The sequence below is a fragment of the Electrona antarctica genome (assembly GCF_951216825.1).
Source record: "Electrona antarctica genome assembly, chromosome: 4".
NCBI classification, from domain to species: Eukaryota; Metazoa; Chordata; class Actinopteri; order Myctophiformes; family Myctophidae; genus Electrona; species Electrona antarctica.
This window is the reverse complement of record NC_136809.1, coordinates 8,805,465-9,093,822: the sequence shown is the minus strand read 5'-3', so window position 1 is coordinate 9,093,822 and position 288,358 is coordinate 8,805,465. Positions and strand designations below refer to the sequence as shown.

Here is a 288,358-nt window from a genome sequence, read left to right as displayed (position 1 = left end):
TTTTATATTATATGAATTTATGGGTTGATTTATGTCTCTATTCTTTATGTCAAAGGATCCATTGACATATATTTAGAAATGAGAATATATGATGAGGTAACTTGGAGTCGCAGTACAAGGACAATGTGTTTAATGCATAGACATGGGAAATGGCTGCTTTTAAAAATTATAACCTATAGAGGTGTGAGGAATTGTGGACTTTTGCAGCCTGGCTTGGTTAAATTATTAGACATCTAATAGAGGTGTATGGAATTGTGGACTTTCAAGCCATTTAAGATTTGGAATCAGTGTCTGTTATTTTTGTGATTAGTTATATTATATATGGGATATTCCAATACAAAAATAAACCTGCGGGGATGCCATCATATATGTTACATGTTCTACTTGGTCAGACGCTAATGTTGTATGTATTCACATGGGTGATAAAATGTAAGGGTACATTTAATAGAGTAATTATGTTTTTCCATAACTGTATTGTGAGATTAAGAATGAATGAATTAATGTTGCATTTATTTGTGCTTCTTATCGCAAATTGTTGGACTGTTGTATTATTATTATGACATGCATTGATTTCAGGGTTTTTGACAGTCAAATATGTGGCCAGTATTTGATATTTTCCCTTTAGAAAATGAATGTTAATTTATTTTTTATTTTGTCCATATTCAATTATGTATTCTCGTGAACTCTGTATCATATTTTCATACTGTGGAAAGACACTGTATATGTTTAAATTTAGATTTTAGGCATGCATTTGTTTGTATGTAATCTTAATGCCTGTATATGTCACTTGTTTTATTTCATATTTCTGTAATGTCGACAAATTGTCAAAATATATTTCTATATCGACAAGATTGTCGAAATGGGGGAATGTTGTGGGAAATATGAACTCAAATCTATATAGTATATTGTTCCATGCTTGTCTGTCTGGTCGTGTCTGTGAGCAACGACACCTTGGCCTGAAAGCCTGTCTTAATCCAATCAACCTTTTGATCAAGCTGTATGTAAAAGAACATGTCACACCTATTGTTTGTTATGAGACCCTGCTGGGCCTGAATAGGTATCACTAGGTAGTTCCTGTCTCAAAAGGGGGGCGACAGCAGAGACAGTGAGGGCGTCTGTATTGTATTGTACCTTTGTGAACGTCATGTTTATCTGTGGACCTGCTTCTGGGGTATAAGAGACGACCTACGGAGAAGCTAAGAAAAGGGAAGTGGGATGGAGACGACGAGAGGGAGATGGACTGAGAGAGAAAGTTTGAGTTATACAGGCTAAGCCTGCTAGACTGAATAGATGTTGTTTGCTTGTTGCTGTTCTTCTGATTAAACTTCTAAGATATACATTCACCCGGATGGACATATATTATTTCCATAACAGTGTGGCTTCAGTTCAGGTGGATCAGGCGTGTCCACATAAAAACAACATTTTAACAAATACACTTTTTTGTATAATAACTGATGATCATGTTTTAGGGTGGAAAAAATCACGAAACTCCATCTTTAAATAGATCATGTAGATTGAATAATTAGGATCGTTCGTGGCCATATGTGATTGGAGGGTGTATGAGCGTGGGGCCGGTTGACTTCCATGCCTGCCTGAACTACCGTACCGTGATACTCCTTTTGTACTTCCTAACTTTACACCCTCAGGAGTGCCTGGTCTGGGATTGTTTTATGTTTTTTGTAGGGCTAATGGGTGATTATTAAAGGGAAATATTAATAATGTATAAAAAACATGAAAATCTATAATTCGTATGAATTACGCCATTATTCCTACATATAAAGTATGAATCTGGCATCACTCTCTGCCTCCTCCCTCTGTCCTCATGCAGATACATGTACACATGTAGACAGACAGACAGACAGACAGACAGACAGACAGACAGACAGACAGACAGGCAGGCAGGCAGGCAGACAGACAGGCAGGCAGGCAGGCAGGCAGGCAGGCAGGCAGACAGACAGACAGACAGACAGACAGACAGACAGACAGACAGACAGACAGACAGACAGACAGACAGACAGACAGACAGACAGACAGACAGACAGACAGACAGACAGACAGACAGACAGACAGACAGACCACTGCAGATAAAGACAGTAGAAAGCTAATCACACCGACCATTGAAACAAATCTGCTGAAGACACACTATGGATCCTATGGAAGAGATCTATGCCAACGTGGAGGAGCTGGTCGAGACAGACAGGCCCACATCCTCCATCTACCATACGCTACACAGACGACCCCAGGACACTACTGGTATGTCTAGATTGTTTTGATTGAATTCTTTATTAACAGTTTGCAAAAGGTGCTAAAAGGATAACACAAAATGCCCTAAGGGCTTATTTCCATTGTGGTCCTGTGTATTCAATTCCTCAAGACATTTAAACAAACTATAATATACAATAATAAGCAAAACGTCATCTATATCTATACTAGTAATAAAAATGAAAAATGTGAACAGTAAACATTTGGGGGGTGGGGGGGAGGTCATTTCTTGTGATAAGCTTATACTTTTTACAGGGACCAGTTTCAAATTTCAGATACCTGTAGGAGGGTAAGGAGTCACACTTTTTATGACTGTTGGTAGGGCATTCCACATTTTGGTGGCATAGCAGGAGAAAGAATGTAACCCCTTGTAGAGCCGATCTACAGCAGTATGAGCTCTGTCTGAGCGGGACAGACTTAATATAATAAAGTCGATTGTCATCTTTTAAATCACTTATGGAAATGTACTTTATGTCGAGGCCTTTTCATAATGTTTATTTATTTTACATTTTTATCCCACGATTTTTGTAACCCATTTCTTTCATCCAGTGTCAATTGTCTAATGTAATCCTAGGCGCTATAAACTCTGCCATGGACTAACCTCATGCTTCCTTCAATGCATGAGGAGTCCAAGCAGCTTCTTTATTTTGTCTTCTCATTGCCATTTTATACCCTTTCGTCATGCTTCTATTTGTTGTTAATTGATTACTTTATTTATTATTTGTCTTTCATGTTATGTTGCTGTAATTTTGTGTTATTTCAGTGAAGCACTTTTCAAATTATCATATTGTTTTCAAAAGCGCCATATACAAATAAAGTGTATAATATAATTATTATATGCAAAGTGACAGTAGAGTGACAGAAAGATTTCAAAACACAATTCCAAAATTATTTATTTTTAGTGAGTGGGCTGCCATTCTGGACCAGTTGCATCTCTAAGGCCCAGTGCCATTGCTCAATAATTATATAATTATGCCAATAATACTGGCATATTTAGTTTGCGGCCCTTGGACTTTTGGAATTTTGCTGAGTGACCCCTGAGCCATCTGAAGTTGAGTACTGTAGCCCTGATCTACGGCGTCAGTTCGCCGTCGGAACCAAAAAGATACGATGAAGTTGAAACAGGATGTGAGCTAAAATAACCACTGTGCACGTGTACAGCTGCAGAAACCAAGGCTGACCAGAGCCAGACAGACAGTCCACATTTAATGACAGAGGTTACCTATGTATCCACACCTGCAGAGATAGAGAGTGGTCATTTTAGTGCTTGGAGAGTTTCAGTCACCTGTTGCACACATGTGTCCTTGGAATTAGTAACAGCAAGTACAAATATATAACTCCTTTGTGTGTCCACAATTACAGTACCCAAACCAGTGAGAACGAGCGCCATGGGGCCAGATGGAACAGCAGCCAGCCACAGATTCAAGCTGGCTACGATGTGTCTCGTACCACTGTGTGTTGTCCTGATCATTACAGCCATTACAATCTCCACACACTGTGAGTAATTAATTAACCACTTGCTGTAAGCCCTATTTCATATACACTGTCCAACAACAAAATAGCCGATGATGCAGCACATTGTGAGCTTGTCAGTAAGTATAGTAGGTCAGAGAGGTGGAACCATAGACTGTAAAAAAATAGGGTGGAACGTAACACCTATCAGTTCCCATATGCTATACTCATCATGAGCTGAGTCGGATATTGTGGTCATTCTTGCCTGTAATGACCAAAATAGGGTTGATTAATTGAAAAATGCACAGGAACATATTTTGTATATTTGTACAAAGCCTATCTGTCAAAAAGGAAAAACCTGATATTGAAACACAATTGTGATTTTCACAGATAATAAAGAGGACACTGGCTTGTGGGTCAACCACACATCAGAGATGAACCCACACCTGATGGCTTCTAATGCTAACCTGTCCAAAGAGAGAGACCAGATCCTGTCCCAGTACAACAACCTGACTAAAGAGAGAGACCTGCTACTAGACACTTACAGACAGTTACAGACCAGTTACAGCCATTTACAGACTAGCTACAGCACTGTTTCCAGAGAGAAAGACAGGTTAGAAAGCAATTACAATCCTGTAGTCAGAGAGAAAGACAGGCTACAGAGCAGTTACAATGCTCTAGTCAGAGAGAAAGAAGAGCTACAGAGGAAGGCTGGGCAGACAACACTATGTGGTGAGAAAGAATAATAAATAATTGTATTCATACAGCAATTCATGACAATGTGTATGTTCTGTGTTGAACAACACGAGAGCAATGAAAAAGTACTGTACGCATTTGAAATAAGTGATATACACAGGTGCAGTGTAATGTAAGTAATGTCCTGTGTGTTACGTTGTGTTGCATTGCTTTGCTGTACTGGAGTGCATTAATGTGATTCTAATTGGTCAATGAATACATTCTGCAGCCAGTTATTTCTGAATAGCAGTCCCCTGTTCTGTCTTGGTGTACATTGTTATGTTAGCTAAGAAAATAATACATTTTTAAATCAGTATTTCACATGAAATCCCTATTCTGGGGGGAACGTTCAGCAAAATAGCAGTTCTACACTGTGAGCTTCATGTAGATTTGCTATTGGCGAAGAGATTTGGTGTAGAGACAGTTTAAGAGATTAATATAACGATGCTATGTGCACCAGGTTGTCCCGAGGGTTGGAGGAGGTGGCAGTCCAGCTGCTACCTGATGTCTGCTGGTCAGAAGACATGGAGGGACAGCAGACTGGACTGTCAGAGCAGAGGATCTGACCTGGTCATCATCAACAACAGAGAGGAACAGGTTAGTCTGAGTACAGCCGCACATGCATGATGTGTGTCATACCTGTTGCAGACAGACACAGCCCAGAGTTTATTTTGGTTACTTAGCATTTTTTTATTCAGTGTTGGGAACGATTTCCCACGTGATGCTGTTACTTTGATTCTCGCCACAGACATTTCTAAACCAACTAGGCAGTAATCTGAAGTTCTGGATTGGTCTAACTGATGCTGAGAGAGAAGGAGCTTGGACATGGGTAGATGGAAGCACACCTGCTATGACGTGAGTACAAACATTGCATGTTATCCAATCTATTATAAATAATATATAATATATATCTTGCTTCCATAATTTCATGTCTTATATAATATAATGTCCGTGCAGCTACCAGTTTAAACAAATATGTAATGTATAATATGAGTCACAATAAAAGGTGCCTTAAGGCTGATGAGTAGTTTGTGAATACTGTACTGTAGCTTCCGTCATTCGAACACCTATTTTGCATGTAGTAATTTCTTCTTCTTCTATGTTTCTGCCGTATGCAATCAATGTAATCGAACTGATGAATCCAGAACAATTGATCAAAAAAGACACCATGAGATTAAAACATTAATTTCAACTGCCTATAGTGCCTACACATATTCATTTGTAACTCTAAAGGCTCATTCATAGTCTGGATTTTCGGTGGTGAGGTGACCACCGAACTACAACATGACGTCAGGAGCCGCGGTGAAGAGCAAACCACCGCCACCGCCCCAGCCCTTCTCTCTGTTTTTACTCACCACTCAACGTTATTTCAGCTCCGGTGGTCACCTCACCACCGAAAATCCAGACTATGAATGAGCCTTAATAGGATACAAATGCATCTGGTTATATGTGTGTACCCTCTAGGAGTTAAATGAACACAGGTTTAATATTTTACTGTGCACCTCTATTAGGTTCTGGAAACGTAACGAGCCTAATGACGCAGGAGGACAGGAGGACTGTGTTACGTTCAACAGCTACGTACAGCTATTTATGAACAACCACATTCAATCCTGGAATGATGAGACCTGTTCATCAGCTTTAAAATGGATGTGTGAACTTCAAATGGCATGAAACAAAAAATAAACTGTATTATGCTTAATTGATTGACTGACCTGTAGTTATAGTTCTAATGAATGTGTCTGTCCTGGACAGAAATGTGTGACTTTTCTGTCTGGTTTTGCACTCGTTCCAGGTGTTGTCATGATGATGACATGGATGATGGATCACAGTGGAATCTGCTTTTGCTTTTTGCAATGGTAGTTTTATTTTCCATTTACTTCCATTCATTTAATTCATGTATTTTTCAAGTTTATTTTCCATCTGCGTTGGTATTTTATTTTAAATATAATGTACAACTACATTTTCCAATATGATCATCACCATCGGATTTGTCTCTCTTCTTCCACAATTAAAGATTTTTGCACACATTTTTGAAACATTGCACATCTTCGTTTCTTTGTCACTATGCACCTCCTGTAGCACAAATTACTGAGAATGAAAGGAAAGAGGAAAACAAGGGAATGAAAATAAAACAATTCACGACCAATATTAACACTGTGAATAAAATGATGATGATTCCTTAGTTATTCATTTCATTGTGAAGTCTAATGATACCAGTAAGAATAACTAAATAACATTTCAGGTTTTTATTATAAAATGTCAAAGGATGCATCACTTTGTCCTGATATTATTTGAATATAGCTATCAACCCTAGCTACCAACCCTTTTTTTGTAACACTAGATTGTCATAATTCTATGATAATGTGTGCACAATAACAAGGAAATTAGTAAATCGCCAGACCAGCACACAATGAATGTCCTTTTCACATGGATTAGTTACCTCACAGCAGCCACGTACGTGGTCCGACCTGATAGGTCTTCCTCAGTGTTGCGACCATATATGTCTATGGTTGTGACAAGATAACAGGAAGTGAGGTACAGTATATGTATTCATGATACAGTCAAGTACAATTGAATGCACGTGCCAACTGTCATCACCTTGAAAGATATCAATGAAGACTCAATATTAATGCTATATGGTAGCAGGAAAGGACAAATGTCATGTTAAATAGTAATGGTAAATAGTATATGTCACGGGGCAGCCCGTGCCCTATACACAGACAATGATTGGGAGAGTGTGTTAACTCATTGGCCTTTGTATGCTTATGGTGAGTTAATTGAATTGCCAATTTGCTGTGATATGGTTTGGTATGTCTCACTCCTATAAAAGGGAGCCTGCAGCTTATGTGTGGGAGTTAGACCTTGGTTGACACACAGGTAACATCCTAAGTGAGAGCTGCCAGGGCCCTTTGGAAAGTAAGGGTATGGCCTGTTACAGCTTCTCCTTGTTTTAGGTGGTGTTCAGTAGTGTTGTCTTCAAGTGTGTTTATGTTTGTACATCTGTTATTTTGGCCAAATCTTGTTTTTCGTCATTGTCTTTGCTGAGGCCGCACTGTACCATAATCTGCACTGGACTGGAAAGGTGAATAAAAACCCTAAAAGGGCATTCTTATGTATTTTTGGAGACTTGGCCGGTCGGCCAACTTCACAGTATACATTAGATAATGAGTTCCTCCCTATCCCCAGTTAAAGGGGAATTTCTCCCTAAACCTTTTTTTACAAAAGTAAGTTGATAATTATGTATATTGACAAAAAAACATTAAAAAAATGAAAATAAAGATGTAGGGGAGCTGGAGCTGGGGCTGGAGCTGGGGCTGCTGCTGGAGGGGTCTAACATCAGCTCACGTAGACCAGGAAGAGTGCAGTGTCAACAATGCATGGAGTGTTGCTGTCACATCATCTAGAACGGATGTGAACAAAAAACAACTGCGAGATTGAATAGGAGTTCTAGCGTTAGACCCCCCCCCCCCCCAGCCCCAGCTTCATCTCCAGCTGCAGCCCCAGCTCCCCTATATCTTTATTTTTTTTTAATATATTTTCTTTGTCAATATACATAATTATCAACTTACTTTTGTAAAAAAGGTTTAGGGAGAAATTCCCCTTTAACCCCTGGGGTAAAAAAACCTTAGGTTTCGTTTTTGGCTAGGTGGCCCAGCAGCCTAACCTGACCTGTCAAGGCATACACAGTGCTGCCTTGATCCCGCCTCTAGCTGCCGCTGATTGGCCAGGCCGTTTGGTGGCCGGAGCATCAAGTCTGCCTGAGAGTTCCCAGATGGGAGCAGGAGGGGGGAACCCAGTGTACTCTCTGCTGCCCCATCTGGCGGAGTCAGGTTACCAGCAGCCTTCATCCAATCAGCATAGAGAGGGGCCTTCTGCCAATCATGATCGAGCGGGGGCGGGCCTTAGTGTGTGTGTGCTGTTGGCCTGTCGTGTGTCCCCCAACTGTAGTGCGTGCATGTGCACAACTTGTTACCGGGCAGACCAGGGTTTTTTCCAAATCACCCAAATCACTGAATGCTCCTTTAAGGCAACCGTCCGGTTCCACGCGCTGCACAAGGTGCCCTTTTTTTACTTGAGCACCTGCCCCTCTAAATGTCTGTGCACGCCACTGGATACTAGAGATCACTTGTCAAGGAATATAAGAGTGGCTAGCTATTTGGCCTCAATTACATTTGTGATGATTTGATTGGCTGAGGATGGAATGTGATGTATATGATGTATGATGATGTATGATGAGAGCGCCCCTCACTTCACACAAGTGTGATTTATTTGAGGGGCACTAGCCCCTCCTATATACAGCTTTTGTCCTCACCCGTCTCAATATTTGCCATTGACAATGAAAGGGGATTCAGGTCAAATGTCCGCAAAATATTGTCCCCACACGTCTCAACAATGACAATGAAAGGAGAAATTAGGTCAAATATGACGTAAATTAAACATCAAAACATTAAACTTTACGTAATTTGTAGACAAGCAAATCGGCTAACCAATCACATGTCGGTGGGAGCGCTTGGCCAATAAAGGACCACCATTCTTGATGATGATGTACGATGATGATGAGCACCCCTCACTTCACACGGATGTGATTTTTTACTTTTTATATTGATTTAATGATTTATTTATTTTTTACTGTAGCATGTCTGTGTGTAGTCATAGCTGCCAGTTCCCACCTGATGTTATGTGGAAGTTCAGACTGATCCAGATCATACTGAATAACTGCCAGCTTGCATAAGGTCTTCAGATTCAGACTAGGACTGAAGTCTAAGATGTACAGGTCATTGGGTGCGTTGTGTGCTCCAAAGAGGAAAGCACAATCTCCCACCATGCAACAGCACATTGTATACATCCCATTAGGGAGTTTCCCCTTGAGCTCAACCTTCTTCCAGGTGAAGGTCTCTGGGTTGAATTTCCACAGATCATTGAAGGTCTGACTCTGGTTAATGTTGCAGCCACCAAATATGTACAGATCTCCATTGTAGGTAAAGGCTGAATGGCTACGGCGTCCTACTGGATGAGGCTGTGCAGAAGGCGTGGTCAGCCAGGTGTTGGTCTCTGTGTCAAACACTCTGATGGTGTTGTAGTACTGACCCTTAGCCCAGCCCCCAAATACAAACATCTTTGTCCCGATGATGGTGTCAGAGTGACAATATGAAGCAGGAGGTGGAGTTCCTCTGGTGTTAATTAAAGACCAGAGCATTGTGGTGGTGTCCAATTTGTAGATGTCATTAGTCCATTCAGTAAGCTTGGTGTCTCCTCCATGGATAAACATGACCTTCCCCAACACACAGGCTGAGTGGTTCTCCCTCGCCTCTGGAACAGTTCCAGAAACTATAGGCTTGAACCATCTGTGGGCGTCCACATCAAATGCAAAAAGGACGTTGCGTAACCTCTTTGTGTCAAACTCGTAGCCTCCCCAGAGGTAGACGATGTCTTCTATCAGCACAGCGGTGTGCCCCAAAAGACTGGAGGGAACCTCAAACAGGCGTTCTCCTCTTCCAGTTGTCACTAGGGGTAACTTCACCCAGTGTAAAGACACTGTGTTGAAAACATTCACATCAAAATGGGTCGTCCTGTCACCGTCAGAGAATCCTCCAAAGGCATACAGCTCGTGTTCCACTGACACAGCAGCATAATAGGATCTTTTTGCTGTCCAGCTGAACATTTTCTCACACAGTGTAGATCAAGTTGGATTTGTAAAGTCTTTCTCTGTAAAAAGAATGGAATTCTAATGTTTATTGGAACTTATAAACGTATTGGTTCCGGTTCAAATCCACACCGGTTAGCCAGTCCAAAGACGCCGATTACTGATAGTCTTCCGCTTAAAATATGCGATTGAATATTCCGCGCTGCACGGCAGCCAAAACTAAGGTTGAGAAGTTGTTACAGGAAGCTTCACTCGTCAGGTAATAGTTGCTGAATGCTGTTTTTATGTATTGGATGAACCATTATAAAGGATATGATTGTGGTGACGACATTGTGATGTCGTCGAGTGACGTTGTAATTACGTTGAACGACCAATGACGTTACTCCAAAGGACTGGCGTCTGGAGGATGTGGATAGGGCTGTAGGTCTGCTAATTTTTTTTAAATGTGAAAAAATGTTGAAAAAATATTTCTTAAATGCCAAGGAGGCGGTTTGGGACATACCTGGGCAAGCAGTCCTGGAGATAGGGCTTGTAGGTCTGCTATTTTTGAAATAATTATGAAGAAATTATGAAGAAATTATGAAGAAATTATGAAGAAATTATGAAGAAATTATGAAGAAATTATGAAAAAAATATGAAGAAATTATGAAGAAATTATGAAGAAATTATGAAAGAATTATGAAAAGATTATGAAAAAATTATGAAACAATGATGAAACGATGAAAAAATGGGAAAAAATTGAAAAGAAATCTTAAATGCCATTCTTTGTGGCTTTTCAAGCAGGCCAGGACCTAAGGAGGCGGTTTGGGACATACCGGGGCAAGCAGTCCTGGAGATAGGGCTTGTAGGTCTGCTATTTTTTTTTAAATGTGAAAAATGTTGAAAGAATATTTCTTAAATGCCATTCTTTGTGGCTTTTCAAGCAGGCCAGGACCTAAGGAGGCGGTTTGGGACATACCTGGGCAAGCAGTCCTGGAGATAGGGCTTGTAGGTCTGCTATTTAAAAAAAAAATGTGAAAAAATGTTGAAAAAATATTTCTTAAATGCCATTCTTTGTGGCTTTTCAAGCAGGCCAGGACCTAAGGAGGCGGTTTGGGACATACCTGGGCAAGCAGTCCTGGAGATAGGGCTTGTAGGTCTGCTATTTTTTAAAAAAATGTGAAAAAATGTTGACAAAATGTTGAAAAAAATATAAATAAACATTCACTTGATATTGTAACCCCCTACAAAAACTGTTTCCGCCTCAGTCCTTCTTCCTGGTAATTTGAATTGAAATGCTCTTTTACCTGGTATAAATCACAAACTTTGTTCAGTCCTTCTATATTTAATGAGTGTATTAAAAGGAGTTCTTGATCTCCATATTCAAATCAAGTGGCGTAGTCAGCAGTATCAAAGCATTGTTTTATTGAGTTACACAGTAGTATGCACCTTGCACTTTGATACAGTGCGCCCGAATATATATGAATGTGTTTCTCAAGAGTTGAACAGTAATTTGTTAAAGTTCTATGTGACTCATTCGGCCACCGGTCACATATTCTTCAGTCTTTTATCCAATTTAATCCAAGCACAAATTAAGGTAATCTTTTCACAGAGAAAGGCATAAAAGAATCAAGGACCACAAATGGCCAGAAACTAAGGTAGATTTCCCTGTGGTATTTCAATTAACCAGCAGGGGGCATTAAGGGACCACATTTTACCACTCAAACCTGGGGCTATTTGGCAGAAGCCTGCATGCCAATTTCCACAGCTTCCACACATGTGCCTTTTCCCACTTGCCTGCATGAAATAAAATCACTGTAATGACTGCATGGTGCAAAGGCTCAGTCAGTACTACACAATACTGTGAGGGAAGAGCTTTCATTTGGAGAGGAGAGTTAAGACATGATGGCACCGCGTTTTGTTTTTTTCCCTGAGAGGGTTCAAATAGAGGAGGTTCGGTACAATAGCAGGCCGGGCACATAATATTAGTCACGTAATGTCATGCTCATGTCTCACTACAAGGACCTGGGAAGAAGATATGTTGACAATGTATGCAATTGACACATCAGACGATTCTTTTTGTTTTGTACAGCAGTTGTTTTTTTCCCCTTTCCTTTCGGAGAATGCTGTTTTCTCTCTATAGGCATTATATTTTCTCTTCTACACCTGCAACAAACCCATATCTGCATGGTTTCCTCACCTGCAACAAATCAATATCAGGTTTCGTCCTGCTACATTCCAAAGCTAAATACATGTTTGAGTGGTGAAAAAACCACTCCAACAACCAGCTTTGTCTGTTTGTGTACCTGTACGTGTGTGTACCTGTACGTGGGACCCAAAAAATGAGCATGGTTACTATGGTCACTGACATTACGTCAGACTACAGCTGATCAGGCTATATAAGACCTTGCACCACTCAGTTCACACGGGTGTGATTTTTTTATAAACTCTGGATGAACGCTAATTTCTCGGGATCGGGATCTCATCCCCGGCTACCTGTGCAAAGGTAAATTAATGTCGTTATCTCGGGCATGGCTATACACGAGAGTTAAACACACTAACCCTGGCGTTTCGTCATAGGAAGAAATGTCTAAACATTCTTTCAAAAATCATACTCGCGTGAAGTGAGGGGCGCTCCTATCACACACCATCATGAATCACATTCCGCGCTCAACCAATCAAATCATCACAAATGTCGTTCCGGCCAATCACAATTTGCGTCCTCAGGCTAGCGCCCTTTCATGACGACGAGCGGCCCAGAAGAGAATTCCCCATTCATTTTCTCCATAGACGTTTCAAAAAGTATTTATTTTAAAACAAAACAAAATGTGTTGTATCCTGCCTTTTTGTTTCTTCTTTCTAATTATTTGATCGGCCCAAAACATTGTGTTTATTCATTGTCATGATTTGTCACGAGCCGAATTGTCTTTGTCCTCGGCGTAAACGTCTTTAAATAAATACTTTTCGAAACGTCTATGGGAAAATAATCTTCTGGGCCGCTCGTCAGGGGCGGCCCTGAACATTGACACATTTATTTGTTTATTTTCTATATTTGTGATATAGCAAATAAACAACTGAGACCTGTTTTACCATTCAATGATAGTGTAGTATCGCTCTAATCAAAGAGCACAGAAGCAAGAGATTATTGATGATCAACAATATTTGGATCATGGGGATCGAGATGGGGGATTTGCAAAATAAAAAATGATTAGATGATAGAATGATAATAACTTGGCCACAAAAAAAACCCAATAATTGCATCATATGACTTCCACATCAATTTCATGTTGCTCTATACCCTGGTAATCAAGGTCTCTTACTGCTGTTTTCTTGTGCCAATCATCATAAACTTTGACACTACATTAGGCTGCTATATATTAATATAAATCACACCCGTGTGAAGTGAGGGGCGCTCTCATCATTATACATCACAATATATCATCTCATGAACAACTACATTTATGTGATTGGTTAGCCGATTTGCTCGTCTACATATGACGTACAATTTCCCTTAATTGTCAATGGCATTTAATGTTTGTGTTGAAACAATCAAATCATATTTGGCGGACATTTGACCTAATTTCTCTTTTCATTGTCAATGGCAAATATTGAGATGTGTGGGGACAAAAGCTGTAGGAGGGGCTAGTGCCGCTCAAAAATAGCCAATCTAAAACTAGAAGAACAATCTTCCAATCCAATCCAATCAATTTTATTTATAAAGCACATTTAAAAACAACAGAGTTACAGTAGGCATAACAGTAAATAAAAACACAATGCAACATAAGGAGAACATACAATAGCCTACAAATAAATACAAAATCAATCAATCAGGGTATAAAAGCCAAAGAATAAAAATGAGTTTTAAGATGGGTTTTTACCAATCTCTAGCAACCATGAATTTGGACCAGGGCGCAGTTCGGCCATCTTTAAGACTTTTGGTTTCTTGCAAATATTCATTAACTCACTACAGCTGCCAGTGCCAACGCCACTGGGCTCCCTTTACAGTAAAACAGAGAATTTCCTATGTAACTGTAGTAAGGTTTCACATTTCATTTCATCGTTTTACTCACTGCTGGACTCCCAGGAGATACCATCTCTCCGTAAATGGGAGAGGGATTTTAACAATGAGTATATTGAGGATGACTGGCAAGAGGACATTGAATCAGTTAAAAAGGTTTACACCTGTAACAGACTAAGAGAAACACAACATAAAATTCTTCACAGATTACACATCACACCTGTGTTACTAAACAAAATGGACCGTTCAATATCTCCTTTATGTTCGAAATGTCAAACAGATCTCGGTACCTACTATCACTACTTTTGGGAATGTAAGTGTATATCCAGGTTCTGGGGCCAAGTGGCACGTGAGTTAAGCGACATCTTTAAGGTGAAAATAAAGAAGGATCCGGGAGCTTTCTTACTGGGACTCCCGTCAAAATAAATTAATTTGACACCCTTACAATTCAAACTATTTGATAAACTTCTACTTTCAGCCCGGAAATGCATTCTGATAAACTGGATTAAGGATAAGCCTCCAACGGTATAAATGTGGTATAAAGAGATCTTCGGTGTGCTACCCCATGAAAGACTCTGTGCCGTGCATAGAGGCAACAACGTTTCCTTTCAGGTGGTGTGGGCCCTATTATTAGATTATTTTCCTGCTGAAATTTCTCTGATCCTTCTAAAGGCCCAATGCCCCATTGATTGGACAGACCTAGGATAGGAAAAAGAAAAAAGAATGGGGAAAATAACTGTATGTCTATAATGGGCTCGAGGCATGTGCAATTCTTGGTTTGCTTTCCTTTTTGCTTGCTTTTCTTTTTGTTCTGTTTTTTACAGTATGGTGTGGATGATGGCGTAGATGAACTGGAGGAATCCCTGGCGCAAGGATTTGCGCCAGGGAAAAATACAAAATCACACCTGTGTGAAGGGAGGGGCGCTCTTATCACCATACATCATTTCATTCCAGACAGTCACAATTTGCGTCCTCAATGTTTGTGTTTACGCAATGTTTGTGTTTATACAAACACTCAAAACTCATACTGCATCTGTTTTATTCATGTGACGCAGTGACACTGTGTCATAGACCGTGGTGAGATTGGAGACAGGGGGGCTTAATTCAGACAATTCCGGTGAATTCCTTTTCTGGGGGGACAAGAAAACATGGATGTAAGAAAGACATGGGACAATGAAAGTGTATAAAAATAAACCTGCAGCGTGGGGGATAAGAGATGGTGACAGATTGTCTTCTACTGTAGCTTCATGAAAGGTCTAGGTTTGTTTTTTTATTACACATACTGTAGATATAGAACACACAGCAAACAGTGATGACGGTAGTTAGGGAGATGTGTGTGTGTGTGTGTGCGTGCGTGCGAGCGCGCCGTGCGTGCGTGCGTGCGTCAGTTTCAGTTATTATTAACTAATATTACTAACCTGCCTGTTAGTCCTTTTAACATTTACTTCAGTATAAACAGGTTCCTCTCTTTTGGTTGAATCTAGAAATGACAGTTAAAAAAACAATTGAAACTTGGAAAATATACTGTATATAATTGTAATTGAATATTACAATTAGCCTGATGGCTAATAAGTATGTCATTATTTTCTTGTTACTATTTTTAAAAGGTGTCACAATTTTAGGAAAACCACACGCGCGCGCACACACACACACACACACACACACACACACACACACACTTCCCAGAACATCATTTACTGTATGTACATACAGTAAAATGATAAATTGCACCCTCATCACTGAGGCAACCTTATCTATGTCTCTGTTTGGCTTTCGGGGAAGCCACGCTCTGCTCTGTGTAAACAGTGTGCTCTCTGCAGTGAGCCGAAGTGTGTGAAACGTTAAAAGACATCACTGGCTAGTGACTGTTTCAAGTTAATTATTATTACAAATGACAAACTATAGAAAAACAGAGTACTAAAAACAAAACAAAGACAGAAAGCCCCGTCTGGAAAGACTGGGGATTTCCATCAGTTAAGTTAAAGAGTTTAAGGGACTTGTTTTAGGGGATGGGGGGCGACCCCAGTGCATACAATGCCTTATTCATCGTGTCCCCGCCGGTTGGATTCCCGTCTGCCATTCCCCTGCTCTCTGTCTGCCTTCATGTCTCTCTATAACTGTCGCTATCAAAATATTACCATAAAAAGGGAAGCTTTTTGACACATATGATACAGTACCTGACAGTGACAACACAGGATGTTCAATGTTTACAGCTGCCTGTAAAACACCTACTCCATAATACTATGATCTTAATGAAACTGTCGGTACTTCTTCACAGTGGTTGCTGAAGTAAAACCAACCTGTTCAAGCTACTGAATGGATTTCAGTCATCAATATGAATTCATATATAGTTTCTAATCTGCAGTGCAATGAAGATATACATAATAACTGAAATAAAACAGATCATAAACTAGCTCCCAACTGTAGGCTACTTTCCAAGATGACACATTAATAAGCAAGTACGTATACAGTCGTTATCAGTGCTCAGCTTGTCTAACTATCTTTTACATTGAATTTAAACAGAAGGAACTTCATCTACTTGGCCATAATCTTTCTTATATCATTTCACAGTGCTGTATCTTTAGGACTTTGCGCCAAACAAATAGACTATTCAAAGTTCAAACTGAGCTTGTTTGGATTACCACGAGAAGTCATTGAGATGATGCCTTGAGGTGTTCTGTCCCTCTTCCTCTTTATTATTATCATCATCACAAAAAGGGCGATGATAACTGCAAGCACCACAAAACACAACCACCAATATCCTGTCCGGCTGTCGTCACCTGTGGGGAACATTTCAAATCAACATGATAAAATACAACAACAGAAAACATGATGACATAAAACATGTTGTTATGAACAGTGGTGGAACTGTCCTTACTTGTAATAATAATAAGGTTGTTCTCACTGCAGAGTGCTGTGAAGTTGAGTGACAGTGTGTTGGTGTTATTAGCAGGGTTGGCAGCAACACAGCTGTAAGAGGAGTTCAATGCCTTCTTATCTACAATGAGAGGAAGAGAGGGAACAGTGCTGGTCTGGTTCAGAATCTTCTCTCCTTTGTACCAGTAGAGAACGGTCTCATCAACCTTCTCTACAAAACACACCAGGCTGCAGCTCTCACTGCTCACAGCAGAGACCTTCACACCAGGCATCGGTGCAGGATCTGAAGTGGACAATCAAGACATGGAATTACCTATCTGTATTTGTAAACCCTAAACCACATTTGATTCAGTGACAGGCTGTTTTACATTGTTTATACTTCTCTATGTAAATGTAATTAGAATTATTTCCAAATACAAAGTTGTCTTACCATAAACAGTGAGATGATATAATGTACTTTTTTTCGTATTTGTATCTTCTAATTTATAAATCCCAGAATTCTTTCTCTGCAGTCCTGTGATTGTAAACTGTCCAGAGTCTTTATTCCACTGAAGTTGTTCTCTGAAATCTTTGTCCACGATCCTGCTTACACTGTCCAACACCACAGCAATAGCTGAATTATTTAAAGATAGAACTCCATCCTGAATTATTGGGATAGGTAGTGTGATGGATCCTCCAACAGTCTCCTTCACCACCGTCATATCAGATGTGTTCATCACTGTAAACATGAGGTGATATGACTGTCAGTTAAGATTAAGTAACAACACACATGCAATATTACAATATAGATCAAAGTGACAATTAAATGAGACACCACCCAATTTAACAAGTCAAGTGTGGATATATGAATAATGATAATTTGGGAATGTGATGAACCCTCTCCAGCCTTGTATTTTCAGATTAGTAAATTAGTAGTTTTCTTGCAGCAGGTTTGCACATGCTGTATGAGTAAAATGTCTGGACACCAAGACATGACCGACACTATTTCCTTTCTCACACTCTCGAAGCATCAGAGACTATATGGTGAAAGCAGACTTAGGTCCTGGTTCTATAATGTTATGTCCACTCCCCACCATTGCCATGGTGATGTTCTTTAGTGGCCTTGATAATGATAACCCTGACCCTCAGCACCTGTGCTGATCTAGAGCGCTATAAGAGTAAATTGTCTGTCTGTTGTCCACTCATATTATAGTGCATTGACGTCCTAGGACCGAAACATTTTCAACTTTTTACACCCTTCACTTTGAGCACAGAGCACTGAGCATGTTGAAATAAATTAAATACTATTTTTTAGTCTCTGCCAGTTTTCCTTTGTTTTTGAGACCACAGCACCTGCAATCAAACCTGAACAAAGGGTATCTTAATTCCCACACTCTGACAGAAATGTTTCCCCTATCTTGGATTTGTAACTACAGAATTATTTTGTAACCTATTAAAACCACTTCCCACTGGTATGAAACCCCCTGATAAGAAATTCCCTATTTAGACACAAAAGAAAGCCTTGTCCTCTTGTCAAATCAAACTCAACTTAGGTGACCTTCACACCAGAAAGCCTTACTGCGATTAAAACGAATCCTGCTGCACATTGTCGGAAAGTGTGCTTCGTTTGGCAGGTGTGAAGCATCATTCGAATCCTAATGCGCATCAAAGAACCGCATTCTACTCCGACCAAAAACGGGGGTTTCGCTTCGCTTCCAATCGCAAATAAAGGAAATGAAGCAAACAATGTGGCGGGCGAGGAGCTAAACACAGTTGGAGACGGAGAAGGCATATTTTACACAGCGCAAAGATGTCCCGCTACCGTGGATAGATAGACGTGGTCGAATGAGGAGACCCTGGTTGAAATGAGGACGAGTACATTAATCAATTGCTTAAGGAAACACATAAAAACACTGCAGTGTAGCTTACAGAATATTCTGTCTGTCTGTCTGTGCGTAAACATGGAGTGCTGTCACTGTGTGGGGACTGGGGAGTAGGGACTTTCATCTCGATAAACTTGTAAACATTTTGCGCTGCTGTCTGTTCTCAGTGCGCTCAGCACTGTGCCTCCATGCCCAAAAGAACAGTGCGTGGCTGCATGCGTATAGTGAGAGAGAGAGCGAGGGGGAGAGAGAGAGGTCCAATCCGACGGCACGACACATGCACGTTATGAGTATAATTTTAACACCATAGATTTCACTGTGTAGGCTAGTTTATGAATGGAACACATTGATAAAGGTCCCCCCTGCTGCGTTTCCAATTGATGCGGATGTAAGCGCAGTGTGAAGGCAAACCGCAGCAAATGAAATATGCAAGAATCCCAACTTCTCCGCCCATTCGCATCGAGTCTACCGAAGTATTAGGTGGGAATGTGACCTTATTCTATGCAACAGTATAGAGTCTGTTCTTCTATATGGCAGTGAATGCTGGACCCTGAAGCCAACCCTGCAGAAGTCTCTAAATGGGTGCTACACCAGAATGCGTGCGGGCAGTACTTAACATCAGCAAGAGTGTACAGTACATGCAGATTCTGTATGAGGGAACACCAAGGGTGAGCCAGACAATAACAGCCAGGAGAATGAGACTAGCAGGACACTGCCAAATACATCAAGAACTGCCAGCCAGCAAATTAGCCCTTCGCTAAACCCCACCCCAATAAGCAATTGTCCAATGCCAATCCAAATAGTTTAGCAACCGTTGCTAAGGAGGGGGAGGGCATTTTACAGAATGACAAAATGTACAGTATATAGGGCTGAAGTGATTAATGTATGTTTTGTAATAATTAATACAATCTACAAAGTAAGGAAAATTCAAGTTTTCAAATTAATGTAGTGGAGTAAAAGTACAATATTTGCCTCTGAGTGGCGTAGTGTAGTGGAGTAGAAGTAAAAGTACTGGAAATAGGAAATACAGTAAAGTGCAAATACCTCAAAATTGTACTTAAGTACAGTACTTGAGTAAATGTACTTAGTTACTTTCCACCACTATAAAATGATCCGCCAGCTTCAAAACGTCTTCTATTCCTTTCGGCTGTTACCTTCAGGGGCCGCTATGGCTTTATCTCCAAAACATCTAACATGAACTGTCCCTCTGATGTACCCGTTGCTGATCCTATCCATCCTTGTTACTCCCAGAAGGAACCTCAACTAGTCTCCGCTATACCTGCTCTGCTCCCCCAACTGGTCTCACCATTGTTTGTACACCTTCCCTTTCATTCTTGCTGACACTTTCCTATCACACATCACACCTGACACGTTTCTCCACCTATTCCAATGTGCTTGCAAATCACCATTAATTAACAGTGAATGACTTGTGTCCTAATAGAAGTTTAAAGTTTAAAGAGGAAGTGAAATATACTCTTCTTGCTGCAACCCTGCTGTTTCCCAAAAAAGAACAATTTTGATAGAGCTCCTATACTGTAAGTTACTAATTACGGAAGTCTAAAGCGGAAGTGAAGCATTTCACATCTTTAAACGTGGATTTTCACTAGATAACACATGGTTCCTGTTTCACCACTGAGGCATGGGTGAAACAGGAACCATGATGATTGGTTGTGTTGGTTGCCTGGTTTTGCAGTTAACTACAAACTTGTACAAAATGTAGAAAATAAAGCCATAAACTTCTAGCCTGATTATCAGACTGAAGCTCAGTGGAGTGGGCAGGGTAAATCAACCAGATTGATGAAGAATAATCATACAATACCTTAGTGTAATTTTCAAAAATGTACTTTTTGTAAAAAATATCTTACTACTACTTTTGTAATGCCTAAATTGTAAATTGTACAACAAGTAGCCTACTCTGACAACAAGTAGGCCTATATCAATGTGCATGCTTTTGTCCAGGTCGGGTAATACAGCCTGCAGAGCCACGCTGGCAACTGCTGTGCACTTCTTTGATGGATGTCTGCCTGAGCATGTTCTTTCTCACACTTCTGATAAAGGCTTCCTCATATTTGGTTTTGTAACACCATCAGCTTGTATTTCCTAGCAAGATATGGTCACACGTGCACGCGCACACACGCACGCACACACACACACACACACACACACACACACACACACACACACACACACACACACACACACACACACACACACACACACACACACACACACACACACACACACACTTCTTGATTCTTGTTCCTGAAAGTTAAACGGAACGGAAAAGAAAGCCACATACGTGCCAGGTTTCATGACACAGAGGTCATACGTAGAAGAACTTTTGTACAAACTTATTAAAAAACAAGAATTCATACATTATGAATAATAACCAGTAGCTTCCGTATAGATGTGTGTTTAATATAAGGGGGGTCCCTGCGGAGGTTGGTGCGGTGGTCCGCGGTAATGTTCCCTCTAATTTGTTTTCGGTCTGAGTAAACACTCAAACCTCCTGAGCAGACATCAGCAACTGCTGAGCAAACATACATCACCTTGACACCAACTAGCCCAACATGAGAGAATGCGTGAGCGCCCCACACTTCACACAGGTGTGATTTGTTTGTTTTTTTGCCAAATGGATTTTGGGAGTGAATCAATGAATAGTTACATAAGGCTACGCAATACAAGTTACAACATCTTTTTTTGTTAATATCAAGGTGGTAGGCTAGCAATTCTAGGAGCCTTTTCAGGCTGTGACCCGCCAAAGTAATCATATTTGAACTGGGGAGGGGCCACCCAGACAAGCAACAGAATGGTTCCACAGATAAATGTTGTGAAATAGCAGATGTACAAGGCCGTTGTGAACTTGTGGATTGGCTATTTGCACAATTGTTGCCTCCGTCTTATATAATAATAGGGCTGTCAATCGATTCAAATATGTAATCGCGATTAATCGCATGATTGTCCATAGTTAATTGCGATGAATCGCAAATTAATCGCATATTTTTTATCCGTTCTAAATATACCTTAAATCAGTGGTAGTCAAGATTTTTAATATCAAGGCCCATTATTACTTGCGCAAGCAGAGCGCGCAAGTACTGGTTTCGCCCAGGAGTGCACCGTGCACTGGTTTCGCCCAGGAGTGCACCGTGCACTGGTTTCGCCCAGGAGTGCACCGTGCACTGGTTTCGCCCAGGAGTGCACCGTCCCAGCAAATGAAATGACGTAATGACTACTGACTACTGAGCTAGCTATATCAGTTATTCCCTGACGTCATATGCTGGGACGGTGCATACGCATCAAAAGTAACCACAGTATACCGCTAATCAACTTACAAATTACATATACATATACATATACATAGGAACATTACCTCTAATCCTCCCGACACTAAAACATATCGTCCTTACGTCACCATCGAAAACCAATTACACCCTGGCATTGGGTCCTTTAATCCACATCTTTATACCAGTATTACCCTGACGTCATATGCTGGGACGGTCCATACGCATCAAAAGTAACCACAGTATACCGCTAATCAACTTACACATTACGTACATATACATATACATAGAGGCATTTCCTTTGAGAAACTAAAAAGGGATCCAGGACAGTTCTAAATCGATAGAACTGTATTTCTTTTATAGATAGAAACTTCTACACTACTTCATAATACAATTTTTTTACGTGCAAAAAGTAGGTACGTAGCAAATAGCTAAACCTAATAATTCAATATTTCAAACGTTCTTTCACAGAGAAGCTGAGATTTGACAGTTTGTAGCGGTCGAGAGTACTTGCGCGCTCTGCTTGCGCACTAGTAGGAAATGGCCTACTTGTGTGCAACAAGCAAGTAGGCACTCGACAGAGTAAAGTTCTAGTTTATTCTGCATTTGAGCCACGGACCACCATTTGATGACATTTAGCCTTCCAGACCCAAACTAAAGAACTGTATTGATGTTGGTACCATTTAGTCCATGAGTGGGCAATGAGTGGGCAAAACCATACCTATATTAAATTGTTTAGAAGGTCAACACTTCCACAGGAGCAGCTTTTTCATATTTATCACACATTTTGTTATTTTCACCTATATACATGATGGGTGAATAGGATGAAAAAAATTAAGAACTAGTGATCACCATCCCTAGTTGATTAATTACATGCAAACAATGATTTATTGTATTACAAGTTTTCTGAAATTGTATATTTAAATATGCAAATTAGGCATTATATAGGAAAATATGCCTGATTTTGCCTAACTTTCCCGAATCAATATTCAATCCAAATATTGGATTGAATATTGTATTGACAGAGTCAACATTCTTATTTCATTTTGTTAACATGTCAAAGTCAAAGGTTTTAAACGAGGGAATATTCAATGTCCATATACCGGTAGTAGCCAATGTCTAACTATAAATGTAAATATAAAAGTATCTGTGTCTGTACAGCTGTACGTCTGTAATCCATGTTCGCCCCACCTACTTCAAATTCGACACACGCGTTCCACACCCCCACAGGGAGTGCAGTGCCCGGTGTCGAGTTGGTTGTCCAGAACCGCCACAAAAGGCCTCTGCCTGAGCCACAGCTGACATCACAAGGCCTCTGCCTCTGCAACTCTATATTTGGGCATGCCTAAATACGGGTTCGTCCCACCGACTTCTGACATCTGCATAGACCCCATATTTGGGCATGCCTGACAAAGATGGGCATAAATGGTGATACCGCTGACATCATGACTTGACCAGCTCAACAGAATGATAAATTGGCTAATAGATGGCAGTTACAGATCACCTTTTTTACATGCCAATATGCCGAAAGGTACCCGAGCCTACCGCAACTGGATGCGTGACGCACAACAACGTGCACGGAGAGCTGAGTCAGACAAAGCACGAGATGCACGCCTATAGCTGCAAGATCTGTGATTGCATGGGCTGGATTGGGGGTCAAATCAACTAATGATTCCCGAGTGCGGCGCACGCTGCGGCTCACCAAGAGATGGGTCAAATGCGGAGAACAAATTTCACTGCGGTAACGTCTGTGACTAATCGTACGACTTTGTCAATGTCAATGCGGGATGCACACTCAGTCCACGCATCACCCTGTGTCCAACCGACATCATATATCCATTCACTCTGCCCTGCCAACAGTTTCCAGTGAAACCCTGCTTCGGCATGACTGTCAATAAGTCTCAGGGCCAGACACTACACCGTGTTGGGGTCTTCTGCATGAGGGACTTCTTCAGCCATGGCCAGTTCTATGTGGCGGCCAGTAGGGTTAGCAAATCAAGCAGGCATTCTTGCTCGAGATGAAGAGACAAACAAGAAGTGCCAGTTTATCAGCAATGTTGTTTTTAAAGAGGTCCTTACAATAATTACCCGGTGTCGAGTCGGTCAGCATATACTGTCAAATTGGGAAAGACTTATTTTCAAATTATTGTATTTGTGTGCAGAATTTTGCATTAAAAAATATATGAAAGTATTGAATAAGTAAAATGACTATTCCAATCAATTACCCATACTTGAATTATGCAGAAAGGTGTGATTATAGGTCTCTACACAATGATGGCTCAAACGTTGATCATATATTTTTGTAAGAATGTGTGTGGTAATATAGGTGTCCACATATTCAATGCATGATAACGACCACTAAGCTATGTGTCTGCAATGGTTATCATGCCAAACTGTGAATTAGAGATGCACAACAAGTCAAAAAAAATTACACCAGCTTTGCCCACCCATTTGATTCTATAGCTATGGCCCTGGCTCGTGTTATCACACTATAATAGTGTTTCTGATTGTATCTCTAGAGTTACAAAACGTACAAACACATGTTACCACTCAAATTAAAGCTTAGAATGGTGAGCAGTTTTCTATAGCCATTAGGAACATGTTGGTTCAGAATCTGGTTCTTAGCACACACTTCCAAAATGGGGATATTTGCAAGCCTTATTTTAAATTTCTTAGATGTGTGTGCAAAATACTGCATTAAAAGCCCATTTAAGCATATATGGAAGTTTTGTGGAAGTAAAATAACCATTCCAATCAATTCCCCATATTTGAATTATGCAGAAAAGTGGTTTCATTGGTCTCTGCACAAAGTAAGGTTCAAACGTTGATCATATATTTGTTCTCACAATTTGCATGTGGCAATATAGGGGTGCATGTATTCAATGCATGATAACTACCACTAAGCTGCTAGTCTGCAATTGTTATCATACAAAAATGTGAAGTAGACATGTACAGCTAGTCAAAAATTCAAACAAGAATTTGCCCACCCATTTCGTAATTAACAAGCAAATTAGGGGGGTCTGGCTCATGGACTAATTAGGAGAGATAACAGGCCAATGTTGATCAAAATATTTTTTCGACATTCTCAAATTGTGTAGAAGTAATGCAGATGTTTAACAATTACTTTTAAGTTTAACTGTTGAGAGTGTGAAATTGAACCAAATGGACCCACTTGGTTTAATTGTACACTCTCCAGAGTTAAAGATCTCTAAGGGTTCATTTGGTTACCAAGTCTCCATCATTTAGCTGGGGACCACCTGGAACCCCCTCAAGGACCACTGGTGGTCCCCAGACCACAGGTTCAGAACCACTGCTTTAGTGCTTTTCAAATTTTACATACTCTTATCAACATGGGAGAATGCTTGGTTTTTACTATGAATATCAATGAATAGGGCTGACTACCGCGGGGACCCCCGTTATCCGCGGACCCCCACGTAGTATCCTGCGGACCCCCGCGGAGGACTCAGCAGGGGGCCGCGACATTCTGCGTGGGGGTCCGCGACGCACGGTGGTCCTCGCGGACGTCGGCAAGGAAACAACCAAATGGACCAACAGTCTTTTTTTTTTTTGGACACGGACTGAGACAACAAGCGCCCACACTGGTTACATTGCTTATCTGTCATGCAAACGCTATCTGTACAGCCTACAATGTTCAACGTCAGATTATTAACTCCCCCTTGTGCCAGTGCCATTATCATCTGCCAGTAAACACAACACAGATAGCACATGGCTAACTTGTTAGCTGTGCCAGCCAGGGAGGAGGAGGCATGACAACTGCTCGGTTTTTGCCCCCTCAATGTCGTAACTCTTCTATTAGTTGGCTCTGGGTCAAACCACCGCGATGGGAAATGGCTGTGAATGTGCGTGGCAGAGGAATTGTACAATGCGAACTGTATAATCGTAATACTTTGGCACAAACCAACTATTGGCGAAGAACAATATTGATGTAACTAAGAGTTTCGATGAGTTAGCTATATTTTATATACAGAGATTTAGAAGGAATAAGCGGTGGCTTCCAGGCGTGTGTGCGTGTGTGTTTGTTGGTGGCTTAGCCAATGGCGCAAGGGGAGGCAGTGTTGCCAGGTCCGCGAATTATAAGCGAGTCGGAGTTGGAGTGTGTGTAAGTAGTGTGTTGAAAGGTGTTTTTGTGGGCTTTTGAAATATGCGGACTTGGCAACCCACTCAGCAGCAAGATCTACCGGTCGACTAGCGGTGTCGCAAGTTTCCAGGGTAAACACTAACCAGTCGCTTCTTCGAAGCTACTGGTAAAAAGTTCAAAGTTTCTTTATTCATATTTTCCAAATAACATATGGGTCAATGAAACATTACCCACTTCCTTGCCATTTTGGCCACAGTATGCCTTTCTGTATTTTATCTATGAAATACTTTTGCCACCAACATGTTGTTGCTGTCGAGCTGCAGAAAAAATCTTGCACAAAAGTAGCTAAAATAGCCAATAGTCTACAAGCTCACAATGCATCACATCACAACACAATACATTGTGACCTTGTTGATCTTGTATTTTCACTATTTTGTACAAGTAGACCTACTGTAAAAGTACAAGTGAAAATGGTTACATCAGTGAGTTTTATAAATATTTAACCAATAGACCAGGACAAATACTATTAGCCAATAGAATAAGACCGTCTAATAAGTCAACTTGATATCACATGTCACAGGAAAGTTAAGAATAAACAGTAATTTACCTATGAAAAAGACCAAAATCGTCAGGTTTGGTATCAACATCGTAGTGCATGTCCTCACTCGGTTATCTTGTTTTTCAGCAGGTGCACAAACGGCTGTTTGTCGAATGAGTCATTACACCCTGGAAACAAGAAGTAGTACCAGTATTTAGGCCACCCCCAGCCCACCCCCATGCTGGAACTGCAGGTGCACATGGGCTCAAGTCACTGTGTATTTGGTAGAAAATTGGATGGACGAAAAAGGAAATTGGGACAATTTCTGACATAAAACTGCAATCTTCAACCATGTATTACTATAATGTTTCGAATGCTTAGCAGATTTTGGGACCATTGGCATTAATCACCATTCAACTCCCCACCTATCTCTCTTGGATAAACAGTGTACACACACAGATCCTGGCTGCATGTCTGTGTAAACAAACTAAACATACATGGTGACAGCAGGTGAGGCCTGTATATATAATGTACAAAGAAAGGCACCAGGATGGATGAATGATCACCAGTAATATGCCATCCAGGGATAACATATATAGGAGTCGTATTATTACACATAGTAGCAGAGGTCCTCAGAGTTAGAACTAAACACAACCATGTTTTTTTCTTTTCTTTAGGGTCTCCTATTAATTCAATGGAGTGTTGTGAACTTTTATTTTGGGACAAAATTGGTTATTTTTTTGCTATTCTTCAGACCTAGGTCTAAAGGCCTAAACTAAGGGCTAAGGTGACTGTCAAAGTTGTATAGCAGGTTGCCATATGAGTACCGTACCGCTTGTACCTTTCTGTGGGTGTGTTCAAAACAGACAGACAGGTTTTTGGAGTTAGTTAGAATGTGTGAGAGTACTATGACTATCCGTCCCAACTCGTCACCTGTTAGGTGTGAGAATACATTGAACTTGGTGGAAAGCTTCAGTCCTAATGTATGTAATGTGCGGTCTGACATGTTAACTCAATGTTAATAACAATACTAATACTATTGCTAATAGACCTATACTAACTAACTGGCTGTTTTCAGACATTGTCTACACAGGAAATTGAATTGCCTAGTTTACGCCAGACAGATTAGCTTGTTTGCATAAAGTTCAGTGGTTTGCATAAAGTTCAGTGGTGCCAACGGAACAGAGCAACCCTTAGGCCCTCATTTATCAACCGTGCGTACGCCAAAATATGGGTGTACGCCGAAATTACCGCAATTTTCGGCATTTACGATTTGCGCCAAAGATTGAAAATGATCTTGTGCCAAGACAAAACTCACGTCTGGTCGGGAGCTGTCGTACGCTTTGTCCTCACCTGTTTTTCTGTCGTAGAACAGCGGAGCAGCATTGTTTGACCAGCTGAGAGGCTGTCACAGGCATCTAAACATATGTATTCACTCCTAAAATGTTTATATAAAACTGTATAGGTATATATGGGCTAAATACATATAAGATGTGTCTTTGTGTCATATGAAATTAGTAGGAGATTTCCAACTTTACAAGTAATTAAAATCGCGCAATTAAAAACAATGTTGCAAGTTAGATGCTTAAGCCATTTAAACAGTGTTTTGCATGAGCGCATACATGCGAGGATTTGGGCTGTCTGTGCTGAAATATTTCCATGACGGGACGTTGGAGAGTACTATAGGCTAGTGCAGTGCTGCAGCTGCGGAGAGTCCCAACGTGGGTAGCCTACTGTAGCCTAATCTACAGCAGGCCGATGTCTTTCTGGAGTTACGGTATGTGCAATCTCCTCCTCGTTTAATAAACCCGACGTGTCGCTCGAATGCCAAATGTACCGTGCCAGCGCACGTGGGAACCGCATCGGAGATAAAGGTAGGCTACCCAGCCAGCCCACCACCACCAGTGCCCAGCCACTGCAGCGACTGCGAGGCAATCTAAATAGTCTGTCGAACGTGCGGTGCATGGTCAGTTGGTCACGGTCACGGACGGACCACAGTGATAGAGAGAGACAGACAGACAGGACAGGAGGAGCACCTATGCAAAACAGCAGCGTGTGTGTGCCTATTTGTTATTTAATTCATGGTTCACAGGTTCAGGTTTTCGTTCACCAATATATCTTGTTGTATATTAAATTAAAAAGACTTTAATAATTTAATATACAACTAACAACACACAGTGACAGTTGCTTGCAAATTGCGATATGTGCGTGCGTGCGTGCGGGGGGGGGGGTGATGCGGGCAGCAAGGGAAGCGAAGCGAGAGGAGAAACAGACAGCGTAGTCCTACAGCTTTATTTAATTCATGCAGGTTTATTTATTTAAGATACAACAAGTTGCTTGTGCGTGCGTGTGCGTGCGTGCGTCTGTGTGTGTGTATGGGAGGGGGCAGCAAGGCAACTTAGGCAAGCGAGTGAAACTTTCTTTCCCTGTAACCATGGTTTCCAGGTCGTATTGCAGTTGTTCATGTCGCAAAACCGAGGGCGCGGCTAGATTTTATAGGGCGTGCCAGATTGATTTCAGTCGTCACATTTATCACTGCTAGGAATGAAATTAGGAAGGAACAGCTGTCTACGATCACTTTGTAAATGCCGACCCGACGTGGGTGTACTACGAATCCTACACTCGAATTTGGGGCAGAATTTGCACTCAATTGATAAATGAGGGCCTTTAATGTCTATGCAGTTTTAGACGTCTGTGGACGTCTTTGGTATTACCGCACGGGCAGAGCCCAAGACGTCTGTGGACGTCTTTGAAAAAAAAAAATATATATATATTTTATAATTATTTGTTTTGTATTAAAAAAAATCTGATGGAATTTTTAATACGTGGTGCCAAAGTTTGTGTTTTCGCCATTGAGAATGCATTTGGCGTTTAAATTAAATAACTCAGAAACTATAAAACATTTCAAAGTAAAAGGTTCCAGCATGTGTCTCCACAGTCAGCTGAATTATAAAAAAATCACACCCGTGTGAACTGAGTGGTGTAAGGTCTTATATAGCCCGTCTGACGTAATGAAATCATGTCTGACGTAATGAAATCACACCCGGGTGAACAGGGTGAACATAGCAACCATGCAATTTTTTTCTGCACAGACTAACAAAGCCAGTTGTAGGAGTGGTTTACACCACTCAAAAATGTGAATGGATTTTCTAGGTGAAAGTGATTTTTGGGCAGTTTTGCGTGGGCAAATATGATAGGCCTAATAAGTGTATTCATAATAACAGTTTTCTCAAGAGGAAAGGTGAACAAAGATCCCAAAGACCACAGACACAGGTCTGTGATGCAAATGACAGTGTATTTACTATTTTAGTTCTCATAACTATCTATATCTAGAATGATTTATACTGCAGAAAGAAGCAGCCTCCATTATTGTTACTAACTAGTATTCACTTTTGTTTTTAGTTTTTTTGTGGCTTTCGCCTTTATTTTATATTTTTTATGGAGGGATAGACAGTAGGCTGACATAGAGAGACGGGGGGTGACATGCAGTAAAGGCCGTCGGGATCGGGAGTCGAACCCGCGGCACACTGCCAGACTGAAGATGCAGCCAAGGTGCCTGGACCACTGAGCCGCGGCCCAGAACTGTTACTAACATTAATGTTAGGCTATAACTCTCTCTCTCTCTCTCTCTCTCTCTCTCTCTCTCTCTCTCTCTCTCTCTCTCTCTCTCTCTCTCTCTCACACAGCCAGTGGGTTTTCTCTATCTTACATGTAGCCTAAGCTAAAGATATGTTTTATATGCCCTAGTCAGTATATTCAAATCATATGCTAAATGAGTGCTAACACAGCAGGTACAGCGAATGTGGCCTTTCAGAGAACATAGTAAGGAACTCATCAATAACCAAACTTCATGTCACCTTATTACAAAAATGCCTGGCACAAATGTTGAAACAACCACTGTCTGAAGAACCATAACAATGAATAATAATTTGAAATTCTATTTCATGTTCATGATAGGATTTAGTTATTAAATGAGAAACGAATCAAAGGATAACTTGGCACACTCATGAATACCGTGTTTTAGAACCTCTGGTGCTGGTGCTGTCCATGGTACTGATATTTGGTCCTGGTACAGTAAATAATTCTGATGTTTTATTGCCAAGAATGTTGTTGATTCGACAAACAAATTGACATTCATAATAACACAAAATAGCAGTGACACAAGAATCCTTTTAAATTCAACTGCCACATAAAATCACACTCGTGTGAAGTGGAGAGACATTCTGATGATGTCAACAACATGACATCACGGACATTCCGTGCTCAAACGGACATTCCGTGTTCAAACGGACATTCCGTGCTCAAACGGACATTCCATGCTCAAACGGACATTCCGTGCTCAAACGGACATTCCGTGTTCAAACGGACATTCCGTGTTCAAACGGACATTCCGTGCTCAAACGGACATTCCGTGCTCAAACGGACATTCCGTGCTCAAACGGACATTCCGTGTTCAAACGGACATTCCATGCTCAAACGGACATTCCGTGCTCAAACGGACATTCCATGCTCAAACGGACATTCCGTGTTCAAGCGGACATTCCGTGCTCAAACAGACATTCCATGCTCAAACGGACATGCCATGCTCAAACGGACATTCCGTGTTCAAACGGACATTCCATGCTCAAACGGACATGCCATGCTCAAACGGACATTCCGTGCTCAAACGGACATTCCATGCTCAAACAGACATTCCATGCTCAAATGGACATTCCGTGCTCAAACGGACATTCCATGCTCAAACGGACATTCCATGCTCAAACGGACATTCCGTGTTCAAACGGACATTCCATGCTCAAACGGACATTCCATGCTCAAACGGACATTCCATGCTCAAACGGACATTCCGTGTTCAAACGGACATTCCATGCTCAAACGGACATTCCATGCTCAAACGGACATTCCGTGTTCAAACGGACATTCCGTGCTCAATCGGACATTCCATGCTCAAGCGGACAGACAGACATACACACAAAGCTGTGCATTGTTGCGGCTGCACCGCTCCAAAATAAATAAGCTGGTGGAATGGTAGAGCACTAGTATGAATGATGTACAGTATTATGATGATTATGAAGTTGTTTATCACCATAAAGCTTAATAAGGACATAAGCATAAAGAGGCCCTGATTTACAGCAGGGGTTTTCAACTGATTGTGAACCAGGGACCACAACGCGGACTAAAGCCCAATCCACACCATTTGCAATTTCTTGCAACAAAATAATTTTAAGGTCAACCACACCAATGCAACTCCTTGCAACTCAAGGAGTTTCATTGGTGTGGTTGACCTTAAAATGGTTTTGTTCCAAGGAGCTTATGAATGAACCTGGGGACCACTGTTGTGTTGGGATTTGCTAAGATTAGTGCTTTTGTAACACTTGCTATGCAATGCATCCCATGTCTATACATACCACTGTTTCTCAACCGATGGTCCACGTACTACTAGTGGTCCATGGCATACTAGGCCTGCGGGTCATCCATGGGAAAATGTTTTAAAATATAAATTAAAATGCCTTTGTTAAATGTATTCAAATATGTTTAAATGCAGTATTTCAAAAGTCCATCAAATGCAAGAAAATATTTGAATTAATAGCCAATAAAATGATTGAAATTACGATACTTGCACGATTTGACTGAAATATAGGAGTGGTCCAGAGCCAAAAGATTTTATTAAGTGGTGCAACCACTTCCTTAAGTGACTATGTGTGTGGCTGGGTGGGTGGGTGGGTGCGTCTGAGCACGAAAACAGCATGGTTGTTTTTCACCACCTGTGCGCAACCTAACACACACACAAACACACGCACATATTAACTGTATATATGGTGATTTCGGGTGTGCCAGTACAGTACAGTGACAGTACAGTAAAGTACAGTAGAAGGTAGCCCCATATGTGCCCTCTCCCTACGCTCATTCTGTAGCTCCGAGATGAGTTCACAGAAAGAGCCCCTCCCACCCCGTTCAGAGACGGCGCATGTTTCCACAATTCCCCATTTCTTACCCTTTTCTAAACAATATATCAAAAACGTGAAGTGGCTTTCAGGGTTTACACTAATTCAACGTCAACAACGCCAAAGAAAATCCAACTTTAAACGGTTACACGAGCGTCTAGCGGTTGTTTAGCATGTTTTTCAAGGAAGTTGAAAAGCTTTAGCGCCTCCCCGGCGCCTCCCCTGGTCGAAAATGTCCAACTGACTTCAGTTCACTCGACATGCCCGCGCACACGCACCAATCCCTTGATAAACATGGAATCGGCTGACTAAACCAACCGCTGTAACGCTCGTAACCGTTTAAAGTTGGATTTTCTTTGGCGTTGTTGACGTTGAATTAGTGTAAACCCTGAAAGCCACTTCACGTTTTTGATATATTGTTTAGAAAAGGGTAAGAAATGGGGAATTGTGGAAACATGCGCCGTCTCTGAACGGGGTGGGAGGGGCTCTTTCTGTGACCTCATCTCGGAGCTACAGAATGAGCGTAGGGAGAGGGCACATATGGGGCTAAGTAGAAGGTATACAGTAGAGGGACCCCCACACGGTAACTCTGTAATTTCTCAACCGTTTCGGACGCAGGACGGCTCGCCGGAATCGGCCTGGCCGATTCCCAGGGGGGGACCCACACGGAGTTGCACCACTCACTTCACACGAGTGTGATTTTTGAGAACCACTGATCTATTCCGAATACTATCACACGGTTAGTTACCCTTATTCCATTCTCTTACTTTATCCAACCTTCCATTAAACTGATATTACTGATAGAGCAGACACAATATGACATGATTATATTGGCACATTTCCTAATAATGATGACTCAATCAGGCAAGCTGGAACACAGAGATTCTAACTCCTTTTTCAGTGGAATTTCGTAACTCCCAGTATTACCTGACAACATTGACACACTTCCACGGAACAGTGCACAAAAGTTTAGTGCACTGTTCCGTGGAAGAAAATGCAACATCTTCACAGGAACCACATACTGTACAATAAATACCTTCATGGAGAGAGAGAGAGAGAGAGAGAGAGACACACACACACACACACACACACAGAGAGTATGCATAAAGGCTCTGGAGGTTCTAGGTCAAATACAAAGTGCAGCGGAAGGACACCTGTTTTGTTTTGGTGCCAATGTGTGGGCGGCTGGTCATGACATATACTGTACTGTAGGAACAAACTGTCACGCTATGGGTCTTCACCACACCACATCTCACCACATCTCACCACATCTTCACCACACCACAAATATGCATGTGTGCATTTCTCATTAATTATCCATATGACGAGTTCATAATTGAGTCCTCCATGGACTACTGTCATCTATTCTAAACTACACTACTCATGAAACACACTGAACACAATAGACATGAGGTAATTTATCTCAAACAAAGTTCAGCCACACAGTGAATGCATGAACACTCCACACCAAATATGGAATGAAGGCTATGATTTGTGCACATTTATTGACAGTTAATTTATTGTACAATTATACTCCTTATATAAGTTCATAAAGCTGCCAAGTGAATGATAGTCACGGTTCTAGGAATCATCCTATAGTAAGCAGTGGAAGGAACATTTTGCTCTATGTTCTGGTGTCTCTTTTGTCACCTGGTTGAGTTCTCGTCATAAGATAACATACGTAGAAGACTTTCATTTGTCTCTTCAGTCATATATTATGAAGACCAGAGCAAATGTTCGGAACGCATATTTCTTTTCGTTGTGGTCAATGTGCATGGTGTTACATCATTTTTAGATGAATTAGGAAATATTTGGACTGCGCAAACAGCCAGTGAAATAAGTGCATGAATCAAGATTCAAGAGATTGAAGAAGCTTCTATTTGTCACTCACTCATACAGATAAGCATGTTGTGCCATCGGCCACAAGAATGTGCTAACAACAACAACAACACATTGTTGGCTTTGTAATGCGACAAAAACAAAGTAGTAGTAGTAAGTAGTACTAAGTAGGATATTCATAAAGTAAATATTGGACCCCTCCTTAAACTAAAATATTAGTTTAAATGATTGTTGTTTAAACAGCCCCTTAACATTTGGATGGAAGAAACATCGCCTATATTCAAAGTCCACAAGTCTGCTAAATAGAGATGAATTAAAGCTATGCATTTAGCATAATGCTTTTATCCAATGTGTGATTTATTAACAGTAAGATCATAGCTTTCCTATATGCTGTGAAAGGGGACATCTTGTATAAACCAATGTTTCCGTTCTCATGCTTCTGAAGAAATGGTTCCTATCTTGGTTTTGTGACCATGTGCAACAGCACACCACAGACAATTTCCTGTTTGATACATACATACAGTACATGTTCCAGTGAAACACACAACCAAAACCACTGTGTTAACCGAAGAAGAGAGGACATGCTCATCTGTGAACTCTGCTCTTCGCCATAATGTTTCTGATTCCCACACTTTTTTACTTGAGAGCTACTTTCAAAATTACCAGCTCAACAAGATCTACCCACTGAAAGAAATATTGCTGAAAATAGCTTAAATATGTACCTGAGGGGGATTTTGAATAGCGGCACTGGCGTTAAATATAAGACAAATGCACTGGGAAATAGAGGGGGAGATATGGAATAGGTAGGGTTTTTTGGTATTTAATTTATAATGCTACCGACGTTTGTGTACAGCAACACAGGCCCTTTTTTATGTCAATCAATCAAGTCACCTTAATTAGTGGCAGATGCCAAAAATACTTTTTTTTTAGCCAATCAGAATGTTTCCTTCACAGGATCTTCCGGTGGGAGGAGGAGGGACATGACATGTAGCTCATGTAATGAACTATATGTTTTATACCAATAAGGCTAATTCAATATCTATGCTCCGTTGAGTCTTTTAAATCACAACTTAAAACATTTTTATATTCACAAGCCTTTGCACCACCGACATGATCTTGCACCTTTCCTTTTTAGATTACTTTGTCCTATTTGCCTGTTTTTTTTTACTATTGACGTCTTCTGCACTGAATTGTACTGTATTGTATTGTATTGCATTTTATTGTATTGTATTGTATTCCACTATATTCTGCCTTGTGAAGCACTTTGGTACAATGAGAGTTGTTTTTAAATGTGCTATATAAATAAATTTGATTTGATTTGATTTGATTTGATATATGAAATATGCAGAACCTTTTTAACACATGTAATGTGTTAACAATACAAACTGTATTGTTAACCAGTCTGAATGATTAAGCACAAATACATTGTAGACTCATGTCATTTCGATTCTAGAGCAGAGAGCAGAGAGCTCTCTGTACACACACAGCTGTTGATTAGCAGTTCGAGATAGGAGCTGTCCCTATGATTAGGTCAGGAACAGCACCCCTGACCCCCCTTGGGTTGTTTAGCAGCATTCTTAACAAAGGCTAGGTTTTTACAGCCTAATTGTAAATACCTAAGCAGTTTACTCTTCTGTGTGTCACCACAGTATTGCACGTCTCAACTTACAGTTTGTCCTGTGCACAGTCAGTGAGCCCTATTAAGCAAGACGAAAAACCCATGCGGTAATACAGATTTCGCCCTCGCTCTGCGCCTTTTCGTATTATGGAAGCCGTGGTGAGCGCTCACTCATATGGAATACCACGTTCCTGCATAATTTAGCATTGGGGGAGTGTCCATATGTTAATTATTTTCGCTTTGCGCTAATTTGCTATTAAGCCCCTTGACCTAAAAACACTCAGCGCATACCGATTCCGCCTGGGTCTGACCACGTCTTAAAAGCAAAAAGCACTGTTTCATTTTACACTTGAGCGGCTCTGGAGTGCTGCTGGAGTGTTGCCATGTCTGTTTATTATAAGCGGCTTCTTTTTCTGCAAAGATGCGTGTAAATATTGGTAGTTGTGGTTGCTTTTCTTGTTTCTAAAGTGCTTATTTGGGCTTTTCTCCTAATGTTGTTTAAACCAGTGATCCTCACACAGCGACATTCCCATGTCAAGGACCCCCAGATTAATGCATTTGCCCAACTAAGCCAGTGACCCCCATGACAGATTTGTGTTTTTAAATGTTTCAATAACATTTTTCAAAAATATTCCACAATTGTCACTTTTTTCAAAGATTACTTTTGAAAATAGCAGATCTACCAGCTCACAATGCATCACATTCATTCATTAAAACAATGAACTCTGACTGCAGGGGGATATATATTTATAATGATCATTCTAACAATGTGCAAGAAAATATGTAAAAAGAAGGAAGAACTTTATATTTGTGGACAATCAAAATATGCTGGAAATTTTAATGTGGTGTCATTAAAAGGAATCTTGATATGGCAGACTCACTATCTAGAAAATAAAAACATGGCACTTCATTTAAAATAGGTTGTAGACCCCTGTTATATGCGATTCTTTTGGGAGTATGTTTATAGACCTATTTACTTGTTTCTATGACACATGGCAACAGCGAGTTTTCTGGCTTTCTCGTTGAGATTATAAAGGGTCATATATCGCTCATTTCTCAACCTTTTTTAGAAATTAAAACATCTCCATACTCATTGGGAGGTTTGCTTTCATACGCTGTATCACACCCGACTCAATTCTTCTTCAATAATATGCTACGAGCGAAGACCATAACATTGGGGCCGCAGCAATACGCATGGCGCACGTATGGCATTTCAACTCATTCCTTCGTCGTGACTCGAATGAAATAAAATAAAATAAACGTTATTTTACTGGTGTTTTTCAATAGAAACAAATAAAGAGCGTGTGTGCAACAGTCAGTGCATATACGTGCATGCACTATAGGCTATATTTCCTCCTTGTCGGGATGGTGAGCTGAGCTCTTCACAGCCCGTTTGTCTTTCATATTATTCTTATAATATTTGATATTATAAACACTCATGGTTCTCTCATTTCTCAACCGTTTTTTAAAATGTAAAAATCCCCATATTCCTTAGGAATCTTGCTTTCATTCGCTGTATGGTACATGGTTCTATTTTTATCGAATTAAACAATATCAAACGAACTTGTATGTTCGGGGGTTAGACGATTCTGGGAACATTACGCATGGATTGCCAATTTGCCAGCCAATGCTGCGTATCTACTCCCAGTTCCATTCCGATCTGAAAGGTATAGGTAGGTGCCATTTCAAAGTCTTAGTTATTCATTTATGAATCAAATGAACTAGAATAAAGATTTTTACAGCTGTTTTTCATGCTTAGAACAGAAACAAATTAAGTGACGATGTGCGTATATCTCCCTCCCTTAGCATATGGCTGCGCCGCTGTAATGACTTTCCAATGAAAACTGCAAGTTACTTAACAAAATAGAGACATAGGCCTACAACTACAAGCTATGCACATCATGGCTGTGACAGCTTGTGGATCTGTTCTTTTGAGGCATAAAGGTGACAGCATGCAGTGCAATATGAATAATTAACCCAAATGTGACAAAGTCATGTCATGTCTATGGTGCCAGTCTGCAGAAATGTAATACCACTTGCCGAAAAGGGCGCATCATCAGCTGGTGTCGTAAAGAGAATAGTACGGACATGTTCATTGGGTAAGCCTCAAAACTCCCTGAAACACTCCCATGACTAATTCAAGGCCGTTTTGCTCACACCACGGGGTGTCGAAAGCGCTTCTTACCTGGCCCATAATTGTAATATGACATTGCACCCGCCCCCACGTCTTAAAAACTGTAAAATTATATGTAATTAGATTCCACTTGCTTAATAGGGCCCAGTGTGTCAACTGTCTATAAAGTAACAACTGACGTATATACGTGTCCATGTTCATACCAGATCCATCAATCGCAATCTATACCTTTTGGGCACCCCTGCTTCACATGAACAACATGAATATACAAACTGAAGTCAAACTAGTCAAAGTGAATCATCGCCGGGCAAATATTTGAAATGATCTAAGTCATTACATTTTGTGCGGTTGTCATCTGGAGTATAGGGATAACCAGTGGTGTAAGTACAGTTACTCAAGTACTGTAGGCTATACAAGTACTTAAGTAGCCTGGGTCCACAGCATAGCCCCCGACCACTCACTGAGAAAATACACTGCACTCTCTGTTGACTAGGGATGGAGATCGTTCATTTGTATTGATAACGAGCCATATCGAACCCACTATCGAGCATTTTCTATTATTTTGTGGAAATTGTCTGTGGAGAGACAATACATTCTGAACAGAACCAGTATATTTTACTAGGGCCTTCAAATGCAGTACTTTTCCAACAGACGGAAGGCAATTGACCTTTTTTACCAATACAATAATATTAAAGAAACTGTTAACTGGTTAATATGTGTACCGTCACTTTAAAAGCGTAATTTTGTTTACCCGGACAGCGCTGGTTGGCAGATATCAATACACTTTTAGACCGACATGTTTGTGTCAGCATGGGTGATTACATGTATTTATTGATCGCCACTTGTCTTGATTGTTTAAACATGACGTCATGGGCCGCTATGCTCGATAACAGTTGATAAGCCCAAAGCTTATTGAGAACGAGTACTCAATAAGCTTGTTATCGGATTTTTTCCGGGTGTCGGTTATTGAGCTCCATCCCTACTGTTGACCACAATGCAAAACAGGAAGCTGTCGTCTCTGCCTACAACTGATAACTTCCACTGTTGGTGTTGACAGACTTTTGCAAAGATTAACGAACCACAGAACACAAAGCAAGTCACATTTTTATTGCGACAGTAGGTCGCAGATTACTATAAAAACCTGTCAGTCAGTCCATCAGTCCATCACAGTCAGTCCGTCACGCCACCATACTGTATATGGCCATTAGTCCATATGTTGATCCTCCCCACCCGTCGTTCCTCTTCGATGTCTCCCTTTTGACTGATAACTGTCCATTCAAACTCTAGACGGGCCCGCCCAAAAGTTATTAGTGCAGCTGCGCACGGCAGTCAGCGTAAACTAGAATTCTCAACAGGCCTGAAAATGAAGGCTACCTTGACCCTCATCAAACCCTGTACACTCCAGACACTGCCCCTGCTGCCACCCTTAGATCTCCAAATATGGAGCTGACCTGTTCTGACATTCCCTATGTTGATCTCACCTCATCAAACCCTGTACACTCAAGACACGCTCCCATTCAAACTCTAGATGAACCCTGCCCAAAGTTATTAGTGCAGCCGCGCCCGGCAGTCGGCGAAAACTAGAGTTCTCAACAGGCCCGAATAAATAAGGCCCGGCCCTACCTGGACCCTCATCAAACTCTGTACACTCAAGACACTGCCACCGCTGCCACCCTTATATCATCATATATGGAGCTGACCTGTTTTGACATTCCATAGGTTGATCTGACCTCATGTACACCTCATGTACACTCAAGATCGCTTCTCGCCCTCAGGGCGAGATCGCTTCTCGCCTGCAGGGTGTCTGAATTGTAACGTTGGGCTCTTGTCTAAAGATAATACTCTTCCACCAACTATTATTGGTAACTAAGGACAATATTATTTTAGATTGTGTGTTCTTCTACAGTCTTTGTAGAGAAAAGGGGTATAAAGGTCCGCGACAACAGACACCTGTGATGCAAAAGGTGCTGCTGACAGCAGATCGTTCTAAGAACGACCTAAGTGTAGAATGATTTAACCTGCAGAAAGAAGCAAGCCTCCAATATGTATATAAGCACATAGAGAGAGATAGTAGCGAATAGCACTGCATCTGATTGATTCCGGTTGTTTACTGCATTTTTAGGTTGGGTCAAGGTTTGCTTGAGTATAGTAAGTGTGAGGTTATGCTTTGTTACATGCAAACAGTATGTTGTGTACATCTTTTAATTGCCCTAAATATGCTGCCACAAAAGAGCCAATAGTGATTTTGTATATTGAAACTTGTCAGAATGATAAGGTATGCAATGCATATACTGTACAATAAGGGGCTTTTCAATATTGTATAGTGGTGGTGGACAAACGTTTTGGCTTAGGGACAAAGTTAGAAACAACTCAGGCTACTATGGCCTACAGTAAGTGTGGGGGGGGGGGGGCTCCCTTCACTCTCACTCTGTATAGGTGTTTACACAAAGCTGCTATCTGGTCTACCTTCGTTCAAAGATGACTAAAAACGCCTCCTGCTTTTCATGCACACCCACGACTTTCCTGAACGAGGTGTTACGAGCATGATACTGAACCTAGCCTGGTTAACCACTCCCCCTTAAAATTGCAACGTGATTACGGTGAACCCTGAGTCAACCTAACCTGACTCCACCAGATGGGGCAGCAGAGAGTACACTGGGTTCCTTCCCAGCAGGAGGGGGGAACCCAGTGTACTCTCTGCTGCCCCATCTGGCGGAGTCAGGTTAGAGTCAACCCAGTACTTCGGGAAATAAAGGAATAAGGGAATAACCGCAGCCGCTGTCCATGGTGCTGAATTGGTTGTTTCCTATAACTTGAATGTGTGGTGCTGAATGAATTGATTCTTATTGCCTTGCCTACATAAACTGCACGATTGATTTAGGCAAAACCCCTGCACAGACATGTAACATATGGTACACACATAAAGATTTTCATCTTAGTTTTTCATTTATCACAATAATACAGTATAGTGATAAATTAGTGATGTATTCAATGATTCATTACACAGAAATACTGGAAAATGTAAATAGTTAAAAAGTAATATTGGATGACTTTTCTTTTTTTTAATATAATGGGCACTGTGTATTTTAGAACTGCATGCATCAGGCCTTGATGGCGTTGTAATGGCTGCTTTTACACTTTGTTGCATGCTTGCATGTTATTATGTTATTATTTGTTGACAAAATTGTCAATATATATAGTCTTAGTTTTAGTCATCATAGCTTAGTTTTAATAGGCTGATTTAGTCCATGTTAGGTATTTATTGTGTATTTGCACATACATGACATTTGTCCTTTAAACCACCATAAATTCGGAGCAATGGACCATACAGCAATGGTCCAGTTAGGGGCAGAATGAGTGATCTATGTAAGGATGAAATAATCAAAATGAATGCATTTATATACTATCAATAATTCACATTACTATGTAAAACATTTATTTATTTATTATATATAAGATATTATACAATGCAGTAATGAGCTAATAATGTACAGTCTGCATATAGCTCTGTACCACGGATGTGTGATATCTATGCATAGAAAGGAAGTTCTGACTTAGAACTTACAGTAGGTGTGAACAAGTTGTCCACACCTGACGGAATGAAAGCAAGGAAAACCTTCCTCAACTCTGTGAAAGAGTAAACAAGTAGAACTTCTTCAATGTTGTTGGAGATTGATGGAGACTCTATTATGACAGAAATTCATACTTTAGCCTATACTGTTCATGTGACCGGTGGCCGATTGCAAGTCAGAACTTTGCTAATTATACTCTGAGACTCACTTGAGTTTACACTATTTAGAAATACTTCGTAAGGCTCACACCAATTAATGAATTGGGTCGCACTGGTTAAAGTGCAGAATGCATCATTGTTGTAAAACCAAATAAAGTCTGTCGACTACGCCACATTTTTAATAGAGTAGTGGTCCCCTGTCTACACTTTTAACCTTAACTTTACAGTATATGGGAGACACACAAGGAGAGAGACTGACACTAAAAACATGGGTAAGTATAAGAATATATATATATATTACAATTTGTCCCTGTACAGCGGCCTCTAAAACACAAATAAAAATGCAATATAAACAATCCTAAAAATAAAATTTAATAAAATACATTAAAAACCTATTAATGCTAAAACTAAACTAAACAAAATAACAATGAAACCTTAAAACTAGGGCTGTCAAACGATTAAACATTTTAATCTGATTAATCACAGCTTAACAATTAATCACCATTCGAACTATGTCCAAAATATGCCATGTTTTTCTGTATATCGTTGTGGGAATGGTAAGATAAATGTCCGAAGGCATTTAACATATACGTATGTATATTTTATTCTTTATAACAAATCCAGTGTGGCAGGATGGTGTCTCTCTGTCTCTCATCCTGTTGTCATGCTATGTGATTTGAGCCTCTGCCTTGTTTTATCTAATTAATTTCACAAATTAATTAACTCAGTTAACTCAGTTAATTTGACAGCCCTACTGTACTTAAAACCTTACATAAATATTGTTGTAACTTGTATTGTATTGTCCAGGCAGGAACCAAAGAAATTAAATGCATAGTACAAAAATCATAATACCCAAAATAGGCAGTAATACAAATAATAAGACGGAAAGAAATAAGATTACGGCAGTCAACAACAAAATAAGTGTACTAATGCAAAACGAAAAAAGAAAAGAACAGCATCATTCTGACACCTGTCACATACAGTCAGTATGTATGTGTTGGTACTGTATGACTGTAGAGTACAGTATGTAGATTGAGTAGAGTACTCGTGTGTGTGTGTGTGTGTGTGTGTGTGTGTGTGTGTGTGTGTGTGTGTGTGTGTGTGTGTGTGTGTGTGTGTGTGTGTGTGTGTGTGTGTGTGTGTGTGTGTGTGTGTGTGTGTGTGTGTGTTGAGTACAGTATAGTACTGTACTCTATGTGCGTGTTGGTATGACTGTAGAGTACAGTATAGTACTGTACTCTATGTGCGTGTTGGTATGACTGTAGAGTACAGTATATAGTACTGTACTCTATGTGTGTGTTGGTATGACTGTAGAGTACAGTATATAGTACTGTACTCTATGTGTGTGTTGGTATGACTGTAGAGTACAGTATATAGTACTGTACTCTATGTGTGTGTTGGTATGACTGTAGAGTACAGTATATAGTACTGTACTCTATGTGTGTGTTGGTATGACTGTAGAGTACAGTATATAGTACTGTACTCTATGTGTGTGTTGGTATGACTGTAGAGTACAGTATAGTACTGTACTCTATGTGCGTGTTGGTATGACTGTAGAGTACAGTATAGTACTGTACTCTATGTGCGTGTTGGTATGACTGTAGAGTACAGTATAGTACTGTACTCTATGTGTGTGTTGGTATGACTGTAGAGTACAGTATATAGTACTGTACTCTATGTGTGTGTTGGTATGACTGTAGAGTACAGTATAGTACTGTACTCTATGTGCGTGTTGGTATGACTGTAGAGTACAGTATATAGTACTGTACTCTATGTGTGTGTTGGTATGACTGTAGAGTACAGTATAGTACTGTACTCTATGTGCGTGTTGGTATGACTGTAGAGTACAGTATAGTACTGTACTCTATGTGTGTGTTGGTATGACTGTAGAGTACAGTATAGTACTGTACTCTATGTGCGTGTTGGTATGACTGTAGAGTACAGTATAGTACTGTACTCTATGTGCGTGTTGGTATGACTGTAGAGTACAGTATAGTACTGTACTCTATGTGTGTGTTGGTATGACTGTAGAGTACAGTATATAGTACTGTACTCTATGTGTGTGTTGGTATGACTGTAGAGTACAGTATAGTACTGTACTCTATGTGCGTGTTGGTATGACTGTAGAGTACAGTATATAGTACTGTACTCTATGTGTGTGTTGGTATGACTGTAGAGTACAGTATAGTACTGTACTCTATGTGCGTGTTGGTATGACTGTAGAGTACAGTATAGTACTGTACTCTATGTGTGTGTTGGTATGACTGTAGAGTACAGTATATAGTACTGTACTCTATGTGTGTGTTGGTATGACTGTAGAGTACAGTATAGTACTGTACTCTATGTGCGTGTTGGTATGACTGTAGAGTACAGTATATAGTACTGTACTCTATGTGTGTGTTGGTATGACTGTAGAGTACAGTATAGTACTGTACTCTATGTGCGTGTTGGTATGACTGTAGAGTACAGTATAGTACTGTACTCTATGTGCGTGTTGGTATGACTGTAGAGTACAGTATAGTACTGTACTCTATGTGCGTGTTGGTATGACTGTAGAGTACAGTATAGTACTGTACTCTATGTGTGTGTTGGTATGACTGTAGAGTACAGTATAGTACTGTACTCTATGTGTGTGTTGGTATGACTGTAGAGTACAGTATGTACAGTATAGTACTGTACTCTATGTGCGTGTTGGTATGACTGTAGAGTACAGTATGTACAGTATAGTACTGTACTCTATGTGCGTGTTGGTATGACTGTAGAGTACAGTATGTACAGTATAGTACTGTACTCTATGTGCGTGTTGGTATGACTGTAGAGTACAGTATGTACAGTATAGTACTATACTCTATGTGTGTGTTGGTATGACTGTAGAGTACAGTATAGTACTGTACTCTATGTGCGTGTTGGTATGACTGTAGAGTACAGTGAGTTGTCCTCCATGGTGGATGGATTGAGACTCTGGTAGGTGGAGTCTAACTCTGGTGTTGAGACTGGAGGACAGTTCCCATAAATGGGCATCTGAGGAGGTAACAACAGTATTAATACAGATATAATTAACATAAGCTTCGTTGGATAAAGATGGATGGATAAAGATTTTGACCTGCAGAGAATGTCTGGCGTCTGCTTGTTGTCTGGCATTGGACCCTGTGGAATGGATTGATTGACGTTGTTATGGATAATATTGATGAAAATGCATACAGTCTTATGAACAAGCTTATCTGTGCTTTATCCTTTTGACAAAAAACGTTTGAGAGCGTAGGCCTATTTATATTGTGATCCTTTAGCTCACACACATATAAACCTAGTTAAATGAATAGCCAAATTAGAGCTAAATTGTAGAAAATATTTGTTTAGATAAGTTTGTCATTGTCTACGAGTCTGTTTAGGATGTTTGAGAGAGCCGGCTTGTTTTGGCACAACAGCATACTTCAGCAACAGCATACTTCCACACAAAATGTTTGCCCATAATGCCCAAAATGGGCACACCTAGCCTTGTTAAAAACCTCACTCTACGGCTACGCTCTTAGCTCAGAGAAGTATAGGTATGCCTGCATCTGTAAAAAGGGGGGTTGAGCCGTCCAAAAACTGTGGCAAAAACCCTTTTCACAGCATTGTTTCCAAAAGGTAAAGGTATTTCTGTTGAACTACAGATGATAAAACTTGGGACAGGGGTGAAACAACCATAACTTAGCTTAAGAAATTGTTGTTTTTGTCGGAAGTTGCAGCCTTAGAGACAGCATTAGGGCATTAGTCCCCTGATGTCGAATGAACTGAAGTCAGTTGGAAAATGACACAAGAAGTTAAAAGATTGATAATGGATACATGCCTTGAGGTGTTCTGTCCCTCGTCCTCTTTATTATTATCATCATCACGAAAAGGGCGATGATAACTGCAAGCACCACCAAACACAACCACCAATATCCTGTCCTGCTGTCTTCACCTGTGGGGAACATTTCAAATCAACATGATAAAAAAACAACAACAGAAAACATGACATAAAACACGTTGTTATGAACAGTGGTGGAACTGTCTTTACTTGTAATAATAATAAGGTTGTTCTCACTGCAGAGTGTGATGTTGAGTGCCAGTGTGTTGTTATTAGCAGGGTTGGCAGCCACACAGCTGTACGAGGAGTTCAATGCCTCCTTATCTACAATGAGAGGAAGAGAGGGAACAGTGCTGGTCTGGCTCAGTATCGTCTCTCCTTTGTACCAGTAGAGAACGGTCTCATCATCCTTCTCTACAAAACACACCAGGCTGCAGCTCTCACTGCTCACAGCAGAGACCTTCACACCAGGCATCGGTGCAGGATCTGTGGACAATTAAGACATGGAATTACCTATCTGTATTTGTAAACCCTAAACCACATTTGATTCAAGCCAACAGGCTGTTTTATATTGTTTATACGTCTCTATGTAAATTTAATTAGAATTATTTACAAAACATGTTACAAAGTTGTCTTACCATAAACAGTGAGATGATAAAATGTACTTTCTTTCGTTTTTATATGTTCTAATTTATAAATCCCAGAATTCTTTCTCTGCAGTCCTGTGATTGTAAACAGTCCAGAGTCTTTATTCCACTGAAGGTTTTCTCTGAAATCTTTGTCTATGATCGTGATTACCCTGTTCAACACCACAGCAATAACTGAATTATTGAAAGATAGAGCTCCATCCTGAATTTCTGGGCTAGGTAGTGTGATGGATCCTCCAACAGTCAGGTACTTCACCACCGTCATTTCAGATGTGTTCATCACTGTAAACATGAGGTGATATGACTGTCAGAGATAATACAGTAACAACACACATGCAATAATACAATAGATCAAAGTGACAATTAAATGGGACACCACCCAATTTAACAACCCTTTGTATATATGAATAATGATATGAATTGAATTTGAGTTGTATGTGAGGAACCCTCTTCAAAAACAGCCTTGTATTTTCAGATAACTTTCTAATTTTCTGGCAGCAGGTCTTGCACAGCTGTATGAGTAAATTGTCTGGACACCAATACATGACCGACACTATTTCCTTTCTCACACTCTCGAAGCATCAGAGACTATGGTGAAAGGAGACTTAGACTTAGGTCCTGGTGCTTAGGTCCTTTTTTTTCTTTAATGTTATGTCCACTCCCCACCATTGCCATGGTGATGTTCTTTATAGTGACCTTGATGGTAAATGGTCCATTTATATAGCGCCTTTATCCAAGGCGCTTTACATAGATTGTGCATTACATTCACCCATTCACACACACATTCATACACCGATGGCGGAGGAAACCATGCATTAAGGCACCAACCTGCACATCAGGTGCAATTCAGGGTTCAGCGTCTTGCTTAAGGACACTTCGACACTAACTCTGGGGGAGCCCGGGATCGAACTGGGAACCCCACGGTTCCCATCCGGCTGCTCTACTGGCTGCTCTACCCCTGAGCCACTGCCGCCCCCGTGTGGCATTGATGACCCTGACCCTCAGCACCTGAGCTGATCTACAGCCCTATAAGAGAGCATTGTCTGTCTGTTGTCCACTCATATTATATTATAGTGCATTGACGTCCTAGGACAGAAACATTTTCTACTTTTTACCTTCACTTCTGATCTGATTCTGGTCACTAAAAGGGCATTGAGGGCTTTCCTGTTGTTCTGTAGCTGCTATGAGGTCTATAGTGGCTCAGTGCAGGGTGACAGGTCTGTCTATGAGGTCTATAGTGGCTCAGTGCAGGGTGACAGGTCTGTCTATGAGGTCTATAGTGGCTCAGTGCAGGGTGACAGGTCTGTCTATGAGGTCTATAGTGGCTCAGTGCAGGGTGACAGGTCTGTCTATGAGGTCTATAGTGGCTCAGTGCAGGGTGACAGGTCTGTCTATGAGGTCTATAGTGGCTCAGTGCAGGGTGACAGGTCTGTCTATGAGGTCTATAGTGGCTCAGTGCAGGGTGACAGGTCTGTCTATGAGGTCTATAGTGGCTCGGTGCAGGGTGACAGGTCTGTCTATGAGGTCTATAGTGGCTCAGTGCAGGGTGACAGGTTTGAACTGCATGGCCAAATTGTGTCTCTTTATAGACATAGCTTGAAACAGAACTTGTATTCTCAGTTGAGATTCTGGTTGGTTTACATTACTGGTCAGGTCAGTGGTCAGGCTGCATTCAGGTGTTAAAATACCAACATAAGTCAGAAGTCCATGAGCCAGAGCTCCAAATGTGGGCTATGATTACCTAATCTGGGTTCCCAGGAGTTTTCGAGACGAGATTACCAAATGAGTAGCAAAGCCATAGAAGACATTTTTTTAATTTCGACGTCAGGCCTAAATGGCTTATTACACTGTTTCAAGTAAAGTACCGTATGATTACCCTTCCACATGAGTTTTTTGATATTTATTATTTTCACCTAGGTGAATTGGATGACACATTTTAAGAAATTATCACCAGGAAACTTCCCCCAGTTTTCTGAAATTGTACATTTAAATATGCAAATTAGGCATTATATAGAAAAACATGCCAGATTTTGCATAACTTTCCAGAATCAAAATCGGAAAAATGTGATATAACCAGAGGCAACCTTCTTATTTAATGTTGTTTACATGTTAGAATCAAAGGTTTTAAGTAATAAGTCGCTAACCCCGTCCCGTCCCCCCTGTCCCACACAAGTTATACTTCTGCCCCTCAAATGAACACTTTGGATCTAGTCACCCTAACTGGACCTGAACCTGAACCGCATAGAGAATCTATGTTGTTAACAATACAGATGAGATAAAAGGGATAATTCACTCTCAAATGTCTTTTGGGTCATTTCATCGTCTACTCAACTTTTTGTATGGAACTCCAACCTACCCTTGTCAAATCAAACTCAGCTTCTTCTATGCAGCGGTACGGTAGAGCCTGTTCTTCTATATGGACCCTGAAGCCAACCCTGCAGAAGTCTTAAGTACTGCACTTATGTACACTTTTGAGGTATTTGTACTTTACTTGAGAATTTCCAATTTCCACTTCTACTCCACTACATCGTTACTTACGATTTACTTTGTAGATTTTGATTATTATTACAAAACATAGGCCCTACATTAACCACTTCAGCACTATGTACGTTTGAAAACTTGAAATGAGACTCAGCATAATGAGTAGGTTACTTTTACTTTTGGTACTTTAAGTACATTTTGATGCCAATACTTTTGTACTTTTACTCAAGTACATTTTGAATTCCGGACTTTTACTTGTATATTCAAGTATTGATACTTTTACTTAAGTAACAAATGTGAGTTTGAAACACAGCCGAAAGCCGTACAACACAAATGTTGTGTCAAACCATGTGACTTCCATTGGAAATGCATTGGGGCAAGATGTAAACAAACCCTTTCTTTACATCTAGCATGCATCAATGTTGTATGCTAGGTGTGAGTCGGGCCTTAGTCCGGCAGCCGGGCTTGTGGAGTGGGAAATTTGTCCGGCTGCCGGACTATAAACAATATCAGGAAGTCTAAAGTGGAAGTGAAGTATTTCACATCTTTAAACATTTAAACGATTGTCACTAGATAACACATGGTTCCTGTTTGCACTGAAGCATGGGTAAAACAGGAACCATGTGGAACAGGAACCTTGATGATTGATTATGTTGGTTGCCTTAAAAGGGATATTTTTTTAACTTAAGCTGTATGAAATGCTTGCCATTAATATAGTGGTTGCAACTGTATTCATCGATTGCCCGAGTCCCGTGGTGGGAGTTCTGCTCTGGTTTTGGTCAATATTAAGTAGTTCCGGTCATTTTGTGGGGGGCACTGGCCTGGGGCCACGCAGTAAAAGTAAATTAATTCACAAAACTAACGTAATTTGTATTGTTGACCTAAAATATTAGCGCAACTTTCGTTCAACTTTGACCCCTCTATCACATGGAACTATGTTTTGGGCGTAGTGATCTCACAACAACACATTGCTTTTGTTGATCAGCTATTTTCACTATTGTGTACAAGTAGGCCTACTGTAAAAGTTTTTGAAATATTTAATCAATGAAAATGTATAACAAGAGCTTGCGACTAAATAATAACTACATTGGATTCAATGAACACAGGTTGTTTTCTATTTTCTGAAAAATAATGGTTTTGTATAGGTTTCCAATTGACTGTGTAGTGTAGGTTAACAATAATCAATATTTTGCTAAGACAAATGCTATGCCAAGTCTAATAATCTATACCCTATAGAATAAGACAGGGTAAGAATAAGAATAAGAATAAGAATGTCTAATAAGTCAGCTTGATATCATACAGGTTATGCAACAGGACAGTTAAGAATAAACAGTAATTTACCTATGAAAAAGACCACAATCGTCAGGTTTGGTATCAACATCGTAGTCCGGTATATTCTCTGCATGTAGACTTATATTGCATGATGGAAGTCCTCACACATTCCAACTAAGCACAACAACCCATGTCTACACATCATGTGTCAGTTGAGTGTTTTGAACACACCCACATAAGTACAGGCATTCTAGATTCAAGAAAGAAATGCTAAATAGGTGATGTTACCCTTAACCTACAGTAATAGGCAAAATTCTCAAAATGGAATTCAAGTAGCATGATTTAAGTAGCATGTCAAACTACCTTATTGTAATATATGGTATATTGTATACTGTATATTATAAGACGACTCTGATTATAAAATGACCATTCATCAAGACTAATTTGCTGTAAAAAGAACTTTGAAACCAAATAGTATAATCCCCAATTATAATACGACCCCACAAACGTAGTCTTATATTCAGCACAAGGTATAGGGTAGCATGAAAAACAACCCTTGGGCTAATAACGGCCATAGTCACTTGCCCAAATGTGATAACCATCACATTTGTGATAACTCAAAGTCACTGAACGGCCCTGTTTACCACCTGTTTCGAATTTGCACATAATGTAGGAGGCAGCAGCGTGACCCGTTAATAAAAACGAGTGCTTCCAAACTCTTAAACTTTTATGAAACAAACAGATTGAAAGAGGATAATTCAGGCTTTCCCTACAGCTGCAATGTAATGTTGGTGAGTTTAATACAAGCAGATTGCAAAAGTAATTTGGATGAGTCAATGGACGGTATTGCAACTCTAGATTCATCCCATTATAAAAGAAATCCGAGAGTTGCAAATTGCAGCTAGGCCGTCTTTAGCCCTTTGAATTAATAGCTAATAAGTTAAGGCCCCCCTGATTTCTTTCACAAGATACTGTGGAATTTCTTAACCTCAGACTTCCCAATAACTGACAACATTGACGCACTTCCACGGAACAGTGTACAAAGGTTTAGTGCACTGATGCCTGCAGTCTCCGAGGCTAAGTCAAGTGCACTGTTCCGTGGAAGAATAGAAAATCTTCACTACATACATGGTCAGGGACCACATTGCTTGAAATGTATATTTCACAGTATGTAGAATGAAAGCACATGTCAATACAAAAACTGCTACTTTGAGGACGAAACCATGAAAAGCACTAAGACTTGTTTACATCAGGGTCCTCCTGTCACGGTTTTCACAAGACTGAATCCAAATGCAGAGCCACAAGCAGAAAGTTCACATTACATTATTTAAAGCAGTCAAGCTTACAACTAAAAGTAGTAAATGCAAAACAGAAAATCAGGAAGTCCAAAAAAATAAATGAAAAACTCTTCAGAAGCAAAAAGCAAAATCTCAGAAGTCCAAAATACAATACACTTCAGAAGAAAAAAAAGCTATACTGTTCAAAAACACAAATGCAAAAAATAGAAAGTCCAAAAATCCAAACCTTTCAAAAGGCTCAAAGCAGTAAGGTCCAAGATGCGAAATGTTTCAGAGAACAGAAACTTCAGAGTGCAAAAGGAAGAATAAAGTCTGCACACCGTTTTGAAAGCTCCCCAAACAACTTTATTTACCAAGGCGGGGGAAAAAACACAACGTTTCAGCCTCTGTGGCCTTTGTCAGGTATATTGAATAGCAACGCATATAGTACAGGTATATATATAGAGGTATAAGTAGGCAGACACAAATCAATGACAAGCACTCACACCTGTGGACAGTCCTTATTTGGGCTTGAACTAGGCTATGACACTCAGGACAGAGAATGAAGCCATTAGGCTATCCCTGTGTGGCCACCAGGGGAAGGAATCATACACACATATACAAACATCATTATCAAAACCCGATCTAAATGTAGACAAAGCTCACTGAACTATACAGAGAGTAGCCTACATCATGCATTGTCATTTCTATGTAATAACGTATTAAAAACACACTTAAAAAAAGACAAGACCAAAAAAATACAGTTACATTTACAGGATTGGAGAAGTGTTCACAGGTTTGTAATTGGCAAGGCACTGCTGGGGGACAAGGTGTGTAACTATAGAGAGATGCAAGGGGATGTGGGAGTGGCTGAAGTGGAGACATGGTCTGTGGACAGACAGATTGTGACACCTCTATTTTTGAGTGGTGCAACCACTCCCTTACGGAGCTATGTGTGTGGGGGGCTGCCTGGCTGGCTGGCTGGGTAGCTGGCTGGCTGGCTGGGTGCGTCTGAGGCTGAGCACGAAAACAGCATGGTTGTTTTTCACCACCTGTACGCAACACACACACAAACACACACGCACATATTAAGTGTGTATATGATGATTTCGGGTGTGCAAGTACAGTACAGTGACAGTACAGTACAGTAGAGGGTACAGTAGAGGGACCCCCACACGGTAACGATGTCATTTCTCAACCGTTTCGGACGCGGGGCGGCTCGCCGGAATCGGGCCGGCACCCAGGGTGCGTTCCTGTGGGTCTGGAACTTCCGCCCCCCCACCCGGAGTTGCACCACTCACTTCACACGGGTGTGATTATTTTAATTCATCAGAACATTTAAAGACATACAAATATACACTTCTATGCAAAAACTGGAAATCATCATATGAAGAAAGTAAAAAAGGGAAACATGTACAGTATGGGGTGTGGGGGGGGGGACTCTAGCCTGGGCAGGGCAGCATTCCATTTCAGGTTTAACTTTCATCATGTTGTAGTTATGTTTCCGTTCTCACGCTTCTGCGGAAATGGTTCCTATCGTGGTTTTGTGACCATGTCATAGCAGCACCTGTTCGTGCACCTCTGAGTGCACGAACAGCACGCCACAGACAATTTCCTGTTTCGATACATACTGTACATACAGAACATGTTCCAGTGAAATACACTAAAACTAAAACATCTGTGGAGGTTTGTCCTTCTTCTTCAACACAAATAGTTAATACAACAAAAAGTAACAAAAAATACATTAAACAGTGCTGCACGGCGGGTCTTTGCGCAACCCTATCGAGTATCGATGTTTGGAATGAGGCGTTGACCACAATGCAAAACAGGAAGCTGTCATCTCAGCCTACAACTGATAACTTCCACTGTTGGTGTTGACAGACCTTTGCACAGAAAAGAAAGCAGAGGCCAAGTCACATTTTTATTGCGACTGTAGGTCACAGATTACTATGAAAACCTGCAAAACCAGTCAGTCAGTCAATCAGTCTGTCCGTTACGCCACCATATATGGCCGTCAGTCCGTTTTGACACGCTCCATTTATGGAGAATATATGAAGATCACGACACTGACCTCATCAAACTCTGGATAGCCATACATGGAGAAGACTAGATCATCACCTAGATCTGCATATATGGAGCCGGCCAGCAACTCTACATCTGACCTCAAACCCTTAGATCTCCATATATGGAGCTGACCTATTCTGACATTCCATGTTGATCCCTTCCCAGTCGTCATTCCCCTTTGATGTCTCCCTTTTGACTGATACCTGTCCATTCAAACTCTAGACGGGCCCGCCCTAAAGTTATTAGTGCAGCTGCGCACGGCAGTCAGCGGAAACTAGAGTTCTCAACAGGCCCGAAAATTAAGGCCGGCCCTACCTGGGCCCTCATCAAACCCTGTACACTCAAGACACTGCCCCCGCTTCCACCCTTAGATCTCCATATATGGAGCTGACCTGTTCTGAAAGGGCGAGGTCGCTTCTCGCCCTCAGGGCGTCTTACTGGTAAAGAGAATTGTAACGTTGCCGTTGGGCTCTTATCTAAAGATAATGCTGTTGCATGAAGTTTTAACTGTTATTGGTAGCCATGGACAATAGATTGTGCGTTTATGGGTTCTTCTACAGTCTTTGTAGAGAAAAGGGGTATAAAGGTCCGCGACAACAGACACCTGTGATGCAAAAGGTGCTGCTGACAGCAGATCGTTCACAGAACGATCTAAGTGTAGAATGATTTAACCTGCAGAAAGAAGCAAGCCTCCAATATTCACACAAGTACATAGAATTCGCTAGTAGCGAATAGCGCTGCATCTGATTGATTTGAGTTTGCTTGAATATACTGTAAGTGTGAAGTTATGCTTTGTTACATGCAAACAGTATGTTGTGTACATATTTTAATTGCCCTAAATATGCTGCCACAAAAGAGCCAATTAGTGATTGTATATTGAGAAACTTGTCAGAAGGATAAGGTATGCATACTGTCCAATAAGGGGCTTTTCAGTATTGTATCTAGTCTAGTGGTGGACAAACGTTTTGGCTTAGGGACAAATTTAGAAACAACTCAGGCTACTCCCTTCACTCTCACTCTGTATAGGTGTTTGCACAAAGGCAAAGCTGCATTGTTGTTATCTGGTCTGCCTTCGTTCAAAGATGACTTAAAACGCCTCCTGCTTTTCATGCACACCCACGAGTTTCCTCCTGAACGAGGTGTTAAGAGCATGATACTGAACCTAGCCTGGTTAACCACTCCCCCTTGAAATTGCAACGTGATTACGGTGAACCCTGAGTCAACCCAGTACTTTGGGAAAATAAAGGAATAAGGGAATAACCACAGCCGCTGTCCATGGTGCTGAATTGGTTTTTTAATATATATTATTGCCTTAATTGCCTACATAAAGTGCACGATTGATTTAGGCAAAACCCCTGAACAGACATATATCATATGGTACACATAAAGATTTCCATCTTGGTTTTCGTTCATCACAATATAGTGATAAATTAATGATGTATTCAATGATTCATTACACAGAAATATTGGAAAATGTGAATAGTTAAAAATTAATATTGGATGGATTTTTAAAACTTTTATAGATAGGGAACCCTTAATTGTCATAGTTTTCCAATGTAATAGCTTGTTTGTTTATTTGCTTTTTAATATCAGTCAGTGTCTCCCTCTACTGTCAGCTGCAGTTGACAGACATTCATTGCTAGTCTTGTGCCGACAGTCAGTCTATACACACTATGGGCTGTTTTTATAACTGCATGAGGCCTTCATGGCTTTGTAATGGCTGCTTTTACACTTTGTTGCATGCTGAAAATAGACATTTTAGTCTAGTTTTTATTTGTTGACAAAATTGTCAATATATTTATCTTGATTTTAGTCATCAAGTCATGAAGTGCCCTTGAACAAGGCATTGAACCACTACGATGAAATGTTCTAGGAGCAGGGCCTGGCTGGAAACAAGTTCTTGAGCTTAGCCAAGATACCCTGGGTAAATATAGTCATCATTTCATTTCATTTCATTTCATTTCATTTCATTTCATCATACTTAGTTTTAATAGGCTTATTTAGTCCATGTTAGGTATTGTGTATTTGCAGAGCTATGGACCAGAGCTAACGCAGTTGACAGACATTCACCTACCCGCTGATATATTATTATTATTATCACAACATAATGTTATATCAAATATCATTGACCTAAATGGTGTTATATCGACAATGATAGTATGATTAAAAAAAAGAAAAAGATTAGGCTTAATATGTCTTTTTCAGAAATGACTTTGGACTTTGGACAACAAAAGTTAAACATGCAGAGTGACGCATAACGCATTACTTTACCTGGGTAACATCATCTTCTGATGCTTGAATGTTTTGACATGGAATAATAATCCTGTACCGTCACCGTGTAGTGTTTTGTTTCATTAGCGTGAACGTGATAATTAAAATAGGCTGCAGCTGATTGATGATGATGATCCATTCCGCTGCTGCTGCCCGCTGAGCACACGGTCAAGATACCAAGGGATGAACAGTGATGTCACTGTTATGCTACGCGACCAAGAAAGTTAAACCACCGCAACCGGAAGTCTTTGTCCAGTGTCCACTTTAGTTCACTTTAGTCTGGAAATGGGATGTTTTTTGACCTTTCACCTCGCTGTATGGTGTGCCAATTTAATTTTTACACCTCTGCTGCTTAGCGGACAGTGTGGTGTTGTAGAGGAGGTCTCCCCGGACATGTGCATATGTCACACTAGTCGATACATAGCAGGGATCTTTGTCCAGCGTCCACTTTAGTTCACTTTAGTCTGGAAATGGGATGGTTTTTGACCTTTCACCTCGCTGTATGGTGTGCCAATTTAATTTTTACACCTCTGCTGCTTAGCGGACAGTGTGGTGTTGTAGAGGAGGTCTCCCCGGACATGTGCGTATGTCACACTAGTCGATACATAGCAGGGATTTTTGTCCAGCGTCCACTTTAGTTCACTTTAGTCTGGAAATGGGATATTTTTTTATCTTTCACCTCGCTGTATGGTGTGCCAATTTCATTTTTACACCTCTGCTGCTTAGCGGACAGTGTGGTGTTGTAGAGGAGGTCTCCCCGGACATGTGCATATGTCACACTAGTCGATACATAGCAGGGATCTTTGTCCAGCGTCCACTTTAGTTCACTTTAGTCTGGAAATGGGATGGTTTTTTACCTTTCACCTCGCTGTATGGTGTGCCAATTTAATTTTTACACCTCTGCTGCTTAGCGGACAGTGTGGTGTTGTAGAGGAGGTCTCCCCGGACATGTGCGTATGTCACACTAGTCGATACATAGCAGGGATTTTTGTCCAGTGTCCACTTTAGTTCACTTTAGTCTGGAAATGGGATATTTTTTGACCTTTCACCTCGCTGTATGGTGTGCCAATTTAATTTTTACACCTCTGCTGCTTAGCGGACAGTGTGGTGTTGTAGAGGAGGTCTCCCCGGACATGTGCATATGTCACACTAGTCGATACATAGCAGGGATTTTTGTCCAGTGTCCACTTTATAAAGTCCATGCACTCCAGTGAATAGCATTTATCCATTTAGATAACTTTTTAATTACTTATCTTTACACAGAAACATTACTTATTACTTATTTTTACACAGAAACATAATGTGTGTCCTATAGCATCGTTTAAATGCTTAATTTATAGTTTTAATGTGCAAATTAATCTTTTTTTCAATACTCTAATTCCAGACCAGTTGGGGCAGTCCTGCCTGAAGGTGAAGAAGAGTTCTCCACAGCCGGCCAGGACCGTTTCTGTTAAAAGGGAACCTGAAGACCAGCTGGACATGAGTAAGCTACATACTGTCCTGTCTTAGATTTGTTCTTTTCTGTCAATCATCCTCGGCTAACTTATTGATTGATTGATTGATTACCGTACTTTATTAGACAGAAATGTAAACGGCATGAGGAGGTACAGTTAAACATTTAGGCTAAATGGATAACACAAAAAAGTCCAGAATGTTTTGTGTTATCCGTTTTGTGTCATCCATTGTGGTCCCTTGTTACATACTGTACAAGCTCAAAACCCAATACTCCAGTAAAAGGCCTGACCCAGTCTAATAATCATAGAATACTTGGCTGTATAAATAAACATGGGAGACAGAGAGGGAGAGATAGTAGATTAACTTCAGTGTGTGTGTGTGTGTGTGTGTGTGTGTGTGTGTGTGTGTGTGTGTGTGTGTGTGTGTGTGTGTGTGTGTGTGTGTGTGTGTGTGTGTGTGTGTGTGTGTGTGTGTGTGTGTGTGTGTGTGTGTGTGTGTGTATGGTAATATACACACACATATTACTATATTTCTCTCTGTTTTATGTTCAACCTTCATCTAACAACCCATGTCACACTTTCCTTGTTTTCCTTCATTCCAGAGCGACCGTGGTTTCCAGGGTGAAGAGGAGTTCTCCAGTGCCGGCCAAGACCGTTTCTGTGGAACAGGAGCCTGAAGATCAGCTGGACATCGGTGAGTTTTACACTCTCCTTTCTTTCCTACCAGAGTGGGAAAGGCAGGGAGGGTGGCATGATGCACAGAATACAATGTATAGGCATTTTAAACTGGCACCATATTAGGACCAATTATATGAAGATGGGTTCAGAACGGGTGAAGTTGTCCATTAACCCATTTTGGACGGGAACCCCTTTTGGTGTTTTAAGCATACTTTAGCTATTGAAAAATAGCAGATCTACAAGCTCATAGCTTCATGAGCTTGAGCATGAACTTGTAGGTCTGCTATTTTTGAAAAACGTGAAAATGTGCCTCAAATCTTTGAATATATATTATTACAGAGTGAACATTTTAACTCAAATCTTTGCTTCTGGGGAATATGTTTTCAGATGGGGGGGGCGGAGGCATATTACATATAATATTTGGGGTCCTTGACATGAAATATTGAGAACCACTGATACAGAAACGCGCAGGTTTTTCAGAAAACTGTCAGGATTTTGAAGACATTTAAAAAATTTCGACGTCTGGTCTAAATGGGTTAATGTTATATTATCATTAATAGAGCATCACCTGGCGGCGAGAAATCGCTAATGTTATTGCTGCCGAATTAATACAACTTTCGCCATGAACAGCCATGAACAGGCGTAAACGATAGAGAGCCTGTTTGTTTTTGAAGCACAATTCTTATATGAAGTGATTCTAAGTTGTTACCGGTATTCTCCATAGAGAAATTACCCAGGGATGAACGAGTGACGTCAAGACTTTGATATATATATATATATAGTCTATGGGCTCTACTTTCATCCCTTATTCCTAAACTACTTTGCCTTTTTGTTACTATTTTGGGGGAAAAAATAATAATAGTTACAATTATTGTTGGGTGGTGGAGACGTGGAGGCGAGTGACACATCATAGTACGAGCCCATTTAGACCTGAGGCCCATTCTACAAATGTCTTCTAAATCATGACAGTTTTCTGAAAAACCTATGTTTCTATATCAGTGGTTCTCAAACATTTTCATGTCAAGGATCCCAGAAATGATATCTCTGCTGTCGGCAGGAAACCTCAAAACTCCAAAATGTTCATTTTTCAGGAAATTAAAAAAATACATTTTTCAGGAAATTAAGAAAACCTTATATTTTTAAAACGAAGCAAAACAAAGCACCATCAAAGTTGGTGTTGTAACTTTATATATCATATTGTCAATTACTTCCATGTTAGGGGGTGGAGTTAGTGGTGGAGTTAGTTGCTTTAGCAGACAGTTTGAGGGTCCAATGGAGTTAAGAGGTTTTGTCCAAAGCACTTTTTACTACTTTCCATCGGTTCAATATTTTCGAAACAACACGCAGGTGTAAAGGGCACTGATTTATGCCACAAAAAAAAATCCAAAACCTCAAAAATTGAGTTATGAGGTTTCCTCCCGACAGCAACGATATGTAATTGGCCGCCGACCCCCATCTGAAATCTACAAGCTCGTAGAGCGGCACTCAGTGCCGCGCTATGATCTGCTATTTTTCAACACCAAGAGGGGTTTTCGTCCAGAATGGGCTAGAAATAGGTGTCTGTCATCATCAGCACTGATATCCCTAAAAGGTTGTAATTCAAATCATTTCCACAGGCACCGATCATCAGTTAACCCTACAACAGGACAGGGCCGATGAACTTCTGACCAGTAAGTTAACCACATGAACCTTAGAATCTCCCTATTCAGTACATATAAGCATCTGGAGAAAATGCAAACAAACAAAAACTGCAGATCTACAAGCTCTTCGCAACACGTGAGTTTGTTTGTATGTAGATTGGCAAAGACATTTGAGGGTAAACCCGAAATATTAATATTTGAACTGGGGAGTGGGGACCCCCACCCTGACTGACATGCACTTGGAATTGTAGGAGTTGAGGCATTACATTTAGTTTGACTCAATTCCACAGATAAATATTGTGAAAATAGCAGATCTACATGCTCACAGAGGCAAAAAAAGAAAAGAAAAGGCAATTCAGATTTACAATGATTCTACCCACCCGCTTCGCTCTGAATTTGACTTCGGGCAGGAGGCGTAGGGCAGGAGGCTTAGGGCAAAATTAGCTAAAAAGAAGGGTTACAAGACCCCGTTTGTTTGTTTGTGCCAATCGTGGACATTTTAAATAAGAAAATGTTTAAATAGTTCCACCTCCTAATCCCCACTGCCCATGATCACTGTTGCTGTGTTTATGTGAATGCATTTTATATAGTATTTTAATGCATCTGTGTATTTTATGTAACGTTTAATTGTTGTAAACTGACTGCCGGTGTACCAAAGACAAATTTCCATTTTATGTAAATGTAATGGACAATAAAGTTCCCCCCCTCCACACACTGTTCTAATAGTACCTCATGCTTCATGTGATTATTTACCAAAACACATTTTAGGGTAATGTTATTAATAACGGCAAAAGCTTTTAATGGTAAACACTTTTAAAATGGTGGTCTCTGGATCTGTCTTCCCAGGTAAATCTATCTGGATCGTGGGATCACGTACAATTGCACAAGCACAACCCAGAGTAGTACAGACTTTGGGACGCCATTTTGGGTTGCCAGCAGAAGTGACCTGGTTGGTGAAGGAAGACATGCGCTGGAGAGATGTCATCCATACAGTGCAGGAGCAGCTTTCCACCAGCCCCCCTCCCGACATCCTGTTCATTCACGCTGGAGGGAATGACCTCTGCAGAGTCCAGAAGTGGACACTTGTCAAAAGAATGAAGGCTGAGCTTTCCTGGCTGCATTCTCGGTACGAAAACTTGAAAATAGTCTTTTCCGGTATTGTTGCACGACGGCGATGGCCGGGTGCCAGGAAGACGACCAGCATCAACAAGGCTCGCATTTTCGTGAACAATGAGATGGCTAAATTTGTCCGAACAGTATTTGGAGCAGTCATTTGTCACAAAAATATAAAGACCTCTCATCCAGGGTTGTTTTTTCAGGATGGTGTTCACCTCACTAACCAAGGCAACGACATTTTCATAGATTGCCTGTATAATGGACTCAGGAGACTTTATACTGAAACTCATTGAGTCTCATTTAGACTTATTTATGCAATGTGCCCTACAAATAATAGCCAACCTACAAGGTCACAATGTGTCGCTATGTGAAATGATTACTATATTTACCCAGGGTATCTGGGCTAAGCTCAAGAACTTGTTTCCAGCCAGGCCCTGCTCATATAGAACATTTCATCGTAGTGGTTCAATGCCTTGTTCAAGGGCACTTCAGCGGTGGTAATTTTAACGTGTCGGACTGCTGATTCGAACTGGTGACCTTCCGGTATCAAGACCGCTCTGCAATCCGTTCGGCCACCGCTGCCATGTGTTGTGAGCTTGTTTGGCTATGTTTGGTGTGCGCCGTGCGGCACCAAGTATGAATAGGCATTACATTCATCTCATTCACACACTCGATTTCCACTTTAGTCTTTACCATTTTATATTGTCAGACTATTTTAAACTATTTTTACGGAAATGGCTCACTTTGCAGTAAAATTAAGGGATTCGTCTGACAGGCTCCATTAGGAAGCAAGATATATTTTGAATTGTTGTGAATAAATAGCAATATACTTTCCTGTCTCAAAACATTCTGAAAATGTCTTCAAAGATGTTGACACAGCATGGCGATTTGAGATGAGTGGGAATAGATCGCCATTGAGTTTCTTTCTGTTTCTTTGTAATGTTTTTATTTTGTCTTAAAACCTAAAAGCATGCAGGTGTTTTACTGCATGAAGTGTGCTTTGCTTGGCTGTTCTGTTTAGTTATCTTTTTTTACATTTTCTTTGTATTCATAGATTTTTGTATGACGCCATGGCTGCTTTTGTTTGAAAACCTGTGTTCTTAAAAAAAAAAAAAGATACTTGAAGATAATCAAAGTTTTGTTATCTGTATTATTTTTTTGCTGTGGCCATCAATAGTTATTTGGAAGGATGCAGTTTTCGAGAGTGTTAAATCACTATATTCTGATAGTAGTCAGAGTGTGTGTTCAGTACCAGGGGTCTTTACAGCTCCTTAATAAACAGAAAATACATTTTCAGGTAGGTGACAAAATTTCAGCCAATCAGGAGTGAGTAGCCATTTATCAGCTTACATTTTTAGTGTTCCAGTTCCAATTTTTTGTGTCATTTACAATTCCACGTGTTTAATCTATCCCGACTGCGTTCTCTATCCTGATTTGATTGGTATCCCAACCTGAAAATAAATGTTGTGCTTAAGCTGGAGACCATGGAGATAACTGAACAAAGTAACAAACACTATTGGCAATGAGTACTATCACAATATAGAGACTTCTAACACTTATTGTAACCAAAGAAAATCACTTACCTTACCTTAAGTCATAAACGCAAAGTACAATTATTAAATCCATCAGAGTGAATAATTACTGTTCTGTGATTGAATTCAGCTGAAATCTGATTACTTCCAAATGTGCAGGTAAAGGGACTAAAATGTATAATATCACCAAATAAGATTTGGATTCATATTGGCAGATTTCAAATTAAAACATTGACTTTAGTGGTGTATAAATTAATATGAAACCACTGCCAATTCAGCTAATGGGCTCTATATGCACAGCAGACATATTGGAAGGAAATGGGGCCACCACTCTCTCTCACACACAGTATATTTTCTGTCTGTCTGCATTTTTTACAAGCACTGACCTACATGTAAAACAAAAAAATTGGTGATCTGAGCATCCAAATCGGACCATTCGTCATCCGTCACTTCCTTTTTAGAACGAGCGTCAAGATTTTCTTTTTTCCGCTGATGGCGGTTTGTCTTCGGCCTTAAATCTGGTTCATTGCACCAGAATTATGAATTATGAACACAAGAAGGAGAAGGATGTTCCGGTTTTATCTGCTTCTCACCCTTCTCCACAGAGACTGTAAGTAAACACATTAATAGTGTTGTTACAACTCGTGCATTTATTGAGAAAAGCTTGAACTTTGCAGAATTTGTTGATGTGCGTTCCATGAACATTGAACAGTGTGTATATATATTTTTTTTTCAATGTAATTTTATTGAGGCTCTGAGATTTCACAACTGTTCAATCACAATTCAATGTATATAGAACCACACAATTTTCTTTTTTCAACATAACATAGGAAAACAAGAACCACAATACGGACATTACAATGCACAGACAAAAAACAAACACAAAAAAAAGACAAAACGAGTACACCACAGTCTTGACATGATTACATTACAGGTCACCAGAGTCTTTGTTATTCACTACCGTTCAATAAGGTACATTGAAGCACAGTCTAGTAGGGTCCACTGTATCTACTGTAAGACTGGTTCCCATACCTTCGTGAACCCTTCCATGTTATCACGGAGGAGATAAGTCAGTTTCTCCAGAGGAACCACAGTCATTACCTCCTTGTACCAATCATCCAGTGTAGGAACGTCTCTATGAATCCAAAGCTTGAGTATAGTCTTTCTCGCTATGTATAAGAGTATTCCAACCAATTTGGCGTTGTGTCTGACTGCTAGTACACACTGGAGAGGTGACAAGTTCAAATTATATCCAAGCAAGGTGTCCAGCTCATTCTTCACCTCATTCCAAAACACCTGTATCTTTGTACATTTCCAAAGCATATGTGCATATGTACCAACTTCTGTGTCACATTTATTACAGTTAGGAGAGCTGAGACCATGCTTGCTTCTCAGTAGAGGTGTATAATGGAGTCTGTGTAAAACTTTGAATTGTCTTTCTCTATCATTATTGCAACTCAAAATAGTAAGTGTATTTCCTATAATTGATGTCCAGGTATTGTCCTCTAAACATTGTATATTTTAACTGTATTTAGGTGATGGCCACGTCAATGCCGGCTCTAAGAGAAGTACTCTGCTCTTCTTTAACTGTATTTAGGTGATGGCCACGTCAATGCCGGCTCTAAGAGAAGTACTCTGCTCTACGCCAGCGCTGGAGACAACGTGACCCTGCCTTGTTTCTATCCTGCCAGCTTCACACACCTGTCATGGTATAAGCAAAGCGCCGGGGAAACACCCCAATTAATAGCGTCGCACTACACAGGTGTGTCTGATTCCTTTCACAACGAGTTTAAAGATCACCCACGATTTAGAGGAAACCCTGGGGATGGCTTCTATCATCTGAACATTTCCCTGGCCCGGCCCTTAGATTCTGCCATGTACTACTGTGGAAGGGTTGAAATTAGCGCCATGGAATTTTACACTGGAACATTTCTTGTCATTGGAGGTACAAGGCATTTCCTATTTTACGCACACACATGCACAACACACACACACACACACACACTCACACACACAGTCTAGCTTTCGGATACATTTGACTTTTTCGTTTTCTTTTTTTCTTTTTTTAACACAATCTAATAATTACATGCATGGGGACACAAAGTATCACACACTTGTTTTGTTCAAAACTAGACACTTATTTGCTGAGCAATAATCGATTATTTAACCTATTTAAACCGGGAAAGCATCTGTGTTATTTTAGAGTTTTTCGTTAGTGATTCAAAAATTGCAGATCTACAAGCTCACAGCAGATCTACAAGCTCACAGCAGATCTACAAGCTCACAGCGAGTCACTTCATGCCCAGTTTCATGAATGTCCTTTAGTTTGACTGCAGTTTCCCGTTTTGAACTGGTTCCAAAATGTCTTCGCCGTATGTGTGTACTGTGTATGTGTGTACTGTTTATGTGTGTACTGTGTATGTGTGTACTGTGTATGTGCCAGATTCCAGTCGCAGGTCATTCCTCCAACAGCCGGTGTCCGTGTCCGTCCGGCCAGGGCACCCTGTGACTCTCGACTGTACCGTCACCACCGAGAGCTGCGATGGAAAGCACAGTGTCTACTGGTTCAGAAGCTCCACAGGGTCTCAGCCTGGCATTGTGTACATCAACGGAGAGGCGGACAGCCATTGTGGGGAGGGGAAGGAGGTGTGTAGCTGTGTCTACCACTTGCCAAAGAAGAACCTGACCCTCTCTGACGCGGGGACGTATTACTGTGCTGTGGCCTCGTGTGGGGAGATCCTGTTTGGGAATGGAACCAGGGTGGATGTTGACGGTAAAGCAGTGGTGGGAAAAAATACTCAAAGTTTAACTTAAAGTAAAAGTATCAATACTGCAATATAGAAATGCTTTGTTACAAAGTACAAAAGTTATTGGCATCAAAATCTACTTAAAGTGCCAAAAGTAAAAGTACTCATTATGCAGAATGCCCCATTTCAAGTTTTCAAATGTAAGAAAATCTTTAGAAAATAGCCGATCTACAAGATCACAATCGGCTATTTGCAAATGGTCGAAATGAAGTGGATTATGCATGTTTTGTAATAAGAATCAAAATCTAAAAAGTAACTAGTAACTAAAGCATTCAAATAATTGTAGTGGAAAAAGTATTGGAAATTGGAAATAGTATTTTCCACACTGGTAAAATGCTTACTTAAAAGGTTTAACACACCTTTGATTTGTATTGCATTATTGAATATAATTTCAATAATATAGATTCTCTATTGAATAGAGATAGTTAATTATCATGTTAATATCTACTAATTGTTGTCTGTACCTTTCTGTGCTTTACCAGAGAACCAGAATGGACATCTTGGCATCATCATCTTATCTTGTGTCAGCGCCTCCCTGGTCGTGTGTTTTATCGTGGTCATTGTCCTGGTTTGCATCCTTTGTAAGATGACCAGGAGAAGACGCTGTCAATGTGGAGGTATCCCAGTATTTATCAGAAGCATTGAGAGAAAGTTCTTAAAGCTACAATCTGGGTCTAAATCTGAATAAAACATTATTTTAACCAATCCGTATGGTTAATACAATATAACAAAAATAATAAGCACATCTGCAGTGGTTACTGGTTGGAGGTGGTCGTCTCCTTACTCTTCCATTGACAGTTTTCATCCCTGGTGTCGCGTGTCTGGTAGGACACGTATGGGTTGCCAATGTCAGAAATGTTATTTGAAGCAGATGGCACACCATATCGGACACCAGATTAGTTGCCATCTTTATTGTAGTTCAGAAATCATTGCAAATTGGGGCTACTTACGGCTAGGCTTTACTTACAGATTGTAGCTTTAATAACATGAATAATAGCAAAACTCTGTCACTAGTGACAGAGTTTTGCTAATAACAAAGAGAAGGATGATATGATGATGATGACCATAAATAATGATAATCGAGATAAAGATGACAATGACGATGATGATGATGATGATGATGATGATGATGATGATGATGATAAAGACTATGGTGATGATTGTAAGGTAATCTCAATGAAATCCGACTTTCCTAAAGGTCTGCAACCCCCGTCAAGTTCCTCGGCACACACCGCAAACCATCATCGTGTTTGTCAGGTAGGCCTAATACTTATATCGGAAAGAACAACATCTGCTCTGCTCTTCAGAATGTCTGACCGAAGTGACAAATGATAGACTTCTCATATCTTAATGGCAGGAGGAATCAGCTGACAGGTTGCAGTACACAGCTCTGAGCTTCAACCACAACACGACCAGGAGACAAAGAGACAGAGAGGTCATCGTTTACTCTGCAGTGAGACATCAAAACGTGCAGTAAAAATGTTAGATGTTAGATTTGAGACATGATAAAGCTACATAATAGTAAACGGAAAGTCCTTCTTTTTTTACATTGTGTACCGGTATGTGTGTTTGCTATTTAACAAGTCCATTTCTACTCTTTGCTAAAGAAAGTGATACTGAAAATGAAGCACGAGTGTCTACTCACTCCCAATCTTCCACCGTAGTCTGAAAACTCACCTCTACAGACTCCATTTTAGCCCATAGCACTTGCACTAGTCTCAACGACCTTACAGGCGTATGCAAAGGCTAAAGTTATGTAATTTAGATAGCATTTAATGTAGACATAGCACTCTATAGTGTAAACTCGGTTTCATTGTACAGATATTCTACTGTTAGACGGATGTTAGGTTCTCAGATTGAATAACAATTTCAAAATTTCTGCTAAATGCCTAAATTGTAATAAGGTAAAATTAACTTGTTTTATTTAATTTCACCTGACAACAATTAATCTTAATTCATCATGAATCAATCGTGTGAGTTAGTGTGAAAGTTTGCGTGTGTGTGTCTGGGTGTTTGTTGCCTTGTGACCTCTTTTGGGCACCTTGTTGTCTGAGACAAACATGGTGATCTAGATTGTCATGTTCCGTTATTGCAACCACAGTCAGAAACGTAGGAAGCTAACGTAAGTGGATGTTACAGACATACTTCCTGACATCCTGTGCGTCTAACTAGGAGAAGAAACTGGGCTAGTTGAACACTTAAGTCCTATATATTTAGTTTGACGGGAGTCCCCCAGGCATCTAAACTAGGCCCCCTCCTGTTCTTGCTCTAGTCTACATTCAACATCTTCGCCACAGCAAATGTTTGTCCCAGTTGGGTTCATGTGGTTAAAATTAATGAAATGGCTTCTAGATCAGTGGTTCCCAAAGTGGGGTCCAGGGACCCCTAGGGGTCCTTGAGAGAGTTCCAGGGGGTCCCTAGCTAAATGATAATTCTAGGAACCAAATGGACCCTTATGGGTCTGTAACTCAGAGAGTGCACTCTCAGAGTTAAATTAACTTTGATTTTTAACTTTGATTTTACAATATACATTGGGGGTCCCAGAGATAGAAATGCCATTAAATGGGGGTCCGTAGCCTAATTCAGGTCAAACTGGGGTCATTGAAATGAAAACAGTTGAGTATCACTGTTAGAGCCATAAAGATCTTCTCTTATCCTTGGCATATATTTTCTAATGGGGGTCCGCGGGCTAATGAGTGTCAATTTGGGGGTCCATGAAATGAAAAAGTTTGGGAACCACTGTTCTATATTATGGTCAGAGTCAAGTAGTCAACAGTGCACTTACCGCTTACATCAGGGGTGGGCAACTTTGACGATGGAGAGGGCCACTATATTTCCACACTCACTCCCTAGGGCCATATATTACTGTCGTAGCAAAAATAGCCGATCTACAAGCTCAAAACGCGTCGCAGCGCGACGCGTTTTGAGCTTGTAGATCGGCTATTTTTGCTATATTCGAATTGAAATCTTGAATTCTTGCTATTTTTTAATTGGAATCCTGAAAATTAACATTTTTATGTAATTTCAAATGCCTTTAATTATACTTGTGTTGAAGCAATGAGCTACTAATTTAAACTGAAGTAATAACAGCGGGTCACGTTTGCATATTGTGGAATAGTAACAGCTGAAACCAATATATCAGTATTCTGACATGAACCTGAGGGCCACATTAAGTGAAGGTGGGGGCCGCATGTGGCCCCCGGGCCGCCAGTTGCCCACCCCTGGCTTACATGCACTGTTCAAATAACGGCTTCTAGTTGTTGAGTCGATTCACATAAAAACATCTGTCATGTGCTTCCTTGTGCTGGAGCTGTGCTGTGTTCTGCTCTCCTCTGAGCAAAGACAGATGGAGGAATATGGGTTCATGACATTCTACATGCTGAGAGCTATTTGAAAATGTATTATTATATCGGCAATAAAATAAGCAAGCCTTTTCTTATTTCTTACTTTTCTTTATTTTATTATTATTGGTATTTCCATTATTCTTGTACGGATATTACAGAAATATAATATAATACACTATACACAAAAGCAAAATTAGAAAAATATAAGAGCAAAAGAAACCATCTCCACATCATAATTTAAAACAATCCACTCAACATACCGTACAAGACAAAAAGGTATTAAAGAGATTTATTTTTAATTATATGCACATGTGCTAAATTATAATTATAGCTACTGATGATAACCCTATGGATTAAAAATTAAAAGAAAATAACTTGCAATAAGTAGCCAAAGAAAAAGGGATGAATATAAGTGATAAATTACTGTAGTACTAGTACATGTAATACATTTAAATACAGATTTTGCTATCCCAAAATAAGTAGTTACGGAAATCTCTTTTTCTCTCCCTTTCTGCCCCCATCTCTCTCTGATTCTGATGATTATTTCCAACATGGCAGCCATACAAACAAACACACAATGTCATTTACAGCTAAGAATTTCTCTCAAGAATGTTTTTGAAAATAGTTGAAGTGAGAAATAGACAATGTAGTAATTGAATATATTGATGCTATTTTATGAACACTTCCCGTTGCTTTCCAGAGGCAACCGTGTTGCACTGGACACACCTGGCATAAATTAATGGGATACTAAACTATTGTGTTTCTTTGTGAGTCTTCATATGGCTTTTCACCTCACACCTCTGACCAAAGCGTTTGTCACAAACGGTGCAACTAAAGCGTTTCACACCTGTGTGGGTTCTCATGTGTGCCTCAAGATGTTGAATTTGCCTAAACGGTTTCTCACAAACGGTGCAACTAAAGGCTTTCTCTCCTGTATGGGTCCTCATGTGTAGAGCCACATGCCCCTGTCGCTTAAATTGTTTGCCACAAACTTTACAACTAAAGGGTGTCTCTCCCGTGTGAACTCTCATGTGAACTCTCAGTTCGCTCATTGAAAAATGCCCCCCGCCACACACTGTGCAATGAATGTCTTTCTTACCTGTATGACTCTTCATGTGTCTTTTCAGATGTGAAGTCTGACCAAATTTTCGGTCACAAATTTCACAAGCATAGGGTTTCTCAGACGTATGGGTCCGCATGTGTGTCTTCATATGCACATTCTGACTGAATTGCCTGTAGCAAATTGTGCAAATATAGGGTTTCAGACCCGTATGGGTCCTTATGTGTCTGTCAAGACTTATCTGTTGATTAAATCGTTTGTCACAAAGAGTACAACTAAAGGGTTTCTCTCCTGTGTGGGTCCTTATGTGTGCTTTCATCTCATCCTGCCGACTGTATGCTTTACCACAAACCGAACAAGTATAGGGTTTCTCACCCGTGTGCCTCCTCATGTGTGTTCTCATATCGGCCATGTAAGCCCAGCCTTTGCCACAGATTGTACACGTGTAGGGCTTTTCCCCCGTATGGATCGCCATGTGATGCTTAAGGCATCCCCTTTGACGAAACCTGGCGCCACATTCTGCACAACTAAAGGGTTTGTCAGCTGTGTGAGTTCTCATGTGTGTCTTCAGAGCAGATTTTCGACTAAAGGCAAAGCCACAAACTGTACAGGTAAAGGGTTTTTCCCCTGTATGGATAATCATGTGAGACTTGAGGCGTATACTTTGACTAAAGCTGGCACCACATTCTTCACAAATGAACGGTTTTTCCTTCCCTGTGTGAAGACTCACGGGTGAAGACGTCGGGTCCTGGGGGAGCGTATTGCTCGAAGGCAATGTTTGTCCTTCCACACGTGACTCGTTTGATTTTTGACCGTCTTCTGTATCGGATTGAAAACATGTCGACGAACGGAGCCGTACGTCACTAGTTGGTTGTGATGCTTCACAGTCCTCAGCCTGTATATCAGCCTGTGTGTCCATGTGTTCAGCTGAGGTGCTGGCTAGGAGATCTCTGTGTTCGTTAGAGTGTAAACGTTTCAGTACTACTACTGAGGTGCTGGCTAGGAGATCTCTGTGTTCGTTAGAGTGTAAACGTTTCAGTACTACTCTAATCGTTGAGCCGCATGTAGCCAGCTCTGGGTTTTGAAGCGGCTCCTTCTGTTTGTCTTTGATCTGTGGAGGCTCTCGTTCCTCCAGGTCGGGGTTCCTCTTCTGTTTGTCTGTAATCTGTGGAGGCTCTCGTTCCTCCAGGCCGGGGTTCATCTTCTGGTGTTCAAGGGACGCCTTCTCGTTACGCACAGGAAGCTGCAGGAAGTCTAGGCAAAAGAGGAAATGAGAGTAAACCATTTAAATGTTCAGTGTGTCCTTCGTTTTGTGTTTGGAGGGAAATTTTAAGCCATTGAACTATATTATCACCCACAATGTAGCCTAACATAATCATCATAATTTAATACTACAGAGCCATAAAAAAAAAAAAAAAAATCACACCTGTGTGAAGTGAGGGGCGCTCTTATCATCATACTTCATCATACATCATCTCATTCTGGCCAATCAAAAATTGCGTCCACTTTTGTCTCCAATGTTTGTGTTTATATATGTTTGTGTTTACACTATTTTGGGGCTAGCGCCCCTCAAAAATAAAAACTAGTTGCAAAACCACAGCCACTGAGTGGTGCAATTGAGTTAGCGTTCCCTATCATATTTCAGTGGTTACATCAATCAATCAATAATGACGGGCGGAGTACAATCTTTTTCCTGGTCTGTAATTGCTCAGTAGAGCATTGAGTGGACGTACAGGTCGCTGTGTGTGTGTGTGTGTGTGTGTGTCTGGGTGTGTGTGTGTGTGTGTGTGTGTGTGTGTGTGTGTGTGTGTGTGTGTGTGTGTGTGTGTGTGTGTGTGTGTCTGGGTGTGTGTGTGTGTGTGTGTGTGTGTGTGTGTGTGTGTGTGTGTGTGTGTGTGTGTGTGTGTGTGTGTGTGTGTCTGGGTGTGTGTGTGTGTGTGTGTGTCTGCTGTAGTGCCATGGATGTATTAAGGGAAACGTACAGTAGTGTACACGACGACATGCTCAAAAAACGGTTATGCCACAATAAGCACGCAGGTGATGAATATCAATGTAACCCTGAAACCTGCTACTTCCATCAACAACACAAGCTTATGGGTGTGTGCATATCTCACTTATAAGACAATACAATATGTAGCTAGCTACCTGGTCTACGATGAGATTTACATATTCCATTATACATTTGAATAAGCCAATTCTATAAATCAACCAGTTTTAATAGAAAACTTAAAGGTTGGATGGTGAACAATGTGCAGTATGTTCAAAGAACACTGCCAGTCACAACTTTGACAATCTGGGAACCCATTGGCAAATAAAAAGTTTGTTTCGCTTCCATAAAGCACAGCAACAATGTCCTTTATAAATGCTATTGCCTCACCGAGACTAACATAAATCAGTGCTAGCTGAAACTAGAAATGGATTCGTATCAGTCAATAACGTGAGAACACAACTTGACACGGGCGCCTGCTGTAACTTCTTAGAGCTTGGGCGGCCAATGTTCCATATAACAGGGTTTGTACCACCACCTAGTGGCTCAAACATTTATATATGCTTGCAAGTGTGAACACATTTTAAAATGTTAAATTTGGATAATGTCAAACATTCTATTACAGTAATGTTAGGGTAGAGTTGGGGGAACAAGATCATATTATCCATGTTGAATATTACACCCTTGGCTTTCTTATTACATTAGATATTCAAAATATGATGTACCTATAGAAATGTAGCCTGGGATCAATACCATTTCAGGTTTCTGATCCGGAAATGGAAATAATAACTTTATGTTATCAGGCGGCCGGAACACACGACCGGAACCTCCAGTGTCGTGCACCTCCAAAAGGATTCCCCTAGTTTATTTTGTTATAATCGTTTTGTTTCTTTTGGTATAATAATCTTTTGGTATGTCCATCATTTATTCTAACTTGTGGCGTGACTAGTGAAACTAAAGGCCTATTCATACTCTACTACAGGTTTAGGTGATAAGGTCCACCACCAACTACAACATGATGTCACGGTGCGGTGGTGAGCGACTTTTTACTAACCACCGTTTCGGTGGTCACCTTATCACCTAAAGCTGGAGTATGAATAGGCCTTAAATTAATTGATTCACATTATGTGGGGATAAGATTCTTTTTCCCCTTTTTTCTAGACCTTAAACGGATCACACAGACCAATTTGGAACAAATACCGGGCTTTCCTCCGTTGTGGAAAGTTTGGTGAAGCGAGGTTAATGTTCTGGACGGAAAAAAGAGGTCCAAGTTAGAGCCAAATCAGGTCCAGTTTATTCATTCTAGACTAGAGGGTTTAAGTGGTTATAATAAATATCAACTAAAATATACCTGATTATTATTATTTATTTACTTTGCTTTCCGTTCCATTTCTAATAATACTACTATGTATCCTCCTCCATACCTGAGGATGTGAATCCTGGAAAATCGTTGTCACTGCTGTCCTCTTCAAACATTTGGAGGATCTGTTGGTGCTGTTCTCCGTCCATGGATTCACCTTGACCACATTGAAGAGAGCAAAAACAACAACATTATGAAATGTGTCTACAAATGCCTTCTAAATCAATAGTTCCTACATGTTTTGTGCCAAGGACCCCCAAATTGATATATATATATATATATATTTGGCCATGGACCGCCATCCTAAAACGTTTTGTGCCAGGGACCCCCAGAAGAGAAGATTTGTGTTAAATAACACTTTCAAAAATGTGAAGGGAAAAAAAACAGCAGATGTACAAGCGACACAAAGTGACACGTGATCTTGTATATCAGCGAAGATATATCGATATATGTTTTTCTTAAAGTTTTTCTTATGTGTATTTTACGTTGTTGTACTAGCCTTTTAAAAGAGTGAATACAGCCGATCTACCAGCCCACTGTGTGTCACATTGTGGCCCGTTAGGAGGGGAGGGATGCTCATAGACTCGTGAAGAGAGAGAGAGAGGCATACAGTCTAATGACTTTGGAAAGGGGGAGAGAGTACATGAGGAAAGACCATCTTCTGTCCCAGTGAAACCAGCCAATACATACTATTGCATTCACGTTGACTGGCTATATTATTAACATCACTGTAATGTGTGTGGGAATCGCCGCAATCGTGCACTGAAATTCAAACCCCGATATATTAGACATCATCCTCATTCCACATATACCAATCATTCCACAGTGGGAAATCTGTGCGGTGTTCAATTTATGTGTTCTGTGATATATTGGGATAATGCAAGTTAAATTTGGATAATGTTAAACATTCTATTACAGTAATGTTAGGGTAGAGTTGGGGGAACAAGATCATATTATCCATGTTGAATATTACACCCTTGGCTTTCTTATTACATTATATATTAAAAATATGATGTACCTATAGAAATGTAGCCTGGGATCAATACCATTTTCAGGTTTCTGATCCGGCTCGGAGTGGAAATAATAACTTTATGTTATCAGGCGGCCGGAACACACGACCGGAACCTCCAGTGTCGTGCACCTCCAAAAGGATTCCCCTAGTTTATTTTGTTATAATCGTTTTGTTTCTTTTGGTATAATAATCTTTTGAAGACCATCTTCTGTCCCAGTGAAACCAGCCAATACATACTATTGCATTCACGTTGACTGGCTATATTATTAACATCACTGTAATGTGTGTGGGAATCGCCGCAATCGTGCACTGAAATTCAAACCCCGATATATTAGGCATCATCCTCATTTTGGAGACTGTCATATTATATACCAATCATTCCACAGTGGGAAATATGTGCGGTGTTCAATTTATGTGTTCTGTGATATATTGGGATAGGTATCATACTGTGCATCCTTGATCCTCCCATGCTTATTCACCGATGTTTTTGAGGGCCTTACCCTCCTATGCACAGCTTTGTGTGTATATGTGTCCATGTCTATCTGTCTGTGTGTCCGTCTGTCTGTCCGTTTGAGCACGGAATGTGCTCAGCTGATCGTGGTGTAGGATGATGTATAATGATGATAAGAGCGCCCTTCACTTCACACGATTGCGATTTTTGAGCGGCACTAGCCCCTCCTATACACAGGTTTAATGTTTGTCTTTAGTTCAATGTTTGTTTTGTAAACGCATTGACAATGAAGGGAAAATGTACATCATAATGTGTCATTTACGTCATATTGTCTCTTTATTGTTAATGGCGTTTAATGTTTGTGACAGTTTGTAACCGTTTGTTTGTAACCGTTTGTTTTACATCAACATTACATCACCTAATCAACATGACTCATGATTTAGACTCTAATATATTAGCGCCCCTCACTTCACACGATTGCGATTTTTAGATTAGTCTCCTACTAATACAGTGTTTGTTTGTTACCTGAAAGGTGATCGGCCCACTTCTCCATATAGAGTGTTGCGGGATCTATTAATGTCAATGTGGGTGTGAACCCATCATCGTCGTCGTCGTCGTCGTCGTCGTCGTCCTCCTCCTCCTCCTCCTCCTCCTCTGGTGTTTGAAGAAGCACCTGCTGCTCCTCTAAAAGCTCGGGTGGCTCTAGCTCTTCGTGGACCAGACTGGGGTTCCTCTCCTGCTCATGGAATGAAGCAAAAAAATAAAATCTCAATACTGGAAAAAAATATGTAATGATGTTTTAGCCCCTTTGGGCCAACTGAAGAAATCACAGATTTGAGGCATTCATTAATAGTTGCTTTCATGACATTTCTGAGAACCATTCATGTTTCTGGAAGATGCTTCTAAACTTGTATTCTATTGCTGGTTTGATCACTTCAAATTCTCTTTCATCTTAAAATGACTAATGATCGGGAAAAAGCCGATCTACAAGCTCACAACACGACGTGTTGTGAGCTTGTAGATCGGCTTTTTTCGGTGCGCAGCATGCCTTCACAGACGACACGCTGGGCTTCTATGGAATCCAAATGACTGAAATCAGTCGTAGCGACTGAGAATCCATGCCTGCTGTTGTTCCTCGCTAAGCTCCGGAGGTTCCGGTTCTTCCTGCTGGACCAGACTGGGGTCTCTCTCCTGCTGTTCCTCGCTAAGCTCTGGAGGTTCTGGTTCTTCCTGCTGGACCAGACTGGGGTCTCTCTCCTGCTGTTCCTCGCTAAGCTCTGGAGGTTCCGGTTCTTCCTGCTGGACCAGACTGGGGTTCCTCTCCTGGTGTTCCTCGCTAAGCTCTTCATAACCAGGGATGAGTGTGAGATCTAGAAGAGAGGAGAGAGAGAGGAAGCAATGTCACTGATTTGCTTTGTCGACTCAAGTGTTTAATTTTTTTAGGGCTATGCCCAGCTAAGATTTGTGTGTACCAAATTTGAGATGATTATTTTTGATTGGATGAGAATGTGTGTTTATGTGTACCAAATTGAGATGATTTGATTGGCTGAGCATGGAATGTGATGTATGATGATGTATGACGATAACAGTAAACACACCCTGACCATGGTCTATAGATCACTCACTGAGAGTGTTCTCACTTTTAATATCGTGTCCTGGTTTGGGAATCTCTCAGTTAGAGATAAAAACAAGCTCACCCAGGTAGTCAACCAGGCAAGTAAGATCAGATAAACAATTGCAACTTCAGGACATATACAACCGCTCCATAACCAAAAAAGCAATTCAGATTTACAATGATTCTACCCACCCTCTTTACTCTGAATTTGACTTGTTGCCATCGGCCAGGAGGCTTAGGGCAAAGTTAGCAAAAAAGAAGGGTTACAAAACTTCGTTTGTGCCAACTGCTGTGGACATTTTAAATAAGAAAATGTTTAAATAGTCTAATCGCCACTGCTCATGATCACTGTTATGTTAATGTGAATGCATTTTTATATAGTATCTTAATGCACCTGTGTATTTTTTGTAATGTTTTATTGTTGTAACTGACTGCCGGTGTGCCAAAGACAAATTTCCATTTTATGTAAATGTAATGGACAATAAAGTTTTCTTTATCTTTATCTTTATCTCACCTCACTTCAAGTGTGATTTTTTTTTGTATATCTAGGGCTGTAATAGCGATTATTCTATAGATTACTTTTCAAAGTTTAAAAGAATAGACACTGAAAAGAATCTTTATAAACAACTCAATTGATTAGTCTGATTAAAACTTATATATTATATTTTGTTGTACAACATTGTCAAACAGGAAAACAGCTCATCTAGAGTCTCACAACCTGATGCATCACCGATGTAGTGCCCTTGAGCAAGGCACTGAACCCCCGACCATTCCAGTTTAGCTGCACAGTGGCCAACAGAAGTACAAAGTACAAACTGTGGTAGTGGTGTGATGGATGTGCAAACTAATGTTTATTGCAAATGTAATGGCAGGATTGCAATTTGCAATCCTGCCATTACATTTTAGAAGATCTGTCCAGTATTGTACATACTTTTGTTCTTCATTTTGATCACGACAGTCTGTGTAACAAGTTGAATAATTATAAAATAAAAATAAAAAGACATCAAGGATCTGCATCAGTTAACAGTTTTTGCCTTTAGGCCAAACACTACTCACACTGAGGCAAAGTGTCACATGTCAAATCATTATTAGAAGAATAATTACGTTTGGAGAAGTCTTTTGGAGAACAAGCTCCAGAAAGCAGGCCACTGTAAGGCCAGCTAATATACCTGTGGCCAATAGATGGCAGTGCAGTGCAACCCAAGTTCAGCCTACAGATTGTACACGGTTTATGAGTTATGGATTTATGACCATGATGGTTAACTTATTATGACGAGGTCGAGGTCCTGTTGAACCTAAAAACAACACTAACTAACCATTGAGAACGACTGGTGTATATAGTGACTGTTTGAGTTTGTAGCCTACCTGCTCGGTGTAGTTTGATGCGAGGTGGTTTTAACTTTAAAAGTAAATCCAGTAAAGCGCGCTGGCGCTCAATCTCTGCTTTGCAACGTGCCGCCGCCTCGTCCCGGTGCTCTGTCAGCAGTGTCTCCACGGCCCCGCAGATCTCCTCGGCGGCCGCGCAGAGACGCTCCTTGACCACAGACCTGATCAGTGTTTGTAAAGCCATTATAACGAATAAGATTAATGAATCCGAATGAATGCGAATGAATGCGTATTAAAAGTCTAAACGAGGAGCAACAAATAGAAGCGGAACAGCTCGTGTTACAGTGGTCAAAAAACGTACTGTCTGTTGGAATTACTTCCTTGTAGTTCCTACTTCCCTAAAGTATTTAGATTTGTTGCATGATTGCATCTGCTACTTAAGTCTCGCGAGCCAAAATGTACCTGTCCTGTTGCAATATTGCCTCCTGCAGGCTAACGCGAGAGAATAATCATATAAATTGTTGCAACACAACACACTGTGAGTGTGTGAACCATAGGGTGTGAACCAGTTTGTCAACTGCTTTTTTCCCCTAGAAATATAATACAAACAATTCAGGTAGAAAAAACACAGCAAAGACAACAAGAACAGAAAATAAATAAAACAGTAAATAATACAACAATAATATCAGGGTTCGGGAAATAAAATGTGTAGCAGTTTTTCTAATTTTTGTTGTTCTTTATAGGGCCAAAGACCTGAGGAGCATTCTGAAGTTCCAAGATAAAGTGGGGAAAGATTGGTGTAGTTTTGGCAAATTTATGTTTGTATATGAAAAATGTAGCATAAAGAATATCCTCCTATCCGTGGCCCCATGGTGACGCTAGGTTTGTCATTGTTACTATTAACACATATTAATAGTAGCTAATACTGTAATTTATATATTTAAAAAAAAGAGCAGACATAATTAGGGTGACCAGATGTCCCCCTTTGTGTGGGACAGACTCCCTCATTTCCAAGACTTTTCAGGCATCCCACAAATTGAGACCCTGTCCCACATTGTGACTGACAGGCATGCAGTGTTCAAATTGAGACCCTGTCCCACATTGTGACTGGCTGGCATCAGTGTTCAAATTGAGACCCTGTCCCACATTGTGACTAGCAGGCATCAGTGTTCAAATTGAGACCCTGTCCGGGACTGTCCCACATTGTGACTAGCAGGCATCAGTGTTCAAATTGAGACCCTGTCCGGGACTGTCCCACATTGTGACTGGCGGGCATCAGTGTTCAAATGCCCTAATAGTTAGTCTCCTAATTAACAGTTGGCTTTCTGTTGTAAAGCTTTCTTGTTGTCTCTTTTCCTGCAAGATGTATTGTTAAAACTAGAAAAAGTGCCCTTCTGGGCACAGGTCTCCACCAGGAGGATAGGAGTGTGTGTGTGATGTTTGGCAAAATGTTTAGGAGCAATATAAGTGTGTGTGTGTGTGTGTGTGTGTGTGTGTGTGTGTGTGTGTGTGTGTGTGTGTGTGTGTGTGTGTGTGTGTGTGTGTGACGCGGCTTGGCCTGTTGTAGCGCCACCATGAGGCTGATTTGAAAACTGTCAAGTGGCATTTCTTCCAAAGCCTAGTGGGAATATGCATGCACAGTTTCACCACAATCGGACGCTGCGTGGAGTAGTTGTGACGATTTGTACAAAACGGGTACAAAGCGGGCTACTCCTGAAAAGTTTAGAAGCCAATCGTAGCCAATGAGGGTGGATTATGAGAAATCAAACAAAGCCGTCTTGATCACATGACTATGAAGAGCATGTAAAATCTGAAGGAGTAATATTAGAAAATGTGTTTTACATATGTCGGCCTCCTGGTGGCGCTATAAAGAGCAGATGTGAAAAATTCCAGGCAAAGGTTTTTCCTTGGCCTCTAGGGAGTTGGCATACAAAGTTATCCACAGATCCGTGCAGTTAGAGGTAAAAACACTTTTTGGCCAGTTATAGCGCCACCATGAGGCTGAGTTCAAAATGTTCATTTGGCATTTCTTCCTCGGCCTAGTGGGAATGTGCGTGCACAATTTCACGGAAATCACACGATGTGTTCATGATTTGCAGCATTTTGTTTGAAACTGAGCACTCCTGCGAACTTTGGAAGCCAATCTTAGCCAATCAGGATGGAGTCTGAGAAATCTGAAAGACCTGTTTCGTTGAATGGCTCTAGAGAGACTGTGTACCAATTTGCGTGATGTTTGGACAAAATCTGTAGGTGTACTGTCCAAAAACTTGTTTTGCACAAAGCGGCCTCCTGGTGGCGCTATAACAGGCCGTTCTGGAAATTTTGGGGCAGAGGTTCAGGGTTGGCATCCAGGGAGTGTGAGCTCAAAATTTGGCATCGACCGGGCTAACGGTGCCGGAGATTAGCTGTTCACAGACGGACGGACGGACGGACGGACGGACGGACGGACGGACGGACGGACGGACACACACAGACGGACGGACGGACGGAGTGCAAAACATACTCTCTCCCCATGCCTTCGGCCTGGTGGAGACAACAAAACATACTCTCTCCCCATGCCTTCGGCCTGGTGGAGACAACAAAACATACTCTCTCCCCATGCCTTCGGCCTGGTGGAGACAACAAAACATACTCTCTCCCCATGCCTTCGGCCTGGTGGAGACAAACATACTCTCTCCCCATGCCTTCGGCCTGGTGGAGACAACAAAACATACTCTCTCCCCATGCCTTCGGCCTGGTGGAGACAACAAAACATACTCTCTCACCATGCCTTCGGCCTGGTGGAGACAACAAAACATACTCTCTCACCATGCCTTCGGCCTGTCTCTCCCCATGCCTTCGGCCTGGTGGAGACAACAAAACATACTCTCTCCCCATGCCTTCGGCCTGGTGGAGACAATAACATGAGAAATATCCCATATTCTAGAGGTTTGAATGTTTATGAATCACAATGGAAACAAGACTCTGGCATTTCTGTCATTATCTACTTTTTGTACACAACAGCACATTGCCTCACTGGGTAAAGAGCCTGCCTGGGAATCTGGAGGTCACAGGTTCAAGTCCCAAATTTGATGCTGGAACGTTTTACTTTTAAATGTTTTGCAGTTTCTGAGTTATAATAACTTAAACGCCCAATGCATTCTGAATAGCAATAGCACAAACTTTGGCATGCTACTACTCCTACATACTTGCACCTAGAAACCCCATTCAAACCTATTTAGGTTCATCTTACGGTGGACATGTTTAACTGAAAAGGATTTTTTTTTAATATTTCATAGTTTTAGAAATATAGTGCTTTCAAATTTGAGAAATGTATAATGGGGCTCAAAGGCAGCTATATGGCACGTCAAAAATCACTTTCACCTAGAAACTCCATTCACACTTTTTATAAGTCAGCATTTTGTGGAGACACATGCTGGAACTTTTTACTTTGAAATGTTTTGTAGTTTCTGAGTTATTGTCTCCACCAGGCCGAAGGCATGGGGAGAGAGTATGTTTTGCACTCCGTCCGTCCGTGTGTCCGTACGTCCGTCCGTGTGTGTGTGTCCCCGTCCGTCTGTGAACAGCTAATCTCCGGCACCGTTAACCCGGTCCATGTCAAATTTTGCACACACACTCCCTGGATGCCAACGATGAACCTCTGCCCCAGAATTTCCAGAACGGCCTGTTATAGCGCCACCAGGAGGCCGCTTTGTGCAAAACAAGTTTTTGGACAGTACACCTACAGATTTTGTCCAAACCTCACGCAAATTAGTACACAGTCTCTCTAGAGCCATTCAACGAAACGGGTCTTTCAGATTTCTCAGACTCCATCCAGATTGGCTAAGATTGGCTTTCAAAGTTTGCATGAGTGCTCAGTTTCAAACAAAATGCTGCAAATCATGGACACATCGTGTGATTTCCGTGAAATTGTGCACGCACATTCCCACTAGGCAGAGGAAGAAATGCCACGTGAACATTTTCAACTCAGCCTCATGGTGGCGCTATAACTGGCCGAAAAGTGTTTTTACCTCTAACTGCACAGATCTGTGGATAACTTTGTATGCCAACTCCCTAGAGGCCAAGGAAAAACCTTTGCCTGGAATTTTTCACATCTGCTCTTTATAGCGCCACCAGGAGGCCGACATATGTAAAACACATTTTCTAATATTACTCCTTCAGATTTTATCCAAATTTCACGCAAATCGGTACACATGCTCTCCATAGTCATGTGATCAATACGCGTTTGTTTGATTTCTCATAATCCACCTTCATTGACTACGATTGGCTTCTAAACCTTTCAGGAGTAGCCCGCTTTGTACCCGTTTTGTACAAATTGCCACAATTACTCAACGCAGCATCCGATTGCGGTGAAACTGTGCATGCATATTCCCACTAGGCTGAGGAAGAAATGCCACTTGACAGTTTTCAAATCAGCCTCATGGTGGCGCTACAACAGGCCAAGCCGCGTCACACACACACAAACACACAACACACACACACACACACACACACACACACACACACACACACACACACACACACACACACACACACACACACACACACACACACACACACAAAACATCCTCCTGGTGGAGACCTGTGCCACTTTTTCTAGTTTAACTTGTAACGCCCAATGCATTCTCAATGGCAAGAGCACAAACTTTGGCATGCTACTACTCCTACATACTTACACCTAGAAACCCCATTCAAACCTATTTAGGTTCATCTTACGGTGGACATGTTTGCCTGAAAAGGAATCTTTGAAATGTTTCATAATTTTAGAAATATACTGATTTCAAATTTGAGAAATGTATAATGGGGCTCAATGGCAGATTTTGGCACGTCAAAAAAATCACTTTCACCTAGAAACTCCATTCACACTTTTTACAAGTCGGCTTACTGTGGAGACACATGCTGGAACTTTTTACTTTGAAATGTTTTGTAGCTTTTGAGTTATTTAACTTAAAGGCCCAATGCATTCTCAATGGCAATAGCACAAACTTTGGCATGCTACTAGTCCTACCTAGAAACCCCATTCAAACCTATTTAGGTTCATCTTACGGTGGACATGTTTGCCTGAAAAGGAATCTTTGAAATGTTTCATAGTTTTAGAAATATAGTACTTTTGAATTTATAATGGGGGTAAATGGCAGATTTTGGCACATCAAATAACCACGCTACTAATGCTCACACATCATTGTTTATTTACAAACCCAACACTTGTTTGAACCATCAAGGTATCCTGTTGTGTCCCATTTGACTAGCCCACTGCACCATTGGTACCAGTCAAATCATGCTGCTTTCTTTATCTTTGAAGTTGTTCTTCTAGAAATCGGTCTTGAAAGTAAAGACTTGAGTGGGGTTTGAACCCACAACCTCCAGTTAATGTAGCCATATTGACCTAACTCACTGATCTATGTACTACCTGCAACAGCACGGTCTTCCTTTGCCTTTGAGTAACAACATCGGTTAAAAAAATTAAACATAACAGGAGCTTTGTCATTTGTTGTGCTGTTGTTTATCTAGGCTACAGTACCAAGTCAGCCATACCACCCATGACCAAAATTATCATATCAACAAAATTACACCAGAGGGGTTTAATAACAAAATGATAGACAATAGGCCTATGGTGGAATATGACATCAAAGCATTAAGTAATAAGTTGCTAACACAATCCCGTTCCACTGGTCCCACACAATTAAGTGATACTTCTGTCCCTCAAATGAACAGTTTGGATCTGGTCACCCTAGACATAATGAAATACAAAATATAGCCTACAGACTATATAATTAATACCACATTTTTGTAAAACGTGTTTTAAAGCAAGGACTTTTTTATTTAACCTGTAAGGCCTATTGGTGAAGGAATAACCTAGCTTAGTCTAAATTAATTTATAGGCCTAAATTATTTTTTACTGGTCACAGGGTTCCCACACATTTTTATCGATGAATTTCCAAAACTTTTCGAGAATATTTAACCCCATTTCCAGGCATATACCTGCATACCGGTATAATAACAATCATTCAGCGCAACAATGAGTCTTACTCCCACCCCTTTCCCCCTCACTGTATATATTTTTTTCCCTTTTTACCTCCTCTATGATGATTTCCTGCTTTTGGCTATATAGAAGTGTATATTCGTACGTCTCTAAATGTTTTGATGAATTGAAAGTGGTGGGCCCTATTGTAAACAAGTGTAATGCTTTATGGTGTCGTCCACTCACAGTTAACAGTTTTAGTATTGAGTTGTACTTCAAATGTACTGTAATTCTGCAAACTGTTAATCAATCAATCAATCAATCAATCAATCAATCAATGTGCAATGCCCAAAGACAGGCAGTGTAGCAACAATAAAGCATATAGAATGGTATAATTCCATTCCAAATTGTGTGCCAAATATTTGCTAACCCCATTGGATCACACTACAGCATGTTGTGAGCTTGTAGATCAATTATCTTTGCCTTGTCCAGTACACAATAGGCAACCATGCAGGCCGTTCAGCAGAAAAAAACGACTTATCAAAATAAATTGCCAAAAACAATGCATAGCCAAATATCTTTCTAGGACCTTTGATACATTCTTTTCTAGGACTGGAATTCTTTTTTCTAAATTCAAAATATTTCCAGGAATTTCATGACCTGGGAACCCTGTGGTCAGCTAGTGTTTATGTTTTAATCTGTTTTATATTGATATGATTTATGGAACTGCAATGTGAATGGGAGGAGTGGGATTACCCACTTCTAACATCAGAGAAGGAACCAGCAGTATACTGTACAATAAGCATTTGCAAAGGTCCATCCATACTGGAGCTCAGACAATTTGACAAGAGTAAGGGAAAAGGAGAAGATCAATTGGTCAGTCACTATTAACTGTCCGTACAACCAACAAAAAGACTAGGGGCGACTGTTCTTTTGCTGCCGCCACCCCCGCACTCTGGAACAACCTGCGGCAGTGGCTCAGGGGGTAGAGTGGCTGGATGGTAACCGCAAGGTCGCCAGTTCATACCCGGGCTCCCCCAGAGTTAGTGTTGAAGTGTAGTGTAATTGCTCCTGATGTGCTGGTTGGTGTGTTGCATGGTTTCTGCCGCCTGTGGGTGAAAGTAATGCATAATATCTGTAAAGTGCTGTATTAATTAACCATTTATTCTACCTCTCCCCATACCATCTGCCCAGTCCTTCGATGTTTTCAAATCTCTACTGAAAACACACCTTTTCTCTTTGGTATTTAATTGTACTTGATCATATTATTTTAATTATGTCCTATTTGCCTGTGTTTTTAATTATGTTCTTTTTGTCTGTGCGCCGATGGGCACTGGTGATACTCTGCTCGTTTCAGCCTATACAGCACTTTGGTCAGCTTCTGTTTTAAATGTGCTATATAAATAAAGTTTGATTTGATTTGATTTTAATCACTACAGTATGAATCACTACCAATGGTGTATTTAGAGACAGGAGGGAAGACACAGGTGATAGATTCACTTTGGCAGAGCTTGTGAGAGCAATTAAAAGATCAAAGCCCACAGGTTCCATTTTCATCCATGCTAAACCCCTTATCCCTAAACTTCTTTGCCTTTTTTACTATTTAAAAAACATTAAAAGTTAAAATAGCCAATATTTTTCAAAATAATAATAATTAAAAAAAAAGGCAAAGTAGTTTGGTGATAAGGGGTTTAGCGTGGATGAAAATAGAGCCCCACATCTCCAGGGCAAGATCAGGTGAGTTATATAGCCTAATTAATGTTCAAACATTTAGGGAGAGAAGCAATATCAAAATCCATACAACTGTCTAACAGTGTGGGAGGAGGGCAAAGCAAAGTAAAGCAAAGTTACTATATTTACCCAGGGTAACTGGACTAAGCATCAGATACTTGTTTACAGCCAGGCCCTGCTCATAGAACATTTCATGGTAGTGGTTCAATGCCTTGCTCAAGGGCACTTCAGCGGTGGTAATTTGGTGATGAGTGTTCTATACTACATTTCCTTCCAGCGCGTTGTTTGTCGCTCTATTTTTCGATGGCGCTCTAAGCATCATGATCTTCTTATATCCATCCTGGAAGGGGCTTCCACACCATGTGCACCAACGTAAGGATCTGAGGTCTGGGTCACGTGAAAGAAGAGCCATGACAACGGCTGTTCTAAGAATTAATGTGGATCTTTAAACTTAACTTAACACAACACACTACAACATCAATGGGAAATCAGAACATTGCACTTGTCAAAAAACACATAAAACCCCACAACAATTCCAAACTCATTATATACAAATAATGCAAACAAGAACAATGAAACACATTTACTGGTGCCCCGGGGCACTCCTGGGAAATCGAAGTCACCGCTGAACCATCCCAGGAAGCTACTGTACTTTACTGACCACATTAATCCCCCAGGTTCCCCTCTGTACCAAACATGTTTGCCGAATATAGCGGATTTAGAAGCTCACAACACGCCATGTTGCAAGTTTGTAGATCTCTGTTCTACTCTGTTTTCCTGGAGGTTAGAATATGGACAGTAGGTTTCATACTGTATGTTAACGATCCGATTAGCCCCATAAGGCTTTGCAGTTAACACAGCTCCCCGCCTTCCCCGTAACCAGCAAGTCGCATGCCGCTGACGCCCGTTCCGACATAACGAGCCTATTGTGGGATGGTTTCTCTGAAAAGGCCAGAGCCTGCTGGCACACGCTGTACTTCTCCAAGCCGAGTAGGAGGCTCACCACCGCAGTCGCAGAGTCCAGGTGTGATGGGTGGTCGCCGTACAGAGGGTGGGTGAGTGGCAGCGGCTGCTTCTGGACGGTCACCTGGTAGCAAAAGCCTGGGTCTATCAGCACCACGGTGTCAGCCATGCTGGACTGTCTGGCACACTGGATGATCTGCAGTTGAGGACCCTTCTCCACCAAGATGGCGGTCCAGAGCTGGGGTAACGTGGCAGCGTGCAACGTCCACAGGAGCGCCAGCAGGTGCTCGTCCACCGCGTCCGGCCCGATCCCGGCACAGCTCTCGGCCAAGCTGCGGATCTCGCTGATCTGCGACGGATTCAAAAGCGAGAGAAGAAGAGAAATGCACATTATTTTTGTTTATCCAAAGAACCGATGTGAAAACCTTCCAACTGTATAATGAGCCATGTAAAGGAGGGCACTTACAATGGGACCCTCTTGCATCCCGTGATCAGCCTGGCCCTATTCAAAAGCGAGAAAAGTAACAGAGAAATGCACTTTATTTTTGTTTATCCAGAAAACCGATCTGAAAACTTTCCAACTGTATAATGAGCCATGTAAAGGAGGGCACTTACAATGGGACCCTCTTGCATCCCGTGATCAGCCTGGCCCTATTCAAAAGGGAGAAAATGAACACAGAAATTCACGTTAGCTTTGTTCATCAAGGGAACTGATGTGAAAACTCTCCATCTGAATAATGTACCATATCGTCTCTGTCGCGAGTGGAAACCTCATTTGTCCAGCTGTTACTTTGCAGGATTCAAATAAAAAAAACAAAAGTAGCAGATCGCCAAGCTCAAAACACGACGTGTAGATCTGCTACTTTTGATGCGTGTGTGTGCCGCTGTACTATGATCAAGCAGGGCGTTCATTTACGAAAATAATAAAAAAATTAAATATGGATAGGAGCTTCCTGCCCAACAGCCAACGACATAACAAGGCACTTACAATAGGAAAACTCTTTTCCTCTAGTTTTACAGAATGACATTGTGTAGCTCTGTCTGTGGTCAATCTGACTCCGTCCTCGGCCACACTGAAGGTCCTCTGTAATGATTCAAAAGCGAGAAAAGTTTAGCATAATTTTCAGCAATGACGTGTACAAAATATAAGCATAGCAATAAATAAGGAACAAATGGAAAATGAACATGAATTACAAGATAAAAAAATATGACTTTGTAATGGTATCACAATAAAGTAAAAAGATTTGCATAAAACCCAATCAAAAAATGGCACACAATAGCTCACAGCGATGCGAGCTTTATATCTGCCATTTCTGAACGATCTTGAAAGTGCGAGAACTATTGATTTAGATGGCTCGGCCTCAGGTCTTATTGAGTTAAGATAGAGGTTCCATTCCATGAAAAAGATGGCTTTCTGAGACCAGAACAGACATCGGAAACTTTGAGAACCATTTTTCCCATTAGCTTTGTTTACCAGCACTTACAATGGGACCCTCTTGCATGCCGTGATCAGCCTGGCCCTATTCAAAAGTGAGGAAAATTAGCACATAAATTCGCATTAGCTTTGTTTATCAAACATGACAACTGATGCAAAAACTCCAACTGAATAATGTACCATGAATCGCAATTACCATGAAACTCATTTCCTCTTGTTTTAAACAAGGATTTTCTGCAACTCTGTCTGTGTTCATTCTGTCTCCAACCTCACCAAGGTGAGCAGCCTGGCCCAATTAAAACAATGAGAAAGCAACACAAATTAGCAAATTCACACTCTCTTTGTTTAATCCCAAGGTTGTCACGATGTGGAGGGTTAGATTTTTACCAACAACGGACAAACTCATAATAACCTATATGCCGGATGGTGACACTGGAATCTGGATAGCATACCCTGGCCTATACCTACAGCTATAGAACTACAGTTTGTATGCAGTACCGGCACCACCAGCAGGTGTCCTACTCGGCATGCACCTGCGCTGCCCTTATGCCTAAACATGTTTGGCTTTTTTTTTTTACTATTTTAAAAACATTTTAAAATAGTGAAAATAGCATTCAACCAAGCCGTGTAAAAGTATTGATAACACGCCTAGTAGAATGTGAGTGCCACAGCAAAATTAATTGAATACATTTTATCTATGAAATGAATCAAATATTATTGAATTAAAACATTTTAATAAGATAAGAGGTGTATTGTCATTGTACACAGAATACAACAGAAATTTGTTTGGTGCACCCACTTCAAATCACAGCAACAAAGCAGTAAATGGTGGGCAAGTGACACATGCCGGACACGCGCCGGAGGAGGGGTCAGAAGGGTCTATAAAAAATATTAATAATAATTTGTTCCCGCACTTTTGAGCGCCTATCGGCACCCATGAAGTGACGTAGTCAGTGCATGCCTGCACACCATGTAACACCGAACACCACAGCAACCCTAGTTTATTTCGAGAACTGAGTTGAAAACTCTCCAAATGAATAATGTACCATTGTACCATATAGCAGCATACTTACAATGGGAAAACTCTTTTCCTCTAGTTGTCCAGAATGATTTTCTGTGATTAATCTGTGATCAGCCTGGCCCTATTCAAAAGTGACAACATTTACACAATTAGTTTTGTTCCTCTAGAGTAGACTGAGAGACAAGAGAACTGATAGCAGGCACTTACAATGGTAACCGGAAGGCTTGCCCCAAAACACACTCGCCCCCATTTCTTTCGGGGACCACTCGCCCCACAGCGGTCCTTGTATTCTTGTAATTGTTATACCGAGGTTGAAGATTGACATGAAGATTTCTTAAAAAAAAAGTTTGTCCACAACTCCGCCCGCATTCTCATTGAAATGAGTTGATAGTTTTACTGAGTTTATGATTAGGAATAAGGTTATGTTTAGGCAGTTTTACTGAGGTTACGTTGAGGAATAAGGTTAGGTTTAGGCAGTTTTACTGAGGTTACGTTGAGGAATATCTGGTGGCGACCGTTCCGAGGATTTGACCCAGGGCAAGCGTGTTTTGGGGCGAGTGTTCTTGTTGTCCTTACAATTGGAAAACTCTCCAGTTCTCCAGAATGCGTTTCTGCATCTCTGTCTGTGTTTCTTCTGTCTCCAACCATCCCGTGAGCAGCCTGGCCCCACTGAATTCGGGGCAACAAGCCTGTCTGTCAAACATGAATACATTTACAATTTAGGCATTTAGCAGACGCTCTTAATCCAGAGCGATTTACATTAAGCAATAACAAAAAGCATGGCATACATCACATATATAAAAAGTAGTTATCATGAAACATGCGTAAGCTAAGAACGTAACAGTGGAGTATCTATGTAAACTATATATACTATACTATATTATATATTATACCTGTGTACTATAAAGTGCTATGACTACATAAAATGCAATTCTAGTGCTGTCTACGTAACATGCTATAAGTCTGTTTAAAATACTATCTAAGTCTACATGAAGTGCTATATTTAAAATACTATCCAAGTCTACATAAAGTGAATATCTATGCGATATAATGTCTCATGTCTCAGTCTCAAGTAGCAAGATGATCGGAGATCTTCTGATACGTCTGGTGAGATCTAAATTCATTGAATAGGCTTGAATGGCGGAGAAAATCAGCACTATAAGAAATGATGCCGACTGCTTTGAAAACTAATTCTGATACCATCCCATTTGTTCTCTGAAGCTGCTGTTATTATTTATTTATTAAACCTGATTTCCCTATTTTTGGGCATTCCATTATAGGCAAGAATCTTTAAAAACATTAAACAATTATTATTATTTTAAAATATATAAAAAAAGGGAAAATAGCAGATCTAGCCTAAGTAAATAGGGCTTAAGTGGTTAAACAACCACATCATAAAGTTATGTCATCCATAATTGTACAACTGAGTTTGCATCGGGATCACCTACCCTTGCCTGTCTGTGGCATTGACGCAGACGACACTTCTGCTTCATCCTATTACTGCCTCCAAACTTGAACTTGTCTTTACAGAAATCACAAGTGCCACAGTCTGTCTTGAGCAGGCATGCCTGGCAGGTGCCACAGATTCGATACTTACGTGGCTTCTTATGCTAAAACGGAAAAAGGAAGGACATGATCAGAGACATTTTCCCCCAAATTATGGTGCCATACAAGAATCATATCATCGCTGTCAGGCAGAACAAATTTTAGTTTTTGATAGCCCAATTTTATACTTCATTGTATGAGCGTGTCTCCCAAAAAGTATATAAAATAACACGTTGCATGGTGAAAGTATTACTGATGTCATTATCTGTCAAGCTAGATTTAGTTTTTTGTCATTCATTCATTCAGATATGACCCTCCCCGTTATTGCAATGGCCCGAGCTTCACCAAGTGTCAAATCACCATTATATCCTGTCAAATGGCACATATGGCCTGGGCCGTGGCTCAGTGGTCCAGGCACCTTGGCTGGTAAACCAGCCTGGCAGTGTGCTGCGGGTTCGACTCCCGATCCCGACGGCCTTTACTGCATGTCACCCCCCATCTCTCTCCCCATTTCCTGTCAGCCTACTGTCTGTCCCTCCATACAAAAATATAAAATAAAGGCGAAAGCCACAAAAACAAAAGTAAAAAAAAAAAAAAATGGCACATATGATTCCCAACGGGGAGAGGATTATAGCTGCTACCTCTGGTCCTAGTTGTGTCTGCTTCTCATGCTGGGGACGGCCTTTCTTCCTGGTGGAATTCTTTGACGGTACCTTGATCTGAAAATCAAGTGGATGATATATTTACACATTTCACATCGACAGATCAGACTTTGCACATATGAAATAGCCATGTAGCCGCAAGCAACTCAGGGTGTATTGTAATAGAAATGTATAGGTGAATAATGCATGAACAATAATAGTAAATTAATAGAGTATTACTGGTATGTATGTTACGATAATGAATTTTAAAGCACCCCAAAAAACAATGAACCCGGGAGCTGTGTTGTCTGGAGCCTAGTGCTCCTGGTAGGGTCTCCCATGGCAAAGTGGTCTCGGGGGACGGGCCAGACAAAGAATGGTTAAAAAAACAGACCCATGGAAAATGTGCGACCTGGCCCGAAGGAAGCCTGGGGCCCTCCTCTGGAACCCGAAGAAGTTACGTAGGCACATCTTCTCCGCCACGTGGGGTGGACCCACCACCCGCGTCAGGAAGCAGTGGGGTCCCCACTGCCACCCAGAAGGGTGACATTGGAGTATTCAGACGGACCAGACCCGGGCAGCAGAGGCACTTTGGGGACGGGGAACGTCACTACGCTGTGGGTCTAGTGCTGTCAGGCCCGGATTCACAATAGAATTTAGTGGAGATTACACCCCAGGGCAGGGCAGTTTGCAAGGCCGTGTGCGAGACTATTTCAAATAGCCTAGGTACAGCTGTTCCGTCAAAACCATATTTATAGGTCACCGATTTCAATGTAACGCAACTGTAACAGAGTGGTTCTCTGTTACTTATTTTGCACAGTATATTGGCAGTAACTTGCACAGCGTATTTTGCACAGCCATTAATTTATTGTTGAATGCATTGTTTCCTGGTTAGCTGAGCTGGCCACACAGCTGATTCAGTAAAGAAAGGGGTGTTATGACGTGCTGTTGTGATTGCTTATTTATGTTGTAGTGTGAAGTAATTATGGTGTAAGTTCAGAGACTTCTAATATTTGTATGGCTTAAGGTTATATATTTATTGTATGTTTATGTATGTATTGAATGTTCAAACACCCCTGTAGAATGGTACAGTCCATATTCAATCAGTTCAGCTGACTATAAAAGGCTGCCAGTGTACTGAGGTTTGGGGATGTGAGTGGAGCATCAGGTGTTGTGCTTGTACTGTATGTGTTCCTGTGTTGAATATATGAACCATAGGGTTACACCAGACAAAAGGCCTCTGTACTGTTTCCAGCCGCTAAGACGGCCATTCTCACAGCAACACCAGCTAGTGTTTTTGGTCGTCCAACAGTTTCTTAACCACTCGGAGGGAGGAGATTCAAAAATAGCAGATGAGAGTGCTGGGGAGCAGCCTTATAACTCTATGGGAGCAGCGCAGCAGCGACCGTGCTGGCGGTGCGCTGAACGCACGCACGTTCATTCACTGGGCATGTGAACGCGAAAAAAGTGTAATTCTTGATTGTCAGACGCGTGCATGGGGCCCTTTTGATTTGGTGTAGCGCCGCCAGGGCCCTCGGAGGGGTTGATTAGGCACTGTCTGCTGTCCCTGGTTGCCCCTTCCAGGGCTGTATTATACCATAGAGAACACACAAGTTTGGTTTTGGTTAGTTTGGGAATGCAAGTAACCAACAAACGACTGATGATCTCTTTCTGTCTACCTTGCGAATGGGACACATGCATTTACGTTTCTTGCAAATGCGATCATGGGCAAGAGGCCAGTCCAGAAGTCCAGGCTTGCAGTTTACACACTGCCCACAATTCACTGTGTTATGACAAGTCACACAATGCTCCCAAGGAAGCCACTATAGCAGAGAGAGAGAGAGAGGAGTGGGAGGGGCGCATTATTCCCTTATTCCCCATTATCGTTAACGGGTCCTTCACGAATTATATAAGATGATACCGTGTTTTGTCTACTTGCTCCGTGTCTCAGAGGTGGGCGGGCTGTGGACAGTTCAGAAATCTGACGACCAATGACGTAATTAGTAAGCAGGTTTAGTCATTTGAAACCAAGAGTTCAAACAATAAAACAAGAAATAATGCAAGAAATATGGCTTTTATGTCAACATGCTAACTTTTCAGGAGGAGAAACACAGTAGTTTCCAATAGTTTGGAATCCCCATCGATGAGCTCTTTGTAGGAAGGTTTCTGAACTGTCCACAGGCTCCACAGCACTCAGAATCACACAGTGAGTAGATAGAAATAGGACCAGCTTATTTAACAAGTAAGACGCGCGAACGCGGGAAGCGAACGCAGCTCGTAAATTGCAATAACAATTAGAATAAATTACGTACTTTTTTAAGGTTCTTTTTAAAGTTTTTGATAAATTATAGGCCAATTTTATACTACATTGTATGAGCGTGTCTCCCAAAAAGTATATAAAATAGCTGAACCACCAGCTGCTCACAACACGTTGCATGGGGAAAGTATTACTGATGTCATTATTTGTTTTAAGCACAATAAACCAAACTGTGTATGCCTGTCAAGCTAGATTTAGTTTTTTTTGTCATTCATTCATTCAGATATGACCCTCCCCCTGTTATTGCAATGGCCCGAGCTTCACCAAGTGTCAAATCACCATTATATCCTGTCAAATGGCACATATGATTCCCAACGGGGAGAGGATTATAGCTGCTATACCTCTGGTCCTAGTTGTGTCTGCTCCTCATGCTGGGGACGGTCTTTCTTCCTGGTGGAATTCTCTGACGGTACCTTGATCTGAAAATCAAGTGGATGATATTTACGTAACGCATTTCACATTTCACGTTTTCCAGTATTTTTCAAAAATAGCTGATCAACGATGTGATTGCCGTGTGAACTTGTAGATTGGCTCTGTTCGCACAATTTATAAGGCACTGACATGTGCCTCAAAATATGAGGAGATACGTTTCCTTTTGACTGTGCCCATTTGGAGATCACATCAGTGTTGTTTTTGGCAGCAAATTTTGATTTTAGTTTTAGTCATAGACAGTCTCTTAAATAGTTGGAATGTTTTAGTATTACCGGTAGTCTAGTTTTAGTCGACTAAATATCATAAGATTTCAGTCGACTAAATCTAGTTGATTTAGTCGACTAAAATGTATTTTGTTGGGCCTTGATGCCATCGTTTTTACACTTGCTGAAAATAGCAGACCTGCAAGCTTACAACGCGTCACAGCGCGACGCGTTGTGAGCTTGTAGATCTGCTATTTTCAGCAAGTGTAAAATTACTTTTTATTTTGTTGACGAAATTGTCAGTATATTTAATCTTAGTTTTAGTCATCATAGCTTAGTTTTAGTTTCCATTTAGTTTTCGTCAGTGAAAAAAGGTAGTCTTAATTTTAGTCGACGAAATCAACACTGGATCACATGCGTAACATATTTGTTCTTCATTTTTGAACATCATGCATAAAACCTAATGAGAACCATTACCTTTCTGGAATGCATCAGCGAGCGCTGCTTCGTTTTCAAGGCTGTTGGGATCATTACAAAAGGCAGATGTTATCATGAGGACCTTGTGTCTAGCCATTTCCATGTCATACTCACACTGTACAGTCCACAACACAAATGTTTGTCAAATGTATTCACCAATTAAGTACTCATGCAATCCGTTCATTCAATGTGTATACAGTACATTGAATAATAAGTAGATATAATGTTGCACTCAAAATATAATTATTTTTCATTCAAGTTTGAATACATGGGCACTCAAATGCAAAGTGCAAGTTGTCTTGGTCTTGTGACAACTAATACTTAATATTGACTCACTTTAAGCAATACATCTGGTTTGTCCAATGTGATTGATGTCCATGTCAAATAAATAAACATAATATAATATGGTCTTCACTCTTGTACTGAATGTGTTATTGTTGCTATACTGCAGGTGCTTTAACCACATTAACCACGAAGATTTGACGAAAATAGATGAATATTCTGCAGAAATGGCCGATTGACAAGCTCACAGCACATCGCAAAACAACAGTGGGCCAAGTACAGACCCTTGGGGGGATCACGGTCAAGGGTAGGGTTTAATATCATTTGGAAAAGGTGTGTTTTTGCAGCTGTTTGCAATGTATGTCAGCGGGGAATAGTAGTTAAAGGTCAAATTGCCCTGTGTCACGAAGGAATGTCTCAGAAGGTAGAAACGGCAATGTTACATAATATTGCAACATGATAGACAAAAGGATTGAATTTTAAAGTAAAGATCTTGTATACAATTTTGAATTATGTTAAAAACAAACAAATCATTCTGTATGTGTTTGTACTGTAATTGAGAATGCAGAGTTATTTGGAATCATTGTCCACTTTTTGACCTACCCTGACAACTGGGACAGTAAGGCTTCTTCCGTAGTTTGTCATACTGTGTCCTTGCAAACAACTGACCACACTTGAAGCAGCCGCTGCAGAGAAAAGAAAAATATAGCAAGAACACAACACAAATAAGCTAGTAACATTTTACGTTAAGGGCACATGAATCAGCAGGAGTTCATGCACATTAACACATTACTTCATTAACCCATTTAGACCTGAGGACGATTCTACAAATGCCTTCTAAATCCTGACAGTTTTCTGAAAAACCCTATGTTTCTGTCAGTCGTTCTCAAACATTTTCATGTCAAGGACCCCCAAGATTATATGTAATTGGCCGCCGACCCCCATCTGAAAATATGTTGATCCAGGCAACAGTGGAGTTAATTATGAATCAAATGAACCCTAGAGTTCTGTTGGGAAATGGGAAAATATGCTATAAAAATAAATAAAAGTTGACTCACATAACATAGTCCTTCTTTGAGGAGGACCGACGTTGAACCTCTCGCTTCCTCTAACGAAACAAAGCAGGGACAAAAACACAAGATAACAAATATGAAATCTATGAAAAGGTTTAATCTCTAATCTCTAACGTTCACTTTAAAGCCTCATTTATTTTGTAGAACAAAGCATAAATCAGTGTTAAAGTGACCAAACATATCTGTACCTTCAGTGCATCGCCGCTGAGGAACTTTCCTGATATGAAATGGAACATTGACAAATCAATATGGCCCCCACACAATGACAGCATTTCCACGCGGCTTCTCAATCTGTCACCGTTTGGACTGTGAGGGGAGAAAAACCATTAAGAATGGTCATGGCAGATTATTAAGTCACATAAACACGGTTTCACACTGTTTCCAACCTGACTATCATGTTGATAGACTGTTGAATAAGCCAAACCTTTTCATGTCAAGGACCACCAAAGTAAAATGTTTTTTTGCCGTGCACCCCATCTGAAAATATGTCGTGCCAGGGGGACTATGCTATATGAAATTCTTTATTATCTCATTTTCGAGGGGGTCCCAGACACAATACAATGTATACACATTTTACCAAAACAAGAGAGAGCGAAAAACAACCAAATCAACCAAACAAATATACAAAACAAGTAAACAAACAGACAAGATGACAAAATACAAAGAACAAACAAACAAAACAATTGAACACATCCTATACTGTATCTCTGCTGTCAGGAAGAAATCAAAATATATATTGGTTTTGTGACTTTTGCTTGCATGAGAGAGGAGAGTTAGCTGCTTTAGCAGACAGTTTGAGGGCCTAATGGAGTTAAGAGGTTTCCTCCCGACAGCAACGAAAAAGTACATAATGTCACTGAGAATGTAAAAGCTGTATGTAACTTTGTTCAGTGAATACATTTTTATTTTGTCCAATCTGTATAGTATGTTTATACTATACAACTTATATATTTGGGGTGGTTGTATGTGGTGTCTAGGTTAGACAATGAGCCATTTCTGGTGTGACACAAAAGTAACATTTCTCCACCTGCCCCTGGAAGGTGGAGTCTTCTTTCAGGTTGCCTAAGTGCAGGTTGGGCAAGTGCTTGTTTGAGAGTGGACGCAAACCGTCTATAAGCACAACACGAGATACATTTGGCACAGAGACATCAGGTGGCATTTACCTGAGGTAATAAACGTCCGTTTTGCCAACAGTTGCACCTGAGCGACGAACAATCTCTCGCCGTTTCCAGCCCTCTCCCAGTACAGGCCAGTCCACCCATCCCTCGTCAGGACGTGTGAAGCTATGGGGGTGCAGATTACAGGAATGAAAAGCAAAACAAAATCTCAAGATTGAGAACCTAATCCGAATCTTGCGGTTTTATTTGTGAAACAGCGTGAAAGGAGCCCCCTGCACATATGTTTTGTTTTCTAAAGTATTAGACAATAACTCAAATTATGTTTTGGTGCTATAATTATAAAGTTCCTGCTGTTCTTGTCGTACAGCCTATACGTTTAACACACTGCAGATTGAGGCTTTAGCATTTATGAAATACATGACCATGTTAGTTTGACCAAATCAAATAGTATTAGTGTAGTAGGCTTGACTCAAGAGCAGCAACGGTAAAGTTACAAGACAACAGAAAGACATATTCCCGACATCAAATGACTGAAATCAGTCCTGATGACTGAGAACTTGAATCCATGAGTTTATATCTAATAATATCAGAAGTAACTAGAAAAAGTGCCCCTCGGGGCACAGGTCTCCACCAGGTTAGGTTATTGTGGCCTCCTGGTGGCACTATAATAGGCCAATGTGAAAAGGGTGCCATTTCTTCTTACGCCTTTGATGGCAATTCGATGATTTGAGGCATTTTGTTCCAAAAATGTGTTTTGCAAAAATCCACATGATGCTGGCGCTATAACAGGCCAATGTGAAAAGGGTGGGATTTATTCCTCAGCCTAGTAGGAAAGTGTGTGAAAGTAAGTAAGTTAGCCTTGCCGAGCCATGAGGCCCATAGGGGCAGGAGCCTATCTCCTGTTTCTGTAGCGTGAGGCAGCTTGATGTACAAGTACACCCCCTGGACATGACGCTAGTATGTCGCAGGGACTTACTCCCAATCCAACCCTTGATGCTGAGTGTCAAGCAGGGAGGCACTGGGTCCCATTTTTAGAGTCTTTGGTATGACCCGGCCGGGGATCGAACCCCGACCTCCCAGTCTCAGGGCGGACACTCTAACCACAAGGCCACTGAGCTGACCTTTCACGTAAATTGCATGCTGTGATCATGATTTGAGGCTTTTTGTTCAAGACGGGCCTATCCTGCAAACTTTGGAAGCCAATGTTAGCCAAATAGGATGGAATATGAAATATCGGACTGATCCGCCTTGAGCACATGAGATAGTGTGTAGCGATGTGCAGGATTTTGGACAGATTCTGGAGGAGTAATATAAAGAAATGTGTTTTACAAAAGTCAGTGTTCTGGTAGCGCTATAAAAGACAAAAAGTTTCACGCAGATCAGTGCAGTTATAGGTAAAAATGTGAAAATCTGGCCTGGGCCACAGCTGAGCGGTTCAGGCACCTAGGCCGGTAATCCAGCCTGACGGTGTGTCGGGGGTTCAAGTCCCGAGCCCGTCGGCCTTTGCCCAGAAAAGTTATCTGGTGAGCCTGGGCGCTAGTGCTTACCACAGAAACTACCATGTTAGTCACATGAGTGAGGATACTTTTTCTACTTAAAAGTAAACGTACATTTTCTAAATCTCTTGCAATAATGTTAAATATTGTACATTTGAAAGCTGATCTCATGTCAGATGAAATGCAGCAACCACAACAATGGAAATGATTGTCAAGCATTTGTGATGATGACGGCCTTGACGGGTGTTTCACTTGACCTCAAAGTCAAGACAATCAGGTAAACACGAAGAATTATTAACATCCAATGGATAAAGAAAGATCCTTAATTAAACTGTAAGAAAGCGTATTCTCAATGAATATTGTTACTCAAGAACGACGCAGGAGCGCAAAGCACCAGATGTATGGAGACTGGAAGCAACAATGGAGGGCTCGTCTGAGGACGACCTAGAGAGATACCAGTGCTAGATATTATCCATAGAACAGTGTAGTAATAGATCAACAAACAAAGCAGACTACACTTACTGTCTCCTCTTTCCACTATTCTCTCCTGCTATGTTCTCTTCTTCCGTATTATAGTTGTGCTCAAAAAAACATGGGTGGTCAAAACTCTCTATGTCTTCGTTTTCCTCAGGTCCTCTGTCAGGGAACGGATTCTTGGGCTGTGCTTCATTCATTGTTCCACCTGTGTACAGCAAGTCACAACAGTGTTCATAAAATGAATTAAAGTTATCTTCTTTGATCAGTGAAAGTGTAATCATCCATTATCATCCTAGCGTCCATATTCTGGGGATGTCATTATAAGAGGCAAACATTCTGCAAAAATAGACTAACATTCTGCGAAAATAGCTGATCTACAAGCTCACAGATTAGCTATTTTCACGATCTGCCATACAATTAACTATATGGTTTGAGTAGTTAATTTACATTGTGCTGGACAGCTTATCTTTATCCCTTGTGAACAATCAACTGTACTGAGACATTAGATGGCATTTACCTGAGGCAATACATGTCTTTACTGCTGACACTAGCATCTGACCCACAAACAAGTTACGTTCATTTCCGGTCCTCTTCAAGTACAGGACTGTCCTGCCAGAGAATGGATTCTCAGGCTCTGTCATACCGGTATTCATCGTTTCCACCTTAAAGTGACAAAGGTTTTCATTAAAAACATGTTTTATTTTCTTCGATCAGGCTACATTGAAAGTGAAATTTACACTGTGCCATTTGCCAGACAATAGTGTAAATGATTCACTAGATGCATGCTAGCCTGTTTGAGGGACGCTAGCCCCCTCCTATATGTCCAGCTATGAGGGTTTGTGTAAACACTACCACCGCCTATGACTAGTTCTGAGTGTTTGTGTAAAAAAAACTAGTGTAAACATAAACATTGCAGACGCAAATTGTGATTGGCCAGATGATGTATGATGATAAGAGCGCCCCTCACTTCTCAAACCCAAAACATATTTCCTGTGCTGGACAACGTACAGTAGCCTACAGTCTACACAGAAAAGAAGAGCACTGTCTAACTAGAAGAAGTGCCCCTCGGGGGGACATTTGGATAAAATCTGAAGGACTATAAAAAGTGTTGCACACATACATGTTTTTCCTTGGGCTGTAGGGAGTGTGCATACAACGTTTTACACAGATCGGTGCAGTTATAGGTAAAAACACTAATCAGCCAGGTATAGCGCCACCATGAGGCATGCAACATTTCACGGAAATACCATGTGTTCATGATTTGCGGCATTTTGTTTGAAACGGAGCACTCCTGCGAACGTTGGAAGCCAATCCTTAATCTTAGGCAATCAGGATGGAGTCTGAAAAATCTGAAAGACCTGTTGCATTGAATGGCTATAGAGAGACTGTGTACCAATTTGCGTGATGTTTGGCCAAAATCTGTAGGTGTATTGTGTTTTTCCAAAAGCGGCCTCCTGGTGGCGCTATAACAGGCCAATGTGAAAACTTTGGGGCAGAGGTTTAGCTCTTGCATCCAGGGAGTGTGTGTGCAGAGTATGGCTGCTATCAAGCCAACGGTGCCGGAGATTAGATGTCCACAGACAAACGGACGGACACACAGACACACAGACGGACACACACACACTGTGTGTCACGGTCCGACACGTACGGACACACGGAAGGACGGACGGAATGCAAAACATACTCTATCGAGTGAGTCTATCCCCATGCCTTCGGCCTGGTGGAGACAATAATCTCCTAGATTACACATTAACAGTGTATTGTAGTGGGCATTTTTTAACTAACCTGTTTATATAACACGACGTGATGAACTGAACTCACACCATTAGCTCTAGCTCTGGTCCATAGCTCTAGTGCGTTTCATTTAGGGCAGAATCGTAGAAGCAGTAGAAGGCTATGGACCAGAGCTACATTAGCTCCAACTCCAATATTAAATTCCTCCTCCCGTCTACCTGGCGTGCGTGCGTCTTCTTCTTCTTCTTCTTCTTCTTTGTGGGTTTTTTGACGGTTGGCATCCTTTGGTTGCATTACCGCCCCCTTCTGATCCGTGTATGGATCAGACAAAACTATAACATATCTTGCACAAACGTAAAAGTCTATTAGTGCCGCCCCTTTTCCAACTCGCCCCGGCGAAAAGTGAAGAACGGTCGCCCCGAAATTTCAAAAAGTGAAGATAACTCGCCCCAAATCCGTGGATAACTTGCCCCGAAAGCGTGGATATCTCTCCCCATATAGATATCTCGTCGTTTGGTATTCCTCCCAAATGATCACCATCCACATTGTCCATGCATTTTATACCGTACGCTTTAACCCTGAGGTGGTGTAAATTCTTCCCTGTAGAGTATTATTCAATTCTGCTCCAGTGACATCCAGGATATCAAGGAATCTTCTCGCTGCCTCCAACAACATCTTTATTCGTTCAGACTTGGTCTGTATATCGACTGCACAATTAATGACCATTGTGATGAAGGCCAAGAACCTCTTCTTATCCATGCAGATGTTCTTTTCACTTACATTGCTCTCCCTCTCAATCCCTGCTGTACGTACTTCAACTGTTCCTTTACCCTCATGCTTCTCATATTTATTGATATTCATACAGTAGCAGCATCTACCTGATCAGCACCACACTCAGCACGAATACGAGACGGCTCGCCCCTTTTCCAACTCGCCCAAAGCGGCGAAGATCGGTCGCCTCAACGGGAAGAGCGGTCGCCCCAACGGGAAGAGCGGTCGCCCCTTCAGTCTTGACATACATACAACATGATGTGTGATGATGTTGCTTTGCCTTATTATTGACTCTGAGTGTTTTGAAAGTAAAGAAGAGTTGTGTTTAAGCTGTCATGGTCCACTGATTCACAATAGTAGCCGAAAGATTCCACGTAAATTGCACGCTGCCTTCATGATTTGAGTCATTTTCAAAAATCCACCTGTCTCCACGGCTCGGGGCGAGCCGTCATCACTTTCCGAAATTCTGTGGCGAGCCGTCTTCACTTTTCGAAATTCTGTGGCGAGCCGTCTTCACTTTTCGCAGGGGCGAGTTGGAAAAGGGGCGAGACGACCTGGTACCCTCAGCACCACACTCAAAAATCACCAGACCACTCCTAGTAACCCTCAAGGATTTGATCCTCCCCATTTTCTTTTCCACAAACTTTCCCAGCGCATGCTGATCATTGAAAATGCCGCCGAAATATCTCTCATCGTCACTTTCCGAGTCGTTTGATCCCATTCATTTCTTTCTTTTCTTTTCTTGTATAAATCCATCCTTATTTACATCACTGCAGACTGTCACTATCAGAATCCTCCTCTGACAATGCATTTTAAAAACCGTGTCTGTCAGTTTTCGGCATGCGTGCGTGCCTACCTACTTCCTTCTTGTTCAAAATAAAGTCCTAATGGAAAAAATAAAGGTTATTTGAAAGGAAATGCATAAAACAGAAAGTCTGGTGACACAAGGTTACATAAAACGCAATAAGTTATCAACACGGATATGCCAAAGCTGTGTCAAGTAACTCGACAGTAACTTGCCCAGAGTGAGAGTCAGGGTCTCAACAGTCAAGAAGAAATTGTGTTGTAACTTGTGGGGCATAATTATCTCCTTCTGACTGACATCTGAACTTTGTTCTCTGGACATTGTTTGCGAATTACCATTCGCAAACAATGTCCTGTTTGTACAAGGTTTTATATGGTGTTCTCGTTCAGATTTTGTTTTTGAAAAGTTAACCGCGTCACCAGGCTTTCCACCTCGGAGGAAAGCAGCCAGCAAGCCTGGTCTGTGTTCCGGAGCGGATGGTAATTTACGTCATGTTGTAGTCAGATTTGTAGGAAGTAGGAAACCACAAGGCGGAATAAGTACCCATTCATAATACTGATTCCGCCTTGTGGTTTCCTGCCAGGTGACTACAAATCATTGACTACAACATGACGAAAATTCAAAAGGCAAAGTGAATTTAATGTTGTTTAAAGTAATTTAATGCAATCAAATAGGACTTTTCTGTTTGGAAGTATGGGCTGTCCAGGCCAGAAAGTAGTTTTTTGCCACTCAGTAGGCATTACAGCATAACTTCCGGCTATGATGATGTCACACGCATACCCTCTATTTAAAGATGTTTAAAGCCTTGGACAAAGCCAACTAACCTGACTCCACCAGATGGGGCAGCAGAGAGTACACTGGGTTCCCAGCAGGAGGGGGGGAACCCAGTGTACTCTCTGCTGCCCCATCTGGCGGGGTCAGGTTAAAAGCCAACAGCCAAGTTGACAAATCATGACAATAATCAAGATAGAATGGTCTCTCAGGGTGAAATTGGAAGGACACAGAAACACCTACAGGCAGAGAAAAACAATTCCCCACCAGGAAATGAAAAGGAGGCGAGTTTTACAGCACAAGGCTGCCACATGCATTTCTGCAGAGGGAGTTGCATGGTTGATCATAGGTTCGCTAAGAGCTCCCTCTAGTGGAAAGACTGACTGGATGTAATTTATGCCCCTGGCAGGATTAGGCATTGAATAAAGTTTGTGATTATAAAATGGTCTAATTAAATAACCGGGTAGAAAGATATTGCGCATGTGGGGTGTAGGGAGAACAAATTGTTTTAAAAGCATTTACAATAAAAGCACCAGACAATAACAAAGCCACAACCAAGGGACACAGATGTTTGCGCGACACACTGAGAGCATGTTTTCGCTGCGCAACATGGCTCCAAAGAAGATGATTGATGATATGGAACATATGGACATCCGGTCTCTACATGCAGACAGCAATTTTATTTGTATTTTATTTTTGCCCAGATTGAGCTAACAGACAGGTGATGTGGATGAGAGAGACTAGGCGGTCGGCGGTCGCAGACCCAGGCCTCAGCAGATGGATTGGATTGGTGGAAGTGGAGTCAAAGAGCAGGACAGCAATTTGGTGGAGACAGGACCAGGTAATGGGTTGATTCAATTGGCAGTAGGTGCTTGCAAAGAGATAGAGGGAGAGACAGACAGAGAGGGAGGACACAGAAAACACAAAGCAACATGGAACATAACAGTAGTTATGATCTGACAAAAACAATGAACCCCCAGGGGTCCTTGGGGGGGTTCCAGGGTGGTCCCCAGACAAATGTGTCAATATATCATCAAAATCAGTTGAACCACTTTACCCCTGTATGCTTTACAAGCTCACAATGCTATACGATATGATATGGTGTAAGTTTAGATGGACCCCCAAAATACAACCTATACGTTGTTCTACCTTTGATGCCGGCACGCTCTCTGTGTCTCATCATACATGTAGCAACATAACTATTTAAAAAATAATAATGAATCAGGTTTTCAGAAACCTTAGGTCAGGCCCTATAAGGCGTTCTCAGATTCCACCTCAGGCATCAATGGGTTCATTTGGGGGTCCTTCAAATGAAAATGTTTTAGAACAACTTCCATGGACTACTTGTAAAGTAAAGAAATTAGTCACTTGTATGTGAACCCTTTTGGATTAGTCAGTTATGAAAGGAGTGCAACAAGACTTGTGAGGTGCTCTTTTTATTTCTAGTAACAGTATTTTATATAATGTATAAGCCCAAAACTCCACGCTCACATGTTAGTCCCAAAAAAGGATCGACTGAACACTAATAGGCCTATCTCACAGCATTTCCCTGCCCCCTTTTCGAGCTAGTGGTGTTATTTTGTTTGCGGTCCATAGGCTTCCATGTTAAAAGAGGTATTCACAAGCCACAAACTACCGTTTTGTTATACCATTGTGTTTTCTTCATATTATCGGTCTTTGACATTTTAACATTAGGAAATGTACTTGGATTCTCCAGAGAAAAAAAGTGTAAATGCCTAATGTTAAATGACACCACTATCTACCGGAAGTGGGCGTGGAAAGGGGGCTGTGAGATAGGCCTATTGCTACAATGCCATGTGCATTTCTGTTCGCTTTCATGATTCCGAGAGGATGGCATCTACATGATGTTGGTGGCCCAATGGACTACAGAGTTACTAATTGTGATTCATATTTGCATTTGCAATTATTACAATTATTTGAAATTATGATTTACAGATCATGAGTCATATTTGCATTTTTTCTTCACACTGAGAAACAGATAATTCATTTTGTTGATATAATTTAGTCATGTTGATATTGTCAGATTGTGTGATTCCCCTGCTTTAGTATCTGTGACATTTGTCACAAAATAGTTAATTGGTCTATCATGTGTCAGCTCAGATGGGTGTGTTCAACTAATAGCTTTCTCCCCTTGTATGAACCCCCATGTGTTTCTGCAGATGTGTCATTTGAACAAAGCACTTGCCACACACTGTACAAGTAAAGTTTGTTTTCCCTGTGTGAGTCCTCATGTGTTTTTTTAGATCATACAGTTGACCATAGCTTTTTTCACAAACTGCACAAATAAAGGGTTTTTCCCGTGTATGAGTCCTTGAATGTATTTCCAGAGAAATCCTTTGAGTAAAGGCTTTGCTACAAACTATACAAATAAAGGGCCTTTCTCCTGTATGAATCCTCATGTGCGTCTTCAGATGTGAATTCTGACCAAAGCCTTTGCCACAAACTGCACAACTAAAGGGTTTTTCGCCTGTATGAGTCCTCATGTGTACTTTCAGATAACTCCTTTGAGTACAGAGTTTACCACAAACTGTACAACTATAGGGCTTGTGTTTTTTTAGATCACCCATCTGACCAGAGAATCTGCCGGAAAATGTACAACTGATGGGGTTCTTCCCCGAGTGATTCCTAATGGATGGAGTTTGGTTTGATGATTTCCGGTCCTGAAGATGAAGCTTGTTGGACAAAGGCAATGTTCGTCCTTCCATATATGTCTTGTGTGATTTCAGTGTGTTTAAAGCTGCCTGATCTTCCCTGGTCTCCACCCACACATCACTGTCTTCAGCGTCATGTTCAGAGCAGTGTGAAGAGAGGAGTTGGACATCACCAGTTGATTGTGATGCTCCATAGTCCTCTACCACAGATTGTGTTTTCATGTGTTCAGTTGAGGTGCTAGCTACAGGCTCTGTCTCTCTGTTTTCATCATCATATAAACTTTTCAGTACGAGGAATGTCAACGCTGACTCATCAGCCTCCTCTGGTTTTTCAAGGAGCTCCTTCGGTTCATTTTTAATCTGTGGAGGTTCACCCTGGACCAGACTGTGGTTCCTCTCCTGTTGTTGAAGGGAAGCCTCCTCTTTACATGCAGGGAGATGCAGGAAGTCTAGGCAAAAGATTAAATGAGAGTAACAGTAAATCACTAAATGTTAATAAATGCTCAATTTCTAAACCATAACCCATCCTCATTTATTAAAGACATTTGTTATGGGTTGCAACTTGTCCAATAAAGTACACTGTAGTGAAATGGACACATCCATTATCTTGTATATCTTTTAAGCTTTAGAGTGCAGTTAGTAAAACTACATTTTTAACCACCGTTTAACCACTAAATATAAGGAGTTCACACCTGAAATGGGGATTTGAGTCGCACTTAAAGTAAGTCGCACACACACGACTTCAGACTCAACTTGGTCTCGAAATTTGTGACTGGTTATCAATCTTTGACCTCTTCACTCATTTTCATCCCCGTCTTCACATTACTGACCATCACTAATATTATAAGATGGCACTATTAATATCAATAGCACTATTGCTGTCTACACACTCAAAGGTGGGCAGTGGACAGTTCAGAAATCCAAGCTAATATCCAAGCTTTGTATTCCTGAAAAGTTGCAATGCGAAAATGGAAGCCATCGTTCTCACGATAATAAAAATCTAAACATTTTTGTAAAAAAATCTTGCTTAAAAGAAATCTGCCTAACGATGATGTCACTGGTGGACGGGTTTCTGAACTGCCCACAGCCCTCTTATGAGACAGACTGAGTAGGAAAAAAATGTGCCATTCAAACAAGATGTCATTTTTTAAATTCATGTACCTATTTATTTTCAATTTATGAAAGTCAGCATGCTAACTTTCCAGGAACAGAAAGGCTAGTTTCCATTCATTTTGACTCCTCATTGAAGATGTGATTGGTATTGGTAGACTAGGTTTCTGAACTTTGTATAGCCCACCTGTCTGAGACACAGAGCGAGCAGTGTGTGTGTGTGTGTGTGTGTGTGTGTGTGTGTGTGTGTGTGACCCGCTCACATGTTGTTTGTCTGATGGAAGTCAACAGACAAATCCACCAACATTCAAATCAGTACTCATAGTATTATTGACTCTTTTTACCTGAGAGAGTGTCGTCCCTTGTCTCCCTATCTAGAAATGTCATCATTGACCTCTCAGCCTGCTCTGGTCTTCGAAGTAGTGCCTCCTCCTTTTCTTCTTTAATCTGTGGAGACTCTGGTTCCCCATGGAGCAGACTGGGGCTCCTCTCATGTTGTTCAGGGGAATCGTCCTCTTTACACACATTAAAGAGTGGGAGATCTAGGGGGAGAGAAGGTAACGTCAGCAGAGAGAAACTAAGAGCTTTCTGAGGTGGTCTGCCTTTTGGAGGAGATTGAGTCTCCTACTTATTGATTTGTTTCCATAATTTCTGTCAAGCCACACTTCAAAAGTACAGTACTGATAGCCAGTAACCAGAGTTTCTAATACAGTACATTGTCTATTTGGGCAGTCCTAAAGTGTATGGAGAAGGAGGAGAGACCCGCACACCGCCACTTGCTGGTTCAAGAAGTTTATTTAATTAAGAGTCATAGCAACGTTTCGGCCTTCTTCAGGCATGAAGAAGGCCAAAACGTTGCGAGTCTCTCCTCCTTCTCCATACGTTTGCTGCTCTGCTAGGACCTACGCACCTGCTGAAAATTAAACCGGGTGTCATCTCTCGAATAGGCGGTCCTAAAGTAAAATAGTGACAATTTATTTTCTTTATTTTCTGTGTCAATGATATTAAAGTTTTTTTAGAATAGATAACTCAAGTTATTGATTGAGAACAGTTTGCTCACACTGATATTGTACAGTGTATTACTGTACCATATATACAAAGTATCTCTACACATGATTATGCATGTATACCATTGCCCACCACTCCTGAATGAACTGTCTGGTGCTGGGACTCTGGTGCAACGCACAGGTCCTCGCTCTACTCCTGGTGAGCGCAGGAGTGGACCTGGTGAGACGTAGGAGGGGCCCGGACAGGAGACAACCCACAGAGCCTAGTCCCTCCATGCGCCAGAAGTGTACCTCCCAGCCCTGGCAGAGTCGTTCTGGAGTAGTTCCAACGGATTGTGTGCCCCTGGTTTTTCCCTAGTGGGACTGATTGAGGGTAGCTACTGGGACGTAAGTCGGGACTTGATCACTCCCGGCTGGGTCGCCTGAGTGAGGGGTATGATGTTGAGACCCGAAACCCCGTTGACCTCAGGATACATCACTGAGGATACGTCCCAGGTGCATCCATGCAATGTTTTTTAGTTATTATTGCACTTTTCTTTTGCTATGATGATGTTGTTGCTGCTATAGTATAACAAAGCATTGGTAATTATTACATGCCATTTTTGTTATGTTGATGTTGCGATGTATTGATCGGTTTCATCTTGTTACATCTCATTACAATAGGAAGATATTCAGCCCTAAACTCCAATATGAATAAACATTATTCAACAAACATTTAAAACCATCAAATCCTTTGAGGGCCTCTGCCAGCCAAGGGCCCTCTGCATTTTACCGACTATGGTCCATTATTAATTACTCCAGCTATAACACAGAATGCTAATACAATAGTGCGGTACACCAACTTACTGCTGTGAGTGATCTAGGATAGAATGTTATTGTTGTTGTTAGCCTTCAATGTGCATTTCTCTCTTACCATTTTTCATATCATTAGTCTAAGAAGTACCCAATAATGCCTTTAGATTGATCCAAGAAAATGCACAGAAAAAAAGATTATCAAAGACTCAAAATATGTGTTTTTCACATTTTGTATGCCCATTCAGAAACGTTATGGTTACATACATTACATGTTAGGCATACAGTAAAGTATTGCTGTCCCAACAACCAATAGCCTATAGTAAAACACACACATGCAGAGCAACTGTATGCATAGCCCGTCTCCGGACCCCCCGGGTTGAGCTCGGGTTCCCAGAGGGGCTGCTACTGTATGCACGTTGCCAGCCACTGGCAGCCACACACCGTAGAGATAGACATGCATGCACACATATTACTATTTAGGTGTTCAGTGTTCTCATGACAAGAAGATTATTCATTCCTCTTCATCTTTTTCAATAACTGAAATGTAGGCTATAGATTGTGCTGGTTTCAAAACAGTTTTAGGTGTTTCTTTCTTTTGGTGTTATATGTACCAACCTGCTGTGTGGTGTTGTTGTTTGATGTCCAGGATTGGACTGTATTCATATTGGGTTTCAAAGTGTTGCTGGGAGCGGAGAGTCTCGTCCTCGTACTCTGTTAGAATGATTTCAATGGCTCCAAATATCTCCTCAGTAGCCGCACAGAGACGCTCGTTGATCAGGCACTTCAGTGTTTGTAGTAATGTCATGTTTACAGCAGAGTGATTTCAGATCAAAACATGGAACAAGCAGCTAAACAAGCCGTAAGTAGTAAACAACAAAGACTTCCGGTTCCGGTGGTTTGAACTTTCAAAATAAAACTTGCTGTTCACATTGACACATTTTAACCTTCAGATTCAGAGTGATTGGCACCATAGAGGAGTTCAACAAACCACATGCAACCCAGATTTGGCTCAAACAAGGGATTACATTAATTTTGCTCCTAGTCCTATGCCACTAAAATGTGTAACGCCCTACCAACAGCCATTAAGAAATGTGAATCCCTTGACTCCTTCAAAACCTCTGTCAAAGAGCACATTAAGTGACCCTCCCCTTTATTTCCCCCATAATGTACATGTTTTTCCCTTTTTACTTTCATATATATATATATATATATATATATATATATGTATATGTATATATATATATATATATATATATATATATATATATGTATATATATATATATGATTTATTTTTCAATCAATCAAAGAAAATGCATAGAACTGTCTGGATGTCGGTTTTTGTTTTCCACAGTGTGTGTCGCCCTCAAGTGGACAAAATTAATATAAACTAGAAATGGGGCACAGGCACAGGTCTCCACTGAGGCCAGGTCAGGTTGTGGCCTCCTGGTGGCGCTATAATAGGCCAATGTGAAAAGGGTGGGATATATTCCTCAGCCTAGTAGGAAAGTCCGTGAAAGATTTCACATAAATTAAACGCTGCGTACATGATTTGAGGCTTTTTGCTATAAACGGGCCAATCCTGCAAACTTTGAAAGCCAAAGTTAGCCAATTAGGATGGGATATGAAATATCGGACAGATCAGTCTTGAACACATGACTATAGAGATACTGTGCAACGAATTTGCGGGATTTTTTGACAGAATCTGGAGGAGTAATATCAAAAAAATGTTTTACAAAAGTCGGCTTCCTGGTGGCGCTATAACAGGCCGTTCTGGAAAATTTGGTGCAGAGGTTCATCGTTGGCATCCAGGGAGTGTGTGCAAAATTTGGCATTGAACGGGTTAACGGTGCCAGAGATTAGCTGTACACAGACGGATGGACGGACTGCAAAACATACTCTCTCCCCATGCCTTCGGCCTGGTGGAGACAATGGAGACAAGATATGCATCATCAAACCAGGTCTGAGCTAGCCTGGAAGTAAAACAAAACACTTGCCCTGCTGTCTCCGAGGCAAGGTCTGAGCTGATGGGAGCTCCTGTATGAAGCCTGATATACAGTACAGGGACACATGAGTTTTAATTTTTTAATAACAGTAATTTAAGTTGATTACAGTACATGTACTACAGTAATTTAAATATAGTACATGCGCTTCTTTCCAGACACCCCTCAATATCACTGCATGTCAAGTCACCATTCTCATCAATACAAACATACATACACAACTATAATTGACAGATGTTGCACCCAAAGGGTATCATCTCTTTAATTAATGACATTTTTGAATAATATAAGAAATTATGCATTAAGTACTTTATAATATTTTTATTACATTACCAAAAGACAGAAAATATACATGAAACAAGAGTAAAAACAAAGAAAATGGGACTGAAAAATAAACACAAAAGAGACCAACAATGCATTAACTGCTTTCAATATGGCATTTAACCTGCATTAACCACAAATAGCCGATGTTTAAACTCACAAAGATCACAAGGCTTCACATCATGACTCACTGTGAGTTTGTACACTGGCTATTTTTTCCCACCACAGCTTCACGATGACGTATCCATGTGATTTTATATTTTAGCATTGGCCATTAGAAATGGCAGAGGCAGACAAGCTCACAGCATAGGCTTGTACATCTGCTGTTTTTAAACAGTTTTTCAAAAATCCTGAAAGACCTACTTACTGGTTTAGAAAACATTTGTAGAAGCCTCAGGTCTTAATGGGTCAAGACGAGACAAGAGCCTGGACCAGAGAGAGTCACTCAGAATCGATAACAATGACGTCGTCGTCATTGTGTGTTTTGTCCACCTGAGCGTTGGCCTCCAGGGCTTGGACTATCTGCGTGGCAGAGGGACGCTGGTTGGGGTCCTCCTCCGTACACAGGCAGAAGAGCTCCACCATCCTGCGGTAACTTGCACCCAGGGTCTCCATGTCCACGGGAGGTCGCGTCCCCAGCTTCTCATAGTAGGCATCCTCGTCCCAACTCCCTTCTGGCAGGCGGCAGGGCGAGACAGAGAGATTGGGGTGGGATTGCAGCAGGGTTATTATAGTATATAGTAATCTGAAACTAACAAATTAACGAAAACTGGAATTGGGAAAATGTTTTAGTTAACTGGAGATTAAGTTGAAAAAAATAAAAGAAAGAAAAAGACAAACGAGGCTTTACCAAAACATAAATAAACCACAACGGACAAGAAAGCGACTCAAAACTACTCAAAACTAAACGGAAATGAGAAAAATAAATTAAAAAAAGTCCAAACTAAAAATGCAAAACTACAGTATAATAACCTTTGTAGGATGATTATGACAGATTAAATATGCAACATTGTGATGTTGATTATTTGAACCACATGAGCCCTAGCGATCACCCGCTCCTATACACATGCATCTCCACTGAATAGCCCATCACTATGTGTGTAACAACTGATTTATAGCTATATACGAGACACATAACCTAGTTTATAGTGTACTTATACTACTATCGTTGCTGTCGGGCAGAAACCTGTTATCCTCATATTTTAACTCTGTGTTTTTTCGTAAATTATGCCCTACTTGATCATACTAACTAGTGTCACACAAAAGCATCAAATGTAGCAGATCTCTACATGCTCAAAACGCAACGCGCCTTGATCTGGTCGATCTGCAACTTTAGCCATCTTTTTTAATTTGATTTTTTTTTCTGGACATATGAGGTTTTCACTGTGAGCTTGTTGATTTGCCATTTCATTCTACCGTCTGTTCTCACCTTCATCCTCAGTGTCATCCACCTCATCATTGTCGTCCGGTATGCCCACGTGAGGAATGTCCAGGGACATCATCTCCCACAGGGTCAGGCCGTAGGAGAAGATGTCCGACTTGTCTGTGATCACTCCTCCCTCCTCGAGGCACTCCTTAGGCTTCCATGGCTCCGTGCCGACAAACTCAGCCTTGGGGTCTGATACTGTCAAAAACGTGCAATGAGAAACAGAGTCTCAGAGAAACAATGACACCATGAGTGGTGCAACCGACACATCACACAAAATCCTTTATGGTTCAACCACGTCTACCTATAAATAAGTAAATGTCTGTCAGAAAATGGGGAGAGAGAGAGAGAGATGGAGATGGAGAGTGATGCACAGCAAAGGCTGTCGGGATCAGGACTCAAACCCGTGACATGCCCTCAGCCAGGCTACATTGGGGGCCCATGCATACAGTATTGCATACATATTATTGTAGTGGTCCTCAAAGTGAGATCCATGGAACCTCTGGGTTACTTGAAGGGGTTCCAAATGGACCCTTACAGGTCTCTCTGAGAGTGTACAAATGGAACCAAATGTACCCGTTGTAGAAACCATTTCACCATTTGCATACTCAAGAGCTATATGGTGGTCCTTGAAATGAAAAGGTTTCAGAACCAATACAGAACGATTACAGTTCCTCAATGTTGGATCCGGTTCCAGATCTCAACCCTCGTTCCCACCTTAACAATAGTGTTCACCCCTGTTCTGGGGGCGAACATTCGGCCAGGGCTCCAGAGAGCACCCATCCATTCTGAGAGCACGTGCACCTGTGCATCTGTCCAATTCCACAAGACATATGTCATTGGTCTTGACTCTCACCGGTTCACAGTACTAACTACTAAATAACTCTGCAGATACATCAGGGCTATTTTTGTATGCATGGATTAAAGCAAAAATAAAATCTCACGACTGAAAATGTTTGTATGACCAATTCCTAATGTGCAATTTGTGAAACAGTAAGAAAAGGAGCACTAGCACGGATTCCTAAACAATTAACACAATATGTAACAATTATGTTGTTTTAGTAATATTGTTCCTGCTGTTCTACATACTGCCAACTAGTTGAAGAAGTCACAGACTAAGGGCTCCATCTTGCGCCACCCTTATCTCCCTAAACTTATTTGATATCTTTTTTACTATTTTGAAAAACATTTTAAAATACCGTAGTTCAACTAACCGATCTACATCGAGGCGGATCGGCTATTTGCACTACTTTAAAAGGTTTTTTAAAATAGTAAAAAATGGCAAATACGTTTTGCCATAAGGGTTAAGGGGGTGCAAGATATAGCCCTAAGGCTTTTAACCTTTCCTTTCATACAAAAGTATGAAATATCCAAGACCATTAAGATTTATGGAAAATTCTTCTGAACATATTGCTAGTTTCACCACTAGAAATGCTTAAAATAACTGAAAACAGCCTATCTACGAGCTGAGAGTTTTAGTCCTGCCGACGGTGAAGACAAGTAGCGAGGGGGAGTTCGTGTTTTCACAAAGCAGAAGGGGAGACTACACCTGCAGACTCCTGTAGGTAGCTATCTGGGAAATTCCCTATTTTAGTTTGAATCCAAATGACTGAAATGAGTGGTGGCGACTGAGAACTTTAATCCATGTATGCAGTGACTATCAGCTCCCTACCTGTCATGTTCTCATCCAGCCATAGAGACACGCCCACATCACAGATCTTGATGGTCTCGAAGTCTCCTTTGATGACCACGTTACATGACTTCATGTCCCCGTGGAGCAGCTTCTTCTCAGTGTGAAGGTACTGGATAAAGAAATCGATAAAGAATATCTTTAAAAAATATATATATACTTAAATGTAAAGATATCTCAAAATGTTTTCGTGGACGGAAATGCCAGTTTTGCTCGGATTTTGGGAGCTGTAGTTTCACACTCTATATAGCATTCAGAGATTGTGGAATAGTTAGGCTACGGGAGACTATGTTTTACCTGCAGGCCTCGAGCCACGTGCAGTGCCACCTGCTGCATGGTGGCAGCAGGGAAAGCACCCAGGCCCTGTTCCTTCCTCTTCTCAATGAGGTCATTGAGGGACTGCTCTCCTCCGTACTCCATGGCCAGGCATTTGGAGCCATCGTTGGCTGTGACTTGGGCACGGAAACCTGCAAGGGTCAAAGGCAGGGCAGCAGATAAGAGACTAGGGCTGCAACTCACCATTATTTTTCTTGGCGTTAAATCCATCATTATTTATTCCATAATTAGTTACATTACTAGGAAAAAGTAGTTGTAGTAGCAGTTCATAATGCAACTTTATTAAGTAGTTGTGTTACTTACCGTAGTAGGTGTTGGTAACACAACTAACACAGGTCATCCTCACACTTGTTCATTTCTGCATTTTGTACCCGCAAGGGTCCATTTGTTTACATATCAGAGAAGCTGCACAAAGGATTTTACTAGCTGGAACTGCCTCTTGTCTTACCAACAATGTTTGGGTGAACGAGCTCCTTCAGAATATTTGCCTCTTCATCCAGTCGTAACTGGTAAATCTTCAGCTGCTTGGACTGACATTTGCTATTGATCTTCTTTATAGCCCAGGGTGAGGCGTTCAGCTTACCCACTCTGGAAACATTTATACATAATATTTATATTTAACCTGGGTTAAAAAACTAAAAAGTAAAACAAAGTTGGGTTATCATTATCAATGATAATCATGATCATTCATTCACAGCATCACATGCGATGGTTTTCTTTTCTCTTGCCGCTTTCCAAGCAAAATATTGTAATAAGTCGAGTAAAGCTGCTAAAATGTATGAAGAACCAACCAGAACAACATTACTCTGAGTCTGATGTACACAAGTTCTAACAATAAAGACACCTGGAAAGGAGGTCTTTATTGTATCAGAAATCTGTGAAATGAGGTACTACTGAAGCCACAAATGTGAGAACCACTCGTCTAATGCTGCGTTCACACTGGCAGATACAAAAGATGCATCATATTTGAAAGGGCTAAGCTAGATATTTGAGGATGAGAGGCTCAAGCTAGTAAGGCAAGACATGTTAGGTGAGGTCCCCATATTCAGTGACTTAGAATGACCTATTAGTTTATGTTCTTTGCTTTGTTCGAGTGTGTGGCAGACGCTAGGGGCTGTAGTGCCTGGGACCGCACAGTCCTCCTTTTGCCAGTGCACTCTCACTGGTCGTGCACAGGAGGCGTTTTCCTCACAGTCAGAAGGGCATAGCACAAAATATAAAACGGTCAAAGCCACAGTCCTCAAAGCACATGAGTTGATAGTGATACCCGAGGTAGCTGAAGTTGAAACCAGCTCAACCTTTTTGTAGCGGCTACAAATGTCAGATGTATCATTGCATCATCATGATGACTCTAGCTTCCATTGAAAAAGAATGGTAGACTGGTGTCTTTGTAGCTGCCAGTGTGACCGTGCCTTAAAACGTTTAGTGAACCATTATAAATAAATCAAAGGTAAGTCAGACCAAACCTTTTCAGGAGATAAACATTCACTCCAGTCCCACAGCCAAGTTTCTTCATGAAAGGTGATGCAGGGATGGTGATGGGACTCCCACTGCTTAGAGAATAACTCTTAACACGAGCTGATGTGGGGGTTTTGAATGGGTTGTCACCAAGGACGGCAGGAGAGTCCAGAATGGTGATGGGACTCCCATTGGTTAGAGAAGAACTCTTAACACGAACCGATGTGGGGGTGTTGAATGAGTTGTCATCAAATCTCTTAACACGAAGTGCCTCGGGGCTCTTGAACGCGTCGTCGCTGAGATTGGCAGGGTCCATTCTTACTAAAGGACACATGAAAACAAATGGAAATAATAAAAAATGATTCAACAGGGTCTTGTCTTTTCAAGAAATAATCTGACATTTCACGCAACTCACACCTACACCATATATTATAGCTGAACAGACTGCCATTCCGACTATGTGGCTTCCGCTTGTGGTTAGGGACAGGGCCGATTCATACTCCTATTTTATCGCTGTTTCGGCGCTGTAGTGCCGAAATGATTTCGGCTCGTCAGTAGCACCGAAGAGCCGACTTTAGGACGGTACCCGCCCCCCGAACATCAAATGACGTCACATTGTAGGCTCTACAGCGCCGAACCGACTTTTATTCGGCTCTAAAATAGGAGTATGAATCGGCCCTTAGTAAGGAGTGCATTGGAATGGCGGTGTGTCTGACCATAATTATAGAGAATATTTATACTGATGTCATTGTCAAGTCATATTTAATCATGCACGTTCATATTTAATCATGCATATACTCTGGTAGAAGGGATAAACGATTCATCAAATAAATGAACATAATCATTTTCATAGATGGATGACGGTTTTCTCAGTTGTGTGACTTGTGTGAAGTTGTGTCTAAATTAAAGAATTATAAAAGTGAGATATGGGCATATATCCTTGTGCAGGGAAGTGGGTTCATTATTTATACATAATGAACACAGACATTAGTCTTGGACAAGAAAGATCACACCTGTGTGAAAGTGAGGGGCGATCTTATCGTCATGACTCATACATCATCATTCATCATCTCATTCCGGACAATCAGAATTTGCGTCCTCAGTCCTCACCATCATCTTCTATGTTTGTGTTACGCAATGTTTGTGTTTACACGAACACTCAAAATTGTCCATTAATTGTCAAAGGCATGATTTTATGTTTGTGTAGGACAAAGTTTTCACATAAACCAAAAGCTGGACATAGGAGGGGTTTTAAAAAATAAAATAAGTGTGTGTGTGTGTGTGTCAGTCTTGTAAAATTGTAACACACTGATAGTTCTACTTCTTATGCTAGGCTATGCCACCCAGACACATTCAAATTGAGCTTCTGTAGGTAATACTGATAGCCATGGGCAAAAAAACAATGCAATACAAAGAAAATCCAGTTGGGCACACTGGTTACAGTCAAATCATCACGTCAATGAAATTATAACACAACAATTTATATGATACTTACTTAAAACCTATCTCTGGTCACGAATAAACCCCACACACAGCCAGACACAACATACAATGAATCCAAATCAAAGCACAACGCCTCAAACCTGCACACAACAACAAAACACACACACACACACACACACACACACACAATTCATATAATTTATATAAATTCGTATGAAAAATGCTATGTTGCCTTTTGGGTTGCTTGCAGCTTTGATGCAATCTGTCCTCCTCCCGCCGGGCCTGATTATGGCCGACGATCATCCAACGCTAGGTTGTTGTTTGTAACATTATTGACATTTGACAGACAGACAGACTACAGTCACAGACAAACACGCACACACATGTTCACGTAAACTCATGACGACGAACCGAAAGAAACCAAATAAACGTTAATAACATTTAACGTATAGATCTGTATTTTGAAATCAACTTGTTGGGTCAAGTTTACCTGTTTGATCTGCTCTCACAGCGAAGATGATGATGATGCAGGAGGAAAGTAGGAAACAAACAGCGCGCGCGCAGATTTCAAAATGCTAAAACACTTTGTTGTTTACGCGCGAGACCGGAAGTGCCACGGGAAGTGACGTAACGAACGGATCACTATACTGCGCATGTTCAGCCATACAACTTTATTGGTAATCCCCCTTTATAGTATAAATAAAAGCCAAGTTAGCTTGCAAGCTAACAGCAACGTTTAAAAACACAAGGCCAAAGAAAAATATTGACACACGTCACCATGATTATTTACCTGGCACTGTCCTTTGGTCGTGTGGAGATGTCGCCATGACAACACAAATACACAAACCTAGTTGATATGGGTGACGTCAGAGCGTTCTGTGTACAAACCCGTTGCTAGGCATCAGCCAATGGGCAACGGGCAACCAACAGAATAAAGCCTGGCTGTAGGCTGTTACAGATCACTTCTTTCTTTGGGAGAGACATTACAGCTCAGAACCTTAGCAGGAGAAGACCTATCCATTATGATGGCGGTGACACAAAGTTATTACTCTGGTAGTTTCAATGCTGTGGTCGACCACTCAGACCTGGCGGAGACGGAGGAGTGCAGGGAGGAGAGATGGAGGATCAAGGAGGATGAGTGGCAGGCCATTGTGGAAGAGTTTGAGGAGAGGATGGAGGAATGGGAGTCTCATGTGGAGGACTTCTTTTCTCTCAGTAAGGTGGAGAAGGAGACTCTGTCAGAGGAGTGCAGTGAGGAGGAGCAGTTGAGGATCAATGAGGATGAATGGCAGGCCCTTCTGGAGGAGGAGGAGGAGATCATGGAGGAAAGGTTGTCTGCTGTGGCAAACTACTTTTCCCTCATGTCACTGTGAGATCTCAAGACCCTGTACCCCCCCCCCCCCCCCTGGCCCTTTTAAGGGCCACTTCCACTCCTTTTGCTGTGACCTTGCCGTGGTGGAGTGGCTTAGTGATTCAGTGACCCTGGAACCTATCGTGGTGGTGGTTGACCTGTGGTTTAACCAGCACCGGATTGGTCACAGGAGAGAGTCCAAACTAACAACAGCAATATCCCTTTCTGTATTTGGTTTTTCACCAACCAAGTCACAGCTCCACTGTACAGCATTTCTTTGCAATGCTGCCAGTAGTCAATTTAGCCAAAATGTGACACAATATGCATAAAAAGGTGAAATATAAAAATATAAAAATGGTACATACGCCAAGTTGAATGTTCGCAAAATATACATGCTATTACAAAATACAATGCAACATACTATTCTACTGCAGTTCTTGAACTGTATTCATAATATTAATAATGTCCAATTAGGCCTTTTAAAGTTTTCCCAGTCTGACTTTGTTTCGAAAATAGCATTGATCATTTCAGGTGCATACTGTACATATATATAAACCATGTTCTTAATGGTGTTAGAAATGTCTACTGATAAATAAACACATCTACAAGGTATGTTCATGTCTGAAGGTATGTTCATGTCTGAAGGTATGTTCATGTCTGAAGGTATTGTGGCATGTAAGCATGTGCCCCGAGAGAGCCAGTGGGAGAGAGGCAGAGAGCAGCCAAGAAGACCACGCCCACCACTCGGCCAGCTGGTAGACGCTCGCTACGTACCCGCCTACATTCTGTCCCAAGTTCATGCCTACTCATCAAGGCCACCTGTGCGTCTAGACAGAGTGATAAGGTGTAGACGAGGCTGTCTCTGCCCTCATTTCCTCTCTGACTCTCTGAGCGAACAGGTCGGGCCATGCTCTGGCGGTAAGCGACTCCTCTCACACACACACACGACTGGCTCACAGCATTGATGTATGAAGCAATCGCTAATAACCACGTCTCTCTTCCACATAGGTAACCCGCTCCCGACGATAGATCGGACTATATAAACCTCTCCTGGCTGGATTTAGACGGGGAAAGAAGTAACCGTCAGTGGATCACGGCCAGGAGTAAACAGACATTGTGACAGACGGACATTCACTGTGAGCCTCTTGTAGGGACAGAGCCGGCCAGCGCCACCTGTAGGGAAAGAACAGGAAAGCCTGGAGCTCCCACAATGAGTGACTTTTCTGTTTAATTGTGCATTTGTGTTCTGGCCGTTATCAAGCCCATACCCACGGGTCTGTCAACAATAAATAGCCGCATTGGCGATATTCTGTATCCACCCGAGTGTCTTGGTGTTGTTCAGTCCCCACAAGTGGTGGAGAATAGTGGGTTTTTACAAACTGAACCACACCAGCCTCTCAGGGACAGATGGAAAGGGACCCAGCAATTGACGCGCTCCTTCAGAGCCAGAACAATTTACAAGCCTCTGTACATGAGTTAGTGCGCCACTTCCATAGAGAGGCTAACGTTGCGCGCAACCCGGCCGAAGTACTCACTAAACTCACGCCAGAAGATGACATCGAGACGTACATCGACTTGTTTGAGCGCACCGCGGCTCGAGAGCGTTGGCCAGTGGTTGACTGGGCCAACATCCTGGCGCCGTTTCTCACAGGGGAACCACAACGGGCATGGGGAGATTTGTCCCTCGCCGACTCCCGAGACTATCAACGGCTAAAGATGGCAATACTCGCCCGCCAGGGCCTCAGCTTACCGGCGCGTGCACAGCGTTTCCATAACTGGACCTTCCATCTCTCTCAACCACCCCGCGCGCAAATAGCGGCCCTGGGCCGTTTGACTCATAGCTGGCTAACGACCGCAGGAGACTTACCCCCAGTAGACAGAGTGATGATCGACAAATGCATACGGGTGTTACCGCCAGAGGCCCGACAGTATGTAGCACAGGTCGCCCCCGGCTCGGTGGACGAGCTGGTGAACCTGGTAGAGAACTATGTAGTGACATTAGACGTCATGAAGGGAACAAGGAGCGAGGCAGCGAAACCCAAACAGGAGGAGCGCACAGGACGAGATCGGGGGAGGCCGCCAGCCACGGGCCGCTCACCACCCCGCCAGCGCAACGGCAAACAGGAGAGGAGCCCTCGGAACCAGGGCCAGGCCCGCCGCTGTTATGTGTGCGGCCAGGCTGACCACCTGTCCTGGTCCTGTCCAGACCGAGACCGGGGCGATGTCCCGATGCCCTCCGCGGGCAGCACCGACGCCAGCAGGCACTGCCTGCACACTGGCACTGAGCGCCGTGGCCACACCAACCTCCCGGTGAGAATTAATGGTGTCGACACGGAGGCCCTGCTGGACTCAGGCAGCGCCGTGACACTGGTCCACGCCGACTATGCCGGCCCCGTGAGCGAGACTACCATGCCCGTCAGCTGTGTGCACGGAAACCGGCGTGACTACCCAGTGAGCGAGATACACATTCAGACCACCCGCGGCACCACACTAGTGTCAGCGGGTGTTGTACCAACCCTACCGGTCCCCCTGCTGATCGGATATGACTGTCCACTGTTCGAGCGCCACTGGCGCCCCGGCGTGGAGAGGCCGCCAGGGAGGCGATCACGCCGCGGCCGCCGCCGCCGAAGCCGAGTACGGCCACCCCGGGGGACACGACCCGCATGCCCACCGTTCGGAGCCCCGTCTGACGCCTCGGGAAGTGACAGCTCCCCCAGCGCTGACGAACCCGGCACCGAAGAGGACCCCGGACCTCCCTGCATCCCAGGACCGGACCCCTTTGACGAACCCGGCACCGAAGAGGACCCCGGACCACCCTGCACCCCAGGACCGGACCCCTTCGCAGAGTTCCCCACCGCGGACAACCCCCCCACTCCGAGGACGGGGGAATTCGCTACAGCGCAGTGGAGTGATCCCAACCTGGAGATGGCGCGGCAGCGTGTTGACGTCATTGACGGACAAAAGCAGAGCGGGGTGAGTGCACTTAATTTCCCTTACTTTATGTGTAAAGATGGGCTGTTATACCGGGTGGTTAAAGACAAGAGAGAAGAGGAAGTAGAACAGCTTCTTGTACCAAAACAGTATGTCACTCGGGTGCTGTATCTGGCGCACACTCACCAGTTAGGCGCGCACCTCGCCGTACAGAAAACCTATGACCGTATACTGGCACGGTTTTACTGGCCAGGAGTTAAGAGGGCTGTCGAAATATTTTGCCAAAGTTGTCCTGAGTGTCAGAAGACGGCCCCCCGGCCCGCGTTTAGAAATCCGCTAGTGCCGCTGCCTATTATTGAGACCCCATTTGAACGGCTAGCCATGGACATTGTGAGACCACTCCCCAAATCAGCTAGAGGGCACCGTTACATCTTAGTAATAGTCGATTATGCCACCCGGTACCCCGAGGCCATCCCGCTCCGCTCTGCCACTGCCAAAACAGTAGCACATGAGTTGTTAATGCTATTTAGCAGGGTCGGGATACCGGCTGAAATTCTTTCGGATCAGGGGACATGTTTCATGGCCCGCATGCTAAACGTGCTATACAAATGGTTAAAGATCAAGCGCATCCGCACCTCAGTTTACCACCCCGAGACGGATGGCTTAGTGGAGCGCTTTAACCAGACCTTGAAAAAGATGCTGAGGAAACTGGTCGACATAGACGGAAAAGATTGGGACCAGCTAATCCCCTATGTCCTCTTCTCTATTCGTGAGGTCCCCCAGGCGTCGACAGGCTTCTCCCCCTTCGAATTGGTCTATGGGAGGAGACCTCGGGGACTGTTAGACATAGCAAAAGAGGCGTGGGAAACGCAGCCTTCCCCGCACAGAAGCGTAATAGAGCATGTTGACAGGCTGCAGGAGAGAGCGCGCAAAATCTGGCCCATGGTGCGCGAACACATGGAACGCGCACAGCGCGATCAAGCGCGCATCTACAAACGCGGGGCACGCGTGAGAGAGTTCCAGGTGGGTGAGCAGGTGCTCGTCCTCGTGCCAACCAGCGAGTGCAAGTTTCTGGCCAAGTGGCAGGGGCCCTACGAGGTGGAGACGCGCATCGGCCCTGTCAACTACAGAGTGAGACAGCCAGGCAGGCGAAAAGCGCACCAGATATACCACGTTAACATTCTTAAAAAATGGCACCCTCCTAGCACTGTTCCCCCCCGTCTCTCACTCACCACCTTCTCTCCGCCTCCCCCTGTCCACATAGGAGAAGACCTATCACCGACGCAGCGGCAGGACGTGCACGAGCTGCTTAGCCAGTGCGCGGATGTGTTTTCGGAACGGCCAGGGCGCACGCACGTCATCGAGCATGACATTGAAACCACCCCCGGTAAAGTGGTCCGGCAACGGCCATACCGTATACCCGAGGCGCGCCGCATAGCTATCAAGGAAGAAGTAAAGCAAATGCTGCAACTAGGCGTGATAGAGGAGTCCTATAGCCCCTGGGCCAGTCCTATAGTAATAGTGCCCAAGCCAGATGGCTCATTGCGCTTTTGCAATGATTTCCGAAAGTTGAATGAAGTGTCAACTTTTGACGCGTATCCGATGGCTCGGGCGGACGAGTTGATCGAGCGGCTGGGCCCCGCCCGGTTCGTCAGTACACTAGACCTTACAAAAGGGTATTGGCAAGTTCCATTATCGGCCCGGGCCAAGCCAAAGACCGCCTTTTCTACCCCGGACGGCCTTTTTCAGTATACAGTCCTCCCGTTCGGTGTCCATGGAGCCCCCGCCACGTTTCAGCGGCTGATGGACCGGGTCCTTAGACCCCACCGTGACTTTGCGGGAGCTTATTTAGATGACATCGTGGTCCACAGCGCCACCTGGCGGTCACACCTACAACACCTCGAGGCAGTGCTCGGAGCGCTGCGTAAAGCCGGGCTCGTAGCCAACGCAAAAAAATGTCGCGTCGGCCTGACGGAGACAGATTACTTGGGCTTCACAGTGGGAAGAGGCTGCGTCAAACCCCAGCGGAAGAAAGTGGAGCGGCTGAGGGACTGGCCCCGACCGATCACCAAGAAGCAGGTGAAATCATTTATGGGGCTCATTGCCTATTATCAGAAATTTATTAAAGACTTTGCCACCCTTGCAGCACCGCTATATGACCTGACCAAGAAGAGCCTGCCCCACCACGTCGGTTGGACCCCCGAGGCGGAGAAGGCTTTCCACACTCTGAAAGCGGCTATATGCGAGGAACCGGTCCTCGTTGCCCCGAACTTCAGCAAACCGTTCGTCCTCCACACCGACGCCTCGGGAACGGGGGTAGGAGCCGTGCTCTCACAGGTCATAGGCGGAGAAGAGCACCCGGTGACATATGTCAGTCGAAAACTACTCCGGCACGAGCGCAACTATGCCACGGTGGAGAAGGAATGTCTCGCCATCAAATGGGCTATTCATCACCTTCGATACTACCTCTGGGGGAGGCAGTTCACCGTCGTCACAGATCACGCCCCCCTGAAGTGGATGTCCCGCAACAAAGACAGGAATGACCGGGTCACCAGATGGTTCCTCGAGCTGCAGGACTATAAGTTCGACGTCCAACACCGGCCCGGCAAGGACATAGCGCATGCAGACGCGCTTTCCAGGAGGTACGATGTGAGGATGTGTGGCATGTCGCTAGGCAACAGGCCGCCAGGTAAGCATGTGCCCCGAGAGAGCCAGTGGGAGAGAGGCAGAGAGCAGCCAAGAAGACCACGCCCACCACTCGGCCAGCTGGTAGACGCTCGCTACGTACCCGCCTACATTCTGTCCCAAGTTCATGCCTACTCATCAAGGCCACCTGTGCGTCTAGACAGAGTGATAAGGTGTAGACGAGGCTGTCTCTGCCCTCATTTCCTCTCTGACTCTCTGAGCGAACAGGTCGGGCCATGCTCTGGCGGTAAGCGACTCCTCTCACACACACACACGACTGGCTCACAGCATTGATGTATGAAGCAATCGCTAATAACCACGTCTCTCTTCCACATAGGTAACCCGCTCCCGACGATAGATCGGACTATATAAACCTCTCCTGGCTGGATTTAGACGGGGAAAGAAGTAACCGTCAGTGGATCACGGCCAGGAGTAAACAGACATTGTGACAGACGGACATTCACCGTGAGCCTCTTGTAGGGACAGAGCCGGCCAGCGCCACCTGTAGGGAAATAACAGGAAAGCCTGGAGCTCCCACAATGAGTGACTTTTCTGTTTAATTGTGCATTTGTGTTCTGGCCGTTATCAAGCCCATACCCACGGGTCTGTCAACAATAAATAGCCGCATTGGCGATATTCTGTATCCACCCGAGTGTCTTGGTGTTGTTCAGTCCCCACAGTATGTTCATGTCTGAAGGTATGTTCATGTCTGAAATGTGTTAATATATAATATTACCTGAGAGATAAAAGGGGATAAAAAATACACTTTGTCCTATTCATTCAATACTGCTTTAAGAGCTGGATCGAGAGTCTGATGTTCAAGGCTTAAACACAAGTAGCACATAAGCTAAAGGCTGAGATAAAAGTCAAATGTCATCACATGAGTGATTTTGAGTTAATTATTTTCCGTTAAATCTGCAAAGTAAGTAGTAACTGACAAAATAATTGTGGAGAAAAAGTACAATATCTGCCTCTAATATGGCGGAGTAGATATAAAATATCAAATAACGGAAATTCTCATGGCCACAATTGTACAGTACTGTAACTGAACACTGTTAGGGCATTCAGGGTGGTCAGTGTCACTGGCAATCAATGGCAGGTGATGTGTTTTGATGTCAAATCATAACAAAACAACAAAAAGAAGGAACTAAATTAACTGAATTTCAATTAAATCAACTGGAGCCTATGAAACCCTGGGGCTTGAAACATCTGATGATCTCATAGTCTCTTCAATCCCAACCATCAGTCACTCTTGGGTGAGACTTGAGTGATGGAACAAGGAGAAGACCGTCTAAGCACATGTCTCAGTCCGTTGTGGTCGTCCAGGCTGGCCGCAAGGCTTCCAAGGGTCAATGTGGAATGGCATCAGTTTAACAGAATGCTGATTGTTGAACAGGTGCAGGTCAGGAAGATGCAGCAGTAGCTTGGGGAAGAGGTTGCTGACGTTAAAGGTTAAAGGGTAAAGTTGCTCCACTGCCCTCAGCTCCACCATACGTGAACCATCTGAAAATGAAGCAGGTAACATAGGTGAGGCTTAGGAAATAAGGGTAACTCTGTGTGTGTGTGTGTGTGTGTGTGTGTGTGTGCGTGCGTGCGTGCGTGCGTGCGTGCGTGTGCGTACATTTGGCATCTAGTAAAGAGCCCTCAGTGTTGCTAGCAAGTATGTCTGTCCTTTGAGGAAGGTCACTCTCCTCTCTTGGCATCAAACAACAAGCACAACATCAATATGAGAATCTAGGGACCAGATGTGCATCAGATGTGGTTCGATGTTTCACCATTCCTACCCAGGAGATTAACCTTTGCCCAGAGTCACGTGTGTCAATTATGTTGTTTCTTGTACTGATATAAGTTCTATTAGAAGCCATTTGTGTAGAGTAAGACACAATATCACTCCAGGTTGATGGGAAGTCAACTGCATATAGACTGATTTGGAATTGGCTTTCTTTTGGATATTTTTTGAGGTTTTGAACAGTGACAGGACACTAGGAGAACTACCAACACTTTTGTTTGCAATTCCCCATTGATTTGTTTTGTTTGCTCATGAAAAGCATTATAGTAATTTTTTTACTGATTATTCTGAACTGACCTTCCGGTCTCCGAGGCTACCCTCACATAAGTGTTCAGCAACCGTTTACACGTTTCTGATTTGATCTCTTGACAAACTCCACCACTTCCTTGACTGAGAAAACGACTCCCACACCTCCTGACTGGAACACCACAGAGCACATTTTCAGAGGACACAACTGTGAGACAAAGAGGAGAGCAAGATTAGGACAATCTGGTATTTGAAAATGTCCAGTGTTGGTGTAAAAAAAATAATCTTTTGGAAAACAGTATATTAGGTCACAAAGTAGATTTGAGATTACATGAGGAATGTCATTATGTGGTAAAGTAGAAACCATTACCTCAATCTGACAATAGATGGCAGACTACACAGCACAGAAACCATTAACACAACTACACACAACATTATAACAATGAATTGATTGATTGATTGATTGAAGAATTTATTAACAGTTTGCAGAATTACAGTACATTTCAAGCACAAACTCAATACAAAGGCTGTTAACTGTGAGTGGACGACCCAATTAAGCATTACACTTGTTTCCAATAGGGTCCACCATGTTCAAATCATCAAAACATTTAGAGACGTACAAATAGACACTTCTATAGACAGAACAGGAATTCATCATAGTCAGAATACATCTGTCATCACTATCATGTTTATAGCAAAAAGCTAAGCTACCGGTATATACTTTTGTATTATTTAATAAATACTATTGTAGAGCATGGCTGCTCTACAATAGTTGCTAAATCCAACAAATGATACTGGTCTGTGTACAGTACATACATATACTCTGGAATCTGGACCATTTGCGTCATGTCACTCCCCTGCTCAATGTTTTCTGTTCTCTCCACTGTACCTATCAAATAAAGAAAAGCCCATAGGATTAATAAACAAAAAACTAATAGTTATTCTGAGTGATCACTTTTATGCTATGATGAAACAATTCTATCCTGATGTGAGTGGAATCTTGTAGAATGAAAATGCCACCATCTACAGGCCATGAGGGGTCACTGAACGGTTTGATAAGTATAAAAGTGATGGGAATTGATTGAATGAATACTTCATTAGATAGAAATGCAAACAGCACAAGGTATAGTCAATCATACATTTGGGTTTAAAGGGTCATATTCTAAAACTTTACAGTGACCAGACCTCACCCAATTGAACCCCTCTGGCAGATTTTGGACTAACGTGTTATATGGCATTAAAGGCATGTGGTATGAATCCATCTCTGTCTTTGACCAGATAGTGATAGTGGCCTTGTGGTTAGAGTGTGCGCCCTGGAACTGGGAGGTCGGGGACGGGGTGCAAGCCCCAGCTGGCTCATACCAAAGACTGTAGAAATGGGACCCAACACCTCCCTGCTTGGCATTCAGCATCAAAGGGTTGGATTGGGGGGTTAAATCAACTCATGATGCCCCACCGCTCCTTGGCTGCGGCTCACCGCTCCAAGAGATGGGTCAAATGCGGGGAACAAATTTCGCTGCGATAACGTGTCTGACAAAACGTATGACTTTGATCTCTAAACTATGCACACACCTCTGGCAAGGAATGCTCTGAAAATGTAGAGACCCTGAGAGGACTACCTGAAAAACTGTAAGACCTAGCTGTGTTGCCGTGTGCTATTTGATCCAGGCTGATGTGTTTTAAAGTCATCAGTAGACTCTGTGGTCTGACTTATTCATATTGTTGCGTAGTATGTTAAAATAAGTTCAACTTGAATGAGCTTTTCAACTGGAACAGACCTTGCTGTAATGATGAACTGAAAAAGAAAGTTCTCTGTGAAATCCTCACAGTAAACACAATTCTGCTCTGTCCATGACACTGTCCATGGTGCTGAATCTCTCATCTTAGAACAGAGACTGCATTTGAAAGCTTAGTTTATTTACACCTCTAGTGTTTTTAACTCAAGGCTTTTAAGTACATTTTATATTGAGATGTTAATTTTAGTTCCACACATTGTTTGTTGTGTTATTTACAAGATGGTTTGGCCACCATCAAATTGTTGCATGTGTCGTAGAGAATTGTAGTTGAATATGTTTACATGATGAAGCAGCATGACTGTTGTACTTTAAGTACCTTTATAGCCTATGTCTGAATGGCCATTGATGTTGATGCTATCAGGAGTCCTTGCCACACCTTAGCTTTTCTTGAATTGACTCGCCAAACTTGTCAATACAGTACATGTTTGTGAAAATCAACTTAGTTAATATTAATAAATACATGTGTACATAATATGCATGGTGAATGTGAATAGAGGTAAAGTGGGGACACTTATATTTTCTCATTTACGGCACATTATACACGTAATATTGTGGTATGACAGTTACACCTGGCCCAAAGTCAAAATCAGTAACTCCCGCAAACATTCAGGAAGACACAGACTGGGGCTGGCAAAATGTTTGGGAACTCTGAAAGATTACTGGCTTTTATCTTGTCTATTTCCTTGGCTATTTAACCCATGATACATCAAGGCATGACAAGCACGTGATATGATGAATTCCTGTTCTGTCCTTTGTCTATATAGAAGTGTCTATTTGTACGTCTCTAAATGTTTTTGATGAATTGAACATTGTGGACCCTATTGGAAACAAGTGTAATGCTTAATTGGGTCGTCCACTCACAGTTAACAGCCTTTGTATTGAGTTTGTGCTTGAAATGTACTGTAATTCTGCAAACTGTTAATAATTTTTTTCAATCAATCAATCAAACCTGGACATGGCTGTTGTTTGTCCATGCAGTTGATTATACAAAATAGCACTAACATTTAAATTACTTTATATGACCGTTATCTAATGCACACCATAGGACAAGAATGTTTAGCAGCTAGTTAGCCTATTTGTTGGCACAGGTCTATTCAAGCTGATTTGAGAAAAATAATGTTTTTCGCTCACAAGCCCTAAGCAACAAAATATGCTCATCAATAAGTAGTACTATAAACAAATCTCTGCTGACTGAAATGCTAAACATCCATTACTGTGGAAAACACATCGTGAAAGGCACCTATACCCAAATCACAATACGTAGGCTCCGCTATGACATAATGTGAAATAGCCTATATAAATTCCTCATTACCATAATAAACTAAAAAAACTAAATAAATAAAATTAAAAAAAAACAGACCCTGGAACCTATCGTGGTGGCGGTTGACCTGTGGTTTAACCAGCACCGGATTGGTCACAGGAGAGAGTCCAAACTAACAACAGCAATATCCCTTTCTGTATTTGGTGTTTCACCAACCAGGTCACAGCTCCACTGTACAGCATTTCTTTGCAATGCTGCCAGTAGTCAATTTAGCCAGGAAATGTGACACAATATGCATAAAAAGGTGAAATATAATCTGATTATTACATACACCAAGTACAATGTTCACAAAATATACATGCTATATATACAAAATACAATGCAACATACTATTCTACTGCAGTTCTTGAACTGTATTCACAATATAAATAATGTCAAATTAGACATTTTAAAGGTTTCCCAGTCTGACTTGTTTCGAAAATAGCATTGATCATTTCAGGTGCTGTACATATAAACCATGTTCTTAATGTTGTTAGAAATGTCTACTGATATACAATAAACACATCTACAAGGTATGTTCATGTGTTTTATTTTTATATCATGAACATATTACCTCGTCGGAATGGCAGTGCATATGGCATATGGCATATGGTGTAGGTGTGAGTTGCGCGAAATGTCAGAGATTATCTCTTGAAAAGAGATCCTGTTGAATCATTTTTTAATTTTTCCATTTGTTTTCATGTGTCCTTTAGTAAGAATGGACCCTGTCAATCTCAGCGACGACGCATTCAAGAGCCCCCAGGCACTTTGTGTTAAGAGATTCGATGACAACTCATTCAACACCCCAACATCGGTTCGTGTTAAGAGTTCTTCTCTGTACAATGGGAGTCCCATCACCATCCTGGACTCTCACCATCCTGGACGTCAGAGCATTCTGTGCACAAACCGTTGCTAGACATCAGCCAATGAGCAACGGGCGACTAACAATAAAGCCTGGCTGTACAGGCTGTTACACATCCCTTCTTTCTTTAAGCTCAGAACCTTAGCAGGAGAAGACCTATCCATTATGATGGCGGTGACACAAAGTTATTACTCTGGTAGTTTCAATGCTGTGGTCGACCACTCAGACCTGGCGGAGACGGAGGAGAGATGGAGGATCAAGGAGGATGAGTGGCAGGCCATTGTGGAAGAGTTTGAGGAGAGGATGGAGGAATGGGAGTCTCATGTGGAGGACTTCTTTTCTCTCAGTAAGGTGGAGAAGGACTCTGTCAGAGGAGTGCAGTGAGGAGGAGCAGTTGAGGATCAATGAGGATGAGCTCAAGACCCTGTTTATCCCAAGCGACAACGTGAAAAACTGCAAAGAAATCACATAATATTTTTAACCACAATGAATTATAAACACATGAAATATGAATGTCCTTGTCAGTTAGTCATGCTGTCCTTTTAAATGTCCATGAATTGTCCATAATTTATCAATGAAATGTCCACATGTCACAAACACAATCACAAACACAAATACTACGCTATACACGATGCAATGATAATGTTACTTGTACAGACACAAGACAAAACAACTGGGAACATACCGTATGCACCTTCTGCACAGACTTTTAGGAGTTAAGTTGTTGTTCTTGTTACTTTTTTATATTTTCTTTCTTATTTCTTTCGTGGAGACTCTCTGCCAAACCCAACAGGTGATTGAAATGAGGTGATTAGGTGAGCCTAATTCAACCTGCCCATGAAACAGACCACAAATGCAGAGCACAGTAGATGGCACTATCTCACCATGCATACACCATACAAATACCAAAATATACAGTTTGTTGCCCAAAACAAAAATACATTCACAATATGCATATTTTCAGAAAATAAGCAGAATAAAAGATTACAGCATATGCTGTAATCTTTTATTCTGCTTATTTTATGCTGTAATCTTTTATTCTGCTTATTTTCTGAAAATAAGCATATTGTGAATGTATTTTTCTAAGATCTAAGAAATAAGAAAGAAAATATAAAAAAGTAACAAGAACAACAACTTAACTCCTAAAAGTCTGTGCAGAAGGTGCATACGGTATGTTCCCAGTTGTTTTGTTTTGTGTCTGTACAAGTAACAATATCATTGCATCGTGTATAGCGTAGTATTTGTGTTTGTGATTGTGTTTGTGACATGTGGACATTTCATTGATAAATTATGGACAATTCATGGACATTTAAAAGGACAGCATGACTAACTGACAAGGACATTCATATTTCATGTGTTTATAATTCATTGTGGTTAAAAATATTATGTGATTTCTTTGCAGTTTTTCACGTTGTCGCTTGGGATAAACATGGTCTTGAGCTCATCCTCATTGATCCTCAACTGCTCCTCCTCACTGCACTCCTCTGACAGAGTCCTTCTCCACCTTACTGAGAGAAAAGAAGTCCTCCACATGAGACTCCCATTCCTCCATCCTCTCCTCAAATTCTTCCACAATGGCCTGCCACTCATCCTCCTTGATCCTCCATCTCTCCTCCCTGCACTCCTCCGTCTCCGCCAGGTCTGAGTGGTCGACCACAGCATTGAAACTACCAGAGTAATAACTTTGTGTCACCGCCATCATAATGGATAGGTCTTCTCCTGCTAAGGTTCTGAGCTTAAAGAAAGAAGTGATGTGTAACAGCCTGTACAGCCAGGCTTTATTGTTAGTCGCCCGTTGCTCATTGGCTGATGTCTAGCAACGGTTTGTGCACAGAATGCTCTGACGTCCAGGATGGTGAGAGTCCAGGATGGTGATGGGACTCCCATTGCACAGAGAAGAACTCTTAACACGAACCGATGTTGGGGTGTTGAATGAGTTGTCATCGAATCTCTTAACACAAAGTGCCTGGGGGCTCTTGAATGCGTCGTCGCTGAGATTGACAGGGTCCATTCTTACTAAAGGACACATGAAAACAAATGGAAAAATAAAAAAATGATTCAACAGGATCTCTTTTCAAGAGATAATCTCTGACATTTCGCGCAACTCACACCTACACCATATGCCATATGCACTGCCATTCCGACGAGGCTTTCATGGGTCAATGTGGAATGGCATCAATTTATCAGAATGCTGATTGTTGAACATGTGCAGGTCAGGAAGATGCAGCAGTATAGCTTTGGGAAGAGGTTGCTGACGTTAAAGGTTAAAGGGTGTGTTTCTTTATTCTGTAAATGTTTTTCCCTTTTTTCTTTTATATATATAGAAGTGTTTAGTTTAGTTTTAGTTTATTTCGAACCTTTCACATGTATAACAATACATAATACATTATACACTTGAGTGGCCCGAAAAGGTGTAGGCTGAAGCTAAACGCTTATAATTGCCTACCCTATTGGTTTACAGAACCAAATAAAAAAGAAATAATAATAATAATGATAATAAAGCTGACAAAACTGTCAGACAGTAAAATAAGAAAATAACATAATAATAGTAATAATAATAGTAATAATAATGATAATAATAATAATGAAATGAGTTCGTGTATGGAATGATAAGACTCAGACCCTCTATTGACTTCTTTGTAATATTTATACATTACTTATTAATAATTGCATTTGTATATATTTAAATTTATTTAATTATTTGGTTTTAATATTTACTATTAAGTGTATATTTGTACTGCATGTCTCTAAATGTTCTGATGAATTGAAAATGGTGGACCTTGTTGTAAACAGGTGTACATTCTACCCATTCTACATACTGTGAAATAAAAATGTAAATCAATCAATCAATCAATCAGAATAGGGGGTGTGGCTGGAAGCCATGGGGTTCTATCGCGTCACTAGGCCTGAGGGCTTTTATGTTTGGTTCTGTAAAGTGTATTTTGATGGCAATACTTTTGTAAGTAGTTTTCAATGCAGGATTTTTACAAATATTGACATGAACAATCAATGGCAAAGTGAAAAGTTTTGGTCTAGATTTGTCTCCCAGCTCTGAGGAGATGAACCTGCCATCACTCATGTGATGACATTTGATCAGCTTTACTTTTATCTCAGCCTTTAGCCTATGTGCTACTTGTTTAAGCCTTGAACCTCAGACTCTCGATCCCGCTCTTAAAGCAGTATTGAAGTGTATTTTATCCCAATTTTTCTCTCAGGTAATATGTTCATGATATAAAAATAAAACACATGAACATACCTTGTAGATGTGTTTATTGTATATCAGTAGACATTTCTAACAACATTAAGAACATGGTTTATATGTACAGTATGCACCTGAAATGATCAATGCTATTTTCGAAACGTCAGACTGGGAAACCTTTAAAATGTCTAATTTGACATTATTTATATTGTGAATACAGTTCAAGAGCTGCAGTAGAATAGTATGTTGCATTGTATTTTGTATATATAGCATGTATATTTTGTGAACATTGTACTTGGTGTATGTAATAATAAGATTATCCCATATGGGTATGCTGAGCATACCCATATGGGACAGCTACACTGCCAGTAGTCAATTTAGCCAGGAAATGTGACACAATATGCATAAAAAGGTGAAATATAATCGGATTAATAATGGTACATATTAATCCTTGCCAGGATGAACAAATTGCACTGCGGTAACGTGTGTGACAAATCGTACGATTTTGACTTTGATCTCTAAACTATGCACACACCTCTGGCAAGGAATGCTCTGAAAATGTAGAGAGACCCTGAGAGGACTACCTGAAAAACTGTAAGACCTGTGTTGCCGTGTGCTATTTGATGTGTTTTAAAGTAATCAGTAGACTCTGTGGTCTGACTTATTCATATTGTTGCATAGTATGTTAAAATAAGTTCAACTGGAATGAGCTTTTAAACTGGAACAGACCTTGCTGCATGTAATGATGAACTGAAAAAGAAAGTTCTCTGTGAAATCCTCACAGTGAACACAATTCTGCTCTGTCTATGACACTGTCCAGGTGTAAACTGTTTGTTTACACCTCTAGTGTTTTTAACTCAAGGCTTTTAAGTAAATTTAACATTGAGATGTTCATTTTAGTTCCACACATTGTTTGTTGTGTTATTTACAAGATGGTTTGGCCACCATCAAATTGTTGCATGTGTCGTAGAGACATACACGCCATTTAATAATGGCCTCCAGGCATTATCTATCAAGGCAGACAGACAGACAGACATATAAGGTCATAGTGTTACATTACAAATTAAACGCCTGGTATTCACCGTCACGTCACAAGGTATAAAAACGCCACCGTAATCGTCACTTGGGTCACTATAGGTCCAGCAGGGTCACTAGGGTCACTATGTCCAGCAGGGTCAGTGCCACTAAGAGCAGCAGGGCCAGTGTCATGAGGTCCAGTATCGAGGCATGATGAATCTATAGGGACAGAATAGAAGGTTGCTGGAGTTAAAAGTTGAAGTCCTCTTTTAGGTTCCGATTTTTGTGTTTACTTGTAGTTATAGGGCTGTCACGATTACTAATTCAGGTTGACGAATAATTGTCGCACAAACAATTGCGATTAACGATTTAATTGTGTTTTTGGCATTGCACATTGGAACTTTGATATGAATCTAAATTAATCTGGTTAGGATGCCTCTCGGGTGTCTCCCTAGGGAGGTCCTCGAGGCACGTCCCACTGGGGGAGCCCCGGGGCAGACCAAGGCGCAGTTGGAGGAAACACATGGCCTTGGAACGTCTCGGGATCCCCCAGGAGGAGGAAGTCACTAATGTTGCTTTGGAGAGGGAAGTCTGGAACAATCTGGTGGAGCTGTTGGTTTAATGGTCTAATTGCGATTAGACCATTATGTATATATATTGTGACCGGCCTACTTGTACCATTATAAAAAGTGTAAATATACATTTTGTTACAATAACTCTGTCACCGTGGGTTCACCTACCTAATAAGATCGTTCCCGTTCCGACCACCATTCCCACAGACTTTCCAAAAAATCTAAGAAGAAAAAAAAGAGAGAGAGATTGGGTGAAACTGGTCATTATTGGTTGTTTACTGTGCAGAAGCAGAGAGTATAGCTAGTACCACAGTGCAGGTTTTAGTTTTTGTTGTGTCCAAGCCACTCTAAAGGGCAAGTTAAAAATCTCAATGCACTCCTGTTCATATCTGTGCAAAATCGCCCCTCCCACTCTCTTATCGCACTGTTAACATTTATTTTTATTCACTAATGGCAAATAAAAAGTTTAGCCGCTTAAAGTGGATTCATACTTTCAGAAAATGTCTAAAATACTACAAATTGCTTATCTACAAGCATACAAGTTGTGAGCTCATTGATCGGCTACTTTAGCTTTGGGGAAGGGCAATATATGTGTGTGTGTGTGTGTGTGTGTGTGTGTGTGTGTGTGTGTGTGTGTGTGTGTGTGTGTGTGTGTGTGTGTGTGTGTGTGTGTGTGTGTGTGTGTGTGTGTGTGTGTGTGTGTGTGCGTGTGCGCGTGTGTGCGCGTGTGAGTGAGTACGATGCAATGTACTGAAAATAAATAAATGAATACGAATACAAATCAATGTATATAGGCCTATACATACAGTACTTGTATTATGTTGCAATAATACTGTATGGTTGTCACAAGATTCCAAGACACAACTGAACTTCATTGTCTCACAGCACACTATAGTCAAGTCATGTTTCTTCACATACAGTAGCACATTTAAAGACCAAGTGCTCAAGAGACCAATAGCAACATATACCATTAAAAATCACACCCGTGTGAACTGAGTGGTGTAAGGTTTTATATAGCATGATCAGCTGTGGTCTGACGTAATGTCTGACGTAATGAAATCACACAAAATATGTTAAGTAAAAAAAGCTATCATTTTTGATAAATGTATGTATCACACCTGGATGTGATTTCACAACTGGCTTTTTTGCGCAGAGAAAATGACCACGGTTGCTACGGTCATCCAGTTCACCCGGGTGTGATTTAATTACGTCAGAAATTATTTTGAACATAGCAACCATGGTCATTTTTTTATGCACACAAAAGCCAGTTGTAGGAGTGGTTTACACCACTCAAAAAGCAATAATAAAGCATAACAGAAAACAACAATGACCTCAAAGTTTGAAATGCACCTTAATAGAAATATTAGGCCTATAAACGGGGTGTAAACAGGACCATATTATACCTATAGCCTACTAGCCGCTCTTCACTGGCTGCCTGCAGCGCCAGATGCTCTTCACTGGCTGCCTGTGAGCGCCAGATGCTCTTCACTGGCTGCCTGTGAGCGCCAGATGCTCTTCACTGGCTGCCTGTGAGCGCCAGATGCTCTTCACTGGCTGCCTGTGAGCGCCAGATGCTCTTCACTGGCTGCCTGTGAGCGCCAGATGCTCTTCACTGGCTGCCTGTGAGCGCCAGATGCTCTTCACTGGCTGCCTGTGAGCGCCAGATGCTCTTCACTGGCTGCCTGTGAGCGCCAGATGCTCTTCACTGGCTGCCTGTGAGCGCCAGATGCTCTTCACTGGCAGCCTGTGAGCGCCAGATGCTCTTCACTGGCTGCCTGTGAGCACCAGATGCTCTTCACTGGCAGCCTGTGAGCGCCAGATGCTCTTCACTGGCTGCCTGTGAGCGCCAGATGCTCTTCACTGGCTGCCTGTGAGCGCCATGCAGATGCTCTTCACTGGCTGCCTGTGAGCGCCAGATGCTCTTCACTGGCTGCCTGTGAGCGCCAGATGCGAGTTAAATGTTTTTACGTATTACTTATAAAGCCCTAACGTAAATGGACTGGCCCATATTCAGCGAAAATAGCAAATAGTCATAAAGTGACATACGTTATGAGCTTAATAACCGTCTCATATCGGTTATTTTCTGAAATAAATAAATACAAATTTGCCATTATTATGGGCTATTTTCGAAAATGAGTTCTGGTGTAGAGCAAAACAATTTAGAGCCCTGGAGGACCCTGGCCTGGTCAATTAATATAGGATTCAAGTGGTGAAGTGCATTGAGCTAGCATCCTTGCAATTACCAGTGCACTTTGGCTAACCTTATGGTTATGGTGCCACACACTGTGTGGAACACACACACACACTGCTCAAAGCTGTTATATTGATTCCATGACACCCCAGAAGTTAGTTACTTTCCTGCATCATAATAGTAAGGTAACACTATTGGTAAAATAATGTAATAGAATAATATTAATGCTGTTTGAAGGTGTGTTGTGTTCCTATACTTACGATTTATGGAGGCCTCAGACATTCTGAAATAGGACACAGATTAAACGTTAGTCTGGTGACACTTTATATAATATAAGGTTTGCATTACAATGCACTTACATAAGGTTTCATAACGCCAGTTTGAAATGTTTATAATTATGCATAACAACTTATAATACTTTATAAACATTGTTATACATTGTCGCACATGATTATAAAAAGAAAATTCTGTCTGTCCTTCAGTTGTACTTCAATTTCCCTTTGGGGATAAATAAAATATATCTCATCTCATCTCATCTCGTCCTATAATGGAAACAAATATTGTCATACTGTATCTTTGGGGGTAAAGATTTACATATTTATGTAGTGGTTATTAGTTGTACAGCATCATCGTACCGTATAGATTCTGTGTCAAGCAACTCAAGGGACTCCTCATAGGAGCACCTCTCCTGCACACACTCGCTGTCCCCCTGATTTCCTGCCTGAAGCTCCTCGAACGCGCCCCCGTTACTCCTCCTGGTTCTGACCAGGACCCCGTGGGCTTCGCCTGGATGGAGGAACACTACGCACGCACGCACACACACACACACACACACACACACACACACACACACACACACACACACACACACACACACACACACACACACACACACACACATTCCAAGACACATCTGAACTTTAACTGCAGCACACTAGTGTAGGCTACGTGTCTCAGTCAACAGCATTGGGAACCACTTACCCGTCTTACCGACCGGGCCCGGCGGAGTGCTCCGAGAACCTTGTGGAGGCGGAGGCGGAGCGCTCAGTGGACAGAGCAGCTGGGCCAGAAGCACCAGGATGGACAAACACGTCTTCATCTACAAACGACAAGAATGATAAAGAACACGGAATTCCATTATGTAACAATAATAGTCCTAATTGTAACAAATGAATCAATCAATCATAAATGCATAAATGCCATATGATTGATTGATTGAAGCCCAGCCCACATGGACTTACAGGACACTTTTACTTACATTTTACATAATGACAATAAACCAATATGACAGTTCACAAACAATTATCAAATTAATACTAAAACTAAAACACCCAAGCTTCTTAAATGGCAGATTAAATTGATTGATTGATTCATTGATTGATTGATTGATTGATTGATTGATTGATTGGGTCGGATTCTTAACAGTTTGCAGAATTACAGTACATTTCAAGTACAACTCAATACAAAAACTGTTAACTGTGAGTGGACGATACCATAAAGCATTACACTTGTTTACAATAGGGCCCACCATTTTCAATTCATAAAAAAAAAATTATACAACATAAAATAAAATACACCCTTGGGGCCTGTAACAGGAGACCGGACATGGGCATACTTGAAGAACTCAGATCGTCTTCTACTCCAGGCTCTAGAAACAAACTCTGTAGTCTTAAATACTTCATGATTAAATAACCACTCCAACATCTGACCATCATCTTCCCAGAATAGCTCAGGTTTTTGTTGTTGCATTACCTCAAATAATGGAACCCTCAAATCACCATACAGTGTACAATAAAACATCAAATGAAATTCATTTTCCACATTATTCAGGTCACATACATAACCTATTCAAATAGTTGAAAATCTACAGTAATGAATCAAAGAGTTTCTTCATTCAAATTTGGGACAGTGATCGCACATTGTTTTGATAAAGTATTATTAATGTTTGCCTGCATTCTGCTTCACCATCAAAACGGTGCTAAACTACAATTAAAGTTGACTAAAGTGAACGACATCAAATGTTAAATTGAACATGAAAATGGACTCACCGTTCCAACTTGTGTTTGTCCTGTTGTTGGCTTGTTGCTTCTGAGCTGAATGTCGTCAGAGAGAGGAGATGGACTTATAAATACTGTTAGTGTTACTGTTACCACACTTTATCAGACCATGAGGCCTTAACCGTGACACATATACTTTATCAAACTTATAAACACACACATAGTTTATCAGGACACTACATGTCCAAGGACAATGTGCAGTATAGTAGGAGAACAACTGATTTGTTATTTAAGTCAAAGTACTGTAGCAATTCCACAATAATTATTGTAGATCTGCAATTTTTTTCAGCAAATGTGTTGTCGTCGTCCTCCCAGAATATGGATGCTGGGGTTCAAGTAGTAAAGCATATATTTGATGCCAATACTTTTGTACAGTAGTTTCACTCCCTCAGGTCAAATTTGACTTTAACTTCTAACAGTGAAAACAGAGTCTACACTATATGTATTCACTGAAAATAACCAATCTACAAGCTCACAATGTGCCACAATGCGACTGCGCACTGTTGTGAGCTTGCAGATCTGCTATTTTCGCCAAAGTTAGTCACAGAATAGGGATGCTATAGGATTAAAGTGGTTAAATCTTAAGCACTACTTTATATTTTTGGCTGTTCAAAACTAATACACACATCACTGTATGTCAGCATTCCCTGGGGGGTCCCTGGCAGTAAATCTCTTCATATGGCGGTCCACGGCCAAACATAATTAGGCCTATATCAATTTGGGGGTCCTTGATATTAAAAATATTTGAGAGAAGCGTCTGACATAGATGACACAGCAGTTCACAGCATTATGTCACCATGAGATGTGTGATAGTCATAACAGAGAGAGGAGCAGGGAATGATACAGTATATGAATAAGGTGCACAATAAAACATGATATTCTACACTGTAGATGAGATGTACTTCAACACTTTAATGCTGATGATGTCCTGATAAAACACTGATCATGACTGTATCATGTCTCCGGATGCAACATAGTGTAAGTTGATGGGAGGGAAACGGAAACCTCCATATTTACACATACAGACATTAAAGAGACTTAACCCATTTAGACCTGAGGACCTACAAATGCCTTCTAAATCCTGACCGTTTTCTGAAAAACCAATGTTTCAGTGGTTGTCAAAAATAAAAAATATATGTAATTGGCCATCGACCCCCATCTGAAAATATGTTGTTCCAGGGACCCCCCAGAAGCAAATATTTGAGTTAAAAACTTTCACTCTGAAAGAATATATTATTCAAAGATTTTCACTACATGTTCATGATTTTTCAAAAATCATGAACGTGTTATACTTTAGCTATTGAAAAATAGCAGATCTACAAACTCATCGCACCGAGTGCCGTGCTACGAGCTTGTAGATCTGCTATTTTTCAATAGCTAAAGTATAACAACGCTTAAAACACCAAAAGGGGTTCCCGCCCAGAAGCAAACGACACACGTCACGAAGCAACCCAGAGAAATAAATATAATCATCCTAAACTAAAGCTAAGCTTGATTTTGAACCACTAACCTAACAATTAAACACACAATAAGCTACAACAAAACTCCTTCACTCGTTAAAACTAACTAATATATTGGGTTCCTACACATTTGGAATTTAAAAATTCCATACTTTTTCCACCCTCCGAGGTCAAAAGTGGACGGTTCAGATCGAGGCTCCTGGTTCCTGCCCGGTTGGTGATTCCAGCTCGTGCTGTCACCTATAGGTGCTTGGGGTGTCTGTACTCTGTACCAGGGCGGCCAAGGGGTGAAACTCACGTGCAAAGGGCGGCGGTGGCTCAGGGGTAGAGTGCCTGGATGGGAACCGCAAGGTTGCCAGTTCGAACCCAGGCTCCCCCAGAGTTAGTGTCAAAGTGTCCTTGAGCAAGACACTGAACCCCTAATTGCTCCCGATGTGCTAGTTGGTGCCTTGCACGGTTTCCGCTGCCATCGGTGTATGAATGTGTGTGTGAATGGGTGAATGTAATGCACAATCTATGTAAAGCACCTTGGATAAAGGCGCTATATAAATGCACCATTAAAGGCCAACTGGTGCCAGAATGTACCGCCCTGGGATTACGGACACCCCAGGTTGGGGTGACAGCGAGAGCTGGAATGATGGACCGGGCAGGGACCAAGGGCCTCCACCTGAGTCCCCAGGTTGGGGTGACAGTGAGAGCTGGAATGATGGACCGGGCAGGGACCAAGGGCCTCCACCTGAGTCCCCAGGTTGGGGTGACAGCGAGAGCTGGAATGATGGACCGGGCAGGGACCAAGGGCCTCCACCTGAGTCCCCTGCGCAGGAAAACAGAACAGCAGTAAATAGTCTGGACACATAAATATTTTTCCATACAATTATTTTACATTTTCCATACGTTTCCAGACCTGGAAAAGTATTAAATGAAATTCCATACTTTTCCATACTTGCGTAGTAACCCTAACTCTAAACTAATCAAACTTGACTTGTACAAAAACCTTGCTTCTGAGACCCAGTGCTCTAAGCAGTGGTTCACAAACTATTAGGTCCCCAAATCGACCCCCGAACATAATCATAAAACTAAAATATATTATAAAGGTAATTAATTACATGCATATACAGAACATAATACTGAATATACATACATACAGTATGTGGTACTCAATTGTAGATCTGCAATTTTCTTTTAGCAAATGTGTTGTCCCCCCCCCCCCCCCCCCCCCAGCAATATGGATGCTGGGGTTCAAGTAGTAAAGCATATATTTGATGCCAATACTTTTGTACAGTAGTTTCACTCCCTCAAATTTGACTTTAACTTCTAACAGTGAAAACAGAGTCTACACTATATGTATTCACTGAAAATAACCAATCTACAAGCTCACAATGTGCCACAATGCGACTGCGAACTGTTGTGAGCTTGCAGATCTGCTATTTTCGCCAAAGTTAGTCACAGAATAGGGATACTATAGGATTAAAGTGGTTAAATCGTAAGCACTACTTTATATTTTTGGCTGTTCAAAACTAATACACACATCACTGTATGTCAGCATTCCCTGGGGGGTCCCTGGCAGTAAATCTCTTCATATGGCGGTCCACGCGGCCAAACATAATTAGGCCTATATCAATTTGGGGGTCCTTGATATTAAAAATATTTGAGAGAAGCGTCTGACATAGATGACACAGCAGTTCACAGCATTATGTCACCATGAGATGTGTGATAGTCATAACAGAGAGAGGAGCAGGGAATGATACAGTATATGAATAAGGTGCACAATAAAACATGATATTCTACACTGTAGATGAGATGTACTTCAACACTTTAATGCTGATGATGTCCTGATAAAACACTGATCATGACTGATTATGGAGGTTTCCGTTTCCCTCCCATCAACTTACACTATGTTGCATCCGGAAACATGATACAACATAGTGTAAGTTGATGGGAGGGAAACGGAAACCTCCATAATTACACATACAGACATTAAAGAGACTTAACCCATTTAGACCTGAGGACCTACAAATGCTGACCGTTTTCTGAAAAACCCATGTTTCAGTGGTTGTCAAAAATAAAAAATATATGTAATTGGCCATCAACCCCCATCTGAAAATATGTTGTTCCAGGGACCCCCCAGAAGCAAATGTTTGAGTTAAAAACTTTCACTCTGAAAGAATATATTATTCAAAGATTTTCACTACATGTTCATGATTTTTCAAAAATCATGAACGTGTTATACTTTAGCTATTGAAAAATAGCAGATCTACAAACTCATCGCACCGAGTGCCGTGCTACGAGCTTGTAGATCTGCTATTTTTCAATAGCTAAAGTATAACAACGCTTAAAACACCAAAAGGGGTTCCCGCCCAGAAGCAAACGACACACGTCACGAAGCAACCCAGAGAAATAAATATAATCATCCTAAACTAAAGCTAAGCTTGATTTTGAACCACTAACCTAACAATTAAACACACAATAAGCTACAACAAAACTCCTTCACTCGTTAAAACTAACTAATATATTGGGTTCCTACACATTTGGAATTTAAAAATTCCATACTTTTTCCACCCTCCGAGATCGAGGCTCCTGGTTCCTGCCCGGTTGGTGATTCCAGCTCGTGCTGTCACCTATAGGTGCTTGGGGTGTCTGTACTCTGTACCAGGGCGGCCAAGGGGTGAAACTCACGTGCAAAGGGCGGCGGTGGCTCAGGGGTAGAGTGCCTGGATGGGAACCGCAAGGTTGCCAGTTCGAACCCAGGCTCCCCCAGAGTTAGTGTCAAAGTGTCCTTGAGCAAGACACTGAACCCCTAATTGCTCCCGATGTGCTAGTTGGTGCCTTGCACGGTTTCCGCTGCCATCGGTGTATGAATGTGTGTGTGAATGGGTGAATGTAATGCACAATCTATGTAAAGCACCTTGGATAAAGGCGCTATATAAATGCACCATTAAAGGCCAACTGGTGCCAGAATGTACCGCCCTGGGATTACGGACACCCCAGGTTGGGGTGACAGCGAGAGCTGGAATGATGGACCGGGCAGGGACCAAGGGCCTCCACCTGAGTCCCCTGTGCAGGAAAACAGAACAGCAGTAAATAGTCTGGACACATACATATTTTTCCATACATTATTTTACATTTTCCATACTTTTCCAGACCTGGAAAAGTATTACATGAAATTCCATACTTTTCCATACTTGCGTAGTATAACCCTAACTCTAAACTAATCAAACTTGACTTGTACAAAAACCTTGCTTCTGAGACCCAGTGGTTCACAAACTATTAGGTCCCCAAATCGACCCCCAAACATAATCATAAAACTAAAATATATTATAAAGGTAATTAATTACATGCATATACAGAACCTAATACTGAATATACATACATACAGTATGTACGGTGTGTGTGTATGTGTGACCAACACACTGACGGGCATGACCTTGTGACATGATGTGACATCATACATCTGACCTCAAACCCTTAGATCTCCATATATGGATATATATCAGAACCTGTTCTGACATTTCTCCAGCCGGTGAAAACTAGAGTTCTCAACAGGCCCGAAAATTAAGGCCCGGCCCTCATCAAACCCTGTACACCCAAGAGAATGTCCCCGCTACCACCCTTTATGGAGCTGACCTGTTCTGACATTCCATTGTCACGGTGCGACTCATGTGTGACCCAAGTGCAGAACAGACAGGCAGGAGCAGAGCTGGTCGAAGGAACACAGATTTATTCTCCAAAACACATACGGACAGGACTGGAACATGACACCATAACAACATCTATACACTAGCAGGGAACACAAGAAACTGAGGGTTTAAAGGGGCATATATACAAGCTTTTGCTACAAACGGTAGAACCAAAGGGTCTCTTAGCTATATAAAAAACATATACAAAATAATACCTGAGAAAAGATTAAACAAATATATATACAGGCCTACTGTATATATATCACATCAGATAAACGTATATGGTGTATATACTGACCTGCGTGCTGTGCTGCATGTTCTTTTCACCAACTATACACTAGCATTCTATAAACTGCACTCAAAGAAAAATAAGCAAAGAAAATCTTGCATAGACACACACAGCATCTGTAAATTATCAAAAGGATCAATGAAGAACACAAGGCCAGTTTTAATGGCAGACCAATTAGCATTGACAGATACACGCATATAGCATGATATATACAGTAGAAGCATATTGTCACTCAAATGAAACCAAATGGACCCGTAAGAAAGAGTTGTGGGGTTGTGTTAAGTCAAGGTCTTTATCAAATCTCAGATTAGAAGGTATATCATTCAGTCCTGATGTGGCTTCTACAGCTTTTCTAATTAGATGAATTAGGAGTGTGTATTGTTGTGGATCTAATGCTTGTTTCCTCTTTAACTCGTTAGTGCCGGTTTCCACTTCCTGCAGATAATGATGACTTGATTGTTTCATTAACGGTCAAAAGCTGCCCGGCAACATCGACCATGGGAACCAGACACGAGCACCAACATTTTAGTATGTCATTAATATACCTTAGAGCTGAAAATAATTTAAAAAATCACACCCGTGTGAACTGAGTGGTGCAAGGTCTTATATAGTCTGATCAGCTATGTCAGTGACGTCACAAACTAACCATAGCAACCATGCTCACCTGTGCACGGACACGTATACAGGTACACAAACATAGATACAGACAAAGCTGGTTGTTGGAGTGGTTTGCACCACTCAAAAAACGTCCCCCCCATTCTGTGTTTCCTATAACTGGAGGTCTGAAAAAAAATCATCTTGATGATATCGTCAAGATGTGATTCACCATGTTAATGATTTTTTTGAGAATGGGGGGACTTTTAAAAAAATATATTTCCACACAACAGCTCTAAGGTATATTAATGACATAGTAAAATGTTGAAAATAGAAACATGGGTTTTTCAGAAAACTGTCATGATTTACAAGACATTTTGTAGAATCGAGCTCAGGTCTAAATGGGTCTATCAAAGGGGAAAAGGAGATGATATAATAAACCCTCCATATGTGTATGCAGAAATGGAGGCATAACTGGAAAGGGCAAAGGTGTATAGTGGCCTGCACTGGCTGGAATGAGATTACACTCTAGATAAGTGAGTCATCAACCCAGCTATTCAGTGATGATTAGCAAATGCTTTCTACAACGTGGCTTGACCGAAGTTGTGGACAGACTGATAGGAGAATTGAGTAAATGTTTGTTGCTCTTCGTGTAAAATCTTTTGTTTTTGGATCTACAGTTGTCACTATATGAATCCAGCTAGTCCTCATTCACATGTGCATATAGAAATATCTTCACATTGAGCACAAAATAACCGCCCGATTCATCACACGCACAGTGGCCAATTCATTCTTACCACTGTGCATATCTTATTGATGAGCCATCATTATTCCAATCAATTAGCATGATTCCAAGCACCAACCTGTCTTTACGGAGGACACTAGGGGGTCTTGATGCTGGTAGGACTCAGGGTCCTGTTTTAGGCTCATATTTATTCCTCAGCCTAGTAGGAAAGTGCGTGAAAATGTTCATGTAAATTGCACGCTGCGTTCTACAAAACGGGCCAATCCTGCAAACTTCGGCCTGGTAGAGACAATAAACAGTGCAGCATATTTACTAGTGAAGATTGAGCCATGTTGGAAGTAGCACACGAGGTGTGGTCACCAAAAAGAGGTGGTCATTTTTCCCCCTCACTGAGCTTCAGCATCAGTACCAACTCTCTCTCTGTAGAGAGAGAGAGAGAGAGAGAGAGAGAGAGAGAGAGAGAGAGAGCTAGAGAGAGAGAGAGAGAGAGAGAGAGAGAGAGAGAGAGATAGAGAGAGAGAGATAGAGAGAGAGAGAGAGAGAGAGAGAGAGAGAGAGAGAGAGAGAGAGAGAGAGCGAGAGAGAGCGAGAGAGAGAGAGAGAGAGAGAGAGAGAGAGAGCTAGAGAGAGAGAGAGAGAGAGAGAGAGAGAGAGAGAGAGAGAGAGAGAGAGAGAGAGAGAGAGAGAGAGAGAGAGCTAGAGAGCTAGAGAGAGAGAGAGAGAGAGAGAGAGAGAGAGAGAGCTAGAGAGAGAGAGAGAGAGAGAGAGAGAGAGAGAGAGAGAGAGAAACCTTTCTAGTCATGTGTTATGTTCTCTGCTGTGCTGTTTGACCTGAGAGGCTGTATAGCTTATAGACTAGTGGTGATGCATTCCTTTGTAACCGCATGGATATTTTTGACCTTATGTGGTAAGTAGTTTGCAAATGTAGACGTCAGTGTAGTTATAAATACCATAGTTTTGACTTTGAAACAACTTGTATGCTATTGCTATAAGAATAAAATACGCTAAAACAAATAATATCACTGATCATCTTCTATTACATATAGTGATTTATATCCCAATAGCCTTGAAGTGTAAGAGCTTAACGCGATACATATTTATGTAATATGACAATATGATTTTAGTTACCATTACCATACAGTATCCTGCTCATGGTTTGGACATTTACAGGAGCAGTTTTCAGAAATCTGTAATGCATAATGTGTAATGCATAATGTGTAAGCACTAGACAATATGTAAAGGAAGGTGAGCTGAGGTGATTGTACTGCTTGTGAGAGCAGATTAATTAGTGTTGAATCTCTGCTCTTGAATGGAAAAAGCTCCAGTTCAGACAGTATGTTTACATAGTCTACAGTAGATGTGTCAAACTGTTACTAGCATTGGGACCAGGGGTCATCGCCATGTCAGCTTGTGATGGACATTTTTGTCATTTTCTTTTTTCCCATGGACATATTGTACATTGTATCAATTATTATACCAGACACACAGACCTAGCCCTACAGACCAGTGGAATCCTAATGTGCCAATTGTGTAAAAGGACAATATTTCTGCATTCAATAAATCAGTCTACTACCTATTCTGCAGAAAGCCTGGAGACTGGCAAGTCAGCCACTGGTTGTATGTATACAGGCGTCAATGCAACACGGTCCAAGTGTATTCCATGTTTTGGATTTCAATTATTGGGTCTCATCAGTACAATCAGATGCTTTCATCTCATCTTACATATTGACATATTGACCCCTGATTACAACAGGTAGAACTACTTTCCTTCAAATGTTTGTTTACTAATAAATACTTAAAGACACAATGCTACTGTATGTGACCGAGACCCAGAGCTACAGCAAAGGGAGAGAGGGTCACCGCTGGCGATGTGTGACCGAGACCCAGAGCTACAGCAAAGGGAGAGAGGGTCACCGCTGGCGATGGGGATAATCCAATACTGTCGTCTAATATCTTTACTGTTTACAGTTACAGCAGCGCTGACACATCATGATGAGATCAAGCAAGTGTTCGGGGAGGTCGGACGGAGCATCGTTCTTCAGACCGCACTGCTGGCTGACGAGTCTCAGCTTCTCTGGTCATTTGGTCCAGAACACCATGTCCTGGTGAATTACACTGATGGGCAGTTGCAAAGTCAAAGCGTTGAGCGGTTCAGAGGAAGAATCCACCTGGACACGGGGAGTGGATCTCTCACCATTACAGATCTGGGCCTCAATGACACCGGTCTTTATTATGGACAGGTCATGAATGGAGCTGGATCACACGACTGGTTCAACCTCACCATCTTTGGTACTGAGAAACTTCAGTTTTCTTTATGAAACCAATATACTAAACCAATATCCTTTGACTAAAAGAAGTTGACAGTATGGTCACATTATGTAGTGAAACAAGAAACCCTGTTATATTGTCAATGAAAACTGCTTAGTGTCAACTAAAGGGGGATTAGTCATTTCTTACAGCTGAAACTGTATCTGATGTCGAAACACAGAGTCCTTGAGTTCATTCAAAGATTAGTATTTATTTCCAATCGCCAAATGTGATTACCTTTCCCTCTCTTGCTTGCAAATAAAAAAGTATGGGGGGTGGGGGGGGGGGGGGGGTTACAGGGGGTTCCCCCCAGCAAAGGTAGTTAATAACCACTCTCACTCATCACTTTAAGCATATTTTATACTTTGACTATTCAAAAATAGCACATATTATACAAGCTTGTAGATCTGCTATTTTGGAAGAAATGTGTAAATGTGTGCAAGACCTTTATTTTTATTTTTAAAGCGAACATTTTTAACTCAAATTTTTACTTCTGGAGGTGCCTGGCACACAACATTTTTAGATGTGGTCCACGGCCAAATACATGTGGGTTTCCAAATGCAGATTATAGCCTAAAATGTAGACTTTGGTAGATGTATTTATCGATTAATGTCAGAATCAATAAATACATCTACCAGGGTCTACATTTTAGGTTATGCAGATTATATAATTCCATGTCATGTCTTGATTGTCCACTAAATGTGTCCTCAGATCCTGCACCGATGCCTGGTGTGAAGGTCTCTGCTGTGAGCAGTGAGAGCTGCAGCCTGGTGTGTTTTGTAGAGAAGGATGATGAGACCGTTCTCTACTGGTACAAAGGAGAGAAGATACTGGACCAGACCAGCACTGTTCCCTCTCTTCCTCTCATTGTAGATAAGGAGGCATTGAACTCCTCTTACAGCTGTGTTGCTGCCAACCCTGCTAATAACAACACACTGGCACTCAACATCACAGCACTCTGCAGTGACAGCTTTACAAGTAAGGACACTTAACCCATTTTGGGCGGGAACCCCTTTTGGTGTTTTAAGCATTGTTATACTTTAGCCATTGAAAAATAGCAGATCTACAAGCTCATAGCGCGGGCGGCAATCGTGAAAATGTGGCGCAAATCTTTGAATATATTCTTTCAAAGTGAACGTTTTTAACTGAAAGCCTTGCTTCTGTGGGGTCCCTGGAACAACACATTTCCAGATGGGGGTCAGCGGCCAATTACATTACATTTTTGGGGGTCCTTGACATGCAAATGTTTGAGAACCACTAACATAGAAACATGGGTTTCCAGAAAACCGTCAGGATTTAGAAGACATTTGTAGAATCGTTCCTATAGGTCTTAATGTCCACCATTGTTCATGAACAACAAGTCTACAAAGTGCTATCTTTTCTCATTATGAATGAATTTTGCTAATATGTTCCCCATAGATGATGACGGCAGTGCATCCAGAAGGTTCATAATTCGCTTATTGATAGTTGGTATTACCATTACCACCATATCAGTCATTGTTGTGATAATAAAGAGCAAGCTGAAGAGAACCCCTCTAAGTAAGTAATCATTCATTTATATTACTGTGTGTTATTGTAATCCAATCAAGCTCAAGGTAATTTACCTTTGGCTCTGTGTTGTTTAGAGAATAAATGTTTATTTATAAAATAATTTAAGAATTGAAATTTTTATAAAATGATAGTCAATCGGCCTGGGCCATGGCTCAGTGGTCCAGGCACCTTGGCTGGTAATCCAGTCTGGCAGTGTGCCGCAGGTTCGACTCCTGATCCCGACGGCCCTCACTGCATGTCTTCCCCCCCATCTCTCTCCCCATTTCCTGTCCCTCCATAAAATATATAAAATAAAGGCAAAAAAAAACATTAAAAAGATAAAATAAAAAAAAGATAATCAATCATATTAATGATATCAAAGCCACAAGTCCCATTTGAACCACACTGGTCACAAATGCTAGCCTGGTAAACCCCTCCCCCTTGAAAAAGGGGGAGGGGTTTACCAGGCTACACAAATGCCTCTGTATTGTGAAATGAATGCACACAAAGTATAGGCACATTTTGTATAGTTGTAGCCTATATATTGCAATAATAATGTGTGGTTGTCACCAAATCAATAAGGCTTTGTCATATTCTCTTTATGTCTGCTGTAGTTCCATCCAGAAGAGAGGAAGATGCTCATTATACTGAACTCGTTGAAAGGACAGTCAGGGAAGGTTAGTAATATTTTGTATACACAGACTCTGGGCCTTATACCTTCACCAGTGCAAGTTGGCATCTCAATTATTTATCATCATCATTTTCTGACACCATTTTTATGCCCAGCACTGCACGTTGTTTAAGATATGATCTTGCATCCATCAGCGCTGCATGTTGATCTTAGCGATGAGTTGTCAATGAGGTCTGAAGAGTCAGATCCTACACACAAATACGCATTTTGCTCTTAGACCAGCTTGTAGTTGGTCTAAGAGCAGGGAATGGGAGACTACACTGTGATTGGTTATTTAATGTGTCTTCTAAATAGGGCCTTCTGTCTGCACGCACACACGCGAGAGAGCACACACACACACACACACACACACACACACACACACACGCACGCGCGCACACACACACACACGCACGCACGCACGCACGCGCGCACGCGCACACACACACACACACACACACACACACACACACACACACACACACACACACACACGTGCACACACGTGCACACACACACACTTGTACACTTGTCCTGGGTCTTTCTTACATTTGTGTTTTCTTGTTCCCTCAGGAAAGGAATTCACTAGAATCATCTGAAGTAAGAATCCGCTCCAATCTCACCACAGTCTATAACAAACTGTCACTGTGTCACATGACTGTACATATGCAGTCAGATGGAGCTGCTTTAAGCTGACGGGTTTGTCCTTTGACCCTACTTGATGACCAAGGGTTTTAATTTTTTGTAATTTTTTTAAAGGCCCCACAACCTTATCAAAAAGAACATTTGATTAATAATAATGTCGCTATAAATAAAATCAGCTCATGTATTCCACCTCTGACTGTTATGCTTTGCCATTGTGCCCACTGGAAGACAGGAGGCGCTGAGCATTTAGATGGTGACTTGTGACTTGTGAGTTTCATTGTGTGGTTGATACTTCCTAACCTGACTCCGCCAGATGGGGCAGCAGAGAGTACACTGGGTTCCCCCCTCCTGCTCCCATCTGGGAACTCTCAGGCAGACTTGATGCCCGGCCACAAAACGCCCTGGCCAATCAGCAGCAGCTTCTAGCAGCAGCTTCTAGCTTCTAGCTGCTGCTGATTGGCCAGGCCGTTTTGTGGCCGGGCATCAAGTCTGCCTGAGAGTTCCCAGATGGGAGCAGGAGGGGGGAACCCAGTGTACTCTCTGCTGCCCCATCTGGCGGAGTCAGGTTAGATACTTCCTCCCTCATCCAGAAATTGTTGCTTAAGCAGACAAGATACACTGTGTTCATTTGTGAGCTTATATGTTAGCTTTGTACAGCTAACCGTTTCCCCCTATTTCCAAAAGGTAACTGGCTCCTAGATGTAGCACATTGATATCTAAGACTACATTTACTGTAGATTGTATTTCTTTAAAAAATTCTAATGTATAATATATAATATTTCTACATTGGCTATTCTCTTTTTAAGTGTGTTTTTAAAAGAAAATAACTAAACTCATACTTATTAATATTGGTTTATTCTGTTGCTACTTAAAGTGGCACTATGTCACTTTTTTAAATGGATAATTTTGTCCAATCTGTATGGTTATGACTCATAAGTAACACAATGTTGTCTCCCTGCTCTTCTATAGAGGGTACCGTATGCGCGTGACATCATCATACCCGGAAGTTATGCAGGAACGCCTACTGAGTGGCAAAAAACTACTTTCTGGCCTTGACAGCCCGTACATCCAAACAGAAAAGTCCTTTCTGATTGCATTAAACAACGTTAAACGACCTTAAACTCACTCACGCCAAGTCACTTTGCCACTCGATTTGCCACTCGATTTGTCATTCACTTTATCGTGCATGCGCATACCCTCTATCATGTCTCACCTACTGTATATAGACACAGATTCAGCTTTAAATTTGTGACTTAATTAACAGAATTGCATCTGTTCCCTTTTCATTTCGTATACCTTTGGCAAAATTGCCATTTATTGGTATCAGCATGATCTATGAATAAACAAATAAAACATCATTCAACAGCTCAAACATGACATCTACTGGTGTCTTCTGAACAGTGCTTCTCAACCAGAACAACCATGAGGGTCCTCAGAAAACATTGGCATGATAGAGAAAGTGAAAGAAGACTGAACTACCACCACAAGCGCCTAAATTAAAAATTTAGAAGCAAAGACGCAGCTGAAGGAGCGCTAAAACGGTGAAACATGACAAATCTGCTCTTCATTTTATTTCCTTAATTGTCTTTTATGGTTTAATTTATTTCATACTGTACCTTCTCTTAAACATTGTGTTACAGTCAATCTGAGAATCCCATCGGCAAATAACAGTCTGTCTTGAGAGACTATGTTACAGTAGACGTGTTGTAGTAGATGTACTATACTATAGAGGAATAGTGCTGTGCTGATCATGTTATTCCTTGTAAGATTTGATTGAATGCTGAAGATCTGTATTGTGAGAAAACATCTTCTAATAATAAATAAACACATTAGCCTACACTGCCATTGTTGTGTTTTTTTGTGTGCAAGCTGATTATTTCTTATTATTTATTGCTCCAAAAATCTCTAACAAATGAAACATAAAACAAACAAATGACTGTACATGACAACACTTACAAAAAGGAGCAAAAGTGTAATGCCTTCAAATCTGGTTTGTAACCCATCAGGTCATATAGGCCTTTATTCTTTGTGGTTTATGTGTGTCAGCTCAAGACGGATGTGACAATGGGGGTGTGCAAGGGTCAGGAAGCCAATGCAGACATGGCTACTATGCAGCAGAGCAACAATGCTCTGCATGCCAGCTTGCATATGCAGACTTCGGTAAGTTGCATACATACTGGAATTTTAAAGACACTAGTCACTGTACGCCTGCAAAATTAATTGACACATACTGTAGGCCTCTGCTGTGTATAGTGCACAACAATTACAATGTCCAGATATTTATCTTTGCATTCAATGCTTGCATTTATTGCTTACAAATATACACGTTGCAGCTATAGGTAGAACATCACATTGATCCAATGGTTACAGTCTTGTGTAGCCAGACAATGAATCTCTCTGCCTAATGATTCTATGAATACGAGAACGGTCTCCCGTAACCTATACTCGGCCCCAATCAAATCCGGTTGGCCCCAGAGCGGCCAGCAGGTATTCCTAAACTTAAAGCAGCACTAGAACTTATCTCTTCTACCCCAGATTTGAGCCTGCATGGTTTCCTGCTTAAGTGCTGAAATTGTTACCATTGGCCTGCTTGCTCGGAGGATAAATTGAATTTTGACCATATGGTCAGAATTGGTCAGATTCTGTGTCCTAGGCATGACCTTTGACATGATCTAAATGTCTCAATAGAAGAGCAGGGAGGCCGAATCCAACCACACCAATTGTATAAGTTATATTGTATTAATATACTCAGATGGCCAAATTAATATACAGATGGCCAAATTTAAATTTTACTCTATGCCTAGACGTAACCTTATTCCTAAACTTAACATCAGTAAAACTATATGCTTACCTTATTCCTAAACTTAACCTATGCCTTATTCCATAATTTAAATTTCCAAGAAAAGTGTTTGGGTTGAACGTTTTGGTTACCAATACGAATGATACGTCTGGTGACATCTACAGTAAATGCAATGTAGTAAGAGATAAAGCTAGGTGAAAACAATTCGGAAATGTATGAAATATGCATGCAGTACACGCATGAACGCACGCACGCACGCACGCACGCACGCACGCACGCACGCACGCACGCACGCACGCACGCACGCACACACACACACACACACACACACACACAATAGAGAAAGTTTTCTTCTTTCTTTTCTTCTTTCTTTCTGGATTATTTTACGATCCTGGTGTCCTGACCAGCAAATGTTTACACACTCATGACTGTGTTCCTGAAACATGAGAACACAGTTAACCTAAATAAGAATCACATTCATAATAATCATTCATGATTATGATTATACTGTTATACATGAGATGTATGATATCAGTATTAAAAAATGTAGCTCTTCTTTCTGTTTGTTTAGTCTTTACTAATCTTCATCCCTGTTTCCTAATCAGGTGAACATTTAGCGAAAGTTAGAATAACATTCAGCGATAATAGGCACACGTTCAGTTATTTAGTCAACTCAAGTGCGCATCTCAAACTCACTTTGGATATGAGAATTGCGTCAAACTGGAACGAAACTGAAGAAATGTAAAACAAAATCTGATTGATCAGATATTTCAGCTATGCTCTATCACAGTGGTTTTAATTTCAAGGACCCCCAGGCCATAACCCTGAGAGTGTAGAAATGGAACCAACTGCACAATTTGGTTCTATTTGTACACTGTACCAGTATTACAGACCAGTAAGGGTCCATTTGGAATCCCCTCAAGGAACCCCGAGGGTCGACCCCTGGACTGGACCCCAGTTTGAGAAGCACTGATCTAGCATATTATGTTATACTTATTTCAAATGCATAATTGTATTTTCTTTCTTTTAACATTACTAAAATGATTGTATTGACCAAATACTATTGTAATGTCTATCGATTTAATTTAAAATACCAATGAACAGATTATGGGGGGAATGTAACCTCACCAGAGCCACAACATAACACAAGGAGCACGAGCATGGCAGACACCTTGAATCCAATACCAACCAGAAGGATGAGAGTATTACCTGCAGGAAAATGTCAGCATTTTTTTTAGTAAAGAACATTTACAATGTCTGACGCAGTAATACCAAATTTCTCTCTCTCTCTCTCTCTCTCTCTCTCTCTCTCTCTCTCTCTCTCTCTCTCTCTCTCTCTCTCTCTCTCTCTCTCTCTCTCTCTCTCTCTCTCTCTCTCTCTCTCTCTCTCACTCACACACTCTCTCTCTCACATAATATTATGTTGCACCCATTGATTGTAATTTCATTTCATGTATTTATTTATTTCGAACATATTAAAATATAAACTTTGAATATATATAAAGACATGCCCTTTCTACATAGGCCTAATCCTTAATTTATGTTTGTGGTAGAAAAAGAGTATAGGAAGTTTTAGTGAAAAACGTATCGGGTCCTACCCCCCCCCCCCCCCCCCCCCCCTTCTTTGTGTATCTCAAATACATCAAATCTTAATCTTCTTATCGAGTCTTATCGATGTGGAGTTCATAGTACTGAGCACTGATGTCACAGACTGGCCTACCAGTTGTATGATAATGGTACTGCACTAAGTAGGCTACTTTGACAATGGGCACTCTGGCTTTGAGTGAAATTGGAATGGGTACTACTACTAATTATTAAACAGATCATGTTTAATAACTGGCGGCCTTGGCCGAAGCGGGGATCAAACTGGTGGCCTTGGTTGAAGCGGGGATCGAACTGGCGGCCTTGGTTGAAGCGGGGATCGAACTGGCGGCCTTGGTTGAAGCGGGGATCGAACTGGCGGCCCTTCTCAGAAACGACAGTTTGAAATGTCGGTGCTTGAAAATATTTGGATAAATAATTGCTTCCAACAGGATTTTACATGAAGCTGAATTAGATTTGCATTCATTCCCTTTTGAATTACTGACATTTACAATGGCAATGCCGCATAACTTTACGGTACATTATTCCAATTCCATTCTGACTAAATCTGTAGGAATAGTAACAAAACATCTGTCTAATGGTGGCCTGTCAGGGACAATAATATTATTGCATTGTTTTGGGAGAAAAGCAGCAACTATTCTGTACCCATCCACTGTAGTTGTCATACCTCTGTTCCTCAGACAGGTCTCGTCGAAGTGGAGTTCAGAGACCATTTCACCCACAGGGTTCTCCACCTTACAGCTGTAGGTGTCATCTCCATCCTGGTCCTTTATCTCCAGAAGCAGAGAGAGGTTGGTGGAGAGGTCAGGGCTGCTGGTGTGGTTGAGTATCTCCTCTCCTCTGTACCAGGACAGGGTCACGTCTCTCCCGTTCTCCACAGAGCACTCCACTGTCAGTGATTGACAGCTGTCGTCCACTGAAGATGCATTGAATCTGATGTGCGGAGTGGAAACAGGACCTGTAAGAGAGAGAGATGTGTGCATTCTGTAAAAATGAGTATATTCAAAGAAGTCGATTGACTGAATATGGTTCTGAACTTTAGTAAAACCTTAATTGGCTTCCAGAACTCCCTGACCAGGATTTAAGTCAAAATATTGTATCAGGTTATCCTTTGATCCATGAGTGAGTAACCAGATGTCGTGATTTAAACGAAAAATCCTTTCACTCTCATTGCATGGTGGAACCGTTCTCAAAATCACACTTTTAGCACATAAGGGAATCAAAATATCATAGATCTGTTTTGTTTGTGTTTGTTTATGTTCTCAAAGTACTATTACTAGTACTAGTACTATAAGTCATACTGTGTGACTTTTTCAATCAAACAAAAAGCTTTCATTGCTACAATTGTCACAAGAACCATTCCACTTTTGTTTTTGTCAGTTCCAATAGAACAGACCTAATATAGTGTTGCCAAAAAGACACCTACCGGTATGTTACACAGTGCGACTTAAATGTGCTCCTATACAATTTACTCACTGTAGACATTAAGGTGGAAACGGTGAGATGAGATTTTGACGGCAACGATCTGTGCATGATAAAATCCAGTGTCATTGATGTGGAGGTCAGTGATGGTGAGAGATCCAGTCTGACCGTCCAGCTGCAGTCTGTCTTGAAATCGCTCAACATACGTTACCACCTTGCCAGCGTTCAGGTTGGCGATTCGCGTGTCATTGTGATTGTTGACTGCTCCAAATGTCCAAAGTGCCTTGATGCTCCTCTGGACAGTAATTCCAGTCTCTAATGTGATTTTAGTTCCTTCTCTTCCAATCAACATCATCGCCCCTTTGTCTGCCCACACAGAGTCTAGCAGAGCTGAGAGAGTTGGAATTTGGTTGAAATTAGTTTAATGTTTTCCACAAAACTTCATATTGTTGAAGAGCAAAAGTAGTTTCTAGTCAGGTCATTGCTAAGTCACTGAAGGTTAAAATGGAATGGGAGCAGAAAAGATCAGATTTCCTACATCCTTGGGATCTTCTTAATATGCCTTACAAGGCAGAAGACCTATTATTCAGTTGTTGATTACTAATAAGTATTTGTTTCTATTGTAAATTAGTTTGGAACAAGAACCTATTCTCAAACCCAACACCCCCTGTCAAATAAATACAGTGCGCACAGTTTCCTTAACCACCTAAATGACTTGGACCTCATTTATAGGAAGTTGAGGTTCAGAATGTGAAAGAGGAAATCACCTTTACTTTGTCTAACTATGTGCCATTGTTAATGTTTGCCACAGAATCTTAAGACTTCCATGGATCAATGAAAGGCATAATATTTCCTCTTCAAAATAACGATATATCATATTCATCCTGTGAATAAGAATATCTCTCATACTGTAGATTTAAGTACTGCTGTCAAATATTGCTTGCAAAGTAGTTAAATTAATCAAGTGATTGCTCCTATCATATACATACAGTATTATTGAAGAGTAGTATAGTGCATATTTGTACGTCTCTAAATGTTATGATGAAATTAACATGGTGGACCCTATTGTATGTGTCGTCCACAGTTAACAGTTTTGTATTGAGTTGTGCTTGAAATGTACTGTAATTTTCCAATCTGTTAATAAATACTTCAATCAATCAATCAATCAAAGAAAACAAAATATCATAATTTACAACTGGACTCTAAAACTGTGTTTAAAAATAGTATATAAAGTATAAGCAGCTCACCTGCCGTGAAATAAATGATAAGTCTCATTCTTGTAGAGTGATGTGTCTTCACGCACTGCTGTCATAACTACCTGGTTCTCTTTAGCAGGAGTATCAAACTCTCTTTCTCTTTCTCACTTGCCCCCACCCACTCTCTCCTTGCCTAAGTTACTTAAACAACAATGCAATTGCACACACTGCCACGTAGTTAAATGTTCCACTTTATAAGATAATAATGTGCTACCTGCTACTCTTTTTTTTAATTTTATAATATTTATTTTATTTGGAAAAAGCAGTACAATAACAGCATTTCTATGCATACATAGCCTACATAGGACACAAGTGCAGTTCCCAGGATCTTTTTTTTCCACCCCTCTTGTGTGTGTGTGCGTGCGTGTGCGCGTGTGCGTGTGTGTGCGTGTGTGAAGCACTGAAGTACCATGCCAATACCGCTGGATGGCACTGTTGAGCAGTGTCACACACACACACACACACACACACACACACACACACACACACACACACACACACACACACACACACACACACACACACACACACACACAGAGGCCAGGGAGATCGAGGGCTTGTACAGCACAGTACAGTAATCTCCCACTTTACATTTGTTCTAAATTTGAACAAATGTCAGATCAAATGCTTGGCTGCACTATGTCATGCCCCCAACAAAATCTGAGGCTGGAAAAAAAGCCTTGCTATTTTTTTTACCCTGGTCTTGGAATGACCTACAGACCAGACTCAAACTGGACCCTAGTCTTGGAATGACCTACAGACCAGACTCAAACTGGACCCTGGTCTTAATGACCTACAGACCAGACTCAAACTGGACCCTGGTCTTGGAATGACCTACAGACCAGACTCAAACTGGCTTCTGTGATTCCCCTAGTGAGCTTTAAAAGGATTGCCATGGGCGCACTTCCCAAACATTGCTCCTGCTTTGACGTATAGCAAATGTTGGTTCTCTTGCTTTTTAGTTTATTAGCAAATTTCGTTGCTTAGTTTTTATAAATTAGCCTTTATTAGTTGCGTTATTAGATGTTCCTGTTCTCCCTTTGAGCTTCTTCGGTAGTGGGTACTGTAGTTATGAGCGTTGCATGTTTGTCCTGTTATTGTCTTGTGTTTATTGTTACTGGCAAGAGCTGTGTCACTTATTTTGCCTCTTCTCTTGGCCAGTTCACACTTGTAAAAGAGACTTCAGTGAGTCTCAATGTGGTTTTTACTGGTTAAATAAAGGTTAAAAAAGCGACTTTAAGTTGAACACACAACGCGCACAAATGATTAATTTAATTACCAACACCTGTGGAGATCGGTCCAGTCCATGGACGTCATGCATTCATATTCTGTGAATACAGTAGTCAGAGTAGTGAATGGATTATGTTCACGTTTCAACCACTGTGTTTGTGAATTAAGCTTCACAACTGATTTATTTAATTTACATGTGGAGCTTGACCCAGTGTGCTGATCTTGCCATGCCAGCCACTGTGAACTAAGCGTCATAGATGATTTATTTAATGACATGTTTCGGACGAAGCGGGGATTGAACTGGCGACCTTGGTCGAAGCGGGGATCGAACTGGCGACCTTGGTTGAAGCGGGGATCGAACTGGCGGCCTTGGTTGAATCGGGGATCGAACTGGTGGCCTTGGTTGAAGCGGGGATAGAACTGGCGGCCTTGGTTGAAGAGGGGATCGAACTGGCGGCCTTGGTCGAAGCGGGGATCGAACTGGTGGCCTTGGTCGAAGCGGGGATCGAACTGGCGGCCTTGGTTGAAGCGAGGATCGAACTGGCGGCCTTGGTCGAAGCGGGGATCGAACTGGCGGCCTTGGTGGAAGCGAGGATCGAACTGGTGGCCTTGGTCGAAGCGGGGATCGAACTGGCGGCCTTGGTCGAAGCGGGGATCGAACTGGCGGCCTTGGTCGAAGCGGGGATCGAACTGGCGGCCTTGGTCGAAGCGGGGATCGAACTGGCGGCCTTGGTTGAAGTGGGGATCGAACTGGCGACCTTGGTCGAAGCGGGGACCGAACTGGCGGCCTTGGTCGAAGCGGGGATCGAACTGGCGGCCTTGGTCGAAGTGGGGATCGAACTGGCGGCCTTGGTTGAAGTGGGGATCGAACTGGCGACCTTGTGATCCATACCTGCCCCTTCTCAGAAACGACAGTTTGAAACATGTTGGTGCTTGAAAATATTTGGATAAAAAATCGCTTCCAGCAGGATTTTACATGAAGCTGAATTAGACTTGCATTCATTCCCTTGCTTTATCTCAGGATTTCTCTCCTTTTCCCTCTTCTTTTTTCTCTTTTTCTTCTCCCCCCTCCTTTTTCCTTCTTCTCCCCCTCTTACAGTCGCATGTTCCTGGACCGCTAGGCCAGCGACGGACTGTAAGGAGGCTTCATTAACTGACCATTCACGGAAGGAGGGCTTCATTAACTGACCATTCACGGAAGGAGGGCTTCATTAACTGACCATTCACAGAAGGAGGGCTTCATTAACTGACCATTCACGGAAGGAGGGCTTCATTAACTGACCATTCACGGCAGGAGGGCTTCATTAACTGACCATTCACAGAAGGAGGGCTTCATTAACTGACCATTCACGGAAGGAGGGCTTCATTAACTGACCATTCACAGAAGGAGGGCTTCATTTATTGACCATTTACGGAGCTCCCGGCTTCATTCGCTTCATTAACAGGCCAATGGAATAGCCCCCAGATTCCTATCTGCTCAAGATTCTACTTGCAGGTGGAACTGGTTACAGAAAAACGGTCCTACTACTGGCCTATTTGCCAATATTGTGAATCAATCGAATAAACAAACAGATGACCTTAAGACTAAAAGAGCTGGGTGAAAGAAGATGGGGGAAATGGATAGATTATTTAGCTAGCGGAGCAGATCTATGATGAATATGGGTTGCATCCTCTCTATTGTATATCTCAAATCCTGTAAAATATGTTTTTGTTATGGTACCGTACGTCCCATGACCTCTTTATTTCTATTTTACTTAGACATACTTACATACTTTTTCTTTCCTTTATTTTTTGTTCTTGTGTAGGCCTACTCTTTGTCTTACATAATTTTTGAAATATAAAAATAAAGAGTTTAAAAAAAGATATACTGTATATTTGGATGAATGTGCACGCACGTGCACGCGCACACACACACACACACACACACACACACACACACACACACACACACACACACACACACACACACACACACACACACACTTTCACATTTTTGTTGCACGACATGGTGGTTTGACCTCTCTTTCTCTCTTCCCCCACCCACCTCAGTCTCTCTTTTCCTCCCTCGAGTCTTTCTTCTAACTGTTGTCTTCACCTCCTCAGTCACTCACTACTGTATAGTCATCTCTCCACTTGCTCTCTGACACTTAAATCCTTCCTGTCTGCAATCTGCATAGCGGCCTCCATACACTCAAGCCAACAATCAGTCCGTCAGGTGAGGTTTACATTTGTATTTCTTCCAGGTTTTGTTGCATGAACATAACTGATATACAAGCTCACAATGTGTCGCATCCACTGTGCATTATGAGCTGGTAGATCTGCTATTTTCACCTCGCAACATTTGAGTACCACAGATGAATAACAGTCTAAGTCCACACTATTGATCCATAATGTATAAATGATAGATAAGGGTTCAGGACAACGAGGCCTTTTCGTGGAGGGGTCAGTCTGAAATTTGGACTTAGACTGTTTTTCGTCTGTGGTACTCAATTTTGTCTTCCCGCTTCTTTTCCACCTCCTCCTTTCATTTGCCGCTCAAACGTCTGCCATCCTGCCATCTAACTGTCCATCTATTTTCTCTCCTCTATCCACCTTTACTCCTCCTCGGCCTGTCCAGACAACTGCCTTTGTCCTATCCCATCATTTTCCACCTTCCCACCAAAGCAGAACGTTTCTTGTCATTAAGAATGTCCCTTTATGTCTTTGTCTCAGACTCAGTCTGTCCCTGTTGGCATGTGGTCGACCTCACTAACCCCTGTATCTCACTACTGTATTGAGGTTTATTCTGTGTTTGTAATACATCATTCTGGACATCCTGTCTTAAGGAATTCCCATTTGTATTGACTGTCAGTCAGTGGAGATGTTTTGTGTCCTGTCATCTATATACTGGCCTGTAATGTTGTTCATCACAGGCCTAAGACAATACAAGGGTGAATACTACATTGATATTTACATTTCTAATTACTATTCTTCTTCCTAACTCAGTCTCTACTGTTCACCAGAAGAACACGTGGGAATTACTGATGAACAACTAAAAACACATTTCAGATTTCAGGGTGTTGTCAAACAAGAACTATGTTGAAACCGAATGACTGACATCACCAGCCAGCTACTGACATTACTAAACAGTATAATGATTTGTGTTAATGGGAACACTTTGCTACTATTTGCACTACACGTGCTAAATTGTTTCATTCAATACCTATACATTTAAATGATTGTTACTCACTCCAGCCATAAAGATCTATAGCAGATTTGAATTGGGTGAAATATACCGGTAATATATGTGGGTCTTTGCAATTTATACAGTAAAAAAAAAGAATTGATTTTGATAGATAAAACACAATTATACACTACTGGTGTTAATGGTAAGTTAATAGTAGAATACAAATTGTGAAGGTTTGACTTTGAAGGAAGGAGATTGTTTCATGTTTGGTGATTTATTTATGGTGGCACTTGTTTCCTGCTCACTGACAGGTGTGGGTTGTGCAGAAGAGCCACAGGGCTGCAAACACACGGGAGATGAACAGTGAGCGCTATGCCACAACGGATCACAACTTCCTGTTTGACACAGAATGCTCAAAAGCACAATGAGTCATTTCCTGCTCTTATGTCTTTGTGTGTGGAGGGGGCGGTTGGTCTTGGTGCCTCTTTAGTGAAGTGAGGCGGCACATTTAAGCGTGCATGGGTATTTACAGCATTTCAGAAGGTCCAATGTTGACTCAAAACTGGCCTTTTACACACACAAACGCACCAGCATACACGCACCCACGCACGCACGCACGCACGCACGCACGCACGCACGCACACACACACACACACACACACACACACACACTTTTATACCTGAACTACAAGCTTGCAACGTTTCCCCACACACATTTAAATGTTTGAATAGGGCTTTAGTGGTTAAAGTGGAACTACAGTATGTAACTTTTTTTCATGTTAATGCAATATAACTTATACAACTGGGGTATAGTTGTATTTCGTCTCCCTGCTCTTCTATTGAGACATTTAGATCGTGTCAAAGGTCATGTCTCACCTAGACACAGGTCAAAGGTCATGTCTCACTGACACAAATGTTGACCTGATGGTCAAGATTGTCCCCTGAGAAAGCAGGCAGGCTCTATTAGCTCAATGGTACAAATGTCAGCACTTGCGCGGGAAACCGGGTTCAAATCCGCGGTAGAAGAGGAAAGTTACATATAAGTGAAGCTTTAATTATCTTTCTAAATGAACACTTTGAACACAATGGAAATGTAGACAGTGGAAGTAGAAGAGCATACTGTAGACCGAGGATACTTAAATATATCATTCATGAGTCGTGACATCCAATCCATATCCAATATCCATAACATGCCAAACTACAGATAAGCTTAGGAAGTGACAGCTTTTATAGGGTGTAGCAATGTGACACGTTGTGAGCATGTAGATCTGCTATTTTTTGCCATTCGTCGTATGACAGCTTGTGTTCTGATTTTATTTCCACTCTCACTTCTCTTTTCACTCTGCCTCTCTGTCTCCTTTCCTTTTCCTTTCATAGTGACTATGAGGGCCATACTCAACCTGCTTATGGGCACTCTCATTGTGATGCTCCTGGTTCCTGATGCATCTACCAACCAAACCACGACCTACGCTTCAGATATGACTACAACCAACACCTCTGATACTGAAAATTCTGCTGTAGGGGTTCTGAACACAACCCCTACATCGCCATCCACCCAGACGCAGTCAGACTACACCAGCTTGCAGCCTAGTAGTCAGCATTCCACTGCACCGCCTTCAGCCACATCCACCGACCCGGGGTCTGCTACATCTACTACTATTACTACTACTACTACTACTACTACTAGGCCTACTACTTCTCCTCCTTATCACAAAATTGTGATACTTGTAATACTGATGGTCATCATTGTGGTCGCACTGTTGGTGTTGTGCATTTACAAGGTGGTCACCATCCGCCGGTCCGGCCGGGACAACATCGTGGACCGGCTGCTACTGGGCGTAAGGGAAAGAGCGAGGGCCGCGATCGGTGCCCTGGAGGGATGCCTCGGCTTCCGCCTGTGCCCTGGAGGGGGGGTAGAGGAGGAGGAGGAAGAGGAGGAGGAGGAGGAGGAGGAGGAGGGACACGGAGAAGGGGAAGATGTGGAGGCTGGATTGGGAGGCGAGAGAGACGGAGGGGAGAAAGCAGGGGACAGCGATGAGAGTGATTCCTCAGATGACTATTCCAGTCTGGAGGGCATAGGCCTGAGGGAGAGAGTGGAAATGAAAGAGGAAGAGGGGGAGGAGGGGGAGGAAAAGAGGAGTGATGTGATCGAGGCGGAGCAAAATGATACGGAAGGGCTCGGGGAGGGCACTGTCACTGGGCCCGGGGAGGGCACTGTCACTGATAAGGACGGAGGGGTGGAGGAGGGTGCAGAAGAGAGTGCTCCCATGATCAACTCCCCGTCTGAGAACAACGAGGCGGAGAGCGATTTGTCCGACATCACTGCTCTGTAATGCTGCGTTCACACGGGCAGATGAAACGATGCAGTCTACCATTCATTGTCAATGGAAGCCAGTGACGTGAAGCTACGAAGCAGCTATGACGCGTGAAGCTGCCTCAAATTAGGCTGTGATGCGTTTTTGCATCGTTTTCATCTGACCGTGTGAACGTACCATAAGGATCGTAGTATATTCTCTGACGTCAGAGAAGTAAAGAGGCACAGTGGTGGTGACGGCATCCATTTCTCTAGTCTACTCTACACCAATCAGAGGGTTGCAAAATCACTGAACCACTTAGCCACAAAGAAATGGTTCAAATTATATATATACTGTATACTATGAAGGGTTAAAGTGGGTGAAGGAACATTTCACCCCTTTTCTTATATAATTGGTCCTGGTGCATGGTGGTATGGTACCATTTCATTTGACATATAGGCACATTTTCCTAACCATACACCGTCCACCTCTGAGACACAGAGTGTGTAGACAGAAATGACACCATCCCATAGTGATGATAATTAGTTAGAACAAATGTGCCTATAGGTTGTGCCTATATGAAGATGATTTAGAAACAGTAAAATGTGCCTTTGGATCTCATTTCAACTGGGGGAGAAAATCAGTTTGAGGTACAACATGCATGTTGTTGCTGGGGCACAAATTATTATCTTTTGTGGTGCAAAAACGTAACACTTTTCAATGCTTTGCTTTTAGTACCCATGAATGTGGTCTTCCTAGACTAGACATTAGGCAGCTTGATGTACAGTACAAGTACACCGGACATGATGCTTGAATTTCACAAGGAATTTACCCCGTAATCCAACCGGGATTGCATTGGGTACCATTTTCTTGAGAGTCTTTGGTATGACTCTGCTGTGGATTCCTTCAAATATCAGGGCAAGACCACTGAACTGGCAAAAACAAATGATTGAAGTCACCCTTTTCGCTGAAAGGTTGATGTCCCTATACTTCTACGGCCCATTTCTCCCCCTCGGATGTTCTCTGTCTAGAAAAGTGAAGTCTATCGAATGAGGAATGTATGAACCTTGCCCAAACTTTGTATGATCATTGCCAAAACGTTAATAGTTGAAAAAGGTTGTCAAACTCATGTAGGCTAATCCACAGTTGGCAATGAAAGGATGCATATTCTAATTTAGAAATCAGGGAAGCTAAATGGTGATAGACTTCATTACACAAAACCCTTGTTTACATAAAAATATCACAAAGCTGTATATCATAAAATGTTTTTCTACTGTTACTATGCTTGCTTTGATTAACCTTACAATAAAAAAAAATATATATATATCTTCATTATTTCTATTATTACCATATAACACAATGGCAAGACAAACCCCAAATCAAGGTCCATCATCTGTATAGCCTGATGAATATACGGTACAAATTCTATATACTCTGATGAATTGAAAATGGAGGACCCTGATGTAAACAAGTCTTAGTGCTTTTTCTGGTTTTATCCTCGTAGCAGTTTTTGTATTGTCCTGTTTCGTTTGAACTGTACCCATTTTATGTGAATAGAACTTTCAATCAATCAATCAGCCTAGCCCTGGCGTAGACAGCCAGATGCAGTAATACTTGTCAACCAGTAGGTGTCCTATGAGACCACTTCCAATTGTATGTGCTATACATTATATTGCATTAACACAAGTACAAAGGTTGGTTAAAATAACGTTTTATTCATTAAAATAACATCTGGACTGCAGCTTTAAATACATGACATGCAGACAATGAATTGCTATAGAAGGCGCAATTTAGCTAAAAAATTAACCATCAGTTTACATTATGATGTCATTCAATATGTCCCATTACATTTATCCATGTTCAAGGCAAATCTTTGCTGGTCTAAACAACACAATTATTTTTTAATACATTAGGATTAACAAGCCTGATTGTAGACTCAATAGTAATCATACAAGACTGAGGCCTATATTCACCTTCTAATCATTTGATTGAGGAAAAATTATTTATCCCTACAATTCAAGGTCCTTCAATGAATGTTTCCATAAGAAATAACACACTCCCAATGCTCATACAGACACCTAGTCGTAATAGCACTGCGATCACCTTTTCCAGTGTCTTGCGTGGGTAGTTAAACAGCAGAGAAAAATATAAAACGCATCAATCTGTGACATATCAAGCAAGAAAACCAAACCCGTAAAAGGTCTTGTGATGCCATCATGCTAGGCCCAGGGTTCATGTTGATTTAACGCCTATATAAATACATTTGTTTTGAAAACCAAAAATACTCTTTTTGATACAAGACCATCTTAAGGTGTCCATTTTAGACAGCTTTATATACACACACACACACACGTGAATTACAAAAACATATATGAATATGTGAGTGGTTTTGTATGACTGCATCTGTACCAGAGTACCAAGTTTCATGTTATGTCCATAAAAGAAGCATGGGGAACCAATGAGCTTCTAAAAATATTAAATGCATGATCCTTCTGAAAACATTAGATTTGAACCACTTTTCATACCTAATCATATGACAGTGTCATGCGGCAAAAAATAGCCAATCTACAAGCTCACAACACTTTGCAATGGCAACACACTGTGAGCTTGAAGATTTATTTGAAGAAAAAAAAACATTGCCTATGACGACATGCCCAAAATAGGGACGGCAGGTAGAAAGTGGTCTTAAGGGAATACCACTAATACACTGATCCACCCTGGATCAAAATGAACACCACATTATGACAGATGCATTTGGAAAAAGACGCCGACGGCTGCAGTGTAAACTAGTTTGGCAGTAGACACGGAATATTCTGCTGGATGAGACAAAGATGAAGACAAGACAAAAATCATACATTTTAGATAATGTACAGGTCACATTTCTTCTTCCCTCCAGGAGACATTCGGAATAATAATAATAATCATTGTCCACATTCTACAAAGTGTGTTTTTATCCAACACCATATTACTCCTACAGGCGACAAATCTTGATTTCAGGGCCGAGGAGCCAGAGGATGCATTGAAATCTGAGGTCTGTTTCGATTTAAGCACCAGTGGTTAACGTTTCCCTTTTCTTTAATTAATATAAACTACTGTGACAAAAATCATAATAAAACGTCACATGCCTAGGTGGCCGTTAATGACTGCACATGATGTCAGATTGGATTAGACCTTTAGGAAAAAAATAAACCACAGCAAATGTACTGCATTATAACACTGAAAGAAAAGAAAACCAGGGACAGGGCTTTCTTGCATTATTAACCAAGCCTATGTTTTACTTCATGGCGCTGTGTGAAAATAGTAGATCTGCTACATAATCAACATGAAAATTTCAAAATTGATAAGAGAGACTCTCCAGGAAAACAAATACTCAAGTAACCCTTGAATATGACTAAATATGTTGTAAATGAACACACTTTTGGCTTTAGTTTAGATTGCTTTGAAGCTGGCTTAAACACAAAGACAACCGGCAAGAAAAACAACAACCTACAAGTCACCGTCAACAGATTGTACTTTGTTTGCCCGGCCATGTCATATGACAAAGGACGCATGACACGCCCATATTGTCAGCCGACTGAAAATGCGTCCGCTTTGCCATGCGACGGGGTATACATCAGCGGTTAAGCGATGCACTGCGCGTCGACCTCAGAGAAAAAAAAACTCCTCTTGCGGTTCATCTCCGGTGGCCATTCTTCTTCTTGTTCCTCGCTGGCGTCCTGATTGGCTGCGAGGGGACGCCGTTGTCCAGTGGCGTCGACGCGGCAGGGGGAGGAGGAGCGGCCGCAGGCGACGTCGGGGAGAGAGCGTCCGGCTCCGCGTCGCCACTGCTGGATTTGAAGTTACCTGCCAGAGAGAACTTCATGGGGCTGGAGGAGTGGACGGGGAGAGGAGGGAGGAAAGACAAGAAGAGATAGTTTTCAGTGGTGCACTGAAAACTATTTAGAGTTGAATGTGGACAAAACAAAAGAACTGGTCATTGAAACAACCCACACTGGACTTAACCCACTCCTCATTAATGGTAAAACAGTAGAACAGGTTGACAGCTTCACATATCTTGGACTCACACTGGACAATAAACTTAGGTTTGATTAAAACATTACATCTATCCAGTCACTCCATGTAATTCGTAAGCTAAGATCATTATCTGTTGCTCCTCATCTTCTGTTATTACTGTACAAAAGCATTATCCAACCCGTTCTGTTGTACTGTTCCGCAAGTTTCTACACCATACTGCCCATGCCTAACAGAAACAAACTTTTCAGTATTACCCGTATTGCTTCCAAGATCATCGGACTCCCTAGTCCCCACACCCACACTTTCTGATATGAACAGTAAGGCCATTACATGGTTAGCACTTTCAATATCAAATGACACTGATCATCCTCTGTATCGCTTTTTTAACCTCATGCCATCTCGACAAAGATACAGAACCTTGCCATGGAAAAAGGTGTGTTTCAGTAGCAGTTGAATGCACCCCTTGCTTACAATGGCTGTACCCCACAAAAGAGGCATCGAGACCTGTTGACGCAACTTTCAGAGCTCGGTTCTATTTTTTAGCTTTGGTGCACATCACTGTATTGTACAGTGCATTGCAGTGTGTATGTATTCTATGTAGTCTGTTTTCACTTGTTTGACCATTCTAGAAAGATAAGTCAGTTTTAAAATGAAATAGATGTGAACAGGTGGACTTTCAGTGTGACAGGGCCTTAAGACTGACCTTGAAAGTAAACCATGATGTAAGCAACACAGCTGCAGCTACTGTAATCAATGTAATAATGGGTATGTTAGATGTAGGTGTGTCAACAATGTCTATGCTTGCACATTGGTACCCCCATGGCTCTGGGCTCACATAAACACATGTTGCCCATTCTGGGCGGGAACCCCTTTTGGTGTTTTAAGCATTATGTTATACTTTTAGCTATAGAGGGTATGCGCGTGACATCATCATCAAACCAGGAAGTTATGCAGGAACGCCTACTGAGTGGCAAAAAACTACTTTCTGGCCTTGACAGCCCATACATACACACAGAAAAGTCATATCTGATTGCATTAAACAACATTAAACCATGTTAAACTCACTTTGCCACTCGATGTGCCATTCACTTTAAGCATGCGCATACTCTCTATTGTGTGGCACGCATATCTTTTAATATATAATTATTTCAGAGTGAACGCTTTTAACTCAAATCTTTGCTTCCGAGGGGTTCCCTGGAATAACATATTTTCAGATGGGGCTCGGAGGCCAATTACATATGATTTTGAGGGTCCTTGACATGAAATATTGAGCACCACTCATATAGAAACATACCTGTATTTCAGAAAACTGTCATGATTTAGAAGATTTTCAGGGTACCATGCCCCTATGCCCTGTATACTTCATACCGGTAGTAAATCAGGGTACCGTGCCCCTATGCCCTGTATACTTCATACCGGTAGTAAATCAGGGTACCATGCCCCTATGCCCTGTATACTTCATACCTGTAGTACCAGTAATCAGGGTACCATGCCCCTATGCCCTGTATACTTCATACCGGTAGTACCAGTAATCAGGGTACCATGCCCCTATGCCCTGTATACTTCATACCGGTAGTAAATCAGGGTACCATGCCCCTATGCCCTGTATTCTTCATACCGGTAGTAAATCAGGGTACCATGCCCCTATGCCCTGTATACTTCATACCGGTAGTAAATCAGGGTACCATGCCCCTATGCCCTGTATTCTTCATACCGGTAGTAAATCAGGGTACCGTGCCCCTATGCCCTGTATACTTCATACCGGTAGTAAATCAGGGTACCATGCCCCTATGCCCTGTATACTTCATACCGGTAGTAAATCAGGGTACCATGCCCCTATGCCCTGTATACTTCATACCGGTAGTAAATCAGGGTACCATGCCCCTATGCCCTGTATACTTCATACCGGTAGTAAATCAGGGTACCATGCCCCTATGCCCTGTATACTTCATACCGGTAGTAAATCAGGGTACCATGCCCCTATGCCCTGTATACTTCATACCGGTAGTACCAGTAATCAGGGTACCATGCCCCTATGCCCTGTATACTTCATACCGGTAGTAAATCAGGGTACCATACCCCTATGCCCTGTATACTTCATACCGGTAGTAAATCAGGGTACCATGCCCCTATGCCCTGTATACTTCATACCGGTAGTAAATCAGGGTACCATGCCCCTATGCCCTGTATACTTCATACCGGTAGTACCAGTAATCAGGGTACCATGCCCCTATGCCCTGTATACTTCATACCGGTAGTAAATCAGGGTACCATGCCCCTATGCCCTGTATACTTCATACCGGTAGTAAATCAGGGTACCATGCCCCTATGCCCTGTATACTTCATACCGGTAGTAAATCAGGGTACCATGCCCCTATGCCCTGTATACTTCATACCGGTAGTAAATCAGGGTAGCATGCCCCTATGCCCTGTATACTTCATACCGGTACCAGTAATCAGGGTACCATGCCCCTATGCCCTGTATTCTTCATACCGGTAGTAAATCAGGGTACCATGCCCCTATGCCCTGTATACTTCATACCGGTAGTACCAGTAATCAGGGTACCATGCCCCTATGCCCTGTATACTTCATACCGGTAGTACCAGTAATCAGGGTACCATGCCCCTATGCCCTGTATACTTCATACCGGTAGTAAATCAGGGTACCATGCCCCTATGCCCTGTATACTTCATACCGGTAGTAAATCAGGGTACCATGCCCCTATGCCCTGTATACTTCATACCGGTAGTAAATCAGGGTACCATGCCCCTATGCCCTGTATACTTCATACCGGTAGTACCAGTAATCAGGGTACCATGCCCCTATGCCCTGTATACTTCATACCGGTAGTAAATCAGGGTACCATGCCCCTATGCCCTGTATACTTCATACCGGTAGTACCAGTAATCAGGGTACCATGCCCCTATGCCCTGTATACTTCATACCGGTAGTAAATCAGGGTACCATGCCCCTATGCCCTGTATACTTCATACCGGTAGTACCAGTAATCAGGGTACCATGCCCCTATGCCCTGTATACTTCATACCGGTAGTAAATCAGGGTACCATGCCCCTATGCCCTGTATACTTCATACCGGTAGTAAATCAGGGTACCATGCCCCTATGCCCTGTATACTTCATACCGGTAGTAAATCAGGGTACCATGCCCCTATGCCCTGTATACTTCATACCGGTAGTAAATCAGGGTACCATGCCCCTATGCCCTGTATACTTCATACCGGTAGTAAATCAGGGTACCATGCCCCTATGCCCTGTATACTTCATACCGGTAGTAAATCAGGGTACCATGCCCCTATGCCCTGTATACTTCATACCGGTAGTATGACGAATAGAGAAAATAGTGAACTACAACCTTACAGCGTACGCCGCACTGCAACGTGTTGCACTGTTTTACTTTTACTTTTCTTATGACATGCTCAAAATAGAGACACCTAAGTTACAGTGGTTAATTTGCTCCCATTTGCGGTATAGTTGGTATGCGTGTGACATCATCATCGTACCCGGAAGTTATGCGGGAACGTCTACTGAGTGGCAAAAAACTACTTTGACTGATTTTGTCTGATTGCGTTAAACAACGTTAAATGACATTAAACTCACTTTGCCACTAACTTTATGCATGTGCGTATATACCCTCTATTGTCTATTGGAACGTCACTAGGTAGGATCCATTACATGTGCGTACTGTTAACATTACAGCGTTACCTTATCGGCGTGCGGGGGCTGCTGTTGTGTCTGCGTACAGGTCGCACTCGGGGCTCAAAGGAGAAGTCTTCCTTCAAACTCTCCAGGACAGACGGAGCCACGTAGGAAAAACCCTGACAGGAAATCAATCATCCAAACTGTCAAATCAGTTCAATCAAATATTATTATTGTGTTTCATTAGATCAGTGGTTCTCAACCAGTGGTCCGGGGACCACCAGTGGTCCTTGAGGGGATTCCAGGTGGTCCCCAGCTAAATGACGGAGAGTTGGTAACCAAATTATAGATCTTTAACTCTTGAGAGCGTAAAATGAAACGGGTCCATTTGGTTGTTTTTACGCTCTCAAGAGTGACATTATTGTTAAACACCTACATTACTTAAATAAAAAGAATCCTGCACAATTAGAGAATGTAGATGTAGAATACTTGTTTTTTATCAACATTTGACTATCATCTCTCCTATGGTACCACATCAATACAGCATGGAATTGTGAACAAAATCTTATCCAACGACAACAACATATTCTACGTCTTGCGTCGGAGAGGTTAAATCTCATCAAACGGTGGTCCGTGGCTCAAATGCCGAATAAATAATGGACCTTGATACTGTATGAAAAGGGTTGAAAACCACAGCATTAGATGGTACACAAAGATAGAAGAGATCATTTATTATTTTTGTACGAGGTATTTCTGACATGAGTAGAAAGAAGAGTAAAAAGAGAAAGACAGAGTTTTTGGTAAACGTGCGTGTGAGGGGAAAGACTTACGGCGAAGGCGCGCTGTGCACTGTGGCTGAGCGTGGAGTCATCCGGACTGTCCACCGGGGTCTGTCTGGTGAACCTGGTGTCAAACTGACTCACGTCCTCGTCTGACTGCTACAGAGAGAGACGGACCAAGGGACACAGGGGACATGGAGGGAGGGGATTGGGGTGGTTGAGGACCGAGAGGGGGGTGAGGAGACAAGGAGAGAGTGAGGGCGTGAGGCAGAGACAAAAACTGAATTCCAATACCCAAAATCTTGGCCACTTGTTCACTCACCCTCGGTCACTCCAGCATGGTGGTGTGTTACGGTGAAATTGGTGACCTGCTGAAATATGTGACAATCGTGTATATCACATAACGTCAGTGTCCGAAGCTAAATCATTGGGGTTTGTTGTTTATTAGAAGAGATCAACCTAGTGGAAGTTAGGCCACGTATTTAAAGACCTCCATGTAAGTTATGTGAAGTCCACAAAATGGTCACATATTTCGCCAGGTCACCAATTTCACCATAACACCACCATGCTGGAGCGGCCGAGTGTGAGTGAGAAAGTGGCCGAGATTTGGGGTATAGAGGGTATGTGCGTGACATCATCATCAGGAACGCTTACCGAGTGTCAAAAAACTACTTTCTCAGTGCGTCCCCATTTTGCTTTAAATGCAAGACAGAGATTGGTAATTATGTTCACTGTCTTTGGTCCTGTGTGAAGCTTCAGAACTATTGGTATGACATTGTATCAGAACTCTCTGTTATTTTTGGTGTCCCAATCGATTTAAACCCGTTGTGTCTTTTACTTGGTCTCCCGGATGATCGTGTTATTGATGTCAAACATAAGAGGTTGTTCAACTTATTAACGTTTGCTGCTAGGAAAAATATTCTTTTGTTTTGGATCAAGGATGTTGCTCCATCAAAGAAATCATGGCATAACATTGTAATGGACTGTATTCCTTGTGAATACATTACATGCATGTTGCATTCTAAATTGGACACTTTCTACAAAATTTGGGACCCTTATTTAGATCATATTGGACCAACATTGTCTGCCACAATACTTGGAGGTTTTCCGTGCCAACCTTAGATATCTTATATGCCAGCATTCTTCCCTAGTGTGTGCTCCGCTTTGGGGTGGGGGCTGGTCTGCCCTTTGGGTATGGGGGGGTGGTCGCCCGGGCAGGGGTCTCGATGCATTGCATCGGGGCCGCTTCTTGGGGCGGTGGCCCTGCCGCCTGGAGGGGGGGCGGTTGCCGCCTTTGAGTGGAGTATGCATGGGTCTGCTCTTATTGTAATGTTTTGTGCCTATGATAACTGTATTGTCTGCCTTTTTAACATGTATTTATATACTGTATGGATGTATTTCCTGAATGGGAGTCTATCAAAACTCAAGAGTAATTATGGTTCATTGTCCTTGCCATGTCTTTGTATGTTCAATCTTTTTATTTATAATGATGTTGTGCCTGAGCTGTTTTTTTTTTGTTTGTTTTTCTTTTCTTTTGTTGTTTGTTATTATGTTCTTGTTGTGTAATGTCTGTTTGTTGTCTTTAAGTTTGTTAAAAACCAATAAATATACTTTATAAAAAAATAAAAAAATAAAAAAAAAACTACTTTCTGACCTTGACAGCCCATACATCCAAACAGAAAAGTCCTATTTGATTGCTTTAAATGACTTTAAACAACATTAAATTATCTTTGTTGCTCACTTTGCCACTCGATCTGCCACTCTATCTGCCATTCACTTTATGCATGCACATACCCTCTATTGGAATTTGGCTAAAGACAGTGCGAGTGTCCACTGACCACTGAGGAGTTTTCTCCCCCGTCTGAAAACACCATGGGCCCTTAGTCTAAAAAATGCTTCCAAACAATCAACTTGAAAATATTTCAGCCCTCAGCAAGCAGATATAAAACGCCACACGTGCGTGAACACACAAGCGCATACTAAAATCTTGGTGGCCACAGACCCTTTTTGTCTGTGTGTGTGAACAAAACAGCATTATGTACAGATGTTCACTAACAGTGACCACAGTGTAATGATGGCTGGTTCATTACCAACTGGGGCTTGTAAGGCGGCTCCACTCTCCTGTTTAGCAGGTCGTCCCAGTTGACGTGTCTGAAGAACGGATGCTTCTGCAAAAGGAAAAGGCCTTTCAGAGACATCCTCGTGGAATAAAGCAAAATAAAATCTGATGACTGCAATGTAATGATGATGTTCAGGCATTATCATTCTAAACCTTACATTGGTGCTGTTCCACATTCACATACAGCCAAACAGTTGAAGAATCACATTATTTGATGCTTTAAACTTTGCTTTTATGACATTTCTGAGACCATGCATGTTTATGGAAGATGCTTCTAAACATGTATTCTATTGCATGTTTGATCACTTCAAATACGCTTTAATCTTAAAATAACTACAGAAAATAGCCAAATCTACAAGCTCACGACACGTCACGCTGCTACGTGTTGTGAGCTTGTAGATCTGCTATTTCCGCTATCCAATTGACTTAAATCAGTCATAGCGACCGAGCACTTTTTAATCCATGCGTCTCACAGAACAACCTGCTGGATCCCAACCAGTCAGGATTCAAGAAGGCACACTCCACGGAAACTGCACTCCTCGCAGTCACAGAAGCACTACATGCTGCCCAGGCTGCTTCCCACTCTGCAGTCCTGATTCTCCTAGACCTATCGGCGGCATTTGACACAGTGAACCACCAGCTGCTCCTAGGCACCCTAGCTGATCTAGGCATCGGCGGGACGGCGCTGAAGTGGTTCTCCTCCTACCTCTCTGACCGGACTTACCAGGTTTCTTGGAAAGGTTTGCTATCATTCCCCCGCACCCTCCAAACTGGGGTCCCACAGGGATCTGTACTTGGTCCCCTCCTCTTCTCACTGTACACTAAATCCCTTGGCACCATCATCTCTGCTCACAATATATCCTATCACTGCTATGCCGATGACACACAACTGTTTCTATCCTTCCCCCCCTCTGCCACCCAGGTAGAAGAACGCATCACTGCATGCCTGGCTGACATCTCACAGTGGATGTCTTCCAACCACCTCAAGCTGAACCCAGACAAGACTGAGCTTCTGTTCTTCCCAGCTAAGTCCTGCCCTATGCGGGAGCTAACTATCTCCGTAGACAACGCCCTGGTAAAGTCTGTCCCGACAGCCAGGAACCTTGGTGTTGTCCTGGACAGTCAGCTCTCGTTCAAAACACACATCACAGCTGTCACTAGATCCTGTAGGTTTACACTCTACAACATACGACGAATTAGACCATTCCTCACCCAGGAGTCAGCCCAGCTCCTAATCCAGACAACAGTCTTGTCAAAACTTGACTATTGTAACTCCCTCCTTACTGGCCTACCGGCATGTGCACTTAAGCCCCTCCAAATGATCCAAAATGCCGCAGCCCGCTTGGTCTTCAACCAGCCAAAATTCTCACATGTCACCCCCCTTCTCCGCTCCCTCCATTGGCTCCCGGTCGCTGCCCGCACAGAATACAAAACTCTGATGCTGGCATTCAAAGCAACCAAAGGCATGGCCCCCCCATATCTCACAAGTATGATCGTACCCTACAAACCCTCCCGCGCACTCAGATCAGCCAACGCAGGGAAGCTGGAGGTACCTTCACTAAAAACGCCGGGACAACGCTCCACATGTCCCAAACTCTTCTCCCTTCTGGCTCCAAAACTATGGAATGCACTTCCCATCACAGTCAGAACTGCAGCCTCACTCCCAATCTTCCGCCGTAGTCTGAAAACCCACCTCTTCAGACTCCACCATGGCCCGTAGCACTTGCCCTAGCCTAGCCCCTTAGATAGCACATTATGTAGACTTAGATAGTATTTTAAACAGACTTATAGCTTGTTACGTAGACAGCTCTAAAATTGCACTTTATGTAGTCATAGCACTTTATAGTACACATGTATAATATATTATATAGTATAGTATGTATAGTTTACATAGATACTCCACTGTTACGTTCTTAGTCTAGGCATGATTCATGATAACTACTTTTTATATATGTGATGTATGCCATGCTTTTGTTATTGCTTAATGTAAGTCGCTCTGGATTAAGAGCGTCTGCTAAATGCCTAAATTGTAAATTGTAAATTGTACCAGTGTGTTTGTTACCTGGATATCAGCGCAGTCAGCTTTGCTGGAGCCCAGTCTCTGTGCTGCGCTCTTCTTCAACAGCTGAAAGAGGAGGCGGGGGGGCAGAACAGAGACATTACTTGGCAGGGTTAAACTTATTATAGTATTATGTATTATAGTTAACTAAAACCAATGAAATAACAACTAGAATTGAAATGTTAACTAAATACAACAACAGGGTGTTACAAGAAAAAAAACCTAACTGAAATGGAATTGTGTTTACAAAATTAACTAACTAACTAAAATCATAAAGAAAATGTCCTTGGTTGTCTTAATTAGCAGATCTACAAGCTTCCAGATTTTTAAATTATTTGCTACAGTGTCATTTTAGTGATTTAGTTTGTTTTTTTTGCTGTCTTTTGCCTTTTTTGGTCTATTCGCGGCCGCCTACTAAAAATCATACTGTTGTAGCTGGTCATGCATATATGGGAAACACTGGTGTGTGTGTGTGTGTGTGTGTGTGTGTGTGTGTGTGCGTGCGTGCGTTACCACACCTTCTTGATCATGTCCCTGGCATCGACAGTCAGATACGGAGGCAGGTTGAGTTTACATTTGAGAATCTTATCGATGGTCTTCTTTCTGTTCTCAGCTGTGAAGGGAGGCTGGTGGAGAGACAGCGGGAGAAGAGAGGACAGAAGGAACAACATATGAAACATGCATGCACACTTTCTATATGTCAAATTAGTATGTGACCCTACAATGAGTAACATGAGTTAACTTGTACATTTGTGATACTTGGATTAACCATCACATGGGGTATAGCAAAGATAGCTGATCTACAAGCTCACAATGTTCTGTGATTTCATGTGTTGTTGTGAGCTTGTAGATCTGTTTTTTTTAACATAATTATGTTTTTGCAGTAGCACCACCAGCTTGAAAGCAGTTAATTGAGACAGATTCATTTTCTTCTTTTTTTTTACACAAAACATCTAAGCAGCTCTGTTTGACCTCCTGAAATATAATACCTTCTGAAATGTTCCTAGGCCCAGCAGTCATAGAAACATCAAACATGCAGAACCTACATCACTGTCACTGTCTACATCACCCCCCCCCCCTCTATGTCTCTCTCTCTCACCGACCCAGTCATCATATCATACATCAGGGCTCCCCCCTCCCCCTCTATGTCTCTCTCTCTCACCGATCCAGTCATCATATCATACATCAGGGCTCCCAGGCTCCACCAGTCCACTGATCGGTTATGTCCCGACCTAGTCAGGATCTCTGGAGCCCTGAGACGGGGGGGAGAGAAAAGAGAATGAGGATGAGAGGGTAAGAATGGGGGTGAAGTGATGGAGAAGTGTGTGCGTGCGTGCGTGCGTGCGTGCGTGCGTGCGTGCGTGCGTGCGTGCGTGCATTATCACTTACATGTACTCTATGGTGCCACAGAAGGTGTGTGTGACTGCTCCATCATGAATGGATTCTTTACACAGACCAAAGTCTGTCAGCTTGATGTGCCCTTTCAATACAAACAAAACAAATTGAATAAAAATGTGTGAAATATACACCTGTTGAAGAGAAGGTCAACATTAGGGTATGAGTCATTTTTCAATGTAAGCCAGCAACTTCAAGCTACAAATTGAAGCAGACACGTATCACTGCGTGACGGGCTACAAAACAAAATAATACTTTGAGCTACAGATGTGCCGTTTGAGAACTTCACATGTCCTGCCATTGGCAATTCAGTAGATTGTCAGTGCGTTGTCAGAACATGTCAGTGAGAAAGGGGGGGAAGTGATTTTTACTAGCCTAGTTTGCTAGTCGACTAGTTGTTTAACTACCTATTATTTAAAAAATCACACCCCTGTGAACTGAGTGGTGCAAGGTCTTATATAGCCTGATCAGCTGTGGTCTGACGTAATGTCAGTGACCATAGTAACCATGCTCATTCTTTTGGGCCCCACGTACAGGTACACACAAACACGGATACAGACAAAGCTGGTTGTTGGAGTGGTTTGCACCACTCAAAAATAAATAAAAACTGTGTACATTGGTGACTATAATCTAGCATTCTAGCTGATCTTGAAACCTACAAAAATAGGAGAAAAAAAAAAACCTTTTTTTTCTTATCAACTAGTCAACGAGTACCAACGAGGTCAACTAGTAGTGGATTTACTAGTCGACTAGTTGAATAGTCGCTTAATAGTCGCGTAAAGCCCTAGCACACACACGCAGAGGCTTACCCTGGTGGTTGAGCATGATGTTTTCAGGTTTGAGGTCTCTGTAGATGATACCATTGGAATGGAGGTGACCCAGAGCTAATGTGATCTCTCCTAAATAGAAACTAGACAAACACACACACAAACATGTCAATACAAACGTAACAAAACTGTCTGATCGGGCCTATTAGATTGAGATTGGTTACGTGACAGAATAAAACCATACGTTTGTCAGAAATGCAAATGAAAAAGGTATCTGAAATGAACAGATGGTAACTCAAGGGTTAATAAACAGCTCTTGTTACCCACAGCGCTCTGACTGGAGAGTTGTCCTCATAAAATATATTTTATAAGTTTATTTTATTTCTCCATATTTTTTTTTTACAAACGTTTCATCTATCCAGACTCCGTCAATGTCAACACTTTCATCCATTGAAAATGGAAAAGGGGGAAATATAAAACCATCCAATACATGTCATGGGCAAAGGTCAAATATGTGAAGAATGAAGATAAGACTGTCATCAGATGACATGGTTCTAAATTCTAAATGACACATTCTGCTGACCTTTAGCATCTGGAATCCTCTGACTTTCAGGACCAGAATGCGTTACTTGGCCAAATGTATTTACACTGACATGGTGAGCTATGTGCATATACAGGCAGATGGGCAGCAATAAACATTTTAATTCAGTTCAGTTGTGCGAGAGTGAGGACCAGCAAACACCAACTCAGGATTCCTGGATCACTGCCCTCCACACTTTCCTATCTAACATCAGGTTATTGAGCTCTGCAGTGTTGTTAGCTAAGCTGTCACCTAATACGTCCACGTCGTAGGTGGTGCGCTTATTTCCCCTCCTGGCTTTGCCCTGGGTTGGCTCCCATACAAGTTCTGGGTGCCTGACGCAGTGCCATGCCAGCCTCATCCTTCTCTCTCTGACTTTGTCTGTGACCCGTGGTAGGTCCCCATCAGAAATGTGGACCTCTATGGCATAGAGGTCCACATTTCTGATGCGGTCCGTCCATGTGACACCTAGTGCCATTCGTAGCATTGTTGTATAGTCTAGACTCCATCCAGGGCTCTTTCCTGTTGTACTGTGATGTCTCAGCCTCTTACAGCAGTACTGATTGACTCCACAGTATGAACAGCCGCCTCTTAATATTTACACACTAATAGCTGTAATGTACCTAAGATTTTCTAATGCTACCTACAGCAGTATTCTGCTTACTTTCCAATGTGTAAACAATCCAAGTTATCAAAACTCGATAACATATACTGTAGATAACAGGGTAATTCAAGGTGGATTGCAACCATACCTGGATGATGAAGTTAGTAAATGTCAGAGGCTAGTAAATGTCCTGCTTTTACAGTATGTAATCAAACAGTGATTTCGTATCTCAAGGGGAGTGTCCAGAGCAGGCCAGGCTTACCAGGCTGTGTCCTCCATGAAGATACCTTCCTTCTCCAACTGCATGAACAACTCCCCTCCTGACAAACATAATAAATGGATTAGTAACAGCAGCATTTTGTCACTTTCTACCTACAAGGTAGGCACTGTAGTTTGGGAGGAGCAGTGAAATGTATGCACAACAAAGTCTATTCAAGAGAAGTAGAAGTCTCTTACAATCTGGGAAAATAACGTAACCACATGAATCCTAGTGTCCCTGTGGGGTGAAGATTTGAGGAAAAATAACAGATCTATAAGCTCACGTGTCGCAATGTGACACGTTGTGAGCTCGTAGATCAGCTATATTCTGCAAAGATATTTGTAGTAGAATGAGGGTTTAAGTGGTTTGTTCCACAACAAACAAGACAAGACTCCCATCTCTTTGAATGGGGAGACATCTACAGGTATATCTAAAAGCTCTGACATTATATATGCATTTTATGACGTATTTAGAGGATATGCAAGACATGACAGTGAGTCAGATTCAAACTCAGGTCCTCGTGACCCACAAGGACTATGTCCTTGCATCTTTAGGAATGCTGGCGAATTGTATATGAAATGTGTAGTATGTGGAGTATTAAAATTCATGCAAACACAGATGCTTGTTCGTAATGTATGTGTAATGTATGTATGTATTAACCACATTCAATAAAAGGCTATGATTAGCAGATTAGCGAGATGATCAAGTCAGTTCAGTTGGCCAGTTTTGCTGACAGCATTGTCTTGTATCTAAATTTTTGCTATTCGTCATACGGCTAAGTATATAGGACTTAAGTCGTTAAGTGATAGTGCTCCGTCTCCTTTTTTTTACTGTCCATGGAGTGACACATGAATTATGTCACTGAAATGTGAAATCCACACGACGACCATTTAAACGTTCAATTCACACAAGAACAACAATGCGGTTCCTTGAAGTGGTCCATCATTGCGTTTATGCCAATTCCAGAGCGCGGCCTCCGTTTTCATCCAGCCTGCCTGTCTGTCTGTCTTACCTATCAGACACTCCAAAATGAGGTATAGTTTTCCGCCAGTCTGGAATGCGTACAGCAGGTCCACAATGAACGGATGCCTCACCGTCTCCAGAATCTCCCGCTCCGCGCGCGTATGGGCTGTATCCTTGGCGTTACGCACAATCTTGGCCTGCAGGAGGGCAGATGGAAGAGATGGTGGAGGGAGGCAGGGGAGGTGGGACAGAGAGGAAGAGATTCATGGGTGGTTAGATGACAAATAAATGGGGAGGCGTGAGTAGGTGGGGAGAGAAAAGTATGAGATGATATGAAGATAATAAGTGAAGGGAGGGACGAATGGTAAGTTAGATGAGAAAACAGGGGATAAATGGAGGTGTTGGATTCACAGGGGTTAAGGTAAAACGTTAATATAGATAACTAAAACTAATGACAATGAAACCTAGATGGGAAAATAAAAACATTTTAATTGAACTGAAAGATTAAAAAGTGTGATTACCCTAACTAGAACAAACTAAAGAATATGTCCTTAGTTTGTGTCAATATTTCATACAGTACATAGCCTAGTATTTTGGTGGATATGAAATTAATCGTGTACATTTATTTTTTGCTTTGCCTGTTTTAACAGGTTTTTAATGATATGTTTTGTTGAGGTTTTTTTCTGTCCTTTTTGAATCTCACCTCTGAAAATATCCAAGGTTACAAATAAACTAAAACAACCTAAAACTAACAGAAAAGTAAATGTAAGTAATTCAAATAAAATAATGAAAAACAGAAGTACATACAAAAAGGAGATGCTACACAGTCAGATCCATCGTGTAAAATTAACCAGAGCGTGTACACATGGTCCTTTTAGTTCCATTTGTACATTCTCTAAGTTAAATGAACACAGTGCAGATGTTACTGTATACTGTAGTGTGGGTAAGAGAACTAATCATTTTAAAGCCATCTGTGGTGGTTCTGAAGGAGCAACCTGGAGGCAGTGTGTGTGTGATGTACCTTCTTGAGCACTTTCATGGCAAAAATTTTGCCCGTTTGGGCGCCCTGAACCTTTCGCACCTGGAACACCTGCAGGAACAAACCCAATCAAGGTTTTATGTTAAATTGCCTTGACATTATTGTAACAATGGCAGCGGTGTCAGTAAGAGAGCGACATAGATCACAGTATAAACCTTCCAAGGTCATGTTGGCTACCAACGAGTCAACGACACAAGTTTGGTGAAGCTAAACATTTTAACCACTTGAACCCCAGCATGCCCATTTTGGGGGGAAACATTCCCCCCAAAAAATAGCAGATACAGATACGGTCCAAGTACAGTTGTAATTTATTCAAGTCCATTTTATAGGGGGTTCATGTGGTTAAATATTCTCATAATGAATGCCAGCTTAAAATGTGTAAATACATGCAACCACACGCTCATGCAGCCGTACGTGCACACGCGCGCGCACGCACGCACGCACGCACACGCACACACACACACCCTACCTTTCCATATCCCCCTGTCCCCAGCACTCTGAGAAGCTCGAAGCAGTCAGGTCCCACTCTCTCACTGTCTCTATTCACAATATCACTGGTCAACTCCACCTCCTCCGTCTGAACACTGCACGGAGGATGAGATGATAAGAGAAAACCATAACAAAACTACACGTGTAAAGTAAATGGTATAATACAGTAATCTAATCTTCTAAATGTCACTTACATTTCTGTCTCTGTCTCAGTAAAGTCACAGATGTCATCCTACAGATTAGGGCAGGAGAAATTAACCAATGTTAGAACAGGTTTGCATCGCACCTTTTCACTCAAAAAAGGTGTGGTAGCAGTTCTAGGAGTCAAAAAGCCTGGGGTCAAACGGTCTACATTCCAATATAACATGGTAAAATGTGTGACTCTACTGGCTAGTAGACTGATACTGTTGTATTGGAAGCAAGCACAGGTTCTATTTGTATAAGTGTCTATTTGTACGTCTCTAAATGTTTTTGATGAATTGAACATTGTGGACCCTATTGGAAACAAGTGTAATGCTTAATTGGGTCGTCCACTCACAGTTAACAGCCTTTGTATTGAGTTTGTGCTTGAAATGTACTGTAATTCTGCAAACTGTTAATACATTTTTCAATCAATCAATCAATCCGACTCACACTACACTTATGAAAGAAAAATAGTTATGCACTATTTGCAATTGGAAAAGATAAAGTTTGAATTGAGAGTGAAGACAGACTTGGCAACCCGTCATTAGACTATTTAAATATGTGCACGCTAACCCCTCCTACACAATAGATAACATAACAAAAATAAATAAATAAAAAGGAACTGAGTGTTTTTTCTTTATTTTTTCATTAAAAAAAATGTAATGTAATGCAGTTGATATACCCCTCTAAGAGGGCACAACAACTTGTTGAGAGAGTTTGAGAGCAAGAGTGTCTGTCCTGTTGTCTTTGCTTTGTTTGTCTGTTACCATCTGTCACCGTTTGTTTAATTGTTTTTTGTTTTGTTTTTTCTTTTCTTGTTTATCGCATTTATATACCTTTTTTTATTCTGTCAATATTATTTGTTCGTTTTATATTACTTACTTACTCATTTATCCGTCAATTATATTCTGAAGTTATGTCAGAAATACAAAAGGCCTAATAAAAACAGTATTAAAAAAATGGGGGGGGGGAAGTGGTTTTACACCTTTTCTGGGGTGAGTAATGCAACTCATGAATAATCTGTGTATCAGGCTCTTTCTAGGGTGAGTGATGCAACTCATGAATAATCTTTGTATCAGGCTCCATAGCTCAGGGGTTAGAGCACTGGTCTCGTAAACCAGGGGTCGTGAGTTCAAATCTCACTGGGGCCTAAGTTAAATCTTTATTTGCTGCCTCCTGTGGGAGAACGTCTGCAATGTGGACAGCGTCTGCCTCCTATTCGTGCCTACATGGATGACATGACCACCTTGACATCAACCATTGCATGCACCAAACGTCTGCTGGGAAAGCTTCATGCCAACATCTGATGGGCACGGATGAAGTTCAAACCCAGCAAATCCAGGAGCATATCCATCGTCAAGGGAAAACTCGTGGACCAGAGGTTCCACATCGAGGACACACCCATCCCGTTGGTGTCAGAGCTGCCAGCCAAGAGCCTGGGGCGATGGTACAACGCGAGCCTCAAAGACTCAGACCAGAGTGATCAGCTGAGGGAAGAAGCCATCAAAGGCCTTGTCAACATTGACAAGACCTTGCTCCCTGGCAAGTTGAAACTGTGGTGCCTGCAGTTTGGATTGCTCCCCCGTCTGATGTGGCCTCTAACGGTCTACGAGATCCCTATGACCAAAGTTGAGAAGCTGGAGAGGACGGTCAGTTTGTACATCAAGAAGTGGCTTGGCCTCCCGCGTTGCCTCAGCAACATCGGCTTGTATGGACACAGTGCCCTGGAACTACCCGTCTCTAGCCTCACAGAGGAGTTTAAATGCACCAAAGTGAGGCTGAACATGACTCTGACCGAGTCTCAAGATGAAGCGATCAGAGCGGCTGCTCCCAGACTGGTAACAGGAAGGAAATGGATCCCATCTGAGGCCGTACAGCAAGCAAAATCTGCTCTCAGGCATGGAGACATTGTAGGACCGGTGCAGCATGGAAGAGGTGGGTTTGGACTTGCGACAAGTCGACCCACATGGCACAAGGCAACATCAACCCAGAGGAGAAAGCTGGTGGTTGCTCAGGTGCGGCAACAAGAGGAGGCAGACAGATGCGCAACGGCGGTCTCACAGTCCAAACAGGGCCAGTGGACTAGCTGGGAAAACATGGAGCATCGGAAGCTCACATGGAAGGATCTTTGGGAAATGGAAGGAAGCCAAATCAGCTTCATCATCAGAGCCACCTATGATGTTCTTCCCACGCCCAATAACCTAAACCAGTGGTTTGGAGAAGATCCCTCTTGTGCACTTTGTCAAACCCCTGCAACACTGAGGCACATCCTCACCGGGTGCAAAACCAGTTTGTCCCAAGGCCGCTACACCTGGAGACACAACCAGGTCCTAAGACAACTGGCGATCACCCTGGAAGGAAGAAGAGCTACCAACAATGCCCTCCCTCCACCAATGCCCAGACACTCAAACACCACCCCCTTTGTAAGAGCAGGACAACCCCCAGCAAAGCCATCTGCAAGAGTCGAAACAACCATCTTAGACTCTGCCCGAGACTGGAGGATGCTGGTTGATCTAGACAAGAAACTCGTCTTCCCGCCTGAGATCATTACAACTAACCTCAGGCCGGACCTGGTCTTGTGGTCAACCGCCCAGAAGTCGGTATTCATTGTTGAACTAACTGTACCATGGGAAGCTGCAGTTGGTGAAGCATATGAACGCAAACAACTGAAGTACTCTGACATAGCAGCCGAGGCAGAACAACGTGGCTGGCATGCCCAGGTGCTTCCGGTTGAGGTCGGGTGTAGAGGATTTGTTGCTACGTCCACAACCAAGCTTCTTAAGGGGATGGGAGTGCGAGGACAGGCGTTCCGCAAAGCCGTCAAGTCGCTGTCAGAGGCTGCTGAACGAAGCAGCAGATGGCTATGGATCAAGAGAAAGGACCCCAACTGGGCTGCAAAATGATTATGGAGGGGTAAAAGCTGAGGGGGGCACACCTGGGACGCCAGGTGTCGCCGTTGAGCCCTTTGGAGGTGTCGTGGGCCTATCAACGAAACACCTATGAAGGAGGGTGCCCACCTGATGACCTCAGTGAAGCCTTTACCCCTCCACACCCCACTCGATGCCAAGTTCTGATTATCTAAGGGATTGTAATATCTAGTCCTATAAGCTCAACTGGTAAAATGTGTGACTCTACTGGCTAGTAGAATGATACTGTTGAATTGGAAGCAAGCACAGGTTCCGACTCACACTACACTTATGAAAGAAAAATAGTTATGCACTATTTGCAATTGGAAAAGATAAAGTTTGAATTGAGAGTGAAGACAGACTTGGCAACCCTTCATTGACTATTTAAATACGTGAACGCTAACCCCTCCTACACAATAGATAACATAATCAAAAATTGGAAAAGGGGAAAAATAAATAAATAAAAAGGAACTGAGTGTTTTTTCTTTATTTTTTCATTAAAAAAAATGTAATGTAATGCAGTTGATATACCCCTCTAAGAGGGCACAACAACTTGTTGAGAGAGTTTGAGAGCAAGAGTGTCTGTCCTGTTGTCTTTGCTTTGTTTGTGTTACCATCTGTCACTGTTTGTTTAATTGTTTTTTGTTTTTTGTTTTCTTGTTTATCACATTTATATACCTTTTTTTATTCTGTCAATATTATTTGTTCGTTTTATATTACTTACTTACTCATTTATCTGTCAATTATATTCTGAAGTTATGTCAGAAATACAAAAGGCCTAATAAAAACAGTATTAAAAAAATGGGGGGGGGGGGAAGTGGTTTTACACCTTTTCTGGGGTGAGTAATGCAACTCATGAATAATCTGTGTATCAGGCTCTTTCTAGGGTGAGTGATTCAATTCATGAATAATCTTTATATCAGGCTCCATAGCTCAGGGGTTAGAGCACTGGTCTTGTAAACCAGGGGTCGTGAGTTCAAATCTCACTGGGGCCTAAGTTAAACCTTTATTTGCTGCCAAAACTGACTGCGCTGAGAGCCTTCAGAGAATCAAAAAGTCCTTGATTTTTATGTGTTGAACTGTCCCTGGTCTATCTATACATGGTCCCCTTCTCCTCTACACCATGTCTATTTGCCAAAAAATAGCCAATTTACACGTCTTGTGACTCAGTAAATGTTTTTCCCGTAATAAGGAAGCTAGGGTTCATGTGGTTAAACTGATTTTCCCCGGCGGGACAAAAAAAGTGCTTTATCAATGATAAAGCACAGGAAAACAAAAACAATCCTTGTGAGCTCTGGAAGCTACTAAACAATCAACTAGGCTGCGGTCAGAAACTAAAAACCAGGTTTTCAAACATAAACATCAAATCGGACGACACTATCATCACTGACAAGCTTGAGGTGGCCAACTACTTGAATATCTTCTTTACAAACATAGCAACAACTCTGGTTAACAAACTGCCCTCCCACTCTGGGCTCTTTGGTGTAGAGCACATTACAACCTTCTACAGAAACCTAGGTGTTTGTAAAGACGATTTTAAACTAGTTATGGTAACAACTGATGAGGTAATTAAGAAACTGAGTGCCCTCCAACCCCACAAGGCCACAGGCCATGACAATATTCCCTCCAAATTTCTCAGAGACTCAGCCATCTCTATAGCTCCAATCATCACCCACATAGTAAAACTCTCCATCAAACACCCAAGATTTCAAACTGGCCAAAGTAACCCCCTTGCACAAGAAAGGGAGTAAATTAGACCCCGGCAACTACCGCCCTATTTCTATTCTAAGCTCCATCTCGAAAGTGATGGAAAAAATAGTCTATGAACAGGTTGAAAAGTATCTTGCCACTAATAAATTAATGTACGAGTTCCAATCTGGCTTCAGAACGTCCCACTCCACTGACACATGCTTTCTCTATTTGAGCGACCACATCAAACATGAGGTGGATGCTGGCAAATACTGCGGCATGGTCATGCTGGACCTCCAAAAGGCTTTTGACACCGTGAACCACTCCATACTGGTTAACAAGCTAAAAGCAATTGGTTTCGATAGCACAGTGAGCTGGATGCAATCCTACCTGGAGGGGAGAGAACAGATGGTGGAGGTGAATGGAACACTGTCCCCCCCCCCCCCTCCCAGTGATCTGTGGCGTTCCACAAGGGAGCATACTAGGGCCTTTACTGTTCCTAATATATGTTAACGACATGACTTCAGCTTGTGACTGCAACTTGTTCCTGTTCGCAGATGACTCGGCACTGCTAGTCTCGGACAGGAAAAAAACTGCAGGTTGAAAAGGCCCTCAGCTCGGAACTCGGTAGAATCTGCACCTGGCTCGCTGATAACAAACTATCTTTACACCTGGGAAAAAATGAATCCATTCTCTTTGGCTCTAATAGTAATCTCAGCAAAGCAAATGGCTTCTTGGTTAGAGTGGGTGACAATGTTATCACATGTAAAGATGAAATTACCTACCTAGGTTCCATCCTGGAGGCTAATCTTTCTGGTGATAAAATGGCCACCAACATAATCAAAAAGGTCAACCATAGAACAAGATTCCTTTACAGGATCTCCTCACTGGTCGACAAAAACACCTTGAAGACCTTAACTGGAGCCCTTGTACAGGGCTTCTTTGACTATGCATGCACCTCCTGGTACCACAGCACCTCAAAGGCCCTTAAAACTGGAGGTACCTTCACTAAAAACGCCGGGACAACGCTCCACACGTCCCAAACTCTTCTCCCTTCTGGCTCCAAAACTATGGAATGCACTTCCCATCACAGTCAGAACTGCAGCCTCACTCCCAATCTTCCGCCGTAGTCTGAAAACCCACCTCTTCAGACTCCACCATGGCCCGTAGCACTTGCCCTAGCCTAGCCCCTTAGATAGCACATTATGTAGACTTAGATAGTATTTTAAACACACCTATAGCTTGTTACGTAGACAGCTCTAGAATTGCATTTTATGTAGTCATAGCACTTTATAGTACACATGTATAATATATTATATAGTATAGTATGTATAGTTAACATAGATACTCCACTGTTACGTTCTTAGTTTATGATTCATGATAACTACTTTTTATATATGTGATGTATGCCATGCTTTTGTTATTGCTTAATGTAAATCGCTCTGGATTAAGAGCGTCTGCTAAATGCCTAAATTGTAAATTGTAAATTGTAAAACCAGGCTCCAGACTTCCCAAAACAAACTGGTCAGGCTCCTACTTGACCTCGCCCCCCGAACCCACCTCACCCCTGCCCACTTCGACAGGCTGGAATGGCTTAGGGTCGACGACAGAGTACAGCATCTTGCAATGGGTCTGGTCCACAAGATTCGATACACCACCAAGATATGTACCTGTCTAGATACTTCCTTAATGTTAACGAAGTCCACACCCACAACACCAGAGGGAGTGCAACGAACCATGTACAACCCAGATTCGGCACAAACAAGGGACTAAATTATTTTTGCTCCTATGCCACCAAAATGTGGAACGCCCTACCAACAGTCATTAAGACATGCAAATCCCTTGACTCCTTCAAAACCGCTCTCAAAGGGCACCTACGGACGGCTGCAATTCGAAACTGGCCCCTGTAAAATCGGAATCCCTCAAACACGGACGCAAGGACAACACAAGAGACGGTCGCGGCCACACAGCCAACTCAAGGTATGGCCACTGAGCCGACTTGGGGACCCAACGCAAGGACAACACAAGAGACGGTCACGGCCACACAGCCAACTCAAGGTACGGCCACTGAGCCGACTTGGGGACCCAACACAAGGACAACACAAGACATGGTCACGGCCACACAGCCAACTCAAGGTACGGCCACGGAGCCGACTTGGGGACCCAACGCAGCTCCTCCAAGGAAAACAAACAAATGAACGGAGCTGAACGTGAATCCCCCCCACCGCCCACCCCCTTTTTTTCCCTCACTGTATATGTTTCTTTTACCTCCTTTATGATGAATTCCTGTTCTGTCCTTTGTCTATATAGAAGTGTCTATTTGTACGTCTCTAAATGTTTTTGATGAATTGAACATTGTGGACCCTATTGGAAACAAGTGTAATGCTTAATTGGGTCGTCCACTCACAGTTAACAGCCTTTGTATTGAGTTTGTGCTTGAAATGTACTGTAATTCTGCAAACTGTTAATACATTTTTCAATCAATCAATCAAAAAGTCAGAAATACAAAAGGCCTAATAAAAACAGTATTAAAAAAAGGGGGGGGGGAGTGGTTTTACACCTTTTCTGGGGTGAGTAATGCAACTCATGAATAATCTGTTTATCAGGCTCTTTCTAGGGTGAGTGATGCAACTCATGAATAATCTTTGTATCAGGCTCCATAGCTCAGGGGTTAGAGCACTGGTCTTGTAAACCAGGGGTCGTGAGTTCAAATCTCACTGGGGCCTAAGTTAAATCTTTATTTGCTGCCAAAACTGACTGCGCTGAGAGCCTTCAGAGAATCAAAAAGTCCTTGATTTGTATGTGTTGAACTGTCCCTGGTCTATCTATACATGGTCCCCTTCTCCTCTACACCATGTCTATTTGCCAAAAAATAGCCAATTTACACGTCTTGTGACTCAGTAAATGTTTTTCCCGTAATAAGGAAGCTAGGGTTCATGTGGTTAAACTGATTTTCCCCGGCGGGACAAAAAAAGGTATCCACCTAGAACTGCTCATCAGGTGAAAATGTCTAGGTGAGAAATGACATGACCTTTGACACGATCTAAATGTCTCAATAAAAGAGCAGGGAGGCAAACCCCAATTGTATAAGTTGTATTAACATACTCGACCATACAGATTTGACAAAATTATATTTTATTCAATAAAAAAAAGGATGGTTTAAATGCATATAATGGATTTTATGTACATAGGAAAATACCTTGAGTAATTTTACATTTTCTCTCTTTCACTAGGGTTAGATTAGTTAAGAAAGGGTACCACATTTTTCCTTCCAAATACAGTCTATTTGCAATTTTTGGGAAGCATACTGTGTAGAGATTGCTTGAATCTGCTTTAGTTTCCACAGCACATACTAGTACAAATATAAAGGCCTCACTTCCTTTATCTCAACACCTGCATGCTTCCCAGTCCCAGCCAGGCATGCATGAGAGATGGGCTGGAACGTCTTTGTCAAAAGGAACTAGACTAGAGAGCTCAGAAGTGGGCTACGAACAATGCCATGGACACTGGCACAGGCCACTTTTATGTACGTTATGTAAAGCTTTAATGTACACATATATTTAACATATTATATGTTAACAATAACCTAGGAGTAAGACCCTTGTGCGCACACACTGCACAGTATGAAATGAAATGAAATGATTACTATATTTACCCAGGGTATCTGGGCTAAGCTCAAGAACTTGTTTCCAGCCAGGCCCTGCTCATAGAACACATTTCATCGTAGTGGTTCAATGCCTTGTTCAAGGGCACTTCAGCGGTGGTAATTTTAACGTGTCGGCCCGCTGATTCGAACTGGCGACCTTCCGGTATCAAGACCACTCCGCAATCCGTTCGGCCACCGCTGCCACTAAAAAGTGGTTTTACACCTTTTCTGGGGTGAGTAATGCAACTCATGAATAATCTGTATCAGGCTCTTTCTAGGGTGAGTGATGCAACTCATGAATAATCTTTGTATCAGGCTCCATAGCTCAGGGGTTAGAGCACTGGTCTTGTAAACCAGGGGTCGTGAGTTCAAATCTCACTGGGGCCTAAGTTAAATCTTTATTTGCTGCCAAAACTGACTGCGATGAGAGCCTTCAGAGAATCAAAAAGCAAGCAAGACCTACAGTCTGTCCTCTGCTATAATTCCTACACACACACACACACACACACACACACACACACACACCCCTCCCTAATTTATCTCATGTACAACTAGTTAGTACATATAGCAGCTGCACAGTGATGTGGTTGATACAAACCTCTGTATCACTGATATCTTCAGTCTCCAAGTCGATGTCGAACACTCCTGCCATCCTGAAACACAGTCAACTTAATGTCAGCTTTCATTTTTCAATCAAAGACGCAAAGAAGCATTGTCGGGCAGTAGCATTTCTAACTTCCCAGTAGAGCTTGTGGGTAGCTTATAATTTAGGCCTACTTTCAGAATGATGTACCTAGCTAAAGCTATTATTAATTTTCCTCTGTGTATCTGGATCAACCACTGCATGTTCAGACAGAGGTTGAGGCACATCAATAAAAAAAAAGCACGAGGAGTTCTCAGTGTAGTTTGTCCATCACATCAAAGATATAATCCTTCTCCATCCATTAGTAGCTTTTACATATAAACTAAATCCCACAGTATGTTTTACATGAATGTAATAATATGCCCCTTATTGCCAGGAATCACCACATTACTAAGCTACAACGTATCTCAATGGAAGTAATGGAACTATACTTTCACTAAGTAGTGCAACTGCATGGCTACTTATTTTAGTGTAGCTCAATACTAATAAACTTTGAATGAAGAGTACCGGTATCTATAGCTAGTTAGTTATAGGCACATTTTATAGTAGCTTCAAGCTTAATGGCCAACAGCACTGCAAATGAATACAGTCACATGCCGTTCTCATGGTGATAAATAAATAATGCCATCACATGAACATTACTATACATATACGATTATTGGCTTTCTAGTTTATTAATAAATAAACAAGGATTAAAAGCAGATGAAAAGTGCAAACAGATGTTATCAGAGCACTGCCCATGGACTTTAAACGTACTTGACATGTCAGATTAAATAACCTGACTCGCTGTCAGAACACAGTTGCCTAATATTTTAGACTCTACGAGAGTCTAAATCTTAGGCTAAGGCAAGCGGCACCCCTTTCAGACAATGACACATGACAAGACTAGCTGTCAACCAGTGGTGTAAGTAACTACGTACATTTACTTAAGTACCGTGCTACTAAAGTACAATCTTGAGGTACTTTTACTTTACTGGAGTATTTCCAATTTCCAGTACTTTTTCTTCTACTCCACTACATCTCAGAGGCAAATATTGTACTTTTACTCCACTACATGTATTTTAAAAGTTTAGTTATTACTTACTTTGTAGATTTTGAATAATATTACAGAACATACAGTAACCACTTCAGCCCTATATACATTTCAGGCATTTGAAAATAGTATTTTTTCTATCTGATCTGCTATTTTCAAAAGATGTTGTTTACATTCATTTACATATGAAAACTTGAACTGGGACATTCTGCATAATGAGTACTTTTACTTTTTTTTTGTAAAAACGTTTGGACTTTTACTCAAGTAAATTCATAATTCCAGACTTTTACTTTCACCAGAGTATTTCTACACTGCAGTATTCATACTTTTACTTAAGTAAATTAAAACATGTGAGTACTTTTTCCACCAAAGAGTACACCCGATGCTAAACGTGTACCGTGTACGTGTTAGCATAACCCGGTGTCACGTGTCCCAAACAAAAACAACGTGGGGATTATTCTTTTACATTTTACACCTACAACTAATCACTCGCTGACATGCCAGTATGTCAATATATGTTTTCATGTTAACGGTCTCATCTTTTCCGCTCATAAACGTTGCAATAAGCACATCAACTCATTCACTCTCACACTGGTTTGACAGCTAGCAGGCTAATGCTAATGCTAACTGTTATTATCCTTGTAATTCATACATTTCTGTACTGGTCGATCACAGCCTCGCGACGTCCGATCAGCAATGGTGATCGATGATCATGAATACTTACATCTACATTAAAGGTAATGCCGTTGTTCTCCTTAACATTTTAGCTGGAAATACTCCACAGAGTCCACAGCATTGGAATGAGATTGAGATGTGTGTCAGTGCCACACACACACACACACACACACACACACAGTCACACACATACACACACACATACACATACACACAGCTTGCCTTGTTGTTGGAACTTTAACCTTTAACGTCATCACTTAAGTTGCATGTGTTGTCAAGTGAGGTCCGGGGACCCCCCCAGCGGTCCCTGGGGGGTTTATAGGCGGTCCCCAGCAACAAGGGACAAGGACGTATTAGTAGGCTAGTAACTAGTAATTGATTGATTATTCACAAAGAAAAGAAAAATACTAATTATTCTAATTATTAATCTGTATTTTTTTTATACAATTATGAAATACAATTGAATTCAATAAATGCATAATAATTTGAAATAATTAGTAATTCTTTATTTGGGACTCTATGCACATAAACAATATTAAAACTGATGCAACTATTCAGCCTACAAACACCATAGAAGACTAACTTCACTTCTATGATTCTAACAGCACATTCAAAACTAGGATTACAGTCAGACACTCTAAGAGGGCTCCATTTTCGTCATCGCTTAAACCCCTTATCCCTAAACTTCTTTGCCTTTTTTACTATTTTGCAAAACATTTTTGAATAGTTAAAATGGCCAGTCTACAAGCTCACAATTAACGTGTCAATGTAGATTGGCTAGTTGAACTATTCAAAAATGTTTTTCAAAATAGTAAAAAAGGGCAAAGAAGTTTATCCCTAAACTTATTTGCCAATCTACATCGACACATTGTGAGCTTGTAGATCAGCTATTTGAACTATTTTAAAATGTTTTAAAATAAGTTTAGGGATAAGGGGTAAGGGGTGGCGCAAGATATAGCAGTGTCACTGCAGTCCACAATGATACGATAGTCATTTCATTATACTTTTCAAATTAACTACTATCAACATTTCCCAGTTTTCTTTAGCTGATAACTGGGAAATGTGTTCCTTCACATAATGCAACAAATGAATGTATGTCAAAACAGTGCACGTACCTGTCCACCACCACAACAGAATGTGTAAGATGAAGAAGGTATGACTTCACAGGAAACAGTGGTTTGACAGTAAATAGATCTGTCCAGCACAGTGTATCACAATACAACTACCAGACTAGGCTACACACTACTCTGCAACGTAGAGGGACAAAGAAAAGAAGTGAGGAGAGGACATGACACATGTCAGTGAAACAAAGAGCTAGAACCTGCCTCACTCAAAGACCATATTTAGAATTTGGTTGTAGTTTTGTTATGCTATCTTCTGGTATTTTGGTCATGTAGCCTACTGTACATGATATCGGCAAACATCACAACAAGATCGTCATATCATTTCATGACTCCTGTGAACTCAGATTATCTGAAATGTTTACTTTAAGGTAACCTACATAGTCCTGATCAGTGTTGGGCAATATTACTCAGGAGAGTATGTTACTTATTAGTTATTACATATTACTCTTTAAAAAAGTCATAATATTATATTACATATTACTTGGAATCGGCACAATCTGTTTTGCCAGCTTCTTTTAGAACTGAACTGAATAATAATAATAATAATAAGTCACCAATCAGCCAAAAAGGCTATAAAATAATGCAGCAATTTATCTTGACCTTTTAAATGTACTACTTCTTCTTTTCTTTTCTAGTCAAAATCTTTTTATTGCAATTTCAATAATATAAATCTTCAGAGATCTCAGGGCAGACAAATAATGAAAAGACTATGTTGTTGCGCAAAACATGCCCCTCCAAGACAAAAGAAAAAGAAAAAACATTTTCTCCCCTTCAAGTCCCAATTTAGTAAAGCTAATTCCTCTCTACGAATACTCCATCTCTGCTAACCCCCACAATATGTCATTGGGAGGGTGTTTTGGCAGAGTAATACCTTACTGTAAAAGGGGAAGTACTTGTTACTGCCCATTGCCAACACTAGTCCTGACTCCTGATATGTTCCTATTTGTCCAATGGCACAGGCCAAATTAGGCACTTCATCCTCACACATTTTAACCACATCGGGTGGTCTATCTAGATTCTAGACTCTAGAGAGAGAGAAGTAATGTTGTAATGAAAAAAATAATAATAATCCCTCGCCATCGGCCTGGCAGGTATAATGATGGCACTAGCTCTTCAACATGAAGGCTTGAACCAATAACTAAACATACTTCCCCACATCCTCTTCTAGAATTCAAAGTTGTTTTAAGACTGACTGACTTCAGTAAATTTTTAACCAAATTGCATTGCAAATTAAAAAATGTCAGTGCCCCTGGAACAAAACTGACGTAGGCATCAGATGCTGTAGTTCAAACTGGAATTGTAGGCTATATACTGTCAACAAGTTATTGAGGTCAAGTACATAACTGGCCAATTGGAGGAAACAGAACCAGCTGCATCTTATGTTGGTATTTCAGTGGAATTTCCCACCTTATCAAACCATGATGTCTTTGCCAGGAAATAGTGTGATACTGCTGCTGATGGCCGCTGTGACAGAAGCACTCTGTTGTCTGGGTACCTACGTGGGTAACCTGTTCTGGCCAAATTGATTGAATAATTTATCATTCAAATCATTTAAACAGCACAAACAATTCCCCACCGGCGCAACCTTTAGGCACACTGAGTTAACAGCTTTATTTAAAGACAACTGTTTAGCATGTGTTCTGAGTTTGATTACCCCCCAGGACTTGTGTCACATTTATTCCCCCCATCTCTGCCCTCGCAGTGTTCAAATTGCCTACTAGAATGCCATTCCAAAGAATACCTTGGGAATAGGGATGACATATTTGGGGATACATTCATTTTATTTTGTGTTTTTATTATCAATAATACTGTAATTGGTAACAGGTACGCTCGCCCCTTTTCCATCTCGCCCCACTACTCTACCTAGCTGTAAATAACAAACATAATTCATGTTTGTGTTCACTCTGTATATCCACGGGCATAATAGCATGATGATGCCATTACAAAACATGGGCTACATGGAAGAAATGTGATTAATAAAATGAAATTAACTGCTAGAAGGTCCTAAATTAACTTAATTAAGCAGTCACCGTCTCTGTGACATGTTGTTCTTTCTAAATTTTACAGAGTATAGAGATCGACTACTATGCAATCAAATAAATCTCTATACAAGATCATTTCAGATTTCAGAGAGGGAGGGAAATACTAAATTAACTATTAACTACTAATTAAAATAAATCGTGGGGGCGAGTTGGTAAAGGGGCGAGCAGTCTCGTATTCCTGTAATTTATCTATAAATGTACACAAACATCATATTTTGATATGATAGCACACCTCTGTACAGTCAAATCAGTCACCTTAATTACATAAACTACAGTTTAGGACAAATAGGAGGGGAACTAAGCTAGAACCTCCACTTGTCTCTTGCGTCATGTGGTGCATGTGGTTATCTCCAATAAATTCACACACAGATCAGCATATATATTGGTAATAGACTCATACCACAGCAGTATTAGTCTAAGGGCCAGACATAACACTAGAGAATGAGAGCCTTTCTAATTGTACCGGTGTTTTTATTTTGCTGTGTCAGAAACAGTAGAGGAGTTCAGAACGTGGCACAGAAGAATGAATTGAGTGAAGTGAACATAGCAGAGACAGACAGGAACTGTCAGCCTGATATGTGTGAACTGCTGATGAAGATTGGAGCCATGGAAGCCAGGCTGAAGATTACAGAGCAGCAGGTGGCCATTCTACAGACAGAGAATGAAGGTAAAGTCAAGTGAAGAAGAACATGCGATATCTACTTAACAATTATAAAATTATAAAATGTTTTCTGTCTACTCTACAGTGCTAACAGAAGAACTGGACAACACAGTGTCAGAGCTAACGGACGTTGCCACCAGGCTGGGCTCCAGTGAGAATCAGCTGCAACAACTGCTGGAGACAGCAGGTAGAATATTGTTTTATGAATATAATGAAGACCGTATGGTAGCGTGATAAGGCTCAAGCCGATGGCTCAAGCCAAGGCTCCAACAAGTAGACATGTTTTTTCTTTCAGACTAATAGAAACTACAACATTTCTCTCCCTGCTACTATTTGGCATGCTTTAGGCATGCTAAATTGTAGAGACTGTTGCGTCAATAACAAAATATATATCGGAAAAAGGTGGTGTTTTTTTTCCCTAATGGAGTTATCTCAAATTACAGATTACATCTTAAATTTGATTCTTTGTAGGCTACAGTAATTTGAATCAGTTGCTTAAAAAACTGTCAAAAAGTCCTAACATTGAAACTGTCACTGCAATGTCATCTATCATGTTTTTTTTATGTGTCCTAGACAAGTCTAAAGTGGCATTCTCAGCTGGACTTGGGATGCAAGGAAACACTGGCCCCTTCAACACAGACACCATCTTGAAATACAGAAAGGTTTTCACCAACATTGGCAACGCTTACAGTCCAAACACAGGTATGATCTATGTATAACTGAGCTTATAATATATACATATGCGAGGACAAAATAATATATCATAAATCCTCCTAGCTCTGGTCCATAGCTCTAATGCCCTTTGCTGCCGTTGCATTAAGGCTCTGCCACTGTTTGCTTCTAGCCCTCGCATGAAATACAGACTAGTCTCTCCTCTGTAGTGGAAAATCCCTTTCTGGCCAAAAAGTGCATTTTATACGTGTGGTGGGGGGCTCAGAGTGTTTTGGTGAGTAGGTAAAACGTTCTTTATATTTACGCTACAGACGAGAGGCTGGCAACCAGAGCTAAAATCCTCCTCCTTTATATACAGGTATCTTCACAGCACGTGTACAAGGAATGTATCACTTCAATTTCTACCACCATCATAGTTCAAGCGACTATGTATATGGGAGCTATGCATCCCTCTACAAGAACACACAACGACTTGTCACCACAACTGCCAATAATACAAATGGTTCTTTCAATTCTGGTAATGGTATCACGGTGCAGTTAGAGGAAGGAGATGAGGTCTATGTGAAATTATGGGAAGGTTCATGGTTATTTGACAATAATGATAATTTCAGTAACTTCAATGGCATTCTGTTGTTCACTCTGTGATAGTAGCCTATAGATTGTCTCAGAAGATGTTAACTTTCAGCCTAGTGTTCCTATTTTGGGCAAACATTTTCTCAGCTTTTCAACACAAGCTCACATGTTGTGAGCTTGTAAATCAGCTATTTCCACAATGCGCAAAACAGTATATTTGCAGTGCTTAACTGGATTGCATATATTTAATTATCACACAGCTTGGTTGAATGCTTGATTCTGCTTGGTCAATCGTTGAATTCAGCGGCGTGTTATTTACTTATTTCTTGATAACAGACCGCTCCACTCTATAACAGGCCGCTGCCTAATCAAAGGCTCACAGAGCACCTGGCTGCGCTGCTTGGATTTTATGCTGTACCCAATGACAGGCAGCCATGTAAACAAACACACAATGTAATTTAACTAAACAAGAATGTTTTTGAAAGCATTTGAGAAATAGACAATACTCACTTCCTTGTTTCCGAGGCAACTTGGAATACTTTCATACCGTAAGCAAGGAAATACATTGTTTTGTTGTCACTTTTGGGTCAATTTATTAATTTATGTTTGAAGTGGCCGTGTAATAAGTGGGTATGGCTAGTTGGTCATTGTTGATAGATAAATCACCCTGTCTGTGATTTATCTATCAACAATGATCACCTAGCCATCCATTATCCCTTACATATGATATGACATTCAAATGCATCCTTATGTCTATCTTCTGAGTCTTTGTGCATGATTGCATGTACCATTGCTTGCATCTCTGTCACCTTGTCATGTATCACCTTTTTCTCTCTGTCTGAACTGTAAATGTTATATACGTCATTCAGTGCCCATGTGGTTTGGCATACATTGGTAAAACATCTGGGCAGCTTAAACAGGGAATAAATGACTTGTATGGTGATTTGTAAAAATGACCATGACTAACCTGTTGCTGTTCACTTCAAAGATTTTAAAACATGACATCTCCACTTTCTGTTTTATTATAGAACATGTCCGCCTACCCAATAAATTCTGTTAATTCTGCTTCTGTCCGCTTGTCTGTATCATGGCTGAGGAAGGTCTCCACAACCGAAATCGAAATGTTTCTTTGATATTAGAATTTTCCCCTCGTACCGTGCAAGTTGGCAATGTAGGCTACAGGTTTCTTCTTTTATTGTAAAATAAAATATTAAAGGATTATTTCCAAAATGCAATCCATTTCTCTAGACTAGAGAAGTATAGAGTTCTAATGAAATAAAGTACAGAAATGTGGCACTAGCTTTTCATACAATATTTTAATAAGATGAGGCCAATGAATAATGAACAAATAACTAAACACACTTTCCCACATCCTCTTCTAGATATCAAGTTGTTTTGAGTAGCACTGACTAAGTTACTTTAAATTGTACATTACAAAATGTCAGTGCCCCTGGAACAAACCCCCTGCATTTAACCTGTCTCCAGTCCACAAACATACAGTATAGGCATCAGACCGCACAGAATATTAAGGACAAATACATAACTGGCCCATTATTGTCAACAGAACCTGCTGCATCTTATAGCCTATCTGTCATTTCAGTGGAACTCTTCACCTTACCAAACTGTTGCGGTGACTGTGCCAGGAAACATTATGGGTACAGATCAAACGAAAGTACAGGTCAATACAAAAACTGGTACGAAGATATAACCAGAAAAAGCACTAAGACTTGTTTACATCAGGGTCCTTTATTTTGAATTCATCAGAGCATTTAAAGACATACAAATACTTCTATGAAAAAAAGGAAATCATCATATATACAATTGAATACAATAAAAATAAAAAGGGAAAAACGTGTACAGTATGGAAAAATAGGGGGGGAGAGGGGGACTTTAACTTTTTTTTACAGGGACAAGTTTCAAATTGCAATCCTTGAGAGCGGTTTTGAAGGAGTCAAGGGATTCACATTTCTTAATGGCTGTTAGTAGGGCGTTCCACATTTTAGTGGCATGAGCCGAATCTGGGTTGCACGTGGTTAGTTGAACTATCTCTGGTGTTGTGATTGATTGATTGATTGAAATATTTATTAACAGTTTGCAGAATTACAGTACATTTCAAGCACAAACTCAATACAAAGGCTGTTAACTGTGAGTGGACGACCCAATTAAGCATTACACTTGTTTACAAGAGGGTCCACCATGTTCAATTCATCAAAACATTTAGAGACGTACAAATAGACACTTCTATATAGACAAAGAACAGAACAGGAATTCATCATAATGGAGGTAAAAAGGGAAAAGAAACATATACAGTGAGGGAAAAAAGGTGGGGGCGGTGGGAGGGATTCAGATTTTACGGGGGCCAGTTTCGAATTGCAGCCATCCGTAGGTGCCCTTTGAGAGCGGTGATTGTGTACTTTGTTGACATTAAGGAAGTATTTAGGTACATGGGTATCTTAGTGGCGTGGTTCTGGGAGTAAGGCCGAGTAGTACCCTGACCAATTTGTTTTGGGATGTCTGGAGCCTTGTTTTAAGGGCATTTGAGGTGCTGTGGTACCATGAGGTGCATGCACAGTCAAAGAAACCTTGTCTGAGGGCTCCTGTTAGGGTCTTCGAGGTACTTCTGGAGACTCCCGTCCAGGACAGGCTTCAGACGCGTCTCCTGCAGGAGACTTGGCTCAGATCTGAACCCATTTGAATTCTTGCATTTAGGAACCCGTTGCGATGGCATGCATGCCCTTGCTGACGTCAACCCCAAGTAGGATTTGAACCCACGACCTTCCGCATGAAAGGCGTATGCTAACCACTATGTCACTGGAATTAATCTTATAGGTCTATTTCAAAATCAGCAAAAACTAAATGCTATTACTATTGTGTGTGATTGGCTGTTTGCCTCACTAATTACAGTAGCCTATAAATATTTCCACTGTAAGTCACAATGCCATAGTCATAGCAGTCTGAGATGAGGCCTCGGTTGAATTGTGTGGTGGTGTGACAAAGTGCTGTGTGACAGCTCAAAACACTGGCATTTTTGACAGAGAAGAGAGGAATTGTTGAACTATATTATAGACATGGTGATGAGTTTTGCTACAAAATAAATGTACATCTTTCAAACTGTCAAACGTATAGGCCTACAACAGACCAGTAGCCTATAGGCTACAGCAGCTTTAACATTAATACATTTGACTAAACAATTAGCAAGTTCTGTGACAAATATTATTAAAGCGTGCAATATTGTAAAAAAGAACATTCAGGTTTCTAGCCATAATGTTGCCAGAGAAGACATGTGCGCATGTGCAGCAGTCAATCAGTGCTCAATTGATTGCACACTCACTTGTGTAGGTAAACTGGGCTGGCTACTGAAACTGAAATTACTCTGGAAGAAGCTTTGGAATTATTTTATTCACTGACACTCACAATCATTCACAAAGGTAAAGTTAAACTAAGTCATCCGTTCAGTTTGGTTGTTTGGTTTGAAAGCCCTTCCTAACCTCCTTTAAAGGAGTTGTGATGTTTTGGTTAGTCAGCTGAGCTAACTGGAACGTACTCGGAGTCGCACTGGGGGAAAAAATAAATAAACAACGCTTGAGAGATTAAATGGACGGTCGGACTGGGTCGGTTGACGATGGATGGTTCCAGGTTTAGTGTTAAAAAACCAACGAGTTCAATGCATGAACGCACGTGTAAGTGTAACTAACTTTTACTTATGCTACGTGTAAAGTAAGTTAAGTAACCGCTAATTAATGGGAAATTGTGTCTTCTCTCTTTTCCATGGTTGTTTTTGCAAGAGCATCTGCAGAGAATATGCTGCGTCTCATTAGGTTGTAAATTTATGCTTCTGTTGTAAACCCTGAAAAATAATCCTTTGGTTTTGTGGTATGTCCTTAACTAAAATTAAGTACCCGGTATTGACTAAGAAATTGTGGTTAATGAATATAAAGTTGCATTGAAATGGCCTGCTGTTAGCCCGTCTCCGGACCCCCTGGGTTGAGCTCCTTTGGACCGCTACCACGAAGGGTCCGGTCTCACCGGCGTCAAGCGACATGGGATGCAATCTGACTTTCCCTGTTTTACCTCTGTGCTGCGGTGTCGGTGTCACGCTGACATATTCCAAAATAAGCATATGAACGCTATAGGAGACAACGAACCTTCTGACCCCCCCCGCGAACGGCTCAGAAGCCGTTAAGTATTTTTAATGTTTGTACGACCATTTTGGCAGCTCTGAAATTCTCTCTGGTTGACATCCCATTGTACCGCCTCCAGCATATCGGTTGGCTAGCTGCGCCTCCCTACGCGCCTCGTAGGCGCAGCTAGCCAACCGAGATGTCAACAAGGAGGGACCGAAGAGAGAATGTCAGAGCTGCCAAAACAGTCGTACAAACATTAAAAATACTTAACGGCTTCTGAGCCGTTCGCGGGGGGGGGTCAGAAGGTTCGTTGTCTCCTATAGCGTTCATATGCTTATTTTGGAATATGTCAGCGTGACACCGACACCGCAGCACAGAGGTAAAACAGGGAAAGTCAGATTGCATCCCATGTCGCTTGACGCCGGTGAGACCGGACCCTTCGTGGTAGCGGTCCAAAGGAGCTCAACCCGGGGGGTCCGGAGACGGGCTAGCCTGCTGTATGAGTATCAAGTATGGCCTCTGCAGTGTCTTTTGCCTCTTTATCAAGTGCATACAGCAAGATAAACATCTTACATGTTCTAAGTGTTTGACTTGCAAATATCTATATGAACTGTTGAACAATTTGTTTTCTGTATGTAAATAGAACTTTTATTTGTTGATGTATTATTGTCTAGGCCTACTTGTTTATTCTCCTGTATGTTGATGAATTGAATACATAGGACCACAATTCCCAGGACCTTTGTGTTTTTTTTGCCTTAAATGTCGTACTGTACCTGTTTACATTTTATGACTAAAACATTATATAATCAATGAATCAAATATATAGCCTACTACTGCACCCTTGTCATAGTGAACTATATAGGCCAACACTAATTTAATTAATAATGAATTAATCATTTATTCAAGTGTATCCTACAAGTAGTCTACTTGTGCAATATTACACAAGAGGGGATGGTTTAACCTAACGTCATTAATGCACGCCTGCGATCATCGCAGAACTTTTAGTGCGATGCTGCAGGAAAGTTCTGAAAGGCAGCGCAGAAGTGCATTAATGACGTTAAATCACCATTTTGAGTAATATTATACAAGAGTTACCCTTAAAACTAAATTAATTAATAGTAATAATTTAATAGTTTTTATTAGGTGTCCATCATGTTCGTTTGAAGCACGGCTAGAAGGCTGTTTCAACCAGAGAGAGAGAGAGAGAGAGAGAGAGAGAGAGAGAGAGAGAGAGAGAGAGAGAGAGAGAGAGAGAGACACGTCCTGTGTCGGTCTCGTGCTTTTATCACAGCATCCTGCTGCACGTGCATGAGATGTCAAAATGAATTGGAAAAAAGACTCCTGTAGTGTGAAATGCATAACGATCTGATGACTCGCCGACAACTTTAAAACTCCTACAATCTGTAGGGGCCATAACAAGTCGCAGTGCTGAACTTTGCGACTTGCTTGCGACTGGTGTGCCGCCGTTGTTTTAACAGTTTTTTCCCCCAAACCAAGTGGGTGGAACATGTATTCTGTAAAATACATATAATGTGTTGACATCGCTCTCTCTCATGTATCCCTGGTGGTCTAGTGGTTAGGATTCGGCGCTCTCACCGCCGCGGCCCGGGTTCGATTCCCGGTCAGGGAACACTGTTTTGCTTTTTTTTAAAGGAGGAGCCCATTTAGCACACAATGCCACAAATCATGAACGCATTGGTGTTACTTTTATTTGCATCCCTTGTTTGCATCTAATAACTAACTGATAGATGGATTCAGAAGATAACACTAATGGAGATCTACCATAAGGAATATGGTGAAAGACATGTGACCACACTCAAAGATGCCTAATGTATACTTTGACACAAATAGCATATCTACAAGCTGACATCACGTTGTGGAACTTGTAGAACTGGATGGTTTGATAGGCAAAAGTGTGCATTGGAGTTGAAGCCACACGTCACTGTGGAGGGAAATTTAAAAATGGGATGCAGTTTACAGTTGCACATGGCCCGGCTAGCTCAGTCGGTAGAGCATGAGACTCTTAATCTCAGGGTCGTGGGTTCGAGCCCCACGTTGGGCGCTAAACTTTTCCAAATGGCACTCCTACATCATGTGCATCCCTTTGATTTTTGAAACAGGATAATTATTAGATTAACAAATATAAACGTTAATGTCCTCCTCCTCACTACTATAAATGGAATAAAAATCACACCCGTGTGAACTGAGTGGTGTAAGGTCTTATATAGCCTGTCTGACGTAATGAAATCATGTCTGACGTAATGAAATCACACCCGAGTGAACATAGCAACCATGCTCATTTTTTCTGCACAGACTAACAAAGCCAGTTGTAGGAGTGGTTTACACTACTCAAATCACACCCGAGTGAACATAGCAACCATGCTCATTTTTTCTGCACTAACAAAGCCAGTTGTAGGAGTGGTTTACACCACTCAAAAAGTGCTCCTGGATAAAAATGTATAGGAGTAATATAAATATGTTTTTATTTAGCAAAAAAAGTGCCTCCTGGTTAATAGGGCAATGTCAAAAGGGTGGCATTATTGTTCCTCAACGTATTGGAAATGTGCGCGCAAAGTTCCACAGCAATTGGACGCTGTGTTCATGATTTGAGGCATTTTGTTCAGATCTAATCTAACTATAAATGCACCAAGTCTCTGTGTGTGTCTGTACGTCTGTAATCCACGTAACTCGAGAACTGTTCGCCCCACCGACTTCAAATTCGACACACGTGTTCCATACCCCCACAGGGAGTGCAGTGCCCGGTGTCGGTCGGAGCCACGGTTGTCCAGAACCGCCACAAAAGGCCTCTGTCCGGGCTCTGGACAGGGCCCCTGCCCAGTGTCCATAGTCCATATATGGAGCTGGCCTGTTCTGACATCATTCTGACGTCTGCATAGACTCCATATTTGGGCATGCCTGACAAAGAACTCCATATATGGGCATAAAAGGAACACATACATAATATCTGGGTGGGTCATGCATTTCCAACTTGCATCGTTCCATCGTCTGTAGAGGCGCCAATGGGCACCGCTCTAGTAAAACAAATCACACACATCCGTCTTGATCACATGACTATAAAGATTATGTGTACCGATTTCTGTGATAGCCTATTTGGATAAAATGTAAAGGACTAATAAAGTATCAGTGTCAGTCAATCAGTGTATCACTCAAAATCCCCATACATGGGAAAGCCCCCATATATGGACTGTAACGAAGTGGTCCTCCGTTACTTATATTTGGCACATTTATGCTTATTTTGCACACATATTGTACCAGTGTTTGATTGAAGTATTTATATTTGCACAGCATATGCACTTTAGTCAGTTGTATTTGCACACAAAGGAGAAGTCATGAGTTGAACTGGTTTATTGAAAGTATTATGAACATGGGAGTTGTTTCCTATCCGGCAGGATGGCCACTCAGCATTGGACAGTACCACCTGGGGAAACAGAGGGATGTTTGGTCATGATGGGCAAGTGCAATACAGTTAAGAATGCAATATGTGTCAGGGCAATATAAGTACGTAATGTAATATGAGACTGTGTTATGGGTAATTGAATACTTACTGCTTCTGTTCTGTCTGTTCCAGTGTGTTCGGGCAAAAGAGTCCCCAGGCTACCAGAGCACCATATATTGGTCTGGACTGGACCACAGTGAAATGGCCAGGGGTGTTTGAGTTATGCATTGGAGCTGCTAATGATAATGGGATATGTGGTTTATCTTGCAATAGTGGGCATGATTGATATTTACTTACCTGTGTAGTGATATAGATTTATAGGCTCATATGATGTGGGTTATGTGGGGTTCAGAAGTGTTGCATGTTTGACCGGTGATATGGTAGAGTCTGCACTGATTGGTTCAGCTGCCTATAAAAGGCTGCCAGCACGCACACACACACTCAGTGTTAAAATCAGTGAGAGGACATGGTGGAGCTGCACACCAACCTGTCCTATCTGTTTGCTGCTGGTGTGATGCCATTTCCCATGCTGTAAACCTTCTTTTGGAAATAAATCGCGATGTGGCTGCATTCTACCTCCTGACTCTGTGCTCATTTCCAGCTGCTTATTGGGCCAACACTACAATTGGTGGCAGTGGTTGGGGCCCACACCAGAGCACAGAGTCATGCCACCCAAACTAGCAAAGAAGGATGCCGGCCAGGAGGCACCAGAGAATGGCGTGGGCTCGTCAGCTGACCCGGGGGTCATGGCAGCGGCTAAGCCGGGGACAGGTCTGGAGGAGCTCACAGAGATGGTGAAGAGTCTTGTCCGGACACAGAAGACTAGAGACGAGCAGATGGAGCAGAGATGGAAGGGTATGCAGCACCACTTCCAGCAGCTCCAGTTTCAGGTCAATGACATGGGAGAAGGCCCTGGACATGAGCAGCACCAGGAGGCCAGTAGTCAGGAGGAGGAGGAGGAAGAACCTGATGGGCAAGCCGGTGGGGGGCGTGGTTCCACAGCCCACAGCGTGCCGCCTTCCCACAGGGAACCCAAGTTGCTTCCATTATCTCCAGAGGATGACATTGAACATTTTTTGACCACATTTGAACGAATAGCCACCGTATGCCGCTGGCACAGAGAAGAGTGGGCTATTCGCCTTGTTCCATTACTTACGGGTAAAGCACGTAGTGCGTATGTCTTAATGGACATTGCCGACTCTGACAACTACACCAAAGTGAAAGAAGCCATTTTGTCAAAGTATGAAATAACAGCTGATACTTACCGCAGAAGGTTCCGGTCTCTGAACATCGAGCGGGGAGAGACGCCAAGAGAGCTGTACGTACGTTTGAAAGACCTGTTTGGAAAATGGGTCAAACCAGACAAATCTACAAAGGAAAATATTGCAGAGACATTGATCCTTGAACAGTTTCTGAGGATGGTGCAGCCTGACCTGGAGGTTTGGATCCGCGAACACGATCCCAAGACGGCAGAGGAAGCAGCACGCCTCGCTGAGGTCTTTACATCAGCCAGAAGGGGGAGCAGCATTGGCCGCGAGAACCACAACGCTCAGTCCAGTAAGTCCAATGGGGGTGAACAGGGCTCTGGTCTGGGGAGGGGTTCTAGTGGTAGGAATTTTCCTTCAGCTAATTCTAAGAGATCCTCAAAACAAGACATTAGGTGCTATCTATGTAATGGTCTAGGCCACACCCAATATTTTTGCCCAGCAAATGGTGACAATAAACCAGCTCTGTTCACTGCAGTCCCTAGAGCAACCAACATAGTTACATGTCAGGAGAAAGCCAGTACTGTACCTGTTTTGGTTAATGGTCAGCGGGAGGAAGCCCTACTTGATACAGGGAGTTTTCAGTCAATAGTACTGTCCAGTCTTGTCCCAAGAGAAAGGTGGAGTGAAGAGAAGGCCACAATTAGCTGTGTTCATGGTGATAAACATGAGTATCCCACCACTGCCACCAATTGTAGTGTTGGCCCAATAAGCAGCTGGAAATGAGCACCGAGTCAGGAGGTAGAATGCAGCCACATCGCGATTTTATTTCCAAAAGAAGGTTTACAGCATGGGAAATGGCATCACACCAGCAGCAAACAGATAGGACAGGTTGGTGTGCAGCTCCACCATGTCCTCTCACTGATTTTAACACTGAGTGTGTGTGTGCGTGCTGGCAGCCTTTTATAGGCAGCTGAACCAATCAGTGCAGACTACCATATCACCGGTCAAACATGCAACACTTCTGAACCCCACATAACCCACATCATATGAGCCTATAAATCTATATCACTACACAGGTAAGTAAATATCAATCATGCCCACTATTGCAAGATAAACCACATATCCCATTATCATTAGCAGCTCCAATGCATAACTCAAACACCCCTGGCCATTTCACTGTGGTCCAGTCCAGACCAATATATGGTGCTCTGGTAGCCTGGGGACTCTTTTGCCCGAACACACTGGAACAGACAGAACAGAAGCAGTAAGTATTCAATTACCCATAACACAGTCTCATATTACATTACGTACTTATATTGCCCTGACACATATTGCATTCTTAACTGTATTGCACTTGCCCATCATGACCAAACATCCCTCTGTTTCCCCAGGTGGTACTGTCCAATGCTGAGTGGCCATCCTGCTGGATAGGAAACAACTCCCATGTTCATAATACTTTCAATAAACCAGTTCAACTCATGACTTCTCCTTTGTGTGCAAATACAACTGACTAAAGTGCATATGCTGTGCAAATATAAATACTTCAATCAAACACTGGTACAATATGTGTGCAAAATAAGCATAAATGTGCCAAATATAAGTAACGGAGGACCACTTCGTGGCCAACACTACATGGACCATGGCACCAGGTCTCGTGACATCACTATGGCATCTGATGTCATGGTAAATGCAATGCAGACCAAGGATGAGATGGAGGGATTACATCGACTCACTAGCCTTGAAACGCCTCGGGATCCTCCAGGAGGAAGTTACTAATGTTGCTCTGGAGAGGGAAGTCTGGAGCTCTCTGGTGGAGCTGTTGCCCCCGCAACCCGACTATGGATAAGCGGTTGAAAATGGATTGATGGACTAATATTAAAAAAAAATGTTTCACATAAGTCGGCCTCCTGGTGGCGCAGCCGCTATAAAGGCAGATTTGAAAAATGCATGGCAGACGTTTTTCCTTGGCCTCTAGTTAGTGTGCATACAAACCTTTGTGCAGATCGGCGCAGTTATAGCTAAAGACGTGACTGGGCATTTCTTCCTCAGCCTAGTGGGAATGTGCGTGCAAGTTTCACCGCAATCAGACTCTTAGTTCATGATTCGCGGCATTTTGTTGTGCAAACTTTAGATGTCAATCGTAGCCAATTAGGATGGAATATGAAATCACACCTGTGTGAAGTGAGGGGCGCTCTTATCATCTTACAACATCAATTACAACATAATGTTCGTTTAAGCAATGGGTGCTAATGTTTGTTTTAGTCCTCAAAACAAACATTACATTTCTCTTCATTGTCTATGGTGTTTTTTTTTTATTGTATTGTTGAAAAACAACAAAAGCGAGGGGCTAAACATGTCTGTCACATGACTATAGAGATGGCGTATCCTGATTTGTGTGATTTATTGATCAAATCTGTACAAGTAATTTTTTGCAAAAATCTGCCTCATGGTGGCGCTATAACAAGCAGATGTGAAAAATGCAGGGCAAAAGTTTTTTGTTGGCCTTTAGGCCGTGTGCATACAAAGTTGTACACGTATCATTGTAGTTTATAGGTAAAAATCACACCTGTGTGAAGTGAGGGGTGCCCCTCTCAAAATACACCACTCATTCTGGCCAATCACAATCTGCGTCCTCACCTTGGGTCTTCAATGTTTGTCAAGGTAAACTTTATTTTCCATGAGGGAAATTTGTCTTGGGCTTTCACCCCTGCTGCAGCCACACATAAAACATCAGTGACAGTAGTATTAAAGGATGTATTAAAGGCATATTGTTGTAAGACTGAGAAGTTCCTATACATTGAAATGTACTGTAATTCTGCAAACTGTTAATAAATACTTAAATCAATTCCTAACAGCAGGGGGACCGAGAGTAGAGAGAGAGAGAAGGGAAGAGAAAAGTGTGTTGTGATAGCCTACTGTCTGCAGAACTGCGTTTTGTGACTGGACAGTTGAATGAAACACTGCAAAGTTGATATGATTAAAGTGACGCCTCGTTCTTTACAAGTGTTATATTGTGGGCTGGTGCAGAGTGCGGATCGCAGCGTAGACATCACGACACGTTGATTGCGAGGGTCTGGTTTTCATTCACTAACAAGTGAGGAAGATATCATTGGCTAAAATGCGGGGGGCAGAGGGGGGCTATTCCACTGGCCTGTTAATGAAGCTAATGCCGGGAACCCCGTGAATGGTTGATTAATGAAGCCCTCCTTCCGTGAATGGTCAGTTAATGAAGCCTACTTACAGTCTGTCAGGGGCTAGGTATGGTATAAGATAGATAGGGAGAAGGGGAAAAAAAGTATCGCCCGAACAGGGACTTGAACCCTGGACCCTCAGATTAAAAGTCTGATGCTCTACCGACTGAGCTATCCGGGCTCTGATATCGCGTCACATGCGCTGACTATATATCCTTATAGGATGTATTGTGTAGTTACATTTTTACGTTACCAGATTAAGATAAATAAATAAGCGGTCTGCAAATTCATAGAGCATTTGTCAAGTGTCCTGTCGTATTGTTTTCCATAATGAACACTAAAGTTAACTGTCTCTTCTTCTATCGCATGGTATCGTCCACGTGTGCATTTCAGGCAGGTTGTATTTCAGTTTTCGACAAACGCGACACAAACGCTTTGCAATGGGACGCATACTATGTTGGATCCATTACTAACGTTGCGTGTACTAGTCGTGTTGCTTGGTGTAGCGTGCCATAAAAGAGCTACAACTATCTAACAAGGAGTCGTGGCCATAGTTGGGATGCTTAGTAGATGTTTCTTTTGATTAGCGACAATGAAGCTTAGTAAATATAAATAAAGATTTAGCTTAGGCCCCAGCGAGATTTGAACTCGCGACCCCTGGTTTACAAGACCAGTGCTCTAACCCCTGAGCTATGGAGCCCGATGCTGGTATCCAAGGAGAATGTGTGTTTTTTTAATCTTTGACTAAACTCTGTTGCATTTTTAATGGAACAGTGTAGCCAGGTGAAGCCCACGTTTCATTTAAACTACCGTAGATCCAGACAAGACAAACATGCTTGCAGAAATAATGTCTATTTCATATCCCCTCCGATCCGCGGTATAATTGGATAATGGTATTTTTTTTCCATGAAATGTGATTGTTGTTGTTTATATTTATCAAGTGGAAACGTCTGAGTCTACATTGATTAATTCAGCGCAAGAGAGCGGATAATTCACATTAAAGATACCGCTGCACCACGGTGAGTTTTATGAACAAAAAATATTCGATCCAGTCCAGTAGAGGGCATCATTGCATAGCTGATAAAACTCGCTCTGTCCTTCGGGGTTGTAGGATATAGGTGTGATCCCATGGGTGGGATAGCACAGCGCACCAATGGATCCTGTCCTTTCGGTTGCTAGGGGAGATTGGGGCGTGGTGATCTGCCTCAGTGACTGTGACCCTCTATGTTCATCACAAACTTCTCATAATAAACTATAGTGAGTCTGGACCGTCTGGACTGGAGTCTGGACCATTGGAAGTTGGAACCCGGGTGGTGAAGATGGTTACGGATACGAACTGATACGTCGATGGGACATTCTTGATGGCTTTCTCTGGGATACTCGGGTCCCAATATGGACCCCAGTCTATCAGATGTGTATTCGTGATGACATGAGATAAGAAGAACACCTTTTCCTCCAGGTTGGATTATTATTCATTTTGTGAGGAATTAAAGAGAGACCTCTAGATTGCAACAGAGAGCCATGGTGGAGCAGAAAGGACGGACAGAAGATAACAATAATAGAGTTTCAGCAGCAGGGTCGTGTTCTGTCCCTGTTTAAAACCCGACATCTAAGGACCCAGTGGATCCCAAACAAAAAGGTGCGTCTTGTTACGGTTGTTGACAGAAACCAACAGTAAAACATCTTCATTGTTACTCTTAAGTACAACTGACGAGCGTCCATTTGGTTACATTTGTAGCTTTCAGAGTTACAAATGGATAAATTAATACGGATGTTTTTTTCTTCTGTGTTTTGATGAATGCAGACATTTAAATGACCGATGACTCCATTCATTCATCCTCTAAATCCTATAGTTTCTGTTATTTGAATTGGACTAATTTAGTTTGCAGATTAGAAACTACTCGGTCATCAGTAGGCATACGGGCCATTTCTTTGTAATAGTTTCTAAGTGAAAGCACACGAAACACTGTTCCAGGTTTTTGTTTCACGACTCTGTTTTATTTCAGAACTTAAAAACACCCCGAAACATAACACAAAAATACACGCACATGAGTTCAAGCCTAAGATTTAGACTCTCGTAGATGTATTTGATAGATTCCGTCATCTTGAAGGTGTCAGAATCGATAAAATACACATACGAGAGTCTAAAAATCTACATGAGTTCAGTCAGCAAGTCACAGACATTAAAATGCAGGTATTATCGGCGGCGCTCGCCGATCAGAACTTATCTACAAGCTTGTGATTGATTGATTGATTGAAGAATGTATTAACAGTTTGCAGAATTACAGTACATTTCAAGCACAAACTCAATACAAAGGCTGTTAACTGTGAGTGGACGACCCAATTAAGCATTACACTTGTTTCCAATAGGGTCCACCATGTTCAAATCATCAAAACATTTAGAGACGTACAAATAGACACTTCTATAGACAGAACAGGAATTCATCATAAAGGAGGTAAAAAGGGAAAAGAAACATATACAGTGTATATGTTGTATGTCTGCCCCTCTCTGTAAGAGACACCATTGTTGTTGTTTTTTTCCGGCCATCATCCAGACTAGTTGAACCTGTTCCACAGATCTTGTGAAAGTGCGTGCGTGACGTGTGCGTGCCAGTGCGCGGTGTCTGTTGGATCATTCATTTCTCTACTTTAAAAAAAAACACATTTCTACACGCTGCTGCTGCTACGCCCTGAACTAACCCACAGCACGGAGGAGCGTCACCACCACGTCGAGTCTGTCTGTTGTTGTGGTGGTGGTGGTGATCTGATGTTGGACATCATTATTTACCAGCAGGCTCCATGGAGCTTTGATTCACGTTAATTTTATTCTCGTCTGTTGACGTCGCTTTTTAGCGCTACAGAAAACCTGCAGAAATGACCGTGGTCTTTGGAACTAGTAGAGGATAATAATACTGTCGTTTTGTCTGTCTGGCTGACGGGAGTAAATGCTAACCAAAACACCGAGTAGGACGTCTGCGTGTCTTTATTCCTCCTAGCTGTTTTTTATTGCATGTGCATTTTTGGAAAACGTATCTACATTGTAGATACTAGATAGGCTACATTGTGTATTTGAATAACAACAACAACCGGGGCGCTCCGCTATGCGAGAGACTCGGGTCTTCATGGATGCCTCCTCCCGGCGTTAGCACGACCTCCTCGGCTAAATGTAAGACCACCCAAACGTGTAATAAAAGCTTGCATGTTTTTGTCCCCCCCCCCCCCCCCCCCCCCCCGTGAGACGCATGCATTTGCATTGCTATGTTTTATCATAAACTGGGAAATGTGCGCTTGCTCACACGGGAAGATCCTGGTTTTAAAAAATCCGTAATGCCATTTCAAAGGGAGGAGAGCCATTGTGTGCAAAAAAAATAATGTCACCCATTTTCTCAGATCTGCAGACCAGGCGTGATCCCCCCCCCTCTCACAAACAGTAGCGTATCTGGTGTTTTAAAACCTGTATTTCGTTTCGCCAGGGCCAACAGTAACAGCATGCTCGTGGCCTCGGCCGTGGTGGTCTGGGAATGGCTAAACGAGCACGGCCGCTGGCGGCCCTACGGCCCCGCGGTGTCCCACCACATCGAGGCGGCCATCCGGAGCAGCGACCCCCGCGGAGGGAGCGTGGTGCTCGGCCAGGTGGACAGCAGGCTCTCGCCCTACATCATAGACCTCCAGTCCATGCACCAGTTCAGACAGGACACAGGTAAGACTGGGCAGGATCAATGAAGGATGGGAAAGGCTGCATTGAGCAGTGGGTGTGATTTTCTTTTTATATAGAATGCCCAGGGTCTCTTTTTGAGTGGTGTAAACCACTCCTACAACTGGCTTTTGTGTGCATAAAAAAATGACCATGGTTGCTATGTTCAAAATAATTTCTGACGTAATTAAATCACACCCGGGTGAACTGGATGACCGTAGCAACCGTGGTCATTTTCTCTGCGCAGAAAAAGCCAGTTGTGAAATCACATCCATTATTTCATTACGTCAGATCAGAGCTGATCAGGCTACATAATACCTTACCTTATTTCATTACGTCAGACATTACGTCAGACCACAGCTGATCATGCTATATAAAACCTTACACCACTCAGTTCACACGGGTGTGATTTTTAATGTACAAAGAACAGGGTCTGCACAGAAAATCTGGAGTGCTCATTTTAACTGTGTGCAAATGGTCCATGGTTCATTTGACCCATAAACGGATTAATATAGTCCACAACAAAAACGTTGGACCAGAGATTAAGAAAAACATCAATAGAGAAACATTTGCCAGTTTGCAATCCCATTATTGGCATCTGTACAATACTGTATTTAGTACTATTTTTATAGTGTAAACACACAATCTAATGAAAACAGAATTAGTATAGTATTGAATTGGGGAATGGCACTGTTTCTTAGTGAGAGTAGATGTGTTATTGCAGTTATGAAGTGTTGTTGATTCAGAACCTTGGCACTTCCAGAAGGCTCACATGCACACACTGGTATTCTTCTTCCATGATCAACGCTGATTAAAGCTTTCTTCACCTTTGTCAGAGCAGCATTGCCCCTGGACAATGTACCAACAACACATACAGGCTAACATGTAAAGCACACAGAACTTCAAGTTGATCTCAGTAACTGGCTAATTAATAGGTCAGATAATCTTGCTGCTCGTTGGCTGGTATATTGGTGAAATATTACATCTTGTGTAGGCCTATTCTGTTCTTGTGTGTGTGTGTGTGGGTGTGCGTGTGTACGTCATGGCGGGGACGGTTGAACCTGAGTGATGATCTAGAACAGCTGTAAATGACCAACATTGCAATAGTCAACCACATTCCTTCAGACCTTACCACACACACACACACACACACACACACACACACACACACACACACACACACACACACACACACACACACACACACACACACAAGCAGCTGCATAAGGCTTGTAACAGAAGAACAAGGGTCTGCAAAACCTTTAGGCACATGCAAGAGGGCGTAACAGAGAGATGAAAATGCTATTGGAGACACGGGAAAAGCAATAGAGAAATTAACTAAAAACGGGGAAAGCTGTGTGGAGTGTTGCGTAGAAACATAAGCAGAGAGATTTCTGGAGAGGGGCAGATAATGAGAGATTTCAAGGTCTAATGAGCAGAGAATTCCCTTTAGCTACACAGTAAAATCCTCTGTGTTCATCTATAACCCATAAGGGTACATTTGGTTCCATTTGTACATTCTTCAGAGTGAAAAGAACACTAAGGATTTTACTGTGTGCTCCGTCCTTGTAAGCCCTCTCTCCCTCTCTCTGCCTCTCTGCCACACTCATTGTCTATCTCTTATTTTATTTTATCCCCCTCCTATCTTGTGTCTCTCCATTTCGCCCTCTCTGTACCAATCTGTCTGTCTCCCTCTGTCTTTCACTCTTTATCTCTCTGTCTCTAGGTCCTTGTTTTTCTCTCTCATTCCCTCCCTCACTCTTGGCCCCCCTTCTCGCCCGTTCTCTTGTGTGTTTAGTTTCGTCAATAGGCCCAGTCCCAAGGGGCCCGTTGGGTTTGGGCTTGGATGTGGGAGACTGGGGAATAAGGGGGGGTGCAGGGGGTGTTGGAGAAATGGGGGTGTGGGATAATTGGGAAGTCCGTAGTCTCTCTTTCTGTCTCTCTCTCTTTCTGTCTCTCTCGCATTTTGCTCCATTGTTGAATTTTGGGGGAACAGATGTGAGCTGCTCCATTGTGGCTACGAGAGACGCACACACACATACATTCACAAACGTGCATCAACAGACCGACCGACACATTCAAGCACCCACGCACGCATACATTTTGATACACGCACATTCATGCACACCCTTGGCACACATACCCACACACGCACATGCAAGCGGGTGGGAGAGGGGATAGCAGGCCAGCAGGGAGGGAGATGGTGGGGGTCTGGTTATTGCAAGTTCAGCGAAGTGGAAGATGTAGAGAACAGGATAGATCGGCAAAGTGAACAATCAAAGATGTTGCAAAATGATGCAAAAATGCTCGGAAATGGCAGATCTACAAGCTCACAACGTGTGGCAATGTGACATATTATGAGTTTGTATTATGAGTCTTTGGAGGAACAGCGGTACTCTAGTTGAATGTAAATTTACAGCATTGATGTAACAGGTTTGCTGCACAAAACTGCCGTTGGTTCACTTGGTTGTAAACAAGCCTCTGTTTCTGGGAGAGGCCAGGGTGATGACATTGGTGGATCCAACTCCAGCTGGGAAGCTAGGAGCATGCAGTGAAGCTAGGAGCATGCAGTGAAAACTCCAGCTGGGAAGCTAGGAGCATGCAGTGAAACATTCCAGACATAGAACGTAATTCAAATGTAGCATTTTAAAGCTGCAGTTTGCACGTTTTATGTTCTTTCCCAACGGAAAGAGGTGACTTCCACTGTAACACCTGGGATTCAGACACAGGTCTCTTGCATAGAAGAACAAATATCTACCGCGCTCATAAGAGCTAATGCAAAGATGAGTTACTGTGGACTGGACGGCACTATGATAAAGCTTTACACTTGTTTACAACAGGGTCCACCATTTTCAATTAATCGGAACATTTAGAGACGTACAAATATACACTTCTATATATAAAAACAGGAAATCATCATATAAAGGGAAAAATGTATATGGGGGGGGGGGGGGGGACTCAGACGTTACGGGGGCCAGTTACGAATTGCAGACATATTGGTTAAATAACGTTTCATTCATTAAAATTAGTTCCGGGTTTAAAATGCAGAGGAAACCTATGCAGAGTTGCTTTAGTAAAGGATTTTGTGACTGGGTGGTGCCCGTGCTGCAGGTATATGATTCTCAGTGACTCATTAGTGTAGTGTGTAAATCTCATTGTTATCTTTTATCTTGACGATATCAAAGGATACACTCTTTGAAGTGCCTGGAGCCATTGTTGACACAATTCAGGTGGTTCAGTGACCGTGCTTAATGATGGTCCCCGGCATGCTGCTGTGTGCAATAAGCAGCGAGGCGCTGGTTGGTGTTGGTTTAAATGCCTGTGAAGCAATAACATAAATGTTAGCTTGCTCATGGTGACTTTCGGTTCCTTTGCTCTGTTTGAGCTCTACCGACGCAGCAGTGCACAACATCCTATAAATAAAAGCTCATCGCAGTATACCCTGGATAATACAGAGCTATTTTAACTATACTTTAACTCTGAGAGTATCCAAATGTCACGCTTGTATATTTTCATAGTCAATGAAGTCAAAGAGCAGGAACAATGTCATAAGAAAAGACTGCATGTGAAGACCGTGTGCGGGACCACTTGTTCTCTACGTTAAAGTGGTTAGTGGGAGATTTTCTTCTGTTCATACTATTCGTTCGCAGACATCTTGGGTAATTCAAAACAACAAGGAATTGTCGGTGATGACAAACATTGACAATGAGCTGTGGCGTTGTGCCACACTAGAGGGCAAAGCACGTCATGAGAACACCATGAATATGAATGTTCCCAACAAGCAGACACTCTCAGGCTGCGCTGACAGTTGCGGTCTCCCACATAAGGGAACAGGTCTGTGCCTGGCTGTGGCCCTCCCTCCAGCTGTGCCATAGATAAAAGCCCTCCAGACTGTTCGACAGCACAGGCATTCACATGACAACATACAGCCATTAGCAAATGCCTCAGGTCCGTAACATAGCCCGGCGTTTTCACTCGATTTCATGACGCGCACCTCTTGTGATTACAAAGCCTCGGATGGCTGTCTGTCATTCTCTTTGGTGTGACATCTAGTGACGGTTGTTCTAAGAACAGATCTGGAGGAAATTTGGTTTTTAAAGCTAGACAGACATAGGCTATCGAGTCGACTGGCCAATATTGGCTTATCACAGCAGTTCTGTATGTAGTTCTAATGTATGCTGATGTGAAAACTTCAGAATTATCTGCCGATAATTTGGTAATCCCCAATATCAAGTCCAATATCGGTTGGGCTGTGGCGTTGTTATCCTTTCTCGATAGTCTTTGTATTTCCGACACATCAGGGTGTTGTAGCAGTGAGTTTAAGATGGGGATCTACTGCGGTTTCTATGATTTCATCAACCCCCCCGGCCCCCCCTCTCCTCTCTGTCGTTCCTTCTGTGGAATGGGCCGAGTCATAGCCTCATGACCTATCGGAATAGTCACAGCCTGCGCTCACTCCCACACACACACACGGCGGGAGTGTGTCAGTGTGTGTGTGTGCGCGCGTGTGTGTGTTGTGTGCGAGAACAAGGGAAGCGAGAGTGATGAGCGGCTTTCTTGATATGGAGAAGGAGATTGAATTGTAACGAGTCTACGACTAACTCATTTCCTTTTGTATTGAGCTGTCTAGAGATCAGATATTTTGTCCCCGGTTACAAGAATAGAGCATTTCAATGAATCCCTTGTTCCATTCTCTTTCAATTCAGTCAATTTCAGTATGACGATACAAAATGTGACATCTAACCTGTTAAGGTGTCTGAGGGAGAAAAAAAAAATCTTCTTGGCAAATGGCAACTAAACTTTAGTGACAATTTCTATTTTACTTTGGGCAGCCGTTTTAATGGAATGTCTGATCAATCACTGTCCTGGTGGCTTTATTTGAGCCCATGTCTGTTAGCAGCAGTTAGTCACTCCACCTGGCTGTGCAGTACTCCAGCTGCTCCTGATGAAGGAGACACTTTCCCAGACCCCCATGATGCCCTGGGGCGGGGGTCATGGGGGAGGCTGGGCTCCGTAGGAGGCTGGGCTCCGTAGGACGAGTGAGGAACACATATTGACACTCTACAAACACTTGGTGGTGTCGGGTTAGGTTGTCTTCCTGGTACCCTCTCTCTATCTATCTATGTTAACGCTAGGCTCTCCCTTTCTCTATTGTCCCCTGTCTCTTTGTCTTTTTATCCTCCTCTCTTAAGTTAACGTTCGCCCCTGGGCATTCCGTTAAAGTCTGTCTTTCCTGTATGTCTATCATCTTTCTTCCGTCACACTCTTCCTGTGCAGTCGATCTCTTGTCTCAGGTGTGTGTGTGTTTGTGTGTAAAGGTCGACTCTGATTCCCGGGCTCAGGGGAACATTTCAAAGCATAGGTTAAAAGCACCAGAGACAAAACCAGAGGGATGAAGGGAGTGGTGCTGTAGGATGAAAGAGAGGGGAGAGATGAAAGGGTGCAGCCAGGACTGTCAGAAATCTAATCTGTGATGGAAGATGGCACTGGAGGAAGAAGTGAGAGACTTTAGCCTCTTCCGAAAAAAAAGAAGAGATGAGTCTAGATGTGCAGGAATGAATGAGGAGAGACTAAAAGCATGGCGAGCCAGAAACCGGCCAGTACAATCATTTGGAACAGAAAGTCAGCCATAACCACACAAACCCTATTTTGGGCATTTCATAATAGGTGCACATTTGATACAAACAGGCAAACATTCGGCAAAAAAGGCCCTGGGGGTAATGGGTATACGTATGTATGGTTTAAAGTTGTTAATTAAGATATAGTGTAGTGGTTAAGGCCTATTGACCCTCATGTACCCCAGCTTCCTCCTATGCCTGTCCTTGCCGTCTTCCTCAACATTCCTACTGTCAGCCTCCATAAAGAAACAAGGACACACAGTCCTATGAATGCAGAGCACATCGTGCCCCTGGTGCTTTGCCAGCATACTTGTTCACAATATTCAACGAAAGCCCTTGCTTTGGTGTTGTAGTAGTTGTACATTTGTCTTCATGGTGTCAGTCGACCGTTGCCACAGAACGGCTTCCCGTTTCAACAGAGCTAAAGTTGGCTTGTGAGCATGGCTCGCATCTCCCTCAAAGTGATGCACCTTAGAAAGGTCAACTCCTACCTCGAATGACATCGAATGGGACAGAATATGAGGGGGAAGGAGGCTAAAAGAGAATAGTAGGAGAGGTGCAGGGGGAAACAAATCCCTTACCGTTACCAATAAGGATTATAATCTATAACCGCCCTGATGAAGACCGTATAGGTCGAAACATGTCGGTTCAATAAAATATTTCCTCCTTTTAACATTAAGTGTGCCCGGATCTCCTCTTTGCTCTATATCGTTGTGTTAACCCGATTGATCCCAGGAGCATCTTTTTTACCATTTTTAATTTTTTTTATACCTACACACCTCCTGAGCACCTGGTTGCCTCCTTGCCTCTGTCTGACTAAAGGACAAAATCTCATTCAACTGCATATATTTGGGGGAACAAACCTTAGTGAAAGGCAGTGGCAAACAAAACATTCTTCAACGAGACCTAAGAGTTGTAGCAGACCTGCAGTTTACTGGGAGTTTGTTCCAGACTGAATGCTGCTTAAGGGGCAGCGTGGCCTCTCCGGGCCTGCTAGAGGGGGGCCTGCAGGGCGGTATGACTCTTACTCTTGTTTTGTTTTTGGTCCGAGAGAAACGAGAGCTGTAAAAGAAACTGAGAGACAGAAACACAAGTTGACGGGGTCAGAGGAGTCTTTCTGCTCACTGAGCTGTTGTGAAACTCTGTGTGTCGGGTTACTGTTACTGTGGGGCCCCTGGCCTGAGACCCCCCGGGGGGGACGCCATTGCTCATTGCCTTATCCGCAGCACACTCACCCTCTCACAGACCAAATGGTCACGCATGCACAGGCATGCACTGATCAGTGTGATAAATGTCTGTAGAACAGTCCAGGGATTAGCCCCAAGGCCCTACACACACACACACACACACACACATGTGTGTGCACAAACGAACACACTGCACGCAAACATGACTGGATAACGCAGAGCAAAGACACACACACAAGCTTTATGAAGCGTGAAAGCTTATAACCAAAAACCCCAGACATTACACACACACACACACACACACACACACACATGATAACGCACACACAAACGTTAGTGCACTTCAGAGACAGTCGTGATCTCTGACTGATGACTCTCATGTGATGGGGTTCAAAGAGGTGCGTGGGGGATACGGAGAGACAGCATATGGATGGATGGAGGGATGGAATGATAAAATAGAGCTTAAGAGATGGGAGGAGACAGGTTTGATGGTTCTAGGCCACAGAAGAAGAAAATAATGATCACACGGGATGATGGAGGTACAGAGACACTGAAAGTTATACCTCTTCCAGGAAAATCCTGGAAGATTTTCACTGGCACATACTTTCAAGGTGGCCCTCTTAGGGTTAGTAAGTTTAGGAAGGTTTTTTTTAATTAACCACTTTTAACTTTTAATGTGGCATCGCAAAAGATTTCCAAACTCTTTTGAAAATCGTAAGTGATCTTGTAGACTACTCGTAGGCTATTTTCATGTGACACCGTCGTACGGCAAAGTATATAATAGGGCTTGCCGCTTAAGTGGTTTAAGCTGAACTATGCGAAACAAATCCCCCAAAAATAAACAAGGAGGACTACGATAACAAGATGTTGTGTTTCAAAACAAGCTAGCTCGCCCCTTCACTGTGGCACCTCCCCCTGACTCCCCACTCCTCGTCTGTCAAAAACGTTCACTCGCACACCACCCAGCCCACTGTGGCAGTCGGAGTGAAACCCGCCAAACCACTTGGGAGCAGTGGTTTTGTTAGCATGTCAGGTGACATAGTGCTTTATTTTCACAATGGGTAAATATGTAGCGTTTATGTGTAATTTATTCTGCCATGACCTGGGTCCTGGCCTCCTGGGTAACAAATGTCGTTCTGTACCTGTATGGAATGAGGATAAAACTCCTGGGGAATGGCTTGACACTAACTGCACATTGTCAATAGATTAGAGTAATGCATGAAACTAGGAAGGCTTCAAACCGTGCATTGCAGCTTGTGACTTGTGTACCGGTACTCTATAATGTGAAGTTGTGACTATACAAATAATGCCAAACTGAAGCTTTTAGGGGTAGAGTTGGAATTAAGGCCGGGGTTACAGAATGGTGGATGAATGGAAATCACTTACAAACTAATGCAAACCTGTGTGTGTGTGTGTGTGTGTGTGTGTGTGTGTGTATTTGTATGCGTGTAAATGGAGAGGGACAGAGAGAGTTGGCAGGCGATCAGCGCAATGGTTTTTGTTTTTGGTGTCTCCACATCAACATGAACTTCCCCTGAACCCTCTCCTCTTTTCTCTACTGACTGCCCTGTAGTCATCTGTTGTCGTTCAGCAACTCTCTATTTTCCTTCTTCTGTTCCCCCTCTCACTTTGCATTTTAACTTTGCACTACACCTCTGCTGCTTCTCCATCTCTTTCACCTTACCTTCACCTCTCTCCATCTCTCCCTATCCTTTTTTTAAATCTATTTATCAGTCTGATCATGTGCCTGCTCTGGTCAAAGGACCCTGCAAAAGTAGTGAAAAAGACCTATTTCCAAGCTCACAACACCTCGCATAGTGACATGTTGTGCTTGTAGATCTGCAGTATTAGTTTTTTTTTGGGGGAAATAAAAGTTAAATGATCACCTGCTCAAAATATGAATGCCAGGATTGTAGTGGTTAAGTCTGTCTGTGGTCTTTATAAACATTTAACCAATGGCACGTATTAAGAGCTTGTTACTAATAATTACTACATGACATCCATTAGAATTCAGGTGCTTTTATCCCCACTTCCTGAAAAGTAAAGGTTTTATTTTCTTTCCCCCTTGAAAAAAATAAATAAAAAAATCCCGTACAAGGTTTCCACCCGACAGTGACATTGTGCATGTCCATATCTCTGTTCCGTCCTCTCTGTCTTCCGATCCTCTGCTGCTGTTCCAGTCCAGGGTTGTTTGAGGACAGTGCGGTGGAGGTAGAGAGGTACAGCGTGAACCAGCTGGGACCCAGCTGGCTGGCCTCAATTTGCGGCTTTATACTCTTCCTTGCTCGGGAGTGGACTGGGCTGGAGTCAACCCGTTGAGACATATTATCGAACACTTAATCATTAAGACATTTGAAGGGAGTTTGGAGAGCGGCAGAGGGGGGAGTGAAGGTGCAGCGCTTGCAACTTGCAACCAACTCAAATTCCTTGTATGATTTAAACAAAACAGAAATGAAGCGTCAACGGGATTTGAGCAAGAGAAAAACAACTGCTGTGTTGATGAGGAGGACAGAAGGACATAAAGTCGGAAAGGAATGCTGTGTGTGTGTGTGTGTGTGTGTGTGTGTGTGTGTGTGTGTGTGTGTGTGTGTGTGTGTGTGTGTGTGTGTGTGTGTGTGTGTGTGTGTGTGTGTGTGTGTGTGTGTGTGTGTGTGTGTGTGTGTGTGTGTGTGTGTGTGTGTGTGTGTGTGTGTGTGTGTGTGTGTGTGTCAGAGAAAGGGTGGTTACGCAGTCAGAAAGGCATGTGAGGTCAGCTGGTAAGAGAAAGGCAGAGAAAAGGCGAGCACTTTCTGACCCCCGAGTTTCTGACCTCGAATTCTACAATGTCTTACTCAAGACTGAGAGAGTGTTTTTGAGTATTATCAGTGGCGTTAATGGTACTACTAGCAGTAGTACTAAGTTGTTATGGGGCCTATAATGACGTGTTAAACGGTGTTATGTATATTTGTTGGTTTACTTTTAGTGCTAATTTCTTGTGATTCACTCCGGTTAGGAATGTCACGCTAAATGGTTACGTTCATGTTTACCCGGGCGTGTAGAATAGTTGTGGTTTACCACATGAACCCTGGCATACCTAGGATTTTGGGGTATGTCATTATCGGCGACAATGTACACTATTCTCTCAAAACATCTCTCTGAAATGCTTGCACATTTTTCAATGTTTTTAGAAATGTGGGGAAATTCGCTGATCTACAAGCTGACTATAGGTGTCAGCTGACACATTGTGAGCTTGCAGTTTCGCTATTTTTAAATAGCTGAATATACAGTACTGTACTAAAAAGTAGGATTGAGTGGTTAATAGTGAGTAGGAAAAAGCACTTTAGACAGAAACATCAAATTCAGAGATTCAAGTAAGGGAAAAACAAACCCTCATGTAAGTACCGTCAAAATAGTGCTTTGCATCGTCATGACGTGGTCAGAGCGTCCACTTTGTTGACGAGTTTCACGGGCCAGGAACAAGCCGTAACCAGCTGGGGGTGTTTTTCTACACGCTGCTGCCGTTAACCTGACGGCTTGTAGTGAGGTGAACTTCTCTGTGAAAAGCCTTGGCTTGTGCTCAGTGGTGAAAGAAAGCCTTGTGCTCAGTGGTGCTCAGTGGTGCTCAGTGGTGAAAGAAGGGAAAAAAGACAAGAAAATGCATTCCAGGGGTGTAATATAATCCAGTAAACAAATGGGGTGTGTGTGTGTGTGTGTGTGTGTGTGTGTGTGTGTGTGTGTGTGTGTGTGTGAGAAAACAGCATGGTTGTTTTTCACTACCTGTGCACAACCTAACAAACACACACGCACATATTAACTGTATATATGATGATTTCGGGTGTGCCAGTACAGTACAGTAGAGGGACCCCCACTCTGTAATTTCTCAACCGTTCCGGACGCGGGGCGGCACGCACGGAGTTGCACCACTCACTTCACACGGGTGTGATTTTTTACCATGCTGTCCCCCCAAATCCTCAAGACTAACACAGTGTCAGTTTGTTTGTTTAGAATACAAGTGGTGTCCGTATGAAAATAATTCACGTGTACGTTCTTATGTTTGCATATTATAAGTTCTGCAACTTTAAAAGCCTTACCTATAGTCTGGTGTATAGTATACGGCAGTGGTTCACAAACCTTTATAATAATATAAAGGTTGGTAATCGGTAAAGGTAAATATAGCACCACCATTAGCCTTTTCATGTTGCACACCCCCTAGAAGGCGCCCGCGCACCACAAGGGGTGCACGGGCACCCCCTAGAAGGCGCCCGCGCACCACAAGGGGTGCACGCACCACAGTTTGGGAACCACGGTATGAGTCCTTGTAAGAGGTCTTCACGGGTCCGATATGACCGACCCATACCCGGAACCAAATGACCCGGGCTATGGTCCAAATTGACCTGTGAATTTCTCCCCAGAGCCAAATGGCCCCAACCTATTATTAGAATAGAAGGTCCCGACCCAAGCAGTACTGAGAGATGTCGGACCCGACCCATATAGAACCCGAGGCCCCGATATGCCCGAATGCAAAGTTGCTTGTCCAGCATTAAATCAGACTTGTGTTTCTTAATTCTGTAAACATAGCCTCCCTGGTTGCTGCCGCTGGCACCCCATGTCCGTATAATCCCAGTCAATGCTGCATTGGACAGTTCATGAATAAAAATAAATTCACTTTTTCTTTGGATGGGGTTTTCTTCAGTTGTTGTTGACTACTTCCTCCTTACTAAGGTCACGTGACGCAAGTCACGCAGACAGAGGTGATTAACAGCTGTGGCCGCCAATCGCCAGGTCCATTCGGGTTTCATTGGACCCGTCAATTTCACTGTCAGAGACCCGAGACTAACTGTTCCGACCCGGAGTCACTTCTTGTGAATGGACCCGGGTCTGACCCCGGGTATTTCAGGTATCGGGTCTTACCCGAAAGACCTTTTGTCTCCGTAGCTATCCTCAGTAATTCTCAGCTAGCGGAATACTGACACGTGTGTGTGTGCGTGTGCGTGTGTGTGTGTGTGTGTGTGTTCTAAAGATGGATACGAGTGTGTGTTCTAAAGATGGATACGAGTGATTGAGAAAGAGAGAGGAGGAAAAGACAAGCAGAATGATAAATGTGCACGGGCCTGCTGGTCGGCATATGGACATGTATGGGCACGCTGTGTGTGTGTGTGTGTGTGTGTGTGTGTGTGTGTGTGTGTGCGCGCGCGTGCGTGCGACGTGCGTGGGTGTATACGGAGGGGTTAAGGGGAGAACAATACAGAGCAGATGGGCAGTGTCTTTAAACGTGCCTTAGCACCGTCTTTGTCCTCTCGCTCTCCTCAGGTCTCTCACACACACACACACACACACAGATACACAGATACACATGTAGGCATAATCTTGAACAAACATGCACACAAGTATGCATAGATAATGCCCACACAGACACTCATTACTGTCCCTGGAGGGCACACACACACACGCGCACACACACTGTAAAGTGCAGGAGTCCTGAGTCAAACACAGCCCCACGTATATGCTACTCTCCCATGCATGAATGTGTTGCAACTGTGAGTGACATGTGAAAATGGTAGCAGCCATCTGTTGATTCAGCTGAGAGAGGGAGAGCGAGACGGACAGACAGACAGACAGACAGACAGACAGACATAGAGTTAGTGAATAAGTGGGGTGTTAGTATTAAGGCTTACTCCCTTTTTAATACATTGCCCTGTGTTTGTCGACACACATGTAAATGTAAGCACACACGCATGTTCATGTCTGAGGATAGGCACAAACATCACCGACACATTTCACCACTTATTTTTCATTTTATTTGTTGTACAATGGTGTCACATGGTAAAAAAGATCTACAAGCTCACGAGTCGCATCACGATGCACTGTGAGCTTGCAGCTTTTTCCTGCTAAATAGTGCTGCTATTTTTAGATCTGCTATTTTTGCAGATATACACTATTTTTGACCTACAATGCCCAAAAAAGGCATGCTTAAGTCTGTTGAAAGTTGTTAAATGGCGCACACACACACACACACACACACACACACGCACACGCCTCATTCATACAGACACACCTATAGCTGTCAGAGCAGAGAGCAGCTCCATTCATATAATAACTGGTCATTCATTAATAGCATAGGTACGGCTTGTTCTAGCGCCACCAGGAGGCCGCTTTGTGCAAAACAAGTTTTTGGACAGTACACCTACAGATTTTGTCCAAACATCACGCAAATTGGTACACAGTCTCTCTAGAGCCATTCAACGAAACGGGTCTTTCAGATTTCTCAGACTCCATCCTGATTGGCTAAGATTGGCTTCCAAAGTTCTCAGGAGTGCTCAGTTTCAAACAAAATGCTGCAAATCATGAACACATCGTGTGATTTCCGTGAAATCGTGCACGCACATTCCCACTAGGCCGAGGAAGAAATGCCAAATGAACATTTTCAACTCAGCCTCATGGTGGCGCTATAACTGGCCGAAAAGTGTTTTTACCTCTAACTGCACGGATCTGTGGATAACTTTGTATGCCAACTCCCTAGAGGCCAAGGAAAAACCTTTGCCTGGAATTTTTCACATCTGCTCTTTATAGCGCCACCAGGAAGCCGACATATATAACACATTTTCTAATATTACTCCTTCAGATTTTATCTAAATTTCACGCTAATCGGTACACATGCTCTTCATAGTCATGTGATCAAGACGGGTTTGTTTGATTTCTCATAATCCACCCTCATTGGCTACCATTGGCTTCTAAACTTTTCAGGAGTAGCCCGTTTTGTACAAATCGCCACAACTACTCAACGCAGCGTCCGATTGTGGTGAAACTGTGCATGCATATTCCTACTAGGCTTTGGAAGAAATGCCACTTGACAGTTTTCAAATAAGCCTCATGGTGGCGCTACAACAGGCCATGCCGCGTCTCACACACACACACACACACACACACACACACACACACACACGTTTATATTGCTCCTAAACATTTTGCCAAACATCACACACACACTCCTATCCTCCTGGTGGAGACCTGTGCCCAGAAGGGCACTTCTTCTAGTTTACAATCTTTTCGTGTTGATTCGTTGATATATAATTTGTGAATAATCTGCTTCTCAAATATTCGATTACCCTACATCAGTGGTTCCCACACGTTTTTCAGGGGACCCCCCTTTTTTTTAAGATGAAAAGCCAGGTGACCTAATTCCCAATATCGTCTTTACTTGCGTAAGCACAGAAAGTCCTAATTCACACTTGTATGTGATTGTAAAAGACATAAGTAGCAAAATGCTTGCTTTACTTAGCAGAGGATATTCAGATGATATACTTATCCAGAACCAGGCCTGGACTGGCCACTTGACACACCGGACCAACCAATGTTTGGGCCGGTGGCATTTTAAATATGTGGCCAGTTGCTTTTTCTTGGAGACCCAATTGAAATCTCCCGTGACCAGTCTTTGGGAAACAATACCCTACAGCCTACATGAACCCTCAAGATTATGGTCGATATATTTTCAGTTCATTGCCCAGCCCTAGTGCTAAGTTCTGCTAACGGGTACCTATTTGTCTGCTACAGATTGTACTCCCTCTATGTAGCTTATCATCATATTAACGTCCAGCCCTCTGCATAGCACACTGCTAAATAACAATGGTGACTTGTCTGGAAACTATCCTATTTCACCTGTGCAGTCCCACAAAACGGTTCCTGATAACATTTGAGGTGAGAAATAGGCCATGCAGTTGCTCAATATTGAATCTTTAATTTCACATTCACAACAGCTCAGTCTTAGTCAATAGATGAAAGGGAGAATGGCTGCAGGGAACTATCACTTAGAACAGAAGTGCAGCAAAAGGTGAACCCAACCTAGTCTCGGTTAAACTGGAAATATGAGCCTAATATTACAGTACAACATGTTGCCTATTTTGCAAGGACAATAGCGCTGCACTCACTGATATAAAAACAGCAGCAGTAGTGCCAACATTTGACTTATTTATAAGCTAATTAAGTTGGCACGATCCCAAATCTCTTACAAATCTATACTGCACCAAGCCAGCAACGTTTGTGCAATTTTTTTCAGTAGGCGTAACTTTATCCAGATCAATATTTTCAGTTACGTTTCTCTGGTTACAGAGAGGGGACCGGAGCAGGTTCTGTTGGGTATCATGGATGAAAGTTCTCTGTCGCTATTAACCCATTTTGACCTGAGATCAGATTCTAAAAATGTCTTCTACGTCCTGACAGTTTTCTGAAAAAGCTATGTCGTTCTTCGGTTTTTCAAAAATAGCAGACCTACAACCTACGAGCTTGTAGATCTGCTATTTTTCAATAGCTAAAGCATAACATAATGCTAACACCAAAAGGGGTTCCCGCCCAAAATGGGTAAAGCGAAGTGTTGTGAGCTTGTAGATCTGCTATTTTTCAATAGCTAAAGCATAACATAATGCTAACACCAAAAGGGGTTCCCGCCCAAAATGGGTAAAGCGAAGTGTTGTGAGCTTGTAGATCTGGCCTATTTTTGGTTATTAGTAATTTCAAGATTAAGGAATATTTGAAGTGGTCAAACTAGCAATAGAATTTTCCAGAAGCCCTGATCTCAGTTATTTAATAAAAGCAAAGGTTAACATTCTGGCATTTTCTTTTAAAATACAAAATAACTTTTTTTTTTGTCAGGGCCAACATTATCATCAATCTGCAAATTGGCTGTATAATTGCTACCAAAATACCATAATTCTACATATTGTCCTAACTCCTCCTTCATTATTGAAGTCGACGATTATTTGAATTAAGTTGAGAACTGTTTATGAAACTGTTTTCCGTTTCACAAATCACCGATTAGGATTTGGCCTAACAACCTTTTTTTTTCTCCACTTGTGAGATTTTAATATGCTTTAATCCATGAGGCCTCCCGTCTTCTATATAAGCTTCAAGTTGTCTGTGGTGGCAGTTTGTGTGCGCGTGCCTGGATTCCAAATATGGACATGCCAGGATCGGCGTCGACACCGGATCACTTTCTGTAACACGTGAGTCAGACCAGAGCTCCATATGGAGCCTGTTTCACCCGCACAATAACCTAGCCCAGGGGTGGGCAACTTTGACGATGGAGAGGGCCACTATATTTCCACACTCACTCCCTTAGAGCCATGTATTATACACGCTGCGACGCGTTTTGAGCTTGTAGATCGGCTATTTTTGCTATATTTGAATTGAAATCTTGCATTATTCTTTGCTATTTTTGAATTGGAATCCTGAAAATTAACATTTTTATGTAATTTCAAATGCCTTTAATTATACTTGTGTTGAGCAATGAGCTACTAATTTAGACTGAAGTAATTAAAGCGGGTCATGTTTGCATGTTGTGGAATTGTAACAGCTGAAACCAATATTATATCAGTATTCTGATATGAACCTGAGGGCCACATTAAGTGAAGGTGGGGGGGCGCTTGTGGCGCCCGGGCCGCCAGTTGCCCACCCCTGACCTAGCCAATCCTGGGTCCCAAAACCTGTATTAGGTTTATTGTCTGCTGAAAGAATGTTCAGCCTGCCATTATAATGACTCTAAAACAATTTAAAGAGTAAACAGACTAGATTTGGATTTTCATTTAGGCTGGAATAGGTTCTGCTTGTCTTGTGGTGTTTTTTCTGAATGCCTGTCGCTCAATAACGGTCATGAACAGACTATCGGACACACTGACGAGTCACAATGCCACGATGATTCACCATGTTTGTGACTGTCGGGTTCCCAAACTGTGGTGCGTGCACCCATTGTGGTGAGCAAACGCCTTCTAGGGTGGTAATGGCAGGTTTACAGCACAAACGGCAAAATCCGGTAAACCGCTGTTGTAAGTAGATGTATAGAGCAGCTAGCTGCGGGAGTATACCCCCTTAGATAGCACTTTTTAGACTTAGATAGCATTTGAAACAGACTTATAGCATGTCATGTAGACAGCACAATAATTGCATTGTATGTAGTCATAGCACATCATAGTACATATGTATAGCATAGCATAGTATATATGTATAGTTAATATGTATAGTGTCATTATATAGATATGTTCTAGTTACGTTCTTAGCTTACGCATGTTTCTTGATAAATGCATTTTATATATGTGATGTATTCCCATACTTTTGTTCTTGCCTAATGTAAGTCGCTCTGGATTAAGAGCGTCTGCTAAATGCCTAAATTGTAAATTGTATACAGCAACCTGGACAACGGTAGGTTTAACTTGGCTATATGGCTATGGCATCCATAGCCATATAGCCAAGTTAAACCTACCTTTTAACAACCGTAAACCTTTTAAAAATATCCTGATTGGCTAAGATTGACTTCACCTGGCCTGGCGGAGACCTGTGCTCGGAGGAGCACATTGTTTTCTAGTGTATTCATGTGTAACGTGTCAGTATGTGTTGTGTCTTTTTCCTCTCATACATACATAAACAATGCTCAGAGTCCCCTGTATAGTCACTAGCTAAACGGAGGGAAGTCCCCAGGCAATTATTCAGTGTTATATCACAGATGAAAGCCCCCCGGGCCCTGAGGAATACACACGCACGCACGCACGCACGCACGCACACACGCATGTACGCACACACACACACACACACACACACACACACACACACACACACACACACACACAGAGAGGTTTTATAGAGGCCAACCCCCGTGATTAGACCGCGATACAATGGCGGTCTGTAGATAGACCACCGCAGGACATGGATACGCTTTGATCTCCACATAGGAGACTTTCAGTGTTTGTTCTGGACAGATACCCCCCCATTCTTTACTAATGGAGATTCCTGTTGTGTCAGCCTGTACTGTATGTGAATAGGGATGTATGTACATCCCATTATCCACTATATACTTTGTATGCTGACGTGTTCATCTTGTACCTTGTATCTGCTATATACTTCTGCTAGTTATTTATTTTCAAAATTAGTTAACATTTTTAGGTCTAATTTCTGATAATGAGTAGCTTCGCTATTTCTGAATTAATTTAAGACATTTTCCACATTCACATGCCCAAAATAATGTGTTCTTTTCAAGAACGTGCATAGCAATGCACGCATGCATGCATCGTCGACGACGCATGGTGGCGCAAGCCGACCCAAGTGATTCAATTCGATGTTAGCTTGCAACTGCATGTGTCTTTATGCGTCTACTCGCAAGGAGTTGCACGGTGACCCATTGGTGTGGTTTGGGCTTAACTGAACAAAGTGACGGTAACGCCTGTCCTCGTGTCAGCAGAGTTGTCAGTCATCTGTCCCTTTGTCTAAATTGTCTCCCCTACATTTAGAGGCTTGTGAGTTAACATTTGCAGGTACTGCAGTGTTTACCCACAACAATGTTTTACACTTCGCTGTGTTTGAGGAAACACTATGCATTGATTAGACTGAGGAAAGCTGTGTTCCGCCACTCACACACACACACCATACACGCACGCAAACACGGAAATAATGTTTCATATGGTAATGAGCAGGTCAAGAGCTCCTGCTGTGTTTGATTGTAGAGCTCTCTCTCTGTCTTTCAGCTTTCAGTCAAATCAGCTTAAAAAGACATAATATTATGCACAAGTAAAGACATTTAATATAATAATAAATAAAACTTAAGAAGTAGGAGTAATTTTTCCAAAGCATTTAAAGGTATCTGGCATCTGCTCTGTCAGAAATCAGCACAGCGAAGAGAGTGCAGGAATGCATATACTGTGTAAGATTGACAGGCTTGGTTGGTTGTGGTTGTATACTTGTATTCCATTAGATTAGATGTCCCTGTTCTTGTCGGCTCACACATCTTGCTGCTGCTGTTGTACATTGTTGTACTTCACCCAGCAGCAGCAGGTATGGCAGATATGGTGTCATCAGTCATGGTTTCTGGTGTTTGTAATCTGTTGTTTGTGTAATCTGCGGGAAGTATGCAGAGCACGGTCTGTCTTCTGTTGGCAGCCAGATCTGCCCGTGGTTGCGGCGTATCTCGGTCGCAAAAGCAAAGTTCTTTGTTTACCCAGGGAAGTGGACTAAGCTCGAGATGCTTGTTTACAGCCACACCCTGCTCATAGAACATTTCATGGTAGGGGTTCAATGCCTTGCTCAAGGGCACTTCAGTGGTGGTAATTTTAACGTGACCTTCCGGTATCAAGACCGCTCCGCAAACCGTTCGGCCACCGCTGCCGCAAAGGCCGTGCCCACTGAATCTGTGCATGGTATTTCCTTAGTTTTGGATCCGGTGGTGTGTACTACTACTGTGGAACTCCTCGTGCGCCATATCACGTTAAGAACAAAATGCCCTCGATAAATCTTCAAATAGCAGGGGATAAGCAAGGGCAGCGAGAAAGTGGACCCCATAGACCTTTTTCATAATTTGTGGTAATGTTGTGTGTGTGTGTGAAGGAATGTGTGGCTATTGTCTTTCTTGATGCAATTCACACGGTCAATTGACAATGGACTTGCCAATGAATACTAATGAAGAGTGCCAGGAACACTATTTCATTAGTAGGCTATTCAAACTGCGTGTCTACAAAGTAGGCTATACAATTCAAGGTAACATTCGTCTAGATTCAGTCTACTGCTGACTCTTGCATTGAAGATGAGACCACGACTCCTGCTCCAGTACAAAGTTGTTACAAACAGCGTGATTAACATTAGAAACAGTAGTTCAGTACAAAGCATATTGTAATCGTACACATGCTCTCACATAATGTGTGGATGCATCATTTTATGATGTGTGGTTATTTTCCTTCGGTGATGACCACGCGTGTTTGCAGTGGTTGTGGGAGGGAGTAATTATAGTATGACCTAAAAAAAAAATCTAGAACACACCACTGTTTGGATCTGTCACACTGCTCAGGTATTCTGCCATTCTACATGTACAGGCGATGCCATAGAGGTTACTCTGGTTTTTGGTTGGATCTTTCCAATGTGTCAGCCAGGTAGTTGCATTTATGTTTTCTTATTTGGTTTACTCCATTGGCGTCTGTCTGTCTGTCTGTCTGTCTGTCTGTCTGTCTGTCTGTCTGTCTGTCTGTCTGTCTGTCTGTCTGTCTGTCTGTCTGTCTGTCTGTCTGTCTGTCTGTCTGTCTGTCTGTCTCTGTCTGTCTGTCTGTCTGTCTGTCTGTCTGTCTGTCTGTCTGTCTGTCTGTCTCGCATCCGTTCTCTCTGTTGTCAGAGCCACACTCTTACAAACGGATTAATTTATCCTGGTGTTTCACATGACACACACACACACACACACACACACACACACACACACACACACACACACACACACACACACACACACACACACCTCTCCCCTTGAGGCTACACATGTGTTCACTGAGTGTCTACTCAGTTTTAACTAAATGCAGTTCCAATGCATCCAAAGAGTGGAGTCCCCTTTGATGTCACCATGCTAGACGTGCCAACAACACTGCTTCTTTGTACTGATCTCTCTCTCTCTCTCTCTCTCTCTCTCTCTCTCTCTCTCTCTCTCTCTCTCTCTCTCTCTCTCTCTCTGACCCTGTTTCTGTCTCTCTCACGTGCGTGCTAGCACACGCACACCTCGGCCTGGCATTGACTGAATAGGCTGTTACCCCTGGAGAGACAGAGGTAGTTTCTGGTTGGCTGGTTCAGGGACACTCCTCCTGTCCCTGTGTCCCCCTGAGAGATGGACAGAGAGACGGACACCCAGAGAGAGAGAGGACCAGAGTCACAGAGAAAGTATCACGAACAGTGGTGTAATGGTGATTTTCTTTTTCAGTGCCATGGCACACCATGCGCACGCACGTGCACTCGCGCCTACATGTATGCATGCGCACAGAACAGCTGATAGCCTAAGCCTATATAATACTGTTTATAGTGTATGAGAGTTTTAGACACAAACACAAAAGTGGACTTAAAATAATCAGATTCTTTACTGTGCTGCAGTAGCGAAACTAAAAAGTTTGCTTTGTATCGAATCTCCTCTTTGGCATTCTTGTTGCGTGCAGAACACCACAGAAGCAGTAAACTACTGGAGCCATACTGCTAGCTAGCTGTGTTTCTTACCGTGTGTGAGAACGTGCACTCAGGTAAACAGTTAATCCTGTTGTTATGCAAAGTAGTGTCCATTTGATTTGGGCACGGTACTTGGCATGGTGTGAAAATAGGGGGGAGAAGGGGGTGCCCACCGCCAGTAAACCTAGAATGGGTACTTGGTGCGTCTTGGAAAGTCTGGTGACGCGAGGTTAGGTGCGTCTTCTCTTAAACCTAGATGGGGCGCGTTCTAGCGTGCATGCACGTGCACGTTCCCTTCCTGTGCGTGCACCGTGGACGTCACAATACCACGCCGTGGTACTGCGTGCTGCGACCATGACACCACTGATCATGAATATACTGCAATAGGATCTGCCGTGTCACTGTAGTCCTGGGTTTCCAGAAGGTGGCACATCGGTTTTCATTTAAAAGCTCATTTCCCTATACCATTGTTTCATTGGCTCTCATTTCCCCATAGCTTTGTTTCATTGGCTCTGCAGCAGATTTGAACCGGAAACGCATACGAAGGTTCAAATCAGCGGGTGCACCTTTGCGGCATGCCGTATAGGTGATTCGGTGAATATCTACAGGCTCACAATGCGACACGTGAGCTTGTAGGTTATTTTTTGTGTAGAGGGGAAAAAAGGAGGGGACCCAAGTACAGAACCCTGGGTGACCCCGGTCAACAACGTTTGAAGTGGTTAAAGCATTTCAATAGTTCTATCCCACATGCTAGCTCTATTTAGTTACTGTCTGGTGGAAACCTTACAGTGGAACCGTCCCGATGTAGTTTTCTTTTGTCACAATCATTTGTTAATACTTTTCATTGGTACAATATTTATAAAACTGAACCACTTTCAACCTGACCTCCCTATTGTTTTAAGGGCTAATAGCAGATCAAGATACAAGCTTGCAATCCACCACATCATCTCTTTTCACTATCGTGTTGAAGAATAAAGTAGCAGAAATGTATTTCCGGGGACGGGGACATAAACAGACGAAATATGAAGATATGTTGAACTCCAAATTCTCGCTCTTCCTGCTGTGCTCTGACTTTGACAAGAAAAACGTAACTTCAGAGAGATTAATGTTTCCTCCCTTGACTTGCATCCCTGCAGGGACCATCCGTCCAGTTCGTCCATTAATGTTTCCTCCCTTGACTTGCATCCCTGCAGGGACCATCCGTCCAGTTCGCAGGAGTTTCTATGACCCCGTGACGGCCCCGGGGCAAGGCTGGCAGTGGGAGTGGGAGAATGACGCTGGCTCCTGGACCCCTTACGACATGGAGGTGGCCATCGCCATCCAGAGTGCACACGAGCGCCAGCAGCCATGTCTGGACCTGGCTCCGCTAGGCTTCTGTTACCTCATCGACTTCCAGACCATGACACAGGTGTGTAGGGGTGTGTGTAGGGGTGTGTGTGTGCGTGTGCGGGGGTCCTCAAAGTGTGTTCTGGGGACCCCCAGCGGTCCTTGAGGGAGTTCCGGGGGGTCCCCAGCGAAATGATAGTTTGGAACCAAATGGACCCTTATGGTTCTGTAACTCGCTGTAACTCTGAGAGTGTACAAATGGAAGGTTCCATTTGTACACTCAAATGGGGGGGTCCGCAGGCTAATGAGTATCATTTTGGTGGTCCTTGACATGACAAAATTTGGGAACCACTGATATAGTGTGTGTGTGTGTGTGTGTGTGTGTGTGTGTGTGTGTGTGTGTGTGTGTGTGTGTGTGTGTGTGTGTGTGTGTGTGTGTGTGTGTGTGTGTGTGTGTGTGTGTGTGTGTGTGTGTGTGTGTGTGTGTGTGTGTGTGTGTGTGTGTGTGTGTGTGTGTGTGTGTGTGTGTGTGTGTGTGTGTGTGTGTGTGTGTGTGTGTGTGTGTGTGTGTGTGTGTGTGTGTGTGTGTGTGTGTCATTCCCGCAGGTGAACCGGCAGAGCCAGCGGTGCCGGAGGATCCAGAGGCGTGCCGACATGGCGTACCCGCTGGTGTCGGGACCCCTGCCGTTCCCAAAGGGAGGCGGCGGGGGTCTGACCGGGGCGCTGCTGGGCGTCGGGGTGTCGGGGGCTAGCGTGAGCAACGGGAACCTGGTCTACCCCAACGGGGGAGGAGGAGGAGGACTCCCCGCCACTCTGCTGGGCCAGCCCTGCGCCTGCCAGCAGTGCATGCTGGTCCTGAGCGTGAAGTCCGGCGTGACGGGACCAGGCGGAGGCATACAGACTCTGGGCAGGCGCTCGCTGACCATGCAGCGGCCCAAGAACTCTGCGGGGGCGGGCGGCGTCGGCGCCAAAGCCCTGAGTCCGTCCCGCTCGGCCACGTTGGGCCGCGGGCTGCAGCTCAACTCCAACTCTAACTCCAACTACTCCCTGACGCTGCCGCACGGCCTGGCCATCTCCAGGAACAGCGCCTCGCCCCGGAGGAACGCCCAGCTGTTCGCCCAGTCGCTGGCCGCCCTCACCTCGGGCACCGCCTCCCTCGGCCTCGCCGGCGGGGCCTCCTCTAATAGGCCACCGCCCCCGTCCCTCCCACCCCCGCAGCCGCCGCCCACGCCGCTGTCGTCGTCCGCCCAGAACCCGCCGGGCGGCTCCGGTGGCGACGCGGTGCCCACGGCCACGCTGGTGACCCCGGCGGCCGGCGTGACCACGCCCCCCTCCCCCGTGCCCTCGCCGTCTCCCGCGGTGATGAAGCCACACCGCACGCCGTCGTCGGCCTCCTCCTCCGCGGGGGCGTGCCACGCCCCGTTGCCCCAGCGCTCCAGCCTGGCGGGGCTGAGCAGGCCCGCGCTGCAGAGGATCGCCATGGCCCAGTCCAGAGCGCTCATCGCATCAGGGTGAGTTGCATGCACGCACGCACGCACGCAGACAGACAGACAGACAGACAGACTCACACACACACAATGACCAGTGTGACGGAGAAGGGCCAGAAATATTTCTGCAATCTATGATGGGTGCTAGCCCCTCCTATGATGGGTGCTAGCCCCTCCTATGATGGGTGCTAGCCCCTCCTATGATGGGTGCTAGCCCCTCCTATGATGGGTGCTAGCCCCTCCTATGATGGGTGCTAGCCCCTCCTATGATGGGTGCTAGCCCTTCCTATGATGGGTGCTAGCCCCTCCTATGATGGGTGCTAGCCTCTCCTATGATGGGTGCTAGCCCCTCCTATGATGGGTGCTAGCCCCTCCTATGATGGGTGCTAGCCCCTCCTATGATGGGTGCTAGCCCCAGCTTTGATGGGTGCTAGCCCCTCCTATGCCTAGCTTTGATGGGTGCTAGCCCCTCCTATGATGGGTGCTAGCCCCTCCTATGATGGGTGCTAGCCCCTCCTATGCCCAGCTTTTTTGTGTGTATGTGTGTACCCCATAGCGATGATTTGATTGGCTGAGCACCCAATAGCGATGATTTGATTGGCTGAGTGAGCACCCCATAGCAATGATTTCATTGGCTGAGCAATGCACATATTGAGGATAAAAAGTGAGGGCAGAAAAGTGAAGACGCCAAAAAGTTATTGGCTGGAATGACATTTGTGATGATTTGATTGGCTGAGCACGGAATGTGATATATGATAAGAGCGCCCCTCACTTCACAGTTCACACGAGTATGATTTAAAAAAATATTTCTACCACCCCAAGCCCCCGTTGGAATATATGTTGTCTACAGCGTGCTGTGAGCTTGTAGATCTGTAGAATAGTAATGCCAAGGCTTGCTCAAGTGGTTTAGGGGGGTGCAGTACTTAGTTTAGACAGTTTTTGGTTTAGACTAGTCATTGGTTAGACCAGTCATTAGTCCTACAACTACAACCTATCTCAAACCCTCACCCTAAACCTAACCTCCCACGGGGCAGCACCCCTAAACCTAACCTTAACCCATGTCTAACCAATGACTAGTCTAAACTAAGTTTGCACCCCGGTTTGGGGTTCTTAACCCATTTTGACCTGAGATCAGATGCTAAAAATGTCAGTTTTCTGAAAAAGCTGTTTCTATGTCAGTCGTTCTTCAATTTTTCAAAAATAGCAGAATGTAGATCTGCTATTTTTCAATAGCTAAAGCATAAAATAATGCTAACACCAAAAGGGGTTCCCGCCCCAAAATGGGTTAAAGAGAGAACCCAAAAGATCAGCAAAACTACCTGGTAGAGTACTAGGTGTCATTGACCTTTGACACGGTCTGCATGTTTTGGTGGCTATAGTGGACGGATTTCACCATAACACCATATCGCTGCTGCTGCTGCCGGGCAGAAACCACATATCTCCATATTTCATACTTCGTCGTAGAATGTCACACAAAAGGAGGGGACGTAGCTGTAGATCTGCTATTTTAAAAGGGTTGTTTCCCCCCGGGGTGACGGCAGCGATATTCTCCTGGCCGATGGTGATGGATTGGTAGATTATTCAGCAAGTAGAATATGAACAAACTACATAGATGGCGCATAACTGTCTGTAATAAATCATTGTGTATCGGTATCGCTCACACGGAACAGCCACCAGCGTCGAAGGGACAATGGGGTGTGTGAAAGCGTGCATATGTTAACGTGTGCTACTGGCTGCGTTCACATTTGCACGCGTTTCTGTGTGTGTGTGTGTGTGTGTGTGTGTGTGTGTGTGTGTGTGTGTGTGTGTGTGTGTGTGTGTGTGTGTGTGTGTGTGTGTGTGTGTGTGTGTGTGTGTGTGTGTGTGTGTGTGTGTGTGTGTGTGTGTGTGTGTGTGTGTGTGTGTGTGTGTGTGTGTGTGTGTGTGTGTGTGTGTGTGTGTGTGTGTGTGTGTGTGTGTGTGTGTGTGTGTGTGTGTGTGTGTGTGTGTGTGTGTGTGTGTGTGTGTGTGTGTGCGTGCGCCATAGTGCTCAACCTGTGTTGTCCTGCATCTGCAGAGGACAGAACAGAGAGAACAGAAATAGAGACAATAGAGAGAGAGCAAGTGTCTGACAGCCGAGGACATGAGGTCCACAGGTCAGCAGTGACACCCCCCCCCCACACACACACACACACATGTCCTTTACCCCTCCTCTCTCTCTCTCTCTGACTCTCTCTGTGTTTGTCTGTCTCTAGTCTCAACATGGCCTCCCCATCTCTCGTTCATTCCCGTGACTTTTGTCGTCTTTCATTCAACTTTCTTCTTCTCTCTTTCTCTCTCTCTCTCTCTCTCTCCCCCCCATTGTTTTGTTAAATGTCTCTTTCCGCTCGTGTCCATTTTCACACCCTCCTCCCTAGGTTTGAAGTTGACCCTTCTTTTTGTTGTGAAACGCCGCTCTCTTTCTCTCAATTTAAAATGCTCATAAAGATCATACCAATGTCGTCAAACAAGTCAAATCAAGTCATCAAACCAATACGATGCCGGTCGGGCTCATACGACCTGTCTCTCTGTCTCTCTCATCTCTCTGACTCCATCGTTCTTTCCAACCTCCCTACTTGTCTGCTTCTCTCTTGTTCGCTCTCTCACATCCTCTCCCTTCCCCCTCCGTCTTGTATAGTCACTTTTTCTATTTCTCTCTCTCTCTCTCTCTCTCTCTCTCTCTCTCTCTCTCTCTCCTCTCTCTTGCCTCCTTCCTTCCCTCCTTTCCTTTCCAGTCTCGTCTGAGTGGTCTGGGGGCCCCTTCTGAGGCCCCCATTGTTGGTCTCCACGGTAACCTTTGTCAGATCATTGAAGCCTGGTCTGCATTAGCAACACAATGCTCCTCCTCTCCTCTCCTCTCCTCTCCTCTCCTCTCCTCTCCTCTCCTCTCCTCTCCTCTGGGATTCCAGCACATCACTTAACAGTATGTCTGATAGAAGACCTCCCGGTCTCATGTTAAATGTCCTCAAATGGAAACTTTTTGAAACATTTTGCAAATATCGGTCAAAACATTGTTTATCTTGTGGTCTAGAAGATCAACTGGGCCAACTGGGTGTCCAAATGGGGGGTCTCTCTGTGGCATAATGCGTTTCAAACAGGGAAATCACTCTTTTTCAATTGGGGTTGGCATTGTAAGCAGAACTCTAGCATTCGGTACTGCTCTAGTTCAGGTTAGGTTAGGGCAGGGCGTGGTGGGGGTGCGGGGACCACTCGGGGGGTGTCTGAGGGGGTAGATGGAAGACAATAGCAGAGAGGGCCCAGTCAGTGTTGTTGATGCCTCCTGGGTTGTTGCTCTCACAGGCGATTCTAGATTCAGAGGACGACTGGCATGTTCTTGGGGAGAGAGAGGGTTGGGTGGGGGGTGTTTATAGTTGTGTGCACAGACGGCTTCCTAGACTCTGTGACTAGACGACTAGAAACAGGGGGAGGGAGGTAGGGTGTGGTTGGTAAGCAGGCCTGCACACAGAGAGGAGGGATGGAAGAAAAGAAAAGAGACGCACACAAAGGAACAAGTCAAAGATTGATCACACCGTACTAGTGCGAGAGAAACGAGGCCAGCGACACACACACACACACACACACACACACACACACACACACACACAGTTTTGCCACTTGAGTAAACTACCGTTAAGTATATTATACTTTTTATACACAATATACAACCCTGCTCCCTCAAAAAAATGCAGAACAGGGACCCTAGGATTCATGTGGTTAAAACATAAACTTAGAAATACAACAGTTAGAAGGTAATGTCCGGAGAGTGATGGAATAACCGTGGGTCCTTTTTTCCCCCAGTTCCATCTCCCACATTGATCTTACAGAGATCTGGTTCCTAGTAGGAGCAGTCAACAGGGAAACACAAACACACAGAGAAAGTAAATATTGACCATGCTAACTGGGACTGCAGTGAAGAATGTGCTCTCTCTCTCTCTCTCTCTCTCTCTCTCTCTGTCTCTCTCTCTCTCTGGGGGAGTGTGAGAACTAGACTGCAGATAGCATGAAGGAAGTGGCAAACGGAGTGGTGCATGCCGGTTTCACACTGCCGTCGAGCAAGAGGCATGAGAACACAAAAGGACCTGTGTGTCACGGAGCGCGAGGGGCCACCAGAATCTGCTGAACCAGATGTAGAATGCCAGAGAGAGAGAGAGAGAGAGAGAGCCCGACAGGTTTCCCCGATCACAGCTCTCCCCAAAGAGGGTGTTCTGAACACTGATAGGCCAGCGTGTGAGCCTTACACTGTAAGGCAAGTTTATTTGTATATATATAGCACATTTATATTTTAGGCTTTTGAGGCATTTTTTATTACGCCTTTACTTGACAGCGATAGTGGAGCGTACGTGAGACAGGAAATGTGGGCAGAGAGTGGTAGGGAAATTACATTCAGCAAATTGCTCTGGTCGGCCAGGAATCGAACGGGAGACTCGCTGATTAGAGCGCTGCGCCCATGTGGTATGCACCCGTCCCTAACCACTTGGCTGGAAGGTTGCCCCTTTGTAATTAAAGAGCTGCTCCATTTTGAATCTCATTCAAGATGACGTCCAGAGATGGTGTATTACTCATTTTAAACTCGATCGGCACACTGAAAGATGTATTTGTTAAGTTAGAAATAAGTTGGAAGCAAGATACAAACATCCTTCACACTGTCTGTCCGTCTCTCTCTCTCCCATTGGGCAGGCCGCACATGGCCGCAGTGAGTGAGATTCCACCATCCCATAGCCTGAAGGGATGGCACCTTCTGATTGGTTGCGACTCGCGAGACTGTTTCAGACATCAAAATAGAATGACCGACATTGCCATTTCACTGTGACTTTATCCACTTAAATATCTCTTCTCGATGTGCGACAAATGGCGAAAATAGCCGATCTACAAGCGCACGATGCATCACAATGCAGTGCGTTTTGAGATCGTAGATTACTATTTTATTTATATTGTTGAAATTCCTTCTTAGCAATCAAATAAACTGATAGACTTGATTGTCCTGTTATGGACAATCACCTCACAAGGACTGACTGAGGAACAAGACTGATAAACAAACGCACATGAGGGGACATTACATTTACGAACGAGTTACAGCTGGGGCAGACAGGATAACTAGACTAGGGAACACATACAATGACGTAACCTAGACCAGTGGTTCCCTTGAGGGGGTTCCAAATGGACCCTTACAGGTCTGTAACTCTTGAATGTACAAATGGAACCAAAAAAGGACCTTTTATGGGTCCAATTTGTTTCCATTTTGAACAGTCTCCGAGTTATGGGAGTCTTTTAATCTAAGTCGTTTGAGAACCACTGACCTCTGTGTGGAGTTTGCATGTTCTCCCCGTGTCCCCTAGGGTAGGTACCCTCACAAAAACATGCCGTAATCCTGGTCTCTAAACTGCCTCCCCCTGGCCAGCCGGGGCGCCCGATGGAGGGGAAAGGAACTGGTCGGAATAACGTGTTCCTTCCACGCGCTACGTCCGGCCGGGGAAACTCTCCCCTGTCGGGTGAAAAGAAGCAGCTTGGACTCCTCATGCATAGAAGGAGGCATGAGGTCAGTCCGCTGCCCCCCCCCAGGTTGGCAGAGGAGGTGTAGCGCCCAGGATTACATTAGATAATTGACACTGGGTGAAAAAAATGGGTTACAAAATTGTGGGATAAAACATTTTAAGAAAAAACAAAAACAAAAAAGAGAACCACTGACCTACTACTGTAGACGAGACAATGAATGAGGCACAAAGCGGTACAGAGTCTCAACCCTGACACGTCACTCTCTCTGCTGTCTGGCCCGTCTGGGGCACTCACTTTGTCTCAGGCCGCCTGGCTGGTCGCCCGGCCGGCCCGTATGATGGATCCTAATCTTATGCGCATTATCAATGACATCCTGTTGAGTAGGCCTGGCATCTCATGAATAATAATGCGTAATGAGTATGTCATCACACCAGTAAATGAAACAGGTTCCATGATTAGTTCTCTAGACGCTTGAGGACAAGATGTAGCTTAAGACAATACACTCAACTTGAATGAATAAACCAGTGGAGCTGAGATTTTCCTACCAGTGTTGCAGACTCCATTTCTTTCTCTTTGTACTGCCATTTGTCCTGCAGCACCTGGGCTAGAGTGGATGTGCTCTATTACCTTTGTTTCATGAAATAGACAAGGACAGACGGATACAGAAATCTTCATATGTGGGCATAAAAGGGACACAGATGGGTGCAAACGGGTACGCTGATTCTGGATACAACAGGTATTGTCATAATCAGGTGGGGCATGCATTCCCAACTTGCATCGTTCCTGAGTCGGCTGGCACCGGTAGTTCCACAAATCTCTGACACTCCTGTAGTTGTCACACAATGCCACTGACGGACACAGACAATATGCCATAGACAGACACAATATTGGACTTGTATGTGAATGTCTCTTGACTTGTATGTGAATGTCTCGTTTGTCCTGTTATGAAAGCAAATGACTCTTTCAGGCAGCAGTGATGTTGATTATTAGATGCCGTTTGAGATGCGAGGGTTTCATGCATTCTTTACAAATTGTAGTCTCTTGACTCTTCCTCCATCCTCCGCACGTATACGTCGTATTAAGAGGTGGCTTTTTGCGAGAGTTTTTGTTATCCTGAAATCCACTGGCTAACTGAAAAAAAGTTTGCATTGTAAGTTGTAGTAGGCTACAATAATCTTCTGTCACACTTTCTAGCCAACTTTATTTTTTCCCCCAATCAGTTCTATATTTCTATCTTTAGTTCTTTCTTTATACATTAAACAACTCTCGTTCTGAGCCGGTACTGTGTCGTCGCCTTGTCATGCTTTCCAGTTAGTTGTGGCCATTTTCTAAATCATTTAGAATGTAAATGATTTTAGAAAATGGCTGATTTACAAGCTTGCGACGTGTTGCGACACGTTGTGCGCCTATAGTTCTTTTATTAGATATTCTACATTTGCATTTTTGTTTTCAATCTTTCAGACATTTTAGGTGTGCCGAGTGCGTGCGTGCGTGCGTGCGTGTGTCTGTGTGTGCCGTGTGTGTGCGCGCCGCGTGCATGTGTTGTGGTGGAAGTTCCACTATGCAAGCTCCTATATTTTATATCCGTAATCAAGTGTGAGGTGAAGTAATAAAAGTTGATCAAGGACTTGTCTTAGTGGATTTTTAATGGCTGAAACAGCAGAGAGATGTCAACAGGTCAAGTGTCTAGCAGCTCTTTCTGAGAGGGAGGTTTCCGTTGGTCTTAAGGGCTTATTACAGTACAGAAAGCCTCAAGCGACGTGCCAGACAACATGAGATATGACAGTACAGTATCCGGTTCTGCAGGAGTTGGAGCAGACATTAGATAACAGAGTTCCATGGACAATAAGTCGTCTTGCGGCTGTGTAACCTTGACAGATGGAATGTCATCGCAAAACAACCTGTCCACAATTAGACAAAGAAGTTTTGTCTACAGTTTAGACCAGTGGTTCTTTTTCTTTCTTTTTTTACCATTCCCCCCCCCCCCCCCCCCCCCCCCCCCTTTGCTTCTGGGTGAGGTCCGTGGAACAACATATTTTCAGATGGGGGTCAGCGGCCAATTACATATAATCTTGGGGATCCTTGACATGACATGACATTGAGTGACTTATGAAAAGAGAAGGGAACCCGCACACTCATATGCTCCAAAAGATAAATGTATTGACGACGTTTCGAGCCAAGGCTCTTCATCTGGTCAAACCAGTTGAATTTGACCAGAAACATTGTCAATAAATGTATATTTTGGAGCATATGAGTGTGCGGGTTCCCTTCTCTTTTCATATGTCATTTTTTTAACCTAGCACCTCCACAAAGTGATGTGCGTATTTTACTATAGTTTCTTAATGTTTGAGTGACTGACATAGAAACATTTTGTAGAATCGTCCTCAGGTCGAAATGGGTTAAGAGTCAAAGTTAGTATAGCGGTAGAGTTTTTATTTCCATTACGTGTCGTGCACCTGCGCAAGTGTATAATACGCGTGTAAGTCTGTGGGAACGCACGGTTCACGTTCAGCCCTTAATCAAGCCAGCTGATGACCATCTGGGCCCCAGGGACTAGCGGGGGGGAGAGGACAAAGGAAGGGGAGTGTCTGATAGGGTGGGAGTACTGAGGTCATCAAAGGTCAAGAGACTAGAGTGTCTTTCGAAACCTCTCCCAGGGAGAAGCTATATTTTCCATTGAATTATATTATTTTCTCGACAGAAGCTATTTTTTTTTTCCATTGAATTAATTTTTCTCGATACTGAACTATATTTTCAATGCCGTTTCCTGGTGTCACTATCAATATTTCCAGTTTTTCTTATTTGTATTTATTTTGTTTCTTTCCTGGGAGGAAGCTAGGTGTCCAGTCACATCTCTGTCTCACTCTCTTATCTTTTTTTCGACTACGAATTGGGTAAACCTTCCATAACGTGAAAGTTGTGAAGTTCTGTATGTATTTGGGTTTGTTTCCATTATCACCAGAAACGCCACTGAAGAAGGAGGTACATCACAACACTTATTTAAAAATTATAATTAATTATAATTATGTTCTGAGAACATCATCTGAAACCGAACCGTAGTGTATGGAAACTAATCCACCAGAACAACCTGTGAAATCTGTTGCACGGAACAGCCCGGCACCCTTTGCATCGAAAAGAGATGATTTGATACTACTGAAGCTGAACGGGGACAGCGTGGGGCTGTCCCCGTAATAGTTCTAGTGGTCCATACCAGATAACGACAGCTTGTTGACACGATGAGATGTTCCATAGACATACACATAGACGGATAGATAGATGGACAGATACGCTAGCACGAGAAAGACAACCAAGAAAATGGATCAGAAAAATAGAAGAAGCTCCCGTTAACCAATCATCTCGTTTGGAATATAAACGCTTCTAGAGAGAGTTGAGATGTGACAGCGCGAAGTAATGGAAGATTATACGGTTACCTCACAGTTTTGGGGGGGAAATGGAAGGCGGGACTTTTCAGAGTAAAATCTGCCTCATCTGCTGGGGGCTGGGCTCTCTAGCGCCTTTTATTCTGAAAATCAGACCCATCACCCATCTGAAGTGGTACTGTACTGTACTGTACTGTACTGTACTGTACTGTACTGTACTGTACTGTACTGTACTGTACTGTACTGTACTGTACTGTACTGTACTGTACTGTACTGTACTGTACAAGCCCTCGTCCCTGGCCTGTGTGTGTCTGTGTGTTAGGCTGTGCAACAGTGACACTTGGTGGTGAACAAAGGCTATGACGCTATTTTCGTGCTCGGACACATTTTCGTGCTCGGGACACATTTTCGTGCTCTGACCCGGGGACCCCCACACAGCTGTCTATAACACTCAAAAGACGGGCGCACTGGAAGTGTTAAGATTGGTCCCCGCCCTTTTCCCCCTCTAGAGACTCGGCCTCTGCTTTGTCTCATGCAATGCTGTCACTCGGCATTCATCATGTTTATTCAAATGTGTGTTGCGCAATCGCTCCTACATCTGTTACACATCACCAATGTGACAGTTTGGGCTCCTGGAAAGTGTGTTAATGAACTGCAGGAAGCTCATTGCAGCATCAGTCGTTTTGAATTCTCGTCTTCTTTTTCTACCTCTCAAACTCCACACCTGCTAACGCTGTGGTTCTCAATCTCATCTCAACCATTTATTTTGCTCAGGGCACACCCTGTGAATAACTGAATTACATTGTTGCTTTATAGCACCTTACATTTATGTCATTTTATGGTAAATCTTCTCCCCCTAAGACACACTGTCACAAGAAAATAAACATGAGAGAATATCAGGTTCCATTAGCACAGCTTGAAAATAACTTTGTACTACGTTTAACCAAGCATCCTCATTCTGGGGGGAACATTCGTCAAAATAACTTTGTACTACGTTTAACCCAGCATCCCCATTCTGGGGGGAACATTCGTTTAACCCAGCATCCCCATTCTGGGGGGAACATTCGTCAAAAAATAGTGACACGTCGCAAAGCTTGTAGATCTGCTTCTTTTGACAAAGAGATTCACTGTAGATCGAAAATGAAGGTGCAGCACCGTTTTAATTAAGTGTAGAGGGTCCAACCTGTGTTCCACTCGATCCAATTTATTTATTATTTTAGCCACAACACAAGTAAGTAGCCTTGTGAAAATGTGAACCAATAGTTCCCCAGCCATGGGCCACATATTTAGTCACAAGCTCTTGTGGGCCACAGGGCTCGGCAAAGGCTTACTTCTTGTTCAGTCACAAGCTCTTGTTGGTACTCACAGACTGACCCTATTTTGGTTATGCCATTATAGACGAGTCTCTATTCAAAAAATGATAAAATGGCACATCTATGAGCCCGCAACACATCACAGTGCGACTTATAATGGTATGCGTTTTGTGTCCGACAGCGACGATATTAAATTAATGGATGTAATGCATGCAAAAAGTGGAGGTAGTTGACCTTTTACAGGTCACGGTGGTTGGAAAGTCCTGATGCTCGTTTCACTTCCAGACTACACTATTGTGACTAAATTTGACTGAGGGACTGCCATTGGATTTCTTTTGAATTTTCGTTTTGTCATGTCATATGAAAGCAGGGAATCATAGCTTCAAATTGACATATTGGTTGTTCAGTTTGGCCCAACAGTTTTGGAGATATGGCTTATAGAGTAATGTCTTGCAGAAAACAACGAGTTGAGAAAACAGGCTTGAAAGGTTCACTTCTGTGGTCTCTAACATTACAACTAGCTACAGTTTAAGCATTTATTTCATATTTACATGTCGATTTGAGCTCTGACACTTATTTCAGACATGCTCTAGTATGTGAAGAGTCTGCCTGTGCTATAAACTCATTTTGAAAAAAAAAAAAGTTTTTCTCCTCTGGTGAAAAGCTGGAATTTGCGCGATGGCAGTCTCTCAGTCAAATCTGGTCACTATTGGTTAGAAAACAATTCTCCTTATTCAACAAGACCACAAAACTGCTGCGTGATGCTTCTGTAATCCCTCATCTGTTATATCGAGACTCAGTTAGTGCTACTTGTTTTTTTGATCTGCCAGCTGTTCGCTTTTTAGGCAGCCACATTATTTTTAGCGCTGTGTTGTGCTGTTAAAGAGACTGTCGTTCTTGGGGAAAAGACGAGAGCAGTTCTTAACAAAAGCATGTTAACCCCTCAGACGCCGGCATCCAAATTCTGTCCAGAAGGGCTATTTTCAGCGACTACATTTACTGTACACTAGTATAGAGCCCTGAGGGACTCCGCTCAACAAGGGATGGGGTTTTAACCCATTTTGGCCTGACGTCGGAAAAAAAAAAAAACGTTCGCTCTGAAAGAATATATACCTATTCAAAGATTTGTGCCGCATTTTTACGATATTTTTCAATAGCTAAAGTATAACAGAATGCTTGAAACACCAAAAGGGGTTCCCGCCCAAAATGGGTTAAGTGGCTAAGCATTCATGTCTCCCTACAGTGGGAGGGGTCTTTACGCGCACACAGTATGTAATGGAAAAAACAGCCGCCATGTGCAGGTTCTGTCCTAGTCCTACAAATTAGGATTGGTGTTGTGCCAAAGCTCCTCTGTGATAAATGCATTTGTCACAGCAAAAGTTTAATAATATAATAACACAGTCCGCACTCCTTTTGTGGCATTTGTCACTGTGTATATTTGCATATACAGTGAAATGAGGTATCTGCATTTAAGTTTAACCCCGTCTGTATGGCGACCATCGGGACAAACTTATTTAGTCGCCGAGAGGCTAAAGCGGGGGAAATGTTTACCTGTCAGACTCGCTGCTTGTAATGAAATCACTTCTCCAAGATTCATGTGTTTCAGCGTTTTGTTCATTTATTAAAGTTTGAAAACAATTCATTTAGCAGCATGAAGTGCATAGTGCGACGTGCAAATGACCTATAGGTAGCATAGCGTTCATAAAGCGATGCGGTCAACAAAGTTGGACTTCTCCCCGTTCACCCCCTCTCCTTCCATTCATGAAACCCGCCGGTGAACAGCTGATTTTACTACCTCAACCCCAACACCATGTGACCTGATAGTGAATGACGTGAGCATTAAAACCATAGCAACCCGTCGAGCTGTCTATAGGCTACCTGTCACCAACACCGTCCGTAAGCAACGGGAGCAGTGCCTCGGGTCTGGGAGCAGTTTTTTTTTTTCGGAATTTAAAAAAATGTCTTCTAAATCCTGTCAGTTTTCTGAAATACCTATGTTTCTATATCAGTGGTGCTCAATATTTCATGTCAAGGACCCCAGAAACTATATGTAATTGGCCGCCGACCCCCATCTGAAAATATGTTGTCCCAGGGACCCCCCCCCCCCCCCCCCCCCCCCAGAAGCAAAGATTTGAGTTAAAAACGTTCGCTCTGAAAGAATATATATTCAAAGATTTGTGCCACATTTTCACGATTTTTCAAAAAGGGCAGACCTACAAGCTCGTAGCGCGGCACTCTGTGCCGCTAAGTGACTCATTGCTGAGGTCTGGAATCGAACCTGGGACCTGTTTCTCAGGCTGGCAGTGGCTAGTAACCAATGTTCAAAACGGAATTTAGATTTAACATCATGTACTCGTGGCCTCATGGGCATTCAAGTGGCATTTTGATGTCACATGATTTAATGTCACATCCTCTCGCTCTCTCTCTCGCTCTCTCTCTCTCTCGCTCTCGCTCTCGCTCTCGCTCTCTCTCTCGCTCTCTTTGCTGCAGTCAATAGAATGTACTAGGTATGCAAATGTCTAAAATATGATCTCAACATTGCCTGTCCCTTCCATAGCTCCAGAAGGGAGAACTGTAGAGGCAACATGCTCACTGGTCACTGGTTCCAATCTAGTTACCAGGTTGTCTTTTCACCAAACATCCCACTGTGTGTGCGCGCCACGGGTGCGCTTGCTCTATGCCAAAAATATATGTTTTTTTAACGTGGCAAACGGTCATAAAGTACTGTGGGTGGCAGTGGCTCAAGATGTAGGGCGAACGTTTTGGGAAACGGAAGGTACCCGGTTCGATCCCAGGCTCCACCAGAGTTAGTGCAGATGGGTCCATGAGCAATACACCGAACCAAAACCCCTCCCGGTGATGAGTGAGTGAGTTGATGACTTGCATGGTTTCCTCTGCTGTGGGTGTGTGAATGGGTGAATGTAATGCATGACGGACCTTAAGCCTGATCAATTATACTTTGTTGTACGCTCGCCAAAAATAGTGATGTACGCATGACGTGTCGTGAGCAAGATAATCCATTTTCGTAGTTATTATGGTGTTATAATTTTACTGGGAACTTGCACCTTGAAGGCTCAGGTTTGGACCTGCATTTAGGCCGACTTGGGTTCAAGTGAAGCGCATGAGAGTCAACAAGGGTAGGGGCAGGGTTTAGTAAACAAGTTCAAGTCAATGAAATGCCCTCTCAACTATTGAATGTCAACCCACGAGTGTGAGTTCCAACACCCAAACATCCCCTCAACTAGTAGTTTTATGACCAGTGGACAATGGGCAGTCCTCAGCCCTGGTGAGGACTGCTAATGGGCTAAACCTTATACACACAGGCTCTCTCCGTCACACGTGGGTGTGTTTCCTACTACAGCAATAGTAGCCTCCAGGTCTATAGCTAGAGTTTATAATGGGCTTGGCCGCTCACTGACCCCTGTTGAGACAGCTGTGTTGGCACATACATCTGTCACCCGCGCTACTTTACGACTGTTTGCACAACACTGTTTTAATTGGGCAAAAAACACTTAACGTCGCAAAGACGACACGCACTGCAGTCTAAATCGCTCACAATCCCGTGCTGGGTTTTGAGGCGGCAGCCACCACGTCTTACTGCAAAGATTAAATGTGTCAGCGTCACTGTAAGTGGTTGAATGGTACTCAGTGAGAGGAATTAACAATGTCGCAGGAAATGCTTACTTTGCCTGATTTTCTGTACGCACTACTTCATTTAATTTACATGTAGCAATGATTAAATGTCACAGGTGGACCGACGGACGTTGTGCACAAATAAATACTGACATATTGTTTAACTGGAGTTGGAAGGTGACATTTCTCCCCATCACAGAAACCAGTGGCGTGCACAGATAGACACTAGGGGGTGCTAGAGCACCCCCTGCCCTTTTGGCAATGTGCCCTTTTTTTTTTTTTTTTTTTTTTTTTTTTTCAAAAATAGCAGACCTACAAGTTCATAGCGCGCCACTCGGTGGCGCGCTATGAGCTTGTAGATCTGCTATTTTTCAATAGCTAAAGCATAACATAATGCTAACACCAAAAGGGGTTCCCGCCCAAAATAGATTAAGGCAACCGGCCGGTTCCACGCGCTGCACAAGGTGCCCTTTTTTTACTTGAGCACCTGCCCCTCTAAATGTCTGTGCACGCCACTGACAGAAACTATAGCCATTTCCATTCCTTTTTTCTTTTCTCTCAGCTGAAGACACAGAAGGGCTCTCAATGCTCACACAAATTTGAAAATATTTCAACACTGTGACCAGATAGCAATAGGGCAGCAATAGGGTGAATGCATGGATTTAAGTTCTGTCATCATGATTGATTTCAGTCATTTGGGTTTCATAAAAAGTCAGCATGTCTTCTATGGAAGCATGTCACACACACACACACACACACACACACACACACACACACACACACACACACACACACACACACACACACACACACACACACACACACACACCGAGAAATAGGCTATCTATGAGTGAGTTGAGCGAGCTCCTAGGTGGCCTATGTTTGGTTATTTGTTGTTTTAATACTATTTGAAGTGGTCAAACTAGAAATAGACTACACGTTCAATCTGCCAGAAAATCCCAATAATCTCGGATATTTCATAGAAGCAAAGGTCAAAGCCTAAATCTGCAATTTCTTCAACTGGTTGGCTGTACGGCTATCAAAACATAATAATTGCACATATTGTGCCAACGGTTTATGAAATACAGCGCCAGTGTGTGGGGGGCTCCTTTCCACGCCGTTTCACAAATTGTAGATTACGATTTGGCCCGACGACATTTTTCAGTGGTGAGATTGCGTTTTGTTTTTAATCCATGTGAACGGTCCAGTGCCGAATAGACACTCGGCCCATTGTTGTCACGAGCAAATGGATCCCATTGAAAATAATTCAAAACATAACTTTTGCGCCGGGAAAGAAAACACAGACGCCGAAGTGTGTTTCCCCCACTGATCAGATTTGCTTGATTTGTCAAATACAGTAGGTACATGTGTCCCGGTGTTATAACTGTGTGTACTCTAGGGCATTCACTTCTAGTCATTTTTACTAGTTTACTAGTTGCCTAGTCGACTAGTTGTTTAACTACCTATTATGTAAAAAATAAAATAAATTAAAAAAATAAACTTTTTTTTTTTTTTTTTTTTTTTTTTTGAAATAAATATTTGTACATTGAAACACTGTGTACATGGTGACTATAACTATAATCTACCTGATCTTGAGGCCTACAAAAACTTTTTTTTTCTTATCAACTAGTCAACTAGTCGACCAACAAGGTCGACTAGTGGATTTACTAGTCGACTAGTAAACTAGTTGCTTAATGCCCTAGTGTACTCGTGTACAGTACATGTGTTGCTCCCTGGAACATAGAGATAGCTTTCCAATATTGATTGATTGAAGCAAATTTATATTTTTACATTATATTTCTAAGTGTTGCGAGCTGAGAACATGGGCCTTAACACCACCTGTAGATATGGCAAGCAGGGAGTTGGCCAGCAAGTGAGTGGTCCCTTTGTTTAATGGCTTCGCGCAACAGAGATATGTTTTAGTACTAACAAGCTTAGGAGAAGAGATCAGGGATGTAATATTGTTTTGCTTTAGCCAATTATAATCTGACAGTCAGGGAAGATCGGGTCAGTCTACTTGTGTGCTTTGCTGGTGTCAGACGTATTTGTATGTTGTATGAATGTTACAGCGCTGTAGATACGTCCCATGATCTCTCTTGGCATTGTATCTGATTCAAGGTTGATGATCTTTTGAAAGTTTAATTTCCGCTAGACTTTTGGACTGGAGACCATAAATTAACACATTTTGGGCGGGAACCCCTTTTGGTGTTTTAAGCATTATGTTATACTTTAGCTATTGAAAAATAGCAGATCTACAAGCTCGTAGCGCGGCACTCGGTGCAGCGCTACGAGCTTGTAGGTCTGCTATTTTTGAAAAATCCCTATAGATGGTTTTCTATTCTGCTGGTGTCCTACAGCACTAGGTCTGAACAACTAATTGGAGATTGATTATTTTATTAAATATTCTATTTTGAATTGAAGAAAATGCCAGCAACTTGAGTGCTGGCATTTTCTTCAATTCAACTTCTTCGAGCCTTGCAGTACGTTTTTCTCAATTAAATATTCCATTAACAATTTATTATCAATTAGTTTGATTAAATGTTGCATCCCTAAACCGTAGTGGGTGGCAGAGTGGAATCCCAGCTCCTGAGGGTTTGGGGTGGTGGGATGGTCAGATGCACAGCACACGCAGATTAGACACAGCAACAAACGGACCGACATGTGGAAACAACGGTCGGACATGCGGTCGAACATGCGCTGCTCCATGGTTGCGGCAGAGTGGAATCCCAGGTCCTGGTGGTTGTTTTTTACATTCATCGGGTCAGAGATGGCGGTGCGCTCACTGACGGCATAGGTAATCCCAAACACACTGGAGTGTGACAGTGACACCCCTCCTGTCTGAGCAGAGGGAAGCTCCCATGGCTTAACACACACACACACACACTCCAGGCGTCAAGCCGAGAGAGACAGATGAGTCGCAGGAAGCAGACAGACACAGACCGAGACGACACACACAGAGAAGATAAGCCACTGAAAAAGGAAACTGAGGAAACGCAAGCAGAGAGAATGATGGAACGAGGGAAGCACTGCATTCGCTTTGCATTAGAGCCGCTGCATTCCATTCCTATCAGCCACGGACCTCGAAAAAGTCATTCATGCCCTCATATGAGTCATATCATCACGCCTTGATTACTGCAACTCCCTCTACTCCGGCCTTAGCAAGAAAATCACATCCTGTCTACAATTATGGTGCGTTCACACAGGCAGTTGAACTTGAAACAAGCTGTGAGTTGATTTAGAGCAGCTACATGCGTCGTTGTGCCTGGTAGGATGAATGGTAGACTGCATTGTTTAATCTGCCCCGTGGGAACGCAACATTACAGATACCTGATGCATTTTCAATGGGAGCCAGCGACATGAAGACTGTAAAACAGCTTGAGCAAACACTTCATCTGCAACTCTGCGACAATGTAACTGGCCACGTATTGGTCGTTTCGTCTAGTGCCGCAGCCAGTGCGAACATCTGTCATGTGATGTCTGCTGTTGAGTGAGGGTCTCGGGCCTGTGATTAAACCAGTGTGTGATCTTTGTGTTGCAGAGTGCCCACTGTTCCTGTGAAGAACCTCAACGGGTCCAGTCCAGTCCATCCTGCACTGGCAGGTGAGAACACACACACACACACACACACACACACACACACACACACACACACACACACACACTGTGTGAAATGTAATCAAAGGGAGAAATGATGAAGCAGATTTATATTATTATATTCTTAAAAAAAAATTCCCAGCGTCAATTGTCTAAATTAGCGGTTCCCAAACGTTCTTGGCCGTGCACCTCCCGACCTAGCTGACGCACCCCCTTAGACGGAAAGGAAATGTATGAACATATACAGTATATGTGGTCATATATACGAGACATATAATATCTTATATCCATATGCAAATATACAGTATAGCATATATTCTGTATATACTTGCCAAATATTGTTCATATATTTAAAATATTACCATAGCACCACCATTAGCCTTTTCATGTTGCGCACCCCTCGCGCACCACAGGGTGGTTTGGGACCCCCTGGCCTAATGTAATCCTGTGCCTATATTGTTTAGTATTGATTATCCTGTGTTGCTAGTTGCAGTTTGTAGAGCTGAGGTCAGCGGCACCAGCTGCAGATAAGGCCGTTTGAAGGGAGTTTAGGTGGGCAGGGCTGCCCCTTTGTTTTATAGCTGCGGGAGGGAAGCTAAGCACTAAGCAAAGCTAGGAGAAGAGATCTAATGTAATGTTTTCTTTTAGCCAATTATGAACTGACCGTCAGGGGATAGCAGCTCACTTTATCTTTGTGCCTTGTTAGAACAACATGTCTGATGTGTGTGAATGTTACAGCGCTGCAAATCTGCAATCTTTCTACTACCATTTCATGTTGAATATGAGTCGAGGTTTATTTTGAGAGTTTAACTTCCACTGAAGACTGGAATGCCTAAATTAAACAAGGATTTCAACCCGCACGCACGCACGCACGCACGCACGCGCGCACACACACACACATACACATACACATACACATACACATACACATACACATACACACACACAGTATCAAACCTGATACTAATAACTGTGTCATCTCTGCAGGGATAACGGGCATTCTAATGAGTGCTGCAGCGCTGCCCGTCTGTCTGACCAGACCGCCCAAGCTGGTCCTCCACCCGCCTCCCGTCAGCAAGAGTGACATCAAGCCCATACCCGGCCTGGGCCACTGCTGCCGTAAGACCACCAAGAAGCAGACGCGCAAGGGTGAGTGCAGTGCCCGCGCGTGTGCCCGAAAAGGTTGCCTACATACTGAAGTCATCTCCATACTTGGGGGCCCCTCACCGTGACCAAAGAAGTGACTGACTGTTTGGTTGTCAGGACCTCGTACCCTGTCATAATGTGCCATTTTCCTAACGACAGCCCCGTAGGGGTCAGCCGCATAGAGCAGTGTTTGTATGTGTGTATGTGCCCTAAGATTTTGCCTTAATAAGATGGAGTTCTACACGGCTCCAGGATGGCCTCCAAACTGCACACCTATTAACTTACTTGCACAGACAGGGAAGCCAGTGACCATGCCGTTTTTAGAACCTGTCTGTTGTGCATTTCAGGTAGCACCTCTATTTGTACCGTGAACTGTTTCCTTCAATACGAATGATAGGAAGGACTCCTGCATCTATTTCTACTCCTCTTTCTCCCGTCTTCACTCCTCTACTTTCTTGTCCTTCTTGTCTTGTCTCTCCAGGCAAGACTCCAGAGGAGGTGGTAAAGAAGTATCTACAGAAAGTCAAAAGTGCACCAGAGGAGGTATGACTGATAATTCTCTCTGTAATCAAACGGTAGCATTAGAGCAGTGAGTTGAAGTTCCCTTTTTGTCCTGTTGACTCCTCTCCTCTCTAATGCCCCCCATGCTTCTGCTTCCTCCTGCTGTCTGCTAGGACTGTACCATCTGTATGGAGCCGTTAGGGGGTCCTTCTGGCTACAAAGGCCCAGGGGTAGGGCCCGTCTCCAGGGCAGAGTCGGTGGGGAGACTGGCCCAGTGCGGACACCAGTACCACCTACACTGTCTGGTGGCCATGTACAACAACGGCAACAAGGACGGCAGGTATGAGTCCTCATAAGAGCACACCCACTTAACCCATTCAGGACGGGAACCCGCTATTTTTGTAAAAATCGTGAAAATGTGGCGCACATCTTTTGAATATATATTCTTTCAGAGCGAACATTTTTAACTCAAATCTTTGCTCCTGGGGGCGGGGGTCTCTGGAAGAACATATTTTCAGATGGGGGTTGGCGGCCAACTACATATAATTGTTGGGGGTCCTTGGCATGAAATGGGTTGAGAGAGACAGAAACATAGGGTTTTTCAGCAAAACTTGTCAGGATTTAGAAGGAATTTTTAGAATCGGGCTCCGGTCTAAATGGGTTACAATTTACAATTTACAATTTAGGCATTTAGCAGACGCTCTTAATCCAGAGCGACTTACATTAAGCAAGAACAAAAAGCATGGGAATACATCACATATGTAAAATGCATTTATCGCGAAACATGCGTAAGCTAAGAACATGACTAGAACATATCTATATAATTACACTATACATATAAACTATAACTAGAACATATCTATATAATGACACTATACATATAAACTATACATAAAAGCTATACTATGCTGTACATATATACTATGAAGTGCTATGACTACATACAATGCACTTATTGTGCTGTCTACATGACATGCTATAAGTCTGTTTCAAATGCTATATAAGTCTAAGAAGTGCTGTCTAAGGGGGCTAGGGTAAGTGCTATGGGCTATGATGGAGTCTGAAAAGGTGGGTTTTCAGACTACGGCGGAAGATCGGGAGTGATGCTGCAGTTCTGATTGCAACGGGAAGTGTATTCCACAGTTTTGGGGCCAGAAGGGAGAAGAGTTTGGGACGTGTGGACCGTTGTCCCGGCGTTTTTAGTGAGGGTACTTCCAGCTTCCCTGCGTTGGCTGCGTTGGCTCACAAACACACCGTCTACTGCAACAAGACTGGTTTCAAGATGAATTGGTAAACTCTTTAAACTCCTCTCCTCCAGCCTGCAGTGTCCAACCTGTAAGACCATCTACGGTGTGAAGACGGGCAACCAGCCGGCAGGGAAGATGGAGTACCACGTCATCCCCCACTCCTTACCAGGACACCCCGACTGCAAAACCATACGCATCATCTACAACATCCCTCCAGGAATTCAGGTACGACACAGACCCCATGCGTGTGTGTGTGTGTGTGATTCCCTTCGACGCTTTGACCGATCCACATTTGCATGGCTTAAGCCATTCTGGGCGGGAACCTCTTTTGGTGTTTTAAGCATTATGTTATGCTTTATAGCTGTTGAAAAATAGCAGATCTACAAGCTCATCGCGCGGCACTCGGTGACGCGCTATGAGCTTGTAGATCTGCTATTTTTGAAAAATCGTGAAAATGAGGCACAAATCTTTGAATATATATTCTTTCACAGTGAACGTTTTTAACTCAAATCTTTGCTTCTGGGGGGTCCCTCCCTGGAACAACATATTTTCAGATGGGGGTCGGCGGCCAATTACATATATTTTTTGGGGTCCTTGACATGAAACGTTTTGAACACAACTGACATAGAAACATAGGTTTTTCACAGAACTGTCATGATTTAGAAGACATTTGTAGAATCGATGCTAGGTCTAAATGGGTTAAGCTGTAGACTTTTCTTTGGTATGAAACGGTGTTAAGGATACTTCCCCTAGAAGAGAAACTTGCATACAGGAATTTAAGACGTGGCAGCCATTCATAAATGTAGTGAACACTTCCAAGTTGAATAATCTGTTGTCGATGTGAGGAAATGTTTTCCTTTTTTTTTGTCTTTATTTAGGTTGGTGTAATTATTATTATTAATATTTTTTTATTGAATGTTGGCTGGATCACAAAGCACATTGTATTAGACTTTGAAGATGATGATGATGTTGATTTTGATTATTGCGTATTGCACATAGACCGTGTGTACAGTGTATGGCATAAATTGATAAATTAATTGATGTGACCCCTTTCTCTGCCTGCCCAGGGACCTGAGCACCCGAACCCAGGCAAGCCCTACACAGCCAGAGGGTTTCCTCGACACTGCTACCTCCCCGACAGCGAGAAAGGCCGCAAGGTACCCCCTATCCACCCCCTAAACCCGCCAACTAGGACTGCACCAGTCATCGTCCAGAATTATATTTTAGTCTGTAATGAAATCATTTAGTTCCACAAACTGGCAAATGGTTGTTATAAATAATGTTAATATTCTACCAGCTACAGTAGGAGAACATGCAAACTCCACACAGAAAGACCCTTGCACCTACCCCCACTGAGGGTATGGGCCCTGGTGATGGAGGAGAGAACACTTTCAACTCAGTCCTCTAAAACGGATGTCCAAAATAACTAGGAATATAAAATATATTTGAGTCTTATAAACCATGGAATGTTGACTAAAACTATGATGAAATAACCGCTTTGGTTTAATTCCTCAAGATGACAGGTCTTTTTCTCAGAAGTAACCATAATAAAGTAAGGTTTCCAGATCTGAGACCAGATTCTACAAAATGTCTTCTAAATTCTGACACTTTTCTGATAATCCAATATTTCTATGTCTGTGGTTCTCAAACTATTTCATGTCAAGGAGCCTCAATATTTGGCCGTGTCTCAAAATATGTTGTTCCAGGGACACCCAGAAGCAAAGATATGAGTTTAAAACATTTGCTGTGAAAGCATATATATTCAAAGATTTGCACACATTTTCACGATCTAAATGGTTTTGTTCTAAATGTGTTTTCCTTCAACAGGTTTTGAGATTGCTCCTGGTGGCGTGGGACCGCAGGCTGATCTTCTCAGTTGGAACCTCCAGTACCACAGGAGAGTCTGACACCGTCATCTGGAACGAGGTACAAACACAGAGAAATTACAATGTCATTCTGCATTTTGGTCCTTTTTTTGTTTTTAACCCATTGAGACCTGGAACGCATCCATGTCACGTTAGCGTTTAACCACATTAACCATTAACCCATTTTGGGCGGGAACCCCTTTTGGTGTTTTAAACATTATGTTATAATTTAGCTATTGAAAAATAGCAGATCTACAAGCTCATAGCGCGCCACCGAGTGGCGCGCTATGAACTTGTAGATCTGCTATTTTTGAAAAATCGTTAAAATGTGCCTTTTTCTTTCCAAAAATTGTCATGATTTAGAAAACTTTTTTTTTTTTAATTTCGACGTCAGGCCTGAATGGGTTAAGGTGGCTCTGCAGGAGGTTAGCCGTTTAAGCGTATATGTGCTTGCTTATTCTTTACACATATATTTTTGAAATATCCCATGTCAAAATTGTGTAATGGAGCAGTCGTTGGACCGCCACAGTGTCATACAGGTATATGGAGGCAAATGCACATATAGCCCCTGTCAAATGCACATATATGGAGCGCAACATGGCACTGATGTCAGACAGAACAGAAAACTTTCAACATGAAGTAATGCTACAAGTCGGGCTGCTGAGACACCTATTGGTCGGATCGGTGGTGCGACATGGTTGTCTCTCAAACTTGCGCGCATACACTGCAGTGTTTGTGTGTCAACACGAGGTTCCATCGAGGAAGCCTGAGGAAGGTCCGGAGGGACCGAAACGTTGCTTCATTAAATAAGACAATGCTCGTGTACCGAGCAAGTACACAGTGTGCGGGTGTATTCTATTGCTTTCATTGATGTCCACTGGCCTACGCACCTGTGCATACGCCTGATTTCTAGGTGTGCGAAAGTTCTCTCCTACAGTCCATCGAGGAAGTAAAATGCTCTGTCTCTTCTGATCACAAGGTCCACCACAAGACAGAGTTTGGCTCTAACCTGACGGGACACGGCTTCCCCGACCCCGGACACTTGGACAACGTCCTGGAAGAGCTCCGATCTCAGGGCATCACAGAGGACGACGGAGTCACCGACAAATGAACATGCGGAGAGAGAGAGAGAGAGAGAGAAGATGGAGGAGACAGTGGGGAAAGGTGATGGACAGAGGACAACAGTCTTCCAACCATCTTCTTCATCCACATGATGACAAGCAGAAGAGAAGTAATGGTGGCCGTGTACTAGGGATAATAGACATTGACTATCTGCCAGCACTTAAAGATGGGCGATTTTGGGTACAGAATATTGTTGTTATTATTATTATATATTTTTTTTGCTGCAGGGGTCATTACGTTCATAGCTATTAAATGGGTTTATTTGTAAAATATGGGACTGGTCAACTTCGCACATGTGTTGTGCTGGGGAGGGGGGGGGGGGGGCGTTGTTTGAGGAGGGGAAAGCACAGCAACAGACAAAGCATAAAAGCTTAATTAAACACTAAAGCCCTATTTTATACTTCTGGCTATTGGAGGAAAGAAAAGGTTGATATGGTTAATATTCCATCACACGACGGTACAAGACAAGAAAGTGGGCGCTCTGAGCTTCTTCTTTTTTTAACCACTGGTACTTAATAGCTCGGTACTAAATGCTGAATGTGTTAGAAAGAGGCAGTACTAATAACTAATACAAAATATAAAAAGAAAACAACCAAAAACCTATAATACAAAATTACAACAAAAAGACAAGTTTACACTACTGAGAGAAAGAGTTAACCAGAAAGAGGGCGAAATGCTAGAGTGCTGCATGACAGAAAGGAACAAAGACGGAGAGGTTTGAGGCAGAGGGGGAGGGGAACGGAGGACGGTGAAGAATAGAGCGTATAGCGGAGAGAGAGAGAGAGAGAGGGCATGAAGAATGTATAGTTTAGGATAGGAGTAGAGTAAAACTAACTTGTAAAAACCCGGTACTTGTTTAGCCAGAGCGTCCGAATGTGGTAAAAACGGCACTATAAAAACCCTGAGTTCATTTAAGTCTTGAGAGTACGCAAATGTAACCAAATGGACCCGTAACGTGTCCATTTGCTTACTCTCAGAGTCGCAAATGGATAAATGAACACTAAGGGTTTTTTTTTTTACTGTGTGGGGGAGTCATGAATTCCGTGAGGAAGAAAGAACCAGCCTTTTGCTTTTGTTCAAAACCACCTGCTTTCCAGTTGACATCACATTAGCTCATGGCAGTTTGGGATGCTGTGTGTGTGTGTGTGTGTGTGTGTGTGTGCGCTCCTACCGCCCCCTTGTGGAGGTTGTCCTCTACTACCGTACACCTCATTTACTGATGGTACAAAAACAAAGCCGTTTTACTGAGTTATAATGATCTGCCACCTACATTATCGTTTATTGTATACACAACATTTAATGTCATTCCATATACTTTACCTCTTATTCTGGCTTTTGATGTCCTTGTTTTTGAATGTATCGAATGAGATGTAAAGCCCTGAACACGTATGGGGTTTTGTGTGCGACTGTGACAAGAGACCAAAAGGCCGTCTTTGGAGTCTTACTATTGAGCCACTGAGGTACCGGTAATTTATTACAGGTACAGTGTAATTTACCATGTATATATTTTTTAATCTCCCCCCCCCCCCCCCCCCCCCCACACACACACTTAATTTGATAATTTACATATTTGAATTTGAATCACCTAAATTGGTGAGGTCTGGGATGGGGTTATTAAGACGAGTGCTGCTTGCTTTTTATAACGGAGATAAGCATTTGGAGAGTTCCCCCGGAAAACAAATGTTGAATTCACTGTTGAAGGCTGTGCTTTTCTGGCCCCGTCCTTTTCTAAAGGCTGTATGAGTATAGAGCGTCGCAGTCCCGCCCCCCTACCATGGACCAGGAAATGAATCCCAATGCATTTTTCCCATAGACATTTCAAAAAGTATTTATTTAAAGACGGTTACGCCGCGGACAAAGCCAACTCGAGTCGTGACAACTCATGACAACACAAACAATATTTTGGACCAAACAAATAATTACAAAGAAGAAAGACAACAAAAAAAAGTGTTGTAACCTGCTTCTTTCTAATTATTTGTTCGGCCCAAAAAAGTTTGTTGTCATGATTTGTCAAGACTCGAGTTGGCTTTGTCCGCTGCGTAAACGTCTTTAAATAAATACTTTCTGAAATGTCTGAGGAAAATGAACAGAGAATCATTTCCTGGTCCATGGTAGGGGGCGGGACTGCGACGCTCTATACACTACCAGGATGAACTCACCGGTTGACATGGGCTTGCCCCATGGACAGAGGGGGTCTGAGCACACTTTAGATTCCATGCGCGGACAGAAGAAGCTGTGTTTTGCGTCATTTCCGTTTTTTTTAGACAGCTTGTGGATGGAAATGAAGCTCCACCCACGCGGCAGATTGCCGCGTCGGCCAGATTCCCGGAAAAGCTTCCCCCAGCGGCATTCTGCCGCGTGGGTGGAGCTTAATTTCCATCCACCAGCTAAACATCCGGAGATGACGCAAAACACAGCTTCTTCTGTCCGCGCATGGAAGTTCAAGTGTGCCCATGCTGACAGACCTTGTGATCATAAACGTTTACACGTAGATACCGCACTGGCCGCTGCTGTTCATTGGAGCGAGGTGCCAACACGGTTGCCATATTGGCAGAGGCAAGGCCTACCGCCTAATGCATGTATGACCTATGTCTATTGCAGCAGCTGGTCTCTCCACTATTAGAATCATCTTGCTGATTTAAAAGCAGTTTTTGGTTTGTCACAAATGTCAGACATGTAGTTGTGATATAGGATACTATATTACAACATATTTTAAAAAAATAAAAGAAAAAGAAAAGGTGGGTTTTCATATCAAAATGCCTTATCTTACGTTGATAGTAACAGTAATGGTTGTAAAACAGAAAAACTTGTATCGGATTTGTATACATACTGTATGACTGCATATTTCTTGCAGTGGTGTTATGGCAAGTAGCCCCTGCCAATGAATGGTGTGTGTGTGTGTGTGTGTGTGTGTGTGTGTGTGTGTGTGTGTGTGTGTGTGTGTGTGTGTGTGTGTGTGTGTGTGTGTGTGTGTGTGTGTGTGTGTGTGTGTGTGTGTGTGTGTGTGTGTGTGTGTGTGTGTGTGTGTGTGTGTGTGTGTGTTCGTGTGTGTTCCATGGTACAGTATTGTAGTAGCCAAAGGGACTCAGGTTGTCCTTCTATGATGATGATACTCTTTATTTTAACTTGTTTACTTTTTTTTTTTTTTAAATATCTAATGTAGCGACATATTTGTTTTTGTAATGATTTTCTTCATCACACTATAGACTAAAGCTATTTCTTTTTAATTTTGTACATTTATGTTGTGATAATGATGTCTGTTTATTTTATTTTTTATTTTTTTGTCAAATCTTTTGGTATATGAAGACAGTGTTGTTAAAGACTTTTATTTTATGTTTTTCTCTCTCTTGTTTTGTACAGTGGTTCAGCTGTATTGTTTCATATTTTCTTTGGGAAAAGGAATTTGATAATAGACTTACAGTATCTTGAGTGTGAGTTACAGTATAATGCATTTTGATAAGAAGCCAATTACTGAACATCCAACATGTCTCATCCATCGTATGGCAGGGCATTAATTAGGCATTACATTTAGTTCCTACCAAACACCCCTCTGTTCAGTGTGTTGTCCTCTGTTGAACGTTTTTACAGTCCAGCAGTGGCCCCTCTGTTGAACGTTTTTACAGTCCAGCAGTGGCCCCTCTATTGAACGTTTTTACAGTCCAGCAGTGGCCCCTCTGTTGAACGTTTTTACAGTCCAGCAGTGGCCCCTCTGTTGAACGTTTTTACAGTCCAGCAGTGGCCCCTCTGTTGAACGTTTTTACAGTCCAGCAGTGGCCCCTCTGTTGAACGTTTTTACAGTCCAGCAGTGGCCCCTCTGTTGAACGTTTTTACAGTCCAGCAGTGGCCCCTCTGTTGAACGTTTTTACAGTCCAGCAGTGGCCCCTCTGTTGAACGTTTTTACAGTCCAGCAGTGGCTCCTCTGTTGAACGTTTTTACAGTCCAGCAGTGGCCCCTCTGTTGAACGTTTTTACAGTCCAGCAGTGGCCCCTTGTAATGTTTCATAGGGCAGATTCACACTGAGTCCGTTTGATTCAAACTGTTCCCGAATACGATTGCCTGGTCCCCGCTGGCCATGATTCACATTGGCCTTGGTTCTTCTGCACCCGAGTACACTTCACTTCAACTGTATTCAATGCTTTCACATTGCATCGAAACGTATCCGAGTACACTTCAATCGGTCCCGACACTACCTCCATGTGGTCACGGCAAATGGTTGGGTGATCCGCTCCGGGTAACGGTACGCAGCTTTCACACTACCACAACATCTGCCAAGTGGTCCCGAGTGCGCACTAGTGTGAATCTGACCTTAACGGGCCTGGGGTCAGTACAGCAGTGTGGCCCCTTGTAATGTTTCATAGTCGTGTGGCAAGACTTCGCGTTCAGTTCACTGACCATACTGTTTTAATGTTAGATTTCATTCTAGTGCAAGTTGCATACATATAATATTAAAAACCTTATAGTCGTTTTCGTTAACATGGCAAACAGTCATTTGTCGTTTTAAACAAGGATATATGGTTATCGCTAGTAACCTTATTCTAAATTATATTTTGTTTTTTCTTTCCCAATGCAGGTTCCTACTTAAGTATCAAAGAATGAATGCCTTCTCATGAGTGAATTAAGTTCTCAGATCTGCTTGTGATTTACATTGTATCAAGTGTCTTTAGACTCTAAAGACACTGCCTGCCTGTAATGTACCTCAAGTTTAGAGGTACATTACAGGCAGTTAATCTAAATGCCACAGTACACACAATGGTGCCATTGTCATAAACCGTAATTTAGCAGTACAAATTTGCCCTCTGCCAAATACCATGTTGTCATTCATTTTGCTCTGTGCCATATAGCCTACCTACAGTAGGCTACATGTATTACCACATACAGTAGGCTATCGTATGTGGTAATTCATAGTCGATGCCTCATGTTTGGCATGCATACAGATCCTATTGTCCAAATTATATCCAAGTGCTGGCATGTGAGTGAATCCAAAACAAGCCAATTATATGAATGAGAAATATGTAAATAGTGCAAAACCAATTGCTGGAGTATGAATGGTTAATACGTGAAAAAGAAATCAATAAAACATGTTAAAGTTTGATCTGTGGTGTTGTTTTGAGCTTTGCAGAGGTACATTTACTATGATGCTAAAACGACATGAGAAATAATATATCAGAAATGAAATTATGTTTATTTAAGGCAGCTACAGAGAAGTGTGTGGGGTTTGTGTAGCACATTAAGAGACTGGTGTGTTCTTTAAAGGTGGTCCAGTGACCCCTAGCGGTTTTTTAGGGGGTTCCAGGGGATCCCCAGACACATTTGTGAAAATATGAATGACTTTGAACATTTTAGCAACAAATCTTCTCTTATGGGGCCTCCACATGTAATTAAATGGGCTGAATCAGCTATGACGCTTATTAGTTCTGGCTGGCATGGCAAGATCAGCACACTGGGTCAAGCTCCACATGTAAATAAAATAAATCAGTCGTGATTTGTGAAGCTTATTATTATTATTATTAAAGGAATTCACAGACACGGCTAGTGGTTGAAACGTACGTGGACATAATCCATTCACTAGGCCTACTGTATTCACAGAATGACCCTGAATATGAATGCATGACACCCAAGAGGAGAATTAGCAAGAGAGGCCAACTTTGCTTTACTTCCTGTATCTGCGTGAGGTGGGCGGTAACATTATTAGGAGACAGGAAGAATGTTGGAGTCTATTAATTTCCAATGGGAGAGTGAACGTGAACACAGCTTCTGAACCATTCCTTAACTCCATGGTCACTGAACTAAATACTGGACCAAATCATCACAAGGCACACAATATTTACAAGATATTCATAGTAAAATGGCTTCTTTTAGCGAGACAAATCAGGAGAAAATCGACTTTGTTAATGACATTTCTTTATCCCAGCAACAAACTCTCGCGAGAGTTGAGATGAGTCCGGAAGCCTCTCTCTGTCCATCTGCAATTTCACGGACAACACATAGGGGGCTCTGACCCCATATTTAAGATGATAATATGTGACTATTATAATGTGAAATGAATGGACATATTTAAAACGATTAGAAATGATCCTTATGTGCCCAAATTAGAGCTGGCATACTTGGTCTGCATATTGAGACAGGCAGATATGTAGGCACGGTTGAGGAGGATAGATTATGTAGTCTGTGTGATCTAAAGGAAAATGTTATTGTCCATTCTACAACTCTATTAGGGAGAGACTTTTTAATGAGATAGATCCAAATCATGAATTTATATGGTTGGAGGACTTTGAGAAACTAAAACGACTATTTCAAAAGTACACCTTGTCAGTTGTTTTCAATGTACTTTGTTAAATGACTTGTCAGTGTTGTTGTCTTCTTCTTCTATCGGGTTTCATGGCGGTCGGCAAACCTAAATGGTGCATTACCGCCACCTACTAGACTGAGTGTGGAAACAGTGTTGTTGTCAGGGGGGGAGGGTGGAGGTCGGGGAGAAGCAAACCACGCCTACTATATTTAGGAGACCATTTGTAGGCTTTGTGTACCATTTCGCCTCTAGTGGCTCCAATGAAGTTGGCCCATCTTCATACATAAACCATCTTTGATGACACCCACGGATTGGACCGATCTCCACATTCCACAGGTGATGGTAATTAAATGAATCACTTGTGCGCAGCAGACATATGTCTTTTATTTAGTTATATCCAAGAGGAGAATTAGCAAGAGAGACCACTTTGCTTTACTTCCTGTATCTGCGTGAGGTGGGCGGTAACGTTATTAGGAGACAGGAAGAATGTTGGAGTCTATTCATTTCCAATGGGAGAGTGAACGTGAACACAGCTTCTGAACCATTCCTTAACTCCATGGTCACTGAACTAAATACTGGACCAAATCATCACAAGGCACACAATATTTACAAGATATTCATAGTAAAATGGCTTCTTTTAGCGAGACAAATCAGGAGAAAATCGACTTTGTTAATGACATTTCTTTATCCCAGCAACAAACTCTCCGAGATTTGAGATGAGTCCGGAAGCCTCTCTCTGTCCATCTGCAATTTCACGGACAACACATAGGGGGCTCTGACCCCATATTTAAGATGATAATATGTGAATATTATAATGTGAAATGAATGGACATATTTAAAACGATTAGAAATGATCCTTATGTGCCCAAATTAGAGCTGGCATACTTGGTCTGCATATTGAGAAAGGCAGATATGTAGGCACGGTTGAGGAGGATAGATTATGTAGTCTGTGTGATCTAAAGGAAATTTTTATTGTTCATTCTACAACTCTATTAGGGAGAGACTTTTTAATGAGATAGATCCAAATCATGAATTGATATGGTTGGAGGACTTCGAGAAACTAAAACGACTATTTCAAAAGTACACCTTGTCAGTTGTTTTCAATGTACTTTGTTAAATGACTTGTCAGTGTTGTTGTCTTCTTCTTCTATCAGGTTTCATGTCGGTCGGCAAACCTAAATGGTGCATTACCGCCACCTACTAGACTGAGTGTGGAAACAGTGTTGTTGTCAGGGGGGGAGGGTGGAGCTCGGGGAGAAGCAAACCACGCCTACTATATTTAGGAGACCATTTGTAGGCTTTGTGTACCATTTCGCCTCTAGTGGCTCCAATGAAGTTGGCCCATCTTCATACATAAACCATCTTTGGTTATATTCCATTCACCAAAGAATATACGTCATATCCCGAATGAATAAGTAGTGAATGGTCAGTGAATGAAGCCCTCCTTCCGTGAATGGTCAGTTAATTCATCTAATTCAATGTAGGCTATTTTACAAGTCGCCTTTTGGTCTGCTGCCACTTACCATGTCCATGATATGAGGTTATTACACCAAGAAATAAAACATAATACAGTTTAAACAAGCTTTATATTTATATTTCATATAATAATGAAAAAAGGCGTTTCTACAGTTTCAAGCATTATCAATGAAAAAAACATGCTGACACTTGATGTTGGCTTATTACTTTAATTTGTCAATCCGATTCTCCCTTTCGACGACTAGCCTAACACAAATAAATTAATTAGTAAAACGGTTTGTTGACGATGGACAATGACAAATAAACTTGTAGTAACACGGTGTGACCACTTGGTGGCGCTAGACACCAGAGCTAATAGCCAGTGTGCTAACACGCTTTGCTCGCATTTGGACACGACGTCATAAACCACGCTCTTATTGACTCAACTTTATGACGTACAGTTTAAATAGTGTATAATTTCATCCGTGTTTCGTAAGCCCCTTCGATAGCTCAGTTGGTAGAGCGGAGGACTGTAGTGGTTAATGCTGAGATCCTTAGGTCGCTGGTTCGAATCCGGCTCGAAGGAGGTACATTTGTTTTATTCATTTGTTTTTCTCCTCGCGTTTGCACTTCTTTGCAGCCACACTTCCTATATAAATAAATAAGGACAGGACAGTTAACTTATATTTCTGACTGTTAATAGAGGCAGCAACATAGCTGTGGTCAGATTTTCCCAGTCAATTTGAACTCTTGACTTCTTTCGTTATGATTAAAAAAATTACATTAAGCAATTCCAAGATAACAATAAAATAAAATAAATCGGAAATCGTCCGTCTACGTGTCCGTTTAACTTTTGACAACACCACTGTGCCTCCGTTCTTGACGATGTCCTTTTTCGGCTGCCTCTGTGAGGAATGGATCCGTGAGAGCCTGTGTGAACTGTGAAGGCATCTCTTTTTCCCCAACCAAGGCCGGGGGCCCTACTGGAATCCAATGTGTGGCTACACTGGCTAGCCTGATGTCAATTGCACAAAAATGTGTCTGTCAGTCTGGCTGTTTTGTTTTCTGCGTGCGGATCATAGCAAATTAACAATAGACTACTTTGTTCTCGTCACAAACGTGGATGACCCTCGAGTCCGTTTGACTTATTCTGTCCAGTCCTCCTGACCTGAGGCCCGAGGGTCCTACTCCTGCGTCGTTGTGGAAACGGCCCGCCTGGCCATTGAACCCGTCTTGCTATATAGCCTATTTGTCATTTACATTCTGCGCCTGAGGCTGAGCACTAAACAATGCACACTGCACATAACATACACTCCTCCGAGTTCCCTTAATTCCATTATCACGTCCACGCGGTCCATGATCTGTTTAGGTATCATTCTCCTTCACACCCTGAGTGGGTGTTGCCGTGTTGGTGTGTCACGTGTGCGCGCACACTTTGTCACTTTCTGCATGGTGAAAAAACATTGTTAGTTCAAGAAATTAAAGTCCACACACCATTTTCTGCTCCCAGATTTTTACTTCAAGTGATAATGTTTCCAGCCGAAGCTTTTCCTCGGACCTTCATCCTTCACACAGACACACCACACCTGTGGCCCATCAACAATCAGTCCAATATAAAAACAATCACACTTGTGAAGTGAGGGGCGCTCTTCAAATTATGAAATCAAATCATCACAAATGTAATTCTGGCCAATCACTTTTGGCGTCTTCACTTTACACTTTTCACTTTTCACTCTATCTTCAATATGTAGGCTACTTTGCTCAGCCAATTGTGTTTCCTTATAGTTGAGAATGTGGAGTTTTGATAAGGAGTTGAACCTTTGCATTTTCAAAATGCAAGCCCCATTATACATTTCTCAAATTTGAAAGCACTATATTTCTAAAACGATTAAACATTTCAAAGATTCCTTTTTAGGCAAACATGTCCACCGTAAGATCAACCTAAATAGGTTTGAATGGGGTTTCTAGGTGTAAGTATGTAGGACTAGTAGCATGCCAAAGTTTGTGCTATTTCCATTGAGAATGCATTGGGCGTTTAAGTTAAATAACTCAGAAACTACAAAACATTTCAAAGTAAAAAGTTCCAGCATGTGTGCCCATAGTAAGCTGAATTCTAAAAAGTGTGAATGGAGTTTCTAGGTGAAAGCGATTTTTGACGTGCCTAGAGCTGCCATTGAGCCCCATTATAAATTTCTCAAATTTGAAAGCACTATATTTCTAAAACTATGAAACATTTCAAAGATTCCTTTTCAGGCAAACATGTCCACCGTAAGATGAACCTAAATAGGTTTGGATGGGGTTTCTAGGTGTAAGTATGTAGGACTAGTAGCGTGACGACGAGTATAATAAACTGGAAGAAAAGTAACGCAGGACCTATAAACCTTGAAGGTTTATAGGTCCTTCTCAGCTCAATCAACGGGACCAGAACACACCTTGGCTGGCTGCCAGGATCACATCCACCAATGGGGAGGCTGTCTGTGTCCTGTCATGGTTTCTCCTCTGTATTATCTGATTAACATCCACGATAACACTTAAAAGCACTAAAGACACCTTTGATGCACAGCACCATTCAAATGCTCTGTACATGATCCCAAGGCCCCATTTGAAAAGTGACACCAAGAAGAACAACATCCAACCTAAAAATCACTGAGAGCTCAGTGGCACCCTTGTTAAGATGACGTCCATGTGAGCCAGAGGTTGTGAGTTCAAATCCAGCTGAGTTCCTCCTACTTTCACTCCGCAGCATGTTTTGGAGAATAACATCCAGAAGAGAACTGGAAAGAGATGGAAAGCTGAGGAGATTCTCAGAGAGCATGGTGGCACTCTGTGATAAACTGCTGTCTATGTGAGCCACAGGTTGTGGGTTCAAGTTCAGCCCATGGCCTCAGACGGCATACTATAGCATGCCATTTTTCATCATTTTTGAGGAAGACAAAAATCACTCCGAGACCATGGGCTATAGCCCATCGTCTCGGAGTCATTTTCGTCTTTTTTTTAAATCCTCAAAAATTATGCAAAACGGCATGCTATAGTATGCCGTTCAAGACCATGGGCTATAGCCCATCGTCTCGGAGTGATTTTCGTCTTTTTTTCAAATCCTCAAAAATGATGAAAAACGGCATGCTATAGTATGCCGTCCGATATGGGCTATAGCCCATGGTCATAAATGATGAAAAACGAGGATTTGAAAAAAAGACGAAAATGACTCCGAGACGATGGGCTATAGCCCATGGTCTCGGAGTGATTTTCGTCTTTTTTTCAAATCCTCAAAAATGATGGAAAACGGCATGCTATAGTATGCCGTTCGAGACCATGGGCTATATAGCCCATCGTCTCGGAGTGATTTTCATCTTTTTTTCAAATCCTCAAAAATGATGAAAAACGGCATGCTAAAACTATGAAACATTTCAAAGATTCCTTTTCAGGCAAACATGTCCACCGTAAGATGAACCTAAATAGGTTTGAATGGGGTTTCTAGGTGTAAGTATGTAGGACTAGTAGAATGCCAAAGTTTGTGCTATTGCCATAGAGAATGCATTGGGCGTTTAAGTTAAATAACTCAGAAACTACAAAACATTTCAAAGTAAAAAGTTCCAGCATGTGTCTCCACAGTAAGCTGAATTTTAAAAAGTGTGAATGGAGTTTCTAGGTGAAAGTTCTTTTTTGACGTGCCAATATCTGCCATTGAGCCCCATTGTAGATTTCTCAAATTTGAAAGCACTATATTTCTAAAACTATGAAACATTTCAAAGATTCCTTTTAAGGCAAACATGTCCACCGTAAGATGAACCTAAATAGGTTTGCATGGGGTTTCTAGGTGTAAGTATGTAGGACTAGTAGAATGCCAAAGTTTGTGCTATTGCCATAGAGAATGCATTGGGCGTTTAAGTTAAATAACTCAGAAACTACAAAACATGTCAAAGTAAAAAGTTCCAGCGTGTGTCTCCACAGTAAGCTGAATTATAAAAAGTGAAAATGGAGTTTCTAGGTGAAAGTGATATTTTGACGTGCCAACATCTGCCATTGACCCCCATTATACATTTGAAAGCACTATATTTCTAAAACTATGAAACATTTCAAAGATTCCTTTTCAGGCAAACATGTCCACCGTAAGATGAACCTAAATAGGTTTGCATGGGGTTTCTAGGTGTAAGTATGTAGGACTAGTAGAATGCCAAAGTTTGTGCTATTGCCATAGAGAATGCATTGGGCGTTTAAGTTAAATAACTCAGAAACTACAAAACATGTCAAAGTAAAAAGTTCCAGCGTGTGTCTCCACAGTAAGCTGAATTATAAAAAGTGAGAATGGAGTTTCTAGGTGAAAGTGATTTTTTGACTTGCCAACATCTGCCATTGAGCCCCATTATAAATTTGAAAGCACTATATTTCTAAAACTTTGAAACATTTCAAAGATTCCTTTTTAGGCAAACATGTCCACCGTAAGATGAACCTAAATAGGTTTGAATGGGGTTTCTAGGTGTAAGTATGTAGGACTAGTAGAATGCCAAAGTTTGTGCTATTGCCATAGAGAATGCATTGGGCGTTTAAGTTAAATAACTCAGAAACTACAAAACATTTCAAAGTAAAAAGTTCCAGCGTGTGTCTCCACAGTAAGCTGAATTATAAAAAGGGAAAATGGAGTTTCTAGGTGAAAGTGATATTTTGACGTGCCAACATCTGCCATTGAGCCCCATTATACATTTGAAAGCACTATATTTCTAAAACTATGAAACATTTCAAAGATTCCCTTTCAGGCAAACATTTCCACCGTAAGTTGAACCTAAATAGGTTTGAATGGGGTTTCTAGGTGTAAGTATGTAGGACTAGTAGAATGCCAAAGTTTGTGCTATTGCCATAGAGAATGCATTGGGCGTTTAAGTTAAATAACTCAGAAACTACAAAACATTTCAAAGTAAAAAGTTCCAGCATGTGTCTCCACAGTAAGCTGAATTTTAAAAAGTGTGAATGGAGTTTCTAGGTGAAAGTTCTTTTTTGACGTGCCAATATCTGCCATTGAGCCCCATTGTAGATTTCTCAAATTTGAAAGCACTATATTTCTAAAACTATGAAACATTTCAAAGATTCCTTTTCAGGCAAACATGTCCACCGTAAGATGAACCTAAATAGGTTTGCATGGGGTTTCTAGGTGTAAGTATGTAGGACTAGTAGAATGCCAAAGTTTGTGCTATTGCCATAGAGAATGCATTGGGCGTTTAAGTTAAATAACTCAGAAACTACAAAACATGTCAAAGTAAAAAGTTCCAGCGTGTGTCTCCACAGTAAGCTGAATTATAAAAAGTGAGAATGGAGTTTCTAGGTGAAAGTGATATTTTGACGTGCCAACATCTGCCATTGAGCCCCATTAAGCACTATATTTCTAAAACTAGATTCCCTTTCAGGCAAACATTTCCACCGTAAGTTGAACCTAAATAGGTTTGAATGGGGTTTCTAGGTGTAAGTATGTAGGACTAGTAGCATGCCAAAGTTTGCGCTATTGCCATTGAGAATGCATTGGGTGTTTAACTTAAAGTCGCATGTAAATTTAACCCTGCGAGTGCATGAAACAATTAAACCAAATGTTTTCCAGGACTTTTTGGTTTCTGCCCCAATGGCTGGCGTAATTTCCAGGGCAGCTGTTATCACTCCATCATCGGTATGAGCAGGATCAGAGGTAAGAAGCGTAGTAGCTGGTTGATTTTCCTGAACTGTATGATGATGTGGTGAATACAGTGTACAGATTCAACAGGAGCTGTAGTTCTCAAACCTTTCAATGACCTCCATATTGATGTGTATTCGGCCACGGGCCCCATCTGAATATAGTTTGTGCCAACCAAGGACACCCCCCCCCCCCCCATATAGAGAAGATATGATACTATATGATACTAAAGCGTTTAAAATTCTAAACTAGTTTACCTACAGCTACAGCACATTATGTGTTGTGTTGTGACCCTAGCTGGGGTCCCCAAATCCCACTTTGAGAACCACTGTAACTGTACTGTAACAAATATGCAACCCAAAGTTTAAGGAATGGGTCTCGACCTACTGTTTGGGAAACACTGCACTAGACAGACACATTTTGCAATAAGCTGCCATGTTTTTTGAGTCCTGTCTGTAAACGCTTTCTGTTTGTAGAAAGCCGTAGGAGCTACACTGGTCTCAGACTAGTGCAGAATGAGTGGGAGGTGCAATTCCTTCAACAGGAGTTTCTCAGTGTTGAAGGGACCATGGGTTGGTGGATATTACTTCCAGGTAGGAGATTCACTTCTGCTTGCAGATCTGGTCCTTGTTTCTGTCTCTTAAAGGACCGTTGGGGTTGGACGGTAAGAAGTCTGACTTCCAATCAGGGTTCACAAAACTCTCCTACGATGAACAGTTTTCTCACATTATCCCCTTATGGTTTTGGTAAGTAAAATATCATGACAAATAAAGACGAAAAATAATCATTGCATATCAGTGCACCACCATTACATGTTTTGCTACTCTTTCTTTCACAGGCTGGTGCAATGACCAAAATGTAATGTAACAAAATGTATGCAGTCACCTGTAAGAGATCTAGCTCCTGTTAACTGTTAGACAAGAAGGGTTTGTGGAGACAGAGCACTACTACTGAGCCCCCTACAAAATCTGAGGCTGGGGCAAAAAAGCCTTGTTTTTGGACCTTGGTCATGGAATGACCTAGACCACTCAAACTGGATTTTGTGATGGCACATGCACTTCCCAGACACTGCTCCTGCTTTTGCAAATGCTGTTTCTCTAGTTTTTTTTTTATTATTAGTTTGTCAACTTTTGTTGCTTAATTGTATTACCTTTTATTGGTTCACTTCTGTGCATATTTACCTACTTTTGGTTACTTGAACTAATAGTTATTAAAAGGTTCAGATTGTTATCAAATGTTAACAATTTATTCAAGACATTCTCTCTCCCAACACGTTAAATATCGCCCAACTCCATGTGTCCCTCTCCAATACCATTTTGAATGATGCAAGTTTAATTCAACACCTTCAAGTATACATGACAGTATGACACACTTCTGCTGTATTTTAATTGTCTCTTGTGATACAAAGTATGTTACTGTATAACAGTGGTTCTCAAAGAGTGGTTTGGGGACAGCCAGGAGTCCTTGGGGGTCCCCGGCTAAATGATTGAAATTGAAGTACTAAATGAACCCATACAGGTCTGTAACTCCAAAAGTGTACAAAGGTGAACCAAATGGACTCCATTTGTTTCAATTTCACTCTCTGAGTTGGGTCCATAACCTACTGACATACCAAACTGGGGGTCCTTAATTCAATTCAATGTTTGAGAAACACTGCCGTCACTGTGCGGTGTTCTTTTGACAGTCTAATATCAGTGACATCACAAGACTAAAAGTTAGCTTTTCTTCATAGTTAACAATCAATTCTGGAAGGACAACCAGCAGAACATTGAATACAGTTCATCATGAACACCACAATTAACATATTCACAAACACTTTTCTATCATTTCATTCAGAATGGCAGGGTTAGATTTAGAGAGACAAACATCATGAAGACGTACAGTAGGGCCGTAGGCCTACTATCCTGTGTGGAGAAATCAATAATGTTCAATGATTGGCAATGATTATAGCTATTAGGAACCCAGTAGGCTATCGTCGTTGCTGGTGGAAAGCTTGTATTACCGTACTTTTGGAAAACAAGAACCTGTCTTCAAATGGACCCAATGTAGCCTATAGTTATTTAGTCACAGCCTCTTGTTTATGGTGGGGTGCAATATTTATAAAATCAATAAAAAAATATAAAAACAGCAATAATAATTGCTGGTGCTCACTGCTCAAGCCTATGTCAACCATTAAAGACCATATCATCATCATCATCATCAAGGCACAGGGTGGGTTATGCTCCTTCACAACATCAAGAAATTTGCTACTGCAAAATGGTGCCTGGCATCCCCAAAACGAGGCCAAACATAACTCTATATGGTCCAACGAACTCCAAAACATACACTGCAACTGCCCCAGGCTCTCTGTACCCCATCTTCAAACCAGTCCAGTGACTCCGATTAGTCCAGGGTTCAGACGTGCATGAAGTTTTGACTTGGGAGTTTGTACAAATTGGTAATGTGAAAAGTACCAAGAAATTATCCTGTGAAATAAACAGCTTTCACTAAAAGTTAATTATATTAAAAAAAAATCACACCCGTGTGAACTGAGTGGTGTAAGGTCTTATATAGCCTGTCTGACGTAATGAAATCATGTCTGACGTAATTAAATCACACCCGGGTGAACAGGGTGAACATAGCAACCATGCTCATTTTTTCTGCACAGACTAACAAAGCCAGTCTGACGTAATGAAATCACACCCGGGTGAACAGGGTGAACATAGCAACCATGCTCATTTTTTCTGCACTAACAAAGCCAGTTGTAGGAGTGGTTTACACCACTCAATGTAAACACTGATTATCTGCTTGGTACAAGCAAGGGCAATGTTTCGAAATGTAGGGACCGAAGTGTATCATTCATTTTTATTGTTGATGTGCACTTACCTACGCACCGAAATCTTTTCTCTACAACTCCACAAAAGTTATTTAATTTTTCTTTCTTTTTTTAAGTTCAAATAGTTTTATCGCAAACTTATGTTTTATTTGAAGACTTGGCTGCCGTGACATTTGGCCTTTGTGCCTGCCCCAGGGGTCTTGCCCCCTAAAATAAAAATAAAAATCAGGCTTGATCCTAATGCTGCATTCACACGGGCAGATCCAAAACACAATATTTTGACAATATTTCTGATATTATATTTCACATACTAACCCTTGTGTACATGTTGTGTCCAACCTAAACTTTTGGTTTTCTAGCAAACTGGTGAGTCTCCCATGCATGTGATTTTCCAGATCAATTTAATAGTACACATCCTATTGCCGAGTCACTTTGTCCCAGTTACTGGACTGCTCTCATATCAAAAGGCAACGGCTATGCACCATCACCTCATCTGTCCTTTGATGTCCTTTCATCATATCACTGATCTGTCCTCATCTGTCATGCTGAGGTTTCATTCTTCATCACCTCATTGACTTGTCCTCCGCCGTGTGGATGCTGAGGTGTCTCTTCATATGGTTGGACTGCACGAAGCACCTGCCACAGATGGGGCAGCGGAACGGCTTCTCACCCGTGTGAACGCGCTCGTGGTTCTTCATCTGATGCTGGTGGGAGAAGCGCTTGGAGCAGTGGCGGCAGCCGTACGGCTTCTCACCCGTGTGCACGCGCTGGTGCCGCCGCAGAGACTGGAACTTGCTGAAGTTCTTCCCGCACAGCTCGCAACGGAACGGTTGACCTCCGGTGTCGTGGTCCCGCTGGGCGGGTAGCGCCATAGGCGGGATGGAGCTGAGGAGTCTGTTAAACTCCCTAGAGGAGGAGGCGGCAATTTCGTTGAGGGAAGACGACTGATTGTCTCCTCGGTTAGCCTGAGGGTGTAAAACCTGCCTGATGGTTTTGATTGGAGAAGAAAATGAGGAGAAAGAGAGGTCGCCGCAGGAAGACGCACTGTTAATATCAAGCAAACTTGACTTTAAACCTGGAGTTCCGTCTAAAGTCTCTGTGCTCAGTGTCAGGGCTGAACGAGATGCTTCTAGCTCCTCCTCTCTCCCGTGTTTCTTGAGTCTCTGTTTGGCAGACCTGGTTATCCCATGCCTGTCTATTATGCTCCACTCTGAACTCATGTCTGCCTCCACTTTAATTGGAACAGAATCCACCACCACCATATCGGGTTCCCAGTCCAGATTACCAGCCAGGGATGGAGCAACGTTACTCTGGTCGCCAGAAACGTGTCCTCCCCGTTCCTCTGAAGCTCCAGGAGAACCCTCTCTGCCATCAGTGTTGCTCCCAGTTCTCCCCTCTTGATGTGGGCCTGAGTTATGTGGAGGGTCCAGAGAACAGTTCCCTGTGGTTAGGCTGCCAGCGTTATTCCACACCTCTATGCCTGCACCAGCTTCTACCCACTCAGATGCACTGGTGAACAGGTTGCCATCGTCGTGACTTGTGGTGGTGAATCTGTTATTGCGGTCAGATGATGGATGGTGGCTCTCTCTGCTTGCGTTTCCGTTGCTGTGGTGACTGGCAGTAGCTTTGTTGGGGGGTGGCGCATGGGTGTGGAATCTCTGGTCGACTTGGCGAAGATGATTCTCAGGCTCTACAGCGAGGGTTCTAGATCTAGGTCCGGAGGACTGGATGCTTGCAGATGCCCTTGTGTTTGGATCACTGCCATGTTTGACTGTGGGTTGAATGTCTGAAAGGAGAAAATGAACAGTTGGTTATCAAACTTCTGAAAAGTAAAGAAGAGTAGGGCTGTTGTTTATTTTCATATCAATTATTCTATTGATAATCAAGAAGCATGTTTTCATAATGTGTTTTATTTATGTTGTTATAAATCAACAAATCAATTAGCGTGATTATTAACCACTTAGCTCCACAAGCTCAAAATGAGTTGACTCATGAAGCTAGCATACTTTTTTTTTTAGTTTTTTAGTTGAGCTTTGAGTGTTTGTGTAAATACAAACATTGAAGACAAAAGTGAGGACGCAAATTGTGATTGGATGGCGTGATGTGGTGGGAGATGTGCCATTGGATGAGAATGAGATGATGTATGATGACGTATGATGATAAGAGCACTCCTCACTTTTCTCTCTCTTTTTTTAACCTTTGCTATTGTGAAAAGAATCACACCCGTGTGAAGTGAGGGGCACCAATATATTAGAGTTTAACTCATGTTGCTATGATTAGGTGATGTAATGGTGATGTAAAAACAAACGGTGTCAAAACAAACATTAAATTCTCCTTGTTGTTAATGGGATTTAATAATGTCTTGTGTTAGGGACAAAACAAACATTAATTTCTCTTCATTGTCAATGGCGTTTTTTTTAAACAAACATTGAACTAAAAACAAACATTAAACCTGTATAGAGGAGGGGCCCCTCAAAAAAGAAAAGGGGTTAATCACTTTTGTTGTATAATCGAGCCCTTGACCAAGCAGGGGAACAGACTACAGAGGTAAACATTTTGTCTTGTAAGAAACCCTATGGATGGCAGCTTCAACACCTGCTGCAGGGTATCAGATCAATGACGAGTACCTTTGAGTGTGTTGCAGTCACCCTCCTCCTTCAAGATGACAGGAAAGCCAGCGCCCCCGTCCTCCTCCTCTCCTCCTGTTCCCTGTGTTGAGCTCTTGGTCGCTGGGTTATATCTGGCTCTGCCCTGCACCGATGGTCCGCGGGTCACCTGTCACAATAAATACATAATGGATCACCATATCTTAATCAATCAAGATAATCAACATGATTTTGCATAATCCATCTGTATGAATTAGTAATTACTCATTTGAAAGAAATAGATGACATATGGCTTTTTTGCCAACACTGGCAGTATTAAATCCAATCCATAGCCTGTTTTGATCATATAACATTATTTTTTTCGAGTATTAAAACCAGCCATTGTCGGTATTTTCATTCTATTGAGGATATTTTTGAGGGCCCTCCTATGTCCAGCATTTAGTGTGCTGTAAACACAAACTTTGTCCTACTCCTAATACAATCATAAAATGCGATTGATAATGAACGGCGGACAGTTTTGTGTTTTTGTGTAAACACAAACATTGCTTAAACAGATGAAGGTGAGGATGCAAATTCTCATTGGCCGGAATGAGATGATGTATGATGATGAGTGCCCCTCACTTCACACGGGTGTCATTTTTAATATACCTGAATGTACAATTTTCCATTACAATAAGCCAGACCTGCCAACCCTCCTTGATTTCAACCATTTCTCCTCATGGGCGACTCCTTCAGAAACTATAGTAAAATACGCACATCACTTTGTGGAGGTGCTGGGTTCAAAAAGTGACAAAGGAAAAGAGAAGGGAACCCGCACACTCATATGCTCCAAAAGGTTATTTGACGTTTCGAGCCAAGGCTCTTCATCTGGTCAAAACCAGATGAACCAGATCTCATCATGGCCCACATAAGACCAACCCTCTGCTCAGTCAGTAGCCTATACGGTACGCTACACACCCTACTCAACTGCCATAATGTTAATTTGTGTAGTTTCTTGGGTTTCTGACATGCAAATCACCATGGCAGTATTTTAATGTTTCTTTGTTGGAAGGTGTGAGACGCTCTGCTCTGTCTTCTCTCTATCACTCTGTCTTTCTTGCCATTGCCACTTTGTTTCTGGCACGCACGCACGCGTACATGTTACACTTTTACTGTCGCTTTATGTAGATGTATGACCGGATTTACACCGCAGTCCCACATTAGCCGCAATTTGCAACTCTAGATTTTTTTTATAATGGGATGAATCTAGAGTTGCAATACCCTCCATTGATTCCCTACTCATCCAAATTGAGTTTGCGATCTGCTTGTATTAAACAACGTTAAACTCACCAACATTGCAGCTGTAGTCCAAGCTTGAATTATCCTCTTTCAATCTGCCGAGCTTGTTTTTCATAAAAATCCACCGTAGACATGTTATGAGCTACTTTCTGTCAAGAAATTCTGTGCAGGTGATTCTTTTTGTGCTGGAGTTTGGAAGCACTCGTCGTAAGTCACTGAACGGCCCTGCGTACCACCTGTTTCGAATCGACCCGTTAAAGAAAACGAGTGCTTCCAAACTGCAACACACACAGAATTTAGCTCATAACATGTCTACGGTGGATTTTTATGAAAAACAAGCTCGGCAGATTGAAAGAGGATAATTCAAGCTTGACCTACAGCTGCAATGTTGGTGAGTTTAACGTTGTTTAATACAAGCAGATCGCAAACGCAATTTGGATGAGTAGGGAGTCAATGGAGGGTATTGTAGCCCCTCTCGGGACCCTCTGTAAAGTTTGTTTACACTACACTTTACATAGGGTCCCTTCCCATCTGTCCCAAGCTAAATGGTATACAGACGGACTTACCTTCGGAAACGGTCGTGCTGTGCTGTTTGAGTGGTGGTGATATGTTTCAAAAGAAGCATACGTCTGCTATAGGAGACAACGGAAACCTCAACAAATTTTCCTTTGGCGCAGAAGCCGTTAAGTATTTTTAATCTTTGTTTGACCGTTTTGGCAGCTCTGAAATTCTCTCTTCCTTCCTTCCTTGACTTCCTTATTGACATCCCATTGTACCGCCTCCAGCACCGGGGCTGGCTAGCTGCGCGTCCCTACGTTCCTGCCTCTGATCTGCTCTGTCGCAGCTAGCCAGTTCCGGTGCTGGAGGCGGTACAATGGGATGTCAATAAGGAAGTCAAGGAAGGAAGGAAGAGAGCATTTCTGCCAAAACGGTCAAACAAAGATTAAAAATACTTAACGGCTTCTGCGCCAAAAGAAAATTCGTTGAGGTTTCCGTTGTCTCCTATAGCAGACGTATGCTTCTTTTGAAACATATCACCACCAACAGCGCAGCACGACCGTTTCCGAAGGTATAATGTATACCATTTAGCTTGGGACAGATGGGAAGGGACCCTATGTAAAGTGTAGTGTAAACAAACTTTACAGAGGGTCCCGAGAGGGGCTAGAGGGTATTGCAACTCTAGATTCATCCCATAATAAAAAAAATCTAGAGTTGCAAATTGCGGCTAGTACCACATATAGTTAGCCCCTTTCGGAAACCCTACTTTAAAGTTTCTGACATTTTGATGACTTTAGACGTAGGGTTCCTTCCCGTCGACTTCAAGCGACGTGCTCATTTCAATATGCAGGCTGACCCTCTCCGACGCGTGTCTGCGCTGTGGGTGTGATGCTGACATATTCCAAAAGAATAATATAGGAGCTATAGGAGACAACGGAACCTTCTGAACCCTCCGCGAACGGCGCAGAAGCCGTTAAGTATTTTTAATCTTTGTTAGACCGTTTCGGCAGCTCTGAAATTCTCTCTTGACTTCCTTATTGACATCCCATTGTCCCGCCTCCAGCGCCGGAACTGGCTATCTGCGCGTTCCTGCCTCTGTCGCAGGTAGCCAGCCACGGTGCTGGAGGCGGGACAATATTTTGTCTCCTATAGCTCTTATATGCTTCTTTTGGAATATGTCAGCATCACACCCACAGCGCACACGCGTCGGAGAGGGTAAATCAGCCTGCATATTGAAATGAGCACGTCGCTTGAAGTCGACGGGAAGGAACCCTACGTCTAAAGTCATCAAAATGTCAGAAACCTTAACGTAGGGTTCCGAAGGGGCTAACATATAGTGTACACATGACACATCACAACATGTATCCAAGTGATAAATTGTAATTTAATGCAATCATAAAGAGAATAGATAGTCACTTTTAAGTAATTAGCTGCCATCTAGGATCCTATGTTAGCAAGCAAGACGAAAATTACATCTGTTAAATATTTGTAAACCCTCGACTTGGATAAAAATCCTTGAATCTTACAGTCTTTAGGTTCAGAGATTGGCAGGAAGGAATGCAAGATTTCTTCTTCCACAAAAGTACTGACAACACAACAGTCCTAGTGGACTCACATGCAGGGCGCTGCTGTTGCGTCTCAGAGCGCTCAGTCTGTCCAGGTGGTGGTTGTTCCGTCTGGATGTCTGGAACTTGGCGACCAGCAGCTTCCTCCTGAGGCCGTCTAACTCCCTCTGGTTCTGGGTGATCTCCAGCCGCAGCACCGCGTAGCCATCATCCACCAGCTTGCAGATCTCTGCCACCGCGCTGTTCGCCAGGACCTCGATCACCGCGGCCAGCTGGGCGTGGAACAAGTCGCTGCTGTTGTTGGCAGACATGAGTGGATCTGATCACTTCAACAATCACTGTTGAAGAAGAAATAGGTTTGTTTTGTGGATGTTGTTGTCAACAGTCCACCATGTTTGTTCTTCTTCTGCTACTTGCTTCTGCCTGGTGCGGTCTTCCGGTCTATGGTCAAGGACTATCGTGCGGTGCTAAAAGTATTCATTCGATTGAGGCCACCTAGTGCATGGAGTAAAAACCGCAACTTGTTTGACTGGATATAACTCCCCCCTCTTGACTGGAATAGGTTATATTCGTTTCGCAGTTTGCATATCCGGTTCTGATTCGGATACGGAAACGGCTTGTATGTGTGCGTGAACGCATACGTGGAAATAACCGGATACAATAGGCGGGATTATTGACCAGCTCTTAAATCAGTAAATAGATAAGACGTCATGTTGTATTCGTTTTTTCTTTATTATATAGGCCTACTGTCAATGACTACTTTATTAGCAGTTACATCTGGACTGCAACATTCAAATCTTTTTATTTCTCGTTATGCCTTGACTGAGATCCCACATTCATTCTCACACAGTGCACAGACTGGAGTTGGAATCTTTTTACAGTCTATGGTTCAAGGACTGACAGGCTTCATCTTACGTCCATATCATACCCGGAGAACGCTTTGTCCATTTTTTTTTAACAGTCTATGGTTGGAATAGAAATAAGTGAGTGACAACTCTAGACACCATCCATCCCATCCAACAAGCACACAGGTGTGTTTGTATTATTAGATAAGATACATCTTTATTGATCCTCATTGGTAAATGTAGTCTGACACAAACATAACTTTGTTTATAGATAATTTATCAAAACAGTTACAAAGTATACATCAAACGGAAGAAAAGTCAAACATGAACACATGATAATGTTATGTGCAGTTTGAAATACAAAAACACCTTTACTCACATGTTCTATCCTACCAGGACTTCTAGTACTGCCAGTCTTATATCCTACCAGGACCTCTCCTCTACGAACTGCTGTTTTTCTATGCTACGTACCAGGACCTCTAGGGAGCAGATGGATCAACACTATTTTGGAACGATTGAGACCTTTGTAAAATACTTGGTCCTGGAAAATGAAAGAAGACACATTGTTTTCTGCTGCGTTGCTTTTTGATGCGTACACTGTATAATTGAAGTATCTAAAGCACAAAGTACGTTTCAGAACGTGTCAAAAGTATCGTGAGACTGTAGAATCTACAGTATTATTCAGTGTGATAACCAAACCTTGCAATACTGCCAAGCCAAAAACAATACACATTGTACAATGTTTCGGTGATATCCTTTTAGAGTACTAGACTGTTTGACTGTACTCAATTGTATTAATTGTATTCAACTAATCCAATGAAAACTGCTTAGATGTCCTCAATAAAATAATTTACTGTGCACAATGAAAAACAATTGTTTAGCAAACAACCTGTGATGCGTCTTTTTTATTCCTGAACTGATTAACAGACAAATGACACAATCGTTCAGAAATGGTGATTGCTCACAGGCTGGTTCAGCTGACTCTCATCGACAACAATATATTCCACCAAACTTCCGGATCCCATTTGCCTCCCATACATGTCAATGGCGCATGCCCGGTCCATGGCCTGACCTCACCGTATCTTCTTCCATCAATAACCTTGGCTTCCACTGATCTGATGTAATGACCTTACTGTCGAATGAGGATTTTAATTTGATTGGTTGTTGTGAATCAGTGGGCGCTCAGTCAAGGTGACCAATGAGCATATCATCAGTCATTCCACATCCTATCCTCTCTCCTTTTGTCTGATCTCGTCTAAGGCTGCAACTATCCATTATTTTCTTCACGATTATTCTATTACTTTGGATTAATCAAATAATTGAGAACCGGACATTTTTATTATAAGCATCAGCATTATATTAGATTAATCACTTATTTTATACTTTGTTCCCGAAAAGTCCAATATTGTATAACTTTGCCCCAGTTAATTAACATTTGCCCTCATCCAATAAAGCATCACCCATGTACCATCACCTGTGACCATCAACTGTGGTCTGATTTACGTATACTTAGCTGTGTGCATGTGTCGCACACTGAAAACAGCTGATTTACAATTACATCTATTATAGATATGCTATTGTTGGAGCCTGTGTTACAACCAAGTGTAGCTGCAATATCGCTTTGGGACCTAACTGCAGGGAAGGTGATCAGATAGTTCACAGCTCACAGTGGACCCCGTCAATGTTCAGTTCCACACTACAGAATATCTGCTGGCATCAGGCAGCTCGGACAGGACAATAAAAATGTGGGACGTGGAGAAATTCCACATGATCGGCTCTTCAGAAGGAGAGACAGGGCCTGTCAGGTGTGTCCTGTTCAACCCAGATGGATGCTGCGTGTACGTTGGGAGTGTGGCAGCACTCGCACCGTGTTGCAGCTCCAGCAGTGAGGACGAGATGGAGGAGGAGTCCACTGCTGAGGATTACAAGGACATCTTCCAGTCCTCTCTGCTGCTCCCCGCTCGGAACCGCAGGCCTCCCTCGCCAACAGTGGCATGCACAGATACACTAGCCCTGCCCTTTTGGCAATGTGCTTTTCTTTTCTTTTTACTGTACAGTATGTGGACCATAAATTCTTGATTAAAAAAAAGCTTGATAAAAAAAAGCTTCTAATATATTATTTAGGCCCCAAAATCTATAAATCATACACTATTAAGGCAAATGGACGGTTCCACGCGCTGCACAAGGTGCCCTTTTTTCACTTGAGCACCTGCCCCTCTAAATGTTTGTGCACGCCAGTGCTCGCCAAGCCCAAAACACCGCCTAGTTTGATCCCCTCTGCCAGGAGCGAGCCCAATAGGGCTCAACGTGGCTGACTTCTAACCATCGTCACGTGATCCCACTGGCCTGAACGACGAGGAGGTCCTGTCTCAGATGACCACACCACACAGATGTGAAGGTGGCTATGGACACCGCTGTAGCCATTGGTGACACGTTGCATCATTGTGGACGCTCTCAACATTTTAAACGTTAAACCTGCAGTACGGAAACTAGACCCGTGTACCTCCATCCTACCACAGATGTAAAAGCTACTGGACAGCAAACACAAGAGTTACATCCAAACGGGTTACAGGTCTCTGATGCTGTTCGTGATGCATTTCTGGTCGCTTATGTCAGAGTGGACATCACACGAGAAGAGCAGCACGAGAATAATGCAAGGCGTGCCATGAACATCTTAAAGAGACACTTAACCCTTTTTGCAAAAAAATATCTGTTAATGACATTTAGGAGATTTAGAAGACTTTCCTGGGGTCTTTGTGTGTAATATGTGGTTTTAGATATTTTAGATTTTAGCAGTGTCCATGATGTCAAATTAAATCTAAAATATCTAAAACCACATATTACACACAAAGGAAAGTGTTTTAACATTTCTAAACGTTATTAACATATATATACTGTATATAATGTATTGAATAAAGAGCATTGTTAAGTATAATGGTAAAAACAAACAAACAGGGGGCACAGTCTGTAGTGCTGTCGCCTCACAGCTAGAAGGTCCTGTGTTCGATTCCCGCTGGGACGCTGTGGGTGCTGGCGGTGTGTTCTCTCCACCGTATCATCAGTGCCCATACCCGAGGCAGGGTTGGCGAAAGGGCCATTCTGTGTGGAGAACACGCAGTAATCCTGGTCTCTAAACTGCCTCCCCGTGGCCAACCAGAACTGGTTGGAATAACGTGTTCCTTCCACGCGCTACGTCCAACCAGGGAAACCCCCCTGTCAGGTGTAAAGGAGCAACTTGGCACTTGACACTCATGCATGAAGAAAGCATGAGTTCAAGTCCGTTGCTCTCCCCAGGTTGGCGGAGGGTGTGTAGAGCCCAGGATTACATCATTAACACAGGGGTGAAAAATGGGTTACAAAATCGTGGGATAAAAAATGTAGGGAAAAACAAACAAAAAAAAACAACACAGGCTCGCTACACCATTGCCATCACCTCACTGATCTGCCCTCTGTGCTGTGGATACTGACTCAGTGGCAACAACGGCATCACATCACCGATCTGTTCTCTATCGTATGCTGGGGCTGTGCGAGCCCTCGTGTTTTGCATGATTCATCTGTCTTGCAGTTTAGCTCAGCACCAGAGACGTGCATTATTTCTTTCTTTTAATGCTGTAGCAACAACGCCCTCACGTGTGGATGCTGAGGTGTCTCTTCATGTTGTTGGACTGCACAAAGCATTTGCCACAGATGGGGCAGCTGAATGGCTTTTCTCCGGTGTGAACGCGCTCGTGGTTCTTCTTCTGATGCTGGTAGGAGAAGCGCTTGGAGCAGTGGCGACAGCTGTACGGCTTCTCGCCTGTGTGCACGCGCTGGTGCAGCTG

The 288,358-nt window shown here is 42.3% G+C and overlaps 8 protein-coding genes and 3 long non-coding RNA genes across 26 annotated transcripts in view; 2 read left to right on the top strand and 9 right to left on the bottom strand.

The window, feature by feature from the left end:
- Positions 1–13,765: 13,765 nt before the first annotated feature.
- On the bottom strand, positions 13,766–55,920 carry LOC306921954 (uncharacterized protein). 3 transcript variants are annotated; one of them, XM_079499298.1, is made up of 6 exons: positions 55,855–55,920; positions 46,481–46,771; positions 46,053–46,328; positions 16,733–16,870; positions 15,509–15,570; positions 13,766–15,220 (listed from the first exon to the last, which is right to left on the bottom strand). In XM_079499298.1, exons 2-6 carry the CDS (start codon positions 46,767–46,769, stop codon positions 15,113–15,115), a joined length of 873 nt encoding a protein of 290 aa, XP_079355424.1. In that variant the 5' UTR covers positions 46,770–46,771; positions 55,855–55,920; the 3' UTR covers positions 13,766–15,112. The 3 variants fall into 3 exon arrangements, with proteins under 3 accessions (XP_079355424.1, XP_079355422.1, XP_079355423.1); XM_079499296.1 differs by lacking the exons at positions 46,053–46,328; positions 46,481–46,771; positions 55,855–55,920 and adding exons at positions 16,969–17,250; positions 17,398–17,685; positions 26,817–26,906; XM_079499297.1 differs by lacking the exons at positions 46,053–46,328; positions 46,481–46,771; positions 55,855–55,920 and adding exons at positions 16,996–17,250; positions 17,398–17,685; positions 26,817–26,906.
- Positions 55,921–57,917: 1,997 nt separating this feature from the next.
- On the top strand, positions 57,918–61,108 carry LOC306921124. The gene is made up of 3 exons (XR_013789742.1): positions 57,918–58,002; positions 59,603–59,656; positions 60,473–61,108. It is a non-coding gene; the product is annotated as an uncharacterized lncRNA (long non-coding RNA).
- A 9,588-nt stretch (positions 61,109–70,696) lies between these two features.
- On the bottom strand, positions 70,697–74,905 carry LOC306921863. The gene is made up of 3 exons (XR_013789848.1): positions 74,821–74,905; positions 72,897–72,989; positions 70,697–70,739 (listed from the first exon to the last, which is right to left on the bottom strand). It is a non-coding gene; the product is annotated as an uncharacterized lncRNA (long non-coding RNA).
- An 8,973-nt stretch (positions 74,906–83,878) lies between these two features.
- On the bottom strand, positions 83,879–191,663 carry LOC306922407 (uncharacterized protein). 7 transcript variants are annotated; one of them, XM_079499981.1, is made up of 20 exons: positions 100,362–100,443; positions 98,927–99,071; positions 98,455–98,614; positions 96,482–96,601; positions 95,507–95,624; positions 95,304–95,353; positions 94,849–94,931; positions 93,964–94,004; positions 93,193–93,270; positions 90,535–90,612; positions 89,797–89,958; positions 88,925–89,041; positions 88,401–88,469; positions 87,524–87,613; positions 87,377–87,412; positions 86,881–86,976; positions 86,508–86,543; positions 86,359–86,394; positions 85,933–86,241; positions 83,879–84,307 (listed from the first exon to the last, which is right to left on the bottom strand). In XM_079499981.1, exons 1-20 carry the CDS (start codon positions 100,422–100,424, stop codon positions 84,242–84,244), a joined length of 1,953 nt encoding a protein of 650 aa, XP_079356107.1. In that variant the 5' UTR covers positions 100,425–100,443; the 3' UTR covers positions 83,879–84,241. The 7 variants fall into 7 exon arrangements, with proteins under 7 accessions (XP_079356107.1, XP_079356105.1, XP_079356102.1 ...); XM_079499979.1 differs by lacking the exons at positions 83,879–84,307; positions 100,362–100,443 and adding an exon at positions 191,590–191,663 and having other exon boundaries at positions 85,359–86,241; XM_079499976.1 differs by lacking the exon at positions 83,879–84,307 and having other exon boundaries at positions 85,359–86,241.
- On the bottom strand, positions 103,196–108,955 carry LOC306921828 (uncharacterized protein). The gene is made up of 3 exons (XM_079499129.1): positions 108,690–108,955; positions 106,617–106,814; positions 103,196–105,611 (listed from the first exon to the last, which is right to left on the bottom strand). Exons 1-3 carry the CDS (start codon positions 108,877–108,879, stop codon positions 104,626–104,628), a joined length of 1,374 nt encoding a protein of 457 aa, XP_079355255.1. The 5' UTR covers positions 108,880–108,955; the 3' UTR covers positions 103,196–104,625.
- pbk (PDZ binding kinase) lies at positions 110,144–117,396 on the bottom strand. 4 transcript variants are annotated; one of them, XM_079500240.1, is made up of 8 exons: positions 117,240–117,386; positions 116,982–117,104; positions 115,315–115,627; positions 114,297–114,436; positions 113,810–113,979; positions 113,495–113,624; positions 111,826–112,020; positions 110,144–111,070 (listed from the first exon to the last, which is right to left on the bottom strand). In XM_079500240.1, the coding sequence occupies exons 3-8, from the start codon at positions 115,620–115,622 to the stop codon at positions 110,838–110,840; spliced, it is 1,176 nt and encodes a 391-aa protein (XP_079356366.1). In that variant the 5' UTR covers positions 115,623–115,627; positions 116,982–117,104; positions 117,240–117,386; the 3' UTR covers positions 110,144–110,837. The 4 variants fall into 4 exon arrangements, with proteins under 4 accessions (XP_079356366.1, XP_079356365.1, XP_079356368.1 ...); XM_079500239.1 differs by lacking the exon at positions 116,982–117,104 and having other exon boundaries at positions 117,240–117,396; XM_079500242.1 differs by lacking the exons at positions 116,982–117,104; positions 117,240–117,386 and adding an exon at positions 116,802–116,823.
- On the bottom strand, positions 166,128–194,243 carry LOC306922409 (ribosomal protein S6 kinase beta-2-like). Of its 2 annotated transcripts, none has more exons than XM_079499985.1 (16): positions 194,154–194,243; positions 192,179–192,233; positions 183,351–183,388; positions 183,137–183,251; positions 182,650–182,718; positions 181,678–181,825; positions 180,669–180,726; positions 179,265–179,365; positions 178,450–178,540; positions 178,223–178,313; positions 177,579–177,686; positions 177,064–177,126; positions 174,973–175,050; positions 172,934–173,041; positions 172,170–172,282; positions 166,128–168,298 (listed from the first exon to the last, which is right to left on the bottom strand). In XM_079499985.1, exons 1-16 carry the CDS (start codon positions 194,183–194,185, stop codon positions 168,106–168,108), a joined length of 1,461 nt encoding a protein of 486 aa, XP_079356111.1. In that variant the 5' UTR covers positions 194,186–194,243; the 3' UTR covers positions 166,128–168,105. The 2 variants fall into 2 exon arrangements, with proteins under 2 accessions (XP_079356111.1, XP_079356112.1); XM_079499986.1 differs by lacking the exon at positions 194,154–194,243 and adding an exon at positions 193,981–194,143.
- An 8,336-nt stretch (positions 194,244–202,579) lies between these two features.
- Positions 202,580–261,843, top strand: LOC306921069 (E3 ubiquitin-protein ligase DTX4-like). Of its 4 annotated transcripts, none has more exons than XM_079498163.1 (12): positions 202,580–202,683; positions 214,457–214,683; positions 236,599–236,813; positions 237,338–238,242; positions 255,594–255,655; positions 256,637–256,798; positions 257,277–257,338; positions 257,470–257,636; positions 258,615–258,768; positions 259,611–259,700; positions 260,371–260,469; positions 261,388–261,843. In XM_079498163.1, the coding sequence occupies exons 2-12, from the start codon at positions 214,473–214,475 to the stop codon at positions 261,517–261,519; spliced, it is 2,259 nt and encodes a 752-aa protein (XP_079354289.1). In that variant the 5' UTR covers positions 202,580–202,683; positions 214,457–214,472; the 3' UTR covers positions 261,520–261,843. The 4 variants fall into 4 exon arrangements, with proteins under 4 accessions (XP_079354289.1, XP_079354290.1, XP_079354288.1 ...); XM_079498164.1 differs by lacking the exon at positions 202,580–202,683 and adding an exon at positions 211,932–212,002; XM_079498162.1 differs by lacking the exon at positions 202,580–202,683 and adding an exon at positions 212,277–212,622.
- A 1,207-nt stretch (positions 261,844–263,050) lies between these two features.
- On the bottom strand, positions 263,051–266,615 carry LOC306921070. Its single transcript, XR_013789734.1, has 2 exons — positions 266,226–266,615; positions 263,051–266,188 (listed from the first exon to the last, which is right to left on the bottom strand). It is a non-coding gene; the product is annotated as an uncharacterized lncRNA (long non-coding RNA).
- A 9,316-nt stretch (positions 266,616–275,931) lies between these two features.
- Positions 275,932–284,201, bottom strand: LOC306922050 (uncharacterized protein). The gene is made up of 3 exons (XM_079499431.1): positions 283,743–284,201; positions 280,373–280,520; positions 275,932–279,531 (listed from the first exon to the last, which is right to left on the bottom strand). The coding sequence occupies exons 1-3, from the start codon at positions 284,001–284,003 to the stop codon at positions 278,309–278,311; spliced, it is 1,632 nt and encodes a 543-aa protein (XP_079355557.1). The 5' UTR covers positions 284,004–284,201; the 3' UTR covers positions 275,932–278,308.
- A 3,511-nt stretch (positions 284,202–287,712) lies between these two features.
- The window catches only part of LOC306922565 (uncharacterized protein), a 4,263-nt gene continuing 3,617 nt past the window's right edge, over positions 287,713–288,358 (bottom strand). Inside the window, exon 3 of the mRNA XM_079500252.1 lies at positions 287,713–288,358. This exon is cut by the window's right edge and continues 1,004 nt beyond it. Within this exon, the coding sequence (XP_079356378.1) occupies positions 288,164–288,358 (195 nt within the window). The 3' untranslated portion in view covers positions 287,713–288,163.

Bases quoted from the DNA above. Each gene is read 5' to 3' on its own strand.
- LOC306921954 (XM_079499296.1), bottom strand. From the start codon at position 26,856: ATGTTGATACCAAACCTGACGATTTTGGTCTTTTTCATAG. The intron at 17,686-26,816 runs GTAAATTACTGT...TCATGTTTACAG, and splicing joins GATTTTGGTCTTTTTCATAG to TGATGAACACATCTGATATG. The intron at 15,571-16,732 runs GTAATCCAAACA...TGTCATTTCTAG, and splicing joins CATCTCAATGACTTCTCGTG to ATTCAACCAAAAGAGAGGAA.
- LOC306922407 (XM_079499976.1), bottom strand. From the start codon at position 100,424: ATGCCAACCGTCAAAAAACCCACAAAGAAGAAGAAGAAGAAGAAGAAG. The intron at 95,625-96,481 runs GTAAATGCCACC...CTCCCCTCACAG, and splicing joins ACGGACGTTTATTACCTCAG to TCCAAACGGTGACAGATTGA. The intron at 87,614-88,400 runs GTAAGTATGCTG...TAATTGGGCCAG, and splicing joins AGGAAAAGAGTTTTCCCATT to GCTGCTCACCTTGGTGAGGT.
- LOC306921828 (XM_079499129.1), bottom strand. From the start codon at position 108,879: ATGACATTACTACAAACACTGAAGTGCCTGATCAACGAGCGTCTCTGT. The intron at 106,815-108,689 runs GTTGGTACATAT...CTCTCCCCCTAG, and splicing joins ACAACAACACCACACAGCAG to ATCTCCCACTCTTTAATGTG. The intron at 105,612-106,616 runs GTAAAAAGAGTC...TCTTTTGCCTAG, and splicing joins AAGGGACGACACTCTCTCAG to ACTTCCTGCATCTCCCTGCA.
- pbk (XM_079500239.1), bottom strand. From the start codon at position 115,622: ATGGACCCTGCCAATCTCAGCGACGACGCGTTCAAGAGCCCCGAGGCA. The intron at 114,437-115,314 runs GTTTGGTCTGAC...AAATGTTTCCAG, and splicing joins AATGTTTATCTCCTGAAAAG to AGTGGGTAAGCTGAACGCCT. The intron at 112,021-113,494 runs GTAGGGAGCTGA...CGTTTTTGACAG, and splicing joins GCTGGATGAGAACATGACAG to TATCAGACCCCAAGGCTGAG.
- LOC306922409 (XM_079499985.1), bottom strand. From the start codon at position 194,185: ATGACGTTAAAGGTTAAAGTTCCAACAACAAG. The intron at 178,541-179,264 runs GTAAGCCTCTGC...TTGTATTGAAAG, and splicing joins CATCATGCTCAACCACCAGG to GGCACATCAAGCTGACAGAC. The intron at 178,314-178,449 runs GTAAGTGATAAT...CCCCCGTCTCAG, and splicing joins TGTGGCACCATAGAGTACAT to GGCTCCAGAGATCCTGACTA.
- LOC306921069 (XM_079498161.1), top strand. The intron at 214,684-236,598 runs GTAAGACTGGGC...GCATCCCTGCAG, and splicing joins CCAGTTCAGACAGGACACAG to GGACCATCCGTCCAGTTCGC. The intron at 258,769-259,610 runs GTACGACACAGA...CTGCCTGCCCAG, and splicing joins ACATCCCTCCAGGAATTCAG to GGACCTGAGCACCCGAACCC.
- LOC306922050 (XM_079499431.1), bottom strand. From the start codon at position 284,003: ATGTCTGCCAACAACAGCAGCGACTTGTTCCACGCCCAGCTGGCCGCG. The intron at 280,521-283,742 runs GTGAGTCCACTA...TTATTGTGACAG, and splicing joins GCAACAGCAGCGCCCTGCAT to GTGACCCGCGGACCATCGGT. The intron at 279,532-280,372 runs GTACTCGTCATT...TTCTCCTTTCAG, and splicing joins TGACTGCAACACACTCAAAG to ACATTCAACCCACAGTCAAA.